General features: G+C 53.9%; 4 protein-coding genes across 4 annotated transcripts; 2 read left to right on the top strand and 2 right to left on the bottom strand.

Moving 5' to 3' along the window:
* Positions 1 to 33,390: 33,390 nt before the first annotated feature.
* Positions 33,391 to 81,474, top strand: ARAP3 (ArfGAP with RhoGAP domain, ankyrin repeat and PH domain 3). Its single transcript, XM_065409796.1, has 33 exons — positions 33,391 to 34,547; positions 37,610 to 37,671; positions 38,324 to 38,397; positions 38,721 to 38,797; positions 49,318 to 49,587; positions 50,086 to 50,155; positions 56,438 to 56,558; positions 57,172 to 57,359; positions 58,214 to 58,320; positions 58,481 to 58,680; positions 59,843 to 59,928; positions 60,231 to 60,413; positions 60,669 to 60,831; positions 64,916 to 65,047; positions 65,141 to 65,294; positions 66,115 to 66,217; positions 66,630 to 66,828; positions 67,142 to 67,205; positions 67,890 to 68,053; positions 69,925 to 70,137; positions 70,553 to 70,658; positions 71,640 to 71,787; positions 71,869 to 71,937; positions 72,461 to 72,535; positions 72,811 to 72,925; positions 73,828 to 73,956; positions 74,759 to 74,892; positions 75,507 to 75,589; positions 76,013 to 76,048; positions 77,308 to 77,371; positions 77,466 to 77,603; positions 79,259 to 79,297; positions 80,857 to 81,474. Exons 1-33 carry the CDS (start codon positions 33,391 to 33,393, stop codon positions 81,472 to 81,474), a joined length of 5,541 nt encoding a protein of 1,846 aa, XP_065265868.1.
* An 11,999-nt stretch (positions 81,475 to 93,473) lies between these two features.
* On the bottom strand, positions 93,474 to 109,515 carry LOC135882144 (proteinase-activated receptor 4-like). Its single transcript, XM_065408941.1, has 2 exons — positions 109,419 to 109,515; positions 93,474 to 94,516 (listed from the first exon to the last, which is right to left on the bottom strand). The coding sequence occupies exons 1-2, from the start codon at positions 109,513 to 109,515 to the stop codon at positions 93,474 to 93,476; spliced, it is 1,140 nt and encodes a 379-aa protein (XP_065265013.1).
* Positions 109,516 to 115,754: 6,239 nt separating this feature from the next.
* On the top strand, positions 115,755 to 141,307 carry FCHSD1 (FCH and double SH3 domains 1). The gene is made up of 20 exons (XM_065409693.1): positions 115,755 to 115,775; positions 116,120 to 116,217; positions 117,174 to 117,219; positions 123,388 to 123,461; positions 130,114 to 130,258; positions 130,399 to 130,535; positions 130,845 to 130,908; positions 131,184 to 131,312; positions 132,721 to 132,843; positions 133,115 to 133,210; positions 133,366 to 133,482; positions 133,779 to 133,883; positions 136,059 to 136,220; positions 136,449 to 136,577; positions 136,834 to 136,917; positions 137,289 to 137,466; positions 138,043 to 138,248; positions 139,158 to 139,254; positions 139,637 to 139,704; positions 140,296 to 141,307. The coding sequence occupies exons 1-20, from the start codon at positions 115,755 to 115,757 to the stop codon at positions 140,359 to 140,361; spliced, it is 2,145 nt and encodes a 714-aa protein (XP_065265765.1). The 3' UTR covers positions 140,362 to 141,307.
* A 19,771-nt stretch (positions 141,308 to 161,078) lies between these two features.
* On the bottom strand, positions 161,079 to 193,699 carry RELL2 (RELT like 2). Its single transcript, XM_065409939.1, has 6 exons — positions 193,492 to 193,699; positions 189,573 to 189,638; positions 189,423 to 189,489; positions 187,876 to 188,064; positions 165,635 to 166,196; positions 161,079 to 161,093 (listed from the first exon to the last, which is right to left on the bottom strand). The coding sequence occupies exons 1-6, from the start codon at positions 193,697 to 193,699 to the stop codon at positions 161,079 to 161,081; spliced, it is 1,107 nt and encodes a 368-aa protein (XP_065266011.1).
* Positions 193,700 to 238,642: the final 44,943 nt, after the last annotated feature.

The raw sequence follows: 238,642 nt of genomic DNA on the forward strand, positions 1-238,642 counted from the left end.
TCTGCCCCCAGCCCTCATTCTTCTCCCCCGCCCGCCTGCCCCTGGCCCACTCTCTTCTCCCGCCCCCCGTCTTCCCCTGGCCCTCTCTCTTTTACCCCCTGCCCGCCTGCCCCCAGCCCTCTCTGGTCTCCTCCTTGTCTGCCCCTGGCCCTCTCTCTTCTCCCACGCCCCCATCTGCCCCCGGACCTCTCTCTTTTCCCCTGCGCACCTGCTCCCAGCCCTCTCTGGTCTTCTCTCTGTCTGCCCTCGGCCCTCTCTATCCTCCCCCCATCTTCTGCCGGCCCTCTCTCTGCTGCTGAGGGCAGCGCGCAGAGCCCAATTGCCACCACTACGCCTACGAGCTGGAGGGACATGTTGCCGCTTCCTGGGAGCCACCTGGGGTGAGCGCCTCCCGGAGCCCGCACCCCAAACCCCCTCCTGTGCCTCAGCTCCCAGCCCTGAGCCCCCTCCTGCACCTAAACTCCCTCCCAGAGCCCGCACACTGAACCCCCTCCTGCACCCCAACCCCCTCATCCCCAGCCCCACCCCAGAGCCCACATCCCCAGCTGGAACCCTCACCCCCCTCCCACCCCAACCCCCAGCCCCAGCCCGGTGAAAATGAGCAAGTGAACGAGGGTGGGTGAGAGCGAGCAACAGAGGGAGGGGGGATGGAGTGAGAAGGGGCGTGGCTTGGGTGGGGCTTCAGGACAGGGGCGGGGCAGGGGTGGGGCAAGGGTGTTCAGTTTTCTGCAAATAGAAAGTTGGCAACCCTACTGCCCCCAGCCCTCTTTCCTCCACTCCCCCTTCCAGCCTGCTGCCCAAACCACTCCCCTCCTGACTCCTACCCATCCTACAGCTCTGCCTTGCCTCCTCTAACCAGGGCACAGCAGCCTCTGGTGGCCAAAGGAGGAACTGCAGGTTGCTCTGGCAAAATTCCTGGACCACTTCTGGCTGTCCAGAGATCAACAGCCTCTAAACTAGGGGTGGGCAAACTATGGCCCGAGGGCTGCATTCGGCCCTCCAGACATTTTAATCCGGCCCTCGAGTTCCCACCAGGGAGTGGGTTCGGAGGCTTGCCTCACTCCATGCGGCTCCTGGAAGCAGCGGCATGTCCCACCTCCGGCTCCTACGCATAGAGGCAGCCAGGGGGCTCCATGCACTGCCTCTGCCCCAAGCGCATTCCCCCGCAGATCCCATTGGCTGGGAACTGCGGCCAATGGGGGCTGCAGGGGTGACGCCTGCAGACGGGGAAGTGCACAGAGCTGCCTGGATGTGCCTCCGCGTAGGAGCTGGAGGGGGGACATGCCACTGCTTCTGGGAGCTGCTTTAGATAAGCGCCGCCTAGAGCCTCCATCCCTGACCCCCTCCAGTGCCCCAACCCTCTGCCCCAGCCCTGATCCGCCTCCCACGCACTGAACTCCTCAGTTCCAGTCTGGAGCACCCTCCTGCACCGCCAACCCCTCATCCCCAGCCCCACCTCAGAGCCCAAACCCCCAGCCAGAGCCCTCACCCCCTCCCACACCCCAACCCCCAATTCTGTGAGCATTCATGGCCCGCCAATTTACATAACCAGATGTGCCCTTGGGCCAAAAAGTTTGCCCACCCCTGCTCTAAACTCTGCCCCGTGGGGTGAGGGGGGGCAGCAGCGAGGGGCAGGAGGCTGGGACTCGTCCCCACCTAGCTCAGCTCCCTCCACCCCCAATGGGCTAGGCCTTTCCCAGAGTGCCCATAGGGAGGGAGCAGGTGGCTGAGCAGCTATTCCCCCCCAGAGCACCCTGCACGGGCACCCCACACAACTCGCAGGGTGGGGGCAGGGCAGGCCCCTGTTCTCATGCATCCTAGGTAGTGACTTACACCAGATCTGCTCCCCTGATCTCCCCATCCTACTGGCATGGGGTGAGCCTGCACAGACTCTAAGGATCGCTGAATTATTTTGGGGGGTTAGAAAGTCTAGCCTGGCCCAAGGGCTACACTCCTCCCCATGGTCCCTCCTGCCCCACCTAATCCAGTAAACTGTCCCACTGGACTGCCCCCTTTAAGGTGCAAGCTCTACCCCAAACACTCCATGGAAACAGGAACCACGCTCATGCAGTGGGACCTAGATTCCCTGCTGCTCACACTCAGACCTACCTCTGCTGGTGTGTTTTAGCATGGGGAGGATCAAAGCAGGACCCACAGATTCAGGCCCTGGGCTGGCAGGGTGCCCATAGACCCACAAAGTTGGGCACCAGGAGGAGCAGCCAGCCCCAGAGCATGCTGGAGCCTGTCATGGGGCCTAGGTGTCAGAGGGACAGTAGCACTGGTAGGGCAGGGAACCAGGAGCACTGCTGGAAAGGGGCCTTGGGTTGGACTGGATCCAGGCCCCATGTGAGCTTAACCCCCGCACTGTCCTTCCCCCAGTACAGAGAACATAAGAATGGCTGTACTGAGTCAGACAAAAGGTCCATCCAGCCCAGTATCCCGTCTATCGACAGTGGCCAATGCCAGGTGCCCCAGAGGGAGTGAACCTAACAGGTAATGATCATGTGATCTCTTTCCTGCCGTCCATCACCACCCTCTGACAAACAGAGGCTAGGGACACCATTCCTTACCCATCCTGGCTAATAGCCATTAATGGACTTAACCTCCATGAATTTATCCAGGTCTCTTTTAAACCCTGTTATAGTCCTAGCCTTCACAACCTCCTCAGGCAAGGAGTTCCACAAGTTGACTGTGCACTATGTGAAGAAGAACTTCCTTTTATTTGTTTTAAACCTGCTTCCCATTAATTTCATTTGGTGGCCCCTAGTTCTTATATTATGGGAACAAGTAAATAACTTTTCCTTATTCACTTTCTCCACATCACTCATGATTTTATATACCTCTGTCATATCCCCCCTTAGTCTCCTCTTTTCCAAGCTGAAAAGTCCTAGCCTCTTTAATCTCTCCTCATATGGGACCCGTTCCAAACCCCTAATCATTTTAGTTGCTCTTCTCTGAACCTTTTCTAATGCCAGTATATCTTTTTTGAGACGAGGAGACCACATCTGTACGCAGTATTCAAGATGTGGGTGTACCGTGTATTTATATAAGGGCAATAATATATTCTCCGTCTTATTCTCTATCCCCTTTTTAATGATTCCTAACATCCTGTTTGCTTTTTTGACTGCCACTGCACACTGCATGGATGTCTTCAGAGAACTATCCACGATGACTCCAAGATCTTTGGAGTCTCTTTCCTGATTAGATCTTTTTCCTAAATTAGCCCCTATCATATTGTATGTATAGTTGGGGTTATTTTTTCCAATGTGCATTACTTTACATTTATCCACATTAAATTTCATTTGCCATTTTGTTGCCCAATCACTTAGTTTTGTGCGATCTTTTTGAAGTTCTTCACAGTCTGCTTTGGTCTTAACTATCTTTAGCAGTTTAGTATCATCTGCAAACTTTGCCACCTCACTTTTTACCCCTTTCTCCAGATCATTTATGAATAGGATCGGTCCTAGGACTGACCCTTGGGGAACACCACTAGTTACCCCTCTCCATTCTGAGAATTTACCATTAATTCCTACCCTTTGTTCCCTGTCTTTTAACCAGTTCTCAATCCATGAAAGGATCTTCCCTCTTATCCCATGACAACTTAATTCCGAGGAATAGGGCTGTGCTGATGCAGCGGCTTCTGATAAGCGTGGGCCCGATCTGGCTCGCAAGGAATTCCACGGGAGTATGGCCACTGCCGTCCATAGGTGCAGGGCTGGGCTGGATCTCAGCTCTGCCCCTGCCCCCTCCACAAGCAGGGCTCTGGTCAGGATCCATGGCCCCAGCTGATCTTTGCACTAGCTTCTCTCTGGGAAAAAGGAGGCAGATGGAACTTGTGTCAGATTCATTCACCCCAGGGCCAGGTGGCTCCAGAGCCAAGGCAGGACTGGCGTCCAAAGGAAATGCTCTGTGCTGTCACCAGGTGGCGTGCGGAACTGCCAAGGGCACAGCCAGAGGGGTGAACCTGGTGAGGTTAGCTCCGTAGCACAGGGGTTGGGCCATCCAGGGCCGCGTAGCAGCCCCGTCAGCCAGCTGCCCCCTGGGGCCTGAGCCACCTCCCACGGCAGCCAGTGGCAGGGAACACCCAGGGCTGGCTGCAGTGATGGCTGGGCCAGACCTAGCAGTGTAAGTGGGAGCCCCAGTGGGCATGCGGCAGAGAAAGCAGAGCCTCCTCCAGGGCACCTGTCCCCAGCACGCCTGCTGCAGACGGTTCAAGTTCGAGCTCGCCTCGCACATGGCCTGAGGGGGCCGTGGCCATCTCCGCTAGACAGGGGACCTTATTTGCAGAGCCCCTGGCCCGGGGTCTCTAGGCGGGTAGGGCACAGTTGTTGCTAGGGTTGCCAATTTCGGTGGGATGTAGTCCTGGAGGTTTCTTCACATGACATAATCTTTAATTAAAGATTCATCTTTAATTTCTGGATACTCCAGGCCAATCCTGGAGAGTTGGCAAGCCTAGTTGTTACAGCTGCTAGGAGCTAAGGCTGGGCTGCCCCCACGGAGGAGGTGCCAGGAACCAAGTGACCACCCATCTCCAATTGGGCAGGACAGTCCCAAAACGCAGAGTTCAAGTCCCAGTTCCAGGCATTTGTCCAGATTCCCTGGGGCGCCACTCCATGCCAGCCCAAGGCTCAGGGGTAGCACCAGCCTCTTCCCAATTGGGGGGCCTGAGGTGAGCCTTAACCCCACATCACTATGATGCCCTGCCCCCTGCTCCTCCTCTCCCCCCCAAAATCCCGCCCCCTAGCCAGGCTGGAAGCCAGAGCCAGGCCATGGGAAGATCCACCCCGGGAGCCTGGGCCACTGTGGAGAGCCCAGGATCCTCCACCTGCCCTGGGCGGTGCACCTGGGGGAGCGGGGACACGGGTTGGGGGCTGCTCTCAGGCACCCCGGTCCCTTGCCCAGGACAGGTGGAGGGTCCAGGGCTCCCCCTTACCACGGCCCAGTTCAGGCTTCTGGCCTGGCCAGGAGGCAGGGCCTCGGGGCAAGAGAAAGAGCAGGGAAGCAGGGCCACGGAGTGGGGTGGGGTTCCTGCACGTGTCCCATTTTTGCATTCTGAAAAGGTGGTCTCCAGAAAACAAAGCCATGAGAACCACTCCCCTGGCAGTGCCAGGCGCCAGCACAGGAGGAGCCAGCACCTCGACCTGCCTGCATGGGGGTCTCACTCGTTGCTGGCCTGGGGTTGAGTTTGCTTGGCTGCAAAAATCCAGCTGTAAAGAGCCAAGGAGGGGAAACAGGGTTGTGCCTTGAGTGCTTCCTTAGGCCAGCAATGAAGGCAGGCGGAGCTGGGCTGGGCTAGGGGGGCAGCTACTGGTGTTTACCCTGTTAGATCCTGGGCTGCCATGCCCTGTGCTGCCTGTCTGGGTGTGGGCACCGCAAGCTCTGTCAGCTGATGGATTTTTACCAAAAAAACCCTTTTCCCTGTGTTCCTTGGGCAGCTGAAAGACATGGTGCAAAGAGAACAACCTCAAAACCAAGTGTTCCAAGCCATCTCGGTGACTCAGTTACCCGCTGGTGTCAAACCGCACCAGTGCCCTCATCCGCCAGACAGGCGTCCAGGTGAAATGGGGCAGACACAGCCAGAGGTTATAATGTGAATCACTTTCCCCGCCCTGGCTCCATAAAGGAGCCCAAATGGCTCCTAGGCCCCCTCCCCCACTGGTTCAGCTAAAGGCTGTTCTGCTGCGGGGCTCAAGGGAAGGAGCCCAGTGCCCAGCCCCCCCACCCCAGCAGCTGAGGGCAGAGCTAAGCTGGTGTTGAGGGTGTCCCTAACAACACTTGGGGAACTGCAGAGACTCAAGCGAGCCCCGGCCCCTGGGAGCATGGGGCCGATGGTGGTGGTGGTGTGGGGAAGCAGAAGTGGAGTTGGTGGGGGCAGGCTCCCCATTCGCTCCATTATAGGAGGGGACAGTGCGGTGGCTCTGGGGTGCTAGCCCCTGCAGAAGTTTCCCAGGGTGGCAGGAAGGGTTGGTCGCTCCTTAGGGGCTGACCCTGCTTCTGGGCTTCCCAGGCTGGTTACTGGACAGGGGAGCTCCTGGCCTCAGCCTGGCCCTTTGCTGGGTGCTGTCCCCTTTCCTGCCCAGCTCTCTGCTCCGCTGCGGGCAGGCTGGGGCGGGCACATCTGCCTCTGGCACTGTCCAGGGGTACATGACATGTGGTGAGACATGATCTCGCTCTGGAGCGTGGCTCTATCCCTGGCAGCTCCTCCTTCCCCAGGAGCTGTTGCCTGGGCTCTCGGCTTTAGGGGTTCTTTCCATGGGTGTAGTTTGGAGGGGCAAGGGATGTTGCCCCCCCAAACTGCAAGCCTGGGGCAGATATGGAATTTCCCTCCTCCCATCCCCCTCACAGCCCTGTTGGCCTGACTGGAGCTGCTCCCCCAAATATAGAAGTCAAACTAGGCCTATGGCTCTTTCTCCTGTGCCCCCTTTAGAGTATTTATCGTATTATATATCAACACTATGTCCAGTATCTGCCTGCTCCCCATCCCGTAGGGAGACCTCTATTGCAGGTCTAACACCCTGGTGGCTTCCCCTCAGCCCCTCTTGCGCACGAGGCAGGTGCATGGGCTCTGTGGCCCTGGGCTGCCTGATCCCCTCCCACATTCGCTTGGGGCATCTCACTCACCCTCTCCTGGGAACATCCCCGGCAGCTCTGGGCTTTCTGGAGCGTCCTTAGCATTCTGCTGCTCTGCAGCCCTGCGCATGATCGCGGCAGCTGCTGGATGGGAGAGGGAATCCAGGCATCCTTCCAAAGGAAATCTCTGCTGGGGAAGTGGCAGCAGCCGGCCCATTCCAAACCGCACCCGGGAGCACTGGGGGAGCCAGTGAGCATCCACCTGGAGGCTTGCTAACAGTGAAGGTTGTAGAGATAGCCAGTGTCTCTGGGAGCCGTGGCTCCAGATTCCTGCTGGCCCCACATGGGACATCCTGCAGCTGGGCAAGCAGTGAGGAAGAGCGACAGCTCCGATAAGTAACCAGTATGCCTAAAGGAAATGGTATTGCAGATAAAACTGCTTCTGAATTGCTGCCCGGGGACAGCCCCAATGGCCTTCCCACCTGTCCCCTGCCTCCAGGGCCAGATTAACTTTTAGTGGGCCCGGCGCCAAACATATTTCTGGGCCCCCTGGGGAATGATTGTAAAAGGGGCCGGGGGTAAAAACACAGTGGGGCAGGAGCTAGGGTTGGTCTCTGGAGCAAGGGAGGGGTCAGGGGTAAACTGCAAGTGCAGCAGGGCTGGGGAGGGAGTAAACAGGATCCCCCCCACCCCTGCCCACATAGAGCGGGTACCTACCTGGTTCTAGCCCATTCTCTTTGTCTCTCTCTGCACTGAGCTGCACCTCCTCCCGCAGCAGCAGGACAGGTTATCTTCCAGCCCTCTGGGGTGGGTGTTGGGAGTGGGAGGAGCGGAGGCTAATGTGGTTACTCCTATAACTGGACATTTAGTTTCCAGTCAGCACTGCTAACCGGACACTCAGGTCCTGTTTTCTACTGGAGTTTCCAGTCTAAAACTGGATACCTGGCAACAGGGCTGCCAGAAAAGCCTGAGGGGGGGAGAGGGGCAAGCAATCATTTTTAAAAGTAAGAGGGCTAAGCCTTAAGGGCGGGGGAAAGTGGTGGATGGGCTAGGGAGTGGAGAGGAGCTAGTGGGCAGGGCCATGTCTGCTGTACTGCTCAGGTAGGCTGGAGACTGTGGGGATCAGCTGACACAGTATCCAGGGCCAGTGCAAGGATATTTTGCACCCTAGGCGACCCCTGCGACCCCCCCACCCCCAAGAGCATCGCTTATTATAAATTTTCAAAAATGAATACAGTGGAGTCACATCTTATGCGGGGGTTAGGTTCTAAGGTCAGCGCGTAAGAGGAAAGTCACGTATAGTGAAAATTACCATAAAGTACAGTACACACACTATATACTGTATACACTAGAACAGGGGTCCTCAACCTACGGCACGCGTGCCAAAAGTGGCATGCGAGCTGATTTTTTTTTAATGGCAGGTTGCGGGTCCCGGCCACCGCTGAGTCTGCTGCCAGCCGGGGTCCCAGCCGGTGGTGCCGTTCAGCCTCCTGCCATTCACCCAGGCCGGCAGGAGGCTGAGCAGGGCCGGTAGCCGAGACCCTGGCTGGCAAGGGGCCGGCAGCCGGAACCCCAGATCGTCAGAGGGCTGAGCAGGGCCGGCAGCCGGGACCCCAACTGGCAAGGGGCCGGCAGCCGGAACCCCAGACCGGCAGTGGGCTGAGCGGGGCCGGCGACTGGGACCTCAGCCCGCTGCCAGCCGAGGTCCCAGCCCGCCAGCTCTGCTCAGCCTCCTGCCAGCCTGGGTGAACGAAACCCCCGGCCGGCGGACGGAACCCTGGGTGAACAGAACCCCAGACCGTTCACCCAGACCGGCAGGGGGCTGAGCGGAGCCGGCTGGGACCCCGGCTGCCAGCTGAGTGAACGGAGCCCCAGGTTGGCAGCAGGCTCAGCAGCGGCCGGGACCCACAGCCTGCCATTAAAAAAAAATCAACTCGTGTGCCACCTTTGGCATGCATGCTGTAGGTTGAGGACCAAAGGAGTAAAAAACAAGGGTGATGTCATGCTAGGAGTCTACTACAGGCCACTAACCAGGTGGAAGAGGTGGATGAGGCTTTTTTTAAACAACTAACAAAATCATCCAAAGCCCAAGATTTGGTAGTGATGGGGGACTTCAACTATCCAAATATATGTTGGGAAAATAACACAGCGGGGCACAGACTATCCAACAAATTCTTGGACTGCATTGCAGACAACTTTTTATTTCAGAAGGTTGAAAAAGCTACTCGGGGGAAGCTGTTCTAGACTTGATTTTAACAAATAGGGAGGAACTCATTGAGAATTTGAAAGTAGAAGGCAGCTTGGGTGAAAGTGATCATGAAATCATAGTTTGAAATTCTAAGGAAGGGTAGAAGGGAGTACAGCAAACTAGAGACAATGGATTTCAGGAAGGCGGATTTTGGTAAGCTCAGAGAGCTGATAGGTAAGGTCCTATGGGAATCAAGACTGAGGGGAAAAACAACTGAGGAGAGTTGGCAGTTTTTCAAAGGGACACTATTAAGGGCCCAAAAGCAAGCTATTCCGCTGGCTAGGAAAGAGAGAAAATGTGGCAAAAGACCACCTTGGCTTAACAACGAGATCTTGCATGATCTAAAAAATAAAAAGGAGTCATATAAAAAATGGAAACTAGGACAGATTACAAAGGATGAATATAGGCAAACAACACAGGAATGGAGGGGCAAGATTAGAAAGGCAAAGGCACAAAATGAGCTCAAATTAGCTACGGGAATAAAGGGAAACAAGAAGACTTTTTATCAATACATTAGAAGCAAGAGGAAGACCAAAGACAGGGTAGGCCCATTGCTCAGTGAAGAGGGAGAAACAGTAACAGGAAACTTGGAAATGGCAGAGATGCTTAATGACTTCTTTGTTTCGGTCTTCACCGAGAAGTCTGAAGGAATGCCTAACCTAGTGAATGCTAATGGGAAGGGGGTAGGTTTAGCAGATAAAATAAAAAAAGAACAAGTTAAAAATCACTTAGAAAAGTTAGATGCCTGCAAGTCACCAGGGCCTGATGAAATGCATCCTAGAATACTCAAGGAGCTAATAGAGGAGGTATCTGAGCCTCTAGCTATTATCTTTGGAAAATCATGGGAGACGGGAGAGATTCCAGAAGACTGGAAAAGGGCAAATATAGTGCCCATCTATAAAAAGGGAAATAAAAACAACCCAGGAAACTACAGACCAGTTAGTTTAACTTCTGTGCCAGGGAAGATAATGGAGCAAGTAATTAAGGAAATCATCTGCAAACACTTGGAAGGTGGAAAGGTGATAGGGAATAGCCAGCATGGATTTGTAAAGAACAAATCGTGTCAAACCAATCTGATAGCTTTCTTTGATAGGATAATGAGCCTTGTGGATAAGGGAGAAGCTGTGGATGTGGTATACCTAGACTTTAGTAAGGCATTTGATACGGTCTCGCATGATATTCTTATTGATAAACTAGGCAAATACAATTTAGATGGGGGGTCAGGGTGGGCAGAGGGCTGTGGGTGTGGGCTGGGGTCGTGGGGGTGCTCACGCAGGGGGCTGGAGGGGGTATGCCCCAATTCCAGACCCTTCCCCAAGGCCTCGCCCCGCCTCTTCTCCTCCTCCTCCCCGGAGCAAGGAGCGTGCTGCGGCTCCACTCCTCCTCCCCCCTCCTGCCGGCAGGCAGCTGATCCAGCTGATTGGTGGCAGGGAGCGGGGGAGAGAACGTAGCACGCTGGGGAAAGAGGCGGGGGAGGAGTTTGGCTGCCGGCAGAGCCTGCCACGGAGCTCCAGCAGCCGGCAGCATCAAGCTTCTGGCCCCACAGGAGAGAGCGGGGGGCGGAGAAGAGCGGGCCGGGGCCCCTTTTGACCGTGGGCCCGGCGCCATGGTGCCAGTGGCAGCATGGTAAATCCGGTACTGCCTGCCTCTGTCAGTGCCTGGTGCTTCCTGCTCCAGGGCAACCTGTAAAATGCTTCCAAACTACAGCCAGCTCCCAGATTGGGCCGTAGGGGGCCTGCCTGACCCTGCCTTGTGAGCAGCCTGTGCCCTGCAGCATGGTGGCTGGGAACCTTCCCCATCCTTATCCCAGCCACTGCACATGCAGATGCTGTGCGCCACATAGGGACAGCAAATCCTTTCTTTCCTTCAGCTTGCTGAGCTCTGTTTGACCTGCCCAGCAGCTCCACTGGCTAACTGGCCCTGGCAGCAGGAGCTCTTCCTGGCCCTGGTAACTGGGCTGCCTCACCTTCCCTCGAGGCTCCCTTTGTCCCTGGGGACACTCAGCACCCCTTTTCTCACTTGGCACCTTCCTTTCCACAGCCATGGCCCCTGCCCGCTTCCCCCTTTGGCTGTAAGATTTGTAGTGGCACCTGCAGGCTGAAGGTCGCCCCGTGCTGTGGTCACACGTGCTGTGGTCACACGGGTCCTGCCCTGTGTCTGGTAATGCGCTCTGGAGCCGGGATAGTGCCAGCAGCCAGGTCCTTGTTCACACTCTCTCCGAACCTCCCACAGAGCCCATCGAGATCGCAGCTTAGCCAGGAACTGTCCCCACAAGAAATCAAGGGGCCTCCCTGGCTGGCTCTTAGTTAGGCCTGTCTCCATGAGGGGCTCGGGCCAATCAGGACAGCCATGTCGTTACAATGGGGCTTGTTTCTCTGATCTAGACAAGCCCTTGCTCACGTTGGCCAGTGCCAGCTCAGAGGTTACGTCTTCACCCTGGGTGACTGGCACCCGGGGCTGAGCCCTAGGCTGGCCTGCTTCGGTTGTGAGCAGTGCCCCCAGCTCCTCCTGGCCCCCTTGTAGGTAACCCAATCACAGGGCCCTTTGCTACAACTCTTAGGCTGCGCTGCACCCTTAGCACCCTGTGGACCCTCTTCTGAAATGGCCACCATGCCTCTGAGCCCCTAGTCACATGCCATAGGCCCCGTCACAACCCAAGCCCCAGATCTCAGCATTGCCCTGGCTGGGGAGAGCTGATTGGTTCTCTCTAGGGTTCATCTACACTGGAGCTGGAGGTGCAAATCTCCAACCCTGTAGACCGCTTCCACTGGCTCAGCCAGGCCGCTCCCCAGAGCCACCCTGCCCTCCGGCAAGTGAGAGCGAGGGGGTGCTTGGCTGCTGCTCCCCTGCAGTGGAGGCAGGGCCCCCCCCAAGGCTCTTGGGGGACCCTCAGCATGGGGAGGTGGAGAGCATGAGCAGGGCCGGCTCCAGGTTTTTTGCCGCCCCAACCAAAAAACAAACAAAAAATGCCGCCCCTTGAAAAGTGCCGCCCCAAGCACATGCTTGGAACGCTGGTGCCTAGAGCTGGCCCTGAGCATGAGTCTAGTTCCCTGATTCCCTCCTGCTGCTGACTAAAGGGCACAGGAATCACGCAGTGAAACCAGCAGGCAATAGAGGGAAGGGACCAGGCACCCTTGGGGCCCAGGACAGGGGGATCTCTGGAGGGTGCAAGGCAGGGGGTACCTCAGGCAGCCTGTCCAGTGCCATGCAGCACACACAACACTTGTGCATTTTGCAGCTGCCACATGTAGCTGGCAAAATATGTCAGGTGTTTGCCAAGGGAGCAGCTCCCTGCCCTGCAGCCAAGAGGAAGGTGCAGCGAGCTCCAAGCCCAGGAGTCCACCAATAGCTCATCAATGTGGTCCAAAGGCCTATTGCACAACTGCCTCAGGAGAGGCCACAGTCCTCGTAGGTTATAGCTCAGGGTAATTTTTTTTTTTTTTTAAATATGGAGATATGCCTATCTCATAGATTGGAAGGGACCCTGAAAGGTCATTGAGTCCAGCCCCCTGCCTTCACTAGCAGGGCCAAGTACTGATTTTGCCCCAGATCCCTAAGTGGCCGGTCCCCTCAAGGATCAAACTCACAACTCTGGGTTTAGCAGGCCAATGCTCAAACCACTGAGCTATCCCTCCCCCATAATGGAGTACCTGTACAAGGGGGCTGTAGGCAGGGCGGGCAGAGAACCCAGTGCTAGGCTCTGACAGCCACGGCTCATGCGCTCTGTCGCCCTGGTGCTCAGGGGCTCTGCACTGAGTTATGTGCTTTCCAACCCCCATTAACCCTGCAGCTCCTTGTCCCGCCCTGCTGGCTAGTCGGGAGATGAAGGCTGACAAGTCTGCTGCTGCTGAGCTGACAGAGAACACACAGAGCGCCTCCCACTGCCCACTCGAGAGCCCACTTCCGGTTCCTGCTGGCGACCCAACGCAGGTGCTGTCCCTGGACAGTGCTGTCTCTAGCCCTTCCACGAGGCTCAGTGCCCTAGTGCTAGCTTACCCCCAAGGGGTGCCTGCTGGCTGGAACACCAGCATGGCCCAGTGTGAATCTGCAGGAGCAAACCCACCTGAGGGGGGATCTGTGTATGCTGGGGTGAGGCTATTCTACTTCACCCCATTATAGGTAGCAGTGACTGCCCAGGGGGTGGTAAGGTTTGGTTATATTAGAGCTGTGGCGTTCGTCTTTGGGCTACGGGAGCTCTCCCTTTAAAAACAAGCTGGTGCTCACATTTTAGGGCAGGAGGTCTCACAACAAATTCCTGGTGACCTCAGAGTGCGGCCACCAACTCTTGCTGGTGGTTACACTGACAATATTTCCTAAAATATGTAATTAACTTTAGGAAAAACAAATTAATATGCACAGATACAGATCCAAAACAATGGCATTTATTCATGCAGGGTTTTTTCTGCAGACTCAATCAAAATAACGTGAAGTTGTCTCTATTCTTTAATGGACCTACACAGACTAGAAACACAAATAAGGTGCTTTGCACTTTCTTCTCTTTTTCATTGTTGTTTCTTTTGGTATTTTGGTTGCTTTTTCTTTAGACTTGCTGGCTAGTAAATCTGGTGCTGTGAACAATGCTAGTTGTGTGTTTGTTAACATCACTTTTCACAGCAGACTTGCTGGCTAGCAGAGAGGCTGGGAAAAGTGACATTAACAAACATACAAGTGTCACGTTTCACAGCAGGCTTGTATGGGATGAGTTTGGGAGGGTCTCAGTGCCAGCTCCCACATCACAAACTCGCCCTGTGCTTTGCACTGATTGGCCAACCCAGCAGAGCGGCCAGGAACAGCCTGGGCCAGGGGACTGAACTGCCCCATGGCCCTGAGATGCAGCTCCCAGAGGTGAGGCTGCTGGCAGGACGGGGGGTGGGGGAAGCTATCCTGTTGCTGTCCAAGGATAATCAGAGGGCTCGTCCCCAGGGCTGCATGGGCGCTTCAGCTGCACAATTCGTTAAATCAGAATTTACAATGATATGCAAATTACTTGCTAATATTCACATCAGATCGTTATATAATTTGCTTCCAGTCTCACTCATGGAGCTGCACTGACCTTGGCAGGCAAGCCCCGTGGGGCGCTCTGGGGGGCTGAGGAAGAAATCCGACGCAGCTTTCTCTTAGTGCCTGATGACTCATGGCTGGGCTTCCTGTTGTATAAACAGGAAGGCATTTGTGCTTTATGTCCCGATCAGAGCCCCATCCAGCCGTGAGCCCCAGGGACTCGGCCCAGGGGAGCCACAGGCAGCATCTGGGGAGGAGAGATGCAGGGGGGCTGGGCCACTCAGCCCCCTTGGCCTGGGGCAGTCCCAGGGGAGCAGGGGCTGTGGCTGAGTGAGGAGAGCGCTCCTGCAGGGCACAGCTGGCCAGGTTTCCTGTTTGGAGCCCCCTCCCAGGTAGAGATTGGAGCGGAAACGGGAAGCAGTGCTGGGCCTGAGATTAGCCATGCAGCCTGGAAGCAAGGCCAGCAGGGACGGGTGACGTCAGCCTGCCCCTCTACTCTGGTAGGCCTGCCCCCCACCCCTGTGTCCTTCCCCAGCCCCTGCTGACAACTGCTTCTCCTTGCCCAGCTCCCGCCTGGTGCTGGCCGGCTCCCGGAGGGACAGCCAGGCAGTGCCCTCCTTCTCCCTGGGGGCTTGTACAGGACAAACCAAGGCCCCTGCCCCCCTCCCTTGGGTCTCTGGGGTTCAGCAGCATCTACAAGAAAGGGGCATCTAGACCAGGGGCCTCAGCTACCTGGGCTAAAGACCCCTTGTGGGCTGCCTGGGCTGCCAGCCCAGTCAGCTGGTTATCAGGGCCCAGCTGGCAGGCTAACACAGTGCCCCCTGCGGGTTAAACCCCATACCACAGGCAGGGGCAGTGGGGTTTAGGGCTCACAGGCTGCTGGCACTGAACCCCAAAGGTCCAATGCACCCCACCACGGGCAGCCAAGACCTTTCCTCAGTTCCCCCTGCACTCCACAGCTGTGCAGCCCCATGTCCTGAATCTAGAAACCTCAGCTCCGCAGCTGGGCCCACCTGGTGTCAGTGTGAGGCTGGCTGACTAGCCCTGCAAGAGGCTCCTCCCCAGAGCTGGGCAGGGAGATAAACCCCAAGGCACGGGGCAAAGGTTCGCTGCGGAGGGAAATACAAGGCAGCAGAGCCCTTGTGGTCGGGGCTGCTCAGCTGCTGAGTGGGAGGGGTCCCTGCAGGGAGCCCCTGGGCAGTGCTGGGGCCAGCACTGAGTAGTCCATTCTGGCTGATGAGCCCGTCTCAGCCCAGACCCCTTTCTAGGCCATTCGGGCTGAAAAGTCTGGCCTGGCCTCAGCCCAAAGGGACATTGTGAGACCAAGTGCCAGTTGGGGAGGGAGGGTGGTAGCTGCAGCACGGCCAGCCCACCCACCAGCCCCAGAATCCAGAGCTCACCTCCCAAAGTAGAGATCTTTGAAAATAACCCGTCAGGTCTGTCTCTTCCATCACGTCTCTGAGCTTGGGGGAGCCATGCTGTCTAGCTTCTCTCTGCAACAAGGCACTTACTGTCTTGAAAATGCAGGTCAGGACCCTCCCCTAGTCACAGGGCTCCCGGAGCGGGGGCTTCGAGAAACACACCAAAGAGCAAGAGAGTTGGCAGCGCTGCACCTGGGAGGGCAGCTGAGCCCTGACCCCTGGCCCAGGGAGGGGTTGGCAGGTGGGATGCAGGGGGAGGGGAGGTGAAATGAAAAACTCTAACTGCTCCTCCTGCCATCACCACCAGCCCTGGTATATCACACCTGGCATTTACACCTAGTATCTATCCCGTGTATATCACACCTTGTATCTGTCCTGTGTAAATCACAGCTGGTATTTACCCGTCGTGTATAGCATTACCTGTATCTCACACCTAGTATTGATTCATTAAATGCAGTTCCCTTTGGGGTGGGTGCACAAGCTCCTGCCCAGCACACATCAGCATGTGCTGGGACAGGGAGTGGAGGGAAGCCTTTATCCAGCTGAAATTGGGGCTTCCAGAGCAGCAGGAGGGCCTTGAGACAAAGTGGAATCAGCCAATCTGGCTTTAACCCTGCAGCCCATGTGATAAATGGCAGGGGGCTCTTCAAAGATCACAGAGCAATGCTGTGGCAGTACAGTGTCATTGCACATGCTGTGCTATGCCAGCCTTTGCCCGGGGGCTGGTAGCGAGTGCTGGGCACCATGGGCAGTGTTGCCAGCTCTCCACATGTTCTTGTGCCTCATGATGTTTGGTGTTTATTTTAAAGCCTGAGCTCATGGAGTCCCAGGAGTAGGTGAGACTCTCAGCTTGCATTTAATGGTGTCTGGCCCTTTGTGGACAAAACCCAGAAACTGTGACCAAGTGTGACCTCAGGGCTCAGAAAGCAGAAGGCAAAGAAAAGACCCCAGTGGGGGGGGTCTGGACTGAGCAGTTAGCAGGTTTGGAGCCATGCAGGTTGCTTCCATTAGCAGGAGAAATTGATGATATGAGTCAGGTATAGTCTTCGATGCAATCCTGTTATTTACAAAGAGTGTACAAAGTCTTGTTTCCATGAACACAGCAGGAACAAATGATAGCAGGCAGTTTCCTTGCTCACAATTTCCAGGTCTGCCTCTCCAGGGTCCTGTGCCCCAAGGAGTCCTGTCTCTGCTCCTTCTCAGGACCAGATGCTTTCTCTGGGGGAGGGATAGCTCAGTGGTTTGAGCATTGGCCTACTAAACCCAGGGTTGTGAGCTCAGTCCTTGAGGGGGCCATTTTGGGATCTGGGACAAAAATCTGTATGGGGATTGGTCCCCCTTTGAACAGGGGGTTGGACTAGATGACCTCCTGAGGTCCCTTCCAACCCTAATATTCTATGATTTCTGGTTGTTCTCAGCCCCTCTCTCTCACACACACAACCAATCAATGTCCCAGGCCCTGCATTTGCAATCAGTCCCAAGGAAATCACTGGGCCTGTATGGCTTAGCTTCTGATGTGATTGCAGAGCCATTGGCCATTATCTTTGAAATCTCGTGGCGATCGGGGGAGGTCCTGGATGACTGGAAAAAGGCAAATATAGTGCCCATCTTTAAAAAAGGGAAGAAGGAGGATCCGGGGAACTATAGACCAGTCAGCCTCACCTCAGTCCCTGGAAAAATCATGGAGCAGGTCCTCAAGGAAACCATTTTGAAGCACTTGGAGGAGAGGAAGGTGTTCAGGGCCCCCATGAAGACAATGGAGCATGGCGTGGGGAGGTCAGTCCCCAGAGCGAGAGGCCAGCCAGGGGCAATGGAGTAGGGCATGGCAGGGTTGGCCCCGCTCCGCCCAGCCCAGTGTGAGGGCACCATTTACAAACTGGCACTTGCCAGACACACATTGGCCTGCCCAGCCCTGTGCTGCCAGCGTGCCCCTTCCCCACAGGGGCAGGCCCATGCTGTGCGACACAGCCCCCCCACCCAACACAACCCCCCCCAAAATCCCTATGGCAAGAGCCCACCTGGACATGCTATACCCAGCGTCCCCCCCCGCCCCGGCCTCCTCCACACCCCTGCCCACAACCCCACCACAACTGCCCAGCACCCCCCACAGAACCCCCACTCCCTAGTGCCCCAACACACACACCTTCCCTGCCCCCTCACAGCCCAGCACCCCCCCATGCACCCCACAGACCCACTCCCCCAAGCCCTGCCTCCCAGCCGCACTCACCGGCCCTGCTGGGAGGCGACTGTGTCTGCCGGGCTGAGCCGGCAGCGCAGCCAGGGCTGGTCCCGGGGCGGGGAATCGCTCCGGCCCCTCAGGAGCGGCACGATCAGCCAGGCCAGGGCCTGCCCCGGCCGAGCTCCCTCAGGACCCGCTTGCCTGGAGGGGCCCAGCCAAGCCTCCCATCCCTCCTCCCCCAAAACTGACCGAGGCTGGCCAAGCTTCTGCACCATCCCAGGCGGCTCAGCTCGGGGGAGACAGGTGGGGCCCCACAGGTGGTGGGAAGCAGAGACTGCCCCAAGCCGGAGGTGCACTGGGGTCTGGCGAGGGGGCAGAGAGGTGCCGACAGGTGGGGTCAGGGGGTGGAGAGGAGCCCTTGGCCAGCCGTTGGACTGGCCGAGAGGAGCAAGTGATGGGCAGGGAGGAGCCAGCGGGCTGGCGGGGTCTCAGGGTGCAGTGCAAACAGAGCAGGTCGGGCCCCTTCTGAGCACGGGCCCGGCTCCATGGCGCCACTGGTGCCATTGTAAAACTGGGACTGGTTTTGGGTCCCCCACTACAGAAAGGATGTGGACAAATTGGAGAGAGTCCAGCGGAGAGCAACTAAAATGATCAGGGGGCTGGGGCACATGACTTAAGAGGAGAGGCTGAGGGTACTGGGCTTGTTTAGTCTGCAGAAAAGAAGAGTGAGGAGGGATTTGATAGCAGCCTTCAACTACCTGAAGGGGGGTTCCAAAGAGGATGGAGCTCGGCTGTTCTCAGTGGTGGCAGATGAGAGAACAATGAGCAACGGTCTCTAGTTGCAGCGGGGGAGGTCTAGGTTGGATATTAGGAAACACTATTTCACTAGGAGGGTGGTGAAGTACTGGAATGGGTTACCTAGAGAGGTGGTGGAATCTCCATCCTTAGAGGTTTTTAAGGCCTGGCTTGACAAAGCCCTGGCTGGGATGATTTAGTTGGTGTTGGTCCTGCTTTGAGCAGGGGGTTGGACTAGATGACCTCCTGAGGTCTCTTCCAACCCTAATCTTCTATGATTCTATGATTCTGCTCAAGCCTTGCCATGCTGGCCAGTGTCTTGGGCAGTGGCTTCTATTGCTTCAGCCATCACCACACAAAGGGATATTTAATTGCTCCTCCATTTAGCTTGAATGAAGGAAGTTTAGTACATCCATCTTCTTCACCCAGGTCTGTGATTGATGGCGCCACTAGCAGCTTCCAGCACAACAGCAGTGGTTTTTAAATCTCATGATTTTGGGGAAACTGACTCATAATTTTGAATGCATAGGGGTGGCGGCACTGAGGGTACTCCCAGCGTATATCTCTCCAGGCTCCAGTCCTTAGAAAGTCCCAGTGACTCTATCCTGTTCCCAGTAAGGGAAGGAGGATTTCCTACTGGAGCAGGCAGGCATCCAGGCAGCAGGCACATGTCCCAGCCCAGATACACCGTAAGAACATAAGAACGACCATACTGGGTCAGACCAAAGGTCCATCTAGCCCAGTATCCTGTCTTCCGACAGTGGCCAATGCCAAGTGTCCCAGAGGGAATGAATAGAACAGGTAATCATCAAGTGATCTATCCCCTGTTGCCCATTCCCAGCTTCTGGAAAACAGAGGCTAGGGACATCACCCCTGCCCATCCTGGCTAATAGCCATTGATGGACCTATCCTCCATGAATTTATCTAGTTCTTTTTTGAACCCTGTTATAGTCTTGTTATAGTTCACAACATCCTCTGGCAAGGAGTTCCACAGGTTGACTGTGCCTTGTGTGAAAAAATATTTCCTTTTTTTTGTTTTAAACCTGCTGCCTATTAATTTCATTTGGTGGCCCTTAGTTCTTGTTTTATGAGTAAATAATACTTCCTTATTTACTTTCTCCACACCAGTCATGATTTTATAGACCTCTATCATATCCCCCCGTAGTTGTCTCTTTTGCAAGCTGAAAAGTCCCAGTCTTATTAATCTTTCCTCATACAGCAGCCATTCCATACCCCTAATCATTTTTGTTACCCTTTTCTGAACCTTTTCCAATTCCAATATATCTTTTTTGAGATAGTGCAACCACATCTGCACGCAGTATTCACGATATGGGCGTACCATGGATTTATATAGAGGCAATATGCTATTTTCTGTCTTACTCTCTATCCCTTTCTTAATGATTCCCAACATTCGGTTTGCTTTTTTGACTGCCGCTGCACATTGAGTGGATGTTTTCAGAGAACTATCCACAATGACTCTTTCTTGAGTGGTAAGAGCTAATTTAGACCCCATCATTTTATATGTATAGTTGGGATTATCTTTTCCAATGCGCATTACTTTGCATTTATCAACATTGAATTTCATCTGCCATTTTGTTGCCCAGTCACCCAGTTTTGAGAGATCCTTTTGTAGCTCTTCACAGTCTGCCTGGGACTTAACTATCTTGAGTAGTTTTGTATCATCTGCAAATATTGCCACCTCATTCTTTACCCTTTTTTCCAGATCATTTATGAATATGTTGAATAGGACTGGCCCCAGTACAGACCCTGGGGGACACCACTATTTACCTCTCTCCATTCTGAAAACTGACTATTTATTCCTACCCTTTGTTTCCTATCTTTAACTAGTTACCAATCGATGAGAGGACTTTCCCTCTTATCCCATGACTGAAAAATCCAAACCCCTGAGTAACGCAGTTATACCGAGTGAACCCCCACATAGACAGCGCTACGTCAAAGGAAGAGTTTCTCCCGTTGACATAGATACCTCCTCCTAGGGAGGTGGATTAACTATGCCAATGGAAAAAGCCCTCCCATTGGCGTAGGTAGCGTGTTCACTGAAGCGCTACAGCAATGTAGCTGCACTGCTGCAGCGTTTTAAGTGTAGACCTTCACTAAGAGGGAGTTTTTAAAATATATTTGGAACAAAATGAATCCTGAGAGTGCTTTTGGTACTAGATGGAACTGGTAGAATTATCAATAGTAATGCAGAAAAGGCAGAAGTGTTCCATGAATACTTCTGTTTTATATTTGAGGAAAAAAACAGATGATGCAGTCTCTTCATATAGTGGTGATAACACTTTTTCCATTCTACTAGTATCTCTGAAGGATGTAAAACAGAAGCTATTAAGGTTAGACATTTTAAAAACAGCCGGTCCAGATAACTTGCATCTAAGAGTTTTAAAAGAGCTGGCTGAGGAGCTCACTGGACTGTTAATGTTGGTTTTCAATAAGGCTTGGAGCAGTGGGAAAGTTCCAGGAGATTGGAAGAAAGCTAATGTTGCGCCAATTTTTAAAAGCATAAATGAGATGACCTGGGTAATTATAGGCTTGTCAGCCTGACATTGATCCCAAGCAAGATAATGGAGCGGCTAATACAGGACTCAGTTAATAAAGAATGAAATGAGGGTAATGTAATTAATGCAAAGCAACATGACATTATGGAAAATAGATCCTGTCATACTAACTTGATATCTTTTTTAATAAGCTTATAACTTCGGTTGATAAAGTTAATAGTGTTGATGTAATAAACTTAGACTTCTGTAAGACATTTAACTTGGTGCCACATGCCATCTTGATTTAAAAACTAGGACAATATAAAATTAACAAGGCACACATTAAATGGATTAAAAATTGGCTAATTGATAGGTCTGAAAATGTAACTGTAAATGATGAATCATCATCAAGTGGGTCTGTTTCTAGTAGGGTCCTGCAGGGATCGGTTCTTAGCCCTATGCAATTGAACATCTTTACCCATTATCTAGAAGAAAATATAAAATCATCACTAATAAAGTTTGCAGATGACAGAAATTGGGGGAGAGGATAGGCCACTGATACAGAGTGATGTGGATCACTTGGAAAGTGGGAGCCTGCAAACAATATGTATTTTAATATGGCTGTATGTAAATGTGTACATCTAGGAACAAAGAATGTTGGCCACACTTACTGAATGGGGGACTCTCTCCTGGGAAGCATTGACTCTGAAAACGATTTGGGGGTAGTGGTGGATAAGCAGCAGAACATGAGCTCCTAGTGCTACACTGTGGCCAAAAGAGCTAATGTGATCCTAGGATGCATAAATAGGGAAATCTCAAATAGGAAAAGAGATGTTATTTTACCTCTGGATTTGGCATCGGTGTGACCGCTGCTGGAATACAGTATCCAGTTCTGGTGCCCACAATTCAAGAAGGATGTTGATAGATTGGAGAGGGGTCAGAGAAGAGCCACAAGAATGATTAAAGGATTAAAAATCCTGCCTTATAATGATACACTCAAGGAGGTCAAACTATTTAGCTTGGCAAAGAGAAGGTTCAGGGGGGACTTGATTACAGTCTGTGAGTATCTGCATGGGGAACAAATATTTGATAATGGCATAGGCATGACTCCATGGGTGCTCTGGGGCTGGAGCACCCACAGGAAAAAAATAGTGGGTGCTCAGCACCCACTGGCGGGCCCTGCCGATCAGCTCCTCCCCCACCCTCCCAGTGCTTCCCACCCGCCTCAATCAGCTGTTCAGCGGCATGTAGGAGGAGCTGAGGTGGGAGGGATGGCACGAGAGTGGGAAGAGGTGGGGTGGGGGCCAAAAGAGGTGGGCTGAGGGTGGGGTCTTGGGGGAAGGGGTCGAGTGGGGGCAGGGCCTGGGGTGGAGCACCACCTGGGAAATGACAAAGTTGGTGCCTCTGGATAATGGGCTCTTCAGTCTAGCAGAGAAAGGATAACACGATCCAATGGCTGGAGTTGAAATGAGGCATTCAGACTGGAAATAAAGTGAAAATGTTTAAGAGCGAGGGTAATTAACCACTGGAACAACTTACCCAGGGTCGTGGAGGATTCTCCGTCACTGGCAATTTTTAGGTGCAGATTGGCGCTTTTACTCAAAGCTCTGCTCTAGGAATGCTTCTGGGGCAGGACTCTTGCCTGTGTGATGCAGAGGGTCAGACTGTCCCCTTCTGGCCTGGAATCTGTGACTAGATGCCTGCCCCACCCCTCAGGGTATGTCTACACTACGGGATTACTCCGAATTTACAGAATTCGATTTTTGGCAACCGATTGTATAAAGTCGAGTGCACGCGGCCACACTAAGCACATTAATTCGGCGGTGTGCATCCATGTACTGAGGCTAGCGTCGACTTCCGGAGCGTTGCACTGTGGGTAGCTATCCCATAGCTATCCCATAGTTCTCGCAGTCTCCCGCGCCCATTGGAATTCTGGGTTGAGATCCCAATGCCTGATGGGGCCAAAAATTTGTTGCGGGTGGTTATGGGTTAATGTCGTCAGTCAATCCTCCCTCCGTGAAAGCAACGGCAGCAATCATTTCGCACCCTTTTCCCTGGATTGCCTGGGCAGACGCCATAGCACGGCAACCATGGAGCCCGTTCAGCCTTTTTTCACTGTCACCGTATGTCTACTGGATGCTGCTGACAGACGCGGTACTGCAGCGCTACACAGCAGCATCCCCTTGCCTTTGCAAGTTAGCAAAGATGATTACCAGCCATACTGTACCGTCTGTTGCTTTGCAAGTTGGCAAAGACGGTTACCAGTCATACTGTACCATCTGCTGCTGTCATGGGTGCTCCTGGCCGGCCTCAGACAAAAATGGGAATGACTCCCCAGGTCATTCTCTTGTTTAAGTTTTGTCTAATGGAGAGTCAGTCCTGCCTAGAATATCAGGAAAGCCTACTAAAGAACCAGAGAGGCAAACGGCCGCTCCGGGTCATAGCCCCAGACATCCCGCAGAAATGATGAGCTGCATGCCATTCTAGGGGGTGCCCCTACAACAACCCCACCCGTTGCTTCCCTCCTTCCCCACCCCTCCAGGGCTACCTTGGCAGTTATCCCCCCATTTGTGTGATGAAGTAATAAAGAATGCATGAATTTGAAACAACACTGACTTTATTGCCTCTGCAAGCAGAGATCAAAGGGGGGAGGGGAGGGCGGTTGGCTTACAGCGAAGTAGAGTGAACCACCATTCTGCACTTGCTCAGCCTATAGCTGAAAATGGGAATCTGTGATAAGCACTAGGATAGAAGCACAGGCAGGACTGAATCTCCATTTGTGTGTGGGCCTCTTGTTGACACTGGTAAAATACAAAATGTCCCAGGATATGTATGTTGGGGGACAGTTCTAAACGGCAGCTTTATTTTTTTATTTGCAGCAAAATGTAGAGGTCTAAGTATCTGATTGTGAGCCCTGGGAGCAAGGGGTAGGCTGTGGTAGGTGTGACCATGCAGTGCTGCCGACTGGGAGAGCAGCCTGAGGCAGAAGCCTCCAGCTGGCATGATATTCTAGGCAGGACTGAATCTCCATGACACAAAACTTAAAGAAGAGAATGACCTGGAGTCATTCCCATTTTTGTCCAGGCGCCCTCGACCGACCTCACCGAGGCCAGCCAGGAGCACCCACGGGACGACGATGACGGTTACCAGGCACACTGCACCGTCTGCCGTCCGCAAGGCAAGGCAAGGCAAGGGGATGCTGCTGTGTAGCGCTGCAGCACCGCGTCCGCCAGCAGCATCCAGTAGACATACGGTGACAGTGAAAAAAGGTGAGAAATGATTTTTTTTCCCTTTGCTTTCACGGCGGGGGGGGAGGGGGGGCTGACAACATATACCCTGAACCACTCGCGACAATGTTTTTGACCCTTCAGGCATTGGGAGCTCAACCCAGAATTCAAATGGTTTTCGGAGAGTGCGGGAACTGTGGGATAGCTACAGTCGTCAGTCGCCCCACTCTCTGTAAGCGTCCATTTGATTCTTTGGCTTTCTGGTACACTTGTCTCAGCTCCTTAAGTGTCACGCAGCACTGTGTTGAGTCCCTGTTGTGGCCTCTGTCCATCATGGCCTTGGAGATTTTTTCAAATGTTTTGTCATTTCGTCTTTTGGAACAGAGTTCTGATAGAACAGATTCATCTCCCCATACAGAGATCAGATTCAGTATCTCCCGTATAGGGTGACCAGATCACCCAGGTCAAATATCGGGACGCGGGGGGGAGCAAAAAAAACCCGAAAACCCTTCCTCCACAAGTGCTGGAGGGAGGCCCCGGAGATGCAGGGGGAGCGGGGTGCCGTGAGTGAGAGTCCGGCCTGGCCCCGAGCGCAGGCAGGACTCAGTCGGGCGGTAGGGAGAGTAGGGGGGCGGCCCGCGGGGCCAGGCAGCGGCTGTTCTCCCCCCGGGCAGCGGGACTCGGGAGCAGCCGCTGCTGCAGCTTCCACTGCCGCGGGGGGAGGAAGCGGCCATGGCGCTCGGCGGCTGCGGCTCTGGCGCCCGGGCCCGGACCCCCCGAGCCCGGGCCTGTTGCGGGGACCCAGCAGCGTGCACGCTGCGCCCAGCCCCTGGCCAGTCGTGTCTGGGCTGGCTGCCCAGCTGGTGCAATCCCGCAGCGGCCCCGGAGTGGGGGCAGCAGGCCCCAGCCCCCTCATCCCGCTCGGGTCCCGCAGGGGAACGAACGGGGCTGGGCTGCCGATGGTGGTCCCCTCCTGATTTCCCCTCCCCCCCTCCCCTCTCGAGCTGCTGATCCCCCAAGCCCCTGTCCCTGCAGCACTCTGCCTGTCCTGTTGGCCTGCAGACGTGCTGGAGCCACAGTGCCCCATTACTGTCTGCATTTACACTGAAACTAGACAGCTGTGTCCAGGCTCCAGCACCTCTTACAGAACTTACAGTCTCGCCAACACCCCCATTAACCCTCTCCCTGATAGCCAGTGCCCCACAGTCCCCACCAGATCCAGGCCTTGCCCTAGAAGTAGCCTCATCCCACCCTCTTCTGCACCGTGCATGCCTTGCAGAGAGATGAGCCTGGCTGAGCATGTCTGAGCAAGGCACAAGCATGTCCCAGAACTGGGTGGCTTCATGGAGGACGCCTGCTGGCAGCTCCCAGGGCCTGCAGCCTGGATGCCTCTGCTGGGTGCAGCTGTGCCTGTGGCTTCCACAGGCAGGGCCCAGCTTCTGGTGGAGGCTCTAAAGCCACCGCCTACCTGAGAATGCTGCTCCTAGAGCACCGGGATTGTCTGCCCCCGAAGCAGCTGGCACCTTCTGGAGGGGCAGCCCCGGGAAATCGCCTGACCCTCACAGGTGACCAACTGTCCCAAGGTCATTCCAAGGGGAAAGGTCAATCTGAGACTAGCAAGTGTGAGGGAAGCCCTCTCCTCCTGAGGTCAGAGAGGGAGTCAGTCCCTACAGGCAATCAGCCCTGGGCTCCCTACACCACCCTTCTCCAATCAAATGGGCCCCAGGCATCCCTGAAGGGATCCAGCACCCTCCCCCCCACCCCTCCCCCCACACACACTGCTTTTTCCTTCCATGACAGTCATGCTCTGCTACATTATCTGCTCCTCTCAACCAAAGGTGACACCCTTCCCAGCCACACTGCACAGAAAGGGGCCACGTGGAGGGCAGCCCCACAGGGGAATGTCAGGAGGTCACTGCGGCAGCAGGAGAAAGCTCTGGGCAGCCTCCCTTGTCTTGAGGAACAGGGATTCCTAGAAGGCCTTTTGTGGGTCTCATCCCTAAACTGCTCTTGCATCTCTGGAGGGATCCAGCCCCCTGCTCTTCCGCCCCACCCCCAATTTCTTCCTTCTGTGACAGTCATGCTCTGCCTGTACATTATCTGCTCATCTCAATCACTTCCTAGCCTGGGCTGGGCTGGGGACTGAGACAGGAGGGAGGAGCCAGCCCCCGACATCAGGCTGCCGGGGGAACTTGGGCTTAAACTGAGACTCATGTTTCCTGAGGTCGGAGGGCTTGACTCTGAAACCTTGGCTATCAGGGCCGGCTCCAAGCACCAGCTTGGCAAGCAGGTGCTTGGGGCGGCCACTCCGGAGAGGGACGGCAGGTCCAGCTATTCGGCGGCAATTCGGCGGACGGTCCCTCACTCACGCTCGGAGCGAAGGACCTTCCGCTGAATTGCCGCCGCAGATCGCGATTGCGGCTTATTTATTTATTTATTTATTGGCTGCTTGGGGCGGCCAAAACCCTGGAGCCAGCCCTGTTGGCTATTGGTCCTCAGCCTGTGCACAGCTGGCAGCTCTGCAAAGCGGCTGGGCTATGCACAAACACACCCAGGTCTATGAGTGCACACAGGGCTGGGTCCTCAGTCCAAGCACCAGATACCCCCAATAAGGGGAGATATCTCATTACTGTCCTAGAACTGACACACCGCAATGGCCATTGCAGCCACGCGGCAGCCAGCATGGCTGTATGGCGCTAACAGCGGCTAGCCCAACTGGCAGGCCACACAGCACATCGAGAATAAGAGCATGAAGGGCACTGCAGACAGGGCAGGCTTCTCCGACCTGCTACTGGTCCCCAGTGTTCAGCTTTGGTTCCTTACCGGCACTTTCTGCAGGCCCCTTGCAGAGACGAGGTGACTAATACCCCCCCTTCTCCTAACTGCATGTGCTATTGCCAGCCTCTAGCCTCCAACCAGGACACACCCATAGAATGTACGGGGATAGATAGATAGATAGATAGATAGATGGGATGTATGGGGATGGATAGATAGAAAAGAAGAGCTGATCAGAGGATGACAAGTCCATTTTGTGAAACTTCTGAGATTTCGCGTTGGAGCAAAATTAAACCCTTTCGTGTGTTATCACAAAATAGTATTGTGTAAAAACATATGTTTTGGGATCAAAAAGGTCAAGTTTTTGATTTGGGCTCCTCTCTCTCTGGAACTGACTCACCACTTGACTTCAGAGACCTTCCTGTCAACTTGGCCAAAATCCATATATCTCCATGAAATGTTTCGGCTTCAGCGAAATAGAAGATTTCTGTGAAAAGACATTTAATAAAAAATGTCCCACCAGCTCCCGCAGGCAGACAGCCAGGCCATAGGCAGCAGGCCTAACCCAGCACGCCCTCAAATACATCAACAGGAAACAACAGAGGAAGGGCCCCAGTCACAACACTGTTAGAAATAGCTTTGAGTGACAGGTTCTCACTCACACAGATTCCCTTCCCTGGGCTCCAGAACTGCAGAGCAAACCCCATCTGCTCCCCCCTCTGTCTGAAGGCCCCACCTGCTCTCCCCCTCCCGTGCCGCTCCCCCCTCACCCCGTGCCTAGGACGGGCGGGGGCGCAGGGCACCGCCCACGGCAGTGGCTCTGGATTGTGCCTAGGGCACACCTGCTCGCCCACCATACCGCAGGGACGGGGTGGCTGGGGGGGATCTGGGAATGTGACAAAAAAGCACTGGTGAATCTCAGGACACAGCACTAGCAAGCATTCTGTGAAGACCAGGCCAGAGGCCCAAGAGATGGCTGTTGATGGAACAGAACTTGGCCAGCTCTCTAACGTCCATGCCATGTGTCTGGGATCACCCCAATCCCTGTTCAGCCCCTCAGCACGCCTGTCCTGCTGAGACAGAGCGATGCTGAGAAGGGCGGCTCCTACCTCTGCAAAGCCAAACTTTTCACCAGCCGGCTGAGCAGTTTCTTTTCAGCCAGCAGTTGAACGGATGCAGCCGCCGATAGAGACAGGGTGTTAGCTGCTAGCCTTATCTGATGGCATGATCAGTGGTCACCCAGCTCAGGCTTTCCAGATGCTGCAGGTGGCCTGCCACGATCCCTCACTGGCAATGCTGGCCTGTGCAGGATGCAGCTCCAGGGGGCTCAGGCTACTGCATGGTGGGCAGGCCAGTGAGGGAGCTGGAGAAAGGGAGGGGCAGGGGCTTTGGTTAGACTGAGCTCTGAGCCCTTACAGACAGTTCTGCTTCTGCTGTGTCCAAAGTGGAAACAAACCAGCAATAAGGAGAAGTTGCGCCTCTGCCCCAGTGGCACAATTCAGACTTCCACATGGCCGGCCTACTTCAGCTTCTCACCCGTAGCTGCAAACCCCCCTCCCTGCTTGCTGGGCCTGTGCCCCTGGGCAGGGAGACCCAGGGCTGCAGTGCGGGGAGCTGGGCACTTGAGCAATCCCGACTGGACGCAGAGCACTTCTCCACCTTGCTAGTAGCCATAGGAGGGGCTGACGGATATTGTGAGACTGGCCGGAAACTCAGCCTCCGCCCCCCCAGCAACAGATAGCCTCTCCCTTCAGCGCTCACCTTGCCCTGCGGCTGGGGTTGGGTAACAGGGCGGCAGTGGTGCAATCCCCAGGCTGCACAGGGCTCTTGCAAGGGGCTGCACTTGAGCAGAGCAGGCTGGACTGTGTGAAAGCAGCTCTGGAGCTGGGCTGGGGGTGCTAGGGGACTCCTGTGCCTTAGGGGTGAAGGAGAAATTAGGCCCAGCCATGCTCCAGCTGCAACCCCTCCTCCGCCATGAGGTGCAGAGGCGGCACCAGCTAGCTCATCCCCTGCTTCCCATGGAGCCCACACAATGCAAGAGCTCCACCAATAGCATGTAGCTGCTCTGTCAGCACCATCACACCCAAAGCTGCAGCCCCAGGGATCTGGCCAGCTCACAGGACCTCATTCCTCCAGCAGCCATGGCCAGTCAGCGTCCAGCGAGAGGGAGGCCAGCATGCTGCTCATGTTTGCATGGGGCTCAGCTTGGGGTAGCATGGCATGCACTGTGCAGCAGCAGCAAGTGCCTCGGCCCCAGGCTGAGCAGTGAGGCTGCATCTCTCTCCCATGCCAAGGAGGCAGGAGCCCAGGCTGCACCAAGCTGGCAGGGGCCCAGGACACTCCCCATGGCTCTCCTGCAGAGCACTGTGCTCAGTAGGACCCCGGCGTAAGCTGGAGCTGTCCCTGTGGCCTCTCTCTGTGGGGAAAGCTGCCACCTGGGCTCCCTGGACTGGCCGGATGGGCGGGTGAGTCACGCCTGTCAGGAGAGCAAGACTCAAAGCCAAGCCTTCCGAAGCTACAGCCTGAGAGGAACCTACTGGTGAGTCTAGGGCTTCAGCGTAAACAATGGTTCCACTTCCACCTGTAACTGGCCCTCCCAGCACTGCGTCCGCTCCGGCTCCCTCCTGCTGCCTGGGGCTACCGGGATCCCCTCCAGCAGCCCTCAGACTCCCCTGCCCCACCAGCTCAGATCGACGGCCCTTCTAGCCCAGTAACTCTCCCCTCCCCTCACACACCAGACCACGGCCCTGCTGAGTCTGGTATCCTCACCCCACAGCAGCTTATACTGAAGGCTTCAGAGATCAACTGCCAGACACAGGGCAAGAAACGGGCTGAGAAGGAGAGAGAAGGGCCAGGGCAAAGGGGCAGGCCATGGGCAGAGTGGGAAGCAGGGGCAGATCGGCAGATCCAGTGTCAGGGACAGGGCAGTGACAGATGGAGGGGCAGAGGCCGGTGGATAAGAGAGGAATAGCAGGGGCAGGGACAGTGCCTGGGCAGGGTGTGGAAGAGAGGTGCTGGAACAATGGCAGGTGCTGGGATGATGGATGGGAGGGGAAGAGTAGGGGCAGTGCCTGGGGGGGGTTGTCGAAGTGCAGTGGCAGGGGGCAGTGCCCAGGGAAGGAGGGGGCAGGGGCAATGCGAGGAGGGCAGAGGTGGAGATGGGCTGGTGGATGGGAGAGGAAGGGCAGGGGACAGGGGCAGCAAAGAGGGCGGAGTGGAAGCACAGGGACAGGAGACAGTGCCCAGGGAGGGAGGGGGCAGGCGCAGTGCCAGAGGAAGGAAGGAAAGGAGCAGTGCTCAGGAGGGGAGGGGAGTGGAAGGGCAGGGGCAATGTGGGAAGGGTGGGGGCAGGGGCAAGGGCAGGGGCTGGTGAATGGGAGAGGAAGGACAGAGGCAGGGGACAGAGCCAGGGAGGGAGGAGGCAGTGCTGTGGGGAGGGAAGGTCAGGGGCAATGCGCGGGGGGAGGGGGATGGGGCAGTGCCCAGGGAGGGAGGGGGCAGGGGCAATGCAGGGGAGAGCACAGAGTAGTGGTCAGGGAGGGGGGACAGGGGCAGTGCCTGGAGAGGGAGGGGGAAGAACAATGCAGGGGGGGCACGGGATAGTGTCCAGGGAGGGAGGGGGCAGGGGAAATGCAGGGGACAGGGGGTTGTGCCCAGGGAGGGAGGGGGCAGGGGCAATGCAGGGCGGGGCACGGGGTAGTTGTCAGGGAGGGGGGACAGGGGCAGTGCCCGGAGGGGAGGGGCAATGCAGGGGAGGGCAGGGGTAGTGTCCAGGGAGGGAGGGGGCAGGGGCAGTGCGGGGCGGGGACAAGGGTACAGCGGCCGGTGGATGGCGAGGAAGTGCCGGCGAGGGGAGGGGCCGGACGGCCGGGGGGGGGGGGGGGGGCTGGGTCCCGTCCTCCTGTCGAGCCCCAGCCGCAGTTCCTCTGAGCCCGGCGAGCGGCGCAGAGCCCTGTGGCCGAGGAGCCGCCCGGGCTGGCGGCCGCGCTTGGTACAGCGGACGGCGCTGCAGGGCGAGAGGTGAGGGGCTCCGGGGAAGGGAGGGGGCGCAGGGCACCGCCCGCGGCAGCAGCTCTGCCAGGCAGGACTGGCCGCGCTGAGGGCCCGGAGGGGTTGGGCCGGGCCGGGCAGGCTCCCCCTTGGGGCTCGGCTGTGACAGCGTGAAGGGGGCGGCCATCCTCGGACTCGACATCGCTCGGCTCCAGAGTTAACGGCCGGGAGCGGTGACTGGCGCGGTTCGCTCCCCGCCTGGGCTTCTGTGGGCTCGGGCAGCCGGGCCAGGGGCGGGGGGTTCTGTTCTCCCGGGCTGCAGGAAACAGTCTCTTTCTGTTGGACAGTTGGCAGGGGCAGTCAGCTTCCAGTCCCGTCCCTCCACCCCCGGCCCCCCAGCTAATGCCCCCTGGTGCCTGGTACCAGGGATCTGAGAACTCGCCCTCCCTCCCCAGCCAGTAAATGCCCCCTGGCACCTGGTATGGGGGGGGGGGAGAGGCTGAGAACCTCCTCCCCAGTCTATGCATCCTGCGCCTGGTACTGGGGAGTTGCGAAACCCCCCCAACAGTCAATGCCTCCTGGCATCTCGTACCAGGGAGCTGAGTATCCCCCCCACCAGCCAATGTCCCCTGGTGCCTGGTACTGGGGGGCTGAGAAAGCCCCTGCCCTGCCAGCCAATACTCCCTGGCACCTGGTATGGCGGGGAGAGGGCTTCCTACAGATAAATGTTTCTTTCCTGGCCTCCATGGCTGCTTGGCCAGATCACCGTTGCCCTGCACAGTCTCTGCCTAGTTGTTTGTAGGAAGGTGCGATTATAAAGCCACAGCCACAGGCAGGCTTGGGACCCTGCTTTGCTATTGCCCCATCTCAGTGGATTAGGTTTCCCTTTCCATACTACAGAAATGGGTCTGCCAGAGAAGGTCCGGATGGTTGAGTGTCAGCACAGCCTGGGTCCTGGCAAATGTTCCCACTGATATACAGGCCTGCTCCAGCCTGGGCACCTTTCCAAAACTAAATGGCATTAAAAACGTTCATGGCATTTAGTGTAGGACCTACACATAAACAGCTGTGCTTCCTGCTGTGATGGGGAGAGCTCTCCAGGTTAATTGGCATACCAGCCTTTTTAGCTAATTGGTTCTGGACAAATTAATGTATCCTCTGTTCTCACCACCTCTGCACACGCACAAACACATCTGCACAACAGCACCCACACTGAAACAGTGCTACACAAGCGCGCATGCATGGCTACACGTTGCTGCGGACACCAACAGACTCTCACAGCCTCACACATTACACGCTCGCAGACACACCAGCACACACTTGTGCACAGATGCGCACCTACCCGTTCCCAGTGCCGCACATTCCCTGTGCAGGGCCGACAGGGCTCCTGCAGGGAGGCGAGAGGGGGCTGCGTGGGAGAATGTGAGCGGCAGGAAGGAAGGAAGTCTGCCCTGAACAATAGGGGGAAATGGAGGAACTGGAAACCCTGCTGGTGGCCGTGGAGTCAGCGCAGCTGGCTTGGTGCAGAGCTGTGTGATTCATGGGAAAAGGTTCTCATAGCATCGTGCTGCAGACAGGGCTCCTGAGTTCTGTCCTGGGATGGAGGGAGCACTGCTGGCAGCCCTGAGCTGGGAGCAGAGGAGAGCTGGTGTTATTATGGTTTGTGTTACGGAAGCCCCAAGCAGGATCAGGGCCCTGTCATGCTGGGTGCTGCACAGACACTCAGGGAGAGACAGCCCCTGCCCTATAAAGTCCCAAGGTATCCGAGAGGCCTTATCCAAAGGGAGAGGGGCTGCCCCTCCAAGCTGCATGGGCAATCTCCCCAGGCAGTGTGGGGAGCACAGCTGGGAGCCTGTCTGGCCTGGAATGCGTGTGGCTGGGGGCTGTGTCCCACATGCTGTCTCCCTGGGCTTGTCTGTGAGTCATGCTGACCTCTCTCATGCCCTCCCTACCGTCAGGGAGATTCTGATGCTGTTCTTCCAGTAGCAGAGCAGAGCCCCCCCTGAGCCAGCCAGCATCATAGAACCCTCCCTAGGGAGGGGCCCAGCTGCACCATGGGTATCTGCGTTCCCTGTCCCCCCTCCACAAGGGACGGGCTGAGATTCTGGACACAGCAAATGGCCCGATATCCTCCATACCAGCAAAGCACAAATCCCAGACAGAGCTATGTGCTGGCTCCTCTGCCCAACTTGCCTGAGGAGGGGCTGGCAGGGATGGAGTCAGTGATGCCCATGGACAGGGCTTGCTTTTGTCTGGCCAGGGACAACCCCGTGTCTGATCGAGTCAGCTCTGTCTCGGGAGCCAGAGGCCTGTGTGTGTGAGACCCTCACAGGCTGGGGTCGTGACCTCTCAGATGAAAGGGGGGTCAGGATTGGAAGGCTTGGGGCAGGGTTTGGGCAATTGATGCTCTGGCCCTTGCTCAGAGTGCTCACACCCTCTGGCAGCACATGAGCCCACTGACTGCCCATGGCAGGATCTAACAGAGCTGGGAGCAGAGCAGTCAGAGCTCAGAGGAGAGTCCTAGCAAAGTGCTAGAGTGGGCATGGATCCTACAGGCTCTCCCAAGCACTGGGCCTGCTGGCTATTCTGTGGCACTACCATCTCTTTCTGTCTCTTCAATGATGCCGCAACCTCTCTTCTCTTTCCTCAGATGATGGCCTGACAGTCCCCTGGTGGGGGTCCACAGGCCATGTTCTCCCCGTGCGACGCCGACTCTGACATCGCTGATTGGCTGGCCACCATCCATCTGGAGAGATACCAGGAAACCTTTAAGCAGCATGGGTACCAAGTGGCCAGAGATGCTGTCTCCCTAGGCAACAAGGACCTGCAGCGGATCGGCATCACTGCCACTGGGCACCGCAAAAGGATCCTGAGTCTGGTGCAGCAGACGCAGCTGTTGGTGCAAGACAAAGGCAGGCCCATGGCAGGAGATGCCTGTGCCAAGCCTGGCACATGTACAGAGCCCCTGGATGTGCCCAGAGTGTGCCAAGCAGGCAAGGAGAACAATGGGACAAGTACTGCTAATGGAGCCCCAGTAGCAGCCATTGATGGGCTTGGGAAACACCAGTGCTCAGCTAGCCCCAGCCAAAACCCACCTCTGGAGATGGAGCCTGCCCCACCCATTGCCAAGCCGGTACCTAAGCCCAGGACATTCTTCCAACGCCCTAACCCAGCAGCAAGGCCAGAGCAGGGCCTGGTGCCCACGCCGCTGGCACGGACATCAGTGCCAATACGCAAACCTGGCTGTGAGGGGCCTTCTGCTGCTTTCATTGTACACGAGGGGTTTGTGCCAGGGGAAAGCTCCATGGATCTTGGGCGCTCGGAGTTCACCCTGGAGCAGCAGGCCGGCTCAGGAGAGAGAGGCTCAGCAGGCCCCCAGGCACCCCAGCCTGTGGGGAAGGAGAGTGCTATGGAGCCTACGCCAATGCCCCGGGCTGGGGTGGCTGAAGTGCGTTTGGATGATGTGGAGATCCAGGCTGGGTGTGGAAAATCCTCTCCTTCCATCCCCGGCGTCTCTCCACGCCTCGGCCAGGGGATCCAGCTAGCTGATTGCAGCCCCGCGAGCCCAGGGGTGAGCCACTCGCCGTGCAGCTTCCCACTGTCTGCTCCAACCAGCCCTGCTGCCAGTGTGCAGAGAGAGCCCTCGCCAGCCCCGGGTGCCCCCTCCCAGCCAGCCTCTGCATGGGGCAGGATGGAGATGGTTTCCAATATCATTTATGAGGGACTTGAGCCCCCTTCACAACCAGCTGGGTGTTCAGGGGATGAGGAGCCTGCGAGGAACCGACCTACCCCACGGCCACTGGACTCAGCCACACAGCAAGGGACCACACCAGCAGAGAAGCCTGAGTAAGTGTGAGCCTGCTCCTAACACCACGGTCTGCCTTCTGCCTGGGAGCAGGAGGAGGGGCAGAGCTCAGGCAGGGCAGGGCAGGCCGAACCCCTGCTGTGCCCCTCATGTCTCCCGGAGACATTGCTTAGGTCTCCCCTGAGAGCCTCGTCCAGCAGTGCAGCCATCTGGCCTAAATGACAGCCCCAGGTCCCGTTTCAGGCCTCTGGAGGTGGGGGGGAGGGCATGCGTGGACCCTAACAAAGCCCCTTTCATAGCACTCCTCTGTGCTGAGGTCAGAAATGAGGAGAGTCCTGCGGCAAGGCGCACAGCATGGATGGGCCAGGCCAGGCCAGGATCTCTCAGGGCTGGGGGCACAGGCCAGTGCTGGGTCCTGAGCGCGGGTTACGCCCTGAGGAAGGGATCTGCTGGACCTTGCGGTCCTCTAGACAGAAGGGGACTTGCTGAGGTCACTTTGGGGCTGGCTCAGGAGCAGTGGAGGTGCCTGTGGCTAGTGGGCAGCATTGCTGTTGTTCCAGGATCTAGTTACTAGAGGTTAAAAGAGGAAGGAACTGTGCCTGCAGGTCACAGCGCAGAGACCCTCCTGGGGTGGGCTCAGGGCCCTGGCTGGGTCACAGCGCAGGGGGCTGAGCCAGGCTGGGGAGGGCTCAAGGCCCTGTGGCTGGGTCACAGTGCAGGGGGCCAAGCTGGGGAGGGCTCAGAGCCCATGGCCGGGACACAGTGCAGGGGGCCGGGTCGGGCCAGGCTAGGGAGGGCTCCGGGGCCCATGGCCTTGTCACAGTGCAGGGGCCGGGCTGGGAAGGGCTCAGGGCCCAGTGGCTGGGTCACAGTGCAGGGGGCCAGGTCGGGCCAGGCTAGGGAGGGCTCTGGGGCTCATGGCCTTGTCACAGTGCAGGGGCTGGGCTGGGGAGGGCTCAGGGCCCAGTGGCTGGGTCACAGCGCAGGGGACCTGGCTGGAGAGGGATCAGGGCCCTGGCTGGGTCACAGTGCAGGGGGCTGTGGAGGTCTCAGGGTCCTGTGGCCAGGTCACAGTGCAGGGGCTGTGGCGGGATGGGGAGGGCTCAGAGACCCATGGCTGGGTCATCTCTAGGGCCCTACCAAATTTGCGGCCATGAAAACATGCATCACAGTCCATGAAATTTGGTCTCCCACCATGAAATCTGGTCTTGTGTGTGCTTTTACCCTAAACTATACAGATTTCACGGGGGAGACCAGTGTTTCTCAAACTGGGGGTCCTGACCCAAAAGGGAGTTGCAGGGGGGTTGTGGTATTGCCACCCTTCTGCACTGCTGCCTTCAGAGCTGGTCGGCTGGAGAGTGGCAGCTGCTGACTGAGGGCTCATCTCTGCAGGCAGCAGCACAGAAGTAAGCGTGGCAATACCATACCAGGCCATTCTTACTTCTGTGCTGCTGCTGGCGGCGGCTCTGCCTTCAGAGCTGAGCTCCCGGGCAGCAGCCGCCACTGTCCAGCTGCGCAGCTCTGAAGGCAGCGCTGTCGTCAGGCATAGCGCAGAAGTGAGGGTAGCAGTACCACACACACCCTACAATAACTTTGCAACCCCCCCCCCCCAACTCCTTTTTGGGCCAGGAGCCCTACAATTACAGCACTGTGATATTTCAGATTTAAATAGCTGAAATCATGAAATTAACGATTTTAAAAATCCTATGACCATGAATTTGACTAAAATGGACCGTGAATTTGGTAGGGCCCTAGTCATCTCCCTCAGTCCTTGCTCCCTGCCTGGTCCCCTCCTCACTCCCCTGGGGACGCAGACTCTGCTTCCCGCACTAGCTGAGATGGAGCTTGCTCCCTTGGAATAGCAGTGTAGCTGCCGTGGAGTAGTGGGCCAGCTGCCTGGGTCCTGTCCCGCCCAGGACCCTGGGTCCATACTCTGGTGGCTCGCCCATGCTGCTGCCTGTGCTGCCATGGCCACACGGCTATTGTCTAGCTAGATCGCAGCTAGTTGGGGGATGCCTTCGCCTACTGTCCCGACGCCGCATGCACCCGCCATCCGGCCAGGGGTGGGCAGCTCCCTGGGTCCTGCTGCATGCTGGTTCCTGCCCTAGTCTCTGGCACTGACCCGGCAGAAGCGGGTCCCACAGAGCTGAGTGGTGACAGGTGGGGCAGCCAGCAGTACCCCTGGCAGCAGGCACACTGCCTGGGGCTGAGGGGGAGCCCAGAGCTCATCTGCAGGGAGCCTGCCCGTGCCTCACTGTGCCATGGAGAGTGGGCACTTCTGGGCTGGGTGGGGTGGGGTAGGGCAGGCAGCACCAGGCTGCTGCATCAGAAGGCTTGGCTGATGATTTAGAGCTGGTGGCCAGTAGCTGGGTGGCCGGGACAGACCTGGGGGAGGGAATCTGAAGTGTCAGTGCCAGGCCTGGGACATGGACAGCAGTAATGGCCTGAGCCCACTGGAGAGCTAGGAAAGTAAAGCTGGGGGCGGGGCGGGGTGTGGGGGGCTGTCTGGGCAGGCCGAGGCCCTGCCCTCCAGACACCCCTCGTTGCACTCCAGGATTGATGGGAAATCCGGGGGGAAAGAAGCCTTCAAACCCTTGCCCTCGTCACAGGCTCCCCTGTGGTGGCACTGGGGACGGGAACGGCTCCCCCCCAGTCACAGGTTCCCCCATGGCGGCACTGGGGAGGGGAGCACCCCCTCCAGTCACAGGCTCCCCCATGGCGGCGCTGAGGAGGGGAGCAGCCCTGCTCCCATGGCAGGTAGCCCCTCCCCTGCCAGCCTGGCCTGTGCAATCAGAGGCTGGGGGTAAACAGTGGGTGCAAGTGCCAGCCCTTCTTCCAAGGGCCTTGCCTGGCCATGAGGTCGGAGCCCTCCCCACACCCTGGGAGATTTCCCTGTAGACACTGACCGGGACACTGCACCAGGCTCCGCAGCTCCCTCCCCCCAGCCTAGTACTGGGCCTTCCTCTGCCCCACGCTGCTTGCTGCCCCCTGTCTGGGCAACGCACCCCGGGAAGGGTTGCCCCGAGCGCAGGCCCCACTCAAGAGGGTGCCAGGTGGTGACCCTGCTGCCTGAGGCTCTGACGTGTTTCCTCTGCTCTCCTAGCTCTCCCAGATGGCCCAGCCTGGACCTGCCCCCCATCCCACAGAGACCTGCCAGCTGGCCAGGTGAGATCTGGGGGCTGCAGCGCTCTACGTGCACAGCCTGTCCCCATGAAGGCGCCTGTGTTGCTTCTTCCCGGGGATGGGGGTGGTGCAGGGGCATGAATAGAGTGTGTGGGGGGTGGGCCTTTGGGGGGGCATTAGTAGAGTAGGAGGGGATTGAGGCCCATACAGGGATGGCGGGGTGGGGCACTGCTAGAGCAAGGGGAGGTTGGGGCATCTATGTTTTTCTATGGCTTTGGAAGCTGCCAGCCCCCCAGAACCCACCCAGTGGTGTCTGCTCCAATGGCGGCCACTGTCCCCTCTGGAGGGTGACTCCTGGGTTCTCTGCCTAGCAAGAGGCTTGTCCCCAGACACATGCCTGGACCACCCCGCTGGGAAGCGCTGGGGGTAGGCGGCGCTGCCCCTCAGTGCTGGGCCATGCTCCTGGCTAGGGTGGGAGGCACCCGCTCCAGTGAGAGCTGCTGGCGTCAGGGACGTCCCTGGGGTGAACGGCGTGCCCAGCGTCCCACACCAGGCCCTCCTGCCTCCCACAGCAGTGGCCATGCGCTAAGGGATAGAGTCACCCACCACATCCCCTTTAGGCCCCCAACCCCCCAGCTCCAGCAGAGCGCTGGCTAGCAGCTCACTGCCTTTCCTGCTATGTCTGTGCCCGCAGAGCCTGCTGAGGAGCCCATCAGTCCCTACTGTGAGGCCGTGTTTGGACGTGGGCTCCCTGCCCAGGAGCAGAAGGTGAGGGCCCGGTGTACAGACTGGAGGGCGGGGATGTTTGGGCTCTGCTCCTGCCTTGAGTCTGGATGAAACAGGAGCGAGGCCATGCCCCGGCTTCCGCTCCCTCTGGCCACACCTTGCAGCAGTGTGTGCTGGACCACGGGCCTCGGCTGCTCGGCGGAGTGCAGGCCCTGGCAGAGCCAGGCAAGGGGGTGGTGCTAGGCCCTGGCTCCTGGGCACCGGCTGGTGCAGGGGAAGGCATCCAAGGAGGCCTGAGGTTGAGGGGTGGATGGCCTGGGCAGACAGAGCCATGGAGCAGAGCTCTCACCAGGGTCTCCTTTCAGAGCACTGGGACCCCCGCTGTGCCAGGCTGTGAAGTGGTGCCAGAGCACTTCCCCGAGCTGGAGAGAGAAAGGCCCAGGTAAGCACCTCTGCCCATAGCCCCTGGCCCCAAAGCCTGCTCCATGGAGTCTCTCCGCTCTCAGGGAGCAGGAAAAGCAGGTTGGATGGTAGTTTCCAGGCTTTGGGGAGAGGTGTCTGCTGCTGGGGCAATAGAGGGCAAGGAAAGCCAGGGTCAGTCTGGTTTGACTGAGGGAGCTGCTCCTTCCGTGTGTGGTGAGAACCTGGCTGCCAGCCCATGGAGGAGCAGGTGGGGATGCCAGGGTGGGCGAGGCTGGCACCTTGGTACTTGTTGTATGTCCCTTGCAGCTGGATGTGCTCCTTCTCTCGCCTTTAGCTGGGGTGAGGCAGTCATGCCATGCCATGGACCAGCAGCCGCTGGTATGTAGGGGGCAGATCAGCGCTCCTGGCGAGGCATGGCACCTCAGCTCAGAGGTTAGCGGCACCACATGCTCACAGAGCGTTCTGCAGACTGGCCAGATGCTCCAGGGGTTGGTTGGGCGTCACACTCGTTTTTCTTCTCAGCCATTGTTAGTATCTTCAGCGCACTCCTCCCCAGCTTCATGCTGGCTTGCAGATGGCCTGTGCCAGGGTGATCCTAGCTGCAAGGGGCTGGGGCCGAATGCAGAGGCAGAGGCATCAATCGCAACCCCAGAGTAGGGTTGAAGTTTGCACTTGAAGTCCTGATTCAGGCTCTTATGTATAAAATGCAGAGGATTTAGTCTTCTCAAAATGACATCACTCTCTGAGCACAGCATGGGCATGTCACAGATCCACAGGGTCAGGGCTACACCCCCAGCTGTGCAACAGTGTCTAGGAGGAACCTCTCAGTGTGCCAGACCCCCAGGGGGTCTGACTCTTCCTCCAGGGTCAGCCACGTGGCTTCACTGCCTCCTCAGATTGGACCTCTGGGGCTCCAGCCCCCCTGCTGCACCTCATGATCTCTGCTCAGAGAGTCCAACTGAGATGACCCCAATGGAGACCAGTCCTCTTTGCAGAGATCAATGCACCTCGCCCAGCATTGACAGTGACACTCACCCAGCACTGTCGACACAGTCGGGTTTTTTCGTTAACTGGCACACAGCACAGAAAGGCCTTAGGGTAGTACAGAGAACTGAAGGTTAAAGCATAGTCCATTCTGGTCAGCCCAGAGCCCAGCCAAGCTGTAGGGAACCCCTTGGTTAAAGCTTGGTCTGTCCCTTTGTCTGATCTCCTTCCTCAGATGCTGGTTGAGAGCCCTGACTCCTTCCAGCAGCCTGCTCTTATTCCCCATCTCTCCAGTCTTTTGATCCCGACTTGGAGGATTGTTGTGCATGTTCCCTAAGGAGAGGCATAGAAATCCATCTCCCCTCTGGTTGCTAGGTGCCAATGTCCTCGTGACTGGTTTTGCCACTGCCTTCTCAGATGTTCCCTTCATATGGAGACTAAAGCCCAGACAGTAGGTGACACACACACATGTATGTGCCAGCCTGCCCTGAGAGCAAACAGTCCCCTTCCACTCATTTGGTAACAGTGCAGCACACAGGGGAAACTGGGGCACAAACAGGACTCATAAAAATATTCCCACTTGGTCACAGCACGTAAATCTGTTAATTAGTTTAGGAATAACACTAACTCTGCAAACTACAATGTAGTTAATACTCACTGCAACCTTGGGCATCGGCTACGCTGGAATGCTTTCTTATTTTTATTTTTTTTGTAAGTTTAATGCTTATTTTCCCTCATTGTTCTTCATAACAGAAAGTTTCTCCTTCATCAGAAACCGTAACTGCCCTGTAACACCATGCAAAATCCGTACAATTATGATTAAAACATTTCAGTCTTTGGGACCCAGATTAGATTAAAATGATTCTTATGGACATTAGATTTTTTTCATTTTCCCCCCTCATGGGTATCACTGTTGCTTGCTACCAGCTCTTATTTCCCTTCAGCTCTTCTGTCAGAGAATCACACCTTCGTTTGTTAACGAGATCAAGGCAATGCTGCTTTCTGTAGAATTTACTTAGCCAACTGCATCTTCCCATTCAGAAACCCACCTCTCTCCCTCGGCCCATCAGAAAGTCTCAGGAGCTTAAATTAGTCCCCTCCCCCACCAGGTAAATCCCAGCAGAATTTAAAGGGACACTATCCAATACTTATTTTTAAATTGACTTTCCATTACTTCTGGTAGCCCCTTAGCATGGCAAAAGAAAATGGCTTTTCCCATTGATTTGTCTAGCAAACACCAGTTCGTTGTCCTGCCTTGCTAACAGAGCTGAAGCTAAGTCACTGCTTTTTGCCTAAATCTCTGCAGCGAGAGATCCAAGACCCAGACACCTAGAACTTGGTGAATGTTCATTTCCAGCTTCACAGTTTGTGGCCCAGGCCAGCCCAAGATCTGTGCCCCATTTCGGTTTCATTTACATCCTCTTTGTGCTGGTCTCTGCACAGGAGTGAATTTCTCCCTCTCTGTGCTAGTGCTGTGAGGGAAGCCACCATGAACAGGCTCAGTATTTGGAGCAGAGTTATTTCGATACTCCTTGATGCTGAGTGGCATGGGGAGACTCAGTGCCTAGTATTGACTCTGTCCGTGTCCTTGAAGCTGAGAGAGAGAAAAAGAGAAAAAGAGAGCGAGAGAGCGAGAGAGAGAGGAATGTGCTTGGTACATGTGGGATCAAAGAGCCTTGCTGACATAAACAATAATAAGAAGAGCAAAGCTGAAATGATTTGTCATGGCCTCCAATCATCAGAGTGGTCTTGTCTTATGTTCTTTACATGGAGGAGATGACTACATACACGGCCACAAATATGTGTGTGGTAATGGACCAGCTAGTACTGGATGGCATCAAAGGCTGCATGTCATCAGCTCCCTATAGCCAGCCAATAACTAATGAAGGCTCTCCTACAGCTCAAGAATTAAGGGCCTGTGCCTTTGGAACGGACGGATCTAAGTTGAAGATCTGCTGCCCTCATTTAGTGCCAGGTGCACACAGTGTGTAACAGTGAAAATCCGAGTCCTAGGGAGTTACTGCTGCATGAGCATGGTTTAACTGATCAACGGGCACCAGGGTCTCACTAGCCAATTAGCATTTTCATTTCCCCTGGAGGCACCTTGCTCATGTGCTGGCTGGAATAGAATTTTAGCAGCTAAGAAATGCTTTAAACGCTTCAGAAAAGGCTAGGAAGACTCACTCCTTTGGAAGTGAAAATGTAGGATGGCTCCCAAGAGCCGTGGATGAGGGAGCTGGGCTCTGTCAGATAGCTGAAATTTCCTTTGAGAGAGTCATTGCACAGCTATCCAGGAGACTCTGGACCACATCTAAGAACATAAGAATGGCCATGGAGAGTCAGACCAATTGTCCGTCTAGCCCAGTGTCCTGTCTTCTGACAGTGGCCAATGCCAGGTACCCCAGAGGGAATGAACAGAACAGGCAATCAGCAATCCATCCCCTGCTGTCCACTCCCAGCTTCTGGCAATCAGAGGCTTAGGGACACCCAGAGCATGGGGTTGTGTCCCTGACCATCTTGTCTAATAGCCATTGATGGACCTGTCCTCCATGAACTTATCTAATTCTTTTTTGAACCCTATTATAGTTTTGGCCTTCACAACATCCCCTGGCAATGAGTTCCACAGGTTGACTGTACATTCTACTCTGCCCATTGGTCAAAATGAGGTTAGCACTTCCAGACTGATGTAACTCAAGTCCAGTTGCCTATGGCCCCTGTGGGCCACTCAGGCACTAGGAATCAATTACATACAGTAATGGCAAAGTTCTTGGTTTAGGCTTGTAGCAGTGATGAAATAAACTGCAGGTTCAAATCAAGTCTCTGGAGTACATCCTTAGCTGGGATGGGTCCTCAGTCCTTTGTTCAGAGCTTCAGTTTGTAGCAAAGTCCCTCCAGAGGTAAGAAGCAGGATTGAAGACAAGATGGAGATGAGGCATCAGCCGCTTATAGTCTTTTCCAGGTGTAAGAACACCTCTTTGTTCTTACTGTGGAAAATTACAGCAAAATGGAGTCTGGAGTCACATGGGCCAGTTCCTGCATACTTTGCTGAGTTACAAGGCGTATCTGCCTTCTCTCCATGGGTCAATTGTATAGCTGATGGTCCTTAATGGGCCATCAAGCAGGCTAGGCAGAGCTAACACCAACTTGTCTGGTATGTCTCCCAGAAGCATAGCATAAGTTTGAAATACAGACAGTATAGAGCCAATATTCACAACTTCAACTACAAAATTGATACACACATATAGACAGCATAATCATAACCAGCAAACCATAACCTTGTCTTAGACACCTCATTTGACCCCCTTTTTACAAGATTTGGTGCCACTACAGGACTTTGGTTGCAACCATGTTCTATATGGTCCCAGATTATATCAATAACGTCACAGACTCTCCAAGACATTTCTCCTGCCCGAGGGCTCAGGGGTGGCGGTGACCCAGGAGCCACTAGTGAAAGTCTGCAGCCCCAGTGATTCCTCTGAACTGGGGTAACTTTTAGGGGCAGAGCTGCCGACTCCCGGGCTGCTTTATGTCACCAGGACAGTGCTCGACATTTTGTGGTTACCTAGTGCGGCATCGTCTGTGCTTTGTAATAAAAGTCCCACGTCCTCATGCAGCTTGTGTGTCTGGGAAAAAGCTTCTTGACATTCAGCGTAGGTTTTCCCTTAATTTATTATTTAGACATAAAAACTCATTGAAGCCAGTTAATGCTGCTAAGGAACAGTAATGCAAAATTCAAACCTTCTCACAAACCCAAAGAAATGCAACGTAAAGGCATGCATATGGACCCACAGACACACATATGCAAATGCCCTGCCTTCTCACACAAACGCATCCCAGACATTTACAACACTTCTCTAGCAAATCAACCTGACTCAGCTACATCCAGACAACCTACACTCAGTCCAGTGTTCCTGTGCTGTATATTAACTGATTACCACAGTTGTGCAGTACCAACTGTGCATGAGGCGCTTTAAAGACAAATTAGGCAGCAGGAGAGCTTACAGTCTAACTGATAACACTCTAGAGAGCTGTGGGACAGGATGTCACATGAAGCTGGGTGATAGAATGGTCAGATTTAGCAGATGATCTACCCTCCCCTTCCCTCCCCCCCCCCACTTCATTTGAGGTTGATGGAGGGTGTCATGTTCTTCTCTACCAGATCCGGAGTGGCTACAGAGCTTACTTGTGCACACCAACTGTGTTCATCATAAGATACTGTAATGCTTTCCCAGATCTGACTAAGGTTAGTTTAAATACGGTATTTTACACACTGCCGCCTGCAGGCTGAACAGTATAATACAGTTTAGCATTCCATCACATCTCCCCCTTTAAGTTCTATATTGCACCATTTACAATATTTATGCTGTCTTTGAAGTTCAGTAAGGATTTGTCTGTTAAGTGTCTCTGAATTGTGCTGGTTTTCTAATTACAAGACCCAAACATGTAACAACTTGGTCAGCTGGCTGTCCATTAGTTGCAACGGCTAGCCATGGTCAGTTTGGAATCCTTGAGACGCCTTCTTGTTCTGCATTTGTCATTTGTAGAGTTTGCTCTGTTGATTGTTCTTTTTGAAGAACAAATTGTAGATGTCAGTGGTTTCTGTTGAATTCTCCACTGTTGGTCTCGGTCACACATGATCTGGTGCTGAATTCTTTTCCTTCACGACAGCAGGAATTGTCCATTCATTTTCTCCATCCAGTTTGACATGAGCATGGTCACCAGGTTCTAGACTTGGCAGTTTGCTAAGTGAACAACATCTGTTGTAATAGTGCTCCTAAGCTCTTTTAGCCTTTTTATCTGATTTGGCTATTCTCTTCATATCTGGCTATTCAGAGGTAGAACTACTGTTCCAACTTTGGAAAAGAATCTGACTTGTCTTCCCATCAGGAGTTGTGCTAGACTGTATCCAGTAATGTTACCCGAAATTGGGCCAGCTAGTAAGGTTAGGGAGGACCCACCAGAGTTTGGCAGAAAGCAGCACATTTATTATACTGATAGCTAAGCTCAAAAGAAGGGAGGGGGGGTCACACTCACACTCGCATACTCATGCTCCCAGGACAGGCCCGGCACTGGAGATGTCAGGATCCTTCAAAGTAAATGTTCCACAGTGCAGCGATAAATGGTGTGATGAAGGTAAGTCTTCCCGAGGCATGATGAAATGCAAAGCGGCGAACCAGGCCAGGCGGTCCGGGCAAAGGGCCTTCGCGGGAGGTACAATCTTGTGAGTGCACTGCTAAGCACATGGCCCCTTCCCCTTTTAAGGACCTGCTCCTCATGGCCTGCGACTAGAGATGACTTGGCCCCGTCTGGTTGGTCACATTCCACTTCAGACAGTGTCCATGCAGTGCCCATGCATTGTGTGATTGCTGCCTAATTAAAGTTCCAGACACCTTGTCTACCTGGGAGCTCTTCTGATCTTGCAGCTGTTCAAGCAGCCCATTCATCCCACAAGCATTCCAGGAGGGAGGGGGAGGGGGAAAGCCACTTCACAGGTATTCAAAGAGGGAGAGGAGACAAAAGGGAGGGGAAAGTGTAACGGACCTTTTGAGCATACAGGTTATACATAGCATACAGATCACTGCTCTTCCTACAACAAGTAGCTGCTACTGGCATTGATCTGTTACGTAGAAGAGCGAGGAATGGTTCTTCCTGCTATAGGATTTTTTTGGCTGTCTTTACAGCTCTCTCAGCCTCTCCATTCAGTTTGGGGAGTGTGGACTGCTTGTAATATGATTAATATTATATTTCATTTGGCAGTGAATTGTGGTCCATTTTCCATCACTAGTTGTTGTGGAATATGTAAGTGAGCAAAAGCGCACCTCAGTTTCTCAATAACACTTCAACATGTTATGTCTTTCAAGTACATTATTTCTATATGCCTGGAAAAATAGTCCATGATAACCAGGAAATGATGTCCTCTGAATTCGCATAAATCTGCAGCTAGTCTCTTACAAGGAGTCTCTAGTAGAGGTGTTTGTATGCTATATGGTTCAGCATTTTCTCTTAAGTTGATTTGTACTGGGTCTCCTTTCAAAAGTACAAAATCAAGTACTCTGTTGAGTTCTTCCTTTCTCACTAGGCACAACATGGCTGCCGTGCTGTGGCTGAGAAGGCTGTTGGTCTTTGATCACGTACTCTGAATGCAAAGCTTTTGTCTTTGTAAGTGGTTTCTGTGGTGAACTGGTCCATGCAGTTCAGAATCCCTCCAGGGCTAGTCAGAGTTGTCAGGTGACTTTCGCTCTGGGAGGGGTTGAAGGTGACTGTAGATCCTGTCTGCGATAACACTGACGCCAGCTCCTGAGTCAATTTTAATGTCCAATTGTCTTGCTGTGAGTATTCAATTTCACTCTCCATGCAGGCTCTCTGTAATCACACTGATAGATCCCAGAAACAATGGCTCTTTGCCTATAATATCAGTCAACGCCCTGACTGTTTTGGTGCAGGAAACAGCTGCAAAATGTCCATATTTCATGCATTTATTATACTGTACACCTCTGGCTGGACATGCATCATCTCTTGGGAGGTGACTTTTTCCACACCTTGTGTATGTAGGCTGGAATTTGTCCCTTTTAGCCCTGGAATTCTCTCTCCTTGCCTCTGGGGTTTTAGGAGAATTACTTTTAACAGCCAAATGTCTATTTATAGTTTCTAAGCTAGTTGCAGGTTGTGACTGGGTGCCTGGATGGGCCACATTGAGAATGCTACACTCAGGGCAGATTGCAAGGAATAGGGTTTATTCTATAATTAGATTCACCAAGCCAGTAACAAAACAGCTTCTGTAGCACCACATTGATCAACAAGAAGCCAGATACAGTCCCCTTTAAGCATTCCAGCCCTTGACTTCCAACTAGACAGCAAAGTCTAATATAGAGAGGGGTTATTGAAAACCTGGTACACCATATGTGAGGTTCACCAATCCCAAAGGACCGGACATTATCCCCAGGTCAGTTTGAGTCTCAGATTTTACCCAATAATCCCGCTGATGCCAATCCTTTAGTAACAAAACTACAGGTTTAATAATAGAAGGGGAAAGAAAGAGGAGAGTTACAATGGTTAAAAGCTCAATATACATACAGATATGTGTAAAATCCATAGGCCAATTTCACAGCAGAGATGGTGAGGTGAGGCTGCTGATTTGTAAAAGTCTTTCTGGAATCAGTTTAAGGGGTATAGTCCAATAGGCAGTCCAGGTGTAGAGTCTGGTCAAGTCTTTCCAAGTATTTTCCAGGTTATTCCAAATCATTATTTGGAAGATCTCCATCTTATGACTTATATTTTTCCTATTCAAAGTTTAAGCAGACTAGAGCTGGCAGGATAAGGCCTGGACCTGCCCCTGAGGAACAGGCAGTGCAGATTGTCTGTGGAACGTTGCTTTGAAGCTAATCTTCTATTTCCTCTGCAGACACAGATAAACCAGTTGCATTCATTCACATCAGGCAATTAGCTAATATTTCATTATAGCATAGTGAGTTGAAGACAATGTAAATAATATTATTAGTTTCCTACAGTATCTTACATCTTTGATCTTATGATTAACTGAACCAGCCTCATGCATAATATAAAGCAATTAAGACATGAAAAGGAATTAGCATCTACAAGCTAATCTGGTTACATGGTTAAACTTCTAACAAGATATCATGCTTGGAAGGGACCTCAGGAGGTCATCTAGTCCAACACCCTGCTTAAAGCAGGACCAATCCCCAGGCAGATTTTTGCCCCAGATCCCTAAATGGATCCCCCCTCAAGGATTGAGCTCACAACCTTGGGTTTAAAAGGCTAATGCGTAAACCACTGAGCTATCCCTTCCCCACAAACACAGCTAAATAGAGACAAATACACTTAGCATCTACCCTTTGATTCTCTGACAGTACAGGCAAACACATTAAAGAGTCTAGTCTATTTAAGGTGGCTTTGCTAACTATTTACAAGGAATGCCCTGTTTACCATTGCAATACCTTTTTGATATGCCCTTAAGGATTGCTTATAGGTCCCCTAACTTGCTGATTGTTAATCCTTCACTGGTTCAGCTTTACACAGGTTTTTCAAGTTTTCAAGTTTCTCTAGGTTTTGCTTTTTCATCATTTCAGACTGTTTTGCTCTCTGTATAGCGGTGGCTAGGGTTAAATCTCTCTTCACTTGTAGCTGCTGTGAAAGGTTTATATCTGTTAACCCAAGACCAGCCTCTCCCTGATATTTTCATGTTTTGCATTCCCCAAATCACAGTTTTCAGCCAATTTATTCGGAGTTCTTATAAAACATTCAACATTTCCCCCTGGTTCTTGAATTCTCTGGTGAATACATGCTCTTTCATAAGTTGTAGTTCTCTGTAATCTAAAGTATACATCAAACGTAGCCAGAACCCTTTCATAGTCTTCTTTGTGACTGTCTTCAGTAAAGTCAGAGGATTGAAAGATTCATTCTGCTTGCCTTCCCATAGCATAACTTAAAGAAGATACCTGTATATATCCAGTTTCTTTGTGCAGTTTGGGAGCAATGTGAAATCTTGCAAAATATTGTTTCTGGTCTGTCCAATTTGAAGGTTTATTAAAGCTGAAGTTCTCTGGGGCATGTTGATGAGATCCTGCAACCTTTGTTGATGCTCCTTTTGTCTGCAACCTTTGTTGCTGTTTTCCTTCTGTTTCTGTTCTTAGTTTACTCCTGACACCATGTCATGTTCTTCTGTACCACATATGCGTTGGCTGCAGTTTGGCATTCCATTACAGATGGTTTACAGGCCTTCTAGAAGAAATAGAGGGAGCTGAAGTAAGAGGATTAAAAATAACAGACCAAGACAGGAGGGGTGCCCCACGGAGGAAGGGCAAGTGCCAAAGCTAGAGAAAGGAAAACAGGTGGGGAAACAAACAGAGACAAGATCAGAGTAGGAAACAGCAGCAACATCTCCTGGCCCTAGTTGTTACCCTGTGTGGCATGCTACAGTCCCCTCTCCCACACAGTTGGGGTTTGTGGGGCAGGAGGGGGGCGATGCCAGGGTTTGAGGGACAGAAGGGGGGGTTGATGCTGGAGTTTGAGGAGTGGAGGGAGGGTCAGTGCCGGGGTTTGTGGGGTGGGAGGGGAGCGGTTGGTGCCGGGGTTTATGGGGCGGAGGCTGGTGGTGGTGCTGGGGTTTGAGGAGCTGTGGGGGGTCGGTGCCGAGGTTTGAGGGGAAGAAGGGGGGTTAGACCCCACTGGCAGCCCAAGGATGCTGCTTTCTGTGAGCAATCCCAGAGCATATGTTTAGGGGGTGCTCTGCGCCCGTGCCGGGGTCCCACACGGCTCCTTGTCGTTTAAGGTTTGTGGGAGCCAGCTGGGGGCTGTGAGGCACTCCGTGTGGCACTGACACGCAGCACCACATCTCTACTCCCGGACCCCATAGGTGCAACCTAAACATCTTGTCCGGTGCCCTTTGGAGCGTGGGCTGGGACTGAGCGCTGGCTCTGTGGGGAGGAGCGGGGCAGGGCTAGGTCTGAGGCCGTGTCTGTGCTGCCTGGGGGCTGCTGGACCCCAGCTTCCCCTCGTCCAGAAAGCAGCAGTAGGCAGGCTGTGTCCCACCCACAGGACCAGCAGCGAGTGCAGCAGCGAGGGAACGGCTGAGGAGCACGAGAGCCGGGCCCAGCGGATCGACTGGATCCTCCAGAACGACATGAAGGACTATGCCATGGTGGAAGCTCCCCAGGCTGAGGGCTCCCAGTTCAGCCTTCCATCTCACCTCTACCCAGACGAGGTCCTGGATGACTTGACCATCTCTCCGTACGCCAGCTACACCTTGCTGTCTGAGCGTCCACCCACCATGCTCAGCGGCTGGCTGGACAAGCTCTCCCCGCAGGGGTAAGTGCCCAGCCCCAGGGAGGGTTTGTGAGTGCCTGTCGGGGGGCCTTGGTGAGCGATGAGCAGGTCCCCTCCCTGTGCCTGGGTAAGGCCATGTGCAGCTCTGGTTGGAGATGGGTTTGGGACCCACACTGGCTTTGCCCAGGCTCCACTCCTGGAGTCACTGTCTGTCCACAGGAGGCTGGTTTGCTCCATGGCGGGCACTGGTGCATCTTGGCATGTGAATACACTGGGTGCTGCCATGCTTGGTGAGGCTGCCAGCTGCAACTAGGCCTGCAACTGCTGGGAGCCTTGCCATGTATGTCATGCTTCCCTAGACCTTCTGGGCCAGTCGGGTCGCTGGGATGGTGCAGCAGGACTGCTGGGAGGGGGAGTCTGACCCATGGAGCCCAGCTCTCATCTCCTGCAGGGGTGCCCTAGCTGGTCTAAGGGTGTCTGGGGCCAGGGCTCTGCCAGGGTCTGACCCCAGCAGCCTCCCCTCCTCTGCCCTCCCACCAGGAATTACGTTTTCCAGAGGCGCTTCGTCAGATTCGATGGGAAAAACCTCATGTACTTCCACAGCGAGAAGGTAAGTCTGCATGGGACTGCACAGCGGGCAGTCTGCTACCAGGGCCCAGTCAGGGGATGGGCTGGCAGGACAGGGAGAGGGGTGGGGCTGGGATGGTAGGCAGGGTTAGGAGAAGGGGAGAGGGGCAGGGTTAGGGGCAGTGCTTAATTTGTGCGGGGGCTGAGCCCCAGCACCTCTAGACTTGGCAGTTAATAGCTCTGACACCTCCATACCATGCCACCCTTAATTCTGTCCTGAGCTGGGCGCTCAGTCAGCAGCCGCCACTCTCTGGCCTCACAGCCAGTGCTTAATTTGTGCGGGGCCTGAGCTCCAGCACCTCTTTCATTATAAATTAATCCCTGGTTAGGGGATGGGGTGGATTTAGGGATGAGGTTGATGGGGGAGAGGAAAGAGTTAGAGGATGGCATGGGATTAGGGTATGAGGTTGAAGGAGAGGGGAAAGAGTGAGAGATGGGGATGAATTTGATGAGGAGGGAGAAGGGCTTGGGTTGGGGGATGGGCTGGGATTAGGGAATGAGGTTGATGAGGAGGGGGAAGGGTTGGGGTAGGGATGGGGTGAGGTTAATGGGGGAAGGGGCAGGGTTAGGGGTCAGGATTAGAGGATAAAGTTGATGGGGGAGGGGAAGGGCTGGGGTTAGGATAGGGATGAGGTTAATGCGGGAAGGGGAAGGGTTAGGGGTGGGAGTGGGGTATCCCAGTCCCAGTTTGTTTAACAGGAGCAGGAGCACCCCCTTGAGCCCGGGTGCATAGCAGTTTCCATTCTCTTTCTGCCCCTGTATTCCCTACTGCAGTGCCCCCTGCCCCTCCCCCTTCGGGCTGTGACCAGGCTGGACTTTGCCAAGAGGAGAGGAGGGGGATGAGGGAAACTGGTTCTGCCCTGTGAGTCCGAGGGGAGGTGGGGCAGGGGAATGGTGTATTTCCCCCTTGAACAGCCCCATGTCCCCCAGGCTTTGGGAGGGGGTCCCCTTAGCCAGACACCCAGGGAGCCTTCCCAGGACAGCAGGGTGGATTGGCCTGAGCTGGGGGTGTTTGTGTTGCCCTGGGTGCAGGGCAGGGTCTGGGCTCGTGCTCAGGGAGAGGGGAGCTCAGGCTGAAATAGGGCCCTGCGCACCAGTGACATGCAGCACCCCAGCAGGGTGCCAAGGAGCTGAGCCGGGCTGCTCTCCTGGGCACCAGGACTCTACTGCCCCCCGGTACACTGGAATGCTGCAGCTAGTAGCCAGGAGCTGTGCAGCTCCCAGTGCGTACGTGGCCTGATCCTGGGAACAGCCCAGGAGGGGGCCCAAGTGCCTCTCACCTGACCAGGGAGACATTCTTAGGGGAGGCTGTATATGTGCCCACCTCAGTGCTGTGGATGAGGAATATCCTGGGAGCAGGCACCTGGAGGAACATGCCAGAGCCAGGGAGTCGTATGTGCTTGGCTCTGAGACGTGGATGCATGATGCTCGAGGGCTCCTTGTTCATGGCCTCTCAAGGCACATGCACTGCGTGCGCCTGGGCCCAAGGGCCGAGCTGTTTGCTCACTTTGTCAGCACCAGGGACTTGGTCTGGGCTCTGAGTCAAGCTGGGCCAAGGCCTGTCCATTCACACCCCCTGCCATTCCAGAGGCATTACAGGGCAGCACCTATGCACGTGTAACCCTTCTGCCAGGTGGAGCCAGCAGCAGCCAAGGCTGGGTTCAATATCTATGGGTTCCTTTCTGTCAATCCAACACAGAACTGGTTTGAGCCCCCACCCAGTAACCTGGGAAATTTACATATCATACCTGGGCACCTCTGAGAGGCAATACTTCCTCCCCACTCACAAGCACAGAGTCTGAGTGTAGAAAAGAAACTTTTTATAAAAGGAGGGAAGTAACTTGGCATTAATTTGGGAAAAAAACACAAACAGAGTTCATAAACATAAACTGAGTAAAAGACCCACCCCAAGTAGTGTCCTTTTCATAGAATCATAGAAGATTATAGGGGAGGAGGGCTAGCTCAGTGGTTTGAGCAGTGGCCTGCTAAACCTAGGGTTGTGAGTTCAATCCTTGAGGGGGCCACTTAGGGAGTTGGAGCAAAAGATCAGTACTTGGTCCTGCTAGTGAAGGCAGGGGACTGGACTTGATGACCTTTCAAGGTCCCTTCCAGTTCTAGGAAATAGGATATCTCCATTTATCTAAATTTAATTTAAGCTTAGGGTTGGAAGAGACCACAGGAGGTCATTTAGTCCAATCCCCTACTCAAAGTAGGACCAGCACCAACTAAATCATCCCAGCCAGGGCTTTGAAAAGCCAGGCCATAAAAACCTCTAAGGATGGAGATTCTACCACCTCCCTAGGTAACCCATTCCAGTACTTCACCATCCTCCTAGTGAAATAGTGTTTCCTAATATCCAACCTAGACCTCCCCTGCTGCAACTTGAACCATTGCTCCTTGTTCTGTCATCTGCCACCACTGAGAACAGCCGAGCTCCATCCTCTTTGGAACCCAGTTGAAGGCTGCTATCAAATCCCCCCCTCACTCTTCTCTTCTGCAGACTAAACAAGCCCAGTTCCCTCAGCCTCTCCTCCTAAGTCATGTGCCCCAGCCCCCTGATCATTTTTGTTGCCTTCCGCTGGACTCCCTCCAATTTTTCCACTTCCTTTCTGTGGTGGGGGGCCCAAAACTGGATGCAATACTCCAGATGTGGCTTCACCAATGCCAAATAGAGGGGAATAATCACTTCCCTTGATCTGCTGGCAATGCTCCTTTTCCCCTCAGGGTCTTAAGTCCAGCAACCCAAAAGTCCCCTTCACATGCCTGACCCTTCTCTGCACCCCACTCACAGTTGCTGCCCTTGGTCAGTGCAGACCCAGAGTTCAGATGTGCATCTGCAGAGTTCACCTCCTACCCTGGGTAGGAGGTAAGAGGCATCTTACTCACTCATCACACTCCTCCAATGCCACCTGCTTGCCACTCCTGCTGAGCAGTCTCTTAGTGATTTTAGCTCTGTGCAGAAATACAGTCTTGCCACAAGTGATTTTAGGTCTGGGCAGAAACACAGGCCTTGGCTACACTCGGGAATTCACAGCGCTGCCGCGGCAGCGCTGTGAAGCGCGAGTGTAGTCGCGCCACCAGCGCTGCAAGAGCTGTCTCGCAGCGCTGTATGTACTCCACCTCTCTGAGGGGAGTAGCTTGCAGCGCTGCGAACGAGCATGCAGCGCTGCAGGCTCTGATTACACTGGCGCTTTACAGCACTGCACTCGCTGCGCTCGGGGGAGGGGCATTTTCACACCCCTGAGCGCAGCAAGTTGCAGCGCTGTACAGCACCAGTGTAGCCAAGGCCACAGTCTCACCACAACTGGTTTCAGCTCTCAGTGAGCCATTTAACATAACAAAAGCAGCTCCTAGTGAAGCCTATTTAGCTCTATTCTTTCAACAGTGAGGAAAAACAGGTTGAACCAGTCTTACAGAAGACCCTGGTTGAGGGTGTACAGCCTTCTGACTGGGGAGATCTAGTGCCCACTTAACTTTTACAGTACTCAAACATTTAAGCCATTGTTTTACCAAGATTCTTTAAGCTGAAAGTGACTCCCTCCTTTGGGACAGGTTAAGCACAGTCCTTCTTTTCTGTATTCCCACAATAATTACAAACATTGGTAACCATATTTCACTACCTCCACATTCAGTAGTAACATAATTTGTGACCCAACATCAGCCAAGTTGATTACAATGAGCAAAACACCGCCCCATCAGCTGATATCTACCAAATCTAAGCAAAGCAGGAGCAAACTGTATTTACATAAACACACCCAGGGTCTCTTCCCCCCTCCCACCTAGCTGTCAGGGAAGCCTTCATTCAGATCCTGTTTACTCACACTTGGCCAGCAGCTTGCCAGGGCTCGCCTGCTGGGAGTGCTGGGAACTCTAACTTGGTGCTGTTGGAGCCAGGGCCGGCTTTAGCAAGTGCGGGGCCCGATTCATGGGGCTTGTACTCACCGGGCGGCACTCCGAGTCTTCGCTGCACTTTGGCGGCGGGTGAAGGACCCGCCGCCGAAGTGCCGCCGAAGATCCGGTGCACCACCGGGTGAGTACAAATTAAAAAGGCCACTGGGCACGGGGTCCTCTTAGGCACAGGGCGCAGGGCCCTCTTAAGTGTGGGGCCCGATTCGGGGGAATCAGCCTAAAGCCAGCCCTGGTTGGAGCAGAATGCAGAACCTCTCCCCAGCCACGCTGGCGTGGAAGCCAGGCCCCAGCTTGGGTAAGGAGGCGGATGGCAGTAGAGCCACTGTGCAGAACCCAGCTGGGTGGCACGGTGGGCCCAGTGTCCTGCACCTCGTGTCGTCAGTCATGCCAGTGCGGCGCAATGGTAAAACTGCTCCTAGAGCAGAGCTCACTTAGCCCAGTTCCACACAGCTCTGGGCACTGCTGAACAGGCCTGGTGTGAGCACTGTGCCACGCGACCTTTCTCCTTCTTGAACACCTGGGTGGCAGCTCCACCGCTTCTGGCCTGTGCTTGGGGCCAGGAGTCACTGAGATGTGTTGGGACTCAGCTTGGTCTGAGCATGGGACTGCGAGCCAGGAATTCGGCTCTGATCCTGGCCCTGCGTGGCCTCATCTTCAACAAGAGCCCTCCCCTCTCTGGGCACACAGTTACCCCACTGCCCTGCCTTATTAGGGCTGGGAGGGGGCTGGGCTAGGACAGTGTTACCAGCTTTGCCTGTTACTTTGGGGTATGCTCATTTATTACCGTTACTTTTCTGGGGGTGGGGGGAGTTCTGTACTTCTATCAATGTATAGCTGGTATCACTTGTGTTCTCATACGGAGCTCTACTTCTCCCTGCTGCAAGTTCCTCCAATGGAGCTATCCTGCAGGACCTAGGTTCCCCAGGGCTGGGTTCTTCCAGCCCTAGAATTAGATGAACACACATATGAGAGGACCGGGTTAATCAACACTCACAAGCTGACTCCTTATATGTCCCTGGACTCAGCGGACTGGGTCGAGCAGCACTTCCAAGCTGCCACCCTCATATGTCCCAGGTTCAGCACGTCTCTATCCCCACTTTCACGTTACAATTGTTCTGGTAGTAACCCCACTTGATGAGCAAACCCCACAGGATTTTTGGGTGCTGCAGGGATCGTTTAGCTTAGGTACGAGGAGCGTTGCTGCAGAGCGAATGAGGAAGCCAAAAACACCCACAAGGGGGGGAGAGAGAGAGAGAGAGAGAAAGAAGCAACCAGCTTAACCATGAAAGGTATTTATTGCCAGGTAATAACCATAGGGGAGCCAAACAAACAAAACAGTTATAATATTAAATCTAACTTAAACTTGATTATAAAAGTCAGCTTTAGAAAACTAACTGATCACACAAGTCAGGGTCAGAAGGCAATACCTAGAGACAGAGAGAGCTGGATTCTCACCACTCTGTGAAGCTTGAATCGATTAGAGGTCCCAGGTGGTGGGGGTAGCTGAGGGTCCGGAGTGCTGGAGACAGGCAGAGCCCCCAGCACGATCAGTCAGGAGAAGATGAAGCAGATTTTGTATCCAGGCATCAGAGCACTTACTTGAGCATGGGTAGGGGGTTTTGTAGATACACATAAATGGTTCAAGGGAGAACACTAGATTTGTTTATGTGTACACTGATGGCTCAAGGAAGTATACCAAAGTTGTTTTGTTCAGGCTAGATAATGGAAGCTGATCGTTCCTGGCTATGGGCTGTGTTCCGTGGAGGGAGCTCACAATGCAATTAGGCAGCTTCACTATTTTGGATACCAATAAAGGATTCATTACTAGCATTGGTCTGATAACTACTGAGCTGGGTGTGTGTGGGCGTAGGTTCACTAACATCTGGAGCAGAGATCCCCCATCATGCAGTGCTTCCCTGCTTTTCTGGTCCCAGAGTTCTGTGCGGTTCTTGCCTTGGAATCTCTGTTCTCCATTCTGTATACTAATGGAGATGCCTCCTTGTCTCATCTTTGATGCAAATGAAGCTAGGGGGGTTTCCTTAATCCTGTCGCTCTTATCCCAAGGGTTTAGGCGTGTCTCCCACTGCCTTTTCATTGCTTTTTGTAAGTCTTTCTTCTGATCGGTTTTGGTTCAAGCAGAGGCTGGGTGACAGGGAAGGCTTTCATGAGTCAGACAGGCTGGGTACTGCGCCCTGGTTCCCCAAGAACACAGAGCTGCTAGGTAACAAAAGGGCCACATAAACACTAAGTTAGCCCAAAGCAAACTCCCTGGGCCCTGCCTGAAGGGGGCGCACTGCCAGCAGGGGCAATGGGGTCCTGTCAGAGCTGGGGTGTAACCCTCATGGGGTCATTCCAGGAGCCATATCCCAAGGGTGTGATCCCGCTCTCTGTCATCGAGATGGCACGCGCCACCAAGGAGAACAAGTTCCAGGTCGTCACGAGCCACAGGATCTTTCTCTTCAGAGCCGAGAATGAAGGTGAGAGAGACCCCGAGCCAGAGACCCCCCTCCAGAAACCACCCCCTATCCACAGCCCCCGGCCAGAGCCCCCCTGGCCAGAGACCACCCCAATCCACAGCTCCTGGCCAGAGCTTTCCCCTCACCCAGCCAGAGCCCAAACCCCCTTGAGGGTTTCCTCCATCCTCAGCCCTCCCCTCCCAAGTCGGAGCCCCCTCCCCCACTGTGGGTCCTTCAGCCCAAACTCCCTTAGGTGCCTGCATCCACAACTCTTTCCCCCGCCCCAGCTGCTTCCTCCAGCCCGATCTCTGTGCCCCCTGTACGGACCATTCCTCTCCCCGCACCCCCACCCATGGCCTCCCTCAGTCACTGCTTCCCCGTGGAGTCCCTACTTCCCAGTGACAGCGCTTGCTGCTCCCCCGGCCCAGCCTGCCACCACGGGGAGCTCCCCAAGATCTGCCGCAGCAAGTGCCCCTCTGCTGCTGCTGGGCCAGTTGCTCATCCCTGCTCTGCTTCCCGAGCCTGGGGGGTGGGCTCCATCCGTGGTGTCCTGGCTACGCCCAGAGCCGGTGGTACCGGACTGCGTGTGGACACTCATTGCCTGTCTCCACCCCGCCGCTGCTGTGCCCTGCAGCTCAGAGGAACGAGTGGTGCTCCACCTTGCAGAGGAAGGTGGCAGAGCAGCGGTTGGTCAGCCCCCGGCCCCGCCTGGCCACCAGCACTCACTGCCAGAAGTGTGGCGCCCTGGAGCTCAAGGGCCACAAGTCCAAGCTGTTTGCAGCCCTCAGCCTGGCCAACATGTGGCTGTACAAGAACGAGCAGGTGAGCAAGGCGGGGCCTGGCCGTGCTGCAGGTGGGGAGCCCCAGAGTCCCCCAGCAGCATGAAGCCAGGCTGAGTCTGAGGCCACCCCGGCAAGCCTGGGCCCAGCACCCAACGGCCCCAGCTTGGGACTCCCAAGGGGGGGACCCACATGCTGTTGAGGCCTCTGTGGCCGAGAGCAGAGACAATGGCCCGGAGCCTGTATGCCCACACCTGTGGGCAGGCCAAGGAGCTGGGGATGCCCGCTCAGGTGCGGTTTGGGGGCGTTTCCTGCAGCCCCCGCGGCTTTACGTGTGCCTAACGCCAGCGCGGGCCAGGCTGCTCTGACTGGGGACCAGCCCCTTCCCCTGCGGGACCTGACAAAGGAGAGGGCACTGGGCTGGGATGGGGGAGATGGTGGCCCCTGGCTCCAGGGCCGGTTGCTCCCCCTCCGTAACACAGGGTGGCCATTCTCCCTCGCCTGGCCCACCCCCAGCAGCATGCGTGAGGAGCCAGGGACTGGGGATAGGGCAGAGAGGATAGTGTAGCAGACAGGCCTGGGCTGTAAGAGCAGAGTCTGAGTCCCCACCTCACCAGGGCTGGGTTATTCCTGGCATGGGTAGCGTGGGGCGGGGGGTGCCCACATCCCCGACCCCACAGGGTATGTGCTTGTGTGGAGTCTTAGTGCAGGCTGGCAAAGCGAGCCCACTGGCATGCCAAGGGGGAGAATGCCCCATGCGGGCATTTCTGTCTGTGGATGTTCCTGGAGTGTGTGCAGCTGTCCTGCAGGGTTGGGGGTGCTGTGCCCCCTGGGTTTGGGCCATGGCACTGCAGGTCTAAGGCTGCAGCCTCTCACTGCATCCGTCTCCATTCGTAGTTCTTTAAAATGGGCATCGCCATCTGCCTGATCGAGCTCCACGGCGCCACCATCCGGGAGGCCAAGAACCGCAGCTTCGAGCTCATCAGCCCATTCAAGATATTCAGGTAACTGCGCTGGGGGGCGCCAGTCGGGGGTTTGGCTTGAGGCTGGGCAGCGTATTGGGTGCCCCAGCTTACCTGGGTGCTGCAGCGGGACTCTGTGTAACTCGGGTGCCCAAGGACAAGCCCAGGACACTCTGAGTTTCCTGGCTGTGCCTTTGCCCAGCTTCGTGGCTGAGTCGGAGCGGGAAAAGCGGGAGTGGATGGAGGCGCTGCAGGACGCCATTGCAGAGATGCTGTATGACTACGAGGTGGCCGAGAAAATCTGGTCCAACAAAGCCAACAAGTTCTGTGCTGACTGCAGAGCCCTGAGCCCTGACTGGGCATCCATCAACCTGTGCGTGGTGATCTGCAAGCAGTGTGCAGGCCAGTGCATTTCCTCCCTCCCTTCCCTGCCGGCGGGGGAGGGGTGGGTAAGAGCGCTTGACGGATCCGTGGGAGCGGGGGCTGGGCGGGGCAGTAGATAGTTTGGGAGGCTGGGTATATTGGCCGGGTGGGTTGGTGAGTGGGTATACCGGCTGGGCGGGGCAGTATATCTGCTTGGGTGTGTCAGTGTGTAGGCAGGTTGGTATATCGGCTGCGCGGGTTGGTGGTGGGGTATATCGGGTGGGTGGGTTGGTATATGGGGCGGGTGGGTGGTATATCAGCCAGGCGGGTTGGCAGGTGGGCGAGGGAATATATCAGCTGGGTGAGTTTGTGTTTGGGCGGGCGGGTATATCAGTTGGGTAGGTCGATGGGTGGGTGTATCAGCCAGGTGGGATGGCGGGTGGATGGGTCAGTGGTTGGATGGGCAGGTATATTGGACAATTGGGGTGGGATGGCGGGAGAGTGGGTCAGTATATGAGCCAGGCAGGCATGTGGGATGGCAGGTGGGTGGGTCAGCATATGGGCCAGGTGAGTCGGAGGAATGGTGGCTCAGCAGGTCAGTATATAGGCCAGGCAGGTCACTGGGATGGGGGGCAGGTGGGTCAGTATATGGGCCAGGCGGGTCAGTGGGATGGCAGGTGAGTGGTTCACTATATGGGCAGGTGGGTGGGTGGGATGGTGGGGCGGGGCTCAGTATATGGGCCAAACGGGTCGGTGGGATGGCAGGGGGAGGGTCAGTATATTGGCCAGGTGGGTCAGTGGGAGGGTGGGTGGGTGGGTGGGTCAGTATATGGGCCAGGCGGCTCAGTGGTATGGCGGGTGGGCGAGTCAGTATATGGGCCAGGTGGGTCGGTGGGATGGCGGGTGGGTGGGTCAGTATATGTGCTAGGTGGGTCAGTGGGAGGATGAGTCAGTATATGGGCCAGGCGGGTCGGTGGCATTGCGGGTGGGTGGGTCAGTACATAGGCCAGGTGGGTCGGTGGGATGGTGGGCAAGTCAGTAATATGGGGCAGGCGGGTCAGTGTGAGGCTGTGTGGCTGGGTCAGAAGGTGGGCCAGCTGGCTGGGCAGGTGGGTGGATTGGCCGGCCGGGTTGGTGGCGTAGCAATTGTGCAGTTGCTATGCAGCTGGGCTGCTCACAGTCTCTCTGCTGCTCCTGACAGGTCAGCACCGGAGCCTGGGCTCCAGCGTGTCCAAGGTGCAGAGCCTGAAGCTCGACACCAGTGTCTGGAGCAATGAGATTGTCCAGGTACAGAGACTGCCCAGCTCGCCCCCACCCATGCGCTGCCATGGCCAGCGCCCACAAGGCAGAGCTGACATTACAGAAATGTGTGTCACAGTCTGGGTCTGGCGGAGGGGGAAGTGGGGGTTCATCTTCCTGGGGATGCCCTGGCACGGGGGAGAGGACCCACTGCATTCCCCCAGGGCATCCCCAGTCCATCTTTGACACCCAGCCCCCTCCAGGGGCTTGCGATGTCCCCCCTCGACAATCCACAGGATCCCCCCATGCTATCTCGCCCCCTCCCTCAGTGACTCTGCGCTCTCATTCAGCTGTTCATCGTGCTGGGGAACGAGCGAGCGAACCGGTTCTGGGCCGCGCGCCTCCCGCCCTCTGAGGCCCTCTACCCAGACTCCAGCGCAGAGCAGAGACAGGTCTTCATCACTCACAAATACCGCGATGGGCGGTACCGCCGCCCGCACCCCCGCTACACCTCCCAGGATGACGTGCTGCAGGTAACCGGCAGGCTGGGCTTGGCACAGGCTCTGGAGAGCGCAGTGAACTCCCTCACTGACTAACACCCCCTCCTGCACTTGTGGCAGGGGCTCAGAGGCCGTGGGGATGGGCAGGATAGGCCCGACCTTCTGTGTGGGCACACATGCATGCATTGCTCCCCTTCCTTCCCCTGAGCTGGCAGCCAGGTGCCCATGGAGCAGGGGGCATGCAATGGCTTGGGAGCCCTGGTCCACTGATTGTGTCTCTCGCCCTAGGCGCTCTGTGCTGCTGTGGCAGGGCCCGGCCTGCTGAAGACAATCTTGCAGTTCTTCTCTGCCACTGAAGCCGGGATGGCAGCTGACACAGGGGGCTGCGATGGGTCGCAGGGAACCGAGCTCTGGCAGACCCCTGAGAACAGCTGGCATGGGAACCATCCAGGTAACTGGAGATCCCAGAGCCCCCTGCCTCACAGTGGTGGTGGGGGATGGCTTATCTGTCAGTGCCCCCCACCCCTGCTCATGCCCATTCTGGTTCTGCTGCCCTCTGCGTTGGCAAATTTGTGCCACCCATTTTCCCGTGGAACATTGGGGCATCAGAAGAGAGCCGTGAGGCTGAGGCTTCAGCCAGAGCCAGTCATCCCAAGGGGCCGATCCCACAGTTCTCCAGGTCCCGCAGGGGCCAGCTTTGTCATTATCCCACATTGCGCCCAGCTTTGAGCCATGGCAAACTGAGAGGGATGCCTGTGAGCCCCCTGTGTCCTGCACTAGGAGGGGACTCTCTGCTCCGCAGGCAATCCACCACCCCCGGAAACCCGCTGCCAACACAGAACTCCACCTCCCCCAGAACCCCACTGCCCCACATGGAACCAACCCTGTCCCACATGGAATCTCCCAGCCTCACATGGAACCCACTGCTTTTGGAACACCCCCCCCTTCCCCACACTTGGACCATTGGTCTCTGTTCCATTGACCTGCCCAGAGTCACCACCCAACTCCCACAAGGTGGCAATGTTTCCATGGGGTCAGGGCAGCCACAGGTTTTGCTCTGCTACCCTCTGCAGTGTGTTGGGGAAGGGTCAACACATCTTTTGTAAAGATAAATCATGCCTCACCAATCTATTGGAATTCTTTGAGGGCATGAGCAAGCATGTGGACAAAGGGGATCCAGTGGATGTAGTGTACTTGGACTTTCAGGAAGCCTTTGACAAGGTCCCTCGCCAAAGGCTCTTAAGCAAAGTAAGCTGTCATGCGATAAGAGGGAAGGTCCTTTCATGGATCAGTAACTGGTTAAAAGACAGGAAGCAAAGGGTAGGAATAAATGGTCAGTTTTCAGAATGGAGAGAGGTAAATAGTGGTGTGACCAGTGCTGTTCAATATAAATGATCTGGAAAAAGGGGCAAACAGTGAGGTGGCAAAATTTGAAGACAATACAAAACTACTCAAGATAGTTAAGTCCAAAGCAGACTGCAAAGAGTTACAAAGGGACATCACAAAACTGCGTAACTGGGTAACAAAATGGCAAATGAAATTTAATGTTGATAAATGCAAAGTAATGCACATTGGAAAACATCATCTCAACTATACATATCAAAATGATGGGATCTAAATTAGCTGTTATCCATCAGGAAAGAGATCTTGGAGTCATTGTGAATAGTTCTCTGAAAATTTCTGCTCATTGTGCAGCAGTAATCAAAAAGCTAACAGAATTTTAGGAACCATTAGGAAAGGGATAGAAGATAAGACAGTAAATATCATAATGCCACCATATAAATGCTACTCCTGGGGGAATTCTGCACCACTGCACAAAATTTATGTCCCCCACATATTTCTTTGCTTCCCTGTAGAAAAATGACTTTCTGACAGGGAAGCAAAGGGAAGTCATAAGAGCGGTCATACGACCCTCCCCAGCAGTACGTTTCGGGTGCCAAGGGCAGCCAGCAGAGAGGTAAATCACTGTGGGGCAGTGGGCTGGACTGAAGAAGACCCGACTGGTGGCTCCTATCCTGTGCCGGGCTCAGCTGCTAGTCCCGGCTGGGCTGGGGAGGATGGAACTTCCTCTTCCCCTGCACGGCATTCGGGGCCATGTCAGACCCACCCCCAGATTTCTCCCCTGGCTGTAGGAAGCTCTGCAAACTCCCCCTCCGACTGCCGCACGCTTCCTGCGCCCATCACTCCTGAGCTGCAGGGGGAGGTATCACTGTACTGGGAGCTGCTCCCCCATCCGCCCAATCCCCGTGCATCCAGACCCCCTCATACCCAGAACCCCCTCTGACGAGCCCACTCCCACTGCACCTGGACCACCCTGACAAGCCACCTGCACCCAAATCCTCACCCTACCAAACCCCAACCTACTGCACATGGATCCCCACCCCACTGAGCCCCACTCCCACAGCATCTGGAATCCCCCACTGAGCCCCCCACACCCAGACCTCCCCTGCTGAGCCTTAACCACCTTCACCTAGACCCCCCTGCAGAGTCCCATTACTGTTGCACCCAGAACCCCCCAACACAGTGGCCTGTGCTCCCCAGTGCCATGCTGGAGCCTCCACATTTATTTGACAAATAACATTTGCAGAATTTTAAAATATTGTGCGCATAATAATTTTTTCGTGCAGAATGCCCTCAGGAGTAAAATCCATGTTAAGCCCACACCTTGAATACTGCATGCAATTCTGGTCACCCATGTCAAAAAGAGATATTAGAATTGGAAAAAATTCAAAGGGCAACAAAAATGATTTAGGGGTATGGAACAGCTTCATAGGAGAGATTAAAAAGACTGGGATTGTTCATCTCAGAAAAGAGATGACCAAGGGAGGATATGATAGAGGTCTATAAAATCAGGAATGGTGTGGAAAAAGTGGCTAGGGAAGTGCTATTGACCACTTCACATAACATAAAAGCTGGGGTCACCCAATGAAATTAATAGGCAGCAGGTAAAAAAAAACCACAAGGATGTATTTCTTCAAACAACTCACAGTCAACCCGTAGAACTCATTGCCAGGGGATGTTGTGAAGGCCAACGTATAATAGGGTTCAAAACAGAACTATATAAATTCCTGGAGGATAGGTCCATCAATGGCTATCAGACAAGATGGTCAGTGATGCAATCCCAAGCTCTGCGTGTCCCTAGCCTCTGACTGACAGAAGCTGGGAGAGGACAACAGGGGATGGATCACTCAATAATTGCCCTGTTCTGTTCATTCCCTCTGAAGCACCTGGCATTGGCCACTGTCAGAAGACAGGACACTGGGCTAGATGAACCATTGCTCTGACCCAGTGTGACAGCTTCGGTCACAGAAACCCCCTTAAGACTGTCACTAGATGTGCTGGGGTACCACTGAGAACAAACCCCCCTGCCAGAGAAGGCTTCCTTCCACTCTTGTGTTGCTGAGTGAGACACTCCAGTCAGTTACAGCACAGACCAAGAGGTTGGGCCACACCCCCCTGCAGTTCAGGGGTTTCTTAGTTAACAGAGACTTTCCCAGGACCCAGTATTCAGTCTTTCTGGGAGCCTAAACCCCAAATGAATCCATTTTACTCTGTATAAAGCGTATACAGGGTAAACTCATAAATTGTCTGTCCTCTATAACACTGATAGATATGCACAGCTGTTTGCTCCCCCAGGTATTAGTCACTAACTCTGGGTTCAATAATAAGCAAAAGTGATTGTATTAAGTATAAAATGTAGGATTTAAGTGGTTCCAAGTAATAACAGACAGAACAAAGTAAGTTACCAAGCAAAATGAAACAAAACAAGCAAGTCTAAGCCTAATACATTAAGAAACTGCATACAGGTAAATCTCACCCTTAGAGCTGTTCCAATAAGCTTCTTTCACAGACTGGACTCCTTCCTAGTCTGGGCCCAGCAATCACTCACACCCTCATAGTTACTGTCCTTTGTTCCAGTTTCTTTCAGGCATCTCTTGGGGGGTGGAGAGGCCATCCCTTAAGCCAGCTGAAGACAAAATGGAGAGGCTTCCAGGGCCTTTTATATTCTCTCCTTGTGGGTGGAAACCCCTTTGTTCTGTGCAAAATCACAGCAACAAGATGGAGTTTGTAGCCACCTGGGCAAGTCACATGTCCATGAATGATTCAGCTTTTTGCAGTTCGACACCATTGTTTACATGTTAGTTTGAATGTTCCCAGGAAAGTTCAGATGTGGATTGGCATCTCCCAAAGTCCATTGTCAGTTAAGTGTTTCTTGATTGGGCATTTATTGAGAATAGTCCTTTCTCAAGAAGCTGAACAAATGCTTCACTGAGGCTACTTAGAATCAAACACACTGAGATACAAGTACATAGCCAATATTCATAACTTCAAGTACAAAAATGATACACACATACAGACAGCATAATCATAACCAGCAAACTACAACCTTTCCATAGACACCCCCACTAGAGCTCTTCTGTACAAGACCTGGTGCCACCATAGGACCCTGGTTGCAACAATGATCTATACAGTCACAGTTCATGTCAATAATGTCACACCCAGTATGGCCGTTCTTAGGTTATTGTGTTTGGCAGGGAGCCCCAGTGCGCAGGAGCTGAGTCTGGAAGGGGTCTACAATGAGATCACCCAGCCTGTGGTGCACAGTGGCTACCTCTACAAGGCACCAGCCCTCTCCAAGCTCTCCAGCACCAGGAAGAGCAGAGATGGTAGGTATGGGCCAGGCCCCATGGTGGCTAGGATGGAGAGAGGCTGCTCGGTGTGGCAGGGACCTGCCCTTGCTGACAGTGTGTTCCCTGCAGAACTGCACCGCGTCTGGTGCTCCCTGGAGAAGTCTCTCCTCTTCTACGAGACTGACAAGTGTTCTGAGTTAGTGGGGAAGGTTGAGCTGGCTGACATGGTCTCGCTGGGCGTGAGCAGAGCAGATGGACTGGCCAGTCCTGGGCCTCCAGACAGGTACCCTGCCCCGAGGGGACATGCCCCTTCCCCATCTGCACCCCGGGGGAACGCCCACCTTCTTCCACCTCAATCGGCATCCTGGCCGGAGCACAGGCAGGTTACTCCCCGAAATCCCCCAGGGTCCAGGCCCTCGCCGGAGCCCCCATGTGGTGAGTGGATCAGAGGCAGCGAGACCCCCAGGCACTGGGTGCAGGCAGGGGCTTGGGCATGGCACGGCACTGCCCTGCTGGGAGAGGCAGGCAGGCACCTTGGGGTCCGAGCAGTTCCGGGGACATGCACTGGGGAGGCAGGGGGATTAGCAGTGAAGGGGCACTATGCCCTTATGCTGAAGGGGCTGTGGTGCAGGGGCTGGGCCTGCTGAGTCCCCGCAGCAAGCTCCCTGCCTCATGAGGCTATCCATAACCAGGCCCTCTGAGTTCGCCCCACTGGGCCCAAACCCTCACCACTGGGGTCTCCTGCTTGGTGCTGCAGATGTCCCAGTGAAGGCTACCTAGTGACCCTGGGCCCCCTCCTCCTGCTGCCTGGGTGAGTCGCACTCTGGCTCCTGTGTGCAGGGAGGCAGCTAGAGCTGGGCCATTTGGAAGGGCCAGCTGCCCTCCGGCCACCTGCTGGCCTTGCGCCCTGGGCCTAGCCAGCCCCATGAGCAGGGCCAGTCCTCAGGGCCATGGCCTCCATGCAGCAGAGCTCAGTACGGCCCAGGCTTAGGCCTTGGGAAGGGTCATTTTCACTGCTGGACCAGAGTGCAAAGGCTGTGGGGGGCAGGGCCCTGGGCTGCTGGGGGAGCCCTGCCCCCCAATGCCTTTGCCTTCATCTACAGGTTCCGCTTCACCTTGGAGCTTTTCCTGAGTGGCGACAAAGTGCAGCAGCTGGGAGCTGACGGGCTGGACACCCTGCAGGCCTGGGCCAGCGCCATCGGCAAGGTGTGTGACACAGTCACCCAGGGCACAGGCCCAGTGCGGCACCGTGCCTAGCAGCACCAGCCATGGGTCAGGCTGGGAAACTGCTGCTGAGAGCTGCAGCACTAACTTGCCTCATCTCCCTGGCATGACAGACCCGCCCCCAAACTGGCATGCTGCTGGCTGGGGGGTCCAGGATCCAATCAGCATCCCTCCTACCCACCACATGGGGCATAGCCCCCCGCCCTGGCACTGTCCCCCTCCACACACATACGCAGGGTATAGTGTTCTGCCCTGGTTCCATCCCCAATGCAGGGCATAGTCCTTCGCCTTGTTCCTGTCCCCACCCCCAGCCACCCAAACTGGGGCACAGCCCTCTGCGATGCCCTCACCCTGCACTCAGTCCAGATCTAACTGGTCTCTCCATCCCATGCAGTGGTTCACACCGCTCAGCTGTCACTGCCTGCTGGGCTACGAGTTCCAGAGAGTGGGACAGTTGCGCTGCAGATCCATGCTCAGTCCTGAGCAGTGGCTGCAGGGCTTCTTCATCCTGCAGAAAGCCCACCTGTTCTTCTGCCCGGGGGAGGAGGGCGCAGCCGAGGACAGCATCAACCTCCGGAGGCTGCAGGAGCTCAGTGAGTACAGCCCTCGCCTGTTCCAACTGTGGGAAACAGCAGCTGTGCCCCACCCCAGTAGGGCTGCATTGTGGTGCTGGGTCAGTGAGCCTTGTGCTGTGTGGCTGAGTGAGCGCTGTTCACCACCAGCCATGCCCCACCCCAGAGGCTGCATTCTGGTGCTGGGTCAGTGATTGCACGTACACGGTATGTAAAGCATCGGGATCCTTCTAGCTGACCCTGAGGGGCTCAGTGGGGGCCCGGCACTGCGCGAGGTCTCTCCCTGGCCCCTAGGTGGGATTTGCATCTGAAGTCTCCATTTGCTCCTGTGCAGGCGTGGTCCCCCTCACTGAGACTCCTGAGAAGAAGGAGGTGCTGATCCTGGTGGAGATGGGGAGGTGAGCTCTGCCGGGACATGGCGCAGGCTGAACCCCAGCCGCCCTCTCGCGGGATGCCCTGGGCAGATGGGCAGCGCCTCCTGCCTGCAAGGAGGTGTTACTGGCCCAGGGTCTGGAACAGACTAAGCTTGGGGGGGGCAGGGAATAAACACACAGACAGCCTGGTCAGTGGACTCCCAGGGAGTGGAGTCTGGGCACAGCTGGGGGAGAGGAGCCTGCATGAGCCTGCATGGGGGCGGGGGAATCTAATCCTTGCCCCAGGGTGGGAGCAGTGCTGTGTTTGCTGGGCCAGCGCAGGCTGAACAGCTCCGCAGTGGGGCCCCTCATCACGGGGGGCAACCTGAGGCTCACCCTAGATTTTCCTTTTGTCTAATTCCCCCCATTGCTCTGAGCCCCACTGGGGTTAGCCGATCTGGGCCTGGGAGGGCATGCTCCAAGCTATGCCCCTCCACCCCCCAGGTCTCCCCTAAATGTCTGCCCTGCCCCTTGGGGCTTGGGCGGGGGCCGTGCCTGTAGACAGGCCTGTGTCTGGTGGGAGGAGCCAGCCAGCTCTCCCGTGCCTGCACCAGGGCAGTGGGGTGTGCCAGGGGCAGGAACAGAGCTGGGGTGGGGGTGCTGTGGGAGTCAGGCCCTGCACTGTGTCCCCAGCTGAGTTTCATCCCCTGCTCTCTGCCCTGTCCTCAGGACCTTTTACCTGCAGGGGGTGACACGGATGGACTTCGCAGCATGGTGTGCGGACATCCAGGCCTCGGCGGGGGGACGGGGCAACGCCCTGCGCGACCAGCAGCTCAGCAGGAGTGATATCCCCATCCTCGTGGACAGCTGCATTGCCTTCATCACCCAATACGGTGAGCCCCTCTGCTCGGGGCTGGCCTGGCGCCTCCTGCTGGGTGCTGGCAGTGCTGCCAGGAGCCCTGTGTAACGATGCTGCCCTTGGTGGGACCCAACTGAGAGTGCCAATTCAGGACAAATTGCTTAAAACAGGGCAGTTACAGCCCAAGGCTGGGGTTTTTCCACCTCTAAGGCAAACCAAACCAACCAGACAGAGATGACTTTGGTTTTACCCCACTGGCTAACCACAAGTCACACAAGCAATTCCCTTAGACACTCCAGTTTCCCAGTATCACCACCAGTGCCACTTGGTATGGGGACAAATGGTTATGAAAACCAATACCCCAGTAAAAGAAAAAAAAGTTCTCCTGATCCCATAGGACCAAGCCCCAGACCCAGGTCAATATACAAATCAGATCTTACCCACAAATCACACTGTTGCCAATCCTTTAGAATCTAAAATTTAAAGGTTTATTCATAAAAGGAAAAAGATATAGATGAGAGCTAGAATTGGTTAAATGGAATCAATTACATACAGTAATGGCAAAGTTTTTGGTTCAGGCTTGCAGCAGTGATGGAATAAACTGCAGGCTCAAATCAAGTCTCTGGAGTACATCCACAGCTGGGATGGGTCATTCAGTCCTTTGTGCAGAGCTTCAGTTTGCAGCAAAGTCCCACCAGAGGTCTGAAGCAGGATTGAAGACAAGATGGAGGAGCTGCAGCAGCCTTTTATAGTCTCTTGTCATGTGGCCTTTCTTTCTTTGTTCCAAAGACAAGCATTCGGGCACATGGCAAGAAAAAAACCTTAGAGTTCTGTCCATAGGCATGTCTCTGTATACCTTGCTGAGTCACAAATTTGTTAGTCTCTAAGGCCTTGGCTACACTGGCGGTGTACAGCGCTGCAACTTGCTGTGCTCAGGGGTGTGAAAAAACACACCCCTGAGCGCAGCGAGTACAGCGCTGTAAAGAGCCAGTGTAATCAGAGCATGCAGCGCTGCACGCTCGCTCGCAGCACTGCAAACTATTCCCCTCGGAGAGGTGGAGTACATACAGCTCTGCGAGAGCTCTCTCGCAGCGCTGGCGGCGCGACTACACTCGCGCTTCACAGCGCTGCCCGAGTGTAGCCAAGGCCTAAGGTGCCACAAGTACTCCTGTTCTTTTTGCGGATACAGACTAATACGGCTGCTACTCTGAAAGGTGTATCTGCCTTCTTTCAATGGGTCAGTTGTATAGCTGATGGTCCTTAATGAGCCATCAAGCAGGCTAGCCTGAGCTGACACCAACTTGTCTTGGGTGTCACCCAGAAGCACAGCATAAGTTTGAAATACAGACAGTATAGAGCCAATATTCATAACTTCAACTAGAAAAATGATATAGATATAGCATAATCATAACCAGCAAATCATAACCTTCCCATAGACAACTCACACGACAACCTTTGTACAATATTTGCTGCAAATATATAACAGTGGTTGCAACAGTGATCTATATGGTTACAGATTATGTCAACAATGTCACACCCTGTGCCATGTTCTCCTCTGCAGCAGGTGGCACTGCCTCAGGGGCAGTGCAGAGCTGCCCACTTGTCCGTCAGGCATCTCCTGAGATGGCATGGGGCAGCCACTGGGAGCAGGCTGCAAGGGCATGCTCCAAGCTACCCCCCGCACGCACACACACTGATCTGGGCCTCGGAGGGCACACTGTGATCTACCTGCTTATGCCACCGCCAACCCCCGCACACACACACACAGAGATCTAGAGCTGGGAGGGCACACTCCCCATTAGTCCACTACCTGCCCCACCCCTGCATTGGTGGCGCTGATCCGGGCTCCCCCTTTAGCACGCAGCTCCCACGACATGGTCTCTCTCTCGCGCGCTCTGCCCACAGGGCTGCGACATGAAGGCATTTACCGGAAGAACGGGGCCAAATCCCGGATCAAGGTGCTGATGGAGCAGTTCCGCAGGGATGCCCGCAATGTAAAGCTGCGCATCAGCGACAACTTCATTGAGGACGTGACCGATGTGCTGAAGAGATTCTTCCGGGAGCTTGAGGACCCCGTCTTCACCTCGGAGCTGCACCCCCAGTGGAAGGAGGCTGCGGGTACCCATCTCCCTGCCGTCCCCCCCGCCGTCCCCCGGCCTTGCCACGCAGCAGTTGTTCTCTGCCTTGGGCTCCCTCTCACCCTGACGCCCCTTCTCCTGCCACCAAGGGCCACATGGCAGAGACAGACCTAGGCTAGCCCAGTGCTGAGCTCCGCTGGTGGGGGGCGCTCTGGGCCCCATTCTCCCCCTGCCCCTGGCTCCATCATTTGCACCAATGCACAGAGGGTGGGAATTATCCCAGTCTGACCTGGAGCACTGGCCCCACTAGGGGCCGGGTGATTGGTGTGAGTGTGGGTAAGTTGGGGCACAGCTCCCTGCCAGTCCATGCATGGCCTGGGGCCAGCAGCTCATGCCCGGTGATGGTAGTTGTGCCTTTGCGCAGTGTTGTGTTTATGACCATCTGCTTCCTCCAGCAATAGCCCCGAAGCCCCAACGGCTGGAGCGCTACAAGGAGCTGATCAACCACCTGCCCCGCCTCAACCGCAGGACACTGGCTGCTCTGATTGGTCACCTCTACCGGTCAGTCTGTCCCTCCTCGGGCAGTGTGCATATGTCACTTCCTCAGGAAACAGCATGGTCTAGGAAATCGGGGGAGCGTCACCGGCTGACATGGTTCAGTCCAGACATGCCGTGTGCACTGTCTGCCCCCTTCACTTCCCACCTAGCTTCAGGGTCTCTGGGTCCCCTGGGGATATGGAGTGGCCAATGCCAGTGGTGGGTGATACAGGTATAGAGTTTGACAAATGGCCCTGGGACACGCTCCTGTCTCTGAGCTGAGCGGACAGGCTGGGAGGACCGTGCAGTTAGTCTGGGGCTGGGCCTTCCCTCTGGCAGCAAAAAATGGCAAGCAATCGTGCAACCGAAGGTGACTTGTCTGCATTTCTCAGAGGTCGGTACAGACCAGCTTGCAGGGTTAGCATTCTGTAATCTTTGTGAGGTTTTTTTCCCCTTTCTCCCCAGTTGTTATCTTCTGGTTCTATTTTGCCAGAAAATGTCCCATAGTTGGGGCTTCACACTTTCATCTTCTTTCCATCTTCCTTTTATTTGTAACTTTTCAGAACTTTCCTGACACCGGAGGAGTCACGGAGCAGCCAGATGCCAGTCAGTTCTGCCCTTTGCTGCTATGTGACTTTTCCAAAGGTGGAAATGTTACAAAGAACACAGAGGGAAATTGGAAGAAGTGGGGGAAACCCGCTCCGAGGCCATCGCACGTTCAAGTGCATTCAGTGGCCAAAAGAGGGAAGAACAAAAGGCCAAAAACTTGACATTCAAAGTGTTGAAATTAAAGTTTTTAATTTTACATTTTGATGAAAAAAAGTGGAAAATATCATAACCCTGTGACCTTTTCCCCCCCATGGAAATAGAAAAAGGTTTAGAACAAGAAGTTCTGCCTGACTCCAGCAGCTGGATGGGTGGTTCTGAACGGCCCAGCCTCGTCCCATGCTGGGGCTGCTGGGCACACTCTGAGAACTCTCTCTCTCTCTCTGCCCCGGCTCGCAGCGTGCAGAAATGTGCTGACTTCAATCAGATGAGCACCAAGAACCTGTCACTGCTCTTTGCTCCCAGCCTTTTCCAGACAGACGGCAAAGGGGAGCACGAGGTCAAGGTGATGGAGGACCTGATTGATAACTACGTCCGCATTTTCAACGTAAGCCCCCCACTTGCCCCGCCTCCCCCAGCACTGTCTCCTCTCCCTCCTGCACCTCACGTCCCTTCTCTTGCCCGCTAGATTGACGAGGACCAGGTGTCGCAGATGGATCTAGAGAACAGCCTCATCACCACCTGGAGGGATGTGCAGGTACTGGCGCCATGCACTCCCCATGTCTTGGATCCTCCTGCTGATTTGTCCATCGGCCTCTGCCTGGGCCCATGGACATGGGTGAGCTTCCATGGTGGAGGCAGATGGCTGGAGAGCAGCCCACCACAGGCCCATGGCTGCAAGTCCCTGCATAGATCCCAGCTCCAGCATGGGCTGCCCTAGCCACACAATGGGCCCTGTGTTTGCTCTGCAATGAGATCATCTCTTACGAGGCCTCCCCAGGAACAGGAAAGGGCCCTGCCTCCCCGCCTCACCCTGCCCCAGGCCTTCGCCCTCCTGGCCCCTCTCTCTGATGGGTGGGGCCCCCAACCTGCTCTGTAACTCCCACCCTTCTCACCCCGGGCACTGGTCACAGCGTGCAGCCACTCTGCATGCAAGCATCCCCTTCCCCAGCTCCCTGCAGGCAGACGCTGAGAGCTGCTGGCTCAGACCCACCCGTGGCAATCTCCCAGTCCAGCACTTCGCCCAGGCTTTGCCCACCCTCTGCCCTCTCTCCCCGCAGCTCTCACAGGCTGGAGATCTCATCATTGAGGTTTACCTGGAGCAGAAGCTGCCAGACTGCTGTGTCACCCTGAAGGTGAGTGAGCATGTCTTGGCTGCAGCCATGGCTTGGGCAGGGCAGCTGCATGGCCCACCCTCCATATCCCGGCCTTGCTGTCAGCTGGGTGGGAGCCTTCAGGGGGCCGGAGCTGCCCTGCAGGGTGGGGAGATCTCCCAGTGCCTGGTGGGTGGGGGCGCCACTCTCTGGCTAATTCCCATTCTGCTGCCGGCAGACTCGGTGGCACCCAGAGAAGGCTCAGGCCTTGGCCGGGGTGGGGACTGGGGATGAGCTGATCTCTGCGCTTCCCATAGGTGTCACCTACCATGACGGCGGAGGAGCTGACCAATCAGGTACTGGAGATGCGCAACATGCCAGCGAGCCTGGACATCTGGCTGACCTTTGAGGCCCTGGAGAATGGGGAGCTGGGTGAGTGACGGGGGCGTCTCTTCACTGGGCGTGCTGGGGGCTGGCTGGGTGATGGGGGCGCTTCTCCACTGGGGGGGCTGGGGGCTGGCTGGGTGACAGGGGTGCTTCTCCATTGGGGGGGCTGGCTAGGTGACAGGGGTGCTTCTCCATTGGGGGTGGGGGCTGGTTGAGTGACGGGGGTGCTTCTCCATTGGGGGGCTGGCTGGGTGACAGGGGTGCTTCTCCATTGGGGGTGGGGGCGGGTTGAGTGACAGGGGTGTTTCTCCATTGGGGGGCCTGGTTGGGTGACAGGGGTGCTTCTTCATTGGGGGTGGGGGCTGGTTGAGTGACGGGGGCGCTTCTCCACTGTGGGGGCTGGGGGCTGCCTGGGTGACAGGGGTGCTTCTCCATTGGGGGGGCTGGTTGGATGACGGGAGTGTTGTCTCTCTATTGGGATGGGGGGACAGGTGAGTAGCGGGGGGAGCACCTCACCATGGGGGTGGGGGCTGGGTGAGTGGCAGTGGAGACAGGGGGAGGGATGGGGGTGGCCTCTCGTCATTGGAGTGGGGGGCTGAATGGCGGCAGCACTTCTCCATGGGAGCGGGGGTGGTCGCTCACCATTGGGGGTGGGGGCTGGGAGGGGGCCCATAGGGCTGTGGGGGAGGAAGGTTGGACCACTCCGTCCATGCAGCGCTCACACCTTGAATCCCCTCTCCCTGCCTCCGCGGCCCCAGATGCTGCAGAGGCAGGGGGTGCCCATGCCTTCTGACAGCCCCGCGCCCTGGCACAGCATGGCAGCACTGGCCCTGTCTGGGCTGTGGCGGGCCTGGCCCTGCTGAGGGAGCTGGACCCTCCCTGGCCTCAGGGCCCACGGCAATTCCTCTGCTGCCCGGGGTGCAAACGGCCTCCTTTCCTCTCTGTAGAGCGTCCCCTGCACCCCAAGGAGAAGGTCCTGGAGCAGGCTCTGCAGTGGTGCAAGCTGCCTGAGCCCAGTACTGCCTACCTGCTGGTGAGGAAGGTTCCCATTGGACAAGGCAGCTGTCTCTTCACAGGTAAGCACCACCCGCCTTGACTGGGCTGCAAGGCCCTGCTTGAGCCCAGGGCCATTCCTGCGGAGCAAGGTGCAGCACACGGAGCAAGGCCAGCTCCTGCTGCCCATGGCCCCAGTCCAGCCCCGGCCCTGGCCCCAGCTCCCTCTGCCCATGGCCCCAGCCCCAGCTCCCCTACCCATGGCTCCAGTCCAGCCCCAGCCTCAGCTTCCCCTGACCATGGCCCCGGGCCCAGCTTCCCCTGACCATGGCCCCAGTCCGGCCCCAGCCCCAGCTCCCCCTGCCCATGGCCCCAGCCTGGCTCAGCAACAGATCCCCCTGCCCATGGCCTCTGACAGGCCCTGCCTTGCCCATGGCTCTGGCCCTTGGCCCTGGCCCAGCCCAGCCATGGGACCCAGAGCAGCAGCACTGGCTGGTCCCGGTGGCCCGCCCAGTCTGTGGCCTATGCTGAGGCTGCCTGCGGGGGGGGGGGCAGTCAGTGCCTGTTGTGCCTCACACCCTGGAGGTGAAAAGAGACTTGTCCTGTTAGTGATGCTCGGAGCTAGCCAGGGCTGTGAAACAGCGACTCCTGCAGGGAAACCAGGGGGACAGAGCCAGGGCGAGGGGGACTTTGATCCCTCCTCTGCTCCTATTGTCTGACACCCCCCTGCTCCTACTGTTTGCCCCCCACCATTGTCTGTCACACACACACACCCTGACCCCTTCCGCTCCTAATCCCCATCCCCAGCCTGCTCCTGCCCTGTCCAGGCCCTCTCTCTGGGTGCCGAGGACATTCCTCACCCCCTTGTTCTCCCCTGTCGTGCAGGTGCCAAGCGCGAGACCCCCAAGTGTGGGGTGCTGAAGTGTCGGGAGGAGCCCCCCAAACTCCTGGGCTGCAAGTTTCAGGAGCGATACTTTGTCATCCAGGATCACAAGCTGCTGCTGCTGAAGGAGAAAAGGGTAAAGCAGGACCCAGACCTGGCGCTCCAGGGCAGCCCAGACACGGGTGCAGCGCTGGGCTAGGAGGGGGCCGGCCACAGCCCCTGGGATCAGGGCCCCCCTCTCCTGTGGTGGAAAGCTCTCCCAGAGATTGGGCAGGCAAGCCAATGCCCTGCCCTGCCTCCAGCCACGGGAATGGGGCGTGCGGTCCGGGGGGAGGGACTGCCAGACCTGGCTCTGAGAGGCCGCCGTTCGGCCAGCTTGTGCCAGGGGAAGGTTCTGGATTCTCTCTGTGACCCTCACACACCCGAGTCTTGGGGCCCTTTCCCCCTGTGCAGAGTGGGAGGCCCTGTCCCATCCCTGGGGCTGGTTGAGAGGGGTGCAGGTGGGGATAGGAGGCCTCAGGGAGAGGAAGAGAGGGGTGCCAGTGAGGCTGGAAGGGCTGGGCTAGTGTGGGAGGGGTGCTGGCAGAGAGCAGAGTGTAGGGCTTGGGAAGGGGAGGAGAGCCGGCAGAAAGAGGAGGGCAGGCCGGGGCGAGGGGAGGGGAGGTGTGCAGACGGGGAGGGCAGGACAGGGCTGGGGGGATGGGGAATGTCCATGGGGGCAGGGCTGAGTGTCTGGCTTTCTCTTTCCAGAGTGCCCGGCCGGAGCGGGAGTGGCCCCTCAACATGGCCAAGGTTTACATGGGGATTCGGAAGAAGCTGAAGCCGCCGTCCCAGTAAGAGTCGGGCTCGGGGTGCAGGACCCTTCCGAGCGGTAACGCCTGCACTGATGGTAACCTCCCCACACCCTCTGCCCAGAGCCGGCCCCAGCACTGTGCCTGGCATCTGTCAGCACCCCCACTTCCCGGCCCTGTTTGCAGGCACTACCCCTAACCCTACACCAGACTTGTCCTACAGCCTCGGGCATGACCTCTGCCAGGAGGAGCCCTGATTCGACCCCCCTTGTGCCAGGTGAGCTCTAATCCCATCACCCAGCTGCAGTGCCCCAGCTCCAGAGCCAGCCTGGTAGGGACCTGCCAGTCTGCCCCAGCTCGGACACTGCGACCCCCCCAGTTCAACCCCCCCCCCCCCCACCCACCCGGAGCTCTGGCTCTAGCACCTGCCCTGGCCTGATTGTGCCTTGTGTCCCTCTGCTCTAGGTGGGGATTCACTCTGATCCTGGACAAGCAGCAGCTGTGAGTACCTCATGGGGTCCCCTCGCCCCAGGGATGCAGGATGTCGGGGTCCCTGTAGCCATGGCCTGCTGCTCGGGATCCCCGGCAACTAGGGGTCAGGAACCTGACGCAGGGAGCTGGAACCTGAGAGCAAACAGGTTCTGCCAGAGCCACTAGCTGCCCATCCTGGTGGCACAGACTGCAGAGCATCAGCAGCATGGACATTGCCTGCTCCCTGCCCCCCATCCCACTCTCCCCCACTGGCCCCTGCTCCCTGTGCTAAATACACACAAGTGTGCACTGGCCTCTGCCCATGAATTCACTACTCCCCACATGAGCTTTCCAGACTGCCCAGACTTGCTCTGGGGCTCCAGGGCCCACCATGAGCTGCACCTTTAAGAGCGCCCAGCACGTGGCCTCCTGCACCCCCGGTTCCAGTCGAGAGTCTGCTGGCCCCAGCCCATCCCCTGTGATGGGCCAGATGCTTGTACATCCCCATGTCCTTTCTCACGGTCTGAGTCCCCATCCAGTGAGCCTGCCAGGGTGTGTGGTCCTGATGGCATGTTCCCACTGCCCCCATGAGCTCATTGCATCTCACACTGCTCTACACAGTATCCCTGGGACAGCTGTGCACCCCCCGCCACCACTGCCAGCCCCCAGAGCGCTGTCCCTGCCCCTGTACTCTGCTGGAGTAGTGCTGAGCAGCCAGCAGGCCCAGCGGCCAGGCCCAGCTCGGGGCTGGTAGCTGGCAGTACTGCTAGGGATACAAGCCAGCTGCATGACACCAGCCAAACCGCTTCCCTTTTCTTTCCCCTTCAGACCCTCTGGCCTGGCATGTGACCCCTGTGGCTGTGCAGCATGAAGGCTGAGAATGGTAACTGCCCCACAGCCAGGGAGTCTGGGGGGCAGGGCTGGGCTGCCGGCTCTCTCCCCTCACATGCCCGTGCCGTGTAGCTGGGGGAGTCAGAACGTTGGCGGATTGTGACTGTGCACAAAGCTCTCAGCACTACACGGAGGCAGTGCTGGCATTGGCGCTAGTTAGAGTGAGCTCCCCGGGCTGTGGGGTGAGCTGATCCCTGCTGGGCTCCCAGCCCCCTGGCCTCTGTGTGGGGAACTTCCCATCTTCAGCCAGCCCCTGGGGAAGCTGAGAGCCAGGCAGGCAGGGCCCTGCAGCTGGATGATGTCATTACAGCGAGCTGCCCTCGGTAGCACCTTCCTCTGTGGGTAGCAGCAGGTGCCAGATCCCCAAAATCCAGCCAGTGTCTCCTCTGGCTCTGCAGGTACCTGGCGTGTGCGGGGCAGGCCGAGCTGTGGGACTGGACCACCAGCATTCTGAAGGCTCAGGTGGGTGAGAGCCGGTGTGCCAGGCATGCAGCGGGCCTGGGGCAGGGTGGGGGCTGGGAACGCCAAGCAGTGACGTGTTGGCACTCTCATGCAGCACGACGACCTGCGCCCAGTGATCATGAGACGGCGCTCCTCCTCCGACCTCACCAAGCAGAAGTTTGGCACCATGCCCCTGATCCCTCTGCGGGGAGACAATACAGATGCCACCATGCTCTCTGCCAACCAGACCCTGGTAAGGCAGCGCCAGCACCCCCAGAGCCTTGCAGTGACAGGCTGCCAGCCCACTGCGCCACCTCCAAACACCCCCACCCGGCTCCAGACAGGCTCGGGAGAACCAGTGAACCACGCAGGGGTGCTGCAGGCTGTGTCCGTCGTGCAGGGCTGCCTCTCTGTGCCATGGGTGTGAGAGCTGGGCCGGGCTGGGCAGGGGTGATCTGGGTGTGAGTGAGGCTGGGGCTGGGCACTGTGCAGGTGGGGCCATGTTTGCGGGCGGGGCTGCGTCTGCGGGGGGCCTACCTGTGGCGCCATGTCTGCGGGAGGGGGCTGCCTGCGGGGCAGTGTTGGCGGGCGGGGCTGCGTCTGCGGGGGGGGGGGGGGGGTGTGCTACCGGCGGGGCCGTGTCTGCGGGGGGAGGGCAGCTATGGTGACCAGGTGTCTGGTTTTCAACCAGAACACCCGGTCGAAAAGGGATCCTGGTGGCTCTGGTCAGCACTGCTGTCCGGTTGACTGTCCGGTTGGTGGCGCCGCACAGCGGGGCTGGCAGGCTCCCTTCTAGCCTCCATGCAACGCAGCTCCCAGGAAGTAGCCGGCATATCCCCCTCCGGCTACTATGCATAGGGGCAGCCATGAGGCTCTGCACGCTGCCCCCACCCCAAGCGCTGCCCCCTCAGCTCCCGTTCGCTGGGAACTGTGGCCAATGGGAGTTGCGGGGATGGTGCCTGCGGACGGGGCAGCGCGTAGAGCCGCCTGGCCGCACCTCCGCATAGAAGCAGGAGGGGGGACATGCTGCTGCTTCCGGGAGCTGCTTGAGGTAAGCGCTGCCCAGAGCCTGAGCCCCTGACCCCCTCCCGGGCCCCAACCCCCTGCCCGAGCCCCAGCCCTGTTCCCCCTCCTGCCCTCCAAACCCCTCATCTCCAGCCCTGCCCCAGAGCCTGCACTCCCAGCCAGAGCTCTCACTCCCCGCCCCGTGTCCCAACCCCCTGCCCCAGCCCTGATCCCCCTCCCGCCCTCCAAACCCCTCATCCCCAGCTCCGCCCAGAGCCCACATCCCCAGACGGAGCCCTCACGCCCCCCCAGCACTCCAACCCTCTGCCCCAACCCAGAGCACCCTCCCACACCCTGAACCCCTCATTTCTGGCCCCACCCCAGAACCGACACCCCCAGCCCAGAGCCCGTACCTCCTTCCACACCCCAACCCCCTGTCTCACTCAGAGCCCCCTCCCATACTCTGAACCCCTCGGCTCCACCCCCAGCCCGGAGCCCCCTCCTGCACCCAGAACTCCTCATTTCTGGCCCCACCCCAGAGCGTGCACCCCCAGCCGGAGCCCTCAATCCCTCTCGCATCCCAACCCCCTTAGCCAGCCCGGTGAAAATGAGCGAGTGAGTGAGGGTGGGAAGAGCAAGCGACAGAGGGACGGGGGGATTTAGTGAGTGGGGCCGTGTCTGTGAGGGGGACTGCCCCCGGGCTGTGTCTGTGGGGGGGCTGTGCCTGTGGGTGGGGCTGTGTCTGTGCAGAAGTCCCAGCCCTGCTGCGCAGTGAGCGTGCACCCCTGTGCGTAGCAGTGTGTCCTGCCTGGCCCCACGTGAGGGGTTTGCTTTCCCCTTTCCTGCAGCCTGACCCCTCTGCACTGGCGGTCGCTTACTCTCCCCATCTCCCTCTGTTTCTAGCGCCGCCTGCACACACGAAGAACTTTGTCTATGTTCTTTGTAAGTATCTGCATGTGGGCTGCATGTTTCCGCAGGGTGCCTTGCTGTGTGCCTTGCCGGGCCATGCCATGCCCTGGGTAGCCCGGGGAGCTCTGGATTAGCTGCAGACACAACACTTCCACTGCACTCCAGGGCCTCCGCTCACACCCCATGGGCAATTTGCTTTCCTGGTAGTGCCAACCAGGCATGGCCTGTGCAGTGCCATGCCTGGAGGCTGTGCATGGGCTGGGAACCTAGCTCTGAGGAGCATGGACTGGAAAGTGGAGGCCCTAGCAACTTGCACTCCTTAGAGATCCCATGCCCCTTCTCTCAAGCTTTGGTGTCCTGGCCAAATTCGAATCTGGGTCAGTCCACTTGGCCTCCCTAGATTCCCCTGCTCCTTCAGTTGGGCATGGGAGTCCCCTTTCTTTGCTGCCCCAAATGGCTGTTACCATGTGCTGTCCAACAGCTGCCGCATCCCAGCCCAGAGATGGGCGATGCAGCCCCATCCAGCGAGTGCCAGGCAGGCGTTAGCATCGTTCTAACACTCCCTGCTGTTGCTGAGAGCCCCCCAGGTGCTCTGTGCTGCGATGTCACTGCTCAGGTCAGGTCGCCCCCAGGGCCCTTCTGGGGTGTCAGCAGGAAAGGACTGTTTTCATCCCCCTTTCCTCCCATGTGTTTGGAGCCAGCTGGCCCCATCATGCCAGCCCAGGGCTGCCCGCGGGGGTCTGAGCGCATGTGGAAGGAGCATGCCAGGTGGCTAGAGCTGGGGGGCGGGCTGGTTCTGCATGGCTTTGTGCTCTGTCTGGATCCCCGCCGGAGTCTCCTCACAAGCAGGGAAGGAGCCGGGGGGTGGAGGCAGCATGGCTGAGCTGGGCTGGGAGAGGCAGGGCCTGGCACTCAGAATGGCTCCGATTGGTGCTGAATAGCTTCTATCCATCCAGCTGATCACTCCAGCTCGGGCTTGGCCTCTGCCCTGCTCTGGGTGCCCGGACATGGGCCCCTTTCACCCAGACAAAGTCTGGCTTGGTAGGCATTGAGGGTGGTGATAGGCTGGGCAGAGGGGGAGGCTGCCTGGGATGGAGCTGGCCAGGGGACACACCCTTTGTCCTAGCTCATGGCTGCTCCCAGCCTTGTCTGGGGCACTTGCAGAGCTGGTAGCTGAGAAGGCCACAGAGTGGCAGTGAGGCAGGAGAAGCCCCTCCTGCCTAGGGCCAGCCCAGGCCTGGGGGAGGCTAGATTCCCTGATGTGAGTCAGGCACAGGAGCCACTTGGACCCAGCAGCTCCCCTTGAAGCAGCCTGGGGCTTGCACACACACACCCATCGCTGGCAGACGTCCCAGAAAGGCCCTGCCCCCGCTCCCCGGCAGCCACCTGCTGCTCCCATGGCTCCTGTGCTTGGTGCACAGTGAGGGCCCGTAGGTACCTGCTGCTCTCTCTCTGCCCCCCAGCCCGTGTGGGGAGGGATCAGTCCTGCGCAGTGTTCCCTGGGTCTGGGCCCCTGCTGCAGGGGACTCGCTCAGGAGGCACGGGGCATGATACCCAGTCCTTTCACCTCTCTCCCCTTGGCCCTCGCCCAGCCCATGAAGATGCACCAGGACTCGGTAGAGGAGCAGCAGGAGGAGGCAGTGGACACAGAGCCTGTCTATGAGGAGGTGGGTGACTTCCCAGTGCTGGCCCCACTGCGGCTGGACGGAGGCCTCCTGGCCGAGCTCTCCCAGGTGCCCGCCGTGGACAGATCAAAGAAGCCGGCCATGTTCCCAGAGCAGCCTGCGCCCCCAGCACTTCACTCTGCACGGCCCATCAGCCCAGAGCAGAGACCGTCTGGCGCCCACTTCACCAAGTCGCTTTCCCTTGAAAGAGATCTGACCCTGGAGCCTGAAAAGACCCTGGAGTGGGACAAGTCCCCTGGGCTCAGAGCCACCCAAACAGCCTCGCTCGAGAGAAACATGGATCTGCCCCGCACGCTGCCTGCCCTGGGGAGGGAGCAGAACTGGACCCGGAACCCCCCACGCACTGCGCAGCTGCCCCTTCCTCTGGAGCTGTCTCCCAGCCCCGAACCCCTGCAGGACGGCACCAGGAAGAGGAGTGCCCAGCTGCCCATGCCCATCAACGAGAAACTCATGCAGGAGCTCAGCAGCATCATCCTCAAGAAGAACGAGTGCCAGGCGGACGGGCCTGGGCAGCAAGTCACGTGACCTTGCATGGCAGTGCCAGCTGCAGGTAATGTCCTGTGATACCTGAGCCCTCTCTGGACACTCCTGCCTTGCTCCCCATCTGGCATTCCCAGGGCTGGCTGCCATGTCCCCACCTCCCCCAACCCAGAGGAGCCCAGCGAGCCACCCCAGGACGGGACACAGCATTCAAGCCTCCAGCCCTGCCCTCCCAGGGTTCCTCCAGCTCTCCTGCCTAGGCCAGGTGGTGTCAGCTAAAGGCAGTTAGTGGGATGCAGAAGTCGGCTCTGCCCCTTAAGGCATTGAGCCAGAGCAGTGTCTGCCCCCAGAGCACTGCACCCACAGCAGGGGGACACGCCAGCTCCAATACCTCCACAGGAGGGCATGGGTCTGGAGCCTGCCCTGGGTCATGGGCAGGGCAACTGAGGCAGGAGGAGGAGATTGTGCCTGAGCCCAGCTCTGCAAAGCAAAGGGAAGTCACTGAGAAGGGAAAAGCAGAAACTAAATTACAGGAAGGAGGCAAATTTTTGCAAACATGCATTGTGCCTGGGTGTCTGCGTGGGAGGTGTGTGTGTCTGTTTGGGTGGCTCCAGTGTGCATGACTGTCTGCGTGGGAGGTGTATGCGTGTGGGAGGTGTATGTGATGGCTGTGTGTGGTTCCAGTGTGCACAATGCCTGTGCCGGCTGTGCAGGAGGTGTGCGATGGTTGTGTGTGGTTCGAGTGTGCACAATGCCTGTGCCGGCTGTGCAGGAGGTGTGCGATGGTTGTGTGTGGTTCGAGTGTGCACAATGCCTATGCTGGCTGTGAAGGAAGTGTGCAATGGCTGTGTGTGTTTCCCATGGCACAGTGCTGTGCCGGCTGTGCGGGAGGCAGTGCCGTAACAAGGGCAAGGCGAGTGAGGCACATGCCTCGGGCACACAAAGCCGGGGGGCGGGGGGGCGTAGAAAGTGGTGGAGAGAAAAAAAAAAAAGCTGCTGGCAGGCACAGAGATAATTTATAACCCAGGTGATCTCCCCCTGGGCCCCACCTGCACCCCCCCCTCCCCCAGTGTCCCCCGCCCCGACTTGCTCCTCCTCCCCTTCCCGCCCAGGAGCAGAGCAGCTCCATGCTGCCTCCCTGCCGCAGGGTCCTAGTGCCCCACATCTCGACTAGCCAGGGCAGACTGACTCTGAGCTTGCCCTTCCCCCTCAGACCCTTTCATTTTCCAATGGGACCCTCCAGCAGCACAGGGGGCCCCCCTGCCCACAGTCACCGCTCCTGCCCCATGCTGGGCAAGGAGGCAGCCCCATCCCTCACCCACAGTGAAGCTACAGTCAGGGGCAACAGCAGGGGCGGAGGCGCACGCAGCACCCCCCTGCACCCACCACGGGGGAGGCGAGGGTGATTCCTGGACCTGAGAGGGGCCCTAGGAGCACATGCAGTGACAGCGGTGGGGGTGAGTGTGCTGCTGGGGGGGCAGGAAAGGGGGGCTCCTCCCCCAGAGCTTGCTGCTGCCAGCAGGGAAAGGGCTGGGGGGAGTCCTCTCTGGCCCCTGTCCCGGAGCAGCCTACCTGCACCCCAAACTCATCCCCAGCCCTGCCCCACCCCAGAGCCCTCACCCCCAGTCAGAGCTTTCACCCCCCCACCGCACCCTCAACCCTCTGCCCGAGCCCTGAGCCCCTCCAGCACCCCAAACACCTCATCCCCAGTCTCAGCCAGAGCCCTCATCCCCCCACACCCTGACCCTCTGCCCGAGCCCTGAGCCCCTCCAACACCACAAACCTCCCATTCCCAGCCCCAGCCAGAGCCCTCACCCCCCACACTCCTACTCTCGTCCTGAGCCCCTCCCACACTCCAAACCCCTCCTCTGCAGCCACAACCCACTGCCCTCACCCCTGCACCCCATCCCTCTGCACCCCTCCCATCCCCAAACTCCCTCCCAGAACCTGCACCCCAATCCCCTGCCCCAGCCTAGGACCTGCACCCTAGACCTCCTCCCTCACCCAGACTCCCTCCCAGAGCCTTGGGCGGGTGGGGGGGGGCAGAGTTTGGGCAGGGGCGGGTTCTGGGCACCACCAAAATTTCTACAAACCTGCCACCCCTGATCCTGCCCTGCAAACCTCAACTCCCAGCATTCTCAGGACACATGCTGATCCCTAGTGGCCACTGCTGATATCCAGCACCTCCCTCCTCTCTTTACCTGTGAGTCCCTCTCTGGATTGGAACTGGACTGGAACCAAAGACCATCTTGGAAGCAACATTACCAGCCCAAGCAGTCAAAAATCATGAGTTGACTCCCCAAAATCACAGGCTCTATCACCACCACTTCATTCATTCTTCAGCGGCAATTCGGCGGCAGGCCCTTCCCTCCGAGAGGGACTGAGGGAAACGCCGCCAAATTGCCGCCAAAGAGCCGGCCCTGGGGGAGGGCACAATTTTAAATTCTTGCCTCGGGCGCAAAAATACCTAGTTACGGCTCTGGCGGGAGGAGTATGTGATGGCTGATTGTGGTTCCCATGTGCATGATGCCTGCATGTCATGTAGTTTCCTGCACTGAGGGGTTGCCCTACCATGGGGTGAGGGGTCCAGAACTGGATCGGAGATGGAAGAACACCCTGATTCTTGCTGTGTGGCTAGAGCTCAGGTCCTGCTGGTGGAGGCAGTGCCCATGGGAAGGGCCCAGCAGCGTTGGGACCTCTCCTGAGAAGAGGGGCTCGAGGAGGAATTAGGGGCAGTAGGCAAGGTCAGAGAGCAGCCAGGCAGTGAAGAGTCCTCCCTGCTGACCTGCGCTACGCCATGGCCCAGCACAACTCTGCGTGTGTCTATAGTGTCTGTATATACTGTGTACTTACTGCCCGGGACAGGGCCCTGTTCCTGGATATTTATACCCATTCCCTCCACCTGCAGTGCAAATAAAAGACTCTTAAGAGGGACACAAAAAGTTTGCCGAGACCCCAGATCGACAGTAACTAAGGCTTTTGGAAAACGACGAGCACCTGGCAGGGGTCCTATTAAGTCAATTTGCCACGTACTACCTGGGGCAAAGTGTTCTGCAGCGTATGCAGAGCGCTCATATCGGGGACGATTCATAGTTTTTACCTGCACACACTGCAGACAGGACTGAACAATGAGCTCGCACTGACTGCGGCTAACGTCAGGCTTTTGGTTAGAAAAGCCAGATAACAGGCCGTACAATTTTGTGGGTGGTAAGTGTCCCCATTCTTCGTGGAGCCAGCGCAACAGTGGGTCGGCCTGTGGGGCGGGATTTGCCATATGAACTTGGGAGACCTCTCTCATTCTTTGATCAAGACTGGAATGCAGGGGGTTAGAGTCTGGTCGATGAGAGGGACAGTGCGTAACGAACCAAGGGTGAGAGAATTTATGAATTAGGGTAAAAATTTGGTCCCACATTTTAACAAAAGCTGAGGGAGAGGCTTGCTCAATTAAAATATCTAAACAAAATTGAGAATCGATACCTAAAACAACTTGCTTGTTGGCAGAGTGGGCATTAGCAACATGCTGGGCAGCTAAAAGAACGCCCTGCACTTCGCATTCTTGTGCGGAGCAGGAGGGGGGCAGTAACTGCACATTAAAGTAATTACATGTGGAACAAAGAACTCCCGCCCTAGGGGATGGTGAGGTGCCCCCGTCAGACACAACCCAGGGATCATATTTTGCTTCAATGCATAACGGTTGGTGAGGGGGGGGGGGGGGCTAAGATGTTATCGCTGGGAGTTAGGGTCCATGCCTGCCAAGCTACCTCAACCTGGAAGCATAGAAGCTGCCAGGTGCGAGTAGTGCCATGAAACTCGGGTGGAGGGGTACTTGTAAGCCACGGGATTAAATGAACATGTGGTCCAGACAAGGTACCTGGGATAGGGACTTGGGACCAGTGACGAGCACTGGACGCGGCCAGTAGCATTTTTCCCACCAGACCATAGTTATACTGGGGTCCAGACAGGCGATGGGCCCAATTGTAAATGGCATTACCATGTTGCAATACAGTGAACCCTACATGGTGTTTTGTGATAAACAAATTAATGTTGAGGGGTTCTTGGGAATTAAAACGGGCGAGGGGGGGGTTAGAGGCGAACCAGCCAGCTAGCTTCTCTAAGCTTTTTTGTGCTGATGCATTCCACACTTCTCGGGAGCGTTTAGATGAGAGAGAGCTTTGTAGGATTTCTAGGTTAGAAATTAATTGCGCCGGAATATATTGGCGGTGATAATTAAGGAGACCTAGTAGCTGCTGAAGCTCTCGTTTATTTTTTGGAGGGGCTTCTGTCCAAGGGTCTAATACGCTGGCTGGGGCTTGTGTGTGAGTGGTGGGAGTGAAATGGAGTCCCAAGAATGAGAATTGCTGGCTGGCCTGCAGGTGGCTCTTTGTTTTGTTAATTTGCCACGCATCTGCTTCTAATGCATCTATTATCATTTGGGTGGTACTTTGAACTGCTTGTGGATTGGGCCCACAAATGACAATATCATCTACATAGGCTAACACGGACACATCCTGTAGGGGTTTTACCTTTTGTAATGTGATATTGAGATGGGACGATGCAAGTGCAGGTGAATTACAGAACCCCTGTGGGCAAACTTTCCATTTATATTGGACGCCCTTAAAAGCAAAATTTAAGATTCCTTGTGTGTCCTGGAGTGGGATTTGGTAAAACATATCTTTTAAATCAAGAGTACGTGCCCACTGATTACTTGCATCGCTTAGTTGCCGCTGTATTTCTGGAATGGTGACAGAGCTGGAAAATGCGATAGGCTTTACACGGCTGTTAGCTTGTCTATAATCAATGACAAGGCGATATTTAGAGGGATCGCCGGGCTTGGGAATACCCCAACCCGCGGACAGAAAGGTGGATGCAGTAACCCTTTCTATCTTTTTCTCTTCTAGAAGCTGAGTGAGCAAAGCCTCAATAAGGGGAAGCCCTTCGGATTTTGTGGGGATAGGGGAAAATTTCCATGGCTGGGAGTTAATACTTCGGGGGTATAGGGGGAATGATCGCCTACGGTTATAGGGAGGGCTTGCAGAATTTGATTATGCAGTTTAAATTTTTTAATATCTGAGACACCTAGCAGATTTTTTGATCCTAACAAGGCTTTTATTTTTCTTACGTATTTTTCGTGGGCAATTTTAACCCAAACCACGGGTTTTTCTTGTACTGCATTGAGGCCTTGAACAAACATAAAGGAGCCAGTAGGACAGTGGGGAACGTTGGGCTCAATAATGCTAACTTGAGCTCCAGTGTCTAATAAAAAGGAGGTGGGGGTGTCACCGTTAACTAACAGGGTGGTGTATGGGCGTTCATCGGTGGGATCTTTAATTTGGGCCGGGCAGCATCCGGCCCCTATTCGTTTTTTGACCTAACATAGTCCTCCCAATTTTTCCAGCCTAGCTGTTCAGCTATATTTTGCTGCTCTTGGTCTGACATTTTATGCAGGGCTTCTTTGGGGATTCCTTTGTTAAGAAGGAAGCCAAATCGTGCCCGTTCAGCTTTAGTTCGCTCAGGATATTTTTGGGGATTAAACTGACTCTTTGGAGGGTCTTTTGGTGGCAAATCAACTGGGAGGACAACAGGCGGGGGCGGCAGTGACAACTTAATTTTACTAACTACTTCAAATAACGTTAAGATGGATCTGCGAACAGCCGCATGCAAGTGCAGCATGGCACCGGTGTCAGCTCCAGGGGCAGCTTCTAATGCTAAATCAACTGCCTCTGCTGAGACAGGAATTTGGGTGGGATCAGTAACATGTATAAAGGGTGTGGCCACCAATTGCTGTTGAACAGTTAAATTAAGTGGGTTTTGTAGTGGATCCCACAGGGCTATGGAAGCTCCTGCGATTGCCCATATTAAATCGTGTGGAGTAACTAAGGCTCCCGGGGGGGATATACAATCCTTTAAAACTGCCTTGCATTGCTAAAATGGCAGCTGCCGGGGTGGTAAGTGGCCAAATGCGATTATTTAATAAAGCATGACCCGGGAAGCCTCGTGCCCAATTGGCCGTTTTGGCTAAGATGCCAGCCTCCTCACGGTCCACCAATTCTGCTCCGTGTTCTAAGGCTAGCCGCCCGACCCAAACCATAGGTGCCTCATCGGCTTTTCGTTGCATTTCCTTTAAAAACTCTTTAAGTTCGGCCTTAGTACGTGTTCGCAGTTCAGTAACCCCCGTGGTGTTGCCTGTTTGTGCATCTATTTTAGTTTTAGTTATCGCAATAGGCAAAGCTTCTGCTACAGTTTCAGATTTAGTAAATTCTGGGGCTGTTGGCAGAGCTGGATACAGAGGAGTTTTAGAAGCTTCATATGGGGGTGGCAAAATTTTCTGAGAGGAACTTGGGGAGGGGGAGGTAGTGATGGGCTCTACCTTTTCCGTCTTCTCCTCATTATCATCTTTAGGAGAGCCTGGGGCTGCCTGTTTAGCTGCAAACATTGTGCCCCCGTGGAGGACAGAGCACAGATCGAGGGCCTTGCATATCATGCTAAACAGGACGGTAGAAACATCCTCAGATTTATATTCATCGGGTCGCAATTTTTTGGTTTTCTTAATTAAATCTAATTCTTTTATCATCTGGCATAATAATTTGTGTGCCGGATCAGCAGGTATTACCCGAGGTGGGGGAATCAATTTGGAAACGGTACCTCCGGATTTTCTAACAATGCGGCTACACTCTCTCCAAAGCTGAGAGGGATCTGCAGCACCGAGGTTCTCCACAGTCTCCATGCACTGAGGCTGTAGGGAACAATCGGCTGGCTGACACCTAAAGCTCGGGTGGCACCGAAGGAGGCATCCCATATCTGCCAGGGTTAATGGTACAGTATAGCCTTTTAGAGTTTTACCCGAGCCAAGGGAACAGATCCATTCTATTTTTGGATCAGTCGAATTTTGGCTAGTAAAAAGGTGAAACTGCAAATGTTGGAACTGTTCAGCTTCATCATCTGCGCGGTCTGCAGCGTGCCACGGGCATGGCCCAACTCCCTTGCATCCTGTTCGTGACGCCATGTGAATTGCCACGGGCACGCAGGGGCGAAAGAAAATGCAGGCCTGTTATTTACCAGGCTGCACGTGGCAATAGACTGTATTGGTAAGGGATGCAAGGAGAGTATGGGTCACGATGCAAACTGCAGACACACACACACAACTAAAATTAATCAATTTAAAGTTTTATTGGGGATAATTACAAGGGGTAAGGGAGCAGCGTTTGATTAGCTAATAGAGTTAATGAAACTTAAAACACACAATGACTAAAATATCTACTAACAATATTTATAAACAAAGATGCAGCAATTAGTAATAACTGATACTTACAAATACAAACCAACGCATAACGACCGGCAAACGTAGAAACTCTGTTTGAAACACGTGAGCTGAGAGAGAGGCTTCGAGGTGATCAGGCTCGGTTACGGGTGTACACAGGATACACAGGATTCGTTTTTCTTTCTCCTCTCCCTGCCTGCACATGGCAGGCAGCCCATAAAGTACCAACTATGACATCATAGACGTGTCATAGGGGACGGGGCCCAAAACCTGTTTGTGTTCGTTTCTGATTGACACAAGCAAAGTTTACACCAAGTAGGGGAGCAGGTGCCTCAAAGTCTGGCTTCGCCCCCAAAAGGTGAGGAAATGCATATTGCTTTAGAATGCGTGCAACACTGAATGACAAAAGAAGAGGCCAGGGCAATACCGGTATGGGCAAGTTTTACAGGATGCAGACAGGAACTCATCTCAACACTTGGAAGCAACATTACCAGCCCAAGCAGTCAAAAATCATGAGTTGACTCCCCAAAATCACAGGCTCTATCACCACCACTTCATTCATTCTTCAGCGGCAATTCGGCGGCAGGCCCTTCCCTCCGAGAGGGACTGAGGGAAACGCCGCCAAATTGCCGCCAAAGAGCCGGCCCTGGGGGAGGGCACAATTTTAAATTCTTGCCTCGGGCGCAAAAATACCTAGTTACGGCTCTGGCGGGAGGTGTATGTGATGGCTGATTGTGGTTCCCATGTGCATGATGCCTGCATGTCATGTAGTTTCCTGCACTGAGGGGTTGCCCTACCATGGGGTGAGGGGTCCAGAACTGGATCGGAGATGGAAGAACACCCTGATTCTTGCTGTGTGGCTAGAGCTCAGGTCCTGCTGGTGGAGGCAGTGCCCATGGGAAGGGCCCAGCAGTGTTGGGACCTCTCCTGAGAAGAGGGGCTCGAGGAGGAATTAGGGGCAGTAGGCAAGGTCAGAGAGCAGCCAGGCAGTGAAGAGTCCGCCCTGCTGACCTGCCCTACGCCATGGCCCAGCACAACTCGGCGTGTGTCTATAGTGTCTGTATATACTGAGTACTTACTGCCCGGGACAGGGCCCTGTTCCTGGATATTTATACCCATTCCCTCCACCTGCAGTGCAAATAAAAGACTCTTTTTGCAGCCAGAGGGTTCAACTAATGGGAGCTGAGCCACACAGACGTGACCAGGGCATGTGAGCCACAACATGGGCTGAGCTGTGCAACAGGGCCTGGGCCAAACCATGAGGTGTGACAGGCAGAGGCAGCTGGAAGGCTGTGACTGGTGCATGGGCGCCAGGGTGTGTGGTGAGCTGGGAGGGAGTGGGGGGTGCAGGAGCCAGAAGGGCATCGGGGTCCACATGTGGTGAGCAGAGGAGGGTTGGGGTGTGTCACGGAGTCCCCGGGCGATGCTCTGGAACTGCTCCCCACAAAGCCAGTCAGGACTTTGGGGAGCCTCCTCTCCCTTGGAGCAGACTGTCTTCAGGGCAAGAAGCTCACATGTCTTCACCTCCTGGGTCTCTCCTGGGAGCATTCAGCATGTGCCCCTCCGTGCGCTTCCCACAGCGAGTCCGCCCAGGCGGGGTCCTGGGGAAGCCAAAGGGTTCTGCACCCCCCACTTCGCAGTCAGACGTGACTCTCAGCCAGCCAGTAAAACAGAGGTTTATTAGATGACAGGAACACGGTCTAAAACAGAGCTTGTAGGTACAGCAGCGAACGGGACCCCTCGGCCAGGTCCATTATGGGGTTCAGAGAGCCAGACACCCACGTCTGCCCTCACTCCTAGTCCCCAGGTAGCTCCAACTCCCAAACCCCCTCCAGCCCCTCCTTCTCTTGGCTTTGTCTCTTTCCTGGGCCAGGAGGTCACCTGATCTCTTTGTTCACCTTCAGCTATTTCCTTGCAGGGGGGGAAGGGGCCCTGGCCATTTGTTGCCAGGGAGACAGAGTGTCAGTGATTTATGCACACTGGCCTTTCCCCACCACCTAGAGACTTAAGAAATGCATTGGGGAAACTGAGGCACCCACACAGTATTCAGAGGAAACATTAAGAACAGTCCCACTTCGTCACAGGGTGTTTGCCTGGGGTCACTGAGTGTGGGGGGGTCAGGGCCCTGTATCCCCCTCTTCCTGCAATTCACTGAGACTCTCAGCCAGCCAGTAAAACAGAAGGTTTATTAGATGACAGGAACACAGTTTAAAACAGAGCTTGTAGGTACAGAAAACGGGACCCCTCAGTCAGGTCCATCTTGGGGGGTGGGGAGCCCAGACCCAAATTCTGGGCCTCCCCCCTCCCCAGCCAGCTCCCAACTGAAACTCCCTCCAATAGTCTCACCCAGCCACACACCCCAGCTCCTCCTCCAGCCTTTGTCCAGTTTCCCAGGCAGAAGGTGTCACCTGGCCCCAACCCCCTCTGGGGCTCAGGTTACGAAGGGCAGCCACCATCGTTTACGTGCTGGCCATCAAGTATCATCGCTCAGTGAAGTCACACCCTTATTTCCCATCACCATCTAGTATTAATGCAGACAGTAAACTAGTAAAACTCCCATGCAACATTACCAGGTTAATACTCCTTACTCCCTATTCCGTCACACCTGGCACCAGCGCTCACCCCCAGACCGCGCTGGGGGAGGTGAGGGCTGTGGGCTGCCCGGGCATTGTGTTCCCCAATGGCCCTGCTGCCAAGGCCTGAGCTGTGGTCGCTCAGCAGCGTGTCTGTCTGTGTGGTTAGGAGCCTGACTTGGCCCCAAGTGTGAAGCCAGCTGTGACGCGCTGGGCGATACAACGCAGTTGGAAGGACAGGAGGCAGGGCAAGTGCAGGCCCTTGCCTGCTGGGCAAGCTCCCCTCCTGGGGCAATGGTGCAGAGGAAGGAGCTGCTCTGGTGCACAGGGGCTGCAGTGTGTGGTGGGGGTTCCCTAGGCGCCTCCCCAGCCTCTACCCTCAGTGACACCTTCTGCCAGAGCCCTGAGGGGTTAAGCCCGGCCCAGGCTGAGCAGGAAGGAGAAGTTGCCTGCAGCTCCTGTTCTGGCAGCAGTGATGCAGCTGCAGCACATGGACGCAGGAGCCTAGCACCATGGGGTGCCCAGAGTGCTGCTGGAGTTGGGCCTGTAGGCTGTTCCTGCATCCCTGAGCACAGGCCAGGTCCGGGAGCAGCCATAGCCCCAGAAAGGCTGGGCTGAAACAGGCAAGACCCAAGACACCTGTGCTGTTTTGGCCTTCGGGGAAGGTCACGCTTCTTGCCATGGACTCTGAATGACTGGCCAACTTCCAGGCCTGTCGCCCACAGTGGGAGCTCGGTCTCCTCATAGCCCTGGCCGCCTGCTGGAGGTTGCAGGGGGAGCAGGGAGCTGCATCATGGGACAGCACTCGCCCTGCGGGGAGCCCTGGGGAAGGGAAAGGGCTGGGGGCTGATGCTGATGTTGGAAAGGGGCAGAGCGGGGGCCTTAGAGCCGCAGCAGGGAGATGGCGGTCATGGCAGGAGCCTCAGTGGATGCACTCCCATCTGGAACCCTGGGCACATCTGGGGGGTTGAGGGTCCTATCAGGAGCCCAGGGCCAGAGCTGAGAGGAGGGTCACAGCAAGGTTTGTGCTCCAGTACTGGGGGTGTTCAGGGCTGCAGTGGGTCACCGAGTTACTGGCATGGAGTTGAGGTCAAGGTGTGGGTGTGGGTCGGCCCTGGGGGGATTCTCAGGGTCACACTGGGGCTGAGCTGAGAGCACCCTGCGGTGAGGGAGGGATAGGCTCCCAGGGAGCAGCTCCCCCACCCACTATCCCAGGCTCACTCAGGGGAGGACACGTGACAGCTGGGGGCTGTACACGAGACACACGAGGACACAGAAAACGGTGAGGGTAAAATCACTTTGCCTTTAGTTTAATGGACACGGCCGAGTGGGGCCCATGCTGCAGACACCTGTTCCAGGATCTCAGCCTCCTGTTTGCAAGGGAGCCTGGGTTGCCAATGCAGGGAGCCTGCCTGAGTCTGCAGCCAGCCTGAAACAACAGCTCCCAGTGGGAGGAACTGCCCCCTCATCTGAATGGGGGTGGATTCTGAAACCTAATGACAGCACAAACACGACCCCACTACTGAGCATTGCACCAGTGAATATTTTACCCCCATGATTCCAAACAGGCTGAACAGGGGCCAGCAGTCCCTCTGCCAAACTGGCCACGTTCCCCTGGCCACGTCTCAGCGCAGCTCCACACTGTCAATACAACAACATGGGAGCACATTGACACGTGACAGGGGGCAGCAGCCAGTGTGGGAGCTGAGTTCCAGATTCAGTAACCAGGGCCCATGTCTCCATGTGCACCCCTGACCCTGGCCACGTCTGGACGTCCAGGACGCTGCCGGTTTGCAGTGTGTGCCCCCAGAGGCCACGGGGACCCTGCTGCAGCTGGTGAGTCCAGCTCACTGGAGCATGCAGATACTGAGGGGGCTGATGTGCATTAGGTACCGAGCCCCATGGGGTAGGGCAGCACCGCTTAAAGGGGAAGGAACTCAGCCAAGGACCCAGAGGGAGGCAGTGTCAGTGCTGCTCCTGGTCCCTGTCTCCCTCTCCTGAGATGGCACCCATGGCATGGCTGGAGGTGCCCTCTGTGCAGCTCGCCCGGAGCTGGGGCAGGGTGAGATGCGGGTCCTGCGCCACAGAGGAAGCGCTGGGGGCAGAGCTGGGGAGCAAGCCATTTCCAAACGCTTGGTTGCCCCATGGGCAGTGGTGGGGGAAACACAAAGCAGCTTCCTAGTCCCCTCCCACTGCCTGAAGGCTCCCCTGGCCTAGGGCTGGCTCTGCTCACTGGACCTCTGGGGCAGCACTTGCTTCTCGGAGGCCCTGCCTGAGGAGGACTTGTTATGCCCCATCCGGCAACAGGGCCTGGCCCGGAGCCGGGCCCGGAAGTCCCGGGAGACGTAGAAGTAGATGAAGGGGTCGAGGCAGTTGTTGAAGGCGCTGACGGCCAGGGCCAGCACATACCAACTGTAGGTGAGGTTGTGCCACTCGGGCTGGGGCTGCAGGTAGTGGAAGAAGAGCAGCACGTTGCTGGGCGTGAAGCACAGGGTGAAGACGAGCAGCACCAGGGCCAGGAGGCGTACCACATGGCCATAGTGCCGCCCCTTGCGGAGCAGCCGCCGCAGCACCCAGCCGTAGGAGACGGTGATGAGCACGAAGGGCACGGCGAAGCCCAACACCACCAGCGCAGGGAAGTAGTAGGCCAGCTCGCGCTCCGTGTCCGGCTCCAGGATGTCATGGCAGGTGGTGATGTTCAGCTCTGGGACGTGCTGGGAATGGCGGTAGCGCAGCAGCGGGCTCAAACCCAGCCCCACGGCCAGCCAGACACCCACACAGACTCCCGCCGCCTGCCAGACATGCCGGGAGCCCCTCCACAGGAAGGGGTGCACCAGCGAGATGTAGCGGTCCAGGCTGATGCAGGTGAGGAAGAGGATGGAGCCGTACATGTTCCCATAGAAGAGGGTGACCAGGGCACGGCATGCGTAGTCCCCAAGGAGCCAGTCGTTGCCCAGCAGATGGTAAGAGATCTTGAAGGGCAGCAGGAAGGTGAAGATCAGGTCAGCACCGGCCAGGTTGAGCAGGAAGAGGGTGGAGGCGCATTTCTTGGTCTTGGTGGCCAACACCCAGAAAGCCAGGGCATTGGCTGGCAGTCCGACCAGCAGCACCGTGGAGTAGAGTGTGGGGAGGAGCAGCGTGGTCACTGGGCTACGGAGGTAAGACTTCAGCCAGGAGCTGGAGAATGTGGCGTTCCTGCCAGCCTCCTCGCTGGCTGGGAGGCGGATCATGGCTCGGCCTTTGATTTGACTGGATGCTGCAGGGCCAAGAGAGAAGGGTTAGGGCGCTCCTACAGTCTGCAGGCCAGGAGCCTGGGCACAGCCTGCTGCCCCCCACGCCAGGCCTGCAGATCACCAATGCTCTGCCCAGCCCCTGCTTGGGGCACTGCTCAGACCCATGTGTATCCCCATTCTGCAGAAGGGGACCCAAGGCCACAGAAGGCAAGAGGCTCCCAAGGCCATGCAGCCAGGCAGAGGCAGAGGCAGAGGCAGAGGCAGAATAAGAACCCAGGAGTCCTGGGTCCGAGTCCTGTGTGTAAGCCACAGACCGGCCTTCCCATGACTGTAAGTAGCCACCAGAGGGCAGCGTTCTAGCACAACGCTGGGTCCCAGTAGACAAGGTGGGGGAGGGAACAGCTGATGGGGAGAGAGACAAGGTTTGAGCCACACACAGCTCTCCTTCAGGGCTGGGAAAGGTACCCGGAGCCAGAGGTGTTTGCAGGCCCCATCACCTGGCATGGGCCCTTGCAATACCCGTTTATGAGCTCTCCACCCTGTGTTCAGCTGTGACGCCCCGAGGCTACGTCTACACTCAAACCGCTACTGGGGCACAGCTACTGCGCTGCAGTGCTTCAGTGTAGCCACTGGCGCATGGGGCGGGTCCTCCCAGCGCTGCCATTAATCCCCCACCAGGCAGGCGCTGGAAGGAGTCTGTCCCCAGAGCACTGTCCACACGGGGGGAGGTCGGCTTCACACGAGGCTCGGGGGGTGGATTTTTCACCCCAAGTGATGGAGCTGGGTTGCCTTACCCTGGCCTGAGGCCCTTTGCCAGCTGAGGAAGAGCTCTATTTAGCCTCAGAGCTTGGCTCTCCCACTGACAGATCTGAGCTCCCGGACACTGGAATACCAGGCTGGGCTCTGCCTGGAGCCCTTTCACCCCCGGGATTATCCCCATTGCAGCCCAGCAGGAGCCGCCCTAGACCCATCACCCAGCCCTGGCCAAAGAGACACCAAGTACCGGTAATATACCACACTGATCACACCCCTCCCCCCTCGGCAGCTCCATGGGGAGGGCGGGGGCAACTTCTTGGGGGGCAGATGTTTGTTGAGGGTAGGGGATGGCTCTTGCTCCAGCTGAGGAGCAGGGTTGCATTACCAGGCTGGGTGCCTGCCCTGAGGAGCTGCCAGTGTCACCCTGCCACTCCAAAGGCAGGACAAGCATTTGGGGGAGGGGCGCTCGGTGTGGGGGAACCAGAGGGAGGCGCTGAGGTGGACTTGGAATAGGAGCAGGGATGGGCAGCCGGGGGGAGCTGAGGAAGCCAAGCGGGTGGCAAAGAGGGCCGTGTCTGCGTGACCTGCATGGCGCGGAGGCTGGCGCAGTCAGCTTGGGGGGAGCAAGGAGAGCAGGTGTGGGGACCAGGAAAGAGGACGCAGCACCAGGACATGCACAGCACATGGTGAGGGAGAGGTGGGGGGAGATGGGGTCAGCATGAAATGGGACAGCAGCCTCCCCCCCCCCCCCAAGGAGATGTCAGAGAAGCAGTGGGGGATTAGAGGGGAAAAGCAGGGGAAGGTGGTGTATGGGGGGGCAGGGATGGCACAGAACCCCGAGGCATGGGAGGGGGAGGGAGGAGATGCTGGCAGGGCTCAGCCCCTGCTCTCGGCTGCTTGCAGCGGGGTCTCCCCAGTCTTGCCCATGCTGGTGAGGCCGGGAGCACGCAGAGTGCTAGAAGCGCAGGGGAAGAAGGGAGCTGCTGCAGGGGCAGACCCTGTGGACTGAGTGAGGGGGACCCCATTTGGGAGCGGGCTGGGGTGTGCAGAGGGCAGACCCAGGCAATGCCCCGTCTTGGGGACGCTCCCCAGAGGACACACTGTCTCCCCTGTCTGTGTTATGGCTGCCTCCTGCAGGGGGCACTGTGCAGGGCAGCCATGGCAGAGCCACAGAGCATCCCACCCCTGCTCGTGTCCCGGGCGGGGGAGGAACGAGTGGCATGGATGTGCTCTCCAGACCCAGCCATGAGCCCTGCTATACAGGCACTGCGGGCACATGGCCCTGCCTTCGAATCCCAGGCTCCCAGAGGCTGTTGCTGAAGCTCTGGGGTGGATGTGTAAGCAGTGACCAGGAGGGGGCACTGAGAGCCCCTGCTGTGCCCCCTCCCCCCCGGAGCCTTCCCAGCCTGGTGAGCTGATCCCTGCACACTGAGCCCCAAAGAATCCATCACCTAGCCCCCGTCATCTCTGGAGCAAGGAGCTGGTTGCAGGCAGAGGACGGTGGGGCCAGGGCTTCCTCCAAGGACTCTTGGCATCAGGTCAGGGCCAGATGGACTGGCCCAGCACGGCCTCCATCCCCAGGACTGGGCCGGCCAGGCTCCAGGTTAGGTGTCAGGAACCATATTCAAAAAGAAGGAAGGACCCAAGCCCCTGACAGCCCTTCCCCTGGGCCCAGCCTGCTGAGAGCTGCCAGAGTTGTGAGGAGAAGCCCAAGGACTCAGTCGAAAATCTCCTAGATCAAAGGATGATGCCAGGCCCAGCAGCAGCAGCCCGGACACGCTGCAAAGTGGCAGATGCACCAGGGGCGTGCTGTGAGCTTCCACTGCTCACTGAGGTTTTCACAGTGTCTCAACTTGCTGGCCCCCCACCCTCCCAGAACACGCAGCCAGACACACACAGCCTGTGCTCCCCAGAGGTTGTGATGTCGGGACGCAGTGTGCCTGGGTGGCTGGGGTTGCTGTGGCCCAGGGGCAGTTAGTCTGAGCCCTGTTCTGAGGAGGAGCCTGGCGCTCTGCTGTGCATTACAGCTGGCTGCGTGGAGTTTATGCTTTAAAGCGTTCGAGAGCAGCTAATGCTTAACTAAAGCCTGGTTCAAAGTACCAGACAGACACTGTTACAGGGAATTAGCGGCAGTTTGTTGGTATTCTGTGTGGTAGGCCTGGCCTTGACCGCTGGGAGCAGAGCAGTTTAACCATGGGGCTCGTGGTAGTAGGCTATTGAGTCGCCACGTTAAACTGTGTTTGAGACAATTCCATCTGAGCCCTGCTCCAGACAGACCCTGAATCTCTTGCTGCTCTGATTGCAGGTGTTCGTTCTAGCAGGACTGAGCAAGAATCCTGTGCCCACAGAGCGCACTATCGGAGTTTGACGTGTGTTACAGCAGCACGCCCTCTGCCCCTACCCCTCAGGGTATGTGCAATGCAGCTCAGTCCTTCCTGGTCAGGAAAGAAGAAAGCCTAGCTTGCCTAAGAAGCAATGGCTAAGCAGGGCCACACTCCCCAGCCACAGGGATCTGAGTGGGAGCACACCAAAGGCAGAGCAGACAGAAGGGTGTCCGACTAGGAGCAATGGGGTGAAGTTAAGGGGAAACGTACACAGGAAAATAGCAGTGGACTTTTCACAGGGTGGACCGGGCTGGTAGCACCACCTGTTATTAAGGTTGCCCAGCGCGTCCTGTTACAGGGCCCTGTTTTCAGTTCCCTACAGCTTTACCAAACTTATCCACTTGGGCTGAAATTGTCCACGCAGGGTGCCTGCCTCAGGCTGAACTCTGGGGGGGAAGTTGCAGCCAAAATAGTTCAGCCATTTGCAAGGAACTAGGGCGGGAGACCGAGATTGGACTGGCTGACGTTTCCACGTCACCACCAGGAGGCCATGCTGAGCACCACAGGAAGATTAGGCACCACAGGAAGTACTGCCACTTGCCTATTGATCATGGCTCTAGTGATTAATCCAGTCCCTGCTTGCTGACTGCCGCCTCATGGCCATCCTTGATGTGTGGCCACCACCCCAGCTGTGACTGCTAGGCCAGATTGCCTACGTCCCAGGCCCTTACACCTGGGTTATTAAAGCCTTGAAAAAGCAAGCCAGGCCCAAAGAGGCCAGGGACTGTGAGCCCTTCATCTAGGGCATCTGGCCTCCTGACGTTGTGGACTCTTTACCATCCTGAAAGGGGAAAGAACTAGCAACAACCTGGCCAGAAGGCTGAGGTGACATCAAAGACCCAACAAGCAGGCTAGATGGCAATTGGTACATCAAAGGAATAGGGAAACTGAGGCAGAGTTGCTGTGTTGCCTGGTTTTGCCACAAGGGGGTGCTGAGGATTGACAGTGACCTCTGCCAGTTTGCCCACCAATGTGTGCCATTCCCAGACAGCGTCTTGGTCTGCAAGGCACATGACAAACCTATCAAACAGAGACAAGTACTCACCACCCAGCCCTGATGCCAGTGCAGAAACTACAAATCACTGAGATGCAAAGGAGCAGGAACTGGGCACAACTCTGGCAAACACCCCTTTTACCAGTGGAAGTCCCCAAAATACTCAAACCAAATTGGAAACCATTTTTGTTGTTGTTTTTCAGTTTCCAAACATCAAAATGAAACACAAAATACTGAAATGTTTTGTCTGGAAAGTGGCATCATTTTTCCACTGAAAACTTTTAGCCAAATGGACCTGATCTCTTGGAGTTCCGATAAAATCCAGCCAGGATTTTTTTGTTCAAAACCATGTTGACCTGCTCTACTTGCTCTAGTGTTGCAGTGATTTTGGAAACCAACCTGTACAACTTAATCAGGAATGCCCCCTGGGCTCTGTGTATCCACCATGAGCTGCTGTCTCCTCCTCCTAGGACAGCAGAAGTACATTAAATCGTGATGGGCCTCCATTGTAAAAGGAAGCCCCTTGGACAAAAGGCTGGATTTTACCCTGGAGAACTGGTCTGTCAGGGGAGCGGTTGTCTGGCAACAAAGTCACCTGCTGGGGCTCACCTGACTGCAGGTATAAAGGGCAGAAGCTGATTTTGTGTGTGTGTGTGTGTGTGTGTGTGTGTGTGTTCTCTCTTTCTGGTCATTTTTCACCAGTTTAAAAATGTGGGGGGACCCATCTACCTGAAGATGGCCTCCCAAGGAGCTGAATGGGGGGAAATGCAGATAGGGTTTATTTCTTGTTCAGCCAGTCACTCAGACAAACAAGTTTGTTTACATTTGCAGAAGATAATGCTGCCTGCTTCTTGTTCACAATGTCACTTGAAAGTGAGAACAGGTGTTCGCATGGCACTGTTGCAGCCGGCGTCCCAAGATATTTACGTGCCAGGTGTGCTAAAGATTCCTATGTCCCTTCATGCTTCATCCACCATTCCAGAGGACATGCGTCCATGCTGATGACAGGTTCTGCTCGATAATGATCCAAAGCAGTGCGGACTGATGCATGTTCATTTTCATAATCTGAGTCAGATGCCACCAGCAGAAGGTTGATTTTCTTTTTTGGTGGTTCGGGTAATGTAGTTTCCGCATCAGAGTGTTGATCTTTTAAGACTTCTGAAAGCATGCTCCACACATCGTCCCTCTCAGGGCTTGTCTACACTACAAAATTAGGTCGGATTTATAGAAGCCGGTTTTATAGAAACCGGTTTTATGCAGCCGACTGTGTGTGTCCCCACATAAAATGCTCTAAGTGCATGAAGTCGGCGGACCGCGTCCACAGTACCGAGGCTAGCGTCGACTTCCGGCGCATTGCACTATGGGTGCCTATGGGTACCTATCCCACAGTTCCCGGAGTCTCCGGCGCCCATTGGAATTATGGGTTGAGATCGCAATGCCCGAATGATGCAAAGCAGTGCCGCGGGGGGTTCTGGGTACATTGCGTCACGCCCCTCCCCCGCCGTCACAGCAACGGCAGACAATAGATTCGCGCCTTTTTACCTGGGTTACCTGTGCAGACAACATACCACGCCAAGCATGGAGCCCGCTCAGCTCAGCTCACCGTCACCATATGTCTTCCGGGTGCCGGCAAACGTGGGACTGCATTGCTAAACAGCAGCAGCAGCTTACTGCCTTTTGGCGGTAGATGGTGCAGCATGAGTAGTAGCCTTCATCGGCGCTCGGGATGCTGGTAGCTGTGGTGCTGGCAGCCGTAGGGCTGCATTGTACCAGCCCCTTGCCTTTTGGCAGTCGATGGTTTATTACGACTGGTAACCGTCCTGTCAGTATTGTCTGCTGAGCATCCAGAAGAGGCCGAGGGCGATCTGGGTGCTCAGCAGATCTGCAAGAAGAGCTTTCCTCAGGTCTGAAAGCAAGTAAATTTACAGGTTGCCTGAAATGCTCATAGATGTCCTCGTTGGACAATGATGGTTACCAGTCGTAGTATACTATTTGCTGCCAAGTATTGTCTGCTAAGCACCCAGAAAAGGCCGAGGGCGATCTGGGTGCTGGCAGACATGAGGCTGGCACACGTGGGGCTACATTGCTACACAGCAGCAACCCCTTGCCTTTAACCGTCCTCGTTGGACAATGATGGTTACCAGTCGTAGTATACTATTTGCTGCCAAGTATTTGCTGCCAAGCACCCAGAAAATGCCGAGGGCTATCAGTCATGCTGCACTGTCGTCTTAAGATGTAAAAAATAGATTTGTTCTGTATTCATTTCCTTCCCCCCTCCCTCCGTCAAATCAATGGCCTGCTAAACCCAGGCTTAGGAGTTCAATCTCTGGGGGGGGGGCATTCTGTGTGACAGTTGTTTGTATTTCTCCCTGATGCACAGCCACCTTTCTTGATTTTAATTCCCTGTACCTGTACGCCATGTCGTCAGTCGCCCGCCCCTCCCTCCCTCCCTCCCTTCTTCCCCTGGTCTTTAGATACTAGTTTCGCGCCTTTTTTCAGACCAGACGCCATAGCTAGCACTGGGATCATGGAGCCCGCTCAGATCACCGCGGCAATTATGAGCACTATGAACACCACACGCATTGTCCTGGAGTATATGCAGAGCCTGGACATGCCAAAGCAAAACCAGGAGGACCAGCTGAGGAGGAGGAGGCGATTGCAGCGCGGTGACGATAGTGATGAGGAAATTGACATGGACCTCTCACAAGGCACAGGCCCCAGCAATGTGGAAATCATGGTGTTACTGGGGCAGGTTCATGCCATGGAACGCCGATTCTGGGCCCGGGAAACAAGCACAGACTGGTGGGACCGCATCGTGTTGCAGGTCTGGGACGATTCCCAGTGGCTGCGAAACTTTCGCATGCGTAAGGGCACTTTCATGGAACTTTGTGACTTGCTTTCCCCTGCCCTGAAGCGCCAGAATACCAGGATGAGAGCAGCCCTCACAGTTGAGAAGCGAGTGGCGATAGCCCTGTGGAAGCTTGCAACGCCAGACAGCTACCGGTCAGTCGGGAATCAATTTGGAGTGGGCAAATCTACTGTGGGGGCTGCTGTGATCCAAGTTGCCAGGGCAATGAGAGACCTGGTGATATCAAGGGTAGTGACTCTGGGAAACGTGCAGGACATAGTGGATGGCTTTGCTGCAATGGGATTCCCAAACTGTGGTGGGGCGATAGACGGAACCCATATCCCTATCTTGGCACCGGCGCACCAAGCCACCGAGTACATAAACCGCAAGGGGTACTTTTCAATGCTGCTGCAAGCCCTGGTGGCTCACAAGGGACGTTTCACCGACATCAACGTGGGCTGGCCGGGAAGGGTACATGATGCTCGCGTCTTCAGGCACTCTCTTCTGTTTCGAAAGCTGGAGGAAGGGACTTTCTTCCCGGACCAGAAAATAACCATTGGGGATGTTGAAATGCCTATCGTGATCCTTGGGGACCCAGCCTACCCCTTAATGCCATGGCTCATGAAGCCATACACAGGCAGCCTGGACAGGAGTCAGGACCTGTTCAACTACAGGCTGAGCAAGTGCCGAATGGTGGTGGAATGTGCATTTGGGCGTTTAAAAGCGCGCTGGCGCAGCTTACTGACTCGCTGTGACCTCAGCGAAAAGAATATCCCCATTGTTATTGCTGCTTGCTGTGCGCTCCACAATATCTGTGAGAGTAAGGGGGAGACATTTATGGCGGGGTGGGAGGTAGAGGCAAATCGCCTGGCCGCTGATTACGCGCAGCCAGACACCAGGTCGGTTAGAGCAGCACAGCAGGGCGCGGTGCGCATCAGAGAGGCTTTGAAAACTAGTTTTGTGACTGGGCAGGATATGGTGTGAAACTTCTGTTTGTTTCTCCTTGATGAAATCGCAGCCCCCCACACACACCCGGTTAACTCTACTACCCTGTAAACCAAGCACCCCAACCTCCCCTACCCTCCCCTCTTCAAGCACCACTTGCAGAGGCAATAAAGTCATTGTTACTTCACATTCATGCATTCTTTATTAATTGAGCACACAACTAGGGGGATAATTGCAAAGGTAGCCCGGGATGGGTGGGGGAGGAGGGAAGCAGCACACAACTAGGGGGATAATTGCAAAGGTTGCCCGGGATGGGTTGGGGAGGAGGGAAGGAAAAGGACACACTGCACTTTAAAACTTTAAAACTTATTGCTGTGGAAATCATCTAGGGTGGAGTGATTGGGTGGCCGGAGGCCCCCCCACCGTGTTCTTGGGCGTCTGGGTGAGGAGGCAATGGGACTTGGGGAGGAGGGCTGGTGGTTACAGAGGGGCTGTAGCGGCGGTCTCTGCTCCTGCTGTTGGTTACAGAGGGGCTGTAGCGGCGGTCTCTGCTCCTGCTGTTGGTTACAGAGGGGCTGTAGCGGCGGTCTCTGCTCCTGCTGCCTTTCCTGCAGCTCAACCATACGCAGGAGCATATCAGTTTGATGCTCCAGCAGCCGGAGCATCGACTCTTGCTTTCTGAGTACAAGCTGACGCCACTTCTCCTCTTCAGCCCGCGTTTCAGCACGCACCCTCTGCTCTTCAGCCAGCGATTCAGCTCGCCACCTCTCCTCTCGCTCATATTGGGCTTTTCTAAAATCAGTCATTGACTGCCTCCACGCATTCTACTGTGCTCTGTCAGCGTGGGAGGCAGTCTATAGTTCAGTGAACATTTCGTCACGCGTCCTTCGCTTCCTTCTTCGAATATTCACTAGCCTCTGTGAAGGTGAAACATTTGCAGCTGGTGGAGGAGAAGGGAGAGTTGTTTAAAAAAGATACATTTTTGAGAACAATGGGTACACTCTTTCACTTTAGATTTTGCCGTGCATCACACAGCACATGTGCTTTCGTTACAAGGTCGCATTTTTCCTCTTATATTGAGGGCCTGCCTGTTTGGTGTGAGAGATCACTCACGCAGTTCCAGGCCACAGATTTCAGCTTGCAGGCAGCCATGGTAAGACACAGTCTTTTGGCTTTTTTAACCTTGTTAACAAGTGGGGATGGTTTAAAACAGTACTGCTCTCATTAACCATACCAAGCACCCGTTGGGTTGGCCATTTAAAATGGGTTTGCAATGTAAAAGGAGGGGCTGCGGTTTCAGGTTTAACATGCAGCACAAACCCAACTAACTCCCCTCCCCCACACACCCAATTCTCTGGGATGGTCACTTCACCCCTCCCCCCCACCGCGTGGTTAGCAGCGGGGAATATTTCTGTTCAGCAGAGCAGGAAGGGGCACCTCTGAATGTCCCCTTAATAAAATCGCCCCATTTCAACCAGGTGACCGTGAATGATATCACTCTCCTGAGGATAACAAAGAGCGATAAGGAATGGATGTTGTCTGCATGCCAGCAAACACCGGGACCATATGCTGCCATGCTTTGTTATGCAATGATTCCAGACTACGTGCTACTGGCCTGGCGTGGTAAAGTGTCCTACCATGGCGGACGGGATAAGGCAGCCCTCCCCAGAAACCTTTTGCAAAGGCTTTGGGAGTACATGAAGGAGAGCTTTCTGGAGATGTCCCTGGAGGATTTCCGCTCCATCCCCATACACGTTAACAGACTTTTCCAGTAGCTGTACTGGCCGCGATTGCCAGGGCAAATTAATCATTAATCATTAAACACGCTTGTTTTTAAACCATGTGTAATATTTACAAAGGTACACTCACCAGAGGTCCCCTGTGTGCCCACAGGGTCTTGGGTGAGTTCGGGGGTTACTGGTTCCAGGTCCAGGGTGACAAACATATCCTGGCTGTTGGGGAAACTGGTTTCTCCGCTTCCTTGCTGCTGTGAGCTATCTATGATGTTCTCTCCATCCTCATCTTCCTCGTCCGCCGAACCCGCTTCCCTGTCTCCAGAGAGGGACTGATAGCACACGCTTGGGCTACTGGTGGCTGCACCCCCTAGAATGGCATGCAGCTCCTCGTAGTAGCGGCATGTTTGCGGCTCAGCCCCGGACCTTCCGTTTGCGTCTCTGGCTTTGTGGTAGGCTTGCCTTAGCTCCTTAATTTTCACGCGGCACTGCTGTGCGTCCCTGTTATGGCCTCTGTCCTTCATGGCCTTGGAGATCTTTTCTAATGTTTTGCCATTTCTTTTACTGTTTCGGAGTTCGGCCAGCACTGCTTCATCTCCCCAGATGGCGATCAGATCCCGTACCTCCCGTTCGGTCCAGGCTGGAGCTCTTTTGCGATCCTGGGACTGGGACTGGGACTCCATCACGGTTACCTGTGCTGATGAGCTCTGCGTGGTCACCTGTGCTCTCCACGCTGAGCAAACAGGAAATGAAATTCAAACGTTCGCGGGGTTTTTCCTGTCTACCTGGCCAGTGCATCTGAGATGAGAGTGCTGTCCAGAGCGGTCACAATGAAGCACTGTGGGATAGCTCCCGGAGGCCACTAATGTCGAATTCCGTCCTCACTAACCCAATTCCGACCCCCCTAAGGCCGATTTTATCGCTAATCCCCTCGTCGAGGTGGTGTAAAGAAACCGGTTTAAAGGGCCCTTTAAGTCGAAAGAAAGGGCTTCGTCGTGTAAACGTGTCCAGGTTTAAGTCGACTTAACGCAGCTAAAGTCGACCTAAACTCGTAGTGTAGACCAGGCCTCAGATTTTGGCAGGCACTTCAGATTCTTAAACCTTGGGTTGAGTGCTGTAGCTGTCTTTAGAAATCTCACATTGGTACCTACTTTGTGTTTTGTCAAATCTGCAGCAAAAGTGTTCTTAAAATGAACATGTGCTGAGTAATCTGAGACTACTATAACATGAAATATATGGCAGAATGTGGGTAAAACAGAGCCGGAGACATACAATTCTCCCCCAAAGAGTTCGGTCACAAATTTAATTAATGCATTATTTTTTTAATGAGCATCAGCAGCATAGAAGCATGTCCTCTGGAATGGTGGCCGAAGCATGAAGGGGCATACGAATGTTTAGCATATCTGGCACGTAAATACCCTGCAATGCTGGCTACAAAAGTCCCATGTGAACACCTGTTCTCACTTTCTGGTGACACTGTAAATAAGAAGCGGGCAGCATTATCTCCTGTAAATGTAAACAAACTTGCTTGTCTTAGCAATTGGCTGAAAAAGAAGTAGGACTATGTGGACTCGTAGGCTCTAAAGTTTTGCATTGATTTGTTTGTGAGTGCAGTTATGTAACAAAAAAAATTCTACATTTGTAAGTTGCATTTTCATGATAAAGAGATTGCACTACAGTACTTGTATGAGGTGAATTGAAAAAATACTATTTCTTTTATCATTTTTATAGTGCAAATATTTGTTATCAAAAATAATAATATAAAGTAAGCAGTGTATACTTTGTATTCTGTGTTGTAACTGAAATCAATATATCTGAAAATGTAGAAAAGCATCCAAAATATTTAATAAATTTCAATGGTATTCTATTGATTAACAGTGTGATTAAAATTGCAATTAATCGCAATGAATTTTTTTTATCGCAATGAATTTTTTTGAGTTAACCGCGTGAGTTAACGGCAATTAATCAACAACCCTAATCTGTGTATTTCTTGTGTGTGATTTAGTAAAGAGCACCAGTGTTATGGAGCTCTGCGCAAAGTGTCTGTATGTTCCGTGCTACCCCTGAGACAGTTAACTGTAACCCAGAAGGTTCACACTTTTGCTGAGGTTCTGGGAGAGCACATGTTTATGCTCCAGGGTGAATCCAAGGGCCAGTACTAGTTCAGGGGCACCATGCCCTTCTAGAAAATATCTTCAGAACGCCTTGTGTAATGGATGGGCATTGGACAGTGAGTCTCCCGGTCCTCGATTGCAGAAGCCACCAGATCTTAACAGAGCAACAGTGCGTGTATATATAGCTAGGCCTGCTTTGCATGTGCTTACTAAAATCAGTCACCAACAGTGCCTGTGTGGCTTCCTCTTTCTTAATGTTGTGCAGACAGCAAAGACTCAACACCTACCGTCAGCCTAATGCTTCGTTGCTGCTGCTGCACCACACAGCCTGGAAGTGCCCTACAAGATGGGCCCGAACTCCTGCCTTAGCAACCTTCAGTGCAGAACCTGAGCAAAGTCGCTCTGCTGAATTCCTGTGTGTCAGAGCCATGCCTGACACAGATTCAATAGCATCAGTACCAAAATGAGGCCCCATGGCCCTGAAGCTCCAGCAGGATGGCTAGATGGGAAAGCCCCTGGTGCTGTCAGTGGTAGGGATTGGGGAGGAAATGTGTGTGTAGCATGGGGCCACACCCCAAGGGGCAAGTTCCAGCAGATGCTGAGTTCTGAGGCCTGAGACTTCGGCCTGCTAGCAATTGAGCCGCAGACACGAGTGTCCGCAACGCTTGAGAGGCGCCACGAGGGGGGGGGGGGGGTTGGAAATTGGAGCTCTTGTGAAAGGCCAAGCAAAGGAGCCACGTATAACATGTCACGTGGCAACCCAAACTTGGACCAAGTGAGAATGGCCTGAGCTGTAGCAAAATGGCCAGACCACTCGGTAAGAGCTGATGGCTGGGCTTTTGGGAGCTGGATCCTCTCGCAGACACTAACACAGCCCCAGCTGCAAGTGACAACTGGTAATGGCCCAACTCACTAGTGCTGAGTCTGAGCAAAGGCTGGCTGTTGGAGTACGTGACCTCAGCCGCACAGCCCAGCGAAAAGCCTGAGTAAGCAGCCTGACCACGGCTGCTCAGAACTTGGCGAGGAGCTGCACTGGTCAGGTGGAATACCAGCACTGGCAGCAGCCTGTGTGATGGGAACAGCCGACAAGGAACTGAGGAAAGAGGAACTGAGCACACAATTCACTGATTGCCAAGCCAAGATGCGACCAGAGCGTTATCTGGGCTGACACAGCGAGGAAAGCCATGTCCAACTGCCCCACTGGAAAGGGGGACCTGGGCTGCGCTGACAGCCCCGGGGAGGCAGATATAGCGACATCAGAGATACAGCTATATTTCCCATGGCACCTGAGCCAACCGAGATAGCAACCTGTGTGAAGAGCAGGGAGGTGCCTGCAGCTCCCCTCACACACAGGGGTGATTGCAGCCCCAGCAGGATTGCAGGGCTCAGGAGAGAGAGAGAGACTCTGCAGACAGCGGTTGGGATCGTGGTCTCTGTTTGCTCTTGCTAAACACAGAGAGTTTTGCCAGGACGCAGGCATTAGTGCTGACTGGAGTCTGGCAGAGGGTGCAGGTTGGATGGTTAATGCATTTGTGCATTCTTTATACCCGTGCCAGAGAGGATGTTACAAGTCGATGCATTAAGCTCAGCTGCGTGGAGCCAAGTAGCTGGCTCCACGCAGCTGAGCTTAATGTATTGACTTGTAACATCCCCTCTGGCACGGGCATAAAGAATGCATGGCATTGCAAGGTATGTACATGAGCACAGCGCTGCTCACACTGTGCTCCATAAAGCTGAGCCGTCCTCCTCCCCCAGCCTCCTTTACAGCCATTGGATTCTATGGCAGCTGGTCGAGTGGCCGAGAGCGTTGGACACTGCCGCATCCAGGAAGTAATCATGACTCCAGTGGGAGCTCAGCACCTTTGAAAATCAAACCACTCCTTTAGGTGCCTGAAGATGGACGTAGGAGCCAATCAGCAGCCCCCAATGTTCCTTGGTCATGTTTCAGACCCAGCTGGATGGATTTCCTGCAGCCTGCGCCCAAGCCTGCCCCTTGGCTCTCGGACCAGGCAGGGAGCATTGCAGGTCAGCAGGGGCATTTGGTGTTATTTCTACCCAGCCGAGGTGGAGGAAGGGAGCCCTGCCCACAAGCCCATGGCTTTTTCATTTGGAAAGTCTACCAGCTGAGAAGAAGGAAGTGCACGGCCCACATCCCTCCTCCCCCAACCCCAGCGAAGTCTCAATCTGTCTCTAAGACAGTGGTACGTGCACTCCTGGGGGCATGCAGAGATCTTCCAGGGGGTACATCAACTCATCTAGATATTTGCCTAGTTTTACAACAGGCTACAGAAAAAGCACTAGTGAAGTCAGTACAAATTAAAATTTCATACAGACAATGACTTGTTTATACTGCCCTATATACTGTACACTGAAATGTAAGGACAATATTTATATCCCAATTGATTTATTTTATAATTATATGGTAAAAATGAGAAAGTTGTTCAGTAACAGTGTGCTGAGTCCCTTTTGCATTTTTATGTCTGATTTTATAAGCAAGTAGTTTTTAAGTGAGGTGAAACTTGGGGTACACAAGACAAATCAGACTCCTGAAAGGGGTCCAGTTGTCCAGAAAGTTTGAGAGCCACTGCTCTGAGATAAACAAACAGCTGCCCCAAACGCTCCCAGCTCCAAACGGGCGGGCACATCCCTGCTCCACAGCCTCGGCAATAGCAGTCCTCAGTCATAACAGAGCTCACGGGCCCTGACATCCTGACAGCAAATAGTGGCTGGGCCAGCCGATCATAGTAGGGACAGGAGGGCTCAGTCCCAATGCAGGACGAGCCCTGGGCTATGGGTGGGAATTTCATCAGACAGGTGTCCAGCCGAGGCCTCTGGGAGCAAGAAATCCTTGCACCAAACAGGAAGCCGTGGCAACGCATTCACCCCGCGGGGCCTTGGCCTCACCCACCAGGCAGCTCGGCACCTAGGCAGGGAGAAGGAAGAACCCATTTGCCTTACGCAGCCTTAGGAGCAGTGTGTCCAATTCTACCCAGCCAGGACTGAGAGAGTCTCCCCCCCCGGAATTTCTCCCTGCCCCCCGCTGCAGTAAGCCCAAGAGGGGAGACCCCCAGGGCGTTGGGATGGCTTGAAGCGGGGGTGGGGGGCAAACCTCCTCACTGTGTGGAGCAAAGGAGCCTTGCAGGGCGCTTACCTGTCGGGCATTGCTCAGCCCAGCCCAGCCAGATGCAGGCGAGCAGGAGTGAAGTGCAGAGAGCTGCAGAGCATGGCCCAGACTGCAGGGACATCATGTTTGCAGCTCAGGCGGGCTTGGCTTTCTCTGAACCGGAGCAGCGAGTGCAGCACATGCATGGTGCCTTGCCAGGCTCTGTAGAGTGCTGGATGAGGGGACAGCCTCTGAGGGGAGAGTCACAGTGATGACACAGATGCTAGACGTCTCCTTCTGGTTCCTTTTCTATCGCTTTCTCTTCCTCTTTCCTTGCTGGGCAAGGTCTCTGGCAGGGCCGGCTCCAGGCACCAGCGAAGGAAGCGGGTGCCTGGGGCGGCCAATAGAAAGGGGTGGCATGTCCGTCCGTTGTTGGGGCGGCACGTCTGGGTCTTTGGCGGCGGGTCCTTCACTCACTCTCTTCCTCTTCGGCGGCAGCTCAATCAGGTTTTTCTTTTTTTTTTCTTCACTGCTTGGGGCGGCAAAAAAGCTGGAGCTGGCCCTGGTCTCTGTGATTTTGCATTTGAACGCCCAGGGCAGGCGCTCACACCTGAGGGGCTGACAGAGCAGGCCTGAAATGCTCCCAGCCACAGCATGTCTCTGGGGGCATACAGCCAAGGTGGCGTAATGGCAACCAGACAGGGGGTCCGGATTTTCAAATGCCTACACCTGCCAGGGAGAGCCAGAGACATAGACATGCCATAGGCACGCATGGCAGCCAGCAGTTTGTGAGACACTCTGTAGTCAGCCCATGGAGCCAGCGCTGGGCCCTAAGCAGCAGAATCATAGCTCAGCAGTGTAACATATTTGTAAAGGTATTTAGCTGCACCAAGGCACTTTGGAAAGTCCCTCTCTGCAGCTTTAAAAATCTGGCCCAGGTCCCTTGGAAACATACGCGGCCAGCAACCAGTTACTGGGGCTGAAAGGAACAAGCAGTTCCTTTGGCTGGCCAAAGACTCCTCCACACCCCATGCCCTTGTGGGACAGACCAACAGACTGGAATAAGGATTAAACCACTGGGTTCTCTAGCCGTTTAACAGGGGCCTGTAGAAATTACTCTAGACATCTGGAGCATTTCATAGAGAACCGGGTCCTTTTCTGAGGGGAAGCCTCTGGAAACTCCTTGCTCTCCTTTACACCCGGGAGGACTTTTCCCCAGGGTGCACACACTGTAAGGTCCAGTGACAGATGGGTGAGTCCCAGAGAGCTGTGAAGCATGGAATGACTAGGATGGGCAGGGATCGGATGCATGGTGGGGTAGGACAGTGTGCTGCAGGCTCCCAGAAATGCTGTGGCTGCTTGCTAAGACGTCCAGCTCTCGCTGAGGCTTGCACCGAGCTGGTTGCCGCTCACTCAGGCCGCTGCTGCGGTGTGGGAGCACCCGTCATTGCTTTAGCTGCAGCAGCTGCTGCAAGGGGAACTCCCCTCCTGCATTCCCCCCCACCCCCCAACACCGTGGTGCAGGGATGGACTAACTCATCCCCACTTGCCCCATTGCTGGACGTACCAGTGATGCACAGAGAGGAGCCAATAGAGCAGGGCCAAGCTGCAGCACCGAGTGTGAATCTTGCAGCACTACAGCCCACCTCTACATGCAGCTTCCTGGTCTGCTCTCCAAGCCGCCCCCCCCCCCCCCCCACCTCCTGCTGCCTTTAGCTTTCTCGTGAGCTGGCCAGTGCAGGCACCTCCTTAGCAGCAGGCTGTCAAAGCAGCACAACCCCCAGCAGCCCCCACGGCTCTCATCCTCTGGGGGCTGAGCACTTTAGAAAACTTGGCCACGACTCCCTTCTCCCGCCCATCCTTCCCTGACCAGCCAATCGGGCAGCTTCCTGCAGTGAGATACTGGGGGCGGGAGGAACGAGCAATGGGAAGAAGGGAGAAGGAGCCACTGGCCCAACTCCCTGGGCACTCTTTGTGGGTCCCCGAGAGAAAGGCCAGCAGGGTGACCGTGCACTGTGGCTCCTATCTTCTCACCCCCATATTTCAAGCCATAACTAACAGCCCAGGCTGCTGCGCTGTTGCCCAGGGCCTCTCTCGCCTGCAGCCACCTTACACCAATAAAGCACCAGCAAAGAGAGCAGAAAATCCTGCCGCCTCCCAGCAGGACTGGGGCAGACGGGGCAGTTCAATGTTCCCGCAGCGTGGAGCCTTCTGAACAGCAAAAAGCCCTGAGCCGGGCTCCAGCCCTGTGCAGCTGGCTGAATAATGGAGATAGTGAATAATACTGTTATTCAGGGAATAAATTATTCAGGAATTTTCTGCATTATTCAACCAATTCTATTTTCAGAGTGTTCCGAAGAGCTGGGCTGGTGGAACAGGGCACCGCAGGGACACTGCAGGAACCAGGCCTAGCAACATCAGAGCTAGCACCAGGCTTCAGAGAACTGGCCTGGGGTGGAGAACATGGCAGAGCTCAGAAGCAGTGAGGCCCCATGGCACCTTTTCCTGGAGGTCAGGCTAGGCCTGGGGCAAGACTGAGAATGGGCCTGGAGCAGGGGGCCCCAGCCTCTGTCATTTAAACCACCAATAAACTCACTGAGGCCTGGTCAGATCTGTGCAGCAGGACACCACAGTAGGGCTGCCACCTGTCCAGGTTTTCTCAGGAGCATCCATTTTTTGAGGTAGCTGTCCCAGGAAAGCTGGATGGGTGCTCAGTGCCCACTGCCAGCTGGCCAGTGTTATGGGCTCAGGATCAGCCCACATGGCCCATATTTTGCACCTCAGAGTTGGGAGCCCCACCGGTGTCCTTGAGAGCCCCATTGGGCTCGCCACCCTGGATCTGGCTACAGGATCAGGTCCTAGCATGTCAGCTGACATGCTGGGTGTGATCATCATGGTTAACGTTACAAAACAGTTCCAATGCTAGAGCTAGCTGCAAATTCACGTTTGCCCAGCCAGAGAACCAGCCGAAACCTGCCTCTGCAGGGAGACTGGCTAGTCTCGGATGAATTGAGATGATAAGTCAGGCTGTGTTTCTGGGCTAGGAATCAGAAGAGGGATTTGCCCAGCTACAAAGTTCTGGCCTTGTTTAGGTGAGAAGAGCCTGGAAGTGCCTGAGCGCTGAAAGGTCATAGCGGGCAAGTCACTAGAGCACAGTGGGGAGAGCAGCGTTGACCCATGGATTGGTTTAAAGCAGGGGCGGGCAAACTTTTTGGCCTGAGGGTTTCGCATCAGGTTTCGGAAATTGTATGGAGGGCCGGTTAGGGGAGGGGGTCGTGGCCCGGCCCCCACCTCCTATCTGCCCCGGGACTCCTGCCCCATCCAACGCCCCCTGTTCCCTGACGGCCCCACACCGGGACCCCGCCCCATCCACACACCTCCGCTCCTTGTCCCCTGACCACCCCCAGACCCCCGCCACCCCATCCAACCCCTCCTCTCATTCCTGACGGCCCCCCCAGGACCCCTGCCCCATCCAGCCACCCCTTCTCCCTGTCTGCCCCCGGAACTCCTGCCCCTGACTGTCCCCTGCCGCCCCATCCAACCCCCCTCCTTCCTGACTGCCCCCACGGGACCCCTGCCCCCATTCAACCCCCTATTCCCCCCCCAACCGCCCCGACCCCTATCCACACCCCCACCCCCAGACCACCACCCCGAACTCCCCTGCCCTCTATCCAACCTCCCCTGCTCTGTGCCCCCTTACCATGCTGCCTGGAGCACCGGTGGCTGGTGGCACTACAGCTGCGCCGCCCGGCTGGAGCTGGGCCACGCCACTGCCACCACGCAGCACAGAGACCGGGTCAGGCCGGGCTCTGCAGCTGCGCTGCCCCAGGAGCTCACAACCCCACCGCCCAGAGCATTGCACCAGCGGCAGAGTGAGCGAGCTGAGGCTGCGGGGGAGGAGGGACAGCAGAGGAGGGGCCGGGGGCTAGCCTCCCAGGCCAGGAGCTCAGGGGCTGGGCAGGACGGTCCCGCGGGCTGGATGTGGCCTGTGGGCTGTAGTTTGCCCACCCCTGGTTTAAAGTAACAGCAGAAAATGCAGGACTGAGCAAATGCCCATCCCTGGGGATTTAACTAATACTCACTACTAGTCACTGACCTGTGTAGCTCAGCACCACGGGCCAGATTACGCTGGAGCAGCAGGTGAGGGCACAGTGCTAGGGGCTGACACTGCCCCGCTCAGCCAGGGGTCTTAGGCCTTGTAACTGTGTATGGCACAGGGACAGAGAGAAAAAGCATTCGGGCCATGGGTGCTGCAGGGGATGAGTGAGCCACAGCTACTCTTCAAAGATGGCGAGGAGCCTCCCAGCCCCGGACATGCCTCAGTGACAGGTTCCCCGAAGCTCCTTCAGATTGCGGGCTTGGAATGTTTCAGTCCCAGGACTGAGAACTGCCCTGCTCCCCAGCCCTCTTTCCCAGGGCCAGGCTAATCAATAGCTTCACATGCCCAGTGCCACCCCAGGACATCCCCGCTCTGGAACAGACCCCAAATGGCTTTTTCGATTCACTAACAATCCCAAACCAGTTCAGATTCGGCTGGACCTGAACCCAGTGGCAGAATTGCCACCAAACCAAAACCCCTGCTCCAGGGTTTATCACACACCTCTTCTCCAGCCTGGCGCCTGTCCCATGAAGCACCCTCAGCCCCATCCCCAGTCAGATCCCTGGGAGCAGGGAAGCTCCTTGTGGGGAGAAGGTGGAGCAAAGGGAAGCTTGGGCAATATTAATGAGACCCAGGAAATGAGGTGGGAACACATAGGTGGCAATGCCTCAGATAGGAATGGTATGAGACAGGAAGAGGGAGCTGGAGAGGAACAATCATAGAATATCAGGGTTGAAAGGGACCTCAGGAAGTCATCTAATCCAACCCCCTGCTCAAAGGGGGCCCAATCCCCAGACAGATTTTTACCCCAGTTCCCTAAATGGCCCCTTCAAGCATTGAACTCATAACCCTGGGTTTAACAAGCTAATGCTCAAACCACTGAGCTATCCCTCCCCTCAAAGGGAGGAACTGTTGTTCAGTCCCTTAAGGCTGGCCAGGATAACCACCAGGCCTGGGGTGCAGGGAACAGTTGTGCTGGCTACCTGGCCAGCCAGGTCCTCACATACTGCGGCACTGCTGCTGAACCCTGTCCTCCGGCCCTGTCCAGACTCCCGGCCCAAGGAGCCTCCCAGGAATTGGAACCACACCAGGAGCTGAGGCCGCAGCTCTTACCCACCCCGCAATTGGAGGGATGTCCTCTGTGTTGGTCATGCTGCCCCTCCCCCGTAACTGCATTGGCACAAATGTGCCAACCCTCACATTCCTATGGAGTATCACAGGCATCAGAAGAGAGCCAGAGCCAGTTACCCCAAGGGCCCAGCTCCCGCAGGACTCAGGTATGTGTGAGTCCCACACTGTTCCCACCTCTGGGCCAGGGCAGGGTGAGGGGTATACCTGGGGCAGAGCTCTAGCTCCAGGCAAACAGATGTTGTAGCCAAACTAGCTTTGATGGGGAGGGAAGGGTTGCTGGGGGCCCCTACTGTACATTTTCCAGATGAGATCCCTCCCAACCAGGCAGAGGCCTGTCCCACCAGCTGGTCCCAAGAGCCCTTGGTGTGGGGGATCCAGCTGGATGACATGGAGAGAGAACAGACGGGTTCTGCCAGGCTGAGGCAGGAGTGGGCTCCCACAGGAAGCACCAGGTGGCGGTAAGTCCAGGGCAAGGCTGGCTGCAAGGTCTCTCTGCTGGTCTGTGCCCAGGGCTCCCTCTGTGTCCAGCACCCCCTCCCTGCCGGTCTGTGCCCAGTGCCCCTCCCTGCCAGTCTGTACCCAGGGCTCCCTCTGCGCCCAGCCCAGCGCCTCCTCCCTGCCAGTCTGTGCCCAGGGCTCCCTCTGTGCCCAGCCCAGTGCCCCCTCCCTGCCGGTCTGTGCCCAGGGCTCCCTCTGTACCCAGCCCAGCACCCCCTCCCTGCCAGTCTGTGGCCAGCCCAGTGCCCCCACCCTGCTGGTCTGTGCCCAGTGCCCCTCCCTGCCAGTCTGTGCCCAGCCCAGCGCCCCCTCCCTGCCGGTCTGTGCCCAGGGCTCCCTCTATGCCCAGCCCAGCGCCTCCTCCCTGCCGGTCTGTGACCAGGGCCACCCCCTGCCAGTCTGTACCCAGGGCTCCCTCTGTGCCAAGCTCGGCGGCGCCCCCTCCCTGCCGGTCCGTGCCCAGTCCCCGCCTGGGATCACTGCCCTCCCTGCGCCGCGGGCCGGAGGCGCTGGCTGTGCCCGTGGAGCTGCGCCCGGTGGCTGGGAGGAGCCCGGGCCCGGCCGGGGCGGAGCCGGCAGGCGGGGGCGGATCCCGGCAGTTCCGGGCTCCCCCCAACCCCGGCCGCGGCAGGACTCGGCGCAGCGCATTCGGGACGATGCAGCCGCCTCCCCGTAAGGTGGGTCAGGACGCGGCTGGGGAGCGGGGTGGAGGAGCCCGGTGCCCAGACCGGCACTGTCCGGGGTGGGCTGTGGGTCCAGGCGGTGGGCAGTGGCCGCGCTCGGCCCTCCCCTGCAGCACCCTGTCCTGTCCCCTCTCGGCTCTCCTCGGCTCCTGCTTTTCCAGGCTATTCCTGGGTTCCTGCTTAGCAGGGTCTGCAAGTCAGGCCCCGGGCGCGGGTAGCGGTCTGTGGTGTGGACAGCGGCGAGCTGATCGCGGGGGCCGCTCGTGCTGCAGAGGGTGTGAGGCCCGGGGTGCAGAGCACAAGTCCGGGCCCTGACCTAAGAACTCCTTCCTTGGCAGGTGAAATTGACCCAGGAGGTGAAAGTGCGCTTCATAGAGCAGCTGTCTAGCCTGCAGAGTAAGCAGCAGCGGGAGACAGAGCTGTTGGAGGACATCAGGTACCAGAGGCCAAAGCTGTCCTGGATCAGGGACTAGCAGAGAGTGGCTGTGGCTGTCCTGCGCCTTGTGCCTCGCTGTCAGGCCCCCAGGCTGATCCTTCTGGCTGAGACCTGCAAACTCAGTCAGGCTGTACCCCTCCCCCCGGGACACCCCTCGTTTGGGCAATGAGCTAGGTGGAGTCTTTTTCCTTCTTCACAGTAGGGGAAGGAGACGAAGCTGCGAAGCAGAAAACCTCTGGGCAGCCTGTGCTGTTCACCAGCAGCTCCTGGTGATGGTGCCGGAAGAGACCCATGGGAATGCAGGGCGGGGGACAGCAGTAGTGGGGATATGTTAAAGTGACGATAATTTAAAATGTATTTAGCAGCTATTAAGAGGTCACTGACTGCCAAGGCTGGAGACAGAACCAGCAGCCCTGTAAGGTGTAGGCAGTGGCAATACGCTTCCTCTGCCCCGACACAGTGTGTCATCTGCGGGGCCCATTCATCCCGTCCCCTCTGCCCCTCCCTGATGCGGTGTGTCATCTGCGGGGCCCATTAGTCCCCCCCTCCCCCGTGCCACCCTGAGGTGGGCCCATTTGTTTGGTGCCTGTGCTGGCTGGTGCCGGTTGTGATGGTGCTTTACATGGTGAGGACCTGTACTGACCAGGGACTGATCTGGGACTCAGTCACTTGTTCCACCTGTGGGCCATTGAGCGGCCCTCACGTGGGAACAGCTTCCATTGGCTTATCACCTGGAGTGTGTTGGGATGGGCGCCGTGGAGGTGAAAGGCTCCATGCCCTTTTACCAGCTCCGATGCAGTCAGTCCCCAGGACACATGGGTGTGGTGTCCCGGGGGCCATGCAGGGTGCATGGGGAGCTGCAACAAAGCCGTGCTGATAGATGAAGGATGAGGGGCTCTGGGCATGTCCTGGGCCATGTGCATGCTGCCACTTACCACCATGTGCTCTCCCTGCAGGTCCTACAGCAAGCAGAGATCTGCCATCGAGCGGGAGTATGGGCAGGTAAGGAGGGGCCACGTCTCTGCCTCTGTTACGAGACATCACTGAGCGCATTCCGGTACCAGTGTATGTAATCTGAATCCCAAGGGGCTAATCACAGGCCATGGCAGGGGTGACTCAAAGGCAATTAGGGCAAGAAGTCAAAACAGTTTGGCAACCAGCCTTAGTCATGGTCTGTTCGTCATGGCTCAGAGCTCACAGTAACGTCATGCCAAGCGGGAGGAATAGGGTTGGCCTGTTCCACCCATTCGAAGCCAGTGTTCTTCCGAGCTGTGGAATGAACCCCAGAGCTGCTGGGGGGGTCTGGTGAAGGACGAGATGTGCAGCTGTCATCGTCTTGTTCCCCAAGCTTTGGTTATTTGGGCACATGGGTACCGTGGAGCCATCAGAATGCATGCGAGGGAGGCCCGAAGCCCAGGGACGAGTCAGGTCTGTTAGCAGGAGGTCAGAGTTCGGGTCACATGTCATACATCTATACCTTGGGCTGAAGTTTGGGGAAAGCCAGGCTTGGCCCCGTCCAGCAAGGTGCTGGGTCCCTCCGTCCCCATGGAACTCTGCAGGCTTGGACCCTTCCACTAGAGTCCAAAAGGGTCTATTGGCATTGGACATGGTGTAGCTGAGCGGGGAGCTCTCGCCATTCCTCCGCCGGACAGGCTGTGAGTCAGCCCTCCTTTGCCAGCGGTACCCGAGCTGGGGCCATGCAGCATCCGGGTTCCATCGCTACCTTGCCCAGCAGCGATGCCTCCTCTGGTGTCAGCTGGCACCAGCACGGAGCTGTCATTGGGGAGACCATCTGGGTGATGTGTAGCGCCCTGGGGATAACAGCCACATGGAGCAGGGCTGCTCAGCACCTGGTCGGGGGGAGCATCTCTGCCAGGCTGACACAGCACACTTCTGCTCTCTCCGTCCTGCTGCCTGCAGTGCTGGGTGGGAGACTGCCAGAGGGGGATGGGGCATGTTTAACCCTCACGGCTCTGGTGAGTCCCACCAGCAGTGGGTGTTGCTGCCCCTCCTCTCCTTCTGCTCCCACCTGGCCCAGCAGCTTCTCCTCAGGCATAGGTCACACATGAGAACGCATCCAGGATAAATGACTCTGCACCCACCCCTAGGCAGGGGCATCCGGTCCTTTCTGCTGGGCTGTTTTCTTCCAGCGCTAGAGAGAGACCATGGCGGTGGGTGCAAATGAAATATCTAGAGAGGGCCTGATCCTGCAGTAATTTGCCCACACGGCCACATTGGAGCCAGCTGGGTCGTGACTGGGACTGAGTGTTTGTAGAAGTGGGCCCAAGGAGGAGTCTGTGTTCGTTCAGCAAAACCCTTATGCCTCCTGCACTCTCACAGCTCCCCCCGCTGGCTCCCCATCCCCCTTACTCTGGATTTCCTCCTCCCGATTTCCCCCACCCTGATAGCTCCCTCCCACCTGCAATAGAAACAGAGGCACTGTAATTTCTAAGCAGGTCACTGGTCTGATGTGAAATGCCCATCACGCTATGTGTTGTGTCCACATTGTTACCCCTTGAAAGCAAATTCCTCTCTGAGCCTGGCTGAGCTTCACCTTGTGCCCTGACGCTGGAGAATCCTTTTGTAAAGTCCCAGTCCAATCTCCATCTTGCAGAGAGTGGATATGGAATGGCTAGTATCTTTCAAGGACTTGGTAATGGGGCCCACTTTCCCTGTTCTCCTTGCTAAGGCCATGGTGTGTGCTGCTCTTTTAAGTGGCAGGTTCTTCTTAAGTGGTTTGCCTCAAATGTCCTGCTGCAGTGAGTTCCGTAGGTTTGCAGAGAATCCTTTCCTTTGATTCATTCAGAACATTAGCCTTTTTACTTCATGTGCCACCTGGTCCTTGGGCAATGAAAGCCTCTAACTGGCCTTCTCAGGAGTGTTCGTTATCCAGTATTACGTTGTGTTTTCTTGGTACAGAGCTTCTGCTACAAAGGGCAATAAATAACACCAGCCCACCCGAACTGCAGCCCCCAAGGGAGAACTAAATGCTGAGCCTGCAAGGGGAGGAAGGGAAGAGACTTGAAGGCACCAGGAGAGGGTTTGAAAGGGTGGAAAGAGAATGAGCGCCCCAAAGAGCTGGGGGTAATAGAGAGAGTGCGATAGACTCGGCAAGAGAAGGATTCATGGAGACAGGAGGAGTGCAGGAAGCAGCTGGCAGGCATGAAGGAATGAGGGGAGGAGTACTGGGTCAGCCTGTGGTGTTAAAGGTCAGGGTTCCTGAGTGCTCAGTGCCCTTGGTGGGCCAGACTTCCCAGAGGGGCTTGAGCGTAAGCTCTCCTGAAAGAGCGCAGAGGTGACTACGTGGGTGCTGGGGACACCCCCGAGAGGGGGGCTGTGTGCCCCTGTGAGTGAGTGGAAGGAAGACAAGAAGTGTGACCCACCAGCAAGTGGCAGCCCTGCTACTGGGGCTGGTGGAGGCTCTGGCCCCGTTGGCTCTGTGGTGGGGCTGTGAGATGCCTATGAGGTTAGACACGTGGCTGCTCTGAGGAGGAGCTGACTAACAAGGAAGCTGGGGCTCCTAATGGTGACACCATGAGGATATGGGGCATGCCCGCATGAGGGAGGATAGGATTGCTGCCAGGCCCTGTTCAAATTGCCTTCACTCAAGAGGAAGTGGAGAAGGGCAGGTGGAGGGAGTGGTGGCTACGCAGAGAGTGGGAGGCCCTCTGTGTGCTGATGGCACTGCTGGCCAGGAGCCGAGAGGGGGGCTGTGTGCCCCTGTGACAGGGGACGGGGTGATGGGGACACCCTAGAGAGGGGGGCTGCGTGCCCCTGTGACTGTGGGCTGGGGCCTGTCTGTGCCTTTTTCTTTTCTCCTCTCCTAAGTGGGTGAGCGCAGCGAGCAAAGCTGAGTAGGGCACCTGGGAACACCCTGAGAGAGATGCACATGCGGGCTCCTTCCAGGGAATCGAGACTAAGGGACACCCCTGAGAGGGGGACTGTGTGCCCCTGTGACAGGGAAGGAGGTGCTGGGGACACCCCCGAGAGGGGGGCTGTGTGCCCCTGTGACAGGGAAGGAGGTGCTGGGGACACCCCCGAGAGGGGGGCTGTGTGCCCCTGTGACAGGGCATAGGGTGCTGGGCACAACCCCAAGAGGGGGGCTGCGTACCCCTGTGACAGGGCATAGGGTGCTGGGGACACCCCCGAGAGGGGGGCTGTGTGCCCCTGTGACAGGGGACGGGGTGATGGGGACACCCTAGAGAGGGGGGCTGCGTGCCCCTGTGACTGTGGGCTGGGGCCTGTCTGTGCCTTTTTCTTTTCTCCTCTCCAAAGTGAAAGGGCCCTGATCTGTGTTGCTTCCTCTCGCGGCTGCTCCGGCCGCCTGTCTCCTTGTCTGGCCCGCTCCTCTGGTGAGGTGGGTAGGCGAGCGAGCACAGAGGTGTCTTCTGTGCACACGACATCCTTCCTGTATTATTTCCAGCCTGCCCCTGCTCCGACCTAACTTCTTCTTCTCTCTCCTGGCTGCTGCTGGGCGCTGAGCAGACGTCATCACTGCCCACGTTGATTCCTAGGCCTAGCTCGAGAGATTACTGCTAACTCCCCGCCCTGCAGTGTGTGAGTACCTGATGTGGCCCCACTGTGTGTTGCGTTCCACCTGTCTGTGTTGATTCCATCTGCTGCCATGTCCCATTTCCTAGGTTGAATCGCTCAGCCTTGATTACCATAGAATAGATCATTCTGTGTTGTCAGCAAGCCCCCATTTGCCAGGCTGCTACACAGTCTTCTGAACTGGCCCCTGGGGCGGCCTGGCTGGGCACCTTTTCCCATGCTACAAGCTGGTCACGACTCTCAGCCGAGTTTGAGAGATGGGGCAGAGAAGGGAACTCGCTGTCACTCCGGAAACCCCCTAGACCTCCTCTAGCTCTGACACGTCTTGGGTTTAGTCTGGGGTTGAAGGAGAATATTTTGGAAGGTGCAAGTGAATTGGCTGACTGGTCGAGCTGTTTCATAGCCTTAAACTCTGGCGCGCTGCTGGCTCTCCAGCTTGCCCAGAGGGCTCTGACCTTGCTCCTTTATCTCTAGCTGCTCTCACTCCCGAAAACTGCCACTATTTGTTATTAGCTTTAATTCTGGTGCTTGTTTTCCCCCCGTGGTGGGTGAGCAGGCCCAGGAGCAGCAGGACCGTTCCGTTTCCAGATCACGTTATTCAGAGGCTTATTGTCCAGGCTGACATCTCGCTGCGGTCCCCTGGCAGCAGCTCTATAGTGTCCCTGTTGCTAGGAGGCTCCTGAGAGCTGCTGACTCTGCCAGCTGAGCCAGCATGTTCTAATGTCTAAGATCTGGGACCCTGTGGGCACTGGGGCTCACCGAGTCAGTCCCCTTAGCCAAAGAGACTGTGCGACCAGCGTCAGCCAGAGCTGGGTTCTTCCACTCCCACCTCCTCCCCAGGGCTCTGTGCTCTCGAGCTCACTGGGAGAACGGGGCCTCTCCTGGAGGTGACATGCAGGCCTCCCGGTAGCTACAAGTGTCACTTGCGTGACGTCCGTGTTCTTTGGGCTGTGACCACACAGGAAGGATGCCCTGGGTTCATTTGAACTGGTTGTGAAAGTGGTGTCGTTAAAGTGGTGCAGACCCAGCCGTGGACAATTTCTCTTCCCGAGCAGCTCATTTCCATGTAGCCTGAACCTGTCCCCACTCAAGTGAACCGAAACAGACAAAAGGCTGGTTTAAACCAGAATAAGAGCATCCACACGAGAATTTCATGTCCTGGGTTAAACCAGTGCAACACCCCTGCGTGGACAGCCCTTAGTGGGTGCCACAGAGGAGATGGGCTGCGCCTGCTGCATCAGGCGGGGGTGGGCATTGTCTCGCCAACCAATTCTGTAATGATGCCACAGCCTCAGCAGAGTTTGCCAAGCTCCCTGCCTCGAGCAGGCCTGTGTTTCTGCGTGGTGCTCAGGAGGGAGATGTGCCCCTGCAGCAGAGCTACCTGCTTTCTCTGAGAGGTGCTCACAATGTGTAAGGCGGCTGTGCAGTCGGGCCACAGACCCTGGGCTGGAGGGGGCTGTGCCAGGCCCTGATCCCCCTCAGGAGCCTGTGCCAGCTGCCCACATACTTCTCTGTGCTGGAAGCAGGGTCATTGCTGGCCTCTTGACCTCCGTTGGCTTCCTCGTCTCGGTGGCTGGTTCCCCTCCCTGCCCCCACCCAATCCTGCCTCAAGGACGCAGCTGATTGTGTCGTTGGCCCGTCTCTACGACAGACTTCACCAGCCTAGCCGTGTCGGTCAGCAGGATTTGTATAGCCCGAGTGGTGCCGGCCAGACCCCTAGTGCAGACACAGCTGCACTGCGATGATAACACAAATCCTCGTCATACCAGCAGACTGCATCTTTGCCAGAGTGGCTTATTTCGCTGAGGGGGCTGGATTAAGCTGGGCTAATCCAAATGCAGTTTGCCAGGCTGAGCTGCGTCCACATGAGGAGCACGTTGCCAGTGTAGGACAGCGGTATAACCACCCTGGTGAAGCCTTCTGAGCGTAGGCCTGCTCTTGCTTTGTGACTCCATCGCCCCTGCTCCGCTCAGCTGCCTCGTTTTCTGCCTCCCTCGCAGACCAGGGTTCCCCTGTAATAGATACTTGTTCTCTCGCTCTCCAGCTGCCTCGTTCTGTTGCTGGCCTCCTGCCCCACTCATTCTGTCCCCTCGCTTGCACGGCCCCTCCATTTCTCACTCCCATCTCATTGTTGTCGCAGGCAGCAAAAGACCCAAAGGGGCAGAGTCCCTGGCAGAGAGCAGTGGCCAAACTTTGGAAGGAGAGGTGCATTAGTGCCAGCTCCTCGCTGCTCCATTGCTGGCCTCTCCCAGAGGGAGGCGCTGGAGGGCGGGGGGGGGGGGGGAGGGATCATGGTTAGAGACACTGCCTTGACTCTGTACCCGGCTGAATGTCTGCACAGCCCTGGTCAGTGCTGTGCTCATTCCCCAGCTCTTCTGACTGTCCTGGTGTGGGAAGTGTGCCCTGGGGGCGTTGCTGGGACCTGTGCAGTGTGCATAGGAACAGCCGTGTTTTTGTTCTCTGAGTGGGACATTGGTGGGAACAAAACAGCAGGCAGAGGAGCTTGGTGCCCTGGTGCGAGCCCTGACGGGGAGAAGCCCCCTCCCCTCTTTGGCTGGGAGCCCCAGGTGGGGCCGGGAGAGAAGACGCAGCAGTGGCTGATCTAGGGTTTGTTTGCAGGCGCTGCAGAGGCTGGCGAGTCAGTTCCTGAAGAGAGACTGGCAGCGGGGCCGAAGTGAGACCAACGACTCCAGGTGGGACAGCTCGCTGAGGCCTGAGCCTGCTGGCCACGCGCTCTTTGTGCTGGGCTGGCCTGCCCTGCAGTCAGCGTCTGGGGCTGTGAGGGAGCTCCAGCCAGGGGCAGCTCCAGCAGGAGGCTCTATAAAGAACAGCATAGGAGCACCAGCTCTAGGGAGCTCAGAGTCACTCCAGTCCCAGCCTTCCCCAGAAGGGGGCGCTGTAGGGAGCGGGACAGCAGAACTGGCTGTCGGGGGAGCTCTGTTCTGTTAACTTAGGTGGAATATATGAGCCTGAAGAGTCAGAGTTGTTAACATGACCCACTCACTGTCCAGCACTAAACAGGGTTAAACAAGGGTCTGGGTTTGCTACCCAGAGGCCCCAACCTGCATCTTACAGTGGCAACACCCCTTTAAAGAGCCTGTTATTGAAGATCCAGCAAAGGAGGAAAAACAGTTCAAGCGTTTGAAATGTGAAGTATTAAGTCAGGCTGTCAGTGTAACCACATCCCTGGTTCCCTTCCCCTTAGCTGGAGAGTCTTTAGAAGGAAAAGCCCCTTGCTGGAGTCTCTTAGATGGTATCAGAGATGGTAATAACTGGCCTTTCGGGGGAAAGAGACGTTAGCGGAGCTGTTGTTAAAGCCTGATCCTGTTTTCTAGAAAACAAAACAAGCCGAACACACACCGAAGGGGAGAGACGAGAACAGCGAGGGCAGAAAATGCAGCTTCTGGCTCTGGTGTTGACTTTCACTCGCAGCCTCGCTGCTGGAACAAAACTGCTGCCCTGAGACCTGGCAAACAAATATCAGTATCAGGCTGTTTAGGACATTGCTTTGAGCTGCCTCTTTGATGCCAGGCTCACAGAAGTGTTGCAAAATATGCAGTCTTGTCCGGTTAAGCCAGACTCATATTAGAAAGAAGGAAAAAGGGGAAGGGGGAAAGAGTAGAAATAAAGTAGGGAAGAAAAAGGACACATGGAGGGGGGAGAAGCAGTCTCCCATCCCAGGTGGTGGTTGGGATTCAGCCAGAGCCAGTGGAGGCAGTGATGCCATATGGGTCCCTCTCTCTGGTCTGTTCTGGGGGGAAGGGATAGCTCAGTGGTTTGAGCATTGGCCTGCTAAACCCAGGGTTGTGAGCTCAATCCTTGAGGGGGCCACTTAGGGATCTGGGGCAAAATCAGTATTTGGTCCTGCTAGTGAAGGCAGGGGGCTCGACTCAATGACCCTTTGGGGTCCCTTCCAGTTCTATGAGATAGGTATATTTCCATATGACAGCTCTCAGGGTTAGGACTAAGAAGGTTGGGGTAGCAGCCATGATGGCAAAGCTCACTCTTTTCCCTTTTCTCAGCCAGCCAGCATCTCAGTAGCCAGCTTTCCCCCTGCCCCCCCCCCCCCCCCAACCCCAGAAGTTTCTTTCTGAGAACACAAGAAGCAGTGATGGCGGACTAGTCCATCCTCTCTGTATGTTGGTCACCAATTAGGTCTAATTGCCAGTTAGGGTTGCCAACCTTACCAGATTGGCCGGAGATCTCCCGGAATCAGCCTCAATCTCCTATTAAAGGCGATCCAGGAGATTTTAATAGGCCAAAGTCCAGTTGGCGGCGCAGCGGGGCTAAGGCAGGCTCCCTGCCTGCCCTGGATCCGCGCAGCTCCCAGAAGCAACTGGCATGTCCGGCTCCTAGGCACAGGGGCGGCAAAGGGTCTCTGTGCGCTGCCCCCACCCCGAGTGTCAGCTCTGCAGCTCCCATTGGCCAGGAACCATGGCCAATGGGAGCTGCAGGGGCGGTGCCTGCAGGTAGGGGCAGCATACAGAGCCTCCTGGCCACCCCTGAGCCTAGGAGCCAGACATGCTGGCCGCTTCCAGGAGCTGCCCGAGGTAAGCACACCCCAACCCGCTACCGCAGGTCGGAACCACTCCCGCATCCAAACTCCCTCCCAGAGCCTGCACCCCCCCCAAACACCCTGCCCCAGCCCTTAGCCCCCTTCTGCACCCAAACTCCCTCCCAGAGCCTGCACCCTGAACCCCTAGCCCACAGCCCCCTCCTGCACCCCAGAGCCCACACCCCCAGCCAGAGCCCTCACCCCCTCCTGCACCCCAACCTATTGCCCTAGCCTGGAGCCCTCTCCCACACCCTGAACCCCTCATTTCTGGCCCCACCCTGGAGCCCACACCCCCAGCTGGAGCCCTCACCTCCTCCCGCACCCTAATCCCCTGTCCCAGTCTGGTAAAGTGAGTGAGGGTGGGGGAGAGTGAGAGATGGAGGAAGTGGGGGATGGAGTGAGAAGGGGTGGGTCAGGGGGAGAGCCTCAGAAGGGAAGGGACGGGTCAGGGGGCGGGACAAGAGTGTTCAAGTTTGTGTGATTAGAAAGTTGGCAACCCTATTGCCAACACACCAATTTTGGTCCATTGATTTCCAGTCCCACATGTCTCTTGTTCACCAGGCCTGATCCTAGCACAATCCTTGAGTGATAGCAGGAGGCCTTTTCATTTGGATTAATTCATTTTCCCTGTCTCCCTTTTGCACCTTTTCCCATCAACCTTCATTGTTATCAGAACATTTCATAAATCTTTAGCCACTTCCCACAATTAGGTTCACAAACAGGTTACATTTGTACGCCCAATTATCACAACAGCTCTCCACCTTTGCCAGCAGAGGGCACTGTGAAGAATGGGGCAGGAGCACTGGCTGTGGGGAGCTCCCAGGTACACCATCTGCAGCCTCTCCCAGCAGGGGGCGCTGTGAGGAATGGGGCAGGAGCATTGGCTGTGGGGCGCTCCCAGGTACTCCAGCCCCAGCCTCTCCCAGCAGGGGGCGCTGTGAGGAATGGGGCAGGAGCGCTGGCTGTGGGGAGCTCCCAGGTACTCCAGCCCCAGCCTCTCCCAGCAGGGGGCGCTGTGAGGAATGGCGCAGGAGCGCTGGCTGTGGGGAGGTCAGAGCTAATTCAAGCCAAGAATGTAAACAATGGGGCCTGCAGTGAGGTTCCTGAAGTCTTTGTCAGGTGCCTCCCTGCATGTGCAAGTGCTGAACCAGCAGGAGGTTCCTGAGCTCAACACTGACAGTCTGGCTGGTTCTGTACATGGACTTGGCAGCCTCACTCTTGGCCCCATTTTAAACGTCCCAGATTTTCGGCCAGCAGGGAATTGTGCCGGGGGGCTCTCAGCGGGATGGAGCAGCACTCGAGCAGCGGTGGTGCTGCATCCCAGCTGCACCGGAGCAGAGACTCCCAGCCCTGCTGCGGAGACTGGCCTAGCTATGGCAGCTGATCAGCGAGGAGGAAAGAGAGTGCATGTGGGTGGGTGCAGGGGGCTAGATCCCAGTGGAACAGCGCATGGGGGAGAGGCTAGATTCTTGGGGTGTCTGTTTTGGAGTGTACATCCCCAGGGGTGTCAGGGCAGAGGGACATGGGGATGTCTGGGGTGCAGGGGTGTCTGTCATGGTGTAGATCCCAGAGGGGGTGTGGCTAGGTCTTGTGGATGGGGTGGTGTCTATATCAGGGTGTAGATCTACGGGGATGTTGGGGAAGGAGGACAGTGTAGCTAGGCCTTGTAGGGAGGCACCTGCTAGCTAATGCTGCTAGAGTAGAACCTCAGCATTTTCCCTGCTTTCCAGATTCCCCTACCCTGGTGGGAGCCGTTGTGTAGAGTTGGCTGCAGGCATTTCACCCTTGTATAGCCATCATGGGTCCTTCTGCCATTGCTAGCCCAGGCAGAGCTGGAGCAGTGCTAGGCCAACCTTGGGGAGAGAGCTGTGAATGCTTGGTGCAGACACAGCCTTTGTGCCTTGGCCGTTGGCATTTCTTGGTACTGAAAGTGGGCAATTGTCTTTCTGCCCATTTGAACTGGAGAGGGGTGTCATGCTGTCTGGAGGCTCACAACACTGAGTGCCAACTGAAGGCAGACTGTCAGAAACAGGGCAGACACCCCAAGCTGGTGGTTTGTTCTATAATTAGATTTCACCAACTCCATAACAACTGTGAACTCTTGGATCACTGTACCAGTCTCACCATGAAGTCACAGACAGTCCCCTCAGACTCTCTAGTCTATGTTGCTACCCAGACATGGTGGACTTAGTGATAAATGGTCACTTACACCAAAAATCACAAAATATTCAGATTGCTTCCAGTCCCAAGAGATCAGTCACTTACCCCCAGATCAACTGGTACTGTAGGTCTTACACCAAAGACAACGCCAGTAGCCAATCCTGTAATAAACTTTCCTAGTTAATAAACCTTTAGATAAAGAAATTGGTTATTTGCAGGTTGAAGCAAGCAAATGTACACACAAGTGAGTTACCATGTATAATTCCTAAAAATGACAGAGATGTAGTAATCTGTCCATTCAAAATGTCTTTCTGGGCAAACCCAGGAATAATCCTGGAGGATCTCTCACTTCAGTATAGTCTCTCTGGCCCTGGGACTGTTTGCTTCAAGCAGCAAAGAGATGGTAATTTTTCCTCGTGAAGCATTTTTATATCTTCTTTCCTCAGAAATCAAGCTGATTGCAACAGTTCCCATGCAGGTCCCTTCTTCATGGGATGGGGGGAAGGAAAGCACTTAGTCTTTGAGCCTTGACCTCATACAGTGGCTCCTTTGCGTTTAATGAACAGGATTTAACATTTTGTTAGAGCCCATCGTTTGCATTACACGAGGCTTTTTCCCTGTGTGGTGAGTTACGCAGTCACAGGTTTACAATGCAGATGCTTGCTATCACTTTATAACCTGGGGCATAGCTGAGTGAGGACAATACATGCAGCATCCTACAAGCATTTTATAAAACACTAAACATGTTCTTATCAACTTCACATCTAACATCTATTTTGATGATGCCAACATCCAGGGAAGCAAGACTGGTTTCTAGCTATGCATTTGTAAGTGTTCAGCAAGGCCTAGGACCCTGGCACAAGCTGCCAGCATCACAATGGAATTCTTCTTCGCTTCCCATTCCCCAAACAGGCTGTGTGGCATTGCAGTGCATTGTTAAACTTTGCCATGTTTCACCCCAGAGGTGACTACATTTACAGAATGAGTGATACCTGTGTGAGAGTCCCTTATCCACCATGAAAATTTAGCTACTTCTGGGGTGAAACGCGGCAGAGTTTAACCATGCACTGCAGTGGCACACGTGTGTGTATATGGGAGTGTGTGTGCATACGTGTGGCGTTCTTGAGAGCTCTGGTATTCTAGGGGGAAAGTGCTCCCACTAAACCCTGTCCAGAGCTATTTATTTTCTGGTATACGAGAGGGGCAGTGGAGAGCAGAGAGGTTTTCACCTGGGAGATATGAGGGGCAAGAGTCAATGAGGTAGAGAGATGCAGGAAGCTCAATACAGGCAATAGGAGTTGCAGAGAGGAGAGATGTAGGGGCCACCCCTAGACGCATGGTGGCTGAAGTATAAAGAAAAGGGAGAGAAGACCTGTTGGCTCATTAGAGCAACCCACCAAGCAGTGGTGGATTAGCTACAGGGCCAGTTGAGCCCATGCCAATTGGGGGGCCCTGGAAAAATGGGTGCCCCCGTGCCCTGCTCTGCCCACCCACCCAGTGCTCCTGCTGGGGAATGGGGTTGGGGTGTAGGGGCCTCCCCAGCAGGAGCACCCCGGCAAGCCCCCGTGCCCCAACCTCATTTCCCCGGCAGGAGTGCTGACGAGAGGCGGCGGGGGGAAACTGCAGGTGAAAGGGGTGGGGAGTGGCCCCCACTTGCTCTGGCCCAGGGCCCCTCAAAATGGTAATCTGCCTCTGCCCCCAAGGGCTTTAAAATGGGGGCTCTTGTCCCCTGCATTGTGGTGCCTGCTGGGAGCCCAAGTTTGAGGATTGCACCTCTTCCCGTGTGCGAGGAGGGCAGCCCGGGTCTGAAGAGCTGGGGCTTGGGTGGGGATGAGGAGGAAGAGGTACAGGAGAGGAAGGCTTGGAGAGGGTCTTAGCACATGGGAGGGCAGGGGTCGTGCTTCAGAGGTGGAGATGTCCTGCCTTGCTGATGGAGCGCATGTGGGGAGAGAAGAAAAGTCCAGGGCCAGAGAGAAATCCAAAGCTACTGAGTGGAGGCCAGTGGGAGGGGAGAGCCAGGAGCTGGAGTGGACATGAGGGGAAAGGCAGCTGGGGAGGGAGCTTTCATAGGCCATGCAGCATTAGGCCATGTCATGTTCTGCAGGGGCTGTGGCGAAGCACGTGGGGGTGCTTTGTGCTGTAATGACAGGGTTTTTTTGGGTCAGACTTTCTGGGCAGCAGTGTGAGATCCTGAGGGATAGGGCTTCCCAACCCAGCCGGACAGCAGCGATTCTGCCAAGGCCTGCAAGCATGGCCAGTCATTAGCGGGGCTGATGCAGGATGCGGCTGGGGCTCAGGCAACTCAAGCAGGTGGACAGAAGCTTGGGAAATGGCTTTGCCACTTCCAGAGGTAGGGCTGGATAATGGCCCTGAGATAGATCTGGGACTGCACATCGTCAGAAACCCAGGGAAGAGCCAGCTGGGCCAGGCTGTGCACAGCACCCAGGGCTCTCCATTCAGGTTCTGGGAGCCATGGGGTCCTTGGAGCAGGTTGGCCATCCAGGTGCAATGGGGGAGCTGGGGCAGCCCCTGTGGAGACGGGGGGGCGGGAGACAGGGCCAGTGTGTGGGAGAGGGGCTGCTCTGCTCCATGGGTGCAGCCAGGCTTCCTCCGGTGTCCGTTCCCTGCAGGAGTGCCTTTGCCGTCTGGAAGGGGGCGATTGACAGCACGGTGTGTGCCGGGCAGGCCCGGGTGGCAGCCTCGGAGAATTACCGCAGCCTGAGTCTGGAGGTGGCTAAAACCACCCGACTGTCCAAGGAGCACCTGCTCAAGAAGGTACAGTCTGGGTGGGGGGAGGAGAGATGGGGGTACAGGCCCCAACCTCCTGCTCTTCAAAGGGGCTTCCCAGAGCAGGGGGCAGGTGCCAGGAGGGCTGGCTGAAGGACTGTGGGGCTCACACCCCCTCTCTGCCCCAGAGCACGGAGCAGCTGCAGAGGGTGCAGGCAGAGCTCCTGGAGACGGTGAAGGAAGTGGGCAAAGCCAAGAAGCGCTACATGCATCTGCAGCGGGTCAGCGAGGTGGCCAAGGAGAAAGCGGCTGATGTGGAGGCCCGGTGAGCGAGCGGCACTTGCCCTGTGGGTAGGGGCGGGGGGGGGTCTGTAAGGGCATCTGGTAGAGGGCACCATGGTGCCTGGGGCGTTGGTCAGAGGGTCCCAGGGTGCATGATCCCACTGTATCCTGGGGAGGGGGAGGGGATCTCCTGACCACCCACTTCTGCCTTTGGCTGCACCCCATGAGAGCAGGGTGCTCTGTGGGGCCTAGAGGGGGTGGCTCCCTCAGTGTGGGGCCAGTGTGCCTGTCTTGGAGGGGCCTGTGAAAAGGGGAAGCTACCTGAGCACTGATGGCCATGTCCCTTCTGTAGGCTCCGGAAGAGCGACCATGGCATATTCCACACGAAGGCCAGTTTGCAGAAGCTCAGCACCAAGGTCAGAGTTGTTGCAGAGCCTCTGGCCGAGGGGGCCTGGCGGGCACGGTGGGGAAAACCTGGCGCTTCCTGTAGGAGGGACGGTGCTTTGAGTACAGGGCCTGCTGGGAGACCCCGGGACACCATATGAGGGGAGGGCAGAGCCCTTTGAGGGAGGGGCTGATCGTGGGGAGAGGGGGATGCCGGGGCTGATCCGGGGAAGCCCTGCAGAGGGCACTGGGCAGCCGGCCATGCCCTGCCCCATTACCCAGGCCGTGCTCTGTCCCCCACCCGCAGTTTTCTGTGCAGCTGGCCGAGAACTCGCAGCAGCTGGTGGTGGCGCGGAACGAATACCTGCTGACCCTGGGAGCTGCCAATGCCCACCTGGGGCACTACTACCACGTCGAGCTGCCTGCCGTCATGAAGGTAGAAGAGCCTCGCCCTGCAGCCAGCTAGCCAGCCCTTCTTCCAGCTGGGGCACTCATGCTCCTGCCTGCCCTAAGGAGCCAGTCTAGGGGCGGGAGGTGGACTCCAGTGACTAGAGGGGAGACTAACAACCCTGAATCCTGGGGCTGTTCCCAGCTGTGTTGCTGCCTCGCTGGGTGCCCCGGCCCCTCTCTCTGCCAGATTCCCTAGGGCAACAGCATCCTGGGGCCAGTGGAGGTTCCCTGTGTAGGCCACTGAGGAGGCAGGAGCCTCTTAGCCCCGCCCCAGGAGGGTGGCAGAGCTGGGAGCAGAGGCCTTGCGTGGTGGTGGGCTTAAGGCCCTGGGATTCCAGGTTTGCTTTGGAAAGCATCTGCTGTGCGGCTGGAGCTGGGCGAAGGCCCCTCCCTCCTGTTGGGGTTCCCCCGAGACCTGAAGCCAGGCCATATCTGCCTGCGCCCCCCAGTGTCTGGGGCAGTGTGTGGTTTTTCTCCCATGCAGCTGCCCCCTGGGCTCTGCCTTTGAGCATCAGGGGGTGGTTCTTGGCGCAGAGGGTTTGTTGCACTTACCCACCTGCTCCCAGGCTGGGGATGCAGCGCCCGCTCCTCTCTTGCATGTCAGGCATGGCAAAACTGTTGTGATTCTGGGAGGGGAGGAGTCCAAGGTCGCTGCCAATGGGCAGCCCCAGCTCTGTGTCCAATGGGCAGGGAGGAACGTGTTCGTCTTTGGCGCGAGACTGCAGGTGGGCTGAAAGAGATTCCCCAGCACTACAGCAGCCTCGCTGGCAGAGGCTGGGACTGTGAGCTCCCCTCAGCCAGCCCTGCTTCCCACAGCGTGCCCTGGTGAGTCAGGCTGGGGCTGGAGTAGCCAGGAACTCCCCCTACAGCCAGAACGCCTGCCCTGCTTCCCACAGCGCCCCCTGCTGGGGAAGGCCAAGGGCTGGGAGATCCACACAGGCTCATGCTGTGTTGAGACAGTAGCTTAGGGGGAAGCCCTGCGTTCCCCGAGTGCAACCCTGTCCAGATAGCCAAGCAGCCGTCCCTTCAGTTCTTTCCAGAATGTCCCTTGGGGCCGGCTCAGGAGCTGCAAACCATGGATCAGCCTGAACCCACCTGAAGCCCCATGCACCTCTGACCCGTTTCTCCCCAGCTCCAGCTGGCCTGCTTGCCCCTTCCCTGAGCAGACTTCACTCCAGCTGATCCCGTTGCCACTCACTGGCTGCCTTCTCCACTGGCAGTAGGGGGCTCTCTTGTCCTTTTAGGAGCCGTCCCAGTTTTCCTCTGGTCTGTGTGATGAGTTCAGCAGAGCTCAGAGGAGGACTCTTCTCTCCCGGGGGCGGACAAGGGCGTTCCTGGGGAGTCCCGCCAACCCTGTCCTCCCCCCAGTAACTGGCCTGATTGTGTTTTTCCAGACCCTGGATGGTGACCTGTACGAGCGGCTCCAGGACCACCTGACTCTAGTCAGCCAGACAGAACTGGAGGCCTGTCACGCCACGCAGGAGCAGTTTCGGGGGATCCTGGAGGCCTCCACACAGGTAACGGGATCTGCCCTGCTTTTCAAGGAGGGGCCAATCCCATCCCATATCTACATCTTGTGTAGTGCTGGCTGTGCCCACACCCCCACCTCCTGGCATGGTGCCATCCCCCAGGCATGCCTGTGCCCCTGCACCTGGCTTGGGTGTGGACTGCCATGGGTCATGGGTTCCTAGTGACCAAGCAGTGGCTTGGCCCTGGCTGCCCCTACCCCAATCCCCTCCCAGGGCCCCGTGTGCCGCCCCGCTTACCCTCCCCCTGTTGCTCCTACAGGTGTGCAGGGAGCAGAGCCTCCTCCTGTTCCTGCAGGATAACACTGCCTTCACCCCGACTCCTGAGCAGCAGTTCCAGCCGTCGGGCGCCGACCAGGTAAGGCGGGAGGCCGGGCTTGCGCAGCACTGGGGACAAGGGACTCCCTGTGCGGAGCTCCCCCAGGGTAGCGCCAAGCAGCCGGAGAGGTGCACCAGAGCCCTGTCTGAGGGCTGGCGGCAGGGTGCGCTCTGACTTGTGATACTCTGTCCTAGGCGCGCCTCCTGGAGGCGAGGAGTAGCAGCGCTGGGGAGAGCGGGCTGGAGAAGGAGGCGCGGCGCTGGGCCACCCGGGCAGCCAGAGACTACAAAATAAAGACTCATGGCAAGCAGGTGAGTGCCCAGGGCTGCCCACTCAGCCCCAGCCCCGGGTTCATCCCAGAGCAGAAGGAGCATCCTCACTGCCAGGCTTGTCCTGTGCCTCCAGGGGGGACGGATCCACTTCTCCCTGCCCCCAAACAACCTCTCTACTCTCGTGGGGTATGGCCAGGGGGTCTCTGGCCTCCTTGGAGGGAGGTGAGGGCAGGCCCCAACCCAGTGGTTCTGGTCTCTCTCTGGGGCGGGGGCCTGGGGCCAGTGAAGTCGTGGTGGAGCGGCAGTGGGGCTCAGTCTGGCCTGGGCTTGTGCAGGTTCTGCAGAGGATGGAAGCCAGGAGGCAGCAGGCCCCTGAAGCGGAGATGCCCGGCATGGAGAGGAGGATGGAAGAAGTGAGCGAGAATATCCGGAAAGCAGAGGTGGGTCTGGCAGGCGGGGGACAGGTTGGTAGGGCTGCGTGTCCCTCTGGCTACTGGTTTTGTTCCGTGTGCGCCCTGTATGCGCCACCTGTACTGTGTCCACCAGTTACCCACCCTCCGCTCCTGTGCTGCTGCTCCTGTTGCTGGCCAGTGCCCCCGGCACTGCTGCTACTGTTCTGCCAGGATTTGTGCCAGCAGAGCCCTCCCTGCAGATGGAGTGGGAAGGACTGGCAGGAAGTGAATCCCAGCAGCAAGAGGGGGGCAGGCAGGCTGGGTAACACAAGTTCCCGACACGCCATGCTCCTGTGGCAGATGCATCGGGGCCCCACAATGCACAGACAACGCTGTTGATAATGCTGCAGCACAAAAGCGCCGTGGACAGAATGTGCTGCTTGCCACGTGTGTTGCTCAGAATCAGCAGGATGGCCCTGGCTTTCCCTCTGCCCCTTAGCAGACGCGCTGGTCTGGGATTACCCGGCCGTGAGCTCTTCTCAAGCCAACAGAGCAGCCTTGGGCTCTGTCCTCCAGTCTCTGCTCCACATGCAGCATTGCACAGTATCTGAATTGGCTTTTTCTTACTCTCATGTGTAGGGCCTTACCAAATTCACACCCATGAAAAACGCATCATGGACCGTGAAATCTGGTCTTGTGTGTGCTTTTACCCTATACTATACAGATTTCATGGGGGAGACCAGCGTTTCTCAAATTGTGGGTCCTGACCCAAAAGAGAGTTGCATAGGGTCGCAAGGTTATTTTACGGGGGTCTCAGTATTGCCACCCTTACTTCTGTGCTGTCTTCAGAGCTGGGTGGCCAGACAGTGGCGGCTGCTGACTGAGGGCCCAGCACTGCAGGCAGCAGCACAGAAGTAAGGGTTGCAATACCATACCAGGCGCTGCTGCTGGTGGCGGCTCTGCCTTCAAAGCTGGGCTCCCTGCCAGCAGCCGCCACTCTCCAGCTGCCCACCTCTGAAGGCAGCACCACAGCCAGCAGTAGCGCAGAATTAAGGGTAGCAGTACCACAATAACCTTGCAACTCCCCCACATAGGTGCAGGAACTAGGGGTTCAGGGGGTGCTGCAACTTGGGGCTCCGGCGGCCAGTCCTGCACCCGGGGCTTTGCTCCCGGCCTCAGGTGGGCGGGGGGGTGGACGGGGGCAAGGGGGGCTGGCTTTCAGCACCCCCACTTTTTAAAATGTTCCAGCGCTACTGCTCCCCCACAACTCCTATTTGGGTCAGAACCCCTACAATTACAACACTGTGAAATTTCAGATTTAAATAGCTGAAATCATGAAATTTACTCTTTTTAAAATCCTATGACCGTGAAATTGACCAAAATGGATTATGAATTTGGTAGAGCCCTACTCACGTCACTAGCAACAGCCTGGCCCGGCATCTCTAGCTCCTGCCGTGTATGTGGCATGCATCTGAATGACTGCCAGCACCTGCATGCTCTGCAGACTCTTAGCCCTCTGTGCAGCCCACTCTGGCCACAGTGAATGACGATGCTCGTGTAAGGGCAAATCTGGTACGCCTAGTCCCCTATTATTCTGTTATACTTCATCTAGTCTGGGTCGAACAGGGTCCGGGTGTATTTCACACGCACTCATAGATTCCAAGGCCAGATGGGACCATTGGAATCATCCAGGCTGGCCTCCTGTATAGCACAGGCCAGAGACCTGCCCCCCAAATCATTCGTAGAGCAGAACTCTTGGAAAATACATCCAAGGGGGTTTGGAGGGGTGGGGAGGGGGGGCTGGAGGGGCAGGGGGCTGGAGGACCGGGGGACTGGAGGGGCGGGGGGAGGAGCAGGGACAGGGCTATTCCTTGGAGACACAAGTGGAGTTGAATAAAAACATGATTCCAACTTGAACAAGACTCAAGCCCTTCCCCTCACCCCCACCCCATTAGGGTTGCCAACCCTCCGGGATTGGCCGGGAGTCTACTGGAATCGGCCTCGATCTCCTGGTGGCTATTGAAAGCAATCCGGGAGATTTTAATAGGCCACTAAAAGTCCGGTCGGTTTGTTGTGATTAGAAAGTTGGCAACCCTACGCCCCATGGCTCTGGTACCAGCTGATGGTCCCTGGCCCAGCCCTGCTGGCTGGCTGGGTGCCCAGGCCCGTGGCAGGTGCTGAGGCCTGGGCTGACTAGGCGCTTGCTCTCCCTATGTCCCTAAGGTCAGCAGAGTAAAGGCTGATGCCCGACTGGTATTGCTGCGCCAGGCCGGCCTAGACGTGGACACCTGGCTGGCGGGGGCCATGGGGCAAGTCCTGGAGGAGCTGGAGCAGGAGCGACGGCTGAGCGAGGCCCGCAAGTCGGACAAGGAGTCGACCCCCACGGTGAGAGCTGCCCCTCCACTTTTGGCTTCCCATCCGCCCCTGAGAGCCCAGAGCACCCCTGCCGCGGGGCAGAGCCCTCTGTGCCAGTGGCTGGGAGGAGCGGGGGCATCTGCTGCTGGGGTGGCCTGGGCCAGGAGTGTCGCCTTGGTCCTGTGGTGGCCCCGTGTGCCCAGAGAGTGGCAGGGCGACTGGGTGCGGGGTGCTCTCTCATGCTGGGTTTGTCCCCAGGCAGAAGAGTTCGATCTGGCAGAGTTTGACGATTATGACGACAATGAGGAGCTCTTTGAGGATGCCGGTCCCTGCCCTGGCACTGCCCGCATCTACCCATCCACTTGCAGGGTGTTCTTCGGGTACCAGGTAAGGCCCCCACCCCAGGGACACAAGCCTAGCACCCAGGAGCCCTCTGAACCATGCAGTGCTCTTTCAGGGTGCTCTGGGTGCTGAGTGAAGGGCCCTGTGCCCCAGGCTGGAGCAGTGCCTGCTGGCAGTGGGTTCTCTGCTCCCTCCCCCACCCCAGGCTGGGGCATTGCATTCCTCTAGGGGCTTGGCAGCCGGGGCTGGCTGCAGGGAGCACTGCTTCCGACTTGTCCCATGGCTTTTGTCCCTTGTGCAGGCCTGCCAGTCTGACGAGCTGTCCATCCGCCAGGGTGAGGAGCTGGAGGTCATTGAGGACGGCGATGTGGAAGAATGGGTCAAGGTGGGCGTGGGGCAGTGGGGATGTGTCTATGACGAGGGAGGGAAAGAAACACAGTGGGAACGTCCCCTTCCAGCACAGCGGCTGGCTAGTCTCCTCCCTCGCTAGAGGCAGCGCCGGAGAGGGCTGGGGAATGGGCTGTGGATGCTGGCTCCCTCGGGCCTCCCTCCTCCCGGGCACTGGCTCCCTCGGGCCTCCCTCCCTCCCGCGAGCTGGTCCATGGCCTGGGCCAGGATGGGGGAGCCTGGGGGTGGCTTCCCTGGGTTCTCATGCAGGAGTTTGGTTGGCTCAGGGCTGAGTCCTTTCTGCCTGGCCCCGGGAGCTGGCTGGGTTCTCCTAACTTGGCTTCTCCTGCCCTCGGCGGCTGTCTGCAGGCTCGGAACCAGGCGGGGCAGGTGGGCTATGTCCCTGAGAAGTACCTGCTGTTCCTGGATGCCGTGGGGAGTGAGCGCAGGGCGCTGACCGGGAGCTGCCAGGAAGGCCCCTCCGAGACCGCCTTGGAAAGGGAGCTCACTAGCATTATGACCATGGACTTGGTGCTGGAGCCAGGAAGTATGTGGCAAGCCCTGGGGCTGCGTGTGGGTGCACTGGGACAATGGGGCTGTGTCCGCATGTGGGAAGAGGGGTGCCCTGGGCACACGCAGCTGGGGAAGGAGTTCAGTTCCCAGGATCCGTCCCTGGGTGACTGGGGACCAGCAGCTCTGCCTGCAGCGTGGCTGAGGGGGGCTGGCTGCTGGCTTGGCCATAGGACTGGGACCATGAGCTCGCTCCTGCCTGACTCCCCCGGGACCTATGGCCAGCGCTTCCAAGAGTGGCCTCTGATGCAACAGGCCTGCCATGGGGCATGCGCAGGGCCTGGTTCCTGGGGTGATCGGTACCTGCAGCTCCCCCTGACCTGCAGAGCTGATGGGGGCTCCCAGCACCTCTGAAAACCCCAGTGCCTCCAGCTGGGATCAGCATTTGCCTAGTGCCCCGAGCTTTGGCACCTCTGCCTCAGTGTCCCTCAGTGTCAGCAGAATGGGCTCAGCCCATCCCATGCCGGGTGGAGGCTTTTCAATGTCTGTATGTGCTGAGCAGCTGTGTGCCCGGCTGGCACCAGCTCTGCCTGCTCTCTCTGGCTGCCTGCAGCATGGCTGGTGCGAGCCCTCTACGATTACGAAGGGCAGAGTGTGGAGGAGCTGACCTTCCCCGAGGGAGCCATAATCCGAGTGCTCCCCAGAGAGGAGGGGGAAGTGGACGATGGCTTCTGGAAAGGGGACTTCAACGGGCGCGTTGGGGTCTTCCCTTCACTGGTGGTGGAAGAAATAACTGGAGTCATAGGAGTGGCTGGGCAGGTTGGTCTCCACTTCCCCCTTCGCCGTGCTCGGGCTTGGCTGTCTGTGTCCCCCTCTCCAGGATAGACTGACAGAGAGACAGGCCCCAATTCCCAGCATCGTGCCAGTGGCTTAGAGCAGTTGTAAGGGCAGACAAGGGCTCCCTGTCCCCAGCCCTCCTCAGCTAACATGGCTGCTGGCAGCTGGCTTCAGAAGTACTGAAGTTCCCTAGTGTAGACAAGACCTGTGTTCCCTATTCCTCCCAGGACCAAACCAGGATGTGGATTGAGTTCCCCTATACGCCTAGGAGGGGGCACTGCCTTGAATAAAGATTCCTTTCCAGGCTCTGCTCCAGGCTCATGGTCACTGAATTCCCATGGGGAGACTCTTCCCCTAGCCTGGGGACTTTGTCTGCGCGGGGCTGTGGGTGTGTGGGGCAGGTGATGGAAGGAGCCACTCTAGCCTGAGACGGGAATGGACTGCTGAGCCGGGTGGGAAAGAGGGGACCAGTAAATGGCTAGGAAGGTCCTGGGAGAAGTAGGTGTGGACAAGTTGTTGGTGGGCTATGGGGAGTGTTGAGGGAGCTGTGGAGTGAGGTTGGGGGCTGCAGTGATTGGGATGTATGGCTGGGATGTTGGGGGTCTGATGGAAGCTTCGTGGGGCACACTGGGGCACTGGAACTAGGGGTGCTGAGCGTGCAGCAGCTTGAAGTAATAGCAAGTGAATGCCTGGCTTCCGTCATGCACAGGGTTACAGTTCCATGGCTTTCAGCACCTCCTCTCTAGAAATTGTCACAGCACCCCAGGTGGGTGGGAGGGGCGTGTGGGGTCTGTGTGAGTGGGGGCACTCTAAGGAAGGGGGGGGGCAATTTCTGTAGTGTGAAGGCCCCAAAATTCTTTAATCGCAGCCTGCCTGTGCTTATATTTCCAGGAGCTCCCATCACCATCTCCTCCGGCCTTCTCCCCTCCGGTCCTTGTGCCCAGTGCCGGGCTGGGTTCCCACCCCCTTCCCGAAGTGCTGCTGGGAGGTGAGTGCCTCATGGGGTGCTGGCCTCCCAGATGGCTCCAGGGCACTGGCATAAACAGGACACTCAGAAGGGGGCAAGACTAGGGTTGCCAGCTCTCCAGAATTGTCCTGGAATCTCCAGAAATTAAAGATTGTCATGTGATGAAACCTTCAGGAATACTTCCCCTAAGCAAGACAGCAGGCGTTTCCTCTGTGCAGGAGCCCCCGATGGCAGCTAGGGCCGCTTGGGGTGTCTGTGTTGTGGGGGTTGGGGGGATAGGGAGGGAACTGGTGAGGGTGAAAAGAGGCTGGGCCCAGCATCTGGGGGGTCCCTGCTGGGCTGGTGTGCAGGCATGTGGAGAGCAGCCTAGTGTCCTGCCATTAACGCCGGTCTGTGTTCCCAGCCTGCAGGCAGGATGGTGCAGTCAGTGGACCCAGCTCTCCGGACCTGGGAGCAGCACGCATCCGCCCGGTAAGAAGCGTTTGCAGGCACAGGATGAATCACGTCTGCCCCAACCAGGGGCTCTGGGGCTGGTGCTCACAAAGTGGTGTATGAGGACAAAGGCTTCCTCGGGGGAGGGCCATGAGCCTGCCTCAGCTCCCAGCAGTGTCACCCCGTTACCTCCCCCCAAATGTCCAACTCTCCTCACCCTGCTCCGTGCTAGCACCACAGCCATCATCCAACCCTAGTCCCCCCAGCCTGTCCTCTCTCCCCTAGTCTCCCCCAGCGAGTCCCTCCTTACCCCCTGCCTCTCCATTGTGGCTCCGCAGTTTGAGGGCCTGCAGCCGGGGATCTCTGCTGAGCTTGGAACATAAAGCACAGTCCTCTTGCGGGGACCACAGACATTGCTGTCCCTCAGCCTGGAAGCTGGGGAGGGGCCCCCCGTAATTATGCCTTTGCCTGGAGCAGCTTCTCCTTTCTGAGGGGTGTATTCCTGCTCCCCATGTGCCCCATGCGTGGGGAGGGAGGGTGTGGAGATGGCACGGAGCAGGGACGCGTGGGTGCAGTGCAGGGGCCTTGGCCCCTTGTAATCAGTATCTCTCTTTCTCTCTCTCTCTGCAGCTGCGAGCACCGCCTCCACCCCCTGCCAAAGCCCCAGAACCCGAGCCTGAACCCCGCATCAGCTGACGCTACCCAGCTGGGAGCGCAGTGTGTCACCCGAGCAAAACTGCTGCCACCGACTTCGCCACCCAGTGGGTGCACTGGCTTCCTACTGCTTCAGAGCCTTCCCACTCCTCCCTGGCCGGCAGCAGAAATCCGGGGACAGTCCCACGGCAGGGATGGGAGTGCTGGAGCTCACCCCTAGTGCGGCAGAGAGCCTGATCAGCAGCCCAAGCTGCCTCTCTTCACCCCAATGGGCTGATCATTCTGGAGGAGTCCTGGGGGAGCATAGTCCCAGGGGAGTGCAGAGCACTACCGAATGCATGTTCCTCACTGCCCCAGCGCTGAGAGGACTGGACAGTGGGTCCCCCATCCCAGGAGACCTGCAGCGGTGGGATGGAGAAGCACATCTGCAGCCACTTCCCCTCCAGGCAGCTGCCAGCAGGGTGCTCCCACCCCTAGGCTTGGAGTGGGAAACGCATCTGCCAGGAGGCTGGGGGCCTGTAGCCAGTGCTGTCTCCCTCCTCCTTTCACTGCCCACTTCCAACTGGCTCTCAGTTCTGCCAGACCCCCTGCCCCTGTCAAGTGCTGAGCCAAGGGGCCCCTCCCAGCTGTGGGCATGTGAGGGTTAATCCTGCTCTTCCGGTGCGGGGTATCTAGCATCTCTTGCGCCCATCCCGCCCCTCCCTGGCTCACCTGCTGCTAGCTGGCATTTCTGCACATTCCCCTGAAAGTCACCGAGAGACCTGCCCTGTGCCCCGTCCCCAGAGCAGGGCTGCAGGTGAGCATGGGGCAGGGCGGGAAGAACTGCACTGGGTGCCAGCGCACTGTGCCCCTCTTTCTGCTGGGCCCAGCAGCGGCTGCTTCTGCTGAGCCGCTGTGTGTTCAGGCTGGTCCCTGGCTGCCTCGGCTGCCCTCCGCCTGTGCTGGGGATGGCCTGGTCACTGGGCCCCAATAAACAGATTTCATTCTGCACGTGTGCTCAGCAGCTTTAATGGTTTCAGCTTGTCTATTTGCAGTGGGGTTAAACACCAAAGCCAGCCCCCAGCAGCTGGGCCGCGCGCTGCTCTGGTCACCACTAGGCCATAATACACACCAATGTAGCTACAGGGAAGCTGCTTCCATCCTGCTCTGGCCACTTCTTCCTAGCTAGGCTGCGGAGGGCAGGCTGCTCCTGCCCCTCTGCTACAGGGCTGGGTGAAAGCCACTTCCCCACGGTCTGTCCCAGGCCATGGCCCATGTCCCTTGCCATGAGGCCACACAGCAGAGCTGGCCCAGGCAGCTCCTATCTGCTTGTTGGGCAGCAGCTGTGCAAGGAGCTGCTCAGAACAGGAGATGGTGCAGTACCAGCTCTGCCAGTCCTTGGCTGGTAGTGGTCTGGGCAGTGCCCCCTGCCAGAGGTGGTGACTGACTGTCTCAGCTTGCTCTGGTGGGGCCATACGCAGACAGATCCTGCCTGCGCTGCACCAGATGCTGTGCTCTGCATGGCACTTAGCTCTCCAGGCAGGGGCTGGTGCAGACACACTGCTGCTGCCATGCTGGGCTTGGCTTGCTGGGGCTGCTCACAGCAGCTGGCGCTGGTCAGTGTGTGAATCTTTGCCCTGTGCCCGGCATGGGCTGCACTATCCCAGCTCTGGCCCCTTTGCACTCACTAGCTGTCTCAGAATGGCGATTCCTAGGGGGGCACCTGACCCTGGGCTGCTGGAGACAACAAGGATTATGCTTGAAATGGCAGAAGCTAGGAGAGGGCAGAGCAGTTCTTCCAGGGGGTGAGCTCCAAACTCAGCACCACGAATGACTCAAAAGCACTGGGCCCTGGGTCATCCCTTGGGAGGGTGTTGCTGAAGCACCACGGCTGCGATGTGGAGCTGGGACTGGAGCCCAGTGTCTATGGCTCAGACTGTCCCTCAAGCCCCAGCGTGAAGCGCAGGCCTGAACCGCTCTAAGTGCCCCAGCTAGGCAGGCTCACAGAGCGGGCGTCCTGCCCAGTTGGCTGGTGGAGCTGGGAAGATCTGTATAGCAGCAGGGTGAAGGTTGCGGAGCTGGGCCTGCCCAGCGCACCAACTCCAGGCTCATGGGGCTGGTGGTTTCCTACCAGTGCCAGTCTGGCTGGGGAAGTGGAGGGGTTCCCCAGAGGGCCTGCACTCTGAGGGAGGGCTGATGGGGGGCTGGGAGCTCAGGTGACTATTGCCGATGGTTATGAGTCTGTTACCAAGTACAGTCATTTGTTTAATGAAGCAGCGCATCCATGCGTCGCTCTGGCCATGCCAAGCGCAGTTTAGCTCTTCTGGGCCAGGGCTCGCCTCTACTGTCCCCGCTAGGGCCCTGCTGGCTCCTCGCGCTGAGCCCGCCTTGGGTTGGTTGTGTCTGCGTGGAAGCAGAGAGAGCTGCGAGAGGAGAGAACGAAGAGAGACATATCAGGCGTTGGCTTCAGACGGGCCCCTCTCCTCCCCAGGGCTGCCAGCTTGGCACTGCCACTGGCCCTTCAGAAGCTGGAGTCTCACGTGCTGCTGCTCTGGCTGGTGCTGGTTAAAGCTGGCACCTGAGAAACCCCTGGAGAGGCAGGACTGTCCTGGGCCATGTCTTGCCAGTCAGTAGGGAATTCCCAGGGTGCTCCAAGCTGTAAACCTGGATTCAATCCTCCTCCAAGCCTGGCCATCACTCCCACCTATCCTGCTTCCTCTTGCTACTGGCACTGGGCCACCCATGCCAACCTTCATCTGGCTCTTGTCTTGCCCTTTGGTTGGCAGGGCCCCTGCTCTATCAGAGAGAACAGTGGTGAGCAAAGCTAGGCTAGTGTCTGGCCCCTGCTGACCCATATCAGGGTACTTCTCCCCCCAGCCCCCAGGCAACACCCTTCAGGAACCTTGACTCTTTCCCAAGAAGGCCTAGAGCCAGTTGAGCCCTAGCCTTGCAAATCACACCAAGTTTCTGTAGGCCAGGATGTGGGGAGGAGGAATTCAATGCCCCCACCCCTTGTAGCTCTCCAGCCTACCTTTCTCAGTGCTGCAAACACCAGTACCTCTGCTGGCTCCACAGGCGCCCATGGGCAGGGTTGGGGGGAAGGCCTAAGGGCATGGCATGCACAGCAGAGTTAGGAATCTGTGGGCACAGAGTGCCTGCAATAGGAGGAAATCTGTGGAGACAGGGATCTAGGAGAACAAGACCCCCACAAGGGGAAGGGCCGGCAGGCACAGGGGCCCAGATCCTGAGAGTATTTAGGCTCCTAACTTCTATGGATTTCCCCATAAAGTTGTGTCTCCAGGCAACGGAGGTTCCTGTCTGCTAAGTAATTTCCTTTAGCTTTGACCATCCCACCCGCCATGCTGGTATGCCCAGTGCTTGTGCTCTGTCTGGGCCCTGCCATGCTCAGGCGTATTCTGGGTTCTTATGCCAACACAGCTGTAAGGCTGCTATGGGGAAGGCACATGGGAATGGTGAGGACGGGGATTGACAGTGTGAAGGCAGAGAAGCCCCTTGTCTGCCTCGGCAATCTCAGCCCACACACACGCTCCCCTGCTATCACAACCAACCCCCCCCTCCCCCGTGACGTAGTTTGGGATTCTTGTTCAGAACACCCCGCCCTAGCTAGGCCTGGCCTGAGCTGCTGATGTGGTTCCTACTGCCCTTATCTCATGGTTCAGGTGCCTCAACAGCAAAGAGAACACAGGATGTTAGAGGGACAGAGACATGCAGCCCACTGCTGGCACCTCGCCTGAATCCAACCTGCACTGAGCCTCTGGCTCTATAGTGCACAACTCTGATGGCTTCCAGCCAGAGGGATCCCAGGAACTTTGGTTATGGCTTCCTCCCGTCCCCAACACTTCACTTGCCACTGAACTGCAGCTGCTTCTGGAATGGCATACAGCAGCCTCACACGGGCATGGAGAATGTTGTGTCTGGCTGAAAATGCAGTGGCAGGTCTAGAGAAACAGAGTGTAACTACACAAGCTGGAATTGGGCCAAGAAGCTGCGGCTGATTTTCCTACTCCTGAGAAAAGTATAAGGACATCTTTAACCACCACAAGAGCGTTACACCACCCCACTTCAGCTACCCGAGGGCACTGGGGTTCAGTGCTGCCTGAGGGAGGTGTGTGCCTACTGCGTCAGCAATTCCATTTCTTGCCGCACCCGGGAATTCCTTGGAGCTCTCTTACGCAGGTGTTTGCAAGGCCAGCGCCTGCTCAGCATGTGACAGTAGCGAGACTCACAACCTGAGATAGTGTGGCTGCCTGTCAGAGTTATATCCTGCCTCATTGACACATGTCCATACACAAACATGCGCACACACACATGGACACATGCACATGGACATACACACACACTCTGCTCTGGTCCCTGCTGCCAGTAGCTAGAAGGTGGTACTTACGTCACACAGTCACTCCTGGGTCCTGCGCTGCAGAGTTCTGCTCCTGAGGGAAAGGCAGACAGAAACATGAGAGACAAGACCAGAGAGCATTTTTTAGGTCATGCTACACAAAGGAGATGGGGACTGCTGCAGGTTAGGATGGGGGACACTGGCAGAGGTGTGCAGGGGCCCCCTTGCAGTGAACAAGCTGTGTCAAGAGTCAGGTGCAGTGGTGGCGCTGCGTGAGGACTGGTGCGATAAATTTGCTCACCAATGTACATGTAAGCAGGGTCTGAATGAATGCTTCCCTGACAGCTAGGTGGGAGGGGAAGAGACTTCGGTGTGTTTATGTAAATACAGTTTGCTCCTGCTCTGTTTACGTATTCAGCAGAATACAGTGGTGTCAAACTGGTGTTGGGTACAGATTACCTTAGTACTGAATGCAGGGGTAGTGAAATATGGTTACCAATGTTGTAATTGTTGTAGGAATACAGGAAAGCAGGACTGTGTTTAACCTGTCCCAAGGGGGGGGGCACCCTCACTTGAAGAACCTTGTGAAAGCAGGGGGTTCGAATGTCAGAGGCTTGTGAAAATAGAGGGGTAGAATCCTGGCATTGTGGTCAGGAGGTTGTATAATGTCCTTTCTAGTGATTTTTTTTTACCAGACTGGTTTAATCTGTTTTTTACCACTGTTCAAAGTTTGGGGCTAAATAGGCTTCATTAGGAGCCTCTTTTGTGATTTTAATTGGTCAATTAGAAGTGAAACCAGTTGTCTAGGTCTGTATTTCTGCTCTGGTTGCTAAGAGCTGAAAATCATTGAGAGACTGATGTGCAGAGGTCACAACAGAGAGGCAGAAGGTGACTGACAGTGAGATGGTGAATGGGTCAGAGCAAAAAGTCATGATGAGTGGCCAGCAGGGCCACGGTGGAGAGGCACAATGAGAGTGGTGAGCAGAACAAGATGCCTCTTCCGCCCCCCCAGTGTGGAAGCTGAACTCTGCAGATGCACCTCTTAGCTCTGGCTCTGCACTGACCAAGGGCAGCAACTGTGAGTAGGGTGCAGAGAAGGGTCAGGCATATGAAAGGGACTTTTGGGTTGTTGGGTAGAAACACTGCCCCATCGCCAGTGATTTTAGCTCTTAGCAGGCAGGACAGAAATGCAGTCCTCCACAACTGGTTTCAGCTCTGATTGAGTAATTAAAATAACAAAAGAGGCTCCTAATGAAGCCTGTTTAGCTCCAGTCTTCAAATAGTGGGGAAGAACAGGTTAAGCTAGTCTGGAGTGGAACCCCTCAAAGAAGAGGTTATGCAGCCTCCTAGCTAGAATACTAGAACTTCTGTCCCCTACCCCTTTTATTTTCACAGGGCTCTGACATTCAAGCCTCTGCTTTCATGAGGTTCTTTCAACTGAGGGTGCCCCCCCCCCCGATTTGGGACAGGTTAAGCACAGTCCTGCTTTCCTGTATTCCTACGGCAATTACAGCATTGGAAACCATATTTCACTACCCCTGCATTCAGTACTAAGGTGATTTGTACCCAACATCAGTTTGACACCACTGTATTCTGCTGAATATGTAAGCGGAGCAGGAGCAAACTGTATTTACATAAACACACCCAAGTCTCTCCCCCTCCCCTCCCAGCTAGCTGTCAGGGAAACATTCATTCAGACCCTGCTTACATACAAGCTCACCTGTGACCAGTGAGTGAAAGTGTGTAAAGCGTCACACTACCTATTATCAGAGGGGTAGCCATGTTAGTCTGGATCCACAAAAACAACGAGGAGTCCAGAGGCACCTTAAAGACTAACAGATTTATTTGGGCATAAGCTTTTGTGGGTAAAACCCCACTTCTTCAGATGCAACTAATCTATAACATGTGGACAAGGGGGATCCAGTGGACATAGTGTACTTAGATTTCCAGAAAGCCTTTGACAAGGTTCCTCACCAAAGGCTCTTATGTAAATTAAGCTGCCATGGGATAAAAGGGAAGGTCCTTTCATGGATTGAGAACTGGTTAAAAGACAGGGAATAAAGGGTAGGAATTAATGGTAAATTCTCAGAATGGAGAGGGGTAACTAGTGGTGTTCCCCAAGGGTCAGTCCTCGGACCGATCCTATTCAACTTATTCATAAATGATCTGGAGAAAGGGGTAAACAGTGAGGTGGCAAAGTTTGCAGATGATACTAAACTGCTAAAGATAGTTAAGTCCAAAGCAGACTGTGACGAACTTCAAAAAGATCTCACAAAACTAAGTGATTGGGCAACAAAATGGCAAATGAAATTTAATGTGGATAAATGTAAAGTAATGCACATTGGAAAAAATAACCCCAGCTATACATACAATATGATGGGGGCTAATTTAGCTACAACAAGTCAGGAAAAAGATCTTGGAGTCATCATGGATAGTTCTCTGAAAATGTCCACGCAGTGTGCAGAGGCGGTCAAAAAAGCAAACAGGATGTTAGGAATCATGAAAAAGGGGATAGAGAATAAGACTGAGAATATATTATTGCCCTTATATAAATCGATGGTACGCCCTCATCTCGAATACTGCGTACAGATGTGGTCTCCTCATCTCAAAAAAGATATACTGGCACTAGAAAAGGTTCAGAAAAGGGCAACTAAAATGATTAAGGGTTTGGAACGGGTCCCATATGAGGAGAGATTAAAGAGGCTAGGACTCTTCAGCTTGGAAAAGAGGAGACTAAGGGGGGATATGATAGAGGTATATAAAATCGTGAGTGATGTGGAGAAAGTGGATAAGGAAAAGTTATTTACTTATTCCCATAATACAAGAACTAGGGGTCATCAAATGAAATTAATAGGCAGCAGGTTTAAAACAAATAAAAGGAAGTTCTTCTTCACGCAGCGCACAGTCAACTTGTGGAACTCCTTACCTGAGGAGGTTGTGAAGGCTAGGACTATAACAGAGTTTAAAAGAGAACTGGATAAATTCATGGTGGTTAAGTCCATTAATGGCTATTAGCCAGGACGGGTAAGGAATGGTGTCCCTAGCCTCTGTCTGTCAGAGGGTGGAGAAGGATGGCAGGAGAGAGATCACTTGATCATTGCCTGTTAGGTTCACTCCCTCTGGGGCACCTGGCATTGGCCACTGTCGGTAGACAGGATACTGGGCTAGATGGACCTTTGGTCTGACCCGATACGGCCTTTCTTATGTTCTTATGTTCTTAACAATCACTGTTGTTGGGAAAAAGGCGCAAACGTGAGACATAAAAAAACTAAATAAGTCCAAACAAAATGTCCTCCTAGCACTAGGGCTGTACAAGGGTCAGGCCTGGTGAACAAGCGAAGCATGCGACCGGAAATCAATAAACCAAAATTGGTGTCTTGGCAATTAGACCGAATTGGTGAACAAAATACTGAGGGGATGGGCTATTCCTCCCACCCCTCCTCTTTGGGGGGGTCTCACAAGAAAGGCCGTTTGTGGGGGGAAAGGCAGAAGAAGCTGTCTGACAACAACTGCTGGCTGTGAGAAAGGAAAGGCGCGAGCTTTATCCTCATGGCTGTCACCCCTCACCCCCCCACACACACCATCTCCTGGGACACTGGAATCGACCCTAACACTGCTGGGCCTTTGTCCTGCCTAGACTGGGCCAGTAAGAGGGACCAGGATGACATCATCCACCCACACATCCTTTTCCTTCCCCACCTTCATGGGTGGCAGGTGACCCGCCCCCCCTTCATGGAGGCTAGCCCTGTGGCCCTGCCCCTTCCGCACAAGACCCCCCTCCCCATGGCCGGAGTCCTGAGACACCCTCCCCCCACAACTTCCGTGGCCAGAGAAGCCCCGGAACAGCCAGAACCCTGAGCCCCTTCACCCCCGCCAGAGTCCTGGGCCAGCCCCAGCCAGCCGACCAACCCGAGCCCCAGCCCGAGCAGCCCCAGCAGCACGGGCCGGCCTGGGGCCAGTGGGCCCGGGGCTGGAGCAGCCCTAGCCCAGCATCCTGCAGCAGCAGCTACAGCCAGGGAAAGCAGAGCCTTCCCTGGCCTATTATACCCACCACCCATGTGCACCTTATTTCTTCACTTTCCTCTCTCTCTCCCCTTTTGCCTTCTGTTTAATCAAAGTCTGCCTTACTCAGCCAAGCCTGTATATTTTGCAATGATGCTGAGAGGCTGTGACCAGAAAGAAGCAGCTCAAAGCAATGCCCTAAACAGCCTGATACTGGTACAAGTTTGGCAGGTCTCAGAGGTGCTGATCATGGCCTGTGTTTTTCCAGCAGTAAGGTTGCAGGTGAAAGTAAACTCCAGAGCCAGAAACTGCATTTTTCTGTCTTTGCTGGTCTTGTCTCTCCCCTTTTGTGTGTGTTTGTGTGACAGAATACACCCCTGTGTTCACACATGAGGGTACTAGGCTTTGTACAAGGTATGCCTTGTATCCTTTGAAAACTCATAATTTGCCGGTCAGTACAGTCCTGGTAAAATATGTGTGGCAACACTGTATGAGAAGTTACAAGATTCCCCTGTGTGATGTTATGAACACATGTTCCAAACCACACAGCTCTGAGCAAATAGAAGCTGGCAAGCAGCGCTGTCCTAAACAAAGGAATGTGTGCTCTACTTAATTTGCATGTAAGCAGTAAACAGAGTCATCAAGCAGGGAGGGGAAACAAAGGAAGTACAAACAGGTGAAAAAAACAGCAGGGAACATCCTTCCACATGGACTCTTTGGCTCCTGGTTCTCAGATGGAAATGTTTTGCAAGAGGGGAACTGAAGCTATAAAAAGGAGGGAAAAACACCTCAAGGCACCGGTGACGTTATTGATATAATCTGGGACCATATAGAACATGGTTGCAACCAAAGTCCTGTAGTGGCACCAAATCTTGTATAAAGGGGGGGTCAAATGAGGTGTCTAAGACAAGGTTATGGTTTGCTGGTTATGATTATGCTGTCTATATGTGTGTATCAATTTTGTAGTTAAAGTTATGAATATTGGCTCTATACTGTCTGTATTTCAAACTTATGCTCTGCTTCTTGGAAACTTCCCAGACAAGTTGGTGTTAGCTCTGCCTAGCCTGCTTGATGGCCCATTAAGGACCATCAGCTATACAATTGACCCATTGAGAGAAGGCAAATATGCCTTGCAACTCAGCAAAGTATGCAGGAACTGGCCCATGTGACTCCAGACTCCATTTTGCTGTAATTTTCCACAGTAAGGACAAAGAGGTGTTCTTACACCTGGAAAAGACTATAAAAAGGCTGAGGCCTCTCCTCCATCTTGTCTTCAATCCTGCTTCTTACCTCTGGAGGGACATTGCTACAAACTGAAGCTCTAAACAAAGGACTGAGGACCCATCCCAGCTGGGGATGTACTCCAGAGACTTGAGTTAAACCTGCAGTTTATTCTATCACTGCTACAAGCCTGAAGCAAGAACTTTGCCATTACTGTATGTAATTGATTCCATTTAACCGATTCTAACTCTCATCTATATCTTTTTCCTTTTATGAATAAACCTTTAGATTTTAGATTCTAAAGGATTGGCAACAGCGTGATTTGTGGGTAAGATCTGATTTGTATATTGACCTGGGTCTGGGGCTTGGTCCTATGGGATCAAAAGAACCTTTTTTCTTTTATTGGGGTATTGGTTTTCATAACCATTTGTCCCCATAACGAGTGGCACTGGTGGTGATACTGGGAAACTGGAGTGTCTAAGGGAATTGCTTGTGTGACTTGTGGTTAGCCAGTGGGGTGAGACCAAAGTCCTCTTAGTCTGGCTGGTTTGGTTTGCCTTAGAGGTGGAAAAACCCCAGCCTAGGGCTGTAACTGCCCTGTTTTAAGCGATTTGTCCTGAATTGGCACTCTCAGTTGGGTCCTGCCAGAACCACATTGTTACAGTGGCGTAGATACCACACACTACAAACTGGAGGCCAATGTTAAGTGCATTGTCACTTGTTCATCCTGAAGTTGAACAGTGGTTCCGAACAAAACCAGCAAATGCTCACTATCTTTCTGCAAGAAACTCAGCTGACTGGCTAGAAGCATGTGGTGCAACAGTGAAAGACTCAACAGTTGAAAAAGTGAAGAATTCTCTCACCACATTCAAAAAATTTGCATACATGGCTGATGAATGCACCGATGCAAATGGGCAAGTATTAAGTCATTGTGTACGTTATCTTGATGTCAGTGGTAGGCCAATAGATGCAGCCGATGTGTCTTCTATAACATGAACATCTAGAAATGCATCTGTGACAACCCACATCTTAGAAGAGTTAAATGCTTGTCAACTGGACCCCAAACAGATGGCTGCTTGTGCATTTGATGGAGCTGCAAACTTCTCTGGAAGACATGGTGGAGTACAAGCTTTGCTCAGAGAAAAGTGTAACCCTAAACTCTCCTATACACACTACAGAGGCCATCTACTCCAACTAGTACGAGCTGCAGACTCTTCAAAAGACATTTAAAAAGCTATACATTTAATGTTTTCATTATATTCTTTTTTCAGCAAGAGTCCAAAAAGACTGAATATCTTGGAAAACATAGAAGATACACTGGGACTGAAGTTCAAATTAGTCCAACCTGGGAAAACCCTCTGGCTTTCTCATGAGCGATCCGTGGCTGTGTCTTAAAATTACTCCAGCCGTTATTACTGGCTTTGGAAAGTATCTACCAAAATGGGATGGATCTAAGTAGTGAGGCTGGTGGATTACATTTGCTACTACGTTCAGAGAAGACTATTGCCATTCTCTTTCTTGTAAGTCTACTGTTGAAACCACTTGGGTCATTAAACAATACCATCCAGGCATCTGCTACAACAGTAGTAGATCTTTGTCCAGCAGTAGAAGCTACATTTGGATCAATCAGAGAGCTATCCATTGAAAAAGTACTGGAAGAAGCAAAGACTTCAGTCCAGAAGTTGACTAATGAAGGCATTTATATTGAATTCTTAAGTGAAGAGGACAAGAAGTGTTTGTTAAGACAACTGAAAAAGTACACAGACTTGATTCTTAAAAATCTACAACAGTGACTTCTAGATTCTACTCAACCTCTATGTAGCTTCTACAGATCCCTGTCCTATAAAACACCGACAGTTGAGTGGAATGAAGCACTACCAGCAATGGGGCTGCCATGTGCTCAGGACAGAATAGAGAATTTGAACACAGAGTGGAATATCATACGACGAATGAATGAAGATTTGACTTCAACTTCTTTTTTATCATCACTAGTGGCTCGACCCGATCTTTGTGCTATGTTTCCTGGGATGAAAGAAGTAGGAATTCATCTCTTGCTACTCCCAGTCACAACAGCTACAGATGAGCATTCTTTTTCATCATTGAATAGAATTTTGTGTTCTGAAAGAAGTCGCCGTCTGCCTGATCATTTGAATGAACTGATGAGCATATCAATCAAAGGAATGGAAGTACTGGACACACGAGAAGCCACCAAAGATGAACGCACTGCATTCAAGAAGTTCATTAACAGAGTTGTGCAACATTATAACAAGAAACCAAGAAGGATGTAGATGTAGTGCTTCATAGAAGGCTTGAGTAGCCAACTTTAATTTGTGTGATGATTTTAAAACATGAGTTAAATCTAATAAAATGGTCATGAAGCATTTTTCAGTTTTTACTGTGGTGCCATACAGCCCACCTTCACCCTCACAGTCTCACCCCTCATCGGCCCTGACCCCACCCTCTGAAAATTAGAACGCCCCCCCCCCCCATTTCAATTCCTGGGTAAAACACTGTCCAACCCATCTCCATTAACTTTTTCTTGTCCCCCCAAAAGCTGCATTTTCTGCCCTCGCTGTTCTCGTCTCTCCCCTTTGGTGTGTGTTTGGCTTGTTTTGTTTTCTAGAAAGCAGGATCAGGCTTTAACAACAGCTCTGCTAACTTCTCTTTTCCCCAAAAGGCCAGTTATTACCATCTCTGATACCATCTAAGAGACTCCAACAAGGGGCTTTTCCTTCTAAAGACTCTCCAGCTAAAGGGAAGGGACCCAGGAATATGGTTACACTGACAGCCTGACTTAATACTTCACATTTCAAATGCTTGAACTGTTTTTCCTCCTTTGCTGTATCTTCAATAACACGCTGTTTAATGGGGTGTTGCCATGGTACGAAGCAGGCTAGGGTCTCTGGGTAGCAAACCCTGACCCTTGTTTAACCCTGTTTAGTGCTGAACAGTGACTGGGTCAAATTAACACCTCTGACTCTTTGGGCCCATGAATTAACATGAGCACTGCCCTAGTTGTGGGGGATATCGGTTGCGATGAGGAGCACTGGAAAAGCTGGGGGGGGGGGGGGGCAAGCCTGGGATAACAAATGAACAATAGAGCTTTAACCTTCCCAATAACCTTCCATCAGGAAATCTCACAGTGTTTACCAAACAGCATCTAATTAATCCTCCCAGCACCCCGGTGAGGTAGGTAAGGGACTGGGGAGTCACAGCAGCGCCTTCACCATCTGGTTGGAGAGAGCTTCTAGGCTTGACTCAAGCTCTGGCTCCTTCTCAGTGTCCCTGGGGCCTGAGGTTGTGGGCGCTTATCCACAGCAAAGCATAAGGGGAATGTGACACATGGGTGGGAGCCATGTGATTGAAAACTCTCGCCAGGCATTGAACAGCCATTCAGATATGGGCGCCCCCTATTTGAAAACTGGTTTGGGCTAACATTGGCAAACTCATCTCACACGCCCTGGGGGGCTTAGCACAGAGGTCAAGCTGAATAGCTTCATCCAGTGCCTAATCTGTATAGGGCCATATTCCCCTCTCTGCAGGAAATGCTGCATGTTTGCTCCCATGGATTTTCCTTTGCTCTTCCCTGAGGTCTGCGGGAGCTCCAGGCCATCTGCACAGCAGCACTGTGCCTCTGTGTTGTTTCCCACCTCCCTGGCACCTCCTGCCGGAGCCCCTGCACCCAGCATTCCCCTAAGAGGGCAGAGTTCACACAAGACTGTGGGACAGTGGGTGAGATAAGGCTGATGTGGTCAGCAATAATCTCCCTGCTAGAGGCACTGGGGTGCAAAAAGCACCCCCCCCCCGGCCCCAGAACCATGCTCAACCCTACCTCTGGGGTCCCCCTAAAGAGGCACCTGTGGAGTCTAAAGAGGGGAAATGATGCAGGGGAGTGGGCACTCCCCCCTTCTATGTCCCTTGGGGGTATGATCCTTAGTTATTTCCCCATGAGAAGATCAGCTTTGCAGACACTGAGCTGGTTGGCTGCTGCTGAATGGCATCACAGCTCAGTAGTACCTCCAGGGAAGGTAAAAGCCCCCCCCCCGACTTTACAAGACCCTCAGCCTTCATTCTGCAGAGCTGGTATGCTCTGTGTGTGCAGCTAGGAAGCTTACAAAGTCTGCAGGCCATTTACCTGGTGCTGATCACCATGGACCCATGACAGCTCTCTCAAGGATCAAAGGCCAACAGCTGCACTGGGGGGAGGGATAGCTCAGTGGTTTGAGCATTGGCCTGCTAAACCCAGGGTTGTGAGTTCAATCCTTAAGGGGGCCATTTAGGGATCTGGGGCAAAAATCTGTCTGGGGATTGGTCCTGCTTTAAACAGTGGGTTGGATTAGATGACCTCCTGAGGTCCCTTCCAACCCTGATATCCTGTGAAGGTGTATTAACCTGCATTATAGGTTTCAGAATTCAAATAGTTCTTCATCAAGGTCAGTCATTAAATTTGAAGACAGAAATATCAGGGAAATCATTAAGGCTGGAACTTTCAAAGGGGCCTCAGTGAGTTAGGTGCCCAGTTCTTGCTGACTTGCCTTAGGAAGGACTAAAGCCAACATTGTACAAGCCCCTCCTTTCTACAATCTTAATTATAGTGGCCACTTTTGCTTGCTCTATAATGTAAAAATCCTTGATTCCCAGTATCTTTCATTTCAACAACCAACCAGACATTGTGAACCTTGAGGAGAAAGATGTGGTATCATGTTCAGGTTTAGGTAGCTGTAGCAGTTTGCAGACAGAATGAAAATCTAAGAGCTGGGCACGTTAGGCCTTCTTTTAAAATCCCAGATTCCCCAAAGGCATTTAGGCTCCTAACTTCCACTGACAGCGAAGGAAGCTAGAAGCCAAAATACCTTTGGGGATCTGGCCCTAAGTTACTACACCTGCTTGGAGTCCTCCCCAATATTCCAGGGCATGGAAGGAAAGCTCTAGCCCCAAGTCCCTCACACCTGAGCCTTTCTAGCTCAGAAATCCTTGCACAGCAAATGTCTAGCCCAGGGGTCCCCAACGCGGTGCCCGCGGACACCATGGCGCCCGCTGGGGTGTCTAAATGCGCCCGTGTACTGGCCGGCGGACGAGCATCCGCTGAAATGCCTCCGAATTTCAGCGGCATTTCGGCGGCGACGCCTCTGGATAACGCTGCTTGTTGGCGGCATTTCGGCGGATGCTCATCCACCACCACGGTCCTCTGTGGCTCGTCGTCTGGCACTTGCCAGACGAAAAAGGTTGGGGACCACTGGTCTAGCCAGTGTGCTTGTGTGTGGAAAGCTGTCTATGAAAGGATGTTTGCAGATGCTGTTCTAGGCATTACAAAAAAACTTTAGGTATAGAAGCCCTTTGCACAGAAACATTTCACCATGGAAATCTAGCAGGTAGGACAATTCCTCACAAACCAATTGCTCTGAGAGGGACTAATAGGCCCTGTGCTTGCAGCACATGAGGAAGGAAGCAGAGTCTTGTTGCTGCCACCCCTGGGAGCGAAAAGGAGCCACTGTCTCCTCCTACGGTCTCTCCCCAGGGAGTGACGTCACCAGTGCTTCTGTTCCTTAAGTCTCCCAACTAGCGAAACGGAGCCCTGTTGCTGCCATGTTCCAGATCTCCTGGGAGGCGACAAGCAGCCCCCACTAATTCTGCTTCAATGCCTTCCTGGGTTTGATACACGGGGAAATTCCCTACGAGTTGTCTGTATTCCTCACTATGCATTTTCCAGGACTGTTACTGCTTTAAAACAGTGTCAGAAAGAACCACACACAACTCTGGGAAATGTCTAGAATCTAAATCAACTCCTTTAAAAATAAAATCAGGAAATTCCGAGACAAAAACCCTTGTTGAGTCAGTAAGACAGTGGACAAGGCTGACAAGAAAAAAGGCAAAAACTAGAAAACCAAACATGAAATTCACAAAAATAACTGAATTCAAGGCTGAGGTTAATTCATTAGTTGACCTTTGGTCCTGCCCATCACCAGCCAGTGGGGACACCAGGATGTTGCAGACAGTGCTGACTGACTAGCAAGAACAATGTCACATTGTCTGTGGTTACGTGCGTTCTTTCCCCCTCTCTGAGGAAGATCTTACAGCCCAGGGCAGTGAGCGGGGTCCATGGACACGTGCAGTTAGTGTGAGCAGCGTAGAGGCCAGAGCGGGGCTGTCTCTGCATGCAGGTGTGAGGCTGAGGAGCCCTCCCTTCATTCAGCCCTGCTCAGAGGTCAGTCGCAATGTGTCTCAGGAGCGCAGCCATGCTAGCAGCACCGCTAGCTCGGGGTGATACATGCTGCATTTGCTAAAGAGAGGTGGAGCTGCCATGTCAGCCAGCATTCCTCCCGGCACACCCCTGCAACGGGGCACGTCCTGTTCTCCTCCCACACTAAAATAGGGCTGTGCCTACAGGGCACAAGGCAGTTCTACAGGAGGTGGGTGCCCGTAGATCCCCACCTGCATTTGACAGGTGGGGCCGGCAATGAGATGGGTTTTCTGCTACTTCCAGTCTGCATAAGAAAAGCACCAGAGATGGGGTGATGTTAAGTTGTTGGGCTCCTAGGGGACAGTAGGGGAAGGAGGGTGATGTCTGAAGAGTGCACATGGCGGGTAAGGTGAGAGAAACTCTGATTCTGAGACTGCAGTTGGAAGCAGAGTTGTGGGACAGTGAGGCTGTCTGTGCCCTTTGTGTGCATCCAAGAGGTAAGATTCAGGTCCCTTAGAGCCTACCAAGGGAGGTGGGTAGAGGCCAAATCTGGCCAGGATTGGCTGGGCCCAGCTCCTCAGAGATATATAAGCATTGAAATCAGTGGATGCTATGAACCTAAATATTTTTGCAGAGCTGGGCTGTGGCCACTGACTAGATGTGTGAGAAGACCGCAGCATTGGGAGGGCTCTCCTGGAAACCAAAGCGCAGTAAAGAGGGTCCCAGGCAGATGTAGACGGCGGGTGGGGATATGCAGGCAGCATTAAGGAAGGAACCAAGATTTCCCATGGAGGGACCAAGACTAGCCAGCCCGGGCAGATCATCATGCTGAATCTGGGCTGGTAGTAGGCAGCTAATCCTACCTGTGATTTCCAGATCCCAGGTACCTGCAGCACAGAGAGGAGGAGGCGGGTGTGTGCATGTTCCTGGGCACCCAGAGGATGCAGACTCAAGCGAGAGCTGCAGAAAGAGGAGCACGAGCCGAGCACCCGAGCCCTCTGCCCTGCACCTCCACACACACCCCAGCCCTCTGCCCTGACCTCGAGTCACCCCCAACACCCAGCCTTCTGCCCTGCACCTCCACACACACCCCAGCCCTCTGCCCTGAACCCCCCCACACACCCAGCCTTCTGCCCTGCACCTCCACACACACCCCAGTCCTCTGCCCTGAACCCCCCCACACACCCAGCCTTCTGCCCTGCACCTCCACACACACCCCAGTCCTCTGCCCTGAACCCCCCCCACACCCAGCCTTCTGCCCTGCACCTCCACACACACCCCAGCCCTCTGCCCTGAAACCCCCCCCACACCCAGCCTTCTGCCCTGCACCTCCACACACCCCTCAGCCCTGAACCCCCCCCACACCCAGCCTTCTGCCCTGCACCTCCACACACACCCCAGCCCTCTGCCCTGACCTCGAGTTGCCCCCAACACCCAGCCCTCTGCCCTGACCTCGAGTCCCCCCCAACACCCAGCCTTCTGCCCTGTACCCCCACACACCCCCAGCCCTCTGCCCTTACCCCTGAACCCCCCACACATCCAGCCTTCTGCCCTGCACCCCCACACCCACCAGCCTTCTGCCCTGACCCCTGAATCCCCCCACACTCCCGGCCTTCTGCCCTGAACCTCCCACATCCCCACTGCCCTCTGCCCTGACCCCTGAACCCCCCCCCCCGGTCTGGGGTCCCGGCTGCCGGCCCCTTGCCAGCCGGTGTCCCGGCCACAGGACCTGCTCAGCCCGCTGCAGGCCTAGGTGAACAGAACCCCAGGCTGGAAGTGGGCTGAGCAGGCTGGCGGCGTAAGATCAGCATTTTAATTTAATTTTAAATGAAGCTCAGAAGTGGTGTGCCGAGTCTTCATTTATTCACTTTAATTTAAGGTTTCACGTGCCGGTAATACATGTTAACGTTTTTTAGAAGGTGTCTCTCTCTAAGTCTATATTATATAACTAAACTATTGTTGTATGTAAAGTAAACAAGGTTTTCAAAATGTTTAAGAAGCTTCATTTAAAATTAAATTAAAATGCTGATCTTATGCTGGAAAGTCCTGGTTTCCTCTGCTGTTTGGAGAGCAACCATGCCCCTACGTGTCATCATTGTTGTCGGAACCCACACACCTCCCTTACCCGGCGATGAACTGCAGCTGTCTCTGATCATGCCAGCAGGCAAGAATATCACATGGTTCCTTGTGAACTGGACTTTAGCTGGACATGACTTGATTCAGCAAGGTACCCCAGACTGGGTAGTTCCATTAAAGGGCACACATTGTGACAAGCTCATGCCAACAATTTGGTTTAAATTCTATGGGCACATTGCCATTTCGGAGGGATTCCATGAGCCCAGATTGTACAGAATGAAATTGGGCCAACAGCAAAAAACAGTTTTAAATTTTGACCCTCTGATCACAAACCTCGCTCCCCTCTGACGTTTAAGAGTCCCAATTTCAGTACCCCATCTGTTGAAATTGGATCAACATTTGATTCTTCAACCTCAGACTTCTCTGAAGGAGGTTCAAATCCACTTAGAAGGCATGAATATCTCTCACATAGCACCTGTATGCGCTCCCTTGATTGGAATAGCCATAAGGGTTGGGATGAATGGGTAAGAATGTGGCAAGGGGCTGACCATGTAAATAGAGTAAAAAGGGAATTAAGTAATTGGATTACACCTGTAGGAACAGGAATCTCTTTAGTTGACGTTGCAAACATAGAAGTTCTGGCTAATATGCCACTGAAAATATAGAAAAGATGGTGTGATAAATGAAAGGGGGGGTAGCTCCCTCTTATGGACACCCAGCCAGCCAGTTAGCTATAAAATCCCTCTTAGTAGCTGTTCTCTACTTGCTTTACCTGTAAAGGGTTAAAAAGTCTCCCTACTATGCATAAGTAAAAGGAAGGGAGTGGGCACCTGACCAAAAGAGCCAATGGGAAGGCTAGAACTTTTTAAAATTGGGGGGAAATTTCCCCTTTGTCTGTCTGTGGTTGCTCTCAGGGAGAGGCAGACAGGGAGCAGCTATGCTGTAAGAAGCTTGGGGCCAGGTATGAAAAATCTTCAGTATCATACCTAGAAACTACTCAGTTGAAATCCCAGATCTGTAAGTAGATCAGGAAATGTCTAGGAAGACACGATTAGGTTTATCCTTTTTATTTCTTTATGGCTTGTGGACTCCTCTGTGCTAACCCCAAATGCTTTTGTTTTGCTTATAACCTTAACGCTGGACCTCAAGAAACTATTCTTGATGCTTAATCGTTGTAGTTGCTCTCTTTAAATCTAGCAATAGCCTAAGTTCCCAAATGTATTTTCTTCCTTTAAAATTTTAATATAATTTACCTTTTTTAAAAAACAGAATTGAATTTCTGTGTCCTAAGAGGTTTGTGCACATTGTTTTATTTAGCTGGTGGCAACAGCTGATTTCCTTTGTTTTTCTTTCTCAGCTCTTCCCTGGAGGAGAGGTGAAAGGGCTTGAGGGTACCCCACAGGAAGGAATTCCCAAGTGCGCCTTCCTGGGCTCTCAAAGGGGTTCTGCACTTGGGTGGTGGCAGCATCTACCCATCCAAGGTCAGAGAAAAGCTGTAACCTTGGGAGTTTAATACAAGCCTGGAGTGGCCAGTATTAATTTTTAGAATCCTTGCAGGCTCCCACCTTCTGCACTTGAAGCGCCAGAGTGGGGAATCAGCCTTGACAGATGGGAACCCCATTAACAGCATCTTTGAAACAGTTAAGTGAGGAACAGCAGTTAATAAGTAAGGTATTTCCTTGGTGGGAAAGACTCCTAGAAAAAGATGAAGACTTAATGATGTCTGGTGTACAGTCCCTCAAGAATAATGTCTCATTGACCTCAGCGTGTGAGCAAGCTCAGGCTCTCACCCAGAATGTAATCATGGGAATGATTCGGCAAGCCATAGCAGGACAAATTCCCATGGAGGCAATCAACTTGATTCGGCCCAATGTAACGGAGGAAGAATTAGCCCTCCAGCCCTGGTGGAGACTAAGTAACGCTTCGTACAATCACCACCAGCAAAGCTTGCGGTTATTCTTGATAACTGTGACAGACAAAGAAATTAGAGTAATCCACCCAGTAGTCCCACTGGGATTACAGATTAATGATAACTCAGTAATGTACTCCAGAGATCCTAACACTTGGGCCTGGCAGAAAGATAATGTGTGTAACACAGTAAATGTAAAGGGGTGTAGGAGAAAAGAAGGTTTGGGCTAGATCTCTGAAGATCAAGCATTGGAGGACCATGATGAATGCTTCTTCCCACAACCTGGGAATAAGTCTCACTGTTCCTTCGATGTTATCCAGGAAAAGGGGTCTGTTTTTATCTATGTTGGTAAAGCATGTGTGTGTGTGTAAGAACGAGATGTACTATTATATTGATTAATGGACATTGGATTCAACCCACGGTGCCTTACGTTAATCGCTATTTCTGTAATGTAACCACTATTGTTAGTTGTAATATTAAGTTTACAGTTCCTATATGGACTATACAACATTTAAAAGCCTATCCTGAGCTCTACAAGGAGGTTTCCCCCATTTCACTGGGAATGGGTCTCACTGCCATTAAGGGACTATTAACTCATCCCTCCTTACAAACTGAGCTGCAGAACTTTTGGGGAGAATGGCAAACTCGAGATTCAACACCACAACCAGGATATCTCTAAGCTAGCAGCCACAGTTAAAAACACAGGCCATCGCTCCTGATTTGCTTGGGTGGAGCCCCAGTGCAACAGGTCTTTTGAATATCATGCTTCACCCCATTGTAGTGATCATCGGTTTCCAAATTATACTAGCAATTGGTCTGGCTCTACTGGTTTGCTGGATCCAGCAACTGATGCGGTGGCTGCAATGGATTGAAGATCAGACCCGGTACCACAGAGTAAGGATGTGATGGGGATACTCGCTCATCACAAGCACCCCATCAACAGGGGGACTCGTTACCTAGCAACTCTGTGTTCTTGGGGAACCAGGGCACAGTACTTAGCCCATCTGACTCACGAAAGACACCCGCCCCCCCAGCCTCTACTTGAACCAAATCTGCATCAGAAGAGAGACTTACAAAAAGCAATGAAAAGGCAGTGGGAGACACAACTAAACCCCTGGGATAAGCATGACAGGATTAAGGAAACTCCCCTAGCCTCATTTGTATCGAAGATGGGACAAGGAGGCATCTCCATTGGCATACAGAATGGAGAACAGAGATTCCAAGGCAAGAACTGCACGGAACTCTGGGACCAGAAAAGCAGGGAAGCGTTGCATGATGGGGGATCTCTGCTCCAGATGTTAATGAACCTATGCCTGCACACACCCAGCTCAGTAGTTATCAGACCAATTCTAGTAATGAATCCTTTATTGGTATCCAAAATAGTGAAGCTCCCTAATTGCATTGTGAGCTCCCTCCAATGAACACCGCCCAAAGCCAGGAATGATCAGCTCCCATGTCTAGCCTGAACAAAACAACTTTGGTATTTTCCCTTGTTTACACATAAACAAATCTAGTGTTCTCCCTTGAACCATTTATGTTTCTCTACAACAGGCCTGCACAACATGTGGCCCGGGGGCCGCATGTGGCCCACGTGGGCTCACTGTGCGGCCCGCGGGGGGGTGAGTAGGCAAGCAGCGGGTGAGGGAGGGGGCCTGAGTAGGTGAGTGGGCGGGCAGTGGCGGGGAATGAGTAGGCGAGCCGGGCAGGTGGAGGGCTGAGGAGGCGAGTGGGCGGGCAGTGGCAGGGGGGGCAGGCGAGCCGGGAGGGGTGGGGGGCTGAGGAGGCGAGTGAGCAGGCAGTGGCGGGGGGTGAGTAGGCGAGCCGTGGGACGGGGGGTGAGGAGGCAAGTGGTGAGTCGGTGGCTGACCTGTTCTACTGATCTGGTCTGGCTCCCATCCCCTCTCCCAAGGCCGGCTCTAGGCACTAGCAAAACAAGCAGGTGCTTGGGGCGGCACATTTCTAGGGGCGGCATTCTGGCGCTGGCCATCATAGGTGCCGACTCCGGGGCATGGGGAAAAAGTGCCCTCGCCACCCCAGCTCGCCTCCGCCTGCTCCCCTGAGCGCGCCGCCGCCGCTCTGCTTCTCCCCCCTCCCTCCCAGGCTTGCCACACGCGAAACAGCTGTTTCGCGCAGCAAGGCTGGGAGGGAGGAGAAGCCAAGCGGCGGGGCGCTCGGTGGAGGCAGCGGAGGTGAGCTGGAGCAGGGAGCGGTTCCTCTACCCCCCCGTTACTTCCTGCGCCCCCCCACCCTAGCTCACCTCTGCTCTGCCTGCTCCCCTGAACGCGCTGCTACTCCGCTTCTCCGCCCTCCCTCGCCTGAGAGGGAGGGGGGAGAAGCGGAGTGGCAGCATGCCCGGGGGAGCAGGCGGAGCGGAGGTGAGCTAGGGCGGGAGGTCACAGGGGGCCCGCAGGAAGCAATGGGGGGGAGAAATATGGCACGCCGGGGGAGGAGGCGGTGCTTGGGATTTGGGGAAGGGGTTCGGAAGGGGTGGAGTTGGGGTGGGGCCGGGGGCAGAGGAGCACGAAAAAGAAAGGGGAGGCGGCCAACATTTTTTTTGCTTGGGGCGGCAAAAATCCTAGAGCCGGCCCTGCCATCTCCAAGGGTAGGGTTACCATATTTAAAAAATAAAAAAAGAGGACACTCCACGGGCCCTGGCCCCGCCCCTTTCCCACCCCGGCCCTGCCCCAACTCCGCCCATTCCCCGCCCCTTCCCCAAAGTCCCCGCCCTAACTCCCCTTCCTCCCTCCCAGCCACGCGAAAAGGGCTGCCCGAGTGCTACCGGCTTCACGGTTTGCCGGGCAGCCTCCAGAACCTGCGCCCCCGGCTGGCGCTTCCCCAGCGCAGCTGGAGCCCAGGAGGGGAAGCGCCCAGCCGGGGGCGCAGGGTCTGGAGGCTGCCTGGCAAACTGTGAAGCCGGTAGCGCTCGGGCTTCGGGCAGCCCCCATGCCTCCGGACCCTGTGCCCCCGGCCAGGCACTTCCCCTCCCAGGCTCCGGCTGCTGTGCTCCTCCCCTGACTCTTCGGCTCTGTTTAAGAGCCAAGCTGCCCGAGCGCTACCAGCTTTGGGCAGCCCCCATGCCTCCGGACCCTGTGCCCCCGGCCGGGCACTTCCCCTCCCGGGCTCCAGCTGCTCTGCTCCTCCCCTGACTCTTTGGCTCTGTTTAAGAGCCAAGCTGCCCGAGCGCTACCGGCTTCGGGCAGCCCCCTTGCCTCCGGACCCTGCGCTGCCGGAGCAGAGCAGCTTGAGCCCGGGAGGGGAAGTGCCCGGTCGGCGGCTCAGGGTCCGGAGGCAAGGGGGCTGCCCGAAGCCGGTAGCGCTCGGGCAGCTTGGCTCTTAAACAGAGCCAAAGAGTCAGGGGAGGAGCAGAGCAGCTGGAGCCCGGGAGGGGAAGTGCCCGGCCGGCGGCTGGGGTCCGGAGGCAAGGGGGCTGCCCGAAGCCGGTAGCGCTTGGGCAGCTTGGCTCTTAAACAGAGCCGAAGAGTCAGGGGAGGAGCAGAGCAGCTGGAGCCCGGGAGGGGAAGTGCCCGGCCGATATTTTTCCCGGACATGTTCAGCTTCTTGGCAATTCCCCCCGGACGGGGGTTTGATTACCAAAAAGCCGGACATGTCCGGGAAAAACCGGACATATGGTAACCCTATCCAAGGGTTGCAGCTGTCTGGAGGTGCCTGCCTTCCACGCGTTCCTCATTCACACCTCATTCATTCAACAGGGCAATTGATTACAAAGTGGGCGGAAGATCTTATTCTACTTCTAGCAAAAAGACATTTTTCTTTTACCTTAATTATACTACCTTAGGGGCCCGCTATAACATATTACCGAGGTTCAATACTGCGGTTTCGGTGGGGCGGCGCTGGGGAAGGAGGGTTTGTTTTCGCGGGGCAGGTGGCACGGGGGGGAGGGGTGTTTCGGCGGCGCTGGGGGGGGTTGTTTTGGGGGGGCTGGGTGGCGCTGGGGGAGGGGGTTGGCGGCGCTCGGGGAGTTTCGGCCCTCAGCTGTTTTCTTTGGAGTAATATGGTCCTCGCCGCTTTACGAGTTGTGCAGGCCTGCTCTACAAAAACCCCTATCCATGCTCAAGTAAGTGTTCTGATGTCTGGATCCAAAATCTGTATCAGTTCCATTGGGACTTCACCTTCTCCTGACTGATCATGCTGGGGGCTCTGCCGGTCTCCAGCACTCCGGACCCGCAGCTACCCCACCACCTGGGACCCCCCAATCGATTCAAGCTTCATGGAGTGGTGAGAACCCAGCTCTCACTCCTCTCTCTCGGTATAGCCTTCTAAACCTGACTTTTATAATCAAGTTTAAGTTAGATTTAACATTATAAATGTTTTGTTTGTTGGCTCCCCTATGGTTATTACCTGGCAATAAATAACTTTCAAGATTAACCTGGTTGTTTCTCTCTCTCCCCTTCGTGGGTGTTTTTTGGTTCCTCATTCGCTCTGCAGCAACGCTCCTCGTACCTAAGCTAAACGATCCCTGCAGCACCCAAAAATTCTGTGGGGTTTGCTCATCAAGTGGGGTTACTACCAGAACAATTGTAACGTGAAAGTGGGGATAGAGACGTGCTGAACCTGGGACATATGAGGGTGGCAGCTAGGAAGTGCTGCTCGACCCAGCCTGCTGAGTCCAGGGACATATAAGGAGTCAGCTTGTGAGTGCTGATTAACCCAGTCCTCTCAGATGCACTCTGTGAGAGAGAGAGAGAGAGAGAGAGAGAGTGTGTGTGTGTGTGTTAGTCTGATTCTGGAGCTGGAAGAACCCAGCCCTGGGGAACCTAGGTCCTGCAGGATAGCTCCATTGGGAGGGACTTGCAGCAGGGAGAAGTAGAGCTCCTTATGAGAACACAAGTGACACAAGCAGTACATTGATAGAAGTACAGAACCCCCTCCCTCCCCCAGAAGAGTAACCCTAATAAATGAGGATACCCCAAAGTAATGGGCAAAGCTAGTAACAGCTGCCCCATGCAGGGACCCCAGCCCTCCCTGAGAACATGCTTGGTCTTTCCCCTGCCCCTCCCAGAAAAGGACCATTTTCTCCCATCAGGGCCTGTAGAAGGTGCCCGCAGCCCCTGGGCTCTGCTCCAGGGAAGGAGACAGATCCACATTACCAATGTCTGGGCAATTTCTGCCTCAAGGAGCTGAGGTCCATCACACTAATGGGCTGAAGTCTGTGGGGCCTTTGCAGGCCTGGTGCTGAGGGAGCTGCTCTCAGAGAGCCCCTCCAGTGGGCAGTTATGCTGGAGTGGGCAGATCTGCTCCCCGTCTCCAGAACCCAAGTCTAAAGGAAACCTGAGCAATGACTCACAGCATAACACTTTGTCTGCTTGTCCTGCACTGCGCCCACTGTGCTGCCTCCACATTGCACTAACTCAGTGGATCTGGGGACTCATGGTACCTGGTCTGCTCAGCAGCACCAAACACTTCCAGGCTTTGGATACGCTGTGCGGGCTTTGATATCTGCCCGAACTTTCTTATCCCCTTGTAGTTTTACACCCCTCAGCCACGACTCCCTGCAGAGTGACTGCTCGGGAAGCCCCACGCGGACTTTGCATACCCTGCACTGGGGATGAGGAAGGAGTGGAGGGGTCCTTACCTGTTGCCCTATGTCCTCCACTCTGGATTCTTTCCTGTTGGCATCCTTGTTTCCTGCCATGGCAGCTCGGGCTCCTTCTTGCACACCTTGGCTCCCTTTAACTTCTGCCGTTTCATTAGCTGCCCCTGGCACAGCCTCCTCCTGCAGGGCATTGTGTGGCTCAGCCCATTTCACCTCCTCCTGCAAGTCTGCAGGGACTCCAGGAGCACAGGGTGCTGGGGTCTGAAGCCCCTCCCCCTTGCTTTGGTCACGTCCATTCCCTGGGGCAAGGTCTTGGAGGTCAAGGTCCTGCAGCGAGCCTGTCTTACCGAACCTCTTCCCCACTGGCCCATTGGTGGGAGTATTTGCCTTGACTGGTGCATTGGGAGGATCCTCCCCTTGGCCTGTTCCATTTGGACAACCCTCTGTCTGGATGGTTCCATTTTGCAGATCCTCCTGATGGAGCTGTTCATTGCTGTGGGCTGCCAGGTCTCTGTCACCAGCTTCCTTGCTGCCATCAGGAAGCGACACATCCTGCTGCTCCGGGAAAATGGGCTTCTTCTCAATGTGGGTCACATGAAACCTACAAGGGCAAAAGAGTCCAGTCACAAGTGGTGATGGCTCCCTCCTACAATCTCATCCAGCCCTTCGGTGTGCCGGCACTGCCCTCCAGCTTCGGACACCTTGTTCCTGTCCTATCGCCATGCCAATGCCGCCCTCAGGCCTTGGACCCCTCATTCCCATCCTATCGCCGTGCCAGCACCGCCCTCCACCTCAGACCCCTTGTTCCCATCCTATCGCCATGCCGGCACCGCCCTCCACCTCAGACCCCTCGTTCCCATTCTATCTCGGTGCGTGTGCTGCCCTACAGCCTCTGACCCCTTGTTCCCATTTTATCGCCATGCCAGTGCCGCTCTCCAGCCTCGGACCCGTCATTTCCATCTGTGATGGGGTATGCATACCCCAAACTAGGAAGGAAAGGGTTAATCCCACACAATGGGCAGAGGAAGTCCTGCCTCTCAAACCCTGCTGGGCATGTTCCAACTGCTGTGCTAGTATAAAGGAGAGCAGCTCAACTCAGTCTGTGCTGACCACCAAGGAGGAAGGACCCGTGGTGGAGGCTCCAGCCCAGAAGCCGTTACAGCCCTTGTCTGCGGGAGCTGGAGATCCCGAGACCCAGACTGGAGACCTGTTGACTACAGCTGACCAGTTGGAGTCAGAGTCCCAGGGAGTTACCTGTGCCAAGGAGCCCAGAGAGCCTGACATCACATAGACTGCAGCTTCAGGAAGCCTGGTAGGAAGTGACCCAGGGAGATGGAGTGAGTGGTATCTCCCACCCATGTAAGGTCAGTGTGTTGCGGTTGAATTCCCCACTGACCCAGTGGTGGACTATTCCGCCATTGTTATGGCCCTGGGTCGGGACCTGGTGTTGTTGAGTGGGCCTGGCTGCCACACCCTTTGGTGGCAGCCCCCAGATTTGGCCATTAGGCTGTGCATCCCTGCACTCAAGGGCCACTGTACTGACTCTGGACACTAGGCCGCTCTACCTTGCACTCAAGGGCCGCTATATTGACTCTGGCTGCTAGGTCGCTTTGCCCTATGCTCATGGGCCGCCACATTGTCTCAGGCCATTAGGCCATGCTGTAAGGATAAGGCCTTTTCTTGTAGCCCTATTGTAAGGCCAAAAGTCTTTGTCTGCAGCCATATTAGGAGAGCAGTAGCCATTAGCTAAGAAGCAGGAAGGCACATCCTCACATTTCATCTAAATGACATTAAAACAACGTAATATCAGGCTGTTAAGAAGGCAGTCCTGTCCTAATAGCACCCACCATCACCAGATAAAGAAACAGAGCTTAAGATGGTTAAAGAAAACTTAGTTTGATAGCATCCTGTCTGGCAAGAAATCACTTATTAATAGTTGTGGTTGTGAAATCCTCATTTCTTTATTGTTTTATCTTTATGGTCCCCACTTCTCTATTGTTTGTCTGTATGATCTGTCTGGTTCTTTGATTGTTTCTGTCTGTTACATAATTAATTTTGCTAGGTGTAAATTAATTAAGGCGGTGGGGTATGATTAGGTTAGAGAATTTTGTTACATGTTAGGATTGGATAGTAAAATTTTAGTAAAATGATTGGTTAAGGTATAGCTAAGCAGGACTCAAGTTTCACTATATAAACTGTGGGCCAAGAAGGAGACCAGCAGAGAAGAAGCAGAAGAATAATAAGAAGGAAAGACCTGGAAGAAGAAGAAGAAGTCACCTCTAAGGCTACATCTACACTTCCGCGGTAGGTCAACCAACGCTACGCAACTCCAGCTACGTGAATAACGTAGCTGGAGTCGATGTACCTTAGGACGACTTACTGCGGGGTCTACACCACGGGGGGGTTGATGGCAGGGCCAGCTCCAGGGTTTTGGCCGCCCCAAGCAGCCAAAAAAAAATAATTTTTTTTTGATCTGCGGCAGCAATTCGGCGGGAGGTCCTTCGCTCCGAGCCGGAGTGAGGGACCATCCGCCGAATTGCCGCCGAATAGCTGGACGTACCGCCCCTCTCCGGAGTGGCTGCCCCAAGCACCTGCTTGACAAGCTGGTGCCTGGAGCCGGCCCTGGTCGACGGGAGAAAATCTCATTGGGGGTAGAGTACATGGGTCGATTGGAGAGTGATCTGCAGTCGATTTGGTGGGTCTTTCCTAGACCCGCTAAATCGACTGCCAGTGGATTGATCTCAGAGCATTGATACTGGCTGTAGTGTAGACCTGCCCTGAGACACAGCCTAAGATCAAAGCTGATAAGAATTCTCTGCACGACCGTGATGTGCAGCAACCAGAATCCAGACAAGGCTGACCTTGCCTGCCAACAGGGAAAGTCTGCCAGCCTGATCAGGATTGGTGAACATGGCATTGTATGCTTAGTATGTGTATTCTGCTTGGTAATTGTTAATAAATAGAGGATAAGGATACTACTGTGTAAGGGTATGTCTACACTACGAAATTAGGTCGAATTAATAGAAGCCGGTTTTATAGAAATCGGTTGTATACAGCCGATTGTGTGTGTCCCCACATAAAATGCTCTAAGTGCTCTATTCGGCGGACCGCGTCCACAGTACCGAGGCTAGCGTCGACTTCCGGAGCATTGCACTATGGGTAGCTATCCCACAGTTCCCGCAGTCTCCGCCGCCCATTGGAATTCTGGGTTGAGATCCCAATGCCCGAATGATGCAAAACAGTGTCGCGGGGGGTTCTGGGTACATGTCGTCAGGCCCCTCCCCCTCCGTCAGAGCAACGGCAGACAATAGATTCACGCCTTTTTACCTGGGTTACCTGTGCAGACAACATACCACGGCAAGCATGGAGCCCGCTCAGCTCAGCTCACCGTCACCATATGTCATCTGGGTGCCGGCAGACGTGGGACTGCATTGCTACACAGCAGCAGCAGCTAACTGCCTTTTGGCGGTAGACGGTGCAGCATGACTGGTAGCCTTCATCGGCGATCTGGGTGCTGGCAGCCGTAGGGCTGCATTGCACCAGCCCTTGCCTTTTGCCTTTTGGCAGTAGATGGTTTATTATGACTGGTATCCGTCGTCATCGTACTGCAGTGGCTGTCAATCATGGGAACCTGGGCAGACATGCTCAGTCCTATCGAACTGTCTTGACAATGATGGCTATCAGTCGTAGTATACTATTTTCTGCCAAGTGCCCAGTATTTTCTGCTAAGCACCCAGAAGAGGCCGAGGGCGATCTGGGTGCTGGCAGACGTGGGGCTGCATTGCTATACAGCAGCAGCCCCTTGCCTTTTGGCAGTAGATAGTATATTACGACTGGTATCCATCGTCGTCATACTGCAGTGGCTATCAGTCTTAGTACACTAACTGCCAAGCGCCCAGTATTTGCTGCCAAGCACCCAGAAGATGCCGAGGGCTATCAGTCATGCTGCACCGTCGTCTTAAGATGTAAAAAATAGATTTGTTCTGTATTCATTTGCTTCCCCCTCCCTCCGTCAAATCAACGGCCTGCTAAACCCAGGCTTTTGAGTTCAATCTTTGGGGGGGGCCATTCTGTGTGACAGTTGTTTGTGTTTCTCCCTGATGCACAGCCACCTTTGTTGATTTTAATTCCCTGTACCTGTACGCCATGTCGTCACTCGCCCCTCCCTCCCTCCTTCCCCTGGTCCGTCAGATACTAGTTTCGCGCCTTTTTTCAGACCAGACGCCATAGCTAGCACTGGAATCATGGAGCCCGCTCAGATCACTGCGGCAATTATGAGCACTATGAACACCACGCGCATTGTCCTGGAGTATATGCAGAGCCAGAACATGCCAAAGCTAAACCAGGACCAGCCGAGGAGGCGATTGCAGCGCGGCGATGAGAGTGATGAGGAAATTGACATGGACATAGACCTCTCACAAGGCACAGGCCCCAGCAATGTGGAAATCATGGTGTTACTGGGGCAGGTTCATGCCGTGGAACGCCGATTCTGGGCCCGGGAAACAAGCACAGACAGGTGGGACCGCATCGTGCTGCAGGTGTGGGACGATTCCCAGTGGCTGTGAAACTTTCGCATGCGTAAGGGCACTTTCATGGAACTTTGTGACTTGCTTTCCCCTGCCCTGAAGCACCAGAATACCAGGATGAGAGCAGCCCTCACAGTTGAGAAGCGAGTGGCGATAGCCCTGTGGAAGCTTGCAACGCCAGACAGCTACCGGTCAGTCGGGAATCAATTTGGAGTGGGCAAATCTACTGTGGGGGCTGCTGTGATCCAAGTTGCCAGGGCAATGAAAGACCTGGTGATATCAAGGGTAGTGACTCTGGGAAACGTGCAGGCCATAGTGGATGGCTTTGCTGCAATGGGATTCCGAAACTGTGGTGGGGCCATAGACGGAACTCATATCCCTATCTTGGCACCGGAGCACCAAGCCACCGAGTACATAAACCGCAAGGGGTACTTTTCAATGCTGCTGCAAGCCCTGGTGGATCACAAGGGACGTTTCACCAACATCAACGTGGGATGGCCGGGAAAGGTACATGATGCTCGCGTCTTCAGGCACTCTGCTCTGTTTCAAAAGCTGGAGGAAGGGACTTTCTTCCCGGACCAGAAAATAACCGTTGGGGATGTTGAAATGCCTATCGTGATCCTTGGGGACCCAGCCTACCCCTTAATGCCATGGCTCATGAAGCCGTACATAGGCAGCCTGGACAGGAGTCAGGACCTGTTCAACTACAGGCTGAGCAAGTGCCGAATGGTGGTGGAATGTGCATTTGGACGTTTAAAAGCGCGCTGGCGCAGCTTACTGACTCGCTCAGACCTTAGCGAAAAGAATATCCCCATTGTTATTACTGCTTGCTGTGCACTCCACAATATCTGTGAGAGTAAGGGGGAGACATTTATGGCGGGGTGGGAGGTTGAGGCAAATCGCCTGGCCGCTGATTACGCGCAGCCAGACACAAGGGCGGTTAGAGGAGCACAGCAGGGCGCGGTGCACATCAGAGAAGCTTTGAAAACGAGTTTTGTGACTGGCCAGGCTACGGTGTGAAACTTCTGTTTGTTTCTCCTTGATGAACCCTCCGCCCTCCCCGACCCGGTTCACTCTACTTCCCTGTAAGCCAACCACCCCACCCTCTCCTCCCCCCTTCGAGCACCGCTTGCAGAGGCAATAAAGTCATTGTTACTTCACATTCATGCATTCTTTATTAATTCATCACACAACTAGGGGGATAATTGCAAAGGTAGCCCGGGATGGGTGGGGGAGGAGGGAAGGAAAAGGACACACTGCAGTTTAAAACTTTAACTCTTATTGAAGGCCAGCCTTCTGATGCTAGGGCAAACATCTGGGGTGGAGTGACTGGGTGGCCGGAGGCCCCCCCACCGTGTTCTTGCGCGTCTGGGTGAGGAGGCTATGGAACTTGGGGAGGAGGGCTGTTGGTTACACAGGGGCTGTAGCAGCGGTCTCTGCTCCTGCTGGCTTTCCTGCAGCTCAACCATACGCTGGAGCATATGAGTTTGATGCTCCAGCAGCCGGAGCATCGACTCTTGCCTTCTGTCTGCAAGCTGACACCACCTATCATCTTCAGCCCGCAACTTGCTCTGTTCATCCCACGATTCAGCACGCCACCTCTCCTCTCGTTCATATTGTGCTTTTCTGTAATCAGTCATTGACTGCCTCCACACATTCTGCTGTGCTCTGTCAGCGTGGGAGGACATCTGGAGCTCTGTGAACATGTCATCCCGCGTCCTACGTTTTCTCTTTCTAATCTTCACTAGCCTCTGTGAAGGAGAAACATTTGCAGCTGGTGGAGGAGAAGGGAGAGGTGGTTAAAGAAGACACATTTTAGAGAACAATGGGTACACTCTTTCACGTTAAATTTTGCTGTTCACATTACACAGCACATGTGCTTTCGTTACAAGGTCGCATTTTTCCTCTTATATTGAGGGCCTGCCGGTTTGGTGTGAGAGATCACTCACGCAGTGCCAGGCCACAGATTTCAGCTTGCAGGCAGCCATGGTAAGACACAGTCTTTTGGCTTTTTTAACCTTCTTAACATGTGGGAATGGTTTCAAACAGTAGTGCTCTCATTTCCCATACCAAGCACCCGTTGGGTTGGCCATTTAAAATGGGTTTGCAATGTAAAAGGAGGGGCTGCGGTTTCAGGGTTAACATGCAGCACAAACCCAACTAACTCCCCTCCCCCACACACCCAATTCTCTGGGATGATCACTTCACCCCTCCCCCCCACTGCGTGGCTAACAGCGGGGAATATTTCTGTTCAGCAGAGCAGGAACGGGCACCTCTGAATGTCCCCTTAATAAAATTGCCCCATTTCAACCAGGTGACCGTGAATGATATCACTCTCCTGAGGATAACAAAGAGCGATAAGGAATGGATGTTGTCTGCATGCCAGCAAACACCGGGACCATACGCTGCCATGCTTTGTTATGCAATGATTCCAGACTACGTGCTACTGGACTGGCGTGGTAAAGTGTCCTACCATGGCGGACGGGATAAGGCAGCCCTCCCCAGAAACCTTTTGCAAAGGCTTTGGGAGTACATCCAGGAGAGTTTTCTGGAGAGGTCCCTGGAGGACTTCTGCTCCATCCCCATACACGTTAACAGACTTTTCCAGTAGCTGTACTGGCCGCGATTGCCAGGGCAAATTAATCATTAATCATTAAACACGCTTGCTTTTAAACCATGTGTAATATTTACAAAGGTACACTCACCAGAGGTCCCCTGTGTGCCCTCAGGGTCTGGGAGCACGCCTTGGGTGAGTTCGGGGGTTACTGGTTCCAGGTCCAGGGTGATAAACATATCCTGGCTGTTGGGGAAACCAGTTTCTCCGCTTCCTTGCGGCTGTGAGCTATCTACATTATCTCCATCCTCATCTTCCTCGTACCCCGAACCCGCTTCCCTGTGTGTTTCTCCAGTGAGGGAGTCATAGCACACGGTTGGGGTAGTGGTGGCTGCACCCCCTAGAATGGCATGCAGCTCCGCGTAGAAGCGGCATGTTTGCGGCTCTGCCCCGGACCTTCCGTTTGCTTCTCTGGCTTTGTGGTAGGCTTGCCTTAGCTCCTTAATTTTCACGCGGCACTGCTGTGCGTCCCTGTTATGGCCTCTGTCCTTCATGGCCTTGGAGACCTTTTCTAATATTTTGCCATTTCGTTTACTGCTTCCGAGTTCAGCCAGCACTGATTCATCTCCCCATATGGCGATCAGATCCCGTACCTCCCGTTCTGTCCATGCTGGAGCTCTTTTGCGATCCTGGGACTCCATCACGGTTACCTGTGCTGATGAGCTCTGCGTGGTCACCTGTGCTCTCCACGCTGAGCAAACAGGAAATGAAATTCAAACGTTCGTGGGGCTTTTCCTGTCTACCTGGCCAGTGCATCTGAGTTGAGAGCGCTGTCCAGAGCGGTCACAATGAAGCACTGTGGGATAGCTCCCGGAGGCCAATAACGTCGAATTCCGTCCACACTACCCCAATTCCGACCCCCTAAGGCCGATTTTATCGCTAATCCCCTCGTCGGAGGTGGAGTAAAGAAACCGGTTTAAAGGGCCCTTTAAGTCGAAAGAAAGGGCTTCGTCGTGTGAACATGTCCAGGCTTAATTCGACTTAACGCTGCTAAAGTCGACCTAAACACGTAGTGTAGACCAGGCCTAAGGCTCTTTCAGGTCCTGCAGACCCACAAAGTACACCCTGAACACTAGGAACTGGGTAAAGGTGGGTGCCCCTAGAGTGTGTGAGTAACAGAGAATTTTGTGTGGGTAACAAATTTGGTGGAGAGAATATGGGCAGCCTAAGGTCGTTTGGAATGAATTGATCTAGCCTAACACAGTAATAGCAGCAGAATACCAGTGACATTTTGTCAAAAAGGGTCACTACCTGTTTGGCAGAATGTTCACCCTGAAGCAACAGGAGGGAAAGGAAACAAACAAGGGATAAGGAGGAGTGGGGGTTAGCTGAAGACCCCACCCTCCTTGCTAAATGGGTAGCAGAATGTGGGGACAAGATTCTTTCCAGGGGAGGGATGCCCTTGAGTCTGCTTGTAAGGGGTTTGAAGCATTCTGTAAGTGCATGAAGCCAAAACCAAAGAAAAAGACTATCAAAGCAGCAGCAGCAGCAGCATGGGCATTATGGAAAGCTGTCACCAATCTCTCCATCTGGTAGCACTCCAGGAAAGACAACTGGAGGATTACAAATTCGATTTGGATGTAGTTAAGGATAATTTGGCTCAGTATAAGGCATCCGAGTGTGCCAGTGCAGGTTCAGCATTACAGAATGCAACAGTTCTACAGGTGAAAACAGGAGAGCGTGAACAACTGAAACTGAAAGTAGAAAACTTGAATGGGGAGCTATCTACATTGCAAATGAAACTGGGGGATACTCAGGCAGCTGTCAGAATGGTGTTACAAGAAATAAGGATCAGGCCCAGACAAGCAGTGACCATACAGTCTGCAGGCAGCGAATAGAGAAATTGGAAAACATGTTGGGAGCCCAGAGGAGCATAGTAGCAGCAGTAAGGGGAGGCGTGAGTGTGGGCACGGTGGATACAGACACCTGGGAGGACACTTGGAATGGGAATAGTTGGATGGATCCTGAAGAGAGAGATCCTGGATGCTCATACTCCCCATGCCCTCCGATGCTTTTCCTGAAGGGCCCTATGCCCCTGCAAAAAGGGAATTGCAGGATTTGAAATTAAAAGCACAGCAACTCAATCTTGTGGCTCGTTACCACGAGGGTGGTAACAAAAACAGAACTTGACCCAAATGATGCACAACAATGAAGGGAAATAAGGCAAAATATTACAGAGATTTCTGATTTTACCCCAGATCAGGTACGGGCAGCTGCTCAGTTATTGGGACTCCTAGAAAGGGACACGTGTCTGGATTGGATGGTGAAGCTGTTGGCACAAACTGGGTGGAGGCCAGCAGATTATGAGGTTCTAGCCCAGGCCTATACTAGTGCTTCTGCCTGGACAATAATATGCAGTGCTGAGAAGCGGTTAGGAATAAACAGTGTTCTTGCTACCAGATGGGACTGAGTGCATGGGTGGCACAGGAAGGCTTTGCCTTCCCAAACAGCCTGACGTCCCCCTGCCCATGCTCCATCTCAGGCCCCATCCTGCCTACTGTTCCCTTTGTGCCAGAGGCTGGGGCAGACAGGCTGGGGGCTGCAGTGCATCCCTGGGGCCGCGCCACGCCACCCGTCCTCCTAGCACTGGGGCCTCGCTGCCTGCCCAGTGCTGGGGATGGGGGCCGCTCCGGCCGCGCTGCCTGCCCACCCACTCAGCGCTGGAGCTGGCAGCTCGGCCGGGGGGCGCCTTCAAGGGCAGCGGGGCCGGCCAGCCGGCAGTTGGGCCCAGTGGTCTGGCCCAGGGTGGCTGGATGCCGGTCGGGGATTGGGCCGGGCAGCGCCTGGGGGGGCTGGGTCCACGCTGCCAGGCGCTCTGGTGCTCCGGGACTGGGGACACTAGCCTGGGGCAGGGACCAGCAGCCACCGTGTGTGTGTGGGAGGGGGGCACTAGGCAGGGGCCAGTAGCCACAGTGGGTGCTGGGCTCTGGTGCACGCAGAAGGGGTGGGGCCTTGGGCGGAAGGGGCAAGGCTGGGGGGCTAGCCTCCCCAAGCCAGGGGTTCACCCACCTCCCATGACTGGGTGAAGGAAGTAATGAAGGATCCACCATTGTGGATTTAGCCAACGGGTTCCTAAGGGCACATAGTGAAGAGCCAGCAGAAACATCCACCCCCTCCATTAATGCTATACATAGGTGTGCGTCTGTAAAGGCCCAGAAGGAGGACAAGCAGAAGAAGAGAGCACATGGGTGGACAAGTTTCTTGGGGTATGGGCTAAACATAAATTGGAGTGTGGGAAAATTGATGCTGAGGTTTTAATTTGAGGGCTTGACCCCCCTCCACAGCGTCAATACAAGTATCCTCAGGAGGCAGAGGAAGGAATAAAATCTACCCCTGAAAGCTTGTTAGAACAGGATGGTATTGTGCAAATGGCTAGTACTAATAATGCCCTGATTTGGCCTGTACTGAAAGGGGATGGGAAAACCTGGCGAATGCCAGTGGATTTTAGAGCATTAAATGCAGTAACCCCTGCCACTGCTCCAGTAGTGGCTAAGTACCAAGAAGTAGTTGCTGCAGTAGAAGCCGGGGCACAGTGGTGCTCAGCAATAGATTTAGCAAATGCCTTCTTTGCCATTCCCTTGCACCCTGAGTCTTGGTACAAATTTGGTTTCACTTACAGGGGACAAGAGTTCTGTTTCACAAGAGTCCCCCAGGGTTTTCATAATGCACCCGCAATTTGTCACTCCCATGTGGTTAAGATGTGGGGAAAATTGACACCTGAAGACCAAAAGAGAGTAATTTCCTATGTTGATATATTGGTGCATGGGGACAATAGGGAGGAGGTTGGTAGGATCACTGAGCAGGTGTTACAAATCATCCAAGATGCCGGATTCAGGGCTAGCAGAGCCAAGGCCCAACTGGTAAAGCAAGAGGTAAAATATTTAGGGATCATATTGGGAAAGGAAGGATGAACCCCAGATCCACAACTGGTAGAACTGATTGGAAAACTTCCCGCCCCTACTGATATGGCAACCTTAAGAGCTCTTTTGGGAACCCTAAACTTCTCGAGAGATTTTATTGAAATGTCTGCTGACAAGAATCGCCCACTGTATTTTCTCCTAAAGAAAGGACAGCAATGGGAGTGATCAAGCAAAGGTATTACTGACCCTGAAACAGGATTTGGCCCAGGCCTTAGCATATCCAAAGGTGGGAGAACCATTCATCCTGCAACTGGCTAGTACTGATGTAGTGCTGGGAGCAGTGCTGTTACAGAAGCAAAGCACAGGGAAATTACAAATTGTGGCCTATAGGTCCAAAACACTGAATTACACTGAGCAAAATTTCCCCCCCTGTGAGAATGAGTGCTGGGCCTTAGTGTGGGCCTTGCAGCATTGGGAGTATATAGTTGGAGGGTCCAAAGTCATAGTACAAATAGTACATTCCCCATTGAAATACATATCAGGAAAAGTGCAGGAGGGGCAGGTATCTAATCCTAGGTTGGCACACTGGACTCTGGCCCTTGTAAATCAAGGGACATCTGTAGAAAAGGGAAAGGTACTACCCCCCGTACCATACGGCCTAGCAGTGCAAGGGCAGGAGCATGAGTGTCCCCTGCCAGAGTATAAAAAGGTGGAGTGACCAATGAAATCAGGACTTACCCTACAGAAAGCTCAGGAGAAAAATGGGGGCTGCTCAAGGAAATCGATTCAGACCAAAGCCCACACTTCATTGGGGAAACTATGCAGGAACTGTGTAAAATACTTGGCATTAAGCAAAGGTTACACATTGCGGGACGCCTCCAATCCTCAGGACAAGCGGAATGAACTAACTGCACTCTAAAGGATGCTCTAAGAAAAATGGTAAAAGAAAATGGAAAAGATTGGGATGAAAAACTGCCTATGATTCTAATGGCCTTAAGGTCGGTCCCAGCCAGTCATGGTTATACTCCCTTTGTAGCAATGACAGGAAGGGACATGAGAACACCCCCAACAGTGGTGGCTCAATATAGATATTCCAGATGAGTGGCAACCCAAAGAGGCATTAACAGACATCCACAAGAAAATAGCAGAACAATTCATAGAATCATAGAATATCAGGGTTGGAAGGGACCTCCAAGGAGGGAGACTCCACCACCTCCCTAGGTAACGCATTCCAGTGCTTCACCACCCTCCTAGTGAAATAGTGTTTCCTAATATCCAACCTAGACCTCCCCCACTGCAACTTGAGACCATTGCTCCTTGTTCTGTCATCTGCCACCATTGAGAACAGCCGAGTTCCATCCTCTTTGGAACCCCCCTTCAGGTAGTTGAAGGCTGCTATCAAATCTCCCCTCGTTCTTCTCTTCTGGAGACTAAACAATCCCAGTTCCCTCAGCCTCTCCTCATAAGTCATGTGCTCCAGAACCCTAATCATTTTTGTTGCCCTCCGCTGGACGCTTTCCAATTTTTCCACATCCTTCTTGTAGTGTGGGGCCCAAAACTGGACACAGTACTCCAGATGAGGCCTCACCAATGTCGAATAAAGGGGAACGATCACGTCCCTGCTGGCAATGCCCCTACTTATACAGCCCAAAATGCCGTTAGCCTTCTTGGCAACAAGAGCACACTGTTGACTCATATCCAGCTTCTCATCCACTGTGACCCCTAGGTCCTTTTCTGCAGAACTGCTACCTAGCCATTCGGTCCCTAGTCTGTAGCTGTGCATGGGATTCTTCCGTCCTAAGTGCAGGACTCTGCACTTGTCCTTGGGTGTTAACATAAAAAAGATGGATAAAAGGCGGGTCTGGGTAAAGAAGCCTGTTGAATGGGAGGTTGGAGATCAAGTGCTGTATCAGAAATTTTCAGAACAAGATCATTCTTTGGGAATGAAATGGGAAGGCCCAGTAGGCATTGTGGAAAAGGCCAGCCCAATAGTATACCAGGTAGAAATCTGGTCAAAAAGGCTAAACAAGCCAAAGTTAAAATGTTCCATTTGTCACAGCTTAAACCACAGAAAGGGGATTTCAAGCAGTAACCTCCAATTAGCCCCACTAAGGGGAGGGGGGCATTAGAATTTTTTATTTTTTTGTCTTTCAGAGTTCAGAAGAACACAAGTGACCTGGACACCGTGATTAAGAAGCTGCTGTTGTGACTGTGTGTGTATGTGTGTTATGTTACATGTTGTTTGTCTGTTAGCAAACCCAATTCGCTGGTCTGTAGACATTGACGCAGTCAATGTATGGAGAAATGATTTCTGGATGATGGTACAATGTTGGATTAATCCATCAGTATTCAATCACACCAGCTGTTGCTTGTGTTGGGAAAAGAGGTTTGCCCATTACTATAACATAATGGCTGGTGGGCTATCACCAGAAGCCCCATTCCAATCTAGGTTGTCATTAATGACTGGATACTCCAACACTATGATGGGAAATTGCATGGGACCAAAAGCCACAATATATAATATTGACTGTCTTAAACTCACAGGAATAAGAAGGGGTCAATCCTCTTAGGATCCCTGTATTAACCCCAAAATGTGGGATACTGAAGGTCATAGGGTTTGCTTGGCAGACAGGAGGGGACATTGATATTAGGATGTTAATGGGGTTTAATAAGCCTCATCTGCTTCAAATCTGGGAATCAAGGCCCAGCACACTATTTCCTCAGGACAACAATTGCAAATATCAGGAAACTGCACCAATGCACCTTTGCAGGTAGATAGCCAAGATATAGGTGAAATGGGACCCCCCAGAATGGATTAAAGAAACCCAGGGCAGTGAATGTACTAAAAAACAACCTAAAGTTCAATTACAATATCAGTGTCTGACTAATTTTCATAATATCCCTGCCCAACTAGGTGAATATGTTTTGCAAAACATCTGAGTAATTTTAAATTTTAAAATAATTGCCACTGAACCTGATATGCAAAAATCAAGAAGACATCTATTAAATGAACCACATGTGGTAAAATTGGATCATAGGAAACAAGTTATTATATCACCAATACAATCTCTAATGCAAATTGAGCTGGACCTCACTGGGTTAAATGTGTCCAAGGTCATACCCCAATGTGCCCCATATGTACAAATGCTCTATAAGGGGTGGGCAGCATGGTTAAAATTATGGTACATTGAAAAATCCATACGAAAAAGAACCCCAAGGGGTATATTGGAAACTGTTTTGGGTGGAACTGGATTAGGAGTTGGAGTACTGGATGCTACTAACACAGAAGTAATGGTAAACAAACTAAGTTATGTTATAGCTGAAATACAAGAATTGGGAAAACCCATCAGTGCATCCTTATCAAAATTAGGAATGGGGCAATAATTATTTTCTAAAATACTGCCTGTATGGCAACAGCAAGGTGAAAAGGGTTTGTTACTTTTAGAAGGAACTATGAAATCAATACAAGAAAATGTGTCCCTAGCATTAGCCTGTACAGAGGCCCAGGAAATAAATCAGCAATTGGTCATTCAAATAATCCGGGAAGGCATGCGAGGAAATTTGCCTTTGAAAATAAAAAAGTTGTTGTGGGAAAATGTTACAGAAGGGGAAAGACAATTAATGGCATGGTGGAAATTGGTAAATTTTACCCTAAATAAAGATCAAATGGTTTTAGGAGCATATGCAGTAACTGTACACCCCAGTCTCACTACTGGTATATATCCAGTGGTACCTGTGGGAATCCAGTTAACAAAATATTTGGTTATGTATTCTGCTGATCACCGTTCCTGGGCATATAAAGAAAACCAACAATGGAAAACCATTGACATGTTTCAGTGTGTAGCCCATGAAAATTTGGGATATGTGTTTGACGATCAAAATTTACAAGAAAGAGATGAATGTTTCTATGTTAAAGACAAAAGAACCCGAAGATGTATGTTTGATATATTCACTGAACAAAAGTTGGCTGTTGTATATGCAGGAAGGAGATGTGTTTGTTTTAGAAGTCATTGTCCAATGGTAGGAATAGAAGATAAGGAATTGTATTTTATGACTTATTTAGTTGTTAGATGTTTTTGCAATATTACAAAGATTAAAAGTTGTGATTTTGAATACTATGTACCTGTATGGACTGTAAAATACTTGAAGTTTAGACCATAATTGTATCACAATGTAACACCTGTAACCTTATGCATGCCTATGACCATGATAAGAAAATTGTTACATTTGCATTTACAAGATATTGCACAGACAGGAGAACAAATACGTATTGAAGTACAACATGATAATACAGAAATCACTCATGTACTGAAAACTATTGCAGATGCAGGACATCACTCCTGGTGGGAAACATTATTAGGGTGTGTAGTGAGGCGGAGTGGCCTCCCACAGACCCAGAGAGGGAGGGGCCACTTGCAGAGCCCTGGTGGGTGGAGCCATGCCGTACTCATCCCTCCCACTGGAAGTCAGTGTGCGGGACAGGACATACAAAAGGCGAGTCTGCAAGCTCAGTTGGGTGGCAGCCGCTGAAGGAGCCAGACACTTCCTGCCTGCTCCTGAACTGGGAGACTGCTGCGGACCCCGGCGGTGCTGAGGACTGGCCAACGCTGCCAGAGCCACACACTGACCAAGCCGAGGAGGAGTTGCCGGGACTGCTGCTGGCCTTCTACCCGGATGATGCAGAGGACCCCTTACCGACCCAGGTACGCCCTGAGAGGGAGATAGGAAGTAGCCCAGGGGAACTAGACAACTGTCTAGTTGAGAGCTGGCCTGCGACCAGGTCAGCGTGTTGCGGGAGGATCCCCACTGACCCAGTGGTGGACCCCTCCACCACTCCTAAGGCCCTGGGCTGGGACGCAGTGGAGTTGGGCAGGCCTGCATCCCCCCCCGCCACTCCACCCCAGTGACAGTACTCCCCCTCCGTAGGCCAGGAGGCCTGCATCCGCCTACTGTCCACCGAGTGAGAACACTAGGCTCTAACCCTGCCTGAGCTCTCCTAGACTCTGTTTGGGTGCTCTACTCCTACCCTAGACTGTGTTGGGGGGTTCTGCCTCAGCCTGAGCCCAGAGGATTTGTTGCCCCGCCCTAAGGGCCTGAACTGTTGGTTTGCGGCTTGGACCTGAGTGCAGACCCGAGACCCAGACTCTGTACCGCCCCGCCCTGACTAAGGGCTCAGTTTACTGTTTATTTGCCACTCGCCCCTGAGTATAGGTCCAAGCCACCAACCCTTCACTGCCCTGATTGCGGGATAGAGACCCTAACTGCCTATCACTCTACCCGGACTGCCAACCAGAGCTACAGGCCAAGAGTGACTCAGCTAATTCCCCAACCGTGAGCAACGCCCTGCGACGTAGTGAAGCGGAGTGGCCTCCAACTGACCCAGAGGAGGAGGGGTCACTGCTAACCCACTACAGGGTGGTCACCTTCTGCAACTAGTATGCTAAATATAATGGTTCACCCCATTGTGATCATTGGAATCCAGTTGGCTTTATTAGTGAGCATAATAGCTTTGGCTTGCTGCATGAAGAGATCTGTCTGAAGCATACAGGAAGCTGGCATGCAAAGTCAAATAAGGCTCTTGTTAATTATACCCAGGAGGCAAGCCCAAGCTCAGCAGGTGGGGGGAGGTCTAGCTCAGTGGTTTGAGCATTGGCCTGCTAAACCCAGGGTTGTGAGTTCAATCCTTGAGGGGGCCAGTTAGGGATCTGGGATAAAAATCTTTCTGGGGATTGGTCCTGCTTTGAGCAGGGGGTTGGACTAGATGACCTCCTGAGGTCCCTTCCAACCCTGATATTCTAGGTCTGAGTATTAGACTCCTGTAATAGTAATGATGGTAGTAATGATGGCTTTGGTAAAAGCATCATTAAGGAGGGGACTGTAAGGATAAGGCCTTTTCCTGTAGCCCTATTGTAAGGCCAAAAGCCTTTGTCTGCAGCCATATTAGGAGAGCAGTAGACATTAACTAAGAAGCAGGAAGTCACATCCTTACATTCCATCTAAATTACATTAAAACAATGTAATATAGGGCTGTTAAGAAGGTGGTCCTGTCCTAATAGCACCCACCATCACCAGATAAAGAAACAGCGCTTAAGATGGTTAAAGAAAATTTAGTGTGATAGCATTCTGTCTGGCAAGAAATCACTTATTAATAATTGTGGTTGTGAAATCCTCTTTATTGTTTTATCTTTATGGTCCCCACTTCTCTATTGTTTCTCTATATGATCTGTCTGGTTCTTTAACTGTTTCTGTCTATTACATAATTAAGTTTGCTAGGTGTAAATTAATTAAGGTGGTGGGGTATGATTAGGTTAGAGAATTTTGTTACAATATGTTAGGATTTAATAAAATGTTTGGTTAAGGTATAGCAGGACTCAAGTTTCACTATATAAACTGGGGTCCAAGAAGGAGACCAGCAGAAGGAACATAAGAATAATAAGAAGGAAAGACCTGGAAGAAGAACTCACCTGTAAGACACAGACTAAGATCAAAGCTGCTAAGAATCCTCTGAACGACCGTGACGTGCAGCAACCAGAATCCAGATGAGACTGACCTTGCTTGGTCATCAGGGAAAGTCCACCTGCCTGATCAGGATTGGTGAGTATAGCATTGTATGCTTAGCACGTGTATTCTGCTTGGTAATTGTTAATAAATAGAGGATAAGGATATTACTGTGTAAGGCTCTTTCACTGGTAAAAGGTCCTGCAGACCTACAAAGAGTACGCCCTGAGCCCTAGAAATTGGATAAGGGGGGGTGTCTAAATTAAGAGGATTACACCTTGAGCCCTAGGAACTGGGTAAAGGACGGTGCCCCCTAGTGTGTGTGAGTAACAGAGAATTTTGTGCGTGTAACAATGCAGCCCAGAACCAAAGGGCCACTGCTTTGACTCTGGCCATTGTCTGTTGAGGCCCAGGACAGTTAGGTAGACTAATTGCAGTGTCAGCATACTCACAATCCCCCCCAGAGGGGGACGGGGTGTGCATACACCACCACACCATCCTATCTCCATCGTGGTGCCGCCCTCCAGCCTTGGACCCCTCGTTCCCATCCTATCGCTGTGCCGGCGCCCCCTCCAGTCTCTGACCCCTAGCTCTTTTTATATTTTCTTTCAACATACTGTAATTGAATCCTGAACTCTCATTCTGACTCTTCTTCATGCTGGTACGCACATCTGACCCCATCAAACCAACCCCTTCAGATGTCAGTAATGACCTCTGACTTCCACAGGCCATCTGATGTTGGACCTCAGACCCTCCACACCACTTCAGCATGCTGACAACTGACCTCTGACCCTCTTCATGCAAACACCTTCATTATGCACATCCTGAACCCCCCACACCTTGCTCCTGCCCCTTGGCCATGCTCCTCCTGACCCCGATTTCCTTGCTCCTGCCCCTTGGACATGCTGCCCTCCCTAACCCTGATCCTCCTCTTTGTACACATTTCCCTTCATGCTTTGCAGAATGGCTGATGCTCTCATATTTGTCCTGCTAGCTGGACACAAAGCTCTGAGAAGCTGACAGACAGCAGCCACCCGTTTTAACCTCCTGGTGTAAGATGAGACCAGCCTGAAATCATCCTCCAAAGAGGGTACCATTTCAGTTGGGAATACCCTCTCAAGGGAGAAGGCGTGTGTCTCTCTCCATTTGTTTATCCCTCACACCAGTTGGTATAAAGATCATCCAGTTAACTTTCCTACTGACATGCATAGGACAGTCCCACGTGATTTCCAAATGGTGCATTGCCCTGTCTGGCTCAGCTTCTGGAGAGAAGACATTTCCTCTAGCAAATGGAGCATTAGACCTTTCTCCCCTCCCCAGTGCCCAGTGGCCCTGCAAGCCATGAACTTTGAATGGAGCTTTCCCATGTGGCTTAGCCAGCCTCTGATGGAAGAGGGGCCCAGCATTGACACATTCAGCCATTTATTAGTGCTGCTCCACTCTGCCTTTTGCAAGAGTCAATGGAGGCTGCTGGCAGCTTGTCCTCAGGCCCTGCCTTAGGTCCCTTCGCCCCCGACCCCAGAAGACCCCTGGCACCAACAGTGGTGTCAGGGGTCTCCTGCCCCTGCATATCAGGAGAGCACAAGTCACCTGCTGCTGGGTCACTGGGCCTGTGAGCAAAGGGCACTGTGCTGACTATCGGCGAGCATGCATCACTCAGCCAGCAGAGCCAAGCCAGGGAAGTTGGAACTGCCTACTTTCCCTAGGGGGAGAGGACACCGGGATCGGCTTCCCTTTGGCTTTTTATGGAAGGCAAGTAGTCACCGGGCGCTGGGCAGAGGAGAAGCTCTCTCTCTGCCAATATGGATTGTAAAGAGGCAAGGGGTAGGGGCACTTGCCTGAGAGCAAGGAGACCTGGACTCTGATCTTGCTCTGCTACTGGCTCATGGGGTGACTTTGGGTGAGAACCTGTCCTCTCTCTTTCCTCAAATCGATATTAATGTAAGAGGCCAGTGTTGCCATGGATGGACACCCCTCTCTCTGCATAGACACAGTGCTGTGGTGTGGAGCCATAAAGTAGGGGGCCCCTAATGCTCATGTTGCCAGGAACCTGTTGGGCTGCATTAACTAAGAGGGGAGGAGTAAGGGGGCAGGAGAGAGACTTTCCCCAGGACCCCTCTTTTCTCCCTTTCCACTGTGAACCCTAAGAACCCCTTTACTCCAACTGCTACAGGACATACCCAGGGGTGGTGAGTTATATGGGCCCGTGGTGCCCAGGCTCCAGCGATATTCAGGGCCCCAGCTCCACCAATGGTCAGGGCTGGGTCTCTCCCCGGCCCCCACCTGCTGCCCCCACGTGCCTCCCCTGGGCCCCGGAATGTCCCTGCCTCAAGCAGGCGGCTGCCCCCTGCAGCTCTGCGCTGCGCTCTGCTCTGCCGGCTCCCAACATCAACTGCTGCCGCAGAGTACTAGTGCCAGGGCAGGCTGACTCTGACCCTGCCCTTCCGCCTCGGACCCTTCCCTTTTCCGGCGGAACCCTCCACCAGCACAGGGGGCTCCCCTGCCCACAGTCATGACTCCTGCCCCACGCTGCGCAAGGGGCAGCCCCACCCCCCACCCCCAGTGAGGCTACAGTGAGGGGCAGCAGCAAGGGAAGAGGTGCACACATGATGGCAGCCCTCCCCCCCACCCTGGCACCCACCACAAGTGGGGGCTTCCTGGACCTGAGAGGGGCCCTAGGAGCACGTGCAGTGACAGTGGCATGAGGTGAGTGTGCTGCCGGGGGGGAAAGGGAGGCCTCTCCCCTGGAGCTCGCTGCTGCCAGTGGGGAGAGGGCTGGGGGGAGTCCTCCTCTTTGGCCCCAGCCCTGGGGCAGCCTGCCTCCACCCCAAACTCCTCATCCCCAGCCCTGCCCCATCCCAGAGCCCACATCCCCAGCTAGAGCCCTCACCCCCCTACACTCCAACCCTCTGCCCCAGCCCTGATCCCTCTCCTGCACCGTGAACCTCTCATCCCCAGCCCCACCCCCACAGCCCTCTCCCCTGCACCCCAACCCTCTGCCTGAGCCCCTCCCAAACCCCTCATCACCAGCCCCACCCTAGAGCCCTCACATTTTTACATTATTTTTTAAATTATATATTGGCTTACAAGGCAGGTGTGGTGGGGCAGTACTTGGACCCATTCTGGACACCACCAAAAATTATACAAACCTGCCGCCCCTGGACAAACCCTTGTATCCAAACAGTACCGCCTATGGTATCGTGTAAAATCGCATGACCTGCTGGTGCCGGCGCTCAGTGTGTGATGCATGGACAGGCTGCAGATAAAGAGCTGTGTATGTGGGCTGGAAACAGCTTCTTAAAATATGTCCGGAAGGCAGCTGCTAAACAAGCCTGCCCTTGGGAAAGGGAGGTAGATTTACCTGGTGGCATGGCTTGATTACAAGCAAAGGGCAATGGAAATACATTGATGGCTCAGGGAAACAAAGTGATTGAGCCAATCAGAAAAGCAAATTGGGCAGGGGATGAGGATGACAGCATGGTGTCTGCATGCCAGCGGGGGAGAAGCACTCTGTCTGTGCTGTGCACTTGGAAGGAATATATTGCAAAGGTTTCGTGGATGATAAAAAGCAGTGGAGAGAAGCCCTTAGTTACCCATCACTTAGAGCAGCGGTTCTCAAACTTTAGCAACCCAAGGACCCCCATTTTGATTTTAAAATTTTTGGAGACCCCCAAAATCCCCCCACTCAGCCCCAGGTCCTGCCCCCACTCCACCCCTTCTCCCAAGGCCCCACCCCGTCTCTTCCCGCCCCCGCTCCTCCCCTGCCCCTCCTCTTCCCTGCCTCTTTCTCCCCCTTCCCTGATCGCACCCATCCCCCGAGTGCACCCCATCCCTGCTCCTCCCCCTCCCTCCCAGCACATCCTACACACCACAGAACAGCTGTTTCCCGGTGTGCAGGAGGCACTGGGAAGAACGGGGAGGAGTTGATCAGCGGGGACCGCGGACCCCCTGGAGTACCAATTTGAGACATGCTGACTTAGAGAACAAAGGGGTCAGAACCCTCTGATACTGTGAACGGTGGAGCCTTCTGCCTCAGGGCCAGGCGATGCTGACAGCTTGATGGAAATGAGAAACCTGCTTAGGAAAAGATTATAGCTCGCTAAAGTTAAGCTGTAGTCACCAGAAAGACTGTTTTTTGTTTGTAACCAGACCTGTCTTTTTCTCTTGCTTAGTATCACTTAAATCTCTGCTTTTTATTAATAAACTTATTCTTAGTTTTACTATAAACTGCCTCTGTGCTGTGGATTAAGATGAAGTGGGTGTCCGCGGCTGGGCTAACGGGCTAGTGGGGTGTACTGTCTCTTTGCAGGCAGTGAGTGCCCAGTGCTTGGGACATTGCTGGGGAACTCAGGAGCTGGGGTTTGTTGACAGATACTGCAAGGCGAGGCTTCGACTGGCAGAGTCGCGAGGAGCCGGTGGTAAGGCAGGCTGGCATGGCGGGGGGCTGACACACAGTTCAAGCACCAGCAAAGCTCTCCCTTGCTAAGGCAGAGAAGTAACACAGAAGCTTACGGTTCTGGGCTCCCTGAGGAGAGCGTCACAAACAATAACTGCTAAGGCTGACAGAAATGTGGTGGAGACATAGTGCAGGAGGGAACATCTTTTATTGGATCAGCTTCTATTGGTTGAAGGAACAAGCTTTCGAGCTACACACCTTCCACCAACAGAAGTTGGTCCAATAAAACATATTACCTCACCCTCCTTGTCTCTTTCAGAACCTAGGGCCAACCTGGCTACAGCACCAGTGCAGACAGACATGTGGTGGTCAGTCTCACCAAGTACCTGCCCACGGAGAAGACCGTGGTCTCTCTAGGGTGCATCTTGCCTTTGCCGTCCTTGGATCTGCCTTGGCGGTGCAGTGGGGGCCTCTTCCTCTTGCTGCAGTGAATGCATGGTGCCTGTGTGGAGCCAAGGTGCACTGTGTGGTGATGTGGCAGGCCCCCATCCTGGCTGTTACGATGTGGACAAAGGCTGCAGTAGGAGACCAAACAAAGAGACAGTCAGTTCCTTTCACCTGGGGGACTCCATTCCTCGCTTCAGCCTGGCTTCAGGTCATTGTACTCTGAGAGGCAGCAGCTCTTGAGGAAATGCCCCTTTATCTCACAGCATGAGAGTAACAGGACGGAGGCAGGGAAGGCATGCGCCAGCCTGCCGGCAGGGCAGCATCCACATGGAGTCAAAGAAATGAGGCCCCCATATACTGGAGGATCTGGCTCCTCCACGGCTGAGCCATAAGGCCTCAATCTCTCCTCAGCCTCATCAATGGCAAGATACTTTCCAGTCAGGCACTGAGTCTGAGTGGGACTGGCCAAGGAGCTGGAGCGAACTCAGAGGGCCTCAGAATGGAGTGCCTCCCATGGCACTGCTGATCCCTAAGATCTTTGTGTGATGGGCTCTGAAAGAGTTAACTGGAGCTGGAAAGGCCAATTAGCTCATCAGGTTACACCAGGAGGGGACACCAGGCTCAGTTAAGGATGATTCTCGGTGGGAGGAGCTGGCTGCTAAGTTTAAAGAGAGGAAGTCTGGGGCAGAAAGGGGCTTCAGAGAGAAACTCTGTAGTCCCTTTCTTGGCAGTAGAGAGACCAGAGACTGGCGGGGACCAGAAGGAAGCCTGGGGGAGAATTGGCCCAGGGATCCTGTCCTGAGTGGAGAAGTCTGGCAAGAGGCCAGGAGAGACATGGAGCAGCCAGCAAGGTGGAGCAGGCTGTGGCAGTGAACCCTGGTAAAAGGGCAGGGTCTGGGGGAGAGAGCCCTGGGAGGTGTTTAGTGGAGGAGCAGTGCAAGGGAAGGAGAAGAATGAAAGGTGAAGCTCGTAGAGGGCAGAGGTTGGTTTTGGTTTGGGATTTATTGGTGGATTCCAGGGGAGGGGCTTGTGAGTCCTGGCCCTGAAAGAAGGGTGAACGTTGAGAGGCTGATGGAGCAGATCTGGGCTGCTGGTTATAGGTCCCTGGACTGGAACCCAGCGTACAGAGCAGGCCTGGATTCCCTGCCAGTCACCAGGGAAGGTGGTGTGAAGCCCCATGATATAAGGGGATAAGGACTTTTGAGAGACCTGAGATAAGAGGATGCAAGGAGCATGGGGCCCAGAATTGGGGCGAAAGACCTGATGTAAGGACGTTGGACTTCTGTGGTATGGGACTTCCTGCTACACAGGAGGGTGGGGCTACTTGTAACCTGGCTGGAGGGCCGAGGCATGAGAAGAGGCAGATCACCACAGCACTGGAGTGGCTGCCAGCAGGGGCTGCTAGAGCAGAAAAAGCTTCTATGCTGCACCCAGTCGACTCCTGCACACCTTACAAGAGTCACAGAATGGTGGATGCATGCCTCACCTGAGCATGGGCACTGGCACATCCCCTTCACCATCCCCCAGCATCTCCTTCAGGGCCTCCACATTTGCTGGCAAAGAGAAGAAAGAGAAAATGCGTGAGGGAGCCAGGTGCTTGGGAAAGCCCCCCGAGCTGGAGCCAGGAAACACCCACCTTCATTCTGAATGATACATCTCACTATCTTCTCCACTGTGTCCTCATTCAGCTCCTCCTCTTCGTCTGGAAGGAGAGAGTGGCAGCAGGTGAAGGAATTCAGGCAGTCACCTGGTGAGGAGACCATCCACAGCCAGCCCCAGCTCTGAAGTACAGCAGAGTAAAGGCCAGTGCTCCTCAGCTACATATGGAGAGCCCTGAAAGCAGAGCTCCCCTGCCACCGTACCCTGGGGCTGACATCCCACGTGTCTGGGCATTCTCTTCCACCTTCCAGCCTCAATGCTACAGGAACTCCCTAGCAGCACCAGGAACTAGATGCTCTGGTACTTCATTCTCCTCTGCGGCGGGGAGGGAGCAGGGGAGAGAATCTTCACATCCCCCTCTTAGAAGACATGTGGTGGTAGGAGCTTCAGCCCAGATCCTCAAAAGTACTTAAGCCCTCCCTCTCCCCCCCCCCCAGTCTAAATATCTTTGAGGATCTGGGCCTTCATGCCTATGGCCAAGGAGGCAGATGGAGGTGGAATACTCATCTCTAATTTCATCCTATGGGGAACAGTGGCTCCCCGTGGCAGTGGCTCCTAACCCCACTGGAGTTCAAAAGGCAGGAATGTCACAGCATCCAAGAGAAACAACTTCAGATACAATCCCAGAACCCAGCCCCCCTGCGACATGCACACTTCACTGTCGATCTCGCTCCTGGCTTTTCAGTGTTCTGGGGACCAGGGCAAGCAGCTGCAGGGCATCACTGAAGCCCAGCACAGGAAGCTGGACTTCTTCTTCCTTAAGTCAAGGGGAACATGGTGTCAGATGCTTTGGCCTTGGGCCCAGCCTGCCCCATCTTCCCCACCTAGAGTGAGGAAGGGTTGTTATGTTCCTAGTGTACACACACACACACACACACACACACACACACACACACACACACACACACACACACACACACACACACACACACAGACGTTAACTAAACAAACTAATGCTCCTGCTAGGTGGTTGCAATCTAACCCTACTTTATTATTTACAATTCAGAACAACAGCACACAGGAACTCCAAAAACCAGAGACAAAGCAGGCTGCTCCCTAAACCAGCGGCACAGCTCCCCCTGCATTACTGTAGCTGACTGGCTGCTGAATTGACTGCTGCTCACACATGGTCCTCAGAACCCCCTCGGCTGCCAGCAGGACTGGGAAACCCCAGAACATTTAAAATCCTAGCTCTGTAATTTTAGTTCAGTTTCCCATGATACACCATATGATTTATTTTGATTTAAGACCTGGTTTGAACAAGCGCCCCTGAGCGATTTGTCATCAGACATCACAAACATTTCCTGGGATGCATTCCCAAGGCCACGCTCATGTAGGGGTGCTAGGTTTGCCTGGCCACTCTCAGAGCCTCACGTGTTCTGCTTGCAATGAGCAGAACGAAATGTCAAGGAGGGGCCTCCTCAGTGGTTCCCATAGGGGCCCTGGATTCTGAGCCCTGTGAAAACTTTTCTAGTTATTTAAAAGCTGAGCTGTATCATGAAGTGTGGACCCCTGAGTACTATGCCAGCAGAGCTTGTAACTTTAGGGAGGGCTGAAATGAAGCATTTCCCACGGCTGCAATCTCTGGTCCCGATCCAGCAAATGAGAGACTCCTACTGATTTCAATGGGCTTTGGATTGAGCCCTCTAGTGGCTGAGCGTACAAAGCTAATGATTTCAGGGAAGCCCAGATATGTTTCCATTAAGCCAAGCTACTCAAACCTGGGTCTGGGGCTTCCCGGAAAGTCCACCAGTGCAGTTGGGGGAGGGGGTTCGATGGTGGTGAGAGCCACATGTGCTCCATGGAAGGTGTAAGCACTGCCAGCTAGAGATGCTCTGTGCAGTCTGAGCCCGCAGCTCTCCCAAACCCACTGCTGAAATGCAGGACTCGCTGCAGTTATGCAAGAGCTGCTCAGCCAGTCTGAGCTAAGGAAATTACCAAACAATCCTGGCTAAGGCTGAGCTCTGGCTGATAATACATCCCCCCTTAGAACAGCACTGACAGAATGGCTCAGTGTCTGACTAAACACAATTAATACAGGAGATTTTCAGTGAAACTTCCATACTTCCAAACCAACCTTAACTCTATCCTCTCCTCCACCTCCAAACCAGAGCCACTTAATGCTGCCCCCTCACCCTTCCCCATTGGCAAGATGGACCTTTCCCCAATGTCATGCCTACCCTCCCTCTGCACCTGCTCCCCCCAGACAGGCCAGAGGCTCAGTCACCCTCCAGCCCACCCTCCTGCTCCCAGCCAGAGACTGCATCATCTTGCATTTATCCCTCACCTGCGATCTGGAGACCATCCCCTCCCTCAGCTGCTGTCCCACTTGGGGCTAGAGAGTAGACTACATGCCCCAGAAATGTACTAGCAGCCCTATTACACCTGACCTGATCACACTGCTCATAGGGAGGAGACGCCATCTTTCACATTCCAGCCAGAAATCCAACTTTATCCCACCCACTCTACATACACAGCAGCATACCCAGAGCACTTCATATACCAAGCAGGGTTTTACTTCTACTCCTCTCCCCATGGCTGGAGACGCGAGCTGCTGTCTGTAGGGCCCTGTTTGGCAGCACCTGATTCTGCCCTAAATCCCCTTCCTTCAGCTCTCACACCAAGTCACCTAGGGGGATGGCAAGCCACCTTGAAGCTCCCTCACGTGCTCTTCTGCCCACTCAGTCTGAGTCCTGCTTGGTACAGGGCAGCAGGGCAGGGCTCTCTAGCAGCCTTCAGGTCTGCACTGCCAGATCTGAGGACCCTTTCCAGCCTGGGGTCCAGATCTCAGAGACAGACAGCTTTGGCAGCCTCCTGAACCATAGTAGAAATGCCCCCTCTCATGATCTAGGCTGAAGGGTACATGTAGGCTATAGAAACATACAGCTGAAGAACATACCCAACAAGACAGACTGGCATTTTGTGTCACAGCTGATGAGGGTCTCCTGCTTGTAGATTAAAAAATAGATGGGGACGTGAGTCAGAAACGAGGTGTTGGAACCTTAACCGAGTTTCCAGCTTCCATTAAGAACCATCTGTGATATTAACACTGCTACAGAGCAACACACTCTGCAGCAGCTCTGCCTTTACAAAGTGGGATTATATTATGAAAGCAACCTTGTGCTGTCATCCTGACCCAGTGCCCAGCAGGCTCTAGATGCAGGCACTCATTTGTTACCAGTGCTAGTGGCCTCAGATATGCCGAGAGATCTCTCTCAGTTAAGATAGTGGAGGTGTGTGGCTCTCCCTTTCCTGTGGCAGGGTTGGAATGGCCAAACAGAGACGGGCCCATAGGCAATGCACCCCTGCTTTTCGTTCCCTCGTGATCTTGGCCCTGTTAATCCCCCAGGCATGTCACTGCTGTATCTCTGAGCCAGACACAGTCAAAGAGAGTTCTACTCTCAGGGCCAAATTCAGTGGTGACATAATGATGGTGTAAGTTACACGGCTGCTGTGAACGTTAAGTGGAACTGCCACGATCTGGCAGTCAGTGTGAGTGGAAAAGGAGTGTAAATTACACATTCAGCCCTTAGCGAAAGCAGGCGTGATTAAATCAGTGGGACTCGTACTCAGTTACACCAGGGCTGAACTTACCCTATTGGTGACATGTTAAAATGAGGGCCCTTTATCTTCCACCCTGATATTGGCTGCTTCTTCTGCTCCCCCGGCCCCTCCCACTCATGTGACATGTACGGTGCACATGCTTCTTGCCATTTACTAAACTGCCATTTACGCACTATGACCCACTCACACTCGCTGTATAGCTTATCCCACCAGTGGCGTCCATAGGCTCCCCAGGTTCAACACTCCAGTCTGTCAGTGAGCTGGGGCTGCCAAGACATGCAGAATGGGTCCAGCTGAAAGCCCCTCCCACACCCTGCTGCCCCATTACTCACTGGCCTGCAGCTCCGTCAGCACCTCCTTGTGCTCCAGGTCTAGCTCATCGCGAAAGGTCCGGCAGCGATAGCCCTTTTTCTTCAGGACATGGCAGATCAGGAACCCCACAAGTCCCATGATGAAGAAGACCAGCACAAGTAGCAACAGCATAGACATGCTGTGATGGGGATCCGCATCCCCATCACTGGTGCTGTTCTGTTCCGACATAGGGATCTAGGAGAAAGCAGGGAAGACGAATCAGAGCCCTGACATTCACCCCTTGGCATACTTCCCTCTGCCATGCCATACCGCTCCGCCGTACCGGTACTGGTACACAGCCCTCTGCCATTCCATACCGACTCGCCGTACTGCTACCGGCATACTGCCCTCTGCCATTCCATCTCAGCATACCACTACCAGCACACTGCCCTCTGCCATGCCATACCACCTTGCCATACTGCTACTGGCACACTGCCCTCTGCCATTCTATACCACCTCACCATACCGCTACTGGCACACTGCCCTCTGCCATTCCATACCGCCTCGCCATACCATTACTGGCACACTGCCCTCTGCCATTCTATACCACCTCACCAGACCGCTACCGGCACACTGCCCTCTGCCATGCCATAGTGCCTCGCCATACCGTTACAGGCACACTCCCCTCTGCCATTCCATACTGACTCGCCGTACTGCTACCGGCACACTCCCCTCTGCCATTCCAGTCCCCCTCTCCGTACCACTACCGGCACACTGCCATATTGCCTAGCCATACATCTACAGGCAAACTGCCCTCTGCCATTCCATATTGCCGCACGGTACCGCTACCAAGACACTGCCCTCTGCCATGCCATACCGCTGGCGACACACTGCCCTCTGCTGCGCCATACCGCCATGCTGTACCGCTACTGAGACACCCCCCGTGCCATTTCATACTGCCTCACCGTACCACTACGGGCATACTGCTCCCTGCCATGCCATACCACCTCGCCGTATTGCTACCATCACACTCCCTTCTACCATTCAATTCCGCCTCGCCATACCACTACCAGCACACTACACTCTGCCATGCCATATCGCTTAGCCATACAGCTACGGGCAAACTGTCCTCTGCCATTCCGTACTGCCTCGCCGTACTGCTACCAGCACACTGCCCTCTGCCATGCAATACCGCCTAGCCGTACCACTACAGGCACACTCCCCTCTGCCGTGCCATACCTCCTCGCCATACCGCTACCGGCACTACCCTCTGCCATGCCACACCGCCTCACCGTACCGTTACAGGAACACTGCCCTCTGCTGATCCATACCGCCTTCCCGTACCACTACTGGAACACTGCCCTCTGCCGTGCCATACCACCTCGCCATACTGCTACCAGCACTACCCTCTGCCACGCCACACCGCCTCGCCATACCGTTACTGGAACACTGCCCTCTGCTGATCCATACCGCCTTCCTGTACCGCTACCGGAACACTGCCCTCTGTCATTCCATAGTACCTCGCCGTACTACTACTGGCACACTGCCTTCTGCCATTCCATAATGCCCCACCGTACAGCCACCAGTACTGCCCTCTGCCATTCCATACTGCCTCACCATGCCGCTACTGGCACTACCCTCTGCCATGCCATACTGCCTCACCATACCATTACTGGAACACTGCCATCTGCCGATCCATACCACCGTCCCATTACGCTACTGGAATACTGCCCTCTGCCATTCCATAGCACCTTGCTCTACCGCCACCCTGCCCTCTGTCATGCCATACCACCTCACCGTACCACGACCTCTTCCGTTCCATACTGCCTCACCGTACCGCTACCTGCATACACCCCTCTGCCATTCCATTCCACCTCGCCATACCACTACTGGCATACTGCCATCTGCCATGCAATTCTACTTAGCCATACAGCTATGGGCAAACTGTCCTCTGCCATTCCATACCACCTTGCCCTACCACTACTGGCACACTGACCTCTGCCATGCCATATCACTTCACTGTACCACAACTGGCACTGCCCTCCGCTATTCCACACCACCTCACCATACCGCTAGCAGCACAATGCCCTCTGCATTTAGGTAGCACGTCTCTGTACTGCTACTGGGACACTGCCCTCTGCCATTCCATACCGCCTTGCTGTACCGCAACTGCCAAACTGCCCTCGGCCATTCCATAACAACTCGCCATACCGCCACCCTACCCTCACCAATGTGGTACCACCTCTCCATACCACTACCGGCACACTGCCCTCTGCCATTCCATACCACCTAGCCGTACCTCAACTGGCAAACCACCCTCTTCCATTCCATACTGCCTCACCATACCCCTAGCAGCACACTGCCTTCTGCCATGCCATACCGCCTTGCTGTACCGCTACTGACACACTCCCCTCTGCCATGCCATACCGCGTCGCTATACCGCTACTGACACACTCCCCTCTGCCATTCCATAACAACTCGCCATACCGCCACCCTGCCCTCTGTCATACCATACCACCTCACAGTACCACTACCGGCATACTGCCCTTGCCAATGCGGTACCGCCTCACCGTACCACACCTGGCACACTGCCCTCTGCCATTCCATACTGCCTAGCCGTACCACTATTGGCAAACTGCCATCTCGCTTAGCCATACGGGCAAACTGTCCTCTGCCATTCCAAACCACCTCGCCATACCACTACTGGTACACTGCCCTCTGCTGTGCAATACTGGCTTGCCGTACCACTACCGGCACACTCCCCTCTGCTGTGCCATACCGCCTCACCGTACCGCTACTGGCACACTGACCTCTACCATTCCATACCGCCTAGCCGTACCGCAACTGGCAAACTGCCCTCTTCCATTCCATACCGCCTCACCTTACCGCTATCGGCATATTACCCTCTGCCATTCCATACCGACACACCGTACCACTATCAGCACACTGCCCTCTGCCATGCCATACCTCCTCGCCGTACCACTACTGCCATACTGCCTCACCGTACCTCTACCAGTAAACTGCCCACTGCCATTCCATGGCACCTCACTGTACCACTACTGGCACACTGCCTTCTGCCATACCATACAGCCTTGTTGTACAGCCACAGGCACTGCCTTCTGCCATTCCATACCGCCTCGCCATTCAGCCACCGGCACTGCCCTCTGTCATTACATACCACCTCACTGTGCTGCTACTGCCACACTGCCCTCTGCCATTCCATGATGCATTGCCGTACCACTATTGGCACCTTGCCCTCTGCCATTCCATACCGAATCACCATACCGCTACCGGCACACTGCCCTCTGCCATGATATACCGCCTCGCCATACCTAGGGCCGGCTCTACTGTTTTTGCCACCCCAAGCAGTGCGCCAAATTGCCATCACGGACGGCGGGGGCCGTCCGTGTGCTGTTAGGGCGGCACGCGCGTTTCCGCGGTGGCGGCAATTCGGCGGCAGCTTCTGTCTTCATCCGGAAGACAGAAGCTGCTGAATTGCTGCCGCAGGCAGCTGAACATAGAAGCTGCCGCTGAATTGCCGCCGCCCCCGCATGCGTGCCGCCCTAATGGCACACGGACTGCCCCTGGCAATTCGGCGTGCTGCTTGGGGCGGCAAAAACACACGGACTGCCGCCCCTTGCAGATTGCCACCCCAAGCACCTGCTTGGAATGCTGGTGACTGGAGCCGGCCCTGGCCATACCACTACCAGCACACTGCCCTCTGCCATGCCATACCACCTCACCATACAGACAGCGGGACTGCCTTCTGTCATACCATACCACCTCACCATGCCGCTACTGGCAAACTGCCCTCTGCCATTCCAAAACTCATTGCCATACCGCTACTGGCACCATGCAGTCTGCCATTCCATACAGCCTCGCCAAACAGCTACTAGCAAACTGCCTTCTTCCGTTCCATACAGCCTCACCTTACCACTACCGGCAACATGCCCTCTACCATGCCATACCGCCTTGCCATACCACTACCGGTACATTGCCCTCTGCCATTCCATACCGATATGCCATACCACTACTGGCACACTGCCCTCTGCCGTTCAATACAGCCTCATCGTACCGCTACTGGCACACTGACCTCTGCCATGTCATACCACCTTGCCATACAGCCATTGGCACTGCCATCTGCCATTCCATAACACCTCACCGTACAACCACTGGGACTGCCCTCTGTCATTCCATACTGCCTCACCGTGCCGCTACTGGCACACTGCCCTCTGCCATTCCATAATGCATTGCCATACTGCTACCAGCACCTTGCCCTCTGCCATTCCATACCAACACGCCATACCGCCACCTTGCCCTCGCCCATGCCATACCACCTCGCTGTACCTCAACTGGCACACTGTCCTCTGCCATGCCATACCGCCTCGCCATACTGCTACCAGCACACTGCCCTCTGCATTTCCGTACCGCATCGCTGAACTGCTACTGGCATACTGCCCTCGCCCATGCCATACCGCCTTGCTATACCACTACCTGCACTGCCCTCTGCCATTCCACACCATATCGCTGTACCGTTACTGGAACACTGCCCTCTGTCGTTCCATACCGCCTCACCCTACTGCTACCGGTGCACTGCCCTGTGCCACGCCATATCACCTCACCATACCACTAGCGCCACACTGCCCTCTGTCATTCCATACCACCTCACCGCACTGCTACCAGCACACTGCCCTCTACCATTCCATACTGCCTAGCCATACCGCTTCCGGTACACTGCCCTCTGCCATTCCATACCTCCTCGCCTTACTGCTACCATCAAACTGCCCTCTGCCATTCCGTACCCCCATGCTGTACTGCTACCGGCACACTGTGCTCTGCCATTCCATCACGCCTCGCCATACCGCTATTGGCACACTGCCCTCTGCCATGCCATACCGCCTCGCTGTACAGGGACTGGGATGGGACGGCCTTTCCTTTTTCTCACTTGGTTTTCAGTTCTCCTTCTGGCTGGTGCCACCATCAGTACAGAGTCCCCTCCTGAGAAGCAGCTTGGCATTTCTCAGGGTTCAGCAGCGTCAGTAACTGGCCAGGGGTGGAAGCCTCAGTCTGGAACCTCCCCCCACCTCATGCCCCACGGGTCTCCTGAACACGGAGCGCTCCTCCCGGCTGCTCTGGGAAGGGTCAGACACAAGGGCAGGAGTAAGAGGAACCCCGGGGAGCCTCTGCCTCTTGTTTTGTTTACCTGTCCGCGTCTCTCTGCATTTCCTCGCTCCCTGCGCTGCTGCGGGTTTCCCAAGGACACCGCGAGCCCTGCACGCCTCGCTCCATCCCCCCTCCGAGCAGCCGCAGGCTCCGTCCCTCGGGCTCGAGCAGCCCCGCACTCAGCCCTCCCAGGTGTGTCTCTCCCTCGGGGCCCTGCTGCGGCTTTCCTGGCGGGTTCGTTCCCCCCGCTCCGGCTGCCCTTTCCGGCCGCAGCTGCGGGGCCCCAAGGGCACCGGTTCCGCGCTCAGGCTCTGCAGCTCGGAGAGCAGCGCTCGCTGTGCCTCGCTCTCTCCTCTGCCCCTTCGCCGCCCCGCAGCCCTGCAGCAGCCGCCCTGGCGCTCCCAGCGCGGGCCGCGGCAGGTACTTACAGCGGCGGGGCTCAGAGGGGACTGTCAGCCCCGGGGAGTGGGGTTAGCACCGGCAGGGCTCGGGAGCAGCAAAGGGAGCCGGCAGCTCAAGCATCGTCTGCCTGACCCGGAGCCTCCCGCAGCCTGGCGGGGCTCTGCTTGGGCTTCAGCATCCGCCGCAGCTCCCCGCCCCGGGCCTGCCCCGGAATCCCCGACCTGCAACCGGCTGCTTTCGGGCTCCAGGCCGCCTCAGCAGCCCGGGCGCAGCCGCCACTGTCCCTCCTGCCATTCCTGGGCAGCGTTTGCCAGAGGGCAGCAGGTACCTGAGCTTCCCGCCTCTGCACATCGGTCCTCTCTCTTCACCTGTCTCCTAGCAACCCAGCCTCCCTGCCGCTGGCTACGGCCGGGAGCATCCTTCTCCTTCTCGGGAAGGAACAACCCAAACAGGCTCCGGGCTGCTTCTGTCCCTCTGAGCAGCATTCTGCTGTCTGTCCCGACTCCCAGGGGGCACCTGCCTGTTCTCGGACACCCAGAAAACCACTGAAGTTCAGGGGGTGGGGAGTCAGGGAGCTCCCCCAGGACAAAGCCAGCAGCAGCTGGCAGGAGCATACAAGAGAGAGCCTGGATTTGCAGGCTGCACACATCTGTGGGGTGGGGGAGGCAGGTACGCCGTGTAACATCGCCGAAACAATAGCGATCGCCTCCATGTCTACAGCCCCTGTCCTTTCACAGCAGCACTTCTCCATCTAGAGAGCAAGGAGACATTTTGAAAGGACAATGCTGCAAATACTAGTTAGCAAGAGGGTGGCAGTACCTGCAGCGGGTAGGGTGGGGAGGGGGTTGAGGAGACACATGAGTTTATCTGCACTAGCGGGTATATTTATGACAGCAAATAGCACCAGATTGTGTCTGTCAGTGCATGTGTGCACGCCCGCATGTGTGCATGTTCATGGGGTGTGTGTGTGTGCAGGATTATGACAGCAGTAATGTGCTCTTTTGATGGCAGAGATTTCACAAATTACTGCCTGGTGTCTAGCCTAATAAAAACAACTTCTTAGGCCTGATCTACACTAGGAGGTTATGTCGAATTTAGCAGCATTAAATCGAATTAACCCTGCACCCGTCCACACAACGAAGCTATTTAGTTCGACATAGAGGTCTCTTTAAATCGATTTCTGTACTCCTCCCTGACGAGGGGAGTAGTGCTAAATTCGACATGGCCATGTCGAATTAGGGTAGGTGTGGATGGAATTCGACGCTAATAGCTCCGGGAGCTATCCCACAGTGCACCACTCTATTGACGCTCTAGACAGCAGTCCGAGCTCGGATGCTCTGACCAGCCACACAAGAAAAGCCCCAGGAAAATTTGAATTCCTTTTCCTGTCTGGCCAGTTTGAATCTCATTTCCTGTTTGGACATCGTGGCGAGCTCAGCAGCACTGGCAACGATGCAGAGCTCTCCAGCAGAGGTGACCATGCAATCGCAGAATAGAAAGAGGGCCCCAGCATGGACTGATCGGGAAGTCTTGGATATGATCGCTGTGTGGGGCGATGAGTCCGTGCTTTCGGAGCTGCGATCGAAAAAACGGAATGCGAAGATCTACGAGAAGATCTCCAAAGCCATGACGGAGAGAGGATACAGCCGGGATGCAACGCAGTGCCGCGTGAAAATCAAGGACCTGAGACAAGGCTACCAGAAGACCAAAGCGGCAAACGGATGCTCCGGATCCCAGCCCCAGACATGCCGTTTCTACGAGGCACTGCATTCCATTCTAGGTGCGGCCGCCACCACTACCCCGCCACTGACCGTGGACTCTGACGATGGGGTATTGTCGACGGCCGCTTCCTCGGAGATGTTCGCGGATGGGGAAGATGAGGAAGGAGATGAGGAGGACGAGGCAGTCGACAGCGCATACAACGCTGATTTCCCCGACAGCCAGGATCTCTTCATCACCCTCACGGAGATCCCTTACCAACCCTCCCAAGGCGTTAACCCTGACCCTGAATCAGGGGAAGGATCAGTCCGTAAGTGTTTTAAACATGTTAACATTTATTTTGATCAGAACAGGAATGGAATATTAACAATGGGTTTTTCATGATTACTTTGCCCTAGGCGCTTTACTTTTTAGTCCTTGCCAGTGCAGCTACTGGAAAATTGTGTCAATATGTCCGGGGATAGAGCAGAAATCCTCCTGGGACATCTCCACAAAGCTCTCCTGGAGGTAATTTGAAAGCCTTTGCATTAGGTTCCTGGGGAGAGCGGCCTTATTGCGTCCTCCATGGTAGGAAACTTTTCCGCGCCAGGCTAGCAGCAAGTACTCCGGGATCAGTGCCTCGCACAGCATGGCCGCATACGGCCCTGGTTTTTGCTGGCATTCACGCAGCATGCGGTCTTTCTCTGTGTCCGAGATCCTCATCAGAGTGATATCACTCATGGTGACCTGCTTTAAATTAGGGGAATGTTAGTATTGGGACTGATTGCCTGTTCCTTTACATAAGTGTGATCGGCGGTTTACAGCCACACGGTGGAGGCGGGACAGGGGCAGCATACAGGGATCTTTCCCAGGGACAGCCGTGAGGGGGGTGGGACAGGGGCAGAGTTCATGCTGGCCGGATTGCCGGCAGCAGGAACTGGCCAATGCTAGGGGCATTGCTTTGAACGTGAAAGGAGGGCACTGCTATAAATTAAGCTTTCAGCAGCCAAAAGTCTACGGCTTACCATGTCCGCCTGCTACCCGAATTCCGCTGTCCTGCCCCGCTTCTGTGATCTGTACTCCAAGACCCCAGGCACTGAATGGGAAGGCCGAAAATTCGACCTTGTCCTGAGTGCGCATGTGATAGGTGCTATGCATGGTCTTGTTCACAGAGAAAGACTATGTTTATTGTTCACAAAAATGTATCTTTGTGAGGAATTCACTCCCTTTTTCCCATCCCACAGCTGCGAGTGTCTCCCAACCTACCCCGGCATCCCCCTCCCAGAGGCTGGCGCAGATTAGGCACCGAAAGAGAAGGACACGGGACGAGATGTTCTCCGAACTTATGGGCTGCTCCTGAGCCGAGGCGGCACAGCAGACCCAGTGGAGGGAGAACATGTCGCAATACCAGCGATCACACAGCGAATGGGAGGACAGGTGGCGGCAGGAAGACCAGCAGGCGACTCAAACGCTGCTTGGACTAATGAGGGAGCAAACGGACACGCTCCGGCACCTTGTAGATGTTCTGCAGGACCGGAGGCAGGAGGACAGAGCCCCGCTGCAGTCTATCTCTAACCGCCCTCCCCCGCCACAAAGTCCCATCCCCCCCTCACCCAAAGTCCCAAGAAGGAGGGGCGGCAGGGGCCGTGAAAACAGTCACTCCACCCCTGCAGACTGCTCAAGTACCAGACGGCTCTCACTCCCAAAGTTTTGATAAGTCCTTTCCTTCACTCCAAAAGCACCTCACCCAAGCCCCCGTCCCAGTGTCATCCCCTAACTGTGTAGTTGTTAATAAAAAATATGTTTCTGTTAATTACTGTTTCCGTCAGGTTCTTTTAGAGGAGAGTGTGTCTGAAGGGGGGAAAGGGGGTTGGTAATTGGAGAGGACAGTCACCTTTACCAGGGTACAGACATGGGGGCAGGTTCAGCAGCAGGTCACACACACATTGCAGTCACTAGGCACCCTGGTCAGTCTGGGAGGTGGTTTTCATGTTCCGGGCGGGGGGAGGGGGGGGGCTATGTGAGTTTGTGGTGGGGGAGGGCGGTTACAGATCTTATGCACCAGTCCTTAGCCTGGATGACAGAGCCACGCAGCAGGGGATCTGTAACCGTCCTCCCCCGCCACAAACTCACATAGCCCCCACACACAGAGTCCCGAAAAGGAGGGGTGGCAGGCTCCGTTGAAACAACCAGTCCACCACTGCGGACAGCTCTAGGAGCAGGAGCCTGTCATTCCTCGAGTTTAGAAGCGTCCTTTCCATCACTACACCCGCTCCCCACCACAGTCTGCGTCCCAGTTTCAACCCTTTACCACGAAACCCTTAATAAAGAAAATGGTGTTAATGAACAAAGTTCCATTTATTTTATTTTTAAAGGTGTGTTGGAAGGGGGGCAACGGGGTGAAGGGGGTATGTAACTGGAGAGGATAGTCAACATTAAGTGGGTAAAGAAATGGGGTCAGGTTCAGCTTCTCTTTAAACAAACTTAATAGTCACAGGTTACCCTGCTCACTGTGGAACCTAGCTTTCAAAGCCTCCCGGATGCACAGCACGTCCCGCTGGGCTCTTCTAATCGCCCGGCTGTCTGGCTGGGCGTAATCAGCAGCCAGGCGATGTGCCTCAACCTCCCACCCCGCCATAAACGTCTCCCCCTTGCTCTCACAGAGATTGTGGAGCACACAGCAAGCTGCAATAACAATGGGGATATTGGTTTCGCTGAGATCAGAGCGAGTCAGTAAGCTTCTCCATCTCCCCTTGAGACGTCCAAAAGCACACTCCACCACCATTCTGCACTTGCTCAGCCGGTAGTTGAAGAGTTCTTTTTCACTGTCCAGGGCGCCTGTATAGGGCTTCATGAGCCAGGGCATTAGCGGGTAGGCTGGGTCCCCGAGGATCACTATAGGCATCTCCACATCCCCAACAGTTATTTTGTGGTCCAAGAAGTAAATACCTTCCTGCAGCCGTCTAAACAGACCAGAGTTCCTGAAAACACGAGCGTCATGAACCTTGCCCGGCCATCCGACGTTGATGTTGGTAAAACGTCCCCTATGATCCACCAGTGCTTGCAGCACCATTGAAAAGTAGCCCTTTCTGTTAATGTACTGGTTGGCCTGGTGCTCCGGTCCCAGGATAGGGATGTGAGTTCCATCTATAGCCCCACCGCAGTTTGGGAATCCCATCGCGGCGAAGCCATCTATGATGACCTGCACGTTTCCCAGGGTCACTACCTTTGAGAGCAGTAGCTCAACGATTGTGTAGGCTACTTGCATCACAGCAACCCCCACGGTAGATTTGCCCACGCCAAAGTGGTTCGCGACTGACCGGTAGCTGTCTGGCATTGCAAGCTTCCAGAGAGCTATGGCTACTCGCTTCTGGACAGTCAGGGCTGCTCGCATCCGGGTGTCCTTGCACTTCAGGGCAGGGGACAGCAACTCACAAAGTTCAAGGAAAGTTCCCTTACGCATGCGAAAGTTTCGCAGCCACTGTGATTCATCCCAGATCTGCAGCACTATGCGGTCCCACCAGTCCGTGCTTGTTTCCCGGGCCCAGAATCGCCGTTCCACAGCATCAACATGACCCATTGCCACCATGATGTCCACGGCGCGGGGTCCCGTACTTTGCGAGAGGTCTGTGCCACTCTCAGACTTAATGCCCTCACCGCGCTGCCGTAGCCTCCTCGCCCGATTTCTCAGCATCTGCCTCTGAAAAAGGTGGATGATAAGGTGTGAGGTGTTGACAACGGCCATAACTGCAGCGATGGTCGCAGCGAGCTCCATGCTCGCAGTGCTGTGGCGTCCGCGCTGTCACTCACCAGAAAAGTGCGCGAACTGATTGCCCGCCAGCGCTTTCAGGAAGGGAGGGCAGGAGTGACGGTTGAATGACGACAGTTACCCAAAACCACCCTCGACACATTTTTTTCCCCAGCAGGCATTCGGGGCTCGACCCAGAATTCCAATGGGCAGCGGGGACTGCGGGAACTGTGGGATAGCTGCCCACAGTGCACCTCTTCCAATGTCGACGCTTGCCCCGTTAGTGTGGACTCACAAAGTCGAATTACTGTTCTTAGTGTGGATACACACGTTCGACTTTGTAATATCGGTTCCACTAATTCGATTTAAGTAAAATCGAACTACTCTCGTAGTGTAGACATACCCTTAGATGTGAGAATCCTGGTTCCCTCTCAGCCAGGCCTTAAGTCAAAGCCCAGTACAGAGATGACTCTCACTGCCCCTAGACAAGGGAACTCCAGCCACAGACTCACCCAGCTGAACTCTCAGCAGCTTGTGATACTGTTGGTCACCAAACACTCTTGTCCCATCTGCCAAGGCTGCACTCGGGATTGGGAACATTCTGAAGCTGTTCTGGGTCCTTCCTCTCAGACCGAACCCAGAAGGTTGTCCTGGGAACTGGTCCTGTCCCCAAGGTCCCCCAGGGCCCAGCCCTCCCCACCATGGTATTTAACATGATATAAGAAGCCACCAAGAGAGCTGGTGAGACAACCTAGGTGAATGCCAGCAGCTCACAGTGGACATCGAACTCCACATCTCCTACACATCCAGTGTCCAAGTGAACAGCAGCTGTCTAGAGCTGAGCCTGGCCAAGAGGGGGCAAATAGGGAAGCACTTCGAAGACCTGGTGTCCCGCTGTCTGGAGGGCTCACAACCATGCGTACCCACCTCAGGGCACACTGTCAGAAGCAGGGCAAACATCCCAACCTGGTTCTATAATTAGATTTCTCCAAGCCAGTAACAAATGTGAACTCCTAAAGTACTGCAGTAATATTATAATGGAGTCACAGACAGTCCCCTTAGACATTCCAGTCTATCTTGCTACCCAGGCAAGCTGGACTATATGATAAATGGTCACTTATACCAAAAATCACAAATATTCAGGTTACCCCCAGTCCCAAGAGACCAGTCACTGACCCAGATCGATTTGTATTCTAGATCGCCCATCAAAGACAATGCTGGTCACCGATTCTATAGTATTTATTAGCTAGGAAGAATAAATGGGAGTTATTGAGAGGTTACAATAGGTAAAATATATGTGCAGGTGAGTCACAGTCTCTAATTCCCAAATGGTAGCAGAAATGTAGTTATCTGCCAGTTTCCCAAAAGTCTCTTAGGGCTTCCCTGAATAACTCCGGGGATCTTTGAAATGTGCAAGAATTAGCACTTTTCTGTTAAAGTTCTTCATTTGCATTACCTAAGGCTTCTTTCTCATTTGATGGGTTATTTAGTTACAGGAGATATGCAATGTAAATGTTTGCTATTACTTTATAACGGGATACAGATAAGGAAAAACAATGCATGCAGCATCCATTAATTTTCATGAAGTTTAAACACCAAATACATTCTCATATATTTAACAATCTCTTTGAGCTATACTAATACAGAAGGGAATTGGCATGGCTTCCAGCCATGGTGTTCAGTGAGACCTGGGGCTTTGGCACCTGGTCCGCCAGCATCACACCTGGCCTCCTTTCAAACATTCCCCACTATCAAAGGCATCTGTCTGTTCATTGTTGTGTGATTTTGCCCCCTTGGGGTCCTTTGGGACTTAATGCTATTAGTACCTGAATACCACAATGGCAAAAGTGCCCATTCCCATCTGCAACGGACCAGAAGAATGTGCCTCATCCTATCAGATACAGAACTGGCCATGATAACCCATGAATTCATGATCTCCAGACTTGATTACTGCAGCTCATTCTACCTAGGAATGAAGCCTCACACCCTGAAATGGCTCCAACTAGTACAGAACACAGCAGCACAGGCTGCCAGGAGTATATCTCCCCAGCGCTCCACGCTGTGCACTGGCTCCCTATGGAATACAGAGTCCAGCTCAGGATTTCTGCTGTCATGGTCAAAGCCCTCCATGCACGTGCCCTCACTACCTAAAAAACCTCCCCACTCTCCCACAACAGCTGCATTCCAGCCAAACAATGCAAGTGTCAGCCAGCAGATCTGTGAGTATTGGGGAGCCTAAGAGAGACTTGTGAGTGCCAGGGACAGAACTTTCACAGGAGCTGGACCTGAAATTCACTCCCACAAGTGAGAAGAATGACTACAGGCCACATTGCACTCAAAATGAATGCAAAACTCATTTCTTCTACTTAGCTTCTCATGAATAAGTTGTTCACATGCAGCAAACACACCCACCCACTCCCTACAGCAAGCATGAACACTCCCTAATTAAGCTATTTCTCATACAGACCTGGAAGATAGAGAAAAATGTGTCATCATGTCTGTTTTTTCAATACTTGGGAACAGGGCCGGCACTTCCATTTAGGCGACCTAGGCGGTCGCCTAGGGCACCAGGATTTGGGGGGGGGGCGGCTTTTTGCCGCCCTCGGCGGCAATTCGGCGGCGGGGGGTCCTTCCGTGCTCCGGATCTTCGGCGGCAATTCTGCGGCGGATCCTTCACTCGCCCCGGGACCCACCGCCGAAGTGCCCCGAAGACCGGGAGCGCGGAAGGACCCCCCCACCGCAGAATTGCCAACGACGACCGGGAGCGCAGAAGGACCCCCGCCTAGGGTGCCAAAAACCCTGGCGCCGCTCCTGCTTGGGAAGCACTCAGATACTATGGTGACAGGGTCCCTAGAAGCACTCAGACACCAAACACACACATGGTCTCTGTATGTGTGTGTATCAGCTCTGCAAAACTAGCATGAGAATCTCCAGCCCCACTAAGGGTGAGCAGAGTTTTGCAAGACTGATGTATAGTTGGTTTGTGACAGTGCCAGGTCGTGTATATGACACAGGCACAGTCAGCATTGTTTCCTGGTTTTAGCAGAGCCTCTGCATTGGTGTTCTTCCTGAAAACACCATCCTGGCCAGCATGGTTGTAGAAGCACTTTACACCAATATTCCACATGAGGATGGACTACAAGCTGTCAGGAACAGTATCCCTGATGAGGCCACAGCACGCCTGGTGGCTGAGCTTTGTGACTTTGTCCTCACCCACAACCACTTCAGATTTGGGGACAACTTATACCTTCAAGTCAGTGGCACTGCTATGGGTACCCGCATGGCCCCACACTATGCCAACATTTTTATGGCTGACTTAGAACAACGCTTCCTCAGCTCTCGTCCCCTAGTGCCCCTCCTCTACTTCCGCTACACTGATGACATCTTCATCATATGGACCCACGGAAAGGAGGCCCTTGAAGAAATCCACCTGGACTTCAACAATTTCCACCCCACCACCAACCTCAGCCTGGACCAGTCCACACAAGAGATCCACTTCCTGGACACTACAGTGCAAATAAGTGATGGTCACATAAACACCACCCTATACCGGAAACCTACTGACCGCTATACGTACCTTCATGCCTCCAGCTTCCATCCAAGACACATCACACGATCCATTGTCTACAGCCAAGCCCTAAGATACAACCGAATTTGCTCCAACCCCTCAGACAGAGACAAACACCTACAAGATCTTTATCAAGCATTCGTAAAACTACAATACCCACCTGGGGAAGTGAGGAAACAGATTGACAGAGCAAGACGGGTACCCAGAAATCACCTACTACAGGACAGGCCCAACAAGGACAATAACAGAACACCACTGGCCATCACATACAGCCCCCAGCTAAAACCTCTCCAGCGCATTATCCACGATCTACAACCTATCCTGGAAAATGATCCTTCACTCTCACAGACCTTGGGAGGCAGGCCAGTCCTCGCTTACAGACAACCCCCCAACCTGAAGCAAATACTCACCAGCAACTACACACCACACCACAGAAACACCAACCCGGGAACCAATCCCTGTAGCAAACCTCGTTGCCTACTCTGTCCCCATACCTACTCTGGCGACACCATCAGAGGACCCAACCACATCAACCACACCATCAAGGGCTCATTCACCTGCACATCCACTAATGTTATATATGCCATCATGTGCCAGCAATGCCCCTCTGCCCTGTACATTGGCCAAACCGGACAGTCCCTCCGCAAAAGAATAAATGGACACAAATCGGACATCAGGAATGGTAACATACATAAGCCAGTAAGTGAACACTTCAATCTCCCTGGTCATTCTATTACAGATTTAAAAGTCACTATCATTGAACAAAAAAACTTCAGAAACAGCCTTCAAAGAGAAACAGCAGAACTAAAATTCATTTGCAAATTTAACACCATTAATCTGGGCTTGAATAGGGACTGGGAGTGGCTGGCTCATTACAGAAGCAGCTTTTCCTCTCTTGGAATTGACACCTCCTCATCTATTATTGGGAGTGGACTACATCCACCCTGATTGAATTGGCCCTGTCAACACTGGTTCTCCACTTGTGAAGTAACTCCCTGCTCTCCATGTGTCAGTATATAATGCCTTGTTGGGGTCTCTTACCAGGCAGGATTGGGAGTGATGGCTGCATTAGACAGTTCTGTCAGGCAGGCAAGAGGCCACAGCCAGCACTCACGTCATATCCCATTATATCCCAAGTCAGTCACAGCAGCCATTAAATGATCTCTGTTTATACAGTGGGTATGTGGTGAATCCAGGGTAATGTGTACCTACAGCCAAGGGATATTCACAGGAACTGCAGGAGCCAGGCCAAGCAGGGAGTGGGGTCTCTGGGGGAGGGGAGGTCTGGCAGGAGAAAGCTGTAGCAAGAAGGAGCAGGATGGGGGTCACAGTTGGGGCTGGAGCAGCTGAGAACACAGAGGAAGTAGGAGCAGATGGCAAGAGTGAGGCTGATTCCCTGGGACAAGGTTAGCTGTGCAGGAAGGATAACACTCTGAGAAGGAGCAGGTGTGGAAGATGAGCGCTGGGGTCAAGGACACAAGCTGGGGGTGGGGTGGGTGGAGCTGTTATGCTGGAAGGTGCTGGTGGCTGTCATCACAGAAATGTAGGATTGGCAGGAACCTCAAGCAGTCATGAAGTCCAGCCCCCTGCACTGAGAGGGGACCAACGAAACCCAGACTATCCCTGGAAGGTGTTTGTCTGACCTGTTTGTAAAAATCTCCAGTGACGGGGATTCCACAACCTTCCTTGGAGCCTGGTCCAGAGCTTAACTCCCCTGAGTTAAAAAGTTTTTCCTAATAACTAACCTAAATCTCCCTTGCTGCAGATTAAGCCCGTTGCTTCTCGTCCTACCTTCAGCGAACATTGGTAATTGTCCTCTTTATAACAGCGCCTATCAGGTCCCCCCTCAGTCTTCTTTTCTCAAGACTAAATATCCCCAGTTCATAGTCCTTTGGTTTTTTAGCCTTTCCTCGTAGGTCAAGTTTTCTAAACTTTTTATCATTTTTGTTGTTCTCCAATTTAGCCACATTTTTCCCAGTGCTGAGTAGAGAGGTACAATTACCTTCAGTGTCTTACATACAACACTCCTGTTAATGCACCCCAGAATGATATTAGCTTTTTTCACAAATGCATCACACTGCTGATTCATATTCAATTTGTGATCCATGATAACCCCCAGCTCTTTTTCAGCAGTGCTACCACCTAGCCAGTTATTCCCCATTTTGTAGTTGTGCATTTGATTTTGCCTTCCTAAGTGAAGTACTTTGCACTTGTTTTTATTGAATTTCATCTTGTTGAATTCAGACCAATTCCCCAATTTTTCAAGGTAATTTTGAATTCTAATCCTGTCCTCCAAAGTGCTTGCAATCCCTCAGAGCTTGGTGTCATCAAATTTTATAAGCATACTCTCCACTCCATTATCCAACTCATTAATGAAAATATTGACTAGTTCTAGACCCAGGACTGACTCCTCTGGGACCCCACTAGTTACACGCTCCCAGTTTGACAGCGAACCATTGATAACTGCTCTTTGAGTGCACTCTTTCAACCAGTTGTGCACCCCGGCTTATAGTAAGTTCATCTAGATCACATTTCCATACTTTGCTTATGAGAATGTCATGTGAAACTGTATCAAAAGTCTTACTAAAACCAAGATATATCACATCTACTGCTTCCCCCATCCACTCAGCAACCCTGTCAAAGAAGGAAATTAGATTGGTTTGGCATGATTTGTTCTTGATAAATCCATGCTGGCCAGGGCCAGCTCTAGTGTTTTTGCCACCCCAAGCAGCAAAAAAAAAAAAAAAAAAGAAGCCGCGATCGCGATCGGCGGCAATTCGGCGGCAGGTCCTTCGCTCTGAGAGGGAGTGACGGCCCCGCCGCCAAATTGCTGCCAAATGGCCGGACGTGCTGCCCCCCGCTACATTGGCCGCCCCAGGCACCTGCTTGCTACGCTGGTGCCTGGAGCCGGCCCTGATGCTGGCTATTTCTTATAACCCTAATATCCTCCAGGTGCTTACAGACTGATTGTTTAATAATTTGTTCCAGTATCTTTCAGCTATTGAAATTAGGCTGACTCATCTAGAAATTTGGGGGTCCTCGCTGTTCCTCTTTTTAAAGATAGGTACTATGTTTGCCCTTCTCCAATCCTCTGGGACCTCACCCATCCTCCAGGAGTTCTCAAAGATAAAAGCTAACAGTTCTGAGATTGCTTCAGCTAGTTCCCTGAGTACACTAGGATGAATTTCATGAGACCCTGCCAACTTGAATACATCTTGAATACACCTGGGGTACTTGAATACCTACTCTTTCCTTATTTTCACTTGAGTTCTTTCCCCCTTGTTAATATTAATTGTGTTGAGTATCTGGTTACCATTAACCTTTTTAGTGAAGACTGAAGCAAAAATAGGCATTAAACACATCAGCCTTCTTGATAGCATTGATTATTATCTCTCCTCTGCTAAGGAGAGGACCTCCACTTTCCTTCATCTTTCTCTTGCTCCTAATGTATTTAAAGTACATCTTCTTATTCCCGTTTATGCTCCTTGCCAAGTGTAACTCATTTTGTCCCTTAGCCTTTCTGATTTTGTCCCTACGTGCTTGTGCTAGTCTGTTGTACTCCTCCTTAGCAATTCATCCAAGTTTACACTTTTTGCAGGATTCCTTTTGGATTGGGGGAGGTGCGGGGGGGGGGGGGTCTTTGTTCCAAAGATATTCCAGGCCTTCTTAAAGCTAATGTGTGCCTGTCATAGGGTGTACAAACCCCATACTATCCCAACTGCTAAAGGGTTAACAGAGAGACCAGCTGCCTCCTCAGCTGGGGCTGATTGGTGGCTCTGCAATAGCTAGGAAGATAAAAAGGCTGCAGGGCAGAAAGGGCTGCCAGAGAGGTGGAGGAACTATTAAGAGCAGGGGCTGTCAGCAGTGGACTGCTGGGAAGCCACTCAGGTACTTGGACATCCAGAGGAAGAGGATCACATAGTGTGAGTCTGGGAGATAGCCTACAAGGGCAGCATGGTAGGAAGTAATAAGGGAATGGGAGAAAGTGATTCTAGCTGCTTCACACAGGGTCCCTGGACTAGAACCCAGAGAAATGGGTGAGACTAGATTCCCCTCCCAATCCCAGCAGAGGGGTCTGAACCCCAAGATACCTGAGGCTGTTGACTCTTTACTAGGGTTATTGGCTTGCTGACCCAGCAGATATGTTACCCCCGAAGAGGGGAAAGGCTACTAATGAGCTGATTAGAGGGCTGGAGTCACAACAAGGAACTACCAGAGATGGGGCTAAATGTTGATGGGCTGAACAAAGGGGAAACTGAGGCAGACTCACCATAACACCTGCTCAACTGTGGGAGGAGGGATACCAGTAGCTGAAAGCAGGCCTGGGTAGTGACAAAGCCTCTCTTTCAGGCTCCATAGAAGGAGTAATGAAGCACTTTGTTTAGTGAAACTGGCAGAAACTAATTTACTTCGGTCAAATTGGGTATTGAGATTAAAGTAACCTTTGGAACGTTATTATGGAAGCAACATTGTAGGAGGGGGTGACCAGTGAGGCGCTGGACAGAGGGTGTGTGGCAGATCACTGGGAGGTCAGCTGCTGAGTGTGCAAAGCTAGTGGGGACTCAAGCTATCATTTCACTACTGACAGTGGCGGGGTAGGATGTTTCGCTCTGCATGTGTTCAGTAACACAAACACTCTTTTCTTGAATAACCTGCCCTTTACCAACAGCTCTCCTTACTCAATCACATCCAAATAATCTTTTTTTCCCTTTTTTCTCTAAACCTTACCCAAACTTTCTTTTTTCATCTTTAAACTCTCTCACTCTAGTCTTTCAACCTTTTTCTCTAAATGTATCCAAGCACAAACACACACAACACTTCCCCTATTCAAACGCATACACTCACACAAAAATTTTCAAAATGGCCGACAGCAGCAAACTTCGGCACCAACGGAAATGGGGTAGGAGGGCAGGACAAAAGTGCCAAATGGGGCGTGGAAATCTGTCAAAAAATGTATGGTGATGAATACTATCAAGGGATTTACTACTAATACTAATGGGAATTGTGTGATCATGGGAGACTTTAACTTCCCAGATATAGACTGGAGGACAAGTGCTAGTAATAATAATAAGGCTCAGATTTTCCTGGATGTGATAGATGATGGATTCCTTCACCAAGTAGTTGCTGAACCAACAAGAGGGGATGCCATTTTAGATTTGGTTTTGGTGAGTAGTGAAGACCTCATAGAAGAAATAGTTGTAGGGGACAACCTTGGTTCGAGCAATCATGAGCTAATTCAGTTCAAACTAAATGGAAGGATAAACAAAAATACATCTGTGACTAGGGCTTTTGATTTCAAAAGGGCTAACTTTAAAAAATTAAGGAAATTAGTTAGGGAAGTGGATTGGACTGAAGAACTTGTGGATCTAAAGATGGAGGAGGCCTGGAATTACTTCAAGTCAAAGTTGCAGAAACTATTAGAAGCCTGCATCCCAAGAAAGGGGAAAATTTCATAGGCAAGAGTTGTAGACCAAGCTGGATGAGCAAGCATCTCAGAGAGGTGATTAAGAAAAAGCAGAAAGTCTACAAGGAGTGGAAGATAGGAGGGATCAGCAAGGAAAGCTACCTTATTGAGGTCAGAACATGTAGGGATAAAGTGAGAAAGGCCAAAAGCCATGTAGAGTTGGACCTTGCAAAGGGAATTAAAACCAATAGTAAAAGGTTCTATAGCCATATAAATAAGAAGAAAACAAAGAAAGAAGAAGTGGACCACTAAACACTGAGGATGGAGTTGAGGTTAAGGATAATCTAGGCATGGCCCAATATCTAAACAAATACTTTGCCTCAGTCTTTAATGAGGTGCTTAGGGATAATGGCAGGATGACAAATGGGAATGAGGTTATGGAGGTAGATATTATCACATCCAAGGTAGAAGCCAAACTCTAACCGCTTAATGGGACTAAATCGGGGGGCCCAGATAATCTTCATCCAAGAATATTAAAGGAACTGGCATTGCAAGCCCATTAGCAAGAATTTTTAATGAATCTGTAAACTCGGGGGTTGTACCGTATGACTGGAGAATTGCTAACATAGTTCTTATTTTTAAGAAAGGAGAAAAAAAAAGAGATTTGGGTAACTACAGGCCTATCAGTTTGACATCTGTGGTATGCAAGGTCTTGGGGAAAATGTTGAAGGAGAAAGTAGTTAAGGACATTGAGGTCAATGGTAATTGGGACAAAATACAACATAGTTTTACAAAAGGTAGATCATGCCAGACCAACCTGATCTCCTTCTTTGAGAAGGTAACAGATCTTTTAGATAAAGAAAATGCAGTGGATCTAATTTACCTCAATTTCAGTAAAGCATTTGATACAGTTCCACATGAGGAATTATTAGTTAAATTGGAAAACATGGGGATCAATATGAAAATTGAAAGGTGGGTAAGGAACTGGTTAAAGGGGAGACTACAACGGGTCATACTGAAAGGTGAACTGTCAGGCTAGAGGGAGGTTACTAGTGGAGTTCCTCAGGGATTGGTTTTGGGACCAATCTTATTTAATCTTTTTATTACTGACCTTGGCACAAAAAGTGGGAGTGTGCTAATAAAGTTTGTGACACAAAGCTGGGAGGTATTGCCAATACAGAGGAGGATTGGGATATCATACAGGAAGTTCTGGATGACCTTGTACTGGAGTAATAGTAATAGTAATAGGATGGGGACTCATCAGTTAGAAGTAACAGAGGAAGAGAAGGACCTCGGAGTATTGGTTGATCACAGGATGACTATGAGCTGCCAATGTGATATGGCCATGAAAAAAGCTAATGCGGTCTTGGGATGCATTAGGCGAGGTATCTCCAGTAGAGATAAGGAGGTGTTAGTACCGTTATACAAGGCACTGGTGAGACCTCATCTGGAATACTGTGTGCAGTTCTGGTCTCCCATGTTTAAGAAGGATGAATTCAAACTGGAACAGGTACAGAGAAGGGCTACTAGGATGATCTGAGGAATGGAAAACCTGTCTTATGAAAGGAGACTCAAAGAGCTCGGCTTGTTTAGCCTAACCAAAAGAAAGCTGAGGGGAGATATAATTGCTCTCTATAAATATATCAGAGGGATAAATACCAGGGAAGGAGAGGAATTATTTAAGCTCAGTACCAATGTGGACACAAGAACAAATGGATATAAAGTTTAGGCCATCAGGAAGTTTAGACTTGAAATTCGACAAAGGTTTCTAACCATCAGAGGAGTGAAGTTCTGGACCAGCCTTCCAAGGGAAGCAGTGGGGGCAAAAGACATATCTGGCTTCAAGACTAAGCTTGATAAGTTTATGGAGGGGATGGTATGATGGGATAGCCTAATTTTGGCAATTAATTGATCTTTGACCTATTAGCAGTAAATATGCCCAATGGTCTGTGATGGGATGTTAGATGGGGTGGGATCTGAGTTACTACAAAGAATTCTTTCCTGGGTGTCTGGCTGGTGAGTCTTGCCCACATGCTCAGGGTTTAGCTGATCACCATATTTGGGGTCAGGAAGGAATTTTCCTCCAGGGCAGATTGTCAGAGGCCCTGGGTTTTTTTTGCTTCCTCTGCAGCATGGGGCATGGGTCACTTGCTGGAGGATGTGAGCATGTTGTGATTTTTTTTTTAATATATATGCAACCATTTGTTTCCATTAATTATACCTGCTTCTTCTTGAACCTCTGTTCTTTGTTAAATGAACTTCTTCTTGTTTTTACCACAAATGTATCTAAGTGCTGTGTGTTGAGCAGCACAGTGATCCTGAGGTATAACTGGTAAGCTACTGTGTACTACTCCTTTGAGAGTAGTGGGTCTGAATTCTATGACTGCCAGTGGAACAGGGGCTGGATGCTCCACGGGGACCTCTGTGTGCTCAGGTATTGGTCTTCCCCCCCCCCCCCCCCGTTAACCTGTAAAGAGAGAGCGGGGCCTGCAGACCTGGGAGGCAGTGCCTGTGCTGCCCATGGCTGGTGAAGTGGGGGAACTGACCCACAGCAGTCACAGACAAGGCTTCCTTACACTAGGGGCAGGTGGTAGCAAGGTGCTTCACAACCCTGGCTACCCCCAGGAAGTGTCATAGGTACTCACCCAAGATGTGAAAGACCCCCAGTTCAAGTCCTCTCTGTGACTGATGAGAAGGGATTTTAGCAGGGATTTGCCATCTCTCAGCTGAACTATAGAGTGAGTCTCACTTTTTCTCTGACCCAATTAATCTTTAATTATTCAGAGGAATAACTTCAACAGAAGGCATTGAGGGAGCCCCAGATGAGAATATCCCACAGTCCAGGGGTTAGTATGCATAAGGCACTTATCTCCTCCTATTCATTGTATAGGGAGCCCTTGTGGTTAACTGAGGCTTTGGGGATTAGTGTTGTTCCAGTGATTTTCTAGGCACCTAAAAGTTTAGATGCTGAGCATGGGAATGCCTAAATCCCTTTGTGAATCTGGTAGAAGTCTGCTCTAGCCTAACCTGACCCAAGACTACACAAACTGCCCCTTCCCACCAAACCTGAATCCACGCCACCACCTCCTGCCTGAGGGGTCTGCTGTGATATTTGGGCTACAGGTTTACCCTGACTGTGAGCTCAACTGTGAGACATGAATGTAAGGTCGTAGATGGCACAATAACCTATAAGGTGATGGGGAAAAGGTACAAAAGGGAGATGCAAAGACTGAATTATATATATATATATATATATATATATATATATATATATATATATATATATATATATATATATATATATATATAAAACTAAAGGAGTGTGCTTGGATCATGCCTGGTGAACAAGAACAGCGTGAGACTGAAAATCAATGAACCAAAATTGCTATGTAGGACATTAGGCCTAATTGGTTAACAAAAGAATGAGGGGATGGGCTATTCCACCATCACTGGCTTTTGGGGTCCTTAAAGAAACGCCTGGAGAAAAATTGGCTACTGGAGGGAGTTCCACCATCCTGGCTGCCACACCCATCATCTCCTGGGACCCTGGGTCTTCTTCACCCTAATCCTGAGATAAGTCCTGTCAAGACCAGGCCAACAAGAAAGGGAGCCAGATGAAATTGTCACCTGCACCAGCTGAAACCTCAACACCACCTGGGACGTGAGACTTTGTCTCTCTCCCCCAGTCCCCCTCAATGTCTTTTTCCTTTCCTATCTTACTTCTTCTCCCTCCCCCTTCTTCCTTCCCTTTTCCTTTTGTCTAATAAGAGCCAATTTTGCAACACTGCTGTGAGCCTCTGACCAGAGAGACGACTAAAAGTAATCCCCTAAGCAGCCTGATGCTGGTCTAAGTTTGCCAGGTCTCAGAGGGGCTGATCAGACCATGTGCTGGGCCTGTGTTTTCCAGCAATGAGGCTGCAGGTGAGTCAATACCAGAGACGAGCTGCATTTTCTGTCTTTGCTGCTCTTTTCTTTCCCCTTCTGTGTGTGTTTGTCTTGTTTCGTCTTTCAGGAAATGGGATCTGGCTTTAACAACAACAGCCCCACTTCATCTCAACTAACTTCTTCTCTTTTCCACAAAAGGCCAGTTATTCCCCTCTCTGATACCATTTAAGAGACTGTCCAACAAGCGGAGTTTCCTTCTAAAAATTCCAGTTAAAAGGGAACAAGGGTTGTTGTTAAGATGAAAGCCTTATTTACTACTTTTACATTTCAAATGCTCTAACTGTTTTTCCTCCTTTTCTGTATCTTCAATAGAAGGATAAGGCTTTCTAACGGTGTGTTTGCCTAAACCTTGTTTAACATTGTTTCCTGTTGGACAGTGACAGGGTCATGTGAAAACTTTTGGCTCATACATTCCATCTAAATGTATACAAGAGGTCAGCTCTTCTCCTCCTGCCTGTGGGTTTGGTGCAGTGATGGCTGCATACCATGCTCCAGCCAGTGGTCACCCCTGCTGCGCTGTGGGTGCTGCGCAGTGCAAGGTGCTGTGACTCCTTGGCACACCCACTCTGCAGCACACACCATGCAGTGAGGTGGTGGCAGCCAGCAGGAGTGGGGCATGCACTGCCATATTGACCCCAGGGGCAGGAGGAGGGGAGTCAAGCTGACCCAAGACCAAAAGGGTCTGGCTGTTCTCCCACATGATCCAACCCCTGTAGTAGGATCCCATCAGGTTTGAGTCAGGCTGCAGGACTCTAGGTCAAGGTTCCTTTTTATCCCTCCTCTGTTATGCTGCCTCTAGGAAACCAGCCAGTTAATGATGGCTATGTAGAGGGGCATATTTATAATTTTTAAAAACTGCAAATGCATGATTTATATATTTTATATATATATAAAATTGTAAACCTCTCTTTTCACTCTTTTCATGTCACTTGTCTTCATGTCACTTGTCTTCCTGGACCTCACTCCTGCTAAGATTTATACATGTGCTTAACTTTAAGCATGTGAGTGATCTCACTGACCTCAAAGTTCAGTGTTGAAGTTAAAGCTAAGGATATGCATAAGTCTTTGCAGGGTCAGGACCTTCAACTGTAAGTGGAGCTGAATGGGGAAAAAAATAGATGAAAAACGGCTTTTTAAGCAAAATGAAGATTTCATGAAAATATATAGGTTTGGTCAAAACTGATTATTTTTAATGAGAACTTTTGAAACAATTTTTGATGCTCCCCCCCACTGGGGGGGGGGAAGGGAGGGGGGAGTAAAAAGCAAAAGAAAGTACAGTTAAAAACTAAATCAAACCAATAACCTTAAACCTGAAATGATTTAAAAAAAAAAACTGAAACCAAATGAAAATTGTTCATCGATTGCTAGATTTTTAAGGCCACTAGGGGCCATCTAGTCTGACCTGTATAGCACAGGCCATAAACCCTCCCTTCGTGACCCCAGCATCAGTTTTGAGTGAGTGAGTGTTACAATTTTTTTAATCTATTTTTTTTTAATTTTTTTGTTGTTGAAAAAGAAAAACTTTGAACCAAAAGAATTTCCCCCCTTGGGTGTTTTGTGTGTGTGTTTTTTTGGGGGGGCTTTTTTTGTGTGTGTGTGGAAATGGCATTCTATTTTTTTGACCAGCCTCAACTGGTCAAGCTGGTAAGCTCTTCTGGGCATGTCACTGCACCTAACACCACAGGATCCCAATCCTGATACGATGTCTGGGCACTATGGAATTAAACACTAATTCGTAAATAAAAATCACACAAATAGGTTTTTGTCCATGCTTGTTTGGGGAATGGCTGTATGTCACAGAAATACCCTTATTTCCAAGTAAACAGATATTTTGTGCAAACAGCACTGGACATTCTAAGCTTTTATATCGCACCCATCACCAAGGCATCTCAGCATCTTATTGATTACTCACTATTTGTTATTCTCTTGTATAAAAACTTCTGCTCATCCCATCAGGAAGCAGAAAATATACCATGTTTCTTAGGTGACCAGTCACGCACACCACAAATAATGAATAACCATAGATTCCAAGGCCAAAAGGACTTCTGTGATCATCTCTAGTCTGACCTCTTGTATCACACAGGCCATAGGACTTCCCCAAAACTCCTAAGGCAGATCTTTTAGAAAAAATCCAATCTTAATTGAAAAATTGGCAGTGATGGAGAATCTACCTCTATCCTTGGTAAGTTGTTCCACTGGTTAATTGCCTTCACTGTTAAGTTTACACCTTATTTCCAGTCTGAATTTTCTAGCTTCAGCTTCCAGCCATGGGATTGTGTTATACTTTCTCTGCTAGATTGAAGAGCCTCTTTTTAAATATTTGTTCCCCATGTAGGTACTGTAATTAGGGTGATCAGACAGCAAGTGTGAAAAATCAGGAAGGGGTGGGTGGGGTATTAGGAGCCTACATAAGAAAGACTCAAAAATCGGGACTGTCCCTATAAAATCGGGATATCTGGTCACCCTAACTGTAATCAAGTCATCCTCTAACTTTCTTTTTGTTAAAATAAATAGATTGAGCTCCTTGAGTCATAGATTATTAGGGTTGGAAGGGACCTCAGGAGATCATCTAGTCCAACCCCCTGCTCAAAGCAGGATCAATCCCCAACTAAATCCCCAAATGGCCCCCTCAAGGATTGAACTCACAACCCTGGGTTTAGCAGGCCAACGCTCAAACCACTGAGCTATCCCTCCCTTATAGTCTATCACTATAAGGCAGGTTTTCTAATCCTTTAATCATTCTTGTGGCTCTTCTCTGAACCCTCTCCAATTTATCAACATCCTTCTTGAACTGTGGAGACCAGAACTGGACATGGGATTCCAGTAGTGCCAAACAGAGACCAAATAACCTTTCAACTCCTACTCCAGAGTCCCTTATTTATGCATCCAAGGATCACGTTAGCCCCTTTGGCCACAGTGTCATGCTGGGAACCTCATTGAAAGAGCTTGGAGGGCTAGAACCTGGGACCAAGGAGGTGCTGCTGCTGCCACATGAGGCTTAGATTGGGCTCCTGCAGGGGAACCCTGTGAGGCTGAACCCAGCAGGAAGTACCAACTAGCAGGACCTGAGTGGCAGCTCCTCACAGTCCACTGATTGGTACTTAAGCACTGGTACTTAAGCCAGGAAGCCATGATAGGGATTTGTCTGACCAACAATGCAGACTGTCTGCCTGTCTTGCTCCAGTCCCTGCATGTGAGAGATCCCAGACCCTGGCTTCTGACCCTGCTTGCCTCCTGATGCTGGACTCTTCATTTACCCTCTGGTTTATCTTGGATTCAGACCTCCTGGTAACCAGACTTTGCTGCCTCCTGACTCTTTGTTTGCCCTCTGGCCTATCTTGGACTCTGATTCTCTGAAATCCGACTTGGCCTGACTCCTGCTCTGACCACTAAGTCTGACTACCCACAACCTGGTTGTGACCACAGGATAGAGTGCCCCATCCTGTAACTAAGGTCTACGTTCTTTGTTCCTAGATTACATTTAGCTGTATTAAAATGCATACTGTTTGTGCCCAGTTTTCCAAGCTATCCAGAGTGCTCTATATCAGTGATAATTATTTTAGCACTCTCTCCCAATTTTTTTGTCATCTACAAACTTTATCAGTAATGATTTTGTTTTCTTCCAGGTCATTGATAAAAATGTTAAATAACATGGGGCCAAGAACCAATTTCTTAGGATGCCACTAAAAACACCTGCTCGATGTTGGTTACCTGCTTACAATTACATTTTGAGGCCTATCAGTTAGTCTGCTTTTAATACATTTAATGTGTGCCAGGTTGATTTTTTTTTTTTAAGATCATTCCATTTTTTTTAATCAAAATACTGTGAAGTCAAATGCCTTACAGAAGTCTAAGTATATTACATCAACACTACTACTTTTATCAACCAAACTTGTGATCTTATCAAAAAAGATATCAAGTTAGTTTGACAAGATCTATTTTCTAGAAATCCATGTTGATAGGCACTAATTATATTATCCTCCTTTAATTCTTTGAGTTCCATATTAGCTGCTCCATTATTTTGCCTGGGATCAGTGTCAGGCAAACACAGGTCTATAATTACCCACGACATCCCATTTACCCTTTTTACATACTGGCACAACATTCGCTTCTTCCAGTCCACTAGAACTTATTGAAAATCAGCATTAATAGTCCAGTGAGCTCCTCAGCCAGGTCTTTGATGTAACTCTTTGATGCAAGTTATCCAGACCTGCTGATTTAAAAATTAATAATTGATTAGGCAGCAAATCCGTCAGAGTACTGAATAAATAGTGTGACAGACCCAGACCAGTGGGGTACAGGAGTCTGGCAGAGGGCAAATATACTGGTCACTGGATGAGTAGTTTTCTGCTCCCTGAGTGACCAGAGCAGGGGCTGCACTAGAGTAATCAGGAACCTGCTAGAACCAGTTAAGGCAGGCAGGCTAATTAGGACACCTGGAGCCAATTAAGAAGAAGCTGCTAGAATCAATTAAGGCAGGCTAATCAGGGCACCTGGGTTTTAAAAGGAGCTCACTTCAGTTTGTGGTGTGAGTGTGAGGAGCTGGGAGCAAGAGGCGCAAGGAGCTGAGAGTGAGAGGGTGAGGGTGTGCTGCTGGAGGACTGAGGAGCACAAGCGTTATCAGACACCAGGAGGAAGGTCCTGTGGTGAGAATAAGGAAGGTGTTTGGAGGAGGCCATGGGGAAGTAGCCCAGGGAGTTGTAGCTGTCATGCAGCTGTTACAGGAGGCACTATAGACAGCTGCAGTCCACAGGGCCCTGGGCTGGAACCCGCAGTAGAGGGCGGGCCCGGGTTCCCCCCAAACCTCCCAATTAACCTGGACTGTGGGTTCTTCCAGAGGGGAAGGTCTCTGGGCTGTTCCCCAACCCACATGGTGAATCTCTGAGGCAAGAAAATCCACCAATAAGCGCAGGACCCACCAAGATAGAGGAGGAACTTTGTCACACTGGTGTCAGTAGTGGGATCTTGGGGTGCACAGCGCGGCAGAAGAAGGAGGGTGATTTAAAAAAAAACAACAACAACAACAAAAAACAAACAAAAAAAAGGGAGAGGGTTTATTTTTTTTTCACCACAATGGATGACGTAGTGCGGGCACTAATACAAGCTACGGCGGCCCAGCAGGAGGCTACCCATGTCCAGGCAGCCGCCCAACAGGAGGCAGTGCGGCTGCAGCGAGAGACTAATCGCCTGCTGATGGACCAGGCTGCTCAAGATGGAGCTATGTTGCGGGAACTGGTAAACCAGGTAAAGTCCCTTACAGAGCTGAATCGCAGCCATGATGGGATGCGGCTCATACGGGCCAACCATTGGCTGCAGAAAATGACACGGGAGGATGATGTAGAGGCATACCTTCTGGCCTTTGAGAGGACAGCCCTACGGGAGGCCTGGCCTCGAGATCAGTGGTCTGGCATCCTTGCCCCATTCCTGTGTGGGGAGGCACAGAAGGCCTACCATGATCTGCCTGAAGAGGCTGCGGCAGACTACCCCCAGCTGAAAGCAGAGATCCTAGCCAGATCTGGGGTAATGACAGCAGTGCGGGCCCAGCAGTATCACGGTTGAAGGTACCAGGAAGACAAAACCCCGCGGTCCAAATTGTATGACCTCATCCATCTCGCACAAAAGTGGTTGCAAACAGAGTCCCGGAGTCCGGAAGAGATACTAGTGGTTCTGGTCATCGACCGATACATGAGGGGACTACCACCAGACCTTCATGCCTGGGTAAGCCAGAACGAACCCTCCACGTATGACGAGGTTGTCGCCCTGGTAGAGAGGCGAAGGACAGCGAGGGAGCTGACCCGACCAGTTAAGGAAGAGGCACCCCGGGTTAAACTAGCAGCACCAAGCCCTAAAGTTCGGGTGATTGGGCCACCAGGAGGGCCCAGGTGGAAAAAGAGAGAGGCTGAAGGCCCATCAGAGGCCACAAAAAGTCGAAGCACTGAGGGAGAAGAGGATCATGATGTTAGACTGCCCAAACCAAGAGACCAGAGAACGCCTAGGGCTCCATACAGATGTTATGCCTGCGGGGAGTGGGGACACATAGCTGCACAGTGTCCCAATGCTGAGGAGCCTATGCAGTGTAACCTGGGGAACTGGGCAGATCCATGCTCCCTAATCCACCTTGTGGGGGTCTCACTAACCCCACATATGTATACCAGACCAGTGAAATTAAATGGGGTAGGGACCACGGCACTGGTTGATTCGGGGAGTGCTATCACGCTTATCTCAGGGAAGCTCGTGAAGCGTAGTCAGCTACTGCAGGCTAAACGTACGGGGATAACATGTGTCCATGGGACAGTTAGTTACTACCCCACCATCCCAGTATAAAACGAGTCCCAAGGTATGACAACATTAGGAAGGAGGTGACTGAAATAGATGGGGTCCCCGTGGAAGGAAAAACCCAGGGACCAGGACCCTACTTCATAATGAAGAAGGATCTCTTATACCGGGTTGCACCAGTACAGGGGCAGAAGGTACAGCAGATCCTAGTACCTCAAAAACACCAGAACGCTGTATTAAGTCTTGCTCATAGTCATCTTTTGGGGGGGCATTTGGGGGTAGAGAAGACCCTGGCATGAGTCCTACGACGGTTCTTCTGGCCCGGAGTACATGAAGAAGTGCGGAGGTACTGTGCCTCCTGCCCGGAGTGTCAGCTGCACAGTCCCCGTCCCCACTTGAGGGCACCTTTAGTACCCCTTCCCATCATAGAGGTCCCCTTCGAGCGAATAGCCATGGACCTAGTGGGACCCCTGGAGAAGACGGCTCGGGGCCACCAATATATACTTGTTGTTTTGGACTATGCTACTCGCTACCCAGAAGCCGTCCCCCTGCGGAACACGGCCTCTAAAACTATAGCCAAAGAGCTGGTGGGGATCTTTGCCCGAATGGGGATACCGAAGGAGATATTAACCGACCAAGGAACCCCATTTATGTCGAAGCTAATGAAGAACCTCTGTACGCTGCTCCATATACATACCCTGAGAACTTCGGTCTACCATCCGCAGACTGATGGGTTGGTAGAAAGGTTTTACCGAACCCTCAAGGCTATGATAAGGAAGGTGGTAAGTCGGGATGGGAAGGATTGGGACACCCTACTACCCTACCTTATGTTCGCTATCCGGGAGGTACCACAGGCCTCAACTGGGTTTTCCCCCTTCGAGTTATTATATGGGCGTCACCCCTGTGGCATACTAGATATCGCCAAAGAGATCTGGGAAGAGGAACCCAATGAGGGGAGAAATATAATAGAGCATGTAATGCAGATGCAAGACCGGATAGCCCGGGTCACCCCTATTGTATGGGAACATTTGGAGAAGGCCCAGGAGGCCCAGTGAACCCATTACAATCGCCAGGCAAAAGTGCGACAGTTCCAGCCAGGGGATCGGGTTATGGTGTTGGTACCCACGGCAGAAAGCAAGCTTCTGGCACTATGGCAGGGGCTCTATGAGGTGGTTGAACCCGTGGGGGAAGTAACCTACAAGGTGCGGTAGCCAGGACGCAGAAAACAAGAACAGATTTATCACGTTAACCTTCTGAAACCCTGGCATGCACAAGAGGCATGCACAACGGTCCAAAAAGACCTAACCCAGGAAAACAAGCCTTCCAAACAGGTGAGAGTGTCTCCCGATTTAACACCAGACCAGAAGAATGAGGTGTCTGAGATGATCTTCCGGAACCAAGATGTGTTCTCGACAAAACCGGGTCGAACAACCGAGACATATCACCACATCGTCACAAACCCTGGGGCCAGAGTAACAATGAGGCCCTATCGGGTGCCAGCGGCAAAAAGGGAGGAAATAAAAGCAGAAGTAAAAAAAATGCTGGAGTTGGGGATCATCGAAGAATCCCACAGTCAGTGGTCCAGCCCAATTGTGCTGGTGCCCAAACCTGATGGCACCACAAGATTTTGCAACGACTTCCGGCAACTAAACGAAGTATCCCAGTTCGACGCGTACCCCATACCTCGCATAGATGAGCTAGTGGACCGTCTGGGTAATGCCCGGTACTTGACTACCCTAGACTTGACAAAGGGGTACTGGCAGATTCCCCTTGCAGAAGATGCAAAGGAAAAGACTGCGTTCTCTACACCAGAGGGTCTTTTTCAATATACTGTTCTCCCTTTTGGACTACATGGGGCCCCAGCTACCTTCCAGCGCCTCATGGACAAGCTATTACGCCCCCATAACAGTTATGCTGCTGCCTACTTGGACGATGTGGTCATTCATACCCCAGACTGGGAAACCCACCTGGAGAAGGTGGAGGCAGTCCTCGATACCTTCAGGTGAGCTGGCCTTACAGCAAACCCTGCCAAGTGCGCTGTAGGGTTTATAGAGGCCAAATATCTTGGCTACATTGTGGGAAAAGGTTTGGTAAAACCCCAAGTGAACAAGTTAGAGGCCATCCAAAATTGGCCCCGACCAAGTCGCAAGAAACAAGTCCAGGCGTTCCTAGGTGTGGTGGGGTATTACCGACGATTTATCCCCCACTTTGCCACAAGGGCAAGCCCCCTGACAGACCTAGTGAAAGCCCGTGGACCTGATCTGGTGAGATGGTCTGACACAGCAGAGGAAGCATTCACAGACCTATGGACTGCCCTCTGCAGTAACCCCCGTACTGATAGCCCCTGATTTCACCAAGGAGTTTATCCTGTAGATGGATGCATCAGAAGTAGGGTTAGGGGCCGTTCTATCACAGATGGTCGGGGAGGAGGAACACCCAATTCTATACCTCAGTCGGAAACTCCTTCCAAGGGAACAAAAATATGCAGTGGTGGAGAGAGAATGCCTCGCTGTAAAATGGGCCATGGAAACATTGCGCTACTACCTGCTCGGGCGCAGATTTGTCCTCGTGACCGACCATGCCCCTCTTCAATGGATGCAGTGGAACAAGGAGAAGAACACAAGGGTGACCAGATGGTTCTTATCCCTCCAACCTTTCCAGTTCCGTGTGCAACACAGAGCAGGGAGCCGTCATGGCAACGCCGATGGCTTGTCAAGTGTGCACTGTCTGGTGTCCCAAGCTGCCCAACCCCTTGGCGTTGAGCAGGGGGGCGGGATATGTGACAGACCCAGACCAGTGGGGTACAGGAGTCTGGCAGAGGGCAAATATACTGGTCACTGGATGAGTAGTTTTCTGCTCCCTGAGTGACCAGAGAAGGGGCTGCACTAGAGTAATCAGGAACCTGCTAGAACCAGTTAAAGCAGGCAGGCTAATTAGGACACCTGGAGCCAATTAAGAAGAAGCTGCTAGAATCAATTAAGGCAGGCTAATCAGGGCACCTGGGTTTTAAAAGGAGCTCACTTCAGTTTGTGGTGTAAGTGTGAGGAGCTGGGAGCAAGAGGCGCAAGGAGCTGAGAGTGAGAGGGTGAAGGTGTGGGTGTGCTGCTGGAGGACTGAGGAGCACAAGCATTATCAGACACCAGGAGGAAGGTCCTGTGGTGAGAATAAGGAAGGTGTTTGGAGGAGGCCATGGGGAAGTAGCCCAGGGAGTTGTAGCTGTCATGCAGCTGTTACAGGAGGCACTATAGACAGCTGCAGTCCACAGGGCCCTGGGCTGGAACCCGCAGTAGAGGGCGGGCCCAGGTTCCCCCCAAGCCTCCCAATTAACCTGGACTGTGGGTTCTTCCAGAGGGGAAGGTCTCTGGGCTGTTCCCCAACCCACATGGTGAATCTCTGAGGCAAGAAAATCCGCCAATAAGCGCAGGACCCACCAAGATAGAGGAGGAACTCTGTCACAATAGTGAATAGTAAAAATCAGAATTGGGTCAAATGAATTACAACTAGAAAAAACGGCTACATTTGCCAGACAATTGATTCACAACTAAGAATTTCACCAGCTCTATTCCCAGTTCATAATGTTGTTTCTCTTCTATCTTCCCATTATTCACCTAGCATGCTTATAATATATTCAGTGTAAGGAATTCTATCAAATAATTGTATTAATTGTAGTGCTTGTATATGGTGGAGTTAACAGTATGCAGCTTTGGTACAAAAATGGTTCTGTTTTCACAAGCACCAGAAAATTCAAAGGTGAATGTGTGGTGCTTTAAATGTATCCACAATTTCTGCACCTATGAAGATCCATTTGCTGTTCAAAATGGAAAATGTCATTATTTCTATTTCTAAATCACTTTTCTTCAAGCATTTCTCTGAATACTGCTTTATATACAGTGTTGAGTATTGTAATTTCAAAGTCCATCAAAAGTTAGAGGTGTTAAAAATAAAGTTATCTAAGCACAACAAAAGGATCTAAAAATTATTTGCAGATCACACCCTCTTTTACTGATCAGAGATCTTTCAAAATGGCCCAAACGGTTATTGGACTTTGTAAAGTAAATAAACACAAGAAATTTCAGCCCCAAAAGGGAACTCTTCCAGACATTATAAGTGCTTTCTTACCAATCCATTTCTCTTCCATAATGAGGCAAGTCCACCAATCATTCCTGTGGCTTATGTAGTTTTACAAAATTGTGACTTTATCTGGTAGCTGCACCTTTATGATCAGTAAGGTTAAACAGTCATTAGTAAACAGTCAGCTAGAGTGAAATGCTGAACCTAGGAATGCATTGCCTCTTACTTGCTCTGTTTGTTGTTGTTGTTTCTAGCTAATTAAACAAAATGTATTTTAAACTGAAGATGCGATTGGCTTATTGGGTAGCGGGAGACATAATCCATCTAGTATTGTCTGCATGTCCAGCTGTGGATGCATCTTCTTGGGTTCTGGCTGCACTTTTCCCCACATTTCCTCATTTATGCGTACTCCATTTGTGGCCCCAAGAAGTCGAAAGATCTCCTTCTGGAGCTGGCTAAGGGGCCATCTATTCCACCAGGAGGAGGATGCTGGTTGGGGAGGCGCTCTGCAACTGCGGGACCTACTTCCATTCCTTCCTTTGATCGTGTGTCTGAGCAGAGTTCCGCTGGCTCCCTAGAAACCTCTGAGGAACAGTGGGCACTGTCCAGGGTTCTCTGCTTGGTGTCCCCTTCTGAATCCCTGATTTTGAACCTTTGACTCACTCCTGACCTTGTTTTTCATTTATTGTCCCCCAAATTTGCTTGTAGCTCCTCCCTCTTAGACTGGAAGAAAGACCTTCAGATGTGGGCAGGCACCTCCCAGAACTCAATAGGTGTAGATGCAGACACAGCCCAGGGTGGCTCAAAGGAATGTCAGGTAGGAACACACACTTGTCAATTCCCTAGCTTGAAACCTTCAAAGCTGAATAAAACAAACTACAACCTGAGTAATTTCAAACACCTGAGCATAATATCCAGCTCTTCCTAGTGAAACCTCTTAAATGAGATTTCTTGCTCCCCCATCAGCAGTAATATACATGGTTCTCATCAATATAGTATAATATCTTGAGGATGCAGGCCTCAATGTATTTAGCACCTAACTCCCATTGAAATCAATGGGAGTTATGCACTTAAATACCTAATGAAGATCCATTTGCAGTGTTGTAGCCATGTTGGTCACAGGATATTAGAGAGACAAATGGGTGAGGTAATATCCTTTACTGGATCAACTTCTTTTGGTGGAAGAAACAAGCTTTTGAGCTACACAGAGGCCTTGGCTACATTTGCAGATGTACAGCGCTGTGAGTTAAACCTGACTTCGTACAGCTGAGTAGGGAAAGCGCTGCAGTCTGTCCACACTGACAGCTGCCCAGCGCACTGTCGTGGCCACATTTGCAGCAATTGCAGCGCTATTGGGAGCGGTGCATAATGGGCAGCTATCCCACAGAGCACTTCTTCCTATTCTGGCGCCGTGGGTTGTGGGAAGGGGGCGTGGGTGCGGGGCATTCTGGATCCTGTCCCAACGCCCCGTGATGCATCACTTCGCATCCCAGAAATCCCTTTGTTTCCGTCCACCTTTGGCGCCATCTTTCAACGGTTTCTGTGCAGCGCGATCTGTCTGCGGGAAATGGAGCTCGAACTGCTGAGGCGTATGCTGACTTATCTCGCCAGCACGTCACGTTTGGCTGTCGAACTATTCCTTAAGATCCAAAGTGACAGTGAGAGTGAGGAGTCCGACGATGCTATCGAGCCGCGTAACGCGTACGACACGAAATTGCTTGTGGCATTCATGGACATGCTCAGCACCGTGGAACGCCACTTTTGGGCTCGGGAAACAAGCACCGAGTGGTGGGATCGCATCGTAATGGAAGTCTGGGATGATGAGCAGAACTTTCAGATGAGAAAAGCCACTTTCATGGGACTGTGTGAGGAGCTCGCCCCCACTCTGCGGCGCAAGGACACGAGATTGAGAGCTGCCCTGCCAGTGGAGAAGCGGGTGGCTATTGCAATCTGGAAGCTGGCAACTCCAGACAGCTACCAGTCGGTCGCAAACCAGTTTGGAGTGGGAAAGTCGACCGTTGGAATCGTGTTGATGCAAGTTTACAGGGCCATTAATCGCATCCTACTCAGAAGAACCGTGACTCTGGGTAACATGCAGGACATAGTGGATGGCTTTGCACAAATGGGGTTCCCTAACTGTGGAGGGGCGATAGATGGGATGCACATTCCTATTCTGGCACCACCCCACCTAGGATCCGAGTACGTTAATCGGAAGGGGTATTTCTCTATGGTTCTCCAGGCACTTGTGGATCACCGTGGGCTTTTCATTGACATTAACACAGGCTGGCCCGGAAAGGTGCATGATGCATGCATCTTTCGGAACACTTGGCTGTTCAGGAAGATGCAGGCCAGGACTTTTTTCCCAGAGCGGAAGATCATGGTAGGGGAAGTTGAAATGCCCATTGTGATCCTTGGAGACCCTGCTTACCCATTAATGCCGTGGCTCATGAAACCCTACACAGGGAGCCTTGACAGCAGCAAGGAATGGTTCAACTACAGGCTGAGCCAGTGCCGAATGACTGTGGAGTGTGCCTTTGGCCGTATAAAGGCCCGCTGGCGATCTCTGTATGGGAAGCTGGACTTGGCCGAAAACAGCATCCCCGCGGTTATAGCCGCGTGCTGTGCCCTCCATAATATTTGTGAAGGGACGGGTGAAAGCTTCACTCAGGCATGGACCTCCGAGGTTCAACACCTGGAGGCTGAATTTGCACAGCCAGAGAGCAGGGCTATTATAGGGGCCCAGCCTGGGGCTGCAAGGATTAGGGATGCCTTGAGGGAGCAATTTGAGGCTGAAAACCAGCAGTGATATCTGGTGCCCTGCAGGGGAGTGAAGTGCAGTAGTTCCAATCTTTAGGAATCAGTGTCTGCTAAGCAGACAAGCAGACTTGCAGTGCCTGTTTATTTCCTGGGCTAAGGAGTCTTTTACTTTATGCAATAATAAAGAATGTTTTCAAAGCCAAAAAATCCATTTATTGAAAAGAAACAAGGGGGTGGAGTGGGGAACGGTACAATCACAGATTCGCGTATGTCCTGTCTGGTGTGCTGTGCAGTGAGTGCTGCACTTCAGGATAGCTATACTGCATGGTGATGGGGGTTGAGTGCAGAGGGTAAGGGTCGTGGTTTTCAGGGCTGGGTGGTGAAGATACTGGTGTTGGAGGCAGCGGGTGGCGTGAAGAACACGGAAGTTGGGGAAAGTGGGTTGGAGGTGACAGTGGGGCACAACGGAAAGAGTTTTGGGACAAGGGCTGTAGGGGGGGTGGCGTTTGCGTTTGCAGTACTGCTCCTCTTTCTGCATGGCTACCAGCTCCTGGATAGCGTCTGCTTGGCGTTCCAGGATGCTTATGAGCCTATCAGTGCTTTGCTGCCGGTGCGCGGTGCTTTGCCGCCGGTGCGCTGTGTTTTCCTGGCGGATCCTGCTTTCTCTCTCCCTCCAGTTCTGTGCTTTCTCATTCTCTTTAATAGATTGCCGCATCACTTCTTGCAGCATGTCTTCTTTGCTTTTTCGCAGTCTCTTCCTGAGTCTTTGCAGTCTCTGAGCAGGCGATAAAAGGGACGGCTGAAGTCTCAAGGTTGATGCAGCTGTATAGGCAAAATGCAACATTTAACAGAGGCAGCATTGTTTATACCAGACAGAGTAATGATTCCCCCCCCCCCGCACTTAAGGAGTAGAAAACACACAGGGTCTACAAAATTGCATAATTTTCCCGTCCGAAACAGAGCGCACACATCCCACGGGAGCCTCAAAATGGTGAGTAAGGGGGACTGATTGTTTCAGGGCTGCACTGTCCTCTGGGTTTCTGTGCCTTGGGGAGAGCCAACAGCTTCAGGGGGCACCTACACTGAACACTGTCGCAACATTTTCCACAGGCGTTCGTCCTGGACTATATCTTGCTGCTGAGGGTGACCTGGGAAGCAAGGGAGGGTCTTCTACTGCAATGCGGCTTCCGCCCTGGCCCATATGCAGCTTGCCTGTGTGCAGCAATGGTCCCCCCGCCCCTCGCGGCACAGTGGCACGGATACGTTAGCCTGGCTGGGACAAGGACCAGGGTGGCTCTCCCGATAAACCTGCGCAAGCGCATTGCACACGTTCTGGATGAGACATTCGAGGAGATTACCGAGGCCGATTACCGCGATGTGATAAACCACATCAATGCGCTATTCTGCATCTAGGCATGCATGCCTAACCCTCCTCTCCCAAAGAGCCCGCACTGAAAAAATTCCTTCCCAAAAAAAACCCCGCTTACCGGGAACCTGCTCTTCTGTTTGTCCTCCACCAAGTACCGGCCGCTGCGACTGGCTACCTTCCTCCTGGCTCGAGAAGAGCTCCTGGCTGCATGGCTCCAGGGATTCTGGGGTGTCTCCATCCGGCCCACCACCCTCACTCCCGTTTTCCTCCTCCTCCTCTTCCTTCCCCCCCCTCACCGGCTCTGACGTGTCCATGGTGGTGCTCGGAGTGGAGGTGGGGTTAACCCCAAGTATCGCATCCAGCTCTTTGTAGAATCGGCAGGTCACGGGGGGAGCACCTGAGCAGCCGTTTGCGTCGCGGGCTTTGCGGTAGGCACTCCACAGCTCCTTCACTTTAATCCTGCACTGCAGGGCGTCCCGGTCATGGCCTCTTTCCATCATGTCCTTTGATACCTTCCCGAAGGTATCGTAATTCCTACGGCTGGAGCGCAGCTGGGACTGTACAGCTTCCTCCCCCCAAACACTGATGAGGTCCATCAACTCGCCATTGCTCCATGCTGGGGCTCGCTTGGCGCGTGGAGGCATGGTCACCTGGAAAGATTCGCTGATAGCACTCCACGCCATGCCGGGCTGAGCAAACAGGAAGGGGATTTTTAAAATTCCCAAGGAATGTAAAGGGTGGGTCACATGGTTTGTTACCTGAAGCCAGGGCAGTAGAGTTTGAACTGATGACCAGAGTGGCTAGAACAGGCATTGTGGGATACTGCCGAATACTTCTGGAGGCCAGTCAAAACGCATTGGGCGGCCACACTGGCGCTGCAGCACTGCAGCGGCAGTGCAATACACGCTATTCCTCTCGGGGACGTTGAGTACATGCAGCGCTGCAGCCACGGAGATACAGCGCTGCAAATGCCTTGCCAGTGTGGACGGGGAGTGAGTTACAGCGCTGGGGGCGGCTTTACAGCGCTGTAACTCGTAAGTGTAGTCAAGGCCAGAGCCTTCTTCAGGTCTCAGGAAGGTACTCTGAACACTTGTCTACACTTAAAACGCTACAGCGACACTTCAGTGAAGACACTGCCTGTGCCGATGGGAGCAGTTCTCTCATCAGTGTAGGTAATCCACCTCCCCGAGCAGTAGATAGAATTCTCCCATTGAGCATAGTTCTGTCTACACTGGGAGTTAGGTTGGGTTAACTGTGTTGCTTAGAGGGGTGGATTTTTCACACCTCCAAGAGATGTAGTTATACCACTCTAATTTCCTAGTATAGACCAAGCCAGTGTGTCACAGCTAAATACAATGTGGAACAGATTGTTTAGCATAAGTAGCTAACACATTTCAAGGGACCATTCAAGGTGAAGTGGCCCGTTAACACCTCTGCAGTCATAGGACAAAAAGGGGGTTAGTGGGTTACAGATTGTTGTAATAAGCCATAAATCCAATGTCTCTGCTAAGACCATGATTTTTAGTGTCTAGCAAAGTTGTATGAATTAAGCTCCCAGGCTCATCTTTTGAAGGCCTTGTGCAGGGTTCCTTTGTGGACAAGGAGGCACAAGTCAGATATAGAGTGATCGTTTTGTGAGTGTCTTTGTCTTTTATCATTTTTCTGTGTGAGTTCATTTGAGAGTGTAGTGACTTGTCTGGTTTCACCCACACAGACATAGTTGTTCTTGAGGCATTTAGTGCACTGGATCAGGTACATCACATGTTGTGATATCCATGTGTAGCACTCAATGATCTTGAAACATAATGTTGAGGGTATTGAGCATTGTAGCAGAGGACATATGTCTAGAGGTTTGTATCTGTTGTTCTAGTAGGGTTTGGTGCTGCTTTGAATTGGTGTGTCCTGGTCAGTGGGGAGCTTGGTGAGGTTACGGGGTTGTTTGAAGGCCAGAAGAGGGGGTTCTGGAAAGATTTTTCAGGTTGTGGTCCCCATTCAGTATGGGTTGTAATTGCTTAATGATACCCTGTATTGGTTCCATTGTGAGGTGGTAGGTGACAACTAGGGATGTGCAGTTGAAATTTTTTTTCCATATTGAAGCAGGTTCTCTCAGGGTATTTAGGTGGCCTGTTCCGTGATGTTATCTATTTCTCTGGTGGAGTGTCCTTGTTGGTGAATGCAGTTTGAAGTGTGTTAAGACGTGTATCCCAGAATTTCTCCTCGGAGCATATTCTGTGGTATCTGTCTACAGCCAGGAACGCCATCTGAAGCCTGGATTTTACCTTCGTATAGCTATGTCTATAGAGGTGGGCAGAGTGATTCCTTGTGATTACAAATGCAGGGGCTAGGGGATTGCTGGCAAGGTGTGTGTGTGTGTGTGAAGTGAGCAGACAGGAAGTTGTGAGTGTGGCCCTGAGAGGAAGCAGAGGGACAGAGCTCCATTAAGTACAGGACCAGCCGGAAAGACAAGCTTGGAAACTGTGAGTAAGGAAACTGCCTCCTGTTGTTTGTTTCTTCTGTGTTCAGAGAAACAGGACTTGGTACATTCTTTGTAAATAAACAGAATTGCACCAAAGACTATACCTGACTGAATTCTGCAGGGACTTGAATATTTACTAACCACTTGGGCCAAAGGGGCAACAAAGTGAAGGATTCAGGAAGTGAGATATTGGCAGCTATATTAGGCACATGCTTACTACTTCCACAATATTATATTTAAAAAATCCCATCTTCTCCCTTCCCGCACCCTGAGTGCCCTTGTGCCCAAAGCTCTGAACTCTGTTACTGTTCCCCCTCCATCCTTTCCACCCCACCCCATAGATTTTGGGCTGAGTGTAGGACTCTACTTGGGGCTTATTGGAAAGTGTTAATATACTTGTGGCTGGATGTAGGGAAATTGCCTTATGCAATTGAGGATAAAACTGAAGCTAATTTCCTCTATCCTGAATCAAATTTATTTGGTGCACTTATTTAGGGGATTTCACTCTTCGTGGGCTGACTGGCCCTTTTAAGAGGAGTCATGACCAGTCTACTCATGATGGGCTGCTTTAAGGAGAATGGCCCACCTGTAAGAGCTTGTCTACACTACAACTTAAGTAGATGTAACTTACATCGTTCATTGGTGTGAAAAAGCCAGCCCCTGAGTGACGCAAGTGACATCAACCTAAGTGCTGTCCACACTAGAGCTAAGTCGGCGGGAGATGCTCTCTTGCCGACATAGCTTCCATTTCTCATTGAGGTAGAGTAATCCTGCTGATGGGAGAGCGCTCTCCTATCAGCATGCAGTGTCTTCACCAAATGTGCTACAGTGGCGCAGCTGTGCTGCTGTAGCATGGTAGTGTAGACTAGCCTTAAGCAATTTACTGCCTAGGTGACTGGTTGGCAACTAATTGACCAATGAACAGCAGAGTCTGAGAAAAGGCTCCCAGAGACTCTAGTAGCAGTAACAACAGGACTGAGTTTGCCTATTAACCACTCCAAGCTGACAGGTGAAAGGACTGAGTAAAAATGGGCTACAACTGGCCTGAAGCAGAGCCCAGCTCCAGGAGGAGAGCAGTGGAGCATGAGTTGGTTTTGAAGTGTAACTGAGCTCCAGGAAGAGGGTTGGAGATTCCTGAATGTGTGGGAGGATCCTTGTGGGTATTAGGGCCAGGAAAAGGGTTGGACTTGAGGGGTTAACGAGGTTACTTTATACTCTTTAAAAGGAGTTAATAAATCAGACACCATAATAGGGTATTTGTTCTCAGTTCCTGGGTTTGAGTAAATGACTGCAGGCACCAAGGGGAAGTAGAGGCACTCAAACCTACAGAGCCACAAGGGAGTGTGCTTGAGGACAGCATCCTGTCACAGGCACATAAAGAATAGTTGCCATTAAAGAAACAAAGAACATTAGTAATCTTGGCTTTGCAATGTCAAACTGAGTAAGCAATCTCTAAAACCCATGGGTAGATTTTCCTCACTTCTCTAAGAAGCTGGAGGATCATATTCTCTGCTAGCATAACTTCAGTGACGTTTTGCTAGCAAAGAGCTTGGCCTAGAGTCTCCCTCCTGTCACAGGGTCTCAAATGCTCTTCCTGTTACATTGTCAGGTCTTGTTACAAAGGTGAAGTGGTTTCCAAAATCCTTGACTAGCTTTTTCTTCTCCTCTAACTCCCACAGCACATTCTGTGACTTCTGCTTTGTAATGTCTTACCAGAGTCTTACTTAGCTCTCCAAAACAGGGACTTTGCTTCTTGGGTGACACAGCTCACTTTCTGCACCCTACTATGTGAATACCGTGCTATATAAATAAGTGTAATCCTTCTGCCAGGTGGAGCTGGCAGTAAGCAGGCTGGGTTCAATATCTAGGGGTTCCTTTTCAACAATAAAACACAGACTGGTTTGAGCCCCCACCCAGTAACCTGGGAAAATTACACACCACCCTTGGGCGCCTATGAGAGACAATACTTCCCCACTCACAAGCACAGAGTCTGAAGGTAGAAAAGAAACTTCTAATGAAAGGATGGAAGTCACCTGACATTAATTAGGGAAAATGCCACAATTAGGATTCATAATCCTAAAACTGTGAGCAGTGTGCGTGGGGCAGTGTCTTCTGCCTCATGTTCTTGAGTTCTACAACCAAGTTCCTTTACTGTGCCCCTCTCTGCTCCCTCACCATACCCCACTCACTGTGGTTGTCCTTGGTCAGTGAGGACCCAGGGTTCAGAGGTGCATCTGTGTGAGTTCATCTCCCACCCAGAGAAGAAGGCCTCTTGCTTGCTCCACCATCTGATCATTTGCCCTAGCTGGCCACCCTGCCAGCCACAGGTCTGTACTGCTGGATGCCCTGCCAGCTCTGCCCCACCCACCGCTAGTTCCACTCTGCCCACTGCTAGTTCTGGTCGCCACCTGCCTCTCTGCTGTGACCTCTCCCGGTCAATCTTTTGAGGTTTCACCCAACTCTTAGTGATCATCAACTCTTAGTGACTTTCAGTTCTTAGTGATGCAGGCTGGGCAGAAATGCTGTCTCACTACAAGTGTTTTCAGCTCTAGTGATCGCTTAACATAACAAAAAGACTCCTAATGGAATTTATTTAGCTCTATCTTTGAACTGTGTGGAGGAACAGGTTAAACCAGACCGGAGACCCTTAGGGAAAGTCCACACTTCCTGGATGGGACACCTGTCCCTACCCCTCTTACTTTCACAGGGGTCTGGCATTCGAGCCCCTGGCTTAGTGAGTCCCTTTCAACTGAGGGTGATCCCCTCAATTGGGACAGGCTCAGCACGGTTCTGCTCCCCTTTACTCATACAATAAAGACAACAACATTGATAACATTTCACTGCCCCTTCATTCAGTACTAAAGTGATTTGTAACCCAACACAAGTGGGGGAGGTTTAGGTTGGAGATTAGGAAAAACTTTTTCACTAGAAGGGTGGTGAAGCACTGGAATGGGTTACCTAGGGAGGTGGTGGAATCTCCTTCCTTAGAGGTTTTTAAGGTCAGGCTTGACAAAGCCCTGGCTGGGATGATCTAGTTGGGGATTGGTCCTGCTTTGAGCAGGGGGTTGGACTAGATGATGACCTGAGGTCCCTTCCAACCCTGATAATCTATGATTCAAAGTTGATCACTTTGAGCTACACAGTTCCTATCTGCTGGATACACAGTGTAGGTGTGTTCATGTAAATACAGTTTGCTCCTGAAGACTCTCTCCCTCCCCAACTAGCTGTAAGGGGAGAGTTCATTCAGACCTTGCTTACATAAGTAATAACATTTTGATTATTCTTTGGCTCTACCAGTAGAAAGGAGCACCTCCTGGTGGTGTAAGAACCTTGTTTTAAACATTGTGCTTTATATAGCAGGAACAGAATTCTTTTCCTTGCCTGCTGAGTCTGGCACTCTATCTACAGGGATACACTAAACAGCATACTTAGCTATCAAGATTTCTGGTGTGTGTGGTGTGACACACAAACTAACTTTTTTTTTTAAAATACATCAGAAGCAGGAAGCCTGCCAAATAATCAGTGGGGCCACTGGACAATCAAGGTGCTTAAGGAGCACTCAAGGAAGATAAGGTCTGTTGCAGAAAAATGAAATGAATTCTTTGAATCAGTCTTCACTGCAGAGGATGTTAGAGATTCCCACACTGAGCCCTCCTTTTTAGGTGACAAATCTAAGGAACCGTCCCAGACTGAGGTGTCAGTAGAGGAGGTTTTGGAACAAACTGATAAATTAAACAGTAATAAGTCACCAGAACCAGATGGTATTCACCCAAGAGTTCTGAAGGAACTCAAATACTAAATTGCAAACTACTAACTGTGGTGTGTAATCGACTGCTTAAATCAGTCTCTGTACCAGATTACTGGAGGATAGCGACTGTAATGTCCCCTTTTTTAAAAAGGCTCCAGAGGCGATCCTGGTAATTACAGGATGTCACACTGTCTGGAATGACTCACAACTGTAAGCGCCTACCTCAGGGCAGACTGTCAGAAACAGAGCAGATACCCCAAGCTGGCGGTGTTCTATAATTAGATTTCACCAAGCCAGTTGTGGTTAGATGTTGATAGATGTTCGGCTGCATGTGTGTGTTCCCTCTGTGTGTCACCCCAGCCCTGCACAGACAGCTGGCCCGGCAGACCTCAAGCAAACCACCCAATGACCACAAGATCCATTAAGGGACAAAGGCACCCAGCCAGGTTTATTGCAGACTCTACTGGACCACTAATACATGTATTCCCATAACAATGGACCAGCTCAGTAAATGGCAGGACTTTCCGTTCCTCCCTAGGCTAGACAAAGATGCTCCCTCTGAGATAC

The sequence above is a fragment of the Emys orbicularis genome, chromosome 8 (assembly GCF_028017835.1).
Source record: "Emys orbicularis isolate rEmyOrb1 chromosome 8, rEmyOrb1.hap1, whole genome shotgun sequence".
In the NCBI taxonomy this organism is placed as follows: Eukaryota; Metazoa; Chordata; order Testudines; family Emydidae; genus Emys; species Emys orbicularis.

Excerpts from the sequence above, each read along its gene's own strand:
- RELL2 (XM_065409939.1), bottom strand. The coding sequence starts at position 193,699 with ATGTCGGAACAGAACAGCACCAGTGATGGGGATGCGGATCCCCATCAC. Across the intron at positions 189,639-193,491 it reads GCTGACGGAGCTGCAGGCCA|ACGAAGAGGAGGAGCTGAAT; the intron begins GTGAGTAATGGG and ends CTCTCCTTCCAG. Across the intron at positions 166,197-187,875 it reads ACGGTCTTCTCCGTGGGCAG|GTTTCATGTGACCCACATTG; the intron begins GTACTTGGTGAG and ends TTGCCCTTGTAG.
- FCHSD1 (XM_065409693.1), top strand. The coding sequence starts at position 115,755 with ATGCAGCCGCCTCCCCGTAAG. Across the intron at positions 123,462-130,113 it reads AGTGAGACCAACGACTCCAG|GAGTGCCTTTGCCGTCTGGA; the intron begins GTGGGACAGCTC and ends CGTTCCCTGCAG. Across the intron at positions 137,467-138,042 it reads CTTGGTGCTGGAGCCAGGAA|CATGGCTGGTGCGAGCCCTC; the intron begins GTATGTGGCAAG and ends GGCTGCCTGCAG.
- ARAP3 (XM_065409796.1), top strand. The coding sequence starts at position 33,391 with ATGTTCTCCCCGTGCGACGCCGACTCTGACATCGCTGATTGGCTGGCC. Across the intron at positions 60,832-64,915 it reads CTGGCATGGGAACCATCCAG|GGAGCCCCAGTGCGCAGGAG; the intron begins GTAACTGGAGAT and ends TGTGTTTGGCAG. Across the intron at positions 67,206-67,889 it reads ATCCTGGTGGAGATGGGGAG|GACCTTTTACCTGCAGGGGG; the intron begins GTGAGCTCTGCC and ends CCCTGTCCTCAG.
- LOC135882144 (XM_065408941.1), bottom strand. The coding sequence starts at position 109,515 with ATGATGTCCCTGCAGTCTGGGCCATGCTCTGCAGCTCTCTGCACTTCA. Across the intron at positions 94,517-109,418 it reads GGCTGAGCAATGCCCGACAG|CATCCAGTCAAATCAAAGGC; the intron begins GTAAGCGCCCTG and ends TTGGCCCTGCAG.